Source organism: Chanodichthys erythropterus, chromosome 13 (assembly GCF_024489055.1).
Source record: "Chanodichthys erythropterus isolate Z2021 chromosome 13, ASM2448905v1, whole genome shotgun sequence".
Taxonomy (NCBI): domain Eukaryota; kingdom Metazoa; phylum Chordata; class Actinopteri; order Cypriniformes; family Xenocyprididae; genus Chanodichthys; species Chanodichthys erythropterus.
Genome location: NC_090233.1, coordinates 35,973,530 through 36,247,651, shown reverse-complemented (window position 1 = coordinate 36,247,651; position 274,122 = coordinate 35,973,530). Strand labels below are relative to the sequence as shown.

Below are 274,122 nucleotides of genomic sequence, written 5' to 3'. Positions count from 1 at the left end.
ATCTCTAACATTCCTCAAAATATTTTCTTTAATTTTTAACAGAAGAAAGAAAGTCCTGCAGTTTTGGAATGACGTGAGGGTGAGTAAATGATGACAGAATTTTTGTTTCTGAATATTCGATTTTTCATTTTTGATTAAAGAATCTCGATTACTGTTGGAACCTTCATTCCCTGATGGAGGGCGCGAGATGTGGTGTTGAGGACTTACACTAGAGGTCGCACTAATGAGAACTGGTGAGTGGAAGTTGCATGCACCGCTCCCCCAGACATACATATAAAAGGAGATGGCGTGTGTTCACTCATTCAGATTTGTGCTGAGGAGCCGAGAGTGTCCCGAGCCATCCAACGGGTAATGCAGCGTTGTGGCAAAAGAGTGTCTTGTTCCCTCCATCAGGGAATGGAGATTACGACAGTAACCGGAAGATGTTCCCTATCTGTCAGTGTCTTTGATGTGGTGTCGAGAACTGACACTAGGAGTCCCTACGGAAAGTACCACACACCACTGAACTGATTTATGAGGTTCTGGCCATGAAAATGTCAGCAAGCCACTGCATTCCTGGTAATAAGTGCACTCGCAACATTGTAACCTACCCCAATACATCATATGGGATTTCCATCGCCCAGCCTGCTGCTCTGTAGATGTCTGTGAAAGAGGTGCCATTGGCAAAAGCCCAGAAGGATGCAACACTCCTTGTGGAGTGTGCTGAATCTCCCAAGGGGCACGCCAGGCTCCTCTGTGGAGGATTGGATCAACAACCGATACCTCCACAGGGCCAAAAACACTGCCAGCAGTTCTAGGCAACTGATATGTCAGCGCAGTCGAGGAACTGTCCAGGAGGCTGTATGCAAAGGCTGAACGTGTTGCGGCAGAAATAAAGATAAAACTTTATAAATACAAATAATTTGCTTCTGGCCGATGACCGTATGACCGTTGATTTGGGCGGAAGAGCAACATTTGACCCGACGCAATGACGCAATGACGAACACAGAGGCAGAGAGGAGAGAGCAAAACAAAACACAGGTCATGAATTAGAAGTCTACCCCGCTAGAAATTTTACATTCCCAGAACATTCTCAGAACGTCCTCACTGGTGTAAAGGACGTTGCCTAGTAATGTTCCCACTATGTTCAGAGACGGTCACAATGTGTAGTTCTTTCAGAGGTGGGAAGTCCAGGGGTCAGAGAGTAAACGTCCTGCCATATTTTTATTCCACTCACTGAAGCATTAATGAGAAAAATACGTGTTTAATTGAGTGATGATTGACCATTATTGAAGACATCTGATGATAACAAGCAGAATCACCAAAGGAGAAAATCACAATTTTTAGGGTTTCAGGGTTTGTTTTAGTTGAGCTCTTGACCCTTGAATTTTTAATATTAGATTTTGTTTGGGAAGTTTTAACTGCATTAAAATCAACCGGTTTGGTTATGTTTTCACATAATCATTATTTTATCTGAATCACTGAACTCAGTTAGAGCCCAATCTTAATTAATTTACATTATTGAGTTACAGCGCTGTGATTCTACAGTGCAATTTTTTTTTAAAGTTCTGATTTAATAACAAAAACAAAAAGAAAACTTTAATTTAAACACACAGACATCAAGAATCAGTCTGTGAATCTCAACAGTGATGAGAGTAATAAAGCATGTTGCAATGCATTCTGGGTGCCACCAATCAAAATTCATCCATGCCTCCCATCAATGCATTGTTGCATGAATAAATTATGAGCTGAATTGTCTTAGTAATTTTCTTTATTATCACTATTTAAATTTTGCTGTTTTTCTGTGACTTTTAGTAGCTTGTTTTCTAATTTTCAGAGTTGATCTGTTTATCAGAATATGTTGCTTGTCACCGTCGTTGAGATTCATATGCTGATTCTTGATGTCTGTCTGTGCCTAAAATAAATCTTCCTTTTGTGATAAGGACAACTCTCAAAAAATATTTTTGTATTGATAAAGTTGATCTTCTGCTGTAGTATCACAGTGCTGCTGTAATCAATGTAAATAGAACTATTTAATAGCTAGATTTAAATGAGTTCAACGATTCAGATAAAATAATAATTATGTGAAAACATAACCAACACCACCTGATCATCTTTTAACTTCGCTTGTCTGGTTGGTTTTAATGCAATTAAATATTAAATATTACAATTAAATCTTATTTAATATTAAAAAGTCAAGGGTCAAGAGCTCACCTAAAACAAACCCTGACCTCGATGATGGTAACTTAGAAATAGTGATTTTCTCCTTTGGTGATTCTGCTTGTTATCATCAGGTGTCTTCAATAATGGTCAATCATCACTCAATTAAACACTTATTTATCTCATTAATGTTTCAGTGGGTGGAATAAAAATATGGCAGGACTTTTACTCTCTGACCCCTGGACTTGCCACCTCTGAGTTCTATTAAGGTTTGGGGGACGCTACTTGGTGGACCTTCACAGAACATTCAAGACATTCTCGGAACATTTAGGGGACCATATTTTATTTGGAAATGTTCTCAGAACATTCCTGCTGCCCTCGTCAAAAAATTGAACATTACAGCTAAATTGACTAATAAAAACTAACTTTTTGTTAATGTCTTACAAAAAGAAAAAAAATTCTTTACAGGTATTACAGTAATTAGCTGACAACAGCACATGTATGAGCTAATGTCACTACTGTATGCATCAACAGTTACTGTCTTTAAAAAAAACAACATGCAATATAACACGAGTGTTTCTCAGCTCACAGGCTCTCACAGTGAAGCACAGGCGCTACTCTCCAGCACAATGGTAACCTCACAAAACTCAGATAACAGAAACAACATTAAACACTAACGGACATCACTAGATCTCTGCATCTTCACTTATTACAAACCACTCTGACTTTATTTCTTTCATACAAAACTTCTTAATGAGCATCACCGTTATGGAGGTAAGCGTTTGCTTTAGTTGGGCTCCTGACCCTTGATGTTTAACTTAGCATTTTTTCAATTGTTGCAAATGTTGCTCAATTGTTGTGTGTTTCTAAAGCCAAAAAAGAAAAAACTTCTCAAATGGAGTTGGCTGCTCATTTTTGATGGTTTCATCATATTGTAGCTTTATTCCCTGATCTCTGAATATATTTTATTGCTTTCATGTTATTCTAGTTCTAAGACAGCGCATGCAATCCTGTCCTGCTTTGATGTTATGAAGGTTTTTATCAGATTTCTATGTATTATTCAGACAGGACTATGTAGACTTCAAGATTCTGCATAAGAACCTCAATAATGGTGACAAAATTTTCAGATAAACAGATAAACTCTGAGCATCACAAAACAAGCTATAAGTCACAAAAAAGATTTTTGTTTATTGTCACCATTGTTGAGGATCATACGCTGATTCATGATGTCTGTGTGAGTCTTTTTCTTACTGAATAAGCAAATACTATTTTTTGTTTGTTTTAAACACAAACCCACTTCATTTTGATTTTTGTTTGCAAAAAAAAACAACAAAAAATATCTTACATTATTTTTTCTAGAAAAAGCATTTGAATTTAAATTCATTTAGACAAAAAAAAAAAAAAACATTTTTTACGGTACATTTACTGCTACACTGAAAAAATCAGTTAAAAGATATATAAATATATTTACACAAAGACATCAAGAATCTCAACAATGGTGACAATTAAAGGTGTCATGCTGCAATGCATGCTGGGAACAACAGTACAAAACTCCCAGCATACATCACAGCATGAACAAATTATGCAGCTGAATTGTCCTATTATTTTCTTTAAATCTAACTATTTGCTTTTATTTTCGCTGTGGTTTTTGTTCTGTCTTTCAGTAGCTTTTGTGATGTACAGAGTTGTTCTGATTTTCTGAATATTTTGTTGTCACCATTGTTGAGATTCATAGGCTGATTGATCATATCTGTGTTTGTCATTGAAGCTCGTTTTTCATTTATTTTCTCTTCAGTCTTCTGATTTCTGCAATACGGTGTGATCTCATGTTTAAACATTGATGGCAAAACATTATGAAATAGCCTGAATATGATTTGCTTGCTTGTCAAACACATTTTCAAAACAGGCAGAGAAGACAAACATACTATAAGAATTAAGAGACAAACTAATGGAAACACTAATCACAATTATGGTGACTTGAAATAAAACAAACATAAGCATTAAACTTCTGTAGATTAATTACAGAAATAAAGTCAATCTGGTTAGTAATTTGTGAAGCTGTAATGCTGTTTATGGAGTTGTTTAATCCTCCTCTGCTAAGATATGGAGAGATTTAATGTCTTCTTTTATCTTCATTTGATTTCCAAAAAGTCTTTGGCTGAAATCAGTTGTAGCTCTTGTGTTTCTGTTTGTTTCTTTTTTCTCTTCTCTTCTTTCCTTTAGTGATTCTGCTTGTTAATAGGCTTGTTAATGCTAAGACGATTCTATAAATAATATATACAAGTTTTGTGGCTCAGATAAGGTCCAGTTCTGTTTTTTTTCTTTGCTCTTGGATGACATGTGGCATTGCTATGGCCTGCTTGTGGCTCAGATGTGGTAAACAGGAGCGGTCCAATGGCCAAGTGCCATCACTCCATGTCACATGTAGCCCAGATCATCATACCATGCATGGCAGATGTGGGCCGGATTTGGGCCGGCCCAAAGTTGCCATCTGGGAAGCGCCTTTTTTTTTTTAAAAGTTATTTTTATTAAAAATATATGTTGAAAATGATTAAACACTTCAATGCCCTCCAAAGGCACCATTTTAGGAAGCCTATATAAAGGGATGGATTGTGTGTGTGTTTGTGTGTGTGTTTGTGTGTTTGTGTGTTTGTGTGTTTGTGTGTTTGTGTTTGTGTTTGTGTGTGTGTGTGTGTGTGTGTGTGTGTGTGTGTGTGTGTGTGTGTGTGTGTGTGTGTGTGTGTGTGTGTGTGTGTGTGTGTGTGTGTGAGTGTGAGTGTGTGTGTGTGAGAGAGAGAGAGACTGGTGGTCACTCCAATACTCCAATGATATAAATACTACTCTTTAAACCAATAACTAAAAATGTTTAAGGCACAGTTAGTGCTATTGGTTAACTAAGTACATCAACATATATTATGTTAAAAACATAAAAGGTAGGCCTGGTTTCACAGACAGGGCTTAAGTTAAGCCAGGATTAGACCTTAGTTTGATTAAGACATTTATGTAGTTTTTATAAACATGCCCTAGAAAAAAACATTACTGGAGTGCATCTTGAGACAAAACAATGTCAGTGACATTTTAAGATATGTCAGTGCAATTTGCTTTCAGTTAAAACAGCTCAAACATGCATTTTAGTCTGGGACTAGGTTTAAGCCTTTTCTGTGAAACCGGGGAATAGTGCCTTATATATTGCAATGTGTGTATGTACTCCTTATATGTTTAATAAATTTAGAAATATGCCAAAAATGTATCACATGAATTAAATCTCTCAAGATCTCAGCAGAAGAGGATTAGACAACTCCACAAACAGCATTACCAGTGGCCTGTTGTATGAAGCTAGTTGAACAAACTCTGAGTTTCAGAGTAGGTTTGGAGTTGACAAATCCAGATAAATCCAACCTGGTTTAGATCAGGATCAGCTGTTGCACAATGCTCGGTATAAACTTTCCCTGTCAACTCAGGTTTAATCCAGAGTTTGCAAAGCGCGTGCACCTGAAAGTATGACGCAGCAAACAGCCAATCACACAGAACAAGGAGAACGTCAGTTTGATTCACTTCTTGCGAGAGAGCAGCGCATTTTATGTCTCTTCCGAAGATTAAGAGATCGTTATGGGAATTATGAAATCAAACACATTTACAAAGCAGGAATAAACACTGCTGCTGCAGTGAAAGTTTGAGAAGGCAGCTGAAAGAAAATATCTGACTATATCAATGCATGTGAATCAAACAAATAGGCCAAATAATTAATATAGCCTAGTTTCACAAATAGCTCAAAAGAATAGGCTACATGTCAGCTTATCTGTTTAAAAGCTTTATATATTATACATGTATTATATTTATTTGAATTTTAAAAACCAGAGTTTGCTCAAACTAATCTTGAACTTACCTGGGTAGAAACTGAAACCAGCTTTGTGCAACAGGCCACAGCTTCACTTTTGACTAAACAGATTGACTTCATTTCAGTCACCATTATGGTGGCCAGTATTTGCTTTAGTTGTGTAGTTTGACTCTTGATTTTTTAATGTTAGTTGTGCTTTGGCTGTTGTGACTGTTTTTGTTGTGGAGAAAAAGCTGATGATTTTTTTGTTTGATAAACACACAGTCATTGTATAGCTGGCTGGTAGTTACATTTAGCATTGAAGCTTGTATTTAACAAAACATCTCACAGTGAAGCACTGTAATGATACTTGATTCGTTTAGTTACAACCACGTGAACTATGACGTCTGAAGCTTAGTTTTCGCACACAACCATGTGACTGCTTTTTATTCCAATTCAAATAATGCAAACCTTTATGCAGGTGTCAAGTGTCATTTGCTTTTTTTCATATGTGTAGATTTATGCATGTTCAGTTTCTTTGTTTTATATGCTTTTCATTGCACAAACTGATTTATTGCATGAAGCGGTCCAAAAATGGCTGGGTAATCTGGGATGCAAAGGCAGTTTTTTGCACCTTTTGACCACAAGATGTCATTAGTGTTCACAGCTTCGAGTAATGAACCTTTTTGCCATACAGTTGAGGGGAAAGCCTCGGTGCGTCAGAAAGCTTAATTTCACCATCACTACAATCAGGTGTCATCGAGGATTCATTCTAATGATATAATTTTTCATTATTAATTATAGCAAGACTCTAAGTCTATATTGTACACTAAGCATTTTCGAACTGCAACCATAGGACTGCAACACCTGTTAGACTCACTCAGACACCAAAACTCAGCATATGAATCTCTTTATATTTGTATGATGAGTGTCTGTTGTTGAGTGTGTGTAATAGCGTTTGAGCAGCTGCAGCATTTGTCAGTGTATCCCCAGACAGCAACTTTGTACTGGCCCATGCAACGTGGAGTGATGGCACTTGGGCGGACCACTCCTGTTTGCCAGATCTGGGCCACAATCAGGCCATAGCAATGCCACATGTCAGTCAAGAGCAAAGAAATAAACCAGAACTGGACCTTATCTGAGCCACAAAATTTTATAAATATTATTTATAGAATCATCTCAGCATTAACAAGGCTGTTAACAAGCAGAATCACTAAAGGAAAGAAGAAAACAGAAAAACAGAGACTACAACTGAACACAAGAGCTACAACCGACTTCACCCACAGCCTTAGAGGAAATCAACTTAAGATAAAAGAATACATTGAATCTCTCCAGATCTGATTAAACAACTCCACAAACAGCATTACCAACTTAACTTATTACTAACCTGACTTTATTTCTGTTAGACATCCACAGAAGTTCTCATTGAGAATTAACAGCGGTTTAATGTAACGTGTGTGTGTGTGTGTGGGGGGGGGGGGTCCATTTAGAGTCGTCATAATGGTGATCGGTGTTTCCATTAGTTGGGCTCTTAACTCTTGTTATGGTTTGTCTTCGCTGGCCTCTGTGCCAGTGTATTTGTCAAACACATTTGCAGTAGTAAAGAAAGACCATTTGATGGGTTTATAATCATCATGATTACTGTGTCACTGCAACATGTGATCATGCTGTATTACAGAAATCAGAAGATTTAAAAAAAAAAAAAAAACATATTCTAAGGTAACACACAAAGATAGTGAGTATCAGCAGATGAATCTAAACAATGGTGACAATCAGGAAGAAATATGTACAAAAATGCCAAGCTTAACTTGTCGTTGTCTTCTTTAAAGGGACGTTCACACAATCACCAATATCACTACCATTTCAATATCACTTGCTGATGCTCCACCCTTTCACTTCACAGACAGTGAGCAATAGCATTTACATTTGCCAAATGATAGCCAGCTTTGTTAACAGGTTTGTACTTGCCATGTCCTCTTCAATCCAACGTCCAGTATACTGGACACATTTGTTTTAGTTTTTCTTCCCAAAAGGGTTTGATAGAAAAATCACAGACTCCATCACAGTAAAATCCCCAGTGTTAAATTAACACCCAAAGTGTACATATGAGTCCATCTTGCCGGGTGTTAAAAAGTAACACTGACGCAGTGTTAAAGTTAATGAGATAATTGATTGATGGTTGAATGATGATTGACAATTAGTGGTGACACCTGATGTTAATAATTTAACACTGGGGATTTTTTACTGTGGACCTTTAAAAATATACTTGTACGTTAGCACTTCTAGCATTTACATATGCCCAAAAGAAACCACCAAAAATGTGTACATGCACAGCAGTTTTTTTAGAAAAGCATACCAGTCAGCAACAAAGCCCTTAAAAGGCCTTTTCATAAGAAGACATTTGCCATAAAATCATAAAAACATGAAACAATAAATTATTTCAATATATTATTAACTAAATTATTGATCATCGGCAAGAAAAACATTTCATTTTCAATCTTCACTCAAATATATATTATTTCTAAAAAAAAATATGATTAAAAGGTTAAAACATAAACATTAATCTTCTCTTTGCCTGCATCATGACTTGGCAGTAAAGTAAAATCTCCTTATTTAAATAAGCTGAAAACACTGTCACATGACCAGCAGCAGAACATTAAATGCTAACAGATCTGCCTAAATCTCAGCATCTTTACTTATTACAATCCGGTTTGACTATTCCTTTCAAAACTTTTAGATGTTGATGTTTTATTGAAAATAGTCAATTTAGAAGTCACCATTATGGAGGTGAGCGTTTGCTTTAATTGGGCTCTTGACACTTTACTTATTAACTTTAATGTTTCTCTAGCTGCTGTAATGGTGTGTTTTTGAAGCACATTTATTACAGGAAACTTTGCAAGAAAAAGCTTATGTTGTATTTTACAGGGTATGATTTAGGAAGTATTTGAATGGCAGATGTCCCTATCAGTCATTGATTATTTATTTTTTAATGATTGTTAATCATTATTTTTATTAATGGTAAATGTTTGGTACCTTGTGCTGCCAGATATATGGTTGTACATTAATTGTGAGGGCTGCCCATGTAGAGCCAGCGCTAAGGGACCACTGTTTTGCCAATGAGCAAATTCTCAGGGGCCCTGCGCTGGCAGCCCTAAGTGGGCCTGTAAAGGGTAAGTGCAGGCTTGTTTTTAGGGCAAATTTGCAGGACAGTGACCCTTCAGGATCAAAGTTGCCCAACCCTGATTTTGAGCATGAAAGTACATAGCAAACATACTTTTAATTAATAGACAAGTTGCCCATCCCTTCTCAAAATACTTAGAGTAACTGTCTATATTAGGGGAAGTCATGGCCTAATAATTACAGAGTCAGACTGGTAACCCAAAGGTTGTGGGTTTGATTTTCAGTACTGGCAGGAAATGACTGTGCAAAGCAAATCGCTCTCCGGGCGCCACAGCAAAAATGTGTGTGTGTCCACAGTTTAGTGTGTGCGTATGTTCACTACTCTCTGCTCCTAATGTATGTGCACTAACTTGAATGGGTTAAATGCAGAGGACAAATTCTGAGAATGGGTTACTATATTTGGCCTTCACATGTCACTTTCACTTTCATTATTTTTTGGATAATTGCTGCATATACATTAGTCAGCTTACCTGCTATGCATTTTAGAACAGAATGTCAATTTGTAATCTCACTGGTCGGTCCTGTGCTCAGTTGTACAATCAACAAATTGCCCCTTAAGAGAGCTGAATCTGAGCAAAAACAACCTGCAGGACTCAGGAGTGGAGATGCTCTCAGACGGACTGAAGAGTTCACACTGTAAACTGAAGATACTGAGGTGTTTCACTATCTTACTTTTCACTATAGATGGAAGTTTACCCTATATGATTTTATACATAATATTATATAAAGATATTCTGGAATCCAGACACTGCACAATATGAAAACACAATTAATTAGAAGACCATATTTTGTACAATATCTTCTCAAAAACTAGTTCAGACTGAGCTATTGTTATATATATACCCACATAGAAGGCGACGTTCTCAGGACCTTGCACAACGTTCCCTAAAACTTCTCTAAAAGTGACGAAAATTCCAAACCTTTACAGGATATATGGAACGTTCCTAAAACGTCCTCTTTTGGTAACGAAAGTGCTGCAGTTCAAGGTTCCTTGTATGACTTTAGGGGGACATTCTATTTTGGTTATTTTATGGTCAAAATGGAACATTACAAAGAGGATATTTGGGACATTAACAGAACGTTCCCACACGATCCTCTGTTGGTCATTTAATAACATTCCCGATATGAATTTTGGGGGATGTTCTATTTTGGTTATTTTATGATTACAAAGAGGAAATTTGGGAAGTTAACAGAATGTCCTATAGTAATAGTCCCCTAAACATTCCCAGAATGTCTGCCAAATAACGTCCCCCAGCCTTTAAAAGAACTCCACATCGTGACCGTCTCTGAACGTTCTGGGAACGTTACTAGGTGACAGGTTACCCTGCTAGAAATTTTATGTTCCCAGAACATTCTCAGGACATCCCCACTGGTGTTAAGGACGTTGTCTAGTAACGTTCCCAGGACGTTCAGAGACGGTCACTATGTGGAGTTCTATTAAGGTTTGGGGGACGTTATTTGGTGGACCTTCACAGAACATTCAAGACATTCTCTGAACGTTTAGGGAACCATATTTTATTTGGAAATGTTCTTAGAATGCCCCTGCTGCCATTGTCAATAAATTTAATTGAAAATTAGAGCTAAATTGACTAACAAAAGTGGCTATTCAAACAAAAATGCCTTAAATGAGTAAATATATACATTTACTTAAATGTCTTACAAAAAAAGCTCTTTACAGGTAATTCCTGGATTAATATTGTGAAACATTTTCTTTAAAACACAAATCTTTTGCAGTAAGTCATTAGCTGACAACAGCATACGCATGAACTAATGTAACTGCTGTATCACTGCATCAGCAACTACACAGTTACTGCAGCCTTTAAATAAAGCAACATGCAGCACAACATCAGTGTTTCTGGATCATCACTGACTGAAGAACAGGCTCTACTCTTCAGCACAATGGTGACCTTACAAAACTCATGACAGAAACAGAACAATAAACTAACAGATCTGTCTAGAGCTCAGGATCTTCACTTATTACAAAATCAAGTCAAGTCACCTTTATTTATATAGTGCTTTTTATAATGCAGATTGTGTCAAAGCAGCTTAACATTGATAACTGGTATATAATTTTGGCTGCACAGCAGCTCTTAATTGAATTGAACTCTTGTTGAATATCAAATGTCAAGTGTCCCCAATTAAGCAAGCCAAAGGCAACAGTGGCAAGGAACCCAAACTCCAACACATCACATCAGGTGGCAAATAGGTGTTAAAATGGAGAAAAAAAAAAAAAACCTTGGGATAAACCAGGCTTAGTCGGGAGGCCAGTTCTCCTCTGGTGAACAGTGCTTTGTTACGATTCAGGTTGCTATCATAAGTCCGATAGGATCGCAACATTCAAAGTATTTATTTCAGTTCCATCCAGTTGAGGATCATATTCATCACTGCGGTATGGACGGTTTGTTGAGGAGCTGTGCCACTGGTTGTCATGTCGATGAGGCCTTCACCCCAGCCAGCACAGCTGTGGGGCCAAGATGGGTGTCACCTGGGCTGTCTAACTAGGGCCCAGTCGATTTTGTCCACAGTTTCCATGTAGGCCCCACATGGGTTAGCCCAGATGAAATGAACACAGCTCATTGTGCACACTACAGGCTGTTAAATGTAACACAGAAACATGCTGGAGTTAATGAGATAAGGGGATAATGAGCAGAATCACAGAAGGACAGAGGAACAACAAGAACTACAACTTCACAGCCTTCAATGAAATCAACTGAAGATAAAAGACATTAAATCTCTGAAGATCTGATCAAACATCTCTACAAACAGCATTACCAGCTTCACTTATTACTAACCAGATTGACTTGATTTCTGACATACATCTACAAAAGTTGTTTTTGAGAATTACCAGAGGTTTAGATGTTGATTTGTTGAAAATAAGTTTGGTTTGATGACACCATGATCGAGGTCAGTGCTTACAGTTAGGCAGTTTGACGCAGTTTTTTAGTGTTGTCTTTTTTTTGGCTGCTCTAGCTGTTTGTTATGGCAAGAAAAACAAGAAACAATGTTGTCAGCTTCTAAGAATGTAATCATCATTTAGTGGCAGATTAACTCTGAGTATCACAAAACAAGCTACTAAAGTCAAAAAAAAAAAGATTTTTGTTTATTGTCACCATTGTTGAGGTTCATACACTGATTCTTGATGTCTGTGTGAGTCTAAAAGACACTGCTCAAAACTCTGTCTATATAATGAACTTAAAAAAAAACTAAAAAAAAAAAAAGATGATTGAATAACCAGCACACAACCCAATTAATCTGATCAGACTTTCTCTTACATTTTTTGCTATAACAAACATGTCATAAAAACACAGTTAAAGCAGCCAGAGAAAATCTAATGTGAAATGTCAAGAATCAAGAGCCTATCAAAAGCAAAAGAACTCCACATAGTGACCGTCTCTGAACATTCTGGGAACATTACTAGACAACATCCTTAACACCAGTGGATGTTCTGAGCATGTTCTGGGAACGTAAAATTTCTAGCAGGGTAACCTGTCACCTAGTAACGTTCCCAGAGCGTTCAGAGACGGTCACGATGTGGAGTTCTTTTAAGGTTTGGGGAACGTTATTTGTTGGACCTTCAGGGAACATTCAGGATGTTCTGGGAATGTTTAGGGGATTATTACTATAGGACGTTCAGTTAACTTCCCAAATGTCCTCTTTGTAACATTCTTATGTGGCCATAAAATAACCAAAATAGAACGTCCCCCTAAAGTTATTTAAGGAACCTTGAACTGCAGCACTTTCATTACCAAAAGAGGACATTTTATGAACGTCTCTAATGTTCTGTAAAGGTTCGTAACTTTCGACACCTTTAGAGAACTATTAGGGAACGTTGTGCAAATTCATGAGAATGTTGCCTTCTACGTGGGAGCAACACAAAAATTGATCAGAAGTGATCACGTCATAATTTGAATTTACAGTTGTTTTCTCTTTTTTTTTTCTTTTGGTCTGAAAGAGCCATAATATATGTACTGTTAAATCATGTATAAATAATAATAAAAAATAATTTAATCAGGGACTCACTCAAATTGTAATTCTCTGGCATGCGTCTGTACTAATTTCAGATGTACATGAACAATGGAACTATTGTAGTGATTGATTGTGGATTATTTCTCTTTCAGTTGGATAATTATTTCTTACATCTTAGCCAAACATAACAGTGGGTGTTTGCTTTTTTGTACAGTCATTTATCTCTACAACTTACTGACTGGAGGAATCTACTCAACGTTGTTCCACATCTTTGCTATATGAGATGGTCCTTCACACACTGAAACAGTGGGAATATCACAAATCGAAATAGTACACACTAATATCTGATAATGTTTCTGAAATGACCTTTTGACATTTTTTATTATTGCTCAGCTAGATACATGTTTCATGAAAACATTTTAGGTTCTTTGATTATAGTACTTTAAAACACAAGCCTCTCTATTTACTCTATTATCCTAACGTCCTCAGCTCATATGTTTACATATTTAAGTGCTCTATAGCTATGTGAGAAAAGGGAAAGGTAAAGTAGGTGAAATTCCGATCACAATCATCCATAAATGAAAGGAAAACCAACTTGTCTTGGCTTGCAACTATTTTCAGTGTAGTTAAACCAGTATGTGGTGTGAGACTAGAATCATTCTCCTCTCTCACTGGATGTGTTTTCTTCCTGTTTTAGAACAGAAACATGGCAGCTAGAGGTGGCAGTAAGTTATCTTTAAATAATTCTCAACTACTCTCAGTATTTGGTTTAACTGTTAATCAAAACATAAAGTGGGGTGTGTATGGGGTGCTAGGGAGTGGGGCTTTACCACAATCGTGGATTGTGATTGTTTTAAAAACTTTCAACTTTTTATGTTGTTATTGCAATGCATAATTTAGGTCATTCATACAGTTCAGTATCTTTTGAGATTATATATGCATGTTTTTATACACTTTAGCCTTTATTGTGTAAGACTGTAAAGAGGAAAGAGGGCATTCAGTGATTATATTATCACTTTATGTGTTACATGAATTTGATATTTTGAAATGTTTGTTACTTAAGTGATATCATTGGGCACATCTTTTATAGATGAAGAAACCAACTATTCAAAAACAAAAGTAGTCATACCTTAAAAATGTCTCTTTTTTCCCCTCACAGATGACTTTCAGCTTGTTATCCCTGAACGAGGTGAAAGAGTTAAGATTAATTCAAGATCTACTCTCACTGTGTCATGTCACTTGTCACCTGCAATCAGTGCTGTTGACATGGAGGTTACTTGGTATGGTGGGACATCTTGTGTTTGCACATATAAAAACAGAGAGATGACACAGGGTGTTGACTATGAAGGCAGAGCCAGTCTGTTCATTCATGACCTGATGAAAGGGAATGTGTCTTTGAGAGTGACAGACTTCAGAGAGTCTGATCTGGGAGTTTACATGTGCCAGGTCACCAGTCAAAATACAACACAGCAGATAACAGTAAATGTAGCAGAAGAAGGTAAGCACTTCATATCTCCACTCAGGATCAAGAATACTAGTCTGCAATTCCAATAATACCAATAGTAAGTAGAGTTTAATGAATAGAAGTACCTGTCCAATTAACACTTTTGTTTGTTTACATATGCAGTCTCTGCCATTTTCAAGGACCAGTGCTTCTTTACAGTGGTAAGACAGCACCTTTTTGGTGAAAAACATATATCACAATATACAAGACAGACCAAAGCTATATGATAAACAGCAATACCAAAAAATAAATAAATAAATAAATAAATAAAAAAATAGCATTTTCCAGAACATGTAAAACTTTTTGGCCTATCCATTGTGTTACCTGCCTCAATAGTTATAACATTGGATTGCATGTTCATTGCATTTTATACAAAATTTAGATAAATTATTAAAACAACAAAAAGCTAGATCAGTAGAGCCACTGGAAATAAGGAAATAAGGCTCAAACAAACTACTCCAATATTTGCTAAAAGAGACACACACTTGTGTAGAAGTACACTATTAGTAAACAAGACTCAGGTGGAGACAGTACATTTGCAAGTAGCCACAACAGGATACTAACAGTTCAAAATAAGAAAAAATGTGCATATATCAAATAATTTTTAGGAACTGGGAATATAAAAAGCTTACTGAAATGATGTGGGTGAAAGTAGGCATCAGGAACCAAGACTAAACTGGCAAAACCGATCCTCTGTTTGGTGTCTGTTTGTAGTGTTTGGGACTCAGAAGCCACGGATGAAAAATAATAGCTTAATTATCTAATATAACACAAAATAAGGCATATATAAAATATATACATACATACATGTCTATGTAGCAAAGAATTTAGTAAGCTTTAGCCATTTGTGTTGTGACTCTTTCATTGTAAGGAATCACTGTAAATTAATCCTTGTTGTATTATGATATTATATTTGTCCAGACAAGCTGAAATTCTAAAAAACTTTTTCTCAATTAGGATTACAAGGTGGGGGAAACAAGCAATGGTAAGTTTTTAAAATCACTAACTAACTGTCATCAGTAATGCAGGGTGTTTCAGAAAGTGTATAATTGCAACTCAAATATTTATTAACAAACAAAACAAGAGGAGATTCAGGCAAAAAGAGATGTACAGTAGGCAAAAAAAAGCTTCGAAACCTTTTCAATTCCGAGCGTGTATCAAAGTCACATGATTTTAGTAAATGAGGCTGGTTTCAATGGTTTGCTGCGAGGGGCAAATATCTGGTTCCCTTTCAGTCGGTCACATTCGACGTACGTCAGTAGTGACCGACGAATTGGGATATCGCTTAGAGAGCCCTATCATCTTCGTGTAAACTAAAACAAGCCAATGGAATTGGCGTGCGATATTTGCATAATGCGCACCGCCCCCGACAGGTGTATATAAATAGGAAGCAGATGCAATCGCACTCTGTCTTTCGCTTCGGAGCCATTCTCTGGTGTCCTGTTCAGAAGACTCCTTTCTTCGTTTTGTTTTGTTGTAAAACATTGCCTCAGAAGAGGATTTGCAGCGAGCTATCAGTGCTGGTGAAGAAGGCACTTTCAGCGAGGTCGCGAGTGTCCGAGGAGCTGAGCTATAAGCTCTAAAACTCCTGTTTTCACAGCAACACAAAGAGTGTGTGTGTGTAGCGATTTGGGCCGGTTCCTCGGTGTGTCAGGGAGTGGTGTACCTGACACATCGCGTCGCTCCCTGGGTGCTTCAGCACGAGTGAGTTGACTTCCCCTTCTAAAAGAGCTTTACAGACGAACCCTGACAGTATGTCATTTCGTCTGTGCGTTACTGGGTGCGGTCGTTCCCTGGTCCCTGCTGATGGGCACAATCGCTGCATCTCGTGTTTGGGCGTTCAGCACGCTGAAGCAGCTTTTGTGGATGGTTCATGTTCCCATTGCGGGAACATGACCATCGCAGTGCTGAGGTCGAGGCTCTCCTTCCTGAAGTCTCAGGAAGCGGGGGTCCCCTCTCCTATGCCGCGTACGACCGTTTTTTCCGGCCCCGGGAACCGGAATGACGGTACGGCGCTGTATAGGAAGGGCGACCTGAGGATAATGGTCAGGGCTTCCACGCCGAGCGGAAACGCTCCTCGGGCCCCTGCCGCCTCAGCAGCACCGCAACCCATCTTGCCGCCGTTGGTTTCCGCTGGGCCATCTTCGGACTGTCCAGCCGTTACCTTTGGTGCGCTGGCAGCGGATCAGATGTCGATCACAGCATCGGAAGGTGAGCCAGAGTCCTCGGGGGAAGACCCGGACGCGCTGCCGCCCTACGGGACGGTAGCGTGGCCCGAGTCGGATCCTGAGTTGACGGTAGCGTCCCGCCCCAATGCCTTTCTTCCCGGAACTGCATGACGAGGTGACCAGGTCTTGGCAAACACGTATAGTGTTTGTTCGAGGCCTGGCCCCGCGTCCGCCTTCACCTCCCTGGACGGCGGGGCAGCCAGGGGGTACGCGAGGATCCCGCCAGTCGAGCGGTCTGTTGCGATGCAGCTGTGTCCAACGGCCACTGGCTGGCGTGGTGAGCCACGTCTCCCGTCCCGGGCCTGTAAATTCTCAGCCGGTCTGACTGAGAAAGCTTACAGTTCCTGTGGGCAGGCTGCCTCTGCCCTGCATTCCATGGCGCTTTTGCAGGTCTACCAGGCAAAAGCACTGTCAGAAATGCCCCAGAAAGGTCCTGACCAACAGCTGCTGGGGAAGCTGCGCGCTGCCACCGACCTCGCCCTCCGGGTGACGAAGGTGACAGCATGCGCTGTTGGTCATGCGATGTCTACCTTGGTAGTCCAGCAACGCCATCTCTGGCTGACCTTGGCGGACATGCGGGATGCCGATAAGCAAAGGTTCCTAAATTCCCCCGTGTCCCCAGTCGGCCTATTCGGCGACGCGGTGGAGAGCTTCGCCCAACAGTTCTCCGCTGCACAGAAGCAGGCTGAGGCCATCAGTCATGTCATGACTGCCTCCACCCAGCCGCCTGTGGCCCAACCTCAGCCTGCTCGTCGCCGAGGGCGCCCGCCTGCATCGTCCTCCACCCCTGCTAAGATGGCAAAGCAGCAGCCTACACCAGCCAGACAGCAGGGTGCCGGTCGCGGGCGTGGTGCCCAGCCCGTCTCCGCTAAGCCCGGTGGTAAACGCAAGAGCAAAACACGGCACTGAGACGGGCAACCTGGAGGGGAAGGTTCCTGCTCTTCGGGAGAGAATACCATCGTCTCTCCCACCCCCAGAGGAGGGCCGGGGGGAATTTGTGATGTCTGTTTGTCAACCGCCGCTGGCTCCCCGGAGTCCAGCGGTACCCACTTTTTCACAAAAAGAGCAGTTTCCTCAAACTCCAGGTCACAACAAGGTGTGTCTGCCAGTGTGCCAGGTGTCTGCCACTCGTGTCTCAGGTGTGCTCAACCGTGTAGCTGACGAGCTGTCACGGCAGCCTCCACTTGCGGGCGAGTGGCGGCTCCACCCCCAGGCGGTCCAGCTGATTTGGCAGCATTTCGGCGAGGCCCAGGTAGTCCTGTTTGCCTCCCCGGAAACTGCCCACTGCCAGTGGTTTTATTCCCTGACCGGCGCCACGCTCGGCACGGATGCCCTGGCACACAGCTGGCCCCCGGGTCTGCGCAAATATGCGTTTCCCCCAGTGAGCCTTCTCGCACAACTCATGTGCAAGGTCAGGGAGGACGGGGAGCAGGTTCTGTTAGTGGCTCCATACTGGCCCACTCGGACCTGGTTCTCAGACCTCATTCTCCTCGCGACAGCACCTCCCTGGCCGATTCCTCTGAGGAAGGACCTCCTGACTCAGAGACAGGGCACCCTGTGGCACCCGCGTCCCGATCTATGGAACTTCCACGTGTGGTCCCTGGACGGGATGCGGAGGTTCTGAGTGATCTCCCGCAAGCGGTCGTAGACACCATCACTTCCGCTAGAGCTCCTTCCACTAGGAGTCTCTATGCGTTGAAGTGGAACCTGTTCGTCGAATGGTGTGCCTCTCGCCGAGAGGACCCCCGATCATGTTCGGTCGGATCCGTGCTTTCCTTCCTGCAAGATGGGTTGGAGCGAAGGCTGTCTCCCTCCACCCTCAAGGTGTATGTTGCCGCTATTGCCGCACATCACCACGCAGTTGAGGGTAAGTCCCTGGGGAAACACGATCTGATCGTCAGATTCCTGAGGGGGGCCAGGAGACTGAATCCTCCTCGCCCTTCCTCCGTACCCTCTTGGGATCTGACCCTGGTTCTCACAGCTCTCCGGGGTCATCCCTTTGAGCCTTTGCGATCAGTTGACCTAAAATTAATGTCTCTCAAGACGGTTCTTCTGGTTGCATTGGCTTCCCTGAAGAGGGTAGGGGATCTGCATGCATTTTCGGTCGACGAAACATACCTAGAATTCGGGCCCGGTGATTCTCACGTCATCCTGAGACCCCGGCCTGGATACGTGCCCAAGGTTCCTACCACTCCCTTCAGAGATCAGGTAGTGAACCTGCAAGCGCTGCCCTCGGAGGAGGCAGACCCAGCCCTAGCTTTGCTCTGTCCCGTCCGCGCTCTGCGCGTTTACGTGGATAGAACGCGAAGCTTCAGGACCTCAGATCAGCTCTTCATCTGTTACGGAGGCCAGCAGAAGGGAAAGGCTGTCTCCAAGCAGAGGATGGCCCACTGGATAGTGGATGCCATCGCCTTGGCGTACGAATCCCAGGGCGTGCCTTGCCTGCTCAGGTTGAGAGCCCACTCAACCAGAGGGGTGGCCTCTTCCTGGGCGCTGGCTCATGGCGCCTCGCTGACAGATATCTGTAGAGCTGCGGGCTGGGCGACACCAAACACGTTCGCTAGGTTTTATAGCCTACGTGTAGAGCCGGTATCCTCACGTGTACTCGCATCCACTAGTCGGTAGACGGGTTGTACCCACTCTATTCCATTCCCGCCACTGGCCGGATACGTGCATACTTCACTCCAGTCGTGTTCCCCGCTTGGCGAACCCTGTTGAGTTCCTCCGCCTCCCCCTTCGGCTCAGACATTGCGGAGTGTCTGATGCCAGGCCTACATCCGTCGCTGACGCTGTCTGTTGGCTGGGGCCCATATGTCGTGACCCCTCTACGTGAGCGGTCCCATATGTGTAATTTCCACGGTTTAAAACTCCCTACGGGTCGAGTCCATGTCTTTCCCTTAGCAGAGCCAGCTCTGCTGTCACCTGTCAGATGAGTCTCCCCCTACCAGGTGGAGCCATCCCAGGGACTCCATATACGTACTGCCCCCCGGGCCAGTCCATGTGTGTATTTCCCACGTAAACTCCTCCCCCATTGGGTAGGTAGTGGTCTCCACAGCGTCCCTTACGGGTTCGCTTCCCCAGTGTGTCTAGTTTACTTAGTGGGTATTGGTTAGACAGCAGTAGACTCTCTCGGTCTAAGCTCGCCCCCTTCACCGCCAGCCGGTGCTATGGGCGGCTGAGCTTGCGCTGGGCACTGGAAGGGGTTTCATAACTGTGGCGCTTTAGTTGGGATCCCAATTCGTCGGTCACTACTGACGTACGTCAAACGTGACCGACTGAAAGGGAACGTCTCGGTTACGTATGTAACCCTCGTTCCCTGAAGGAGGGAACGGAGACGTACGTCCCGTCGCCACAGTTTCTGTACCCTCGCTGTAGTGCGGACACCAGTTGTCTCCTCAGCGAAAAACAGAGTGCGATTGCATCTGCTTCCTATTTATATACACCTGTCGGGGGCGGTCCGCATTATGCAAATATCGCACGCCAATTCCATTGGCTTGTTTTAGTTTACACGAAGATGATAGGGCTCTCTAAGCGATATCCCAATTCGTCGGTCACTACTGACGTACGTCTCCGTTCCCTCCTTCAGGGAACGAGGGGTTACATACGTAACCGAGACGTTACCCAGATAAACCAGTGCACCCATTAATTAGACATTAGACATAAATTAGACATTTAATGATATTTAATGATATCTTCAGAATGATAAAGTGCCGGCTGTAGAACCCAGATTCTCTCTCAGATGGAGGAACATGTTCTATTGCCTCCTTCCCCAAAAGAGTTACCACTTCATGTTCCATTATCAAAGCCTTCCCACACTGCCAGATGATCTACTCCTGCAGGAAACAACTGAGCTGGCTCCTGTAGTAACCTCCTCAGAGGATGTGAGCCTCCCAGTGCTGCAACATCCCTGGGCGGACACTGAGACCTGAACTCGCTGGAAACCACTGTGCTCCGAAGCACCAAGGGTGGCAGGGTTGGCAGAATGGTCCCCTGAAGGCACAGAGAAGAAACAGTCACTGTATAATGAGATATGAGCCATTTCTCCCCGGAGGGGCCTGCCCTCAGAGGCCTGAGTACCTTGGCATCAGGCCCTCTTAAATTGCAAAACCCTCAGATCCAACTGGCAGAAATGGTTGTGTCCAAGCTGCCAAAGAGTCATTAGCCTCTCAAGACTGACCTCTAGGTTGCAGGACTGAAGCCTTCCTCAAGAGGATGATGGTCCTTTGATCCGTCTGCCCTTGGGAGGTCTTCTGGCTGCAAGTGCCGACTCGACCTCCAGTCTCTATGAGGGAGGCTTAAGACTTCTCATCTAGACTTCTCAAAGCCAGGCGAATATTTCACAGTTTAATTCCTCAAAATTAAATGCAGCCAAAGAACAACAGACAAGTGTCTTCACAAAGTTGCTAGGTTCTAAATGACCTGGTGGGTAATTAGTGACTTGTGGACTGAAGAGCCGGGTTGAAATGTTTATCTACCTTGCTTTCGGGACGAATGTCCTGCTTCTTGGTCGGCCAATCAATGTTTAACTTGGCCACGTCACAAGTTACAACCTTCACCTGCTCCTCATAAGCAGGAGAGTGAGGTGGCAAGTCCTCAAACTCTCCTACCTCGATGCTGAGCACATCCACCTCCTCGGAGCTGGAAAGCTACAGCACCAGGCTCTAACTCCGGGGGGTAGAGCCAGAAAGAGAGCGAGCTCATTAGAACTAGCAGGTGAGGGTGGAGAAAAGGCTGGGCCCATCTCAATCCCTCCACTAGACCCATATGCGATCCATCAGCTGAGCCTAAACCACGAGGAACACAAGCCTGGACACCATCCTCGAAGAGTGCCCGACCGGAGCGGAGTGTTCGCAGTTTCGATCTAGATAAAAGGCTGAATATACTACATTAATATAGACATCACCAGGGGCGTAGTTTGTGGGGGGGATAGGGGGGAGGTAACCCCCCCAATATTCAAATGCTTCAGTTACAACCCCCCCAATATTTCAACATAAAAATCACCATAGATCAGATGAAAAATATGTAGAATTAATTTATTTTGAAGCAATAATTTCGTTTCTATTCAAATATGAGTTTGTCATAATAAATTAGAGAAAAAAAATACTCCCCCTCCATTGAACCGATTGGTAAAGTCCAACCAATGCGTGTCGCACTTTCACCAAAACAACGCGAGTGGCGCTCTACTGTTTGAATGAGAGAGTACGGGTAACGTTAGCTCAAAAAATGAAGAGAACCGCTTCCCAGCCAACTATATTAAACTGCTGGTCAAAGAGAGACGTTAAAAAGAATAAAGCATGTACTGAGAAGGAGGTATGAGAATATTGTAATAGCTAAGTACACTCCACATATATTTTAGCTACCTAATCCATTGCAATTCAGCCATAGCTAATAACTGCAACCAGTTACCAAAACAGCCGTCTGTTTTGTTAGTTCATGGTTTAATAGTGTCTGTATTTATCAATGACAAAAGTATTCACATCGGTGTTTGTTTTCTTCCTAAATTAATCTGACTTTTGAACGAATTGGCTGAATGAACGATTTAAGTGACTGACTCAATCAAAAAAAAAAAAAAGAATCGCTGCCAACTACTGGCGGTTTCAATATTTAACATAATTTCCTTCTTTTTAGAATTACAGTTATGTTAGAATTTGATGAATGATTATACATAAATTTAATAAAGTTATTATAGATAGATAGATAGGAAATAAATTATCAAATAAACGTTACAGATTATTATTTTTTATTATTTATTAAAAAAACCAAAACAAAACAAAAACAGACAGCATACCAACGTTAAATTCCCCCCCCCCCCCCCCCCCCACCCTGAGATGCAGCCAAGAACAACCGAACAATTAAACATGGTCTGGATGATAGGCTGAATATATTATTAGAATAGTTTGCAATATACAAATAAAGAATCATAAAATAATATATTGCAAACATACACAATTAGTTGCATGTGGTCAGACGAACGAGAAAAAAAAGGGAATCAGCCATCTATAGTAGAAATAGAAAATACACTTCAAAATAAAAGTCCTGTTAACACAAGTGTATTTTTAATCAAATAAATGCAGTTGGTGAGTAATATACTTCTGTGTCTAGATCTTATTTGACAAGATGGTATTACTTTTTTTATTATCTTATTTAATTTATTTTGTAGAGTTATCAAACCAATCTGCATATCACGGTGATTCAGACCATCAGCTTGAGGTTTGTGTGCACATTAATATATTAACTAACACACACAGTTTTAAATATCTTTATTTTACATCATAAATAGATTGAAACTCAGCTTTCATCAGCTTGATGCATATTGCTCTCTATTCTTGAATGTTAGATTACTTTGTCAAACAAATTATTGTGTCACAATTTTACTGTATTAGAACATTTCCCAGCTTTTTCTTAAAAATAGTCTTTCACAACAATTGACTTTAGTTTAATTTTTGGCTCAACATCCATATTTTTATTTAATCTCAATTAGGATTACAAGATGGGAAACACAAGATACAGTAAGTTGTAGAATTGAATTACTATTGAGAAATATTTTACTTAGTGAACACCAAAACACTTTCCCCCTTATTTAATACATCTACAACAAACATTTCACTGCTGTTTTACATTTTCCAAAAAAATTTTCAGCACAGAGAAAACATGTTACCCTTTCTCTTTTTTTCTGGAGGCTAATGCCCCTCATATAACCATTATTTGACAGTTTGAGAAACATCTGTCATAATCTATGTTATGTGTTGTGAAAAGACTCATGTATTTTGTTCACCATTAAAGAGTTATCGATCCGCTATGCATATTGCAGTGCTTCAGGGAAGGATCAACATAAGGTATGTGCACACATACTTTCTCAATATTTGTGGTAGTGTCCACGTACACTCACTGCAAATAGAAAAACTATTTTCACTAAAAACGGCCAACAATTATTTAGACACTGTTTCACCTATAGTACAAATAGCATGTTACTTCGGGTTAGTTCAAAATTCTGTTATTAATTACTCACCCTCATGTTGTTCCACACCTGTAAGACTTTTGATCATCTTCAGAACACAAATGAAGATCTTTTTGATGAATGCTGACAGATTTCCTTCAATATACTGCCTTTGCAACTGAAACTTTGACGCTTCAAAAAGTTCATAAATACATAGCTAAAAGTTAACAAGCAGAATAATACAGTCACGATAGTCACACTTTTAGCTATGTATTTTAACTAGTATTTCGAAGAACAAAAACATGAACTTTAACTACTGGCTTTACATCATCAAGTCAGCTGTCACTACTTTGCTGCGAGGCCCTGGGGAGGCACGAGGCCACGTGCGGTCACACACTTGGCACAGCCCTTGCGACAGTACTGGTTACAAGCGAGAAACCGACAACGGTAAGTTCTAGAAATCACTGACTTTTTGTAATAATTATTAGTATTTGTATTGCAATTTTATTACTATATGTTGAAAAGCAATAATGTAACAGTTTAATACTTCACTGGAAGTTTGAAAATAGAAACTTTGGATCTTGCCTTTGAAGAGGGTCTATTTGTTTATTTTTCTCTTCATTATAGAATTATCATCCCAGGACATCACATCTCATTCCACCACAGAACATTATATTTTGAGTGTGTAAATAAAAGTGTGAGTCCATCTTTCTTTCTTTTCCTCACAGATAACTTTCAGCTTGTTGCTCCCAGTACAGCAGAAGAACCAGAGGTTTCTTTTGGGTCTGATTTCATTATTCCATGTCACTTGTCTCCTGGAATCAGTGCTCTTGATATGGAGATCAGGTGGTCTAAGGGTACAGCCAGTGTTTGCCTGTTTAAGGACAGGCAGCTGACAGAAGGAGTTTGGTTCAAGGGCAGAGTGTGTCTGTTCATGACGCACAAGCTCAAAAAAGGAAATGTGTCCTTACATCTGAAAAACTTCATGTTATCAGATGTTGGAAATTACCATTGTCAGGTTATCAGTAAAGACAGAAGCGAGGAGTTAAATGTAAGAGGTGAGCAGTCATCTACCGATCAATGTGCTCATTAATAATGTCCTGTCAGAATGAATCTGAACTGAAACAGAAATCTAGAAGTATGTTAGATTGTACATACAATCAGTATGTGATCAGTAAACTGTTAGACTGGAGGGAACCGAATCTAATATGCTGTAGTGTATATGGTCATTTTCAGTCTTATCTGATATACTTGAACAAAAATAAACCATTCATCAGAGGGAAAGTATAAGACACAGAGACTGATATGTTAGGGCAATAATTCCTTGAATATATGAATATTAAGAGATGTAGTGGTGGCACAGAAAAACACAACCAGTAATCATGTATGAATTGTGCAAGGTAAACAACTTTTTGCACAAAAAAAAACCCTCTTTGAAATTTGAGACTTGAAATTTCAATATTAGGACATTTTAGATGATTGTACAGTATAAACCTATTTAAATACATTATGAAAATGTAGCTGATAGCTATAGCATAATGTTTTCCAGAATGCTATAAGGAAACTGTATGGGACATGCAATCATATAGTGTTGTATTTGTGCCAGTTAGATGTCTGTTTTTTTCTGATATGATATAAACCTATTTACACATCATGTTTTTCTTAGTAAGGATAAATCCTGTGAGTCAGTCAGCAATTCAAGATGGAAATGTTCAGTTATTGCCACATGAGGTAAGAGAGCATAACCTCTCCCTATTATCCTTTACTTTCAAGAATATCAAACTAGACTTTTCAAATTAATATTGTGAAACAATTTAGAACATAAGACAAATAAAATAATAGTGCAAAGTCCCAAGATTAATAAAGTAGCAATCAAACTTGGGTATTATTATTATCATTATTAATATTCAGTTCTAAATACAGTTGTATATACATTGTAATACCATTGTAAACAACTGCATCTCATTTAGGATAAAATGACAAGGATGACAATGAAGCCATCAAACGTTAATCTTACATATATATATATATATATACATATATATATATATATATATATATATATATATATACACTTTAATTATTTGGAAACCCTCTTTGGAATATATATATGTATATATATATACTTTAATTATTTGGAAACCCTCTTATATTTATATATATATATATATATATATATATATATATATATATATATATATATATATATATATATATATATATATATATATATATATATATATATATATATATATATATATATATATATATATATATAGTTCATGTTGTTTTTCATTGTGTTTTTATCTATAATTCATTATAGAATTAACAAGGCACACTTCTCATCGCAGCGAATCGGATAAGAAACAACATGGGGTATGTGCGCACATTAATATTGTCCATAAACATATTCACATTATTGTTTTAAAGTCTTCATTCACTGATCAATAAATGAAGCATAAATAAATTAATGTATCAATATTCATCCCATTGTGTTCTCACACTGCACATTATACTGGCCTCATGTTGTGATTCTCGTAAAGAATCAAAAATGTTATCTTGTTATCTATTAGATGTTATCTTGAATTAAAATCTCCTTTATAATTATAAATTGTATGTTTATATGCTATATTTTAAATCTCATCTAAATTAGAATTACAGCATGGGAGTCTCAAGCAATGGTAAGTTTTCTTGAAGTCATTAACAGGAGTTAACATGAAATATATATAGTGGTTTGTTTGTGTAAGTATAAAGGTGAAAGTAGTGTGTAAGTCCATCTTTCTCTCTTTTCCTCAGATAATTTTCAACTTGTCATTCCACAAACAACTCAAGAAGCAACAATTTCTATGGGATCTGAATTCTTTGTTCCTTGTTCCTTGTCTCCTGAAATCTGTGCCACTGCCATGCAGATCAAATGGTTTAAGGATACAGACTGTGTTTGCGTATACAAGAAGAGTCACATGATTGAGGGGAGGGCTTACAAAGACAGAGTGAGTCTCGTCACTCATGAGCTGGAGAGAGGAAATGTGTCCTTACATCTAAGTAACTTCAGTGTCTCAGATGTTGGCGATTACTATTGTCAGGTCATCAGCAGAGGCAGAACAAAAGAGATTACAGTAGGAGGTGAGCATTCTGCGAGTCCATATACTGTACATCATCCTAGTGCCCAAATTAACAATCTTTTGTCAGAATAAAGTAAAATTAAGTCACATAATCTTCAGCAGGAACATAAGCAGTTTTGTTCTTATAGTAATACATGCCCAATCCTAGATAAGTATCAAAGAACACAAATCTCTTACAAACCTGTTCATACTTGAGTTATCGTGTTCTTAGTGAGGACAAAACCTGAAGTCCAACCTGTGAGCCTGTCACCAACTTCTCAAGACCGAAGTATTCAGCTAATGCTGTTTGAGGTAAGAAAAACGTCTCGGGTTACGAGTGTAACCCTTGTTCCCTGAGTAAGGGAATGAGACGCTGTGTCCAATGACGCAATGGGAACCCATTGCGTCATTGGACGTAGCGTCGATGTTCCCACGAAAGGGAACTACAGGTTCGTTCATTTGAAATTACCATCAAAAGTGGTCTGAGTGAAATTTATTTATGCTGTCTTGTATTAAAATATGTCAAGGATATCAAGGTTTAACCCACTGAGGTTTGGGGTGTTTTTGGGTCATTCCCTGATATTTGTGCTTATTTCAATTACTTATAACAGTTTCATGGCTAAAGTCTCTGTGATTACACTGTATTCAGCACAAACTCTGCCATAATAATTCTTGTCAGTTTAAGAAAGTTTCTCAAGTACATATTCTAAAAACAATAATAAAAAAAAAATACAAAATTAAATCATAAAAATTATTTTATTAAAAATTAAATGAAATTTATTCAATGTATTATTTTTGTTAATTCTATAATGTCTATCTTAGTCTCAACAAAGAAATGATTTACTATTTTTTAAATCCTGTCAAGCCAATTTTATTGTAATTCTGCTATATGTGGAGACATACGAAGGAACGAAGTGTTGTGCCTCACAGCACCACTGTGCAACATATATAAACATACACATACCTAATCTGGTGAAAGAAGTACATATATTTTACATAAATACTTTACATATACTTTAAACATATACTATGGTTTACACATGTAACAACACGGCATAAACAAAAAAGTGCAAAATTAAATATTTAGTGCAAGATGGTATTTATTTGGTGCAAGATGACATTAAGTGCATGAGGAGACAACAGGCAGACAACAGCAGTGAGGATGTTAAAGAGTCCAGTGCACATGTACTGACAGAGGAAGGGAACATACACACGGTATTGCACATGAACAGTACTTCCAAATGAACAGTCCTTAGAGAAAAATAGCAGCAAGAGGTTAAGTGTCCAGTGAGGTGTGTGTTGAAATGTTCCTAGTTCAGGAGGAGAGGTTTGGAGGATGAAGTGGAGAGATTGGAGTTGAGGGCTTCACAGCCTTGGGGAAGAAGCTGTTGAGCGGTCTGGCAGAGCGGGCTCGGATGCTCCGATACTGTCTTCCCAATGGCAGGAACTGGAAGAGACTGTGGGAGGGATGGGTGGGTCATTCACAATGCTGCTGGCTTTGCTGAAGCATTGTGCAAAGAAAATATCCAGGATGGAGGAAAGAGGGAAACACGCGATTATTACACCCTCTATGCACTTTTTGCTGTATGGTCTTGCTGTCTGCAGCGCTGCAGTTCCCAAAACAGACAGGGATGCAGCTGGTCAGCACACTCTCAAATGGGCCCTGTAGAATGTAGTGGTTTGAGTGGAATTAGGCTTGCTCTTTCAGAGAGCACAGGACGTGGAGTATATCTCTATATCTTCAGTCAGAGTATTTTCTTTACTTTACAGATAGACAAAATATGGACTGAAGAGGAGACAAACAAAATGGATGAATCTGCTCTAATGACAGGTGAGAGTAATCAGTGTGTAATTTCATTTCAAATCTGCATGAAAGGTCCGATCCAACAAACTGCATGTTCTAATATAGGAACACTATTAATAAAATACTATTAACATAACATGTTATTTCCATTTTCAGAGATGAAAGTGAACAATGTGCAGGAGCTTCAAAAAATGTTGATTAAGGCTTACACAGAAAAAGACAGACAACTGGAAAGAACTGAACAGGACTTGAGAGAGACCAGAATGGACTTGGACAGAGTCTTAAGACTCAGTCCTCATGCTCAGTTTCTGAACAACCCAAGTCATTTTTAATAGCCAAGAAATGTACCTAATGTTTATTATTATTACAATTGCTTTTTGTAACAATTAATAGTAATTTTATTATAATCGATATTTCAGATTTATGTTTTTTCCTCCATTTCCTACATTAAATATTTAATCCTGAAGAAATGTGAAATTAAAATCAATTTACACTTATACTTAATGTTTATTTGTAGTTTTCTATACAATAAAATAAAACATCTTAAAAAACGGTCATTAATGAATTATGTCCGTGAAATAGGATATCTTTATATTAGGATTTCTTTATTCGCCGATTAGCAACATATTCTTTTCAACCAATTTAGCAATAACGTGGTGTAGTGTTCTCCTTAGAATGACTTATAAACAACAACCTATCACAGACTTCCGTCAGAAATATGAGCTATTGTAATTTTCACTTTAACGACCTGAAAACAGGACATTCAGAACTCATTTTCATGAGGTGAAATGAATAGGTTTAGACAGATTTTTTTTTTTTTTTTTGAAAATGTATTTCCATGGGCGTATAATCACATACCAAACCAAGGACTGGGGTTCCCTCAGTTTGATTTATCAGATTACTTGGCGTCATTACATCCTTACAACGGAACGACAGTGCCCCCGCGTGGACACAGTTGTGTAATGCAGCATCAGCATCTCACACATTAAACCCTCTACTGCACACGTTGATGGTACATGAAAAAAAAAATATTCCACATCATTTTTTATTTATTTTTTTGGTTCATTTGGGAACATTTCATTGATAAATAAAAATAATAAAAAATTATAATTTACTCCCCCCACCCCAAAATATGTTTTGTTGCCTCAGGGCAACATTGTGCCGGTATGGCTATAGAATCATAGAGAAAATTATCATAAGACAATGCTCAGAGAGGATTTTTCCCCCACCAAAAATGTCTAGAAATCATTAAGTAAAAAGGGAAAAACACTTGAAAGACACTGATATACTGAATTTGATACATGCATAGGTCTGTATCATGTAGTGTGTCATGTGATACAGTATAATGTACTGTAATAAGATTGCACTCCGTACGGAAAAGCAGTTCTTTGCTGTGAGGTATTGTCCAAAACATCCTCGAAAAGTATCCCTTATAGCACAACGTTGCCCTGAGGCAAAAGAAAAACTTTCTGAACATGCAAAATAAAAAACTTCATAAAACCTTACAAAAGTCTTCACTCACTCACACACACACACACACACACACACACACACACACACACACACACACACACACACACACACACACACACACACACACACACACACAGTATGTCATTTTAAATAAGATTACTAAAGCAAATAATCTTGCCGCCTTCTCACTCCTGTGACCATGTGTCAGAACAGGACGTGTCCCACCTTCAAATGGTGCCTGATAGTGACTCCCACGCATTCATGGACTGGTTCTTGTTTGTAATCAATTTAAGAAAAATGTACTAAACACAGGGCTTAAGAAAACGTTCCGTTGCCTGAGGGCAACGCTGTGCTGTAGAGGGTTAATGTGTAAACATTTTATCAAAAGATTACACACGTGAAGAGTTTGAAATGCTGTTTCATGGGGTGATATGTTGGAACATAATTTTAAAATGTGGGGATAAAAACAAAGATATTGAAGTTGCTGCAAATGGGAGTGTTTTCTTGCAGTATACATAACATAATGTTCTTATAAAGCTCTTAATCCAAGGAAAACAGGTAGACTGATTCAGAATCTTTACAAAAGATCAGGAGTTAGAATCATAAAATTGCTCTTTAAGGAAATATCTCCCAAACTGATAGCAAATGTAATATTGCTGATATTTAAAGTGTTCTACAACACAAAAGCTACCAGTGGCATAACTGTGAATAGTGTTTCTAAGAAGACCCGTATGTGTCACATGGACATCTGCAGCTGATCCTGGATCAGCTACATTAACTCCGAGCCTCTCTTGGCTTCCTTTAGCGAGGTCACGTCTTGTGGTGTATCTGTACTATATATGTGCGTGTGTAAATTGGTAGAGACAGTGAGAGAGAATGGAGGAATTGGCAGAGTATCATGGCCCCATCAGTAAGAGCCAAGTAGAAGAGATCCTGAACGAAGCGGGCAGAGATGGCAGCTATCTGATCAGAGACAGCATGAGCGCAGCGGGCTCTTACTGCATCTGTGTGCTGTGAGTAACATTACTGCATCTCTGTTTTGCGAGTAGCATTATCTGCAGAAATCTGTAACAGTACTGGGTTGTGACCAATACGTCAAATGTGTCACGGTTGTAACTTTTGGTTTTGGGACAGCATGGGAAAAAAATGCAAGAATTATTTTGAGTTTAAGATATTTTATAAACTTACCTATATATTACTTTAAAGCTCCAGTTAAAATAAAACAGTCCACTGGTACAAAACAATCGACCTACTGTAATAAGAACACTGCTACAAAAGAATTGAAAGAATAGTAAGCTAATATTAATACTGATGTACGCACTTTGAGGTTATTATTATTATTATTTATTTTTTCACTACAATTGATAACTAAGACTCGCGATGGCCTAATTTGCGTTTGTATGAATAAAACGAGAATGATTTGAGAGACATGAGAGTAGCGGTTTCATTACAGCGTTGAGCGTTTGGGCGACGAAATCGCTGGATGGCTCGATTCACCAATCAGCGAGGCCAGTTGCATAAACAGTTCTTAGTTAAATAATTTAACGTTTAATAGGCTAATTATTAATGATTCAGCTGCAGGCCATCTTCTGGCACGACACATGGGAATGGACTATGGAGCGGTCTTTAGAAGGCCAGCTGGGAAACTTCTGGTGAAATGTCATTTGTTGTAGTATGGAAGAGGATTAGGGCCAAGCATTAATAAAAAAAATAAAACCATCTCGAAATGTTGAGAATAAAGTCATTGAATTACGAGAAAAAAGTCGTTAAATTATGAGAAAAAAAATCGTAATTTAACGAATTTGTTTTCGTAATTTAACGACTTTCTCGTAATTTAATGACCCTATTCTCAATATTTAATCTCGACTTTTTTCTCGAAATTTAACAACTTTAACCAATTTAACAATTTTTTTTTTATTATTGCTTGGCCCTAATCCTCTTCCGTAGTAGGTGTGTCAAGCCATAATTCAGCTATTCAAGCGTAAGACGACATAAATCAAAAATAAAAAATAATTAAATAAATAAAGTCTCAGTGTTCCTCCTCGGAATAAAATCGACCTTCAGTTTTCACACTTTTGTGTTAAAAAACGTGTCAACACATTGTAAATTAAAGAAGAATGCTTCTCTGCCGCCATCTGCTGGTTATAATGGTAATGTCTTTTTTATTTTTAAATAAGTGTTTTATATCAAATGTTGGATTTACTACATCTTGAAATGTTCGGTTTTACAAATGGAGACAATCTCAGAAGGATGAACAAATAATATTTGTGGTCATCACATTAAAAATGACATTTGAAATGCTGAAAAAACATTGCGCATGCGTGTCAAATTAGGCTACAGACCATTAGCTTTGTCTTTATCAAAAAACGGGTTTATTGGCAAATTAGGCAAGTGTGATAATTGCGTTAAAATATAAATAAATACAACATAAGAGTTCACCAGAAATTCCCAAGCTGGCTTAAAGGGATAGTTCACCCAAAAATGAAAATTTTATGTTTATCTGCTTACCCCCAGCGCATCCAAGATGTAGGTGACTTTGTTTCTTCAGTAGAACACAAATGATGATTTTTAACTGCAACTGCTGCCGTCTTTTAGTCAAATAATGGGAGCGAATGGGAAAAAGTGATGTCTCTCGCATATACTTCAATGAGTGCCAGACATCACTGCCGTTGTTAGAGCGTGATCAGACCTCACCAAGCGAATGCTGAACGCAGTTGGACATAGTGGTGTTTTAAAGGTAAAAAATTATATAAATAATGTTCGGTTTCTCGGACAAACCGTTCGTTTTGTGTCTTAGGACATCAATGCGTCGTCAAGAGCCGCAGGGTGTAATTTGGATTTGTCTATGCAAGGTTTTTCGACTCTTATTGATCCAAGTTCCCATTCACTCCCATTATTCGGCTGACAGATGGCAACGGTTGGAGTTAAAAATCATCATTTGTGTTCTACTGAAGAATAAAAGTAACCTACATCTTGGATGCGCTGGGGGTAAGCAGATAAACATCAAATTTTCATTTTTGGGTGAACTATCCCTTTAACGAAAACCAGGAAGTAACCGTGCATTTGGTCCTTTCATTTGGCGCGCGACTCTCACTGTGCATTATGGGTATCTAGCCGTTGAGGGTACATTGGTTATAGGGCTTGTCCAAATACCCACACTTGCGGTCTTTGCACTTGACCACTTTTTACTTAGGCTACATGGGTTACATGCATTAAGGGCACTGAGCTTTGGCATTTTTAAGACATGGGACAATCTTGCGGACTTACTTCCTGTTGTGTGCACACACTCTCAAGTGGCCATGGCCAAGACCACAACAGTAGGTATGTGGACAGGCCCATACACTCATTATTGCAGTGCATTGTGGGATGAGTGCACTTGATAATGTCCACTATGATTTTTTAGACACCACTACAGATAGCTGTCCCCTCAAAAAGTGCCCTATTTAAGGGTAGAGGGGGCACAGCCTCTGTCTTAAGTTTGACCACCTAGCAATTAGTTAAGGCTAATCAGTTTTAATTTTCAGATTTAAATTAGACTAATCTATCTTAAGTTAAAAGGATAGTTCACCCAAAAATGAAAATTCGGTCATCATTTAATTACCCTCAAGTTGTTTCAAACCTGTATGAAATTATTTCTTCTGCTGAACACAAAAGAAGATATTTTGAAGAATGTTGGTAACAAAAAATAGTACCCCCCCCCCCCATACTATGTACAAACCCGATTCCAAAAAAGTTGGGACACTGTACAAATTGTGAATAAAAACAAAATGCAATGATGTGGAAGTTTAAAATTTCAATATTTTATTCAGAATACAACATAGATGACATATCAAACGTTTAAACTGAGAAAATCAGTTTAAGGAAAAATCATTTTAAGGGAAAAATAAGTTGATTTTAAATTTAATGGCATCAACACATCTCAAAAAAGTTGAGTCCGGATGACATGGCGTCCCAGTTTGCCAAAAGAACTTCAAATTTTGATTCGTCTGACCACAAAACAGTTTTCCACTTTGCCACAGTCCATTTTAAATGAACCTTGGCCCAGAGAAAACGCCTGCGCTTCTGGATCATGTTTAGATATGGCTTCTTTTTTGACCTATAGAGTTTTAGCCGGCAATGGCGAATGGCACAGTGGATTGTGTTCACCGATTACAATAGCATTCCTGTGTGTGATGCAGTGCCGTCTAAGGGCCCGAAGATCACGGGCATCCAGTATGGTTTTCCGGCCTTGACCCTTACGCACAGAGATTGTTCCAGATTCTCTGAATCTTTGGATGATATTATGCACTGTAGATGATGATAACTTCAAACTCTTTGCAATTTTTCTCTGAGAAACTTCTTTCCGATATTGCTCCACTATTTTTAGCCGTAGCATTGGGGGAATTGGTGATCCTCTGCCCATCTTGACTTCTGAGAGACACTGCCACTCTGAGAGGCTCTTTTTATGCCCAATCATGTTGCCAATTGACCTAATAAGTTGCAAATTGGTCCTCCAGTTGTTCCTTATATGTACATTTAACTTTTCCGGCCTCTTATTGCTACCTGTCCAAACTTTTTTGGAATGTGTAGCTCTCATGAAATCCAAAATAAGCCAATATTTGGCATGACATTTCAAAATGTCTCAGTTTCAACATCTGATATGTTATCTATATTCTATTGTACAGTGGGTACGGAAAGTATTCAGACCCCCTTACATTTTTCACTCTTTGTTATATTGCAGCTATTTGCTAAAATCATTTAAGTTATTTTTTTTTTCCTCATTAATGTACACACAGCACCCCATATTGACAGAAAAACACAGAATTGTTGACATTTTTGCAGATTTATTAAAAAAGAAAAACTGAAATATCACATGGTCCTAAGTATTCAGACCTTTTGCTCAGTATTTAGTAGAAGCACCCTTTTGACCTAATACAGCCATGAGTCTTATTGAAAAGATGCAACAAGTTTTTCACACCTGGATTTTTGGAAATCCTCTGCCATTCCTCCTTGCAGATTCTCTCCAGTTCTGTCAGGTTGGATGGTAAATGTTGGTGGACAGCCATTTTTAGGTCTCTCCAGAGATGCTCAATTGGGTTTAAGTCAGGGATCTGGCTGGGCCATTCAAGAACAGTCACTGAGTTTTTGTGAAGCCACTCCTTCGTTATTTTAGCTGTGTGCTTAGGGTCATTGTCTTATTGGAAGGTAAACCTTTGGCCCAGTCTGAGGTCCTGAGCACTCTGGAGAAGGTTTTCGTCCAGGATATCCCTTTACTTGGCCGCATTCATCTTTCCCTCGATTGCAACCAGTCGTCCTGTCCCTGCAGCTGAAAAACACCCCCACAGCATGATGCTGCCACCACCATGCTTCACTGTTGGGACTGTATTGGACAGGTGATGACCAGTGCCTGGTTTTCTCCACACATAAGTTCGATCTTGGTCTCATCAGACCAGAGAATCTTATTTCTCACCATCTTGGCAAACTCCATGAGGGCTTTCATGTGTCTTGCACTGAGGAGAGGCTTCCGCCGGGCCACTCTGCCATAAAGCCCCGACTGGTGGAGGGCTGCAGTGATGGTTGACTTTCTACAACTTTCTCCCATCTCCTGACTATATCTCTGGAGCTCAGCCACAGTGATCTTTGGGTTCTTCTTTACCTCTCTCACCAAGACTCTTCTCTCCCAATAGCTCAGTTTGGCCGGACAGCCAGCTCTAGGAAGGGTTCTGGTCATCTCAAACATCTTCCATTTAAGGATTATGGAGGCCACTGTGCTCTTAGGAACCTTAAGTGCAGCAGAATTTTTTTTGTAACCTTGGCCAGATCTGTGCCTTGCCACAATTCTGTCTCTGAGCTCTTCAGGCAGTTCCTTTGACCTCATGATTCTCATTTGCTCTGACATGCACTGTGAGCTGTAAGGTCTTATATAGACAGGTGTGTGGCTTTCCTAATCAAGTCCAATCAGTATAATCAAACACAGCTGGACTCAAATGAAGGTGTAGAACCATCTCAAGGATGATCAGAAGAAATGGACAGCACCTGAGTTAAATATATGAGTGTCACAGCAAAGGGTCTGAATACTTAGGACCATGTGATATTTCAGTTTTTCTTTTTTAATAAATCTGCAAAAATGTCAACAATTCTGTGTTTTTCTGTCAATATGGGGTGTTGTGTGTACATTAATGAGGAAAAAAAAAATAACTTAAATGATTTTAGCAAATAGCTGCAATATAACAAAGAGTGTAAAATGTAAGGGGGTCTGAATACTTTCCGTACCCACTGTATATAAAATATAAGTTTATGAGATTTGTAAATTATTGGATTCCTTTTTTAATTCACAATTTGTACAGTGTCCCAACTTTTTTTAAATCGGGTTTGTAAGTCTCTGGGGCCCATTCAGCTGTTTGGGTACCCATATTCTTCAAAATATCATCTTCGGTGTTCAGCAGAAGAAATAAATTCATACATGTTTGGAAAAACTACTGAGTAAAGGCTGACAGAATTTAAATTTTTGAAGGGACTAAAAATAGCTACAATACTACTATCTATTGTGCAGCAAATAACAATAGTTAATAATAACTGTGTGTAAATCTTCAGGTGTGCTGGATGGATTTACACCTACAGAGTTTTCAAACGAAAGGACGGCCTCTGGACAATAGAGGTATGAATAGATGATTTTTTATCATTATTTTTCATCTTTCCTCAAGTGAAACCTGGACATAGGCCTACATGTAATTTCACAAATACAGATACTTCTGTTTAAGCATATGTTGTGTGTGATCACTTCTGCAAGCAAAATGTAATGCCACTGTTATTTATAAAACAAGAGCTATGCTATACACTGAAGACTGCAGAAGTGCACACATAACTTTTTTTCTCTATTCGGTGTCAGTGTTGCATCTCTATTTATATCTTGACTCACCACACAATTAATAGCCAGATCACCAATGTACATCTGTTATGTTTTAATATCACCCACACAACTCATACACGTCAAGGAAATGGCAAGATGTGCGTCCTGAGATCTGATAAACAGATAAACATTTTGGTTCCTTGTCACATTAAAATGGGCATTTTAAAATGAGCAACATCATATCATAATTTATCTCACATAATTGTGCTTCCTGTAACTGATCAGCATTAGCCACCAGCCACACAAGCAAAATACCACAAAGCTCTTTTTATTTATAAATGTATTAACACTCATTCGCTGAAATCTTTCTCCATGCGTGGGTCACATGGTAGTACCACAAGTTTTTATTTATTATTTTGTTAACACTTTACAATAAGGTTAATTAGTTAACAACATTAGTTAACATGAACTTATATAGAACTGCACATTTATTAATCATTGTTAATTTCAACATTTACTAATACATTATTAAAATCTTGTTAACATTAGTTAATGTAATGTACTAACATGAACAAACAATGAACAACTGTATTTTCATTAACCAATGTTAACGAAGATTAGTAAATACAGTAACAAATGTATTGCTCATGGTTAGTTCATGTTAGTTAATACATTAACTAATGAACCTTATTGTAAAGTGGTACCATTATTTCTTAGTTACCATCACTATTAAATTGTACAATCAAGAATTGATGTATAGTAGTTTAAAAATTATTTTTAAGTGCCCATAATTATTTTTATTTATTTATTAATTAATTTTTTTCAGGTGGCTCCCGGGATGAAGGAACGACTCTTTCGAAAACTCAGTAACCTCATTGATGCCTTTAAGATCCCGGACCAAGGCATCTCAGTTCCTCTTCTGTATCCTGTGAACAAACCTAAACAGTAACACACAAGTAAAAAAACAAACAAACAAACAAAAAAAAAACACCTCACTGTTTTTACTTGCTGTGAATGTATGCAAGGGGTTTTCTATGTATGAGAAAATACCCCTGAATACAGGGGAGGGGGCTCTTAGTCTAAGGGTAGAAAGTTTGTAAAAATGATGTAAATTGTAAAAATGTATGTAAGTGTATTAGATATATCAGGAAGGATCAATAATGGTTGTTGCCTTTTAAATCAATATCAATATGAAAATAATCAACAAGATAAAAATAATTGTAAGAAAAAAATGCCCTGCTAGAATATATATTAACCCTTGTGTGTCCCTTAATTGTGAATCACACTCAGGTTCCTTACAGTCAAAAGTGACTGGACGCCTGAAATGTAACTTATTTTTTCAGTAAAATCAGTGTAATACATTTCTGTTCAATTATTTTTTTTTTTTTTGTGATACTTAGTTAATATTTATGCAGTAATTAATATCCATTTTTCCCATTGATAATAATAATAAAAAAAGATTTTTCAATTAATGCAGTATTTCAGGTTAAAATAGTGTCAAGGCCTTTAAAATAATTTTTTTTAAAGGCAGATTAGCACCATCTAGTGAGAGTATAGAAAGAAAACGTGTAATACCATGCTGTAACCACTACAGTTCTCTGTGGATAGGCTTGTGAATTCTCTAGTTGTTTTTGGACATATTGTGTGTGTGTGTGTTCAAGAGGCACAGCGTGTGACTTTTGCATTTTGGGTATGTTACAATGTCTCCCCTTACTTTTGATTTATTGATTTTATGTCACATATTCTCAATTTTCAGTCTTACCAGTTAATTTCTCTATGTGTGTGTGTCTATTGCAATCTTGATGGTTAACAGTCTCCTCCTTTCATTGTTGTGTGCTTTTTTTCTTACATTGTGGATGACAGTGGTTCTATTTCACACATTTCCAAAAATTTGCTGTTACAGTGGTACACTTTCATTTGTGTGTGTGTGTGTGTGTCTGTGTCTGAATTGAACTCTTGATGTTTTAGAGATACACCCCTTCACTATTGTGTGCTTTTTCTGCATTGTGGCTGCTTTGTAGATTGTACAAACAAAAAATTCTCTGTATTTCATATTTTTGCCCATTTCCGGCTATTTTTGAATAGAAGACCCTGAGTGTGACTTTTTTTTTTTTTTTTTTTTTTTTTTTTTACAACCACTTAGCCTGTTCAAATCATGGCCTCAATTTTTTTGTTCACATTCCAAGTGCCATAAAAGTCACCAAGTTTCGTACCATTCCAATGAAGCTGTTTAAAAAATAAATAAATAAAAAATAAAAACTCTTTAGTCAAAATTCTACAATCAGAAGTGACCGGCCTCACTTAAATAACTGTCCATTCCTTACTGTATGTTACATTGTACATATCTCTACTGTGTACTGTCAGTCTGCCAACAAACTGTTTTCTTTACTGTTTTCAGTTTTTTTTTTTTAAAGAACCACATTGAATTAGCTATAGATTCAACGATATTTATTCAGACAGCAACATTAAATATAGATAGCCAGCTATATATCACTATTAGTTTCTAACCATGATTGCTATCTTGTTTTCAGTTTAGTAATGAGAGTTTAATAAGTGTTTCTGTCTAAAACCGGTCTTTGCAAATTCTACTTTTAGTGACTGAACTGTAAAACAAAACTCTTCCGTTCATATTTTATACTGAAACTTCATTTAGTGCCACACTTCCTGCAATAATACTATCCCACTAACGTTAAAAACAAAATTGTTTTGATTTAAACAAATTTATTGTAATTAATTTCAGAGCCTTTCTGGTGTTATAAAGAAAAAAAAATATATGCACAATTTACTTTCTTTCCCTCCACAGTCACAAAAATTATTTGCAGAATAGATAATGTTCTATTTGACTCTTTGTGATTCTTTGAACTAATATAAAACATTGATTCCTCAGTGTTTGAATGCTCCACCCTCAGAATGAATCACTCTGGAGTGAACAAGATCTTCAGCTGTTCTGTGCAAATACTCAAACATAGTCGCAACACAGAAGAAAGGGTTAAATTAGCATTTTTATTTATAAAAAGGCCACTGCCCAAAGTACTTTGTTTTTAAATGAGGCTTGTTTAACAAACTGCATTAATCTGTGTACATAAAGCCTATCAGCCAAATATACACCACAGGAACTTGTTTGGCCAAAGAGAGGACACTGAAGTTTTTTTAGTACTTGACTTTTGAGAGAGGAAGATGATTTGTTCATGAAAAAAATTACATATTCCTTTTTTTCACTTCAGCAATGATTGTGATAATGACAAAGATGCAAACTAAGATAAAAAGAAAAATATTTTCGCCACAATTTTTTTCTTCGTGCAACGTAATCGTACTTCAATTGAAATGAACATCTGCAAAGTGTCAGAAACATAACGTGCCTTCAGAGCAACCCTCGCACAAATCTGTGAAATATTTGCACGCTCTAAAAATTCAGTCTAATGCATTTATCTCTTCATCTTATATTCAGTGCAAATATATATCTCAGATTAAGATTACAAAGCTTGATGGTACAGCATATCCACAGAATTCACAAGAAAATACATTTACTCCTAATTCTCTTGAGTGTCATGTATAAATAGTCCAGAATCTATAAACAGTCTACAATAGTCCATTAATGATATACAAGTCCATATCAAGAGTCCTACACACAGAACGTCTACCCACAGTGCTGCAGACTTTAATAGTTTGGAAAAGACAAAAATACCGTTCTTCAGCAGGTGATTCTTTCATTTCCTTACACATCTTCCTCCTCAGGCCTCCAACTAGTTTCGAGAGGGATCAGAAAAGGATAAATCCAAAACGTTGGAGCTTTGACACTCATTTAGAAACCGAAATGACAGACACGTGAAGGGAGTTTCACATTAAGTGTACATCAAAAGCAACAGAAAAAGAGAGAAATCACGTGAGATTAAATAAAAAAGAGCAGCATATTCAGTGTAAACTGGACATGTTTATGCCACTGTGTTTATATCCTGGGGTATGTTTACAAGAATTCGCCTCGCAGGCATTAGCATTCAAGTTTTTGGCTCCTGCTAGCCAAACCCCTCCCCACCAAAAACATAAATAAATAAAAAACAATAATAAAATAATAAAAAAATAAATCATTGCATATAACTAAGGCATGTGATGAATACTGAAGTTGTTTATGTACGATATGTCTAAGCCCGTTTCAGGTGATCGTTTCTAGCAGACCAGGAAGGCACAATTTCCACATACATTTTTTTTTTTTTTTTTTTTAATTTCTACATTGGGAAAAAAAAAAGAGCAAACTGTACAGTTTTAGCAAAAAGGAACAGATTTGTCTTCCACAGCAGCGGCATAATTCTCTCAGCTTCGTCAACACCGATTAAGCAGAAACAACACAAGATGGTGGTGAGCTCTTGCCAAGACTCCAAACACTGTGAATCTCTTGCAGCCCAGGGGTTAAGTTTTGTGACACTTTTGAGTCCGATACTTCTCCGGGAATCTAGAACAATTTGACAGTTCCAGAGCGCTGTTGAAACGTCATTGGGTTCAAATGACGTTGGGTGTCATTTTAACCGCGAGGGCCCTGAAAGCCTTCTACGCAAATCCTGGAATGCAAATCGACTAAAAAATTCTGAAACTTTTACCAGCACTCAATGTAATCACAAGAAACCCCTCAGGTTTGCAAGATTTAATGCCATAACCAGTTTGACTTGACATTCCCATAAAGTTGGATGATTACTGTACACACTCAAGTGAGAGAATCAGCATGTGTAGAGATGAAGACTCCTTAATGTATGTCTAGAACAGTCACAGGTGAATCGTTCTCTGCGCCTTTAGATTGGCAAGCAAGGCTTGTTCTTTAGTAAGAACGGTTAAGCCACTGTAAAACAAGAAAGACGAGAAAGAAACAAAACCGAAAAACAGGAATCTGAACTTGCTAAGAGTGCATCAACGAATGCAAAACCAAAATCAATACCATCATTTGTCACATTTTAAAGGCAATAGAGTCTTTCTCACTTCGTTTGGTTGGGGTTCTAAAAAAAGCTGAAGAGATATGTGGTAGCTTGGAGTGTATAAAGGGGTGTGTTGGCGTGTAGAGGTGTGCTGAAGTGCCGCTGTTACCTGCGACCAGTTTCCACATGTCTGATCAGATGAATGTTGAAGGGGCTGTCTGCTAGCTCAGGGTGTTGTTCAACAGGCAGAGCGTAGAACCCATCATACCCTGAGACACGGCCCTCAGCAATAAGCTCATCCTTTTCTTTATCAGTCCATGACAAACTTCCGCCCTCACCCTCCAGGACCCTCTTCTGCTCCCGTAGCCATGCCCCTTGCACAGCTCGTATTCGCGCCGCCTCCAGCACACGTGTGCGTTCTTCCTCCGGCGATGCTCCATAGCGGATGTTAAAGCTAAGCGCCCCCTGCTGGAGCACAATGTCAGCGAATCGCCGCATTTCCCCTCCAACCATAGCACTTATCTGGGACACAGAGACGTTTACCCCATTCTCCAACACTCTGACTCCGCCTCCGGCACCGCCGCCGGCCACTCCCAAATCTGCCTCCAGTGGGCCGGCCTTGGTGAAATAGTGTGTGTCACGCCCTTCCACCGTGAAATGGAGGCCTCGCAGGTATATAGCACCGTTCAGTACAGCTGCTACGCGACGGCTGTCCTCGCTTGCCACGCCGATTATCTCAGTCGCCACCACTCCATCACGGACAGCGAATTTCACACCTTTGCCGAAAATTGAAGAAATGGCTGAGAAAATCGGCCTGCGGCCCTGTCGACCTCCGATTTTCCCATTGGCTGGCGTCATGGGGAGGCGATCCAATGAAATAAAGTTTTTCAAGTGCTTTTGAAGGTCACACTGGATGCCGAGTACAATCTGTAGCGAGATGTCATGAAATAGTTATCATCAGTCTTGTTTGATTGGTGCACAAAAATAACTCTTAAAGGAATAGTTTACCAAAAAATGAACCCACGTGACCGGATTGAGTCGGTTAGTTGAATTGAACATTGCTGTTACTTCCATGAATGCGTCAAAGAGCTATCTATCATATGGCTTGCATAATACTTTTGAGATTCTTTTATGGTGCTTTTTGGAAATACTGGAACTTGTCGGCCCCATTCCTGACCCATTTTCATGACCACTTTTGTGTTAGGTAGTAGGGTTGGGAACTCGGTTCCCAACCCTACTACCTACCGTCTTTTGAAAAGTACCGGAACATGCAAAATTTCTAAGTTTCAATTCCGAAAACGGTTCTGGTGTGATGGGTTTGTGAAGTGCGGTGGGTGAAGTATCCTTTAAAAGAGATTCTCACCTCATGAATATTATAGCAATGAATGCACTGAAAAGCCCTCACGCTACTCATATACATCAGATATCAATGAAGAGAGAGATGCACAAAGTTGCAAGATTAATCTTTAAAAGATCGCATTTTCGATTTTATCACCCACATGATCTAATTCCTAAATGATGATTCGCCTGTGTATATTAAACCTCTGACAAAAATAAAATCACGACATTCAAACTACATCCATGCTGACACTGATCTAGAGAGCAGTTGTCATGTTTAGATACTAACAGCTTTTCAAACACACAGTATCATTATTTCTGTTAAAAATATTCCAATTATCACAGAAGTATACAAAAGTTTATTATTCAGATATAAATACTGATGTCTACATTACCGATCAAAATAGAATAAATCAACTTTTAAAGGTATTTCAAATAACGACTGTATCGATTGCATTAATACACCACTAGGTGGCAACAACTTACAATTAAAAATGTATCTATCACTGAATCATTCTTTCAGAAACAAGTGAAGACTTTATGAAGCCAACAAAAATATTCTGTTTCACCTCTCTGGATCTTGCATGTGTGTTCAAGCATCTTATCTGTGTTGTGTTCATTTGTTAACACTAGTTAATGTATTAACTAACATGAACTAACTATGAGCAATACATTTGTTACTGTATTTGTTAATCTTTGTTAACCTTAGTTATTGTAAAGTGTTAGCAAATTTGTTAAGATTAGTAGTCTGTTAAACTAATTTTACAAGTATAATAAACAAACAAAAAAAAGTAGTGTTTGAGTTGAGTATTGTGCATTTTTTTCACTTACTACTATATTTATTGGTTGATTAATAATTTGAATGGAACTGGAATCGGAACCGTTAGGCAGAACCGGAACGGGAAAATTTCTTACGATTTCCAACCCTGTTTGGTAGAGAAAGGTACGTCACCAGAGTTTGGACCGATATTATTATTATTATTGTTCACAATAAAAATTTATTAAAAAGAAACGAAAATGTCCTTTTTAAGGTAAACTATTCACTAAATAAAAACTAGACTAAATATACTAATTATGTTGGCAATGCTGAGGTAAACCTCAACTTACCTTGCTTGTGTCCCAAGTTTGTGTGCGGATCTGTGTGGCCATCATCTCATATGTTTGCTCTGTGTTCTCCACCTTTGGTTTGGAGAACCCTGGAACCACATTATGAAGCTGGAACCCAAAGAGCTGCAGCCAGCTACTGATATCTAGACAGAAACATATGCAAAACACTGTAAAGCCGTTTTGATTAGCTTTTATAAAGAAAGCCTTAAGGTTTGTAGTTCATTTTCAGAACCTTAACCGGAGCTTTCAGCATATTAGGCATACGATTAAGAATGTGTGCAAATTGTGAATTAAATTTTTTTTTGCATTTTAACTTTTGTTAATTTTTTTTTAACTTTTCCTGACAGCCTTTCTGTAAATTCAACTATCTTTAAAACAAAATAAAATTTAAAACAAGGTAACCATTATAAAATGTGTGGCTTTAACAAGTATGTTCATAGATTTTGGATAGAACATTTAGCCTATTGTAATGAAAATATTATTAGCAAAATTATCTATCATCTTTATCATCTCCTTCTTCCTTTAAGTTTCTCTTTTTGGCATGAAACCTGCAAGTGTTTGCATCCTTTGTATATTGAAATGCCCATGACTGGTCAGCGCTCAAAATTTAAAGTGATAGTTCACAAAACAATGAAAATTCTGTTATCATTTACTTTTTAGAGTTTGTCATTCCAAATCCAAATGGTGCTTTTCATTTAATTTTTCATGACTACTTGTTTACTATTTTCACTGACAAACAAAAATGCTAAACACTCACATGGTTTTAAAGCTATTATTATTAGGGATGCACCAATATGGAAATTTTGGCTGATACAACTGATAATTCTTTATATTTGAAAGCTGATAACCGATATTCTGGCCGATAAATCTAAATCACAATTTTTATAGAATTTTTGACAGCCTCATTATTACAAAAACAAAAGTCTCATGTCCCAAAGCACAAAATTATAATGTTCTCATTATAATTTTTATGTAGCCTATAAGACAGACTTGCGCAGTACGTTGCACTGTATTTTCCTTTTTGAAGTGATTTCAATCATATTTCAAGCAATTCAAAACCATAATGGCAGACGCTGCTCATCTGAAGTGTCTCAGCTGAAGGAAATAATCCATTATTTATCGGCTTTAATATATCTGCCAAATTTTCTTTTTGGGCCGATAACGATAACATTAAAAATGAACATATATCGGCCAGTACCGATATGGTGACCGATATATTGTGCATCCCTAATTATTATGCATTTTTGGTTGTTGTTTTTGCTCTCCAGATGTCTTAAAATGCACACTTGTATCAAGGTAATCACAAGCTCAGTTTTTGGACCTCTGTATTTCTAAAATCCTGTGTACGGCGATGAAGGTGACAAAAACATTTAGCATGAGTCAGGAATTCCCCTGGATTCAGTGAGACATCATGTGATTGATGTATTAAAGGCATTTACATACTGAATAAACCTTTTTGTTTCGTACATCCCTTTTGCAATCAACAGTCGACTGGTAGTTTAATAGTTAAAAACAGTAGGGCCTCTCTAAAATGGAGTTGACCCCAGGGTTATGAAGATCTTCTAATGCCAAAGTAGCCTTGAGCAAGACACTTGACCCTAGTTAGCTTGAGGGAGACTGTCCTAGTAATTAGTCTACAGCAAGTTGCTTTGGCTCTAACTAATGAATCTCAGCTCTGCCATGTGCTTTTTCTCGGCTGCTCATTTCCCCTTAGGGAAATGTCAATGGCATAAAAGCACAATCACAGCTCACAAAGCCAAACCAAAAGCATGACATTTGTTTCACCTGACTGGCTATCGCCCCCTGCTTCTAATTTCTACACAAAGTACAAGTGAATCTGATCATATTGGACTTTCCAAGTTTAAGTGCCTAGCCAGTTAGGTTAGATATTCTCTATAAGTTATATTTCTGTTTTATTTAACTTTAGCAAATTCATTCAAAGAAACTTTATTAGTCACAGACTTTCTTTCTTACCTGTTGTGAACTTGGTTACATCCTGTAAGTTTCCCAGAGGATAATTGTTCCTAAATGCATACAAATTAAATGGCTTGGGATTCACACTCAGCTCCGCCCACAATTCGTGATTTGGCGTTGTCCATCTTCCAGCTACAACGTCATAGTCGCGTCGACCGAGATGCACCAACCGTGTGAAAGAGTCATAGAGGCCACCCTGAAAACCGAAGACAAGAGGAAAGGTGGGGTTGGAATCTCTGTAAATGTCTCCGTACGGTGTGTACCGAACTTCCTTCACCACGTGGCCACGGCTACTGAAAACCGCAAGAGGAGTTCCAGCATTGTCACATGCTATATAGAATTCCTCCCCGCTGCTCATCTCCATGGCGATGAGATGTCCTTGAAGGTCATAATAGAGGGAGGTGATCTCCGCACTACTGTGGTTGTACAGGTGCGTCACCCGCGTCGGTTCCGTCAGATCAGCGTAGAAGAACTGCAGCTGTGCTCCATCACTACAGCGGCTGGCCACTCTCCTCCCAAGCCCATCGTAACGGTACCATACCCTCTGTCCGCTGTCCCTGTCATAGGCGCCCAAAAGCAGTCCATTCGAACCGTAATCAAAGAGAAGATTACCACGGAGACGCAAGAACCCGTCCTCATCGGTGCGGTACTGGATCTCTCCAAGACGCGTGATCCGGTCACGGAGATCGTAGCGTAGCGGTGTCAAACGGGCACTGTTACCGTGACTCAGTAAGTTGATGTTTCCGTTTAGGTCGTAGCTGTAACGCCACTGTGGGCGGTCATTTATGGCGACTGTCTGCAACTGCCCATCTGCGTCATACTCGTACGCATACCGCGTGATGTTGCTGTCCACACCAATGCGAATATCGCAATTTGTGACACGTCCCATGCTGTCGTACTGCAGTGTCATCCAGTAGGCGATGGACTTTAGAATCTCGTACTGAACCTCGATCACTTGCCCGTTTGGGTTGAAGATTTTAGTGTGCTTCATGGCATGCGTGGTGATGACTTGGTTCAGGTCGTAGTTGATAACGCTGAACTTCCCGAACTGCTCAATTCGTCCCGACACGTCCACGTAGCGGTAAAGGTCAATTGGAAGTGGCGTTTCGTTGATCATAGCTTGCATGCTGGTGACCCTGAAGTTGTTGTAGCTGTAGTCGAAGCGAGCATTAACCAATCCTTCTTCACTGAAACGATATATTTGTCTACTCACCAGAGGACCTGAATTCAAGAAATAGAGAAAGAGAAAAGGAAATAAATAAGATGAGAAGTTAGCAGAGAGCCACACAGAGGTGAGGCAAAACATGAGTCTGCTTCGCCACAGTGTGAGATTGGATGAACTCCCCCACTGTCAGACGACTGATTGTGACTCAAAGCGCTTTTAGATCAGCCAAGCAGGGGGGAGTGCAAGCAAAGTGACAAAAGGAAGATTAAATGTCAGCCTGTATGTTTATTGGTGCAAGAGTACAACCTGTTTACCTGTCCAACTGTTCACCCATCTTGTCTCTCTGTCTCATGGGATTATCACCTCACCTGTTTATTTGTGCAAAGATGCCATGGTGCTACCTGTCTCTCTGCTAACTGATCATTTCACCTGGTAACTGGCTACAGCAAAACTTGATAAATGTGTGAAAAATCATATTAACTGCCTTTCTGCAAATTAGGGCTGATTGATTGGTATGACAGTACATAAAATGTGATAGCAGAAATGCAGCAAATACTACGGTAGATATATTTGCATGGCTATTAGAATGTCATTTTTTAATACATTTCATTTTGCAGGAGTAATCAAAAAGGGCACTTCATGGTTATTAAAAAAGAAACCAATTTATGGTGAATTTACAGTAAAAATAATTATAGCATGTATAAGAATGAGAATCATAAAGAATTTTTACAAATCCAGTTTCAATGTTTCTTATAAGAAATAAATATTTGGGGGGAAATTGTAATTCTATTAACCATATGATCAGATCATTTTAATTATAACTAAACAACCAGACAGTTTGATTCACTAAAATAGATCTCATAGGAGTCATTTGTTTGGGAATCAAACTACACTGATATCACTGTATGTTGTTGAGTCACTAAAACGAATTGACTCAAAGGAGTATTGGACTACATTGGTGTTTGTTTGATTCACAAAATAAATAAATATATAAACACAAAAATAGTAATAAAAATTATTTGTTATGGAATCATTTGTTCAGTTTTTTTCTTAAAAGCAGATTGGTTCAGAAAATATATACCATAATGTAAAATTTCTCATACTGTGATATATGATTTTGTTCACACCGCTCAGCTCTACTGTCTGTCAGTACATGTCTGTCAAATCAGAGTGTCGATGTGCTGCTCTTACCTGTCTGTCTGTAGCGGATGGTGCAAACGAATCCTTCATGCATCAAGTGGATGGTTTTAACAGCACCTGTTGCCTCGTCGTAGGTGAAGGTAACAAGTGTTGAATCATAGAGGATCTCAGCCAGCCGGGCCACTCGGCTGTATTTATAGATAACATGCCTGCCTGTGCCCAGGTACAGGCTCTGGAGCAGGCGCCCATCATGGGCGTAGTCTTGCGTGAAGCAGGAGGTGGGTGAGTCGGGTGGGGTGTAGGTGTTTCGGTAGTAGCCCACAGATAGAGAGGTCTGCAGGCTGTGTCTCACCATGCTGGGGAGGGTGACTGACAGCAGACAGTCTGTCTGATCATACTCAAATGTATAGCGCCGCTGACTGTGTAACAACAGCTGGACAGACTGAGAGAAGGAGAAGAACCGGAAATAAAAAGTAGAGAGAGAAAAAAGTCAGAGAGAGACTATAGACCTTTATCACACTTCCGGTCCTATAGCAACGCTATCAAAACTAATGGCTGAATTCTCTCGCCAGTGTTACTGCAGCGATCCGTACAATACCAGAAATGTTATTTTGCTCAAAAAAACAAAACAAAAACAAAACCTCTTATAACAATAAAGCATCTGGCCGTTGTTTTGTGTGTGTATGTGTGACTCCCATTATTCTCAATGGTTTGTATTTCTCTGTCCATTAAAAAATGGTATAAATGAAAACAAATCTGAAAATTAAACCAATAAAATGAATTAAAAATAAATACTTGTTAATACTTTTTGCTAATTTAAATAATGTTTTTTTTTTTTTTTTTTATTGCAGTAAAGAGAATGAGATATTCTTTCCCTTTCATTTTGGGGTCAAATATGACCAAGGCAGTTTTTTTTTTTTTGGTTCACACAGGCATAGCCCCATCTCTCAAACATTCAGTACACACCTTCTCCAGAAAAGTGTAGCTCCAGATCTTCCCATTGGCCCAGGTCCGTGTGATGATGCGGCCGTTATCGTAGTCCCTGCGCTCGGTCCAGTTGCCTCTCTGTATGCTGGTGACCAGACCTTCGCTCGAGTACGATACTCGCACTTGATTGTATTTACTGGGGGTCCAGAGCACAGGCCTGCCCTTGTCATCGTACTGAACGCGCAGAGTAAACTTGCGATGGTCATCATAGATCTTCCCAACCCGACTTTCTTGACTATAGTCTATAGACAACACGTTCCTGTTGTGAGCCTGAGTGAGAGAAGAGGGTGAGAAAGAAGGTAAAACTTATGATCTTAATACATCAGAGTACACAGAAACATGTGTGCAATAAAATTGGCAATAAAAGAAGAAAATTTCTTTCTCAGGGGCACAGAGGGAGACAGGGTTGCTGTTATGACCAACATTATTCAGCATATACATCAATGAATTGACAATAAGTCTGGAACAGTTTGAAGCTCCTGATTTCACTCTGTGATTCGTAGATCAAATTCCAGCTCTATGCAGTTGACTCGGTTTGGCCGTCTCCCACTGAAAGGGGCTACCGCAGAGTCTGGACCTTCAAGAAGATTTTGCTCCCATAAAAAGATAATGTCCTGTAGAGATGCCTGTTAGAATTCGGCTGAATATATTAGAATCAGTAATTGAGCCGGCTGCCCTTTATAGCAGCGAGGTGTGGCGTCCACTAACAAATTGGAAATTAGGCAAATGGGAAAAACATCCAACTGAGACCTTGCATGTAATATTCAGTAAAAAATATCTTAAAAGTAAATGGGAACACCGCAAATAACGCATGCAGGGTGGAATTAGGCCAATAACATTAATTTAGTGATCCCTGTATCATTATACAACCCTGCAATGAGAAGAGTTGAGTAAAGAAAACAGACCGCTCGCTGAGCTGGTCCTAAGTTTTACAATTAATTGTACTTACATACACATGCCCGTTGTGACCAGAGTAATTCTGTGAGCATAATTACAATAAACCAAATTATAAACACAAGCAAAACATGGTTATATCACATTTGGAACCGCAAAGTTAAATGCAATTCTGTTTGGCCCTAATAATACTGCACAGTGGCAGACTACTTATACTGCCTTCCATTCAGAAAGTATTGTATACTGTCAGAATTTCCAACTTGGAATAATCCACATCTGACTTTGAATGGAATGAAGAACTGTCTGCTGTGTCAGATAAAAAAAAAAAATGTCAGGCTCAAGAACCACTCTATACTGGCAGCTCATTGTCTCTTTCTCTGTCACCATATGAGTGACAGTGAGAAACTGGCATTGTCTTCTTGTTTCTTTCTCTAAAATAAACCTAATAAATGTATTATTATTAGTGATATCAGCATCAATGCATACAAGTAATTAAAGATGTTTAAGAAATTTGTTTACAGATTTAATTTGATTTTATAACTGCTTGTAAAAAGTAAGTATAGACCATTGTATACACTACGGTATAAAAGCTCTTTTTTTTAAAGAAGTTTTAGCAAGCATGCATTAAATTGATCAGAAAAAAGGTTTACATTTCCAATAAATGCTGTTCTTTTGAACTTTCTTTTCATCAAATATATGAATGTAAAACTGTATCACAGTTTCCACAAAAATATTAAGCAGCTCAATAGATAATAATAAGCAAAGTTTCTTAAGCGCCAAATCAGCATATTAGATTTCTGAAGGATCATGTGACACTGAAGACTGCAGTAATCCATCACAGGAATAAATTACATTTTAAAATGTATTCAAATTAAAAAAATTCACAATATTACCATTTTTTCCCCCTGTATTTTTAATAAAATAAATGCAACCTTAGTGAGCATAAGAGCCTTCGTAAAAAAACATTTAAAAAATCTTACAGTAAATCCTACTAAACATTAGATTTACTGAATGACATTTTATATTAACTTCTATTAATTATCACTTGCAACTGTAATTTGTAGTGCCTGTAAAGCACACCAAAACTGCAACAAAGAAGTGAAACTGAACCAAGAAACAGTGAATATTAGAGAGCATAAAATAAAGAAGAGAAATATTTGTGAAGTTTATTTTAAAAGGAAGTTGGAACAGTGTGTGAAATGCAGTGTGAAAAATGTGTAGTGCCTGTAGGGGAGAGATGGTGTGTAATGTAGTGCCTGTATAGGGAGAGATGGTGTGTAATGTAGTCTGTTTCTTCCATTTTTACCACACTAAAGTCCCTTTACTCTGTAGCCATCTTTGTAATGTCCAGGGAAGCTATTAGCAGTCAGGTAAGATTACTGGAATGGGGAAAGACCGAAAGACAAAACTGCTTTCCAAACGTATATTTCAACAGCACATGTCAAATCACTAACAAAATCAATACACCAGTGTTTTACTTCTGTCAGAACTTCCCCCCACCTTTTTAGGAAGACAAAAAACATTATTTAACAATATAAAATGAAATAAATAAAGCTTTAATGTAGGGTATGAAATAAAATCATGCTTAATGCACAATGGTGTTAATTAAATCTCACTGTTACACTATTATTAGAAATATGCAGTGTCAGAGGTAAGATTAGTACACTTCATTTAAAATGACCTGGGTTCAATTCCAAAGCTGGAATAAATTAATCTTTTTTAATAAATGAAGAAAAAATTCAGCTCTGTGGCAGTGGATGAATAACAGGAGCAGGATCTTTTTTGGTTCCATTTAGTTAGCAATTTCACTGACTTGACCTCAATGATGAATGCTGCATTTACTGTGACAGCTTCACTTGAATCTAATCATGCAATAACTACTACTGTTAACATTACCTAAAATTCCTGCTAGTATGTTATAAACTCGACTGTTCAGCACAAAGGTGAACAAGATAATTATTGCATTTTAAGTGTATGAGTAATCATAAAATTAACAAAGATTTGGAACTTTTTTTATCTCATTCTGCAAACACCTCACAATGTGTGGCACACTTGCGCATCTTGGGAAATTTCGAATGGAAAAGCACATTGTACCCTCAGCACATACGATACTATACCCTGGTCACAATACACAGAAAACACATTATTACCCTCAGTCTCCGTTCATATGCTGTGTAATTCCCTTTGGCCTGTTCACGTCTTTGTCTCCACTCTATCAGGCTGTGAGCTGGTTCCCCTGGCAATGTGATGTTGCACCGTCCGACTGTGGGATGGACGAGGCCAGCCGATGCCCCTGGCAACAGCCCCGATGACACGGTTGGTTCAGTACTGAGAGTAACGTCCATCCCGCTGGCATATGTCACCCACAGAGAGCCATCATCGCGAACACCGTACACACTAACAGAGTGAGCTGGACAGAGAGAAAGAGCTATATAAGATTTAAAAGCAATACACATTTATTACATGAAATGAAGACAGAATTTCCATTATGGGTGAGCTATCCCTTTAAATGTGGCTGAAGTGTTTAAGTGTTCTTTTTGGGGCCACTGTATTTGACAATCACAAAAAATTATTTGCATATTCACACACACACACATTCTCTCTCACCTTGTCGAAGTGTGTAGATGGTATTATCTGCAGAGTGGTTTGTAATTATAATAAAGTTTTCTCTGTTCGAGGCAGTGGCTTCCACTCTGACAGCTTTCTCCATGTTTCCATGGAAACTACTGACCTCTCCAGTCGGCAAGGTCACGTTGATGAGGTGTCCGTCAGAGTTATACCTGCTCATGAACACATTTTCTGTTAGTCTGGTGTGTGTGAGTGTGAGAGAGAGAATGACTGCATTAAAGTTTAAATGAGTGAGTGTAAATGCATGTGTATGTAAGAGTTTAAAGGGCTCATATCATGCATTTTTTCATTTTATTTTTCCCTGACGACATTTTTAACGGTAGTTGAGCTTTTGTGTGCCATAATTTAGTTTTTCATGACAATTTTCCATCCTCTCCCTGACCCTTACAACAGCAGTAAACAGGCTGTTTTTTGCTGCCGTGCCTTTAAGACCTAAGTGTAAACGGCCACTTCGCATGTGAAATGAGAAACAACGCTTTGCTTCACCTACGCACGGCCTGGGTTTGCTGTTGGGTCCAATATAGTTCATGCTGCTGCATTCTTCAATAACAGCCTCTTTGCAAAGACTGAATTACATTGTGACAGGATCATAAAACAATCCACTGAAATGTGCTGAACTGTGAAGGTGGAACTTAAATGATCAGGGACCTTGTTAAAAATAAACTTCAGTCACACTTTCTTAAAGTGTGACATCCAGAAGGAGGTTTTTATTGTTAGTTAGACACAAATTGGAATATCAGTTTCTGTTTTTTAAAGGAAAAATGTCTCTCCAGCTTGTTCCTCATTACCTTCCTGTAACTGTGCAGGTCAAAAAAACAAATAGGTGTCATTGACATGTAAATGTGGTGGTCATGTTAATTTATCTCAAAATTCCAATAAATAACCTGGCTTAACACTCTTCACAAGTTATGATATTAATGGACCAATGTTCTGACATGTATAATAAATGGTACTTTTTAATAGGTTTTTTGCCCTTTTGTTTTGTCTGGTTACTAGGGGTGTGACAATAATATCATGAGACAATACACAATATTAGGTTCATGAGAACGAGATGATATTTCAACTATTTATAAGAAATCTTCAATGAAAAAACTCTATGACTGGAAAATTTGTCTTTAATTCAACTGAAAGTCACAAAATGCAAAACAATGCAGGTGCATTTGAAATATTTTAACAAATCTATGTCTGTGACTTATTATTTTGGTAATCGAGTAATTAGTCAATTACTTTGATAACATTTTTTTACTTTTTTAAGTGAACAATAGCCTTTAAAGTGACTGAAAATACATATATAATGACAATGAGGCAATAATAATTGGTTCAAATAAAGTACCAAAAGCAAATAATCATATGGTTTTATTGAGGGCGCCAATGGCCTGGTTATTTTTGTTGTTATACTTTACAACATGGGGTGTGCCACACATATCCTGAAAAGTGAAGCCAAAGCAGGTGGCTGGATGCAGTATAGGTCATAAACCCCGCCCTCTCCATGTAAACAATTGGGAAGTGAGCCAAACTAAACAATCAAATTACACTTCAAATACATTTTTTCAAAAGATGGTTTCTGTCATTTTAGGCAATTTTTATCATGATGATGTAAGTTTAAGGGTTCCTTTTTTAAATAAGTTTGATTTTAGTTAGTTTTTTGATGCTAAAAATGGGATGTGACATTGCATATTGTTGTATATTGCAATGCTCTACCATTTGAGCGACGCAAAACCCGAAATATGATTCAGATAAAAGGGTACAATGCATTAAAATTAAAGTGTCCTGTTGTCGATAGGGGCGCAAGTTTAGTAAACGCTCCTATAGGTTGTATTTCAGGGAAGTGACAAACGACCTATATGGGCATATTGGTTGGAGGACATGTTGGACATCATGATTGACAGCTTCTCTGAGTGAAGTAGTCACGGAGGAACCAACAGGCTTTTTTCGGGATATGATGTGGTTAGCAGTTGTATTTACCTTATTTTAACAAGCCTTCAGTTGTACTACAATCAGCTGACATAAAAATTGGAGCAGTCAGGCTACTTAAAAAAATGTTCGGGGGCACATGCTTGTGATTGATTGTGGGACCTTGATACCGCGGCTCCACTTCACCCTCACTACTGTGCAGACTCATGCTCCGCAACTTTTCTACAATGGAAGAGAGTGAAGGTGTGTCCACATTTTTTTTCTTTTTTTTTACAGTCTATGGATCAAATTTTTCCAAAGATCAAGGAAATTTTCATTATATGATAACTTCAAATGCAGTTCAATTCCATAGGAGCTTCTTCACCTAATCCTGTAAATCGTAATGCAAAAGTACATAAAAAGTTGATTATCTCTCTGCTGTGACAATTATTCAGCCTGAACTCCACCTCTGCTTCTATTCATTCATTAGGCTACTAACTTCATTATTAAGTAGTCCGGGGGTTATTAAGAGCTTTAGTCGAGTCTCAAGCTGCAGTCCTGTCTTTGACAGCAAGCCAAATCTGTTTACCTTCATTATACGCAGGGATTAGTGAACTCATGAACACTGTGCCAAGCACAAAGGACACAGTTTTATCCAACCGTAGTTTTCCTTGATGGACGTTTTACTTTGACTAAATTTTTAAGAAAGTAAAGACTGAATTCACCTAAATGCACGGCAGCTTAAACAGCTTATTGAATACACTAATCGTCTAAATGACAATTACAAAAAGGTTATAGGACAGAAAACATCATTAGCTCAGGATAAAAGTCCCAGAAAAGACAGAAAAACAAAGTGTGGGTGTAAGATACATTATAAAGGTGAATGTTAACATCCGTTGATGCACCATAGAGGAACAGATGACTTGACATTTGAATCTCTGTGGTGGCTCATGGACGGTCATGAGATATTATGAGGTGGTGTACTTATGACATGTTTCATTTCTCTTTCTCTATTTCTAGAGCAGTATTTAGACTAAACAACTCAAGCTGCTTCATCTTTTATTTATGTCTGTCCCTGTTTTATTTATGTCTAATCAATGTCAATGTTAATTTCCATCATATACTTGTGTCTTGCCACCCACACTTGATGTAAAAGAAGAAAAGCTTTTCATTTGAGCTTTCAAAGGCCTGCGGTTTAGATCAAGAGACATCGGCCGCTGTGTTCTCCTGTACTCAAAATGTTGAGTCTGCTTGGTTTCTTTCTCATCTACTTAAACATCTTAGGGAGTTTTTCTTTCCTTTTCTCACTCACTGGGGGGTTGTAAGCCACTATTTTTCCTTTCCTTTTATCGTCTTTATTTTTCTATTTTCTGTAAAGCTGCTTTGGAACAATGTGTATTGCAAAAAGCGCTATACAAATAAACCTGAATTGAAAAGGGACTAAATGGATTGACTGTGCAGGCATAAGCACCTAATCCACATGGTTTATGTTACTGTATTCTCATTAAAAATCTTCTGAAATCTTATTCTAAAGCTACATTTCTACATTTTCATAAGAAAATGTGAGCGGCACTTGCCTGTGCAGGTTGTTGCTATGCAGTTGCTAAGGTGTTCTGAGAAGTAGGAGTCAACAGTAATAGTGATGCTTACCTTAGCAAGCACAACTAATATGGCTATGTGTCAAAACATAATGAGCTGCCTACCTGACAGCCTTTTTGGGTATCACAGGCACACTTGAACGTTAGAATCGATCATTCGAATGCCTACGTTTTGCTTCACTGGTTGCCAGAAACTCGAATCAAGACACAAATGCTTGCATACTGAGCAGCCTCTCACTTTTGCAAATCAAATCATCAGGCACAAAATGACGTTCTCAAAATGTCACTATTCCTCAATGGTGAAATGATCGTGTTAACCAGAGCCTCTTGGCACCTTCAAAAAAAAAGAAAAAAAAAAAAAAAAAAGAAAAAAGAAAATTGTCTAAAGTGGGGGTCTCAAACTTGAATTGACTAGGGGACTACCAGCCAAGTGGAGGGCCAGTTGAAGTGTTTTTACAGCCAAGTATTTTGAGTTGAGAGGCTCATCTGTCCCTCATACCTAGCTAAGAGCTATCTGCATGTTTAGTTGATTAATGATGCCTGAGTTTGTATTCCTGCAATTTTCTGTTTAGTAGCTGTTCAGGTAGCTGGCCAAATAAGACCAGAAACATCACAAGCTGGCTTTGATGTAACACTTGATTCAACGCTGTTAATGCACTAATTCTTTCTTTAAAAAAAAAAAAAAAAAAATCTATAATAAGAATTATTAATAAATAAATAAATCTTAAACTTTGTCTTTCCTTTCATCACCATTGTAGCTTCTTTTTCCAGCAAATCTGGAACTCCTCATTTGTAAGTCACTTTGAATAGTGGCAAAATGAACAACTGCAAAAGTTAAACTGCCTATAATTCCCCAAAATGAAGTTTAGATAGGCAGCTTACTGTGAGCTTTTTCTGAACACTTTCTAACGCAAGTCATTACTGCATGCAGATCAGATCTGAGAAATTCTCTGAACCACGGGCGCTTGTTGACGAGTTTGGAACACCTACGTTGGCGCATATTCTGCTTTGAGGTATGTTTCTGAAATATTCAGTTCTTACTACTTCTGGATGAAGGGAACTGATCAAAGTCAACACACCGTCCTTCGGTGTTGTGTGCACAACACAACGTTGTAACATAATTTAAATTAGCTTCCAAAATGTTGCAGAATAAGCTACAGACATCAAGTCAAGATAAAAAGTTGCATAGAAACCCATTTAAAATTGATAAACATAATATAACAAAAATGGCAGCACTCTAGAATAAAACATTAGTTGCACTTAGTTAACCGTATCATGAAATAACAAAAGCCAGTTTTTTTAAACTCTATTTAATATTCTAGATTAATGTTTATTTCTACATATACTAATACATTTTAACTTTTAATTATAATATAATAGAACATAATTCTTTCGTTTCATTCTGCTGTTTTGCATTGTTGCAAGTTTTAAAGGCATTATACAAAAAAAGCATAATATAACTTGTAATATATTTAAATAAATTTAAAACAAACTGAATAACTGCTGTTAAAATTGGTTCATTGTTAGCTCATGATACCTAGTGCATTATCTAATGTTAACAAATAGCAATTGTAAAGTGTTACCAAACAAAAAATATTGCTTTTTATTATCATTTAGAACTGTTTCATAATAAAATTCAATTCATAAACATTAGTTAATTAATAATTTTTTTGTTAACATGAAATAACAACGAACAATATTTGTAATATAATATATTTAAATAAAATAATAATTATTAGGATTAATAAATGCTGTTAAAATGGTTGTTTATTGTTAGTTTATGATACCTAATACATTAATGTTAATGAAAATTAAGTATAAAGTGTTACCACTCAAAAAAAAAGAAAAGAAAAAAAAAAGGCTGCATTCTGTTACTATTGTTTACAATTGTGATTTTGGTTATTATTGCGTTTGGACATGAATAAATCTATGATATTGGCAGTTCTAGCCTAAGCATTAAGCTGTCAGTTCAATGTTTGAATATGGTTTGGTAAGCGCCAGCAGGGGGCAGTGTCTCACAACAGACCGAACACAGGGAGACAGGCATGTGATCCGCCTCAACCCTACACCATGAGCTGCATGAGAACGTGTATGTGTGTGTAAACACAGTGTGTGAAAGGTCACCGAGTTGATCAAACAAAAAGGAGAGAAAGAGAGAGAGGAAAAGAAGCCCCTGACATTTTCACACTAAATTAGAACTTGCAGCTCAGTCTCACAAATCCCTGAAAATGCCCATGCAAACAGTTTACACACACGCACACACACTCACAGGTACCCAGGCTCTTTATAGTGAAATCAGAAGAGGATACAGAGTTCTTTTCTTTATTGGATAGATTAAGGCTGAGTGATTTTCATTGCAGCAGAAAAAAAACGCAGCTTGAGAAATCGAACTACTGCACTCTTTCAAACGATCTCAGGTAACACTGTCGATCAGACTCTATTAGATTATTTTCCTTCTGATAAATTCTAATAAAGCATGATTAGATTAGGGGCAGGTAAAGATTAATCCATGCTGGGAGAGAATATTGTTTTTTATACAGTAGAATCTTGCCACTATTCCTGCTGATAAAATAGCCTTAGAATATCAGAGTGTGCAAGTGAGGCTGTGTGGCATGACAACAGCCGAAATAGACTCTAAAGGAAGCAACAACAGGATATGACACACGAAAACCAAGACAGATCGCGCTATCATGCACACCTATAAATCAAGCAATGCAGCGCACTCTCCTGATGAGAGAGAGATAGACAAAGGGAGTGTAAAAGAAGGGCATCACTTACTCGTAGACAGTAGTCCAGCCGTTCTCATTGCTGATGGTAGCGAGCAGCCCTGTGTTGCCGTAGTAACTGAGCTGTGCGAGGTCATGCGCGAGAGCCGAGATGCGCTTCAGCATTCCGGCATTGCTGATAGTCAGCCAGTAAACCTGGCCTCCCGGGGCTACGAGCCACAGGGGCACGCCATTAGCATCCCGCCGCAACTGCGCTATCGTGCCCTCCCTGTTTGCTATGCTGCTCAGATGGCCCTCGGGAGTATATGTGAAGTTAAGTAAGTAGTCCCCGGTTACCAGGCTGCGGGTGAACAGGTGAGTACCATTTGGACTGAACAGGTAAAGCTCTTGATCTGCCACCGAGGTGAGCTCGTACAGCCCCTCGGGAGTGAGCTGTGGATGGTTAGCGGAGAGCCGACGTATACGCACGTTCCCGAGGTCAGCGATGTAGAGGGAGCCATTAGGAGAAACTGCCAGAGATGAGGGAGACTTCAGCTTGGCGTCACGAGCATAACCTCCGTCACCTAGGGACAAATTCATGGAGAAAATGAGAAAGAGAAGGGAAAAAAAAGAGGAAGTCTAGTTCATTAGGCATTCAGTGTTGGGCTTAACAATTAACCCTCAGAGACCCACTGCAGTAAAAGTGCAACACTCTTCTACATCAGTTAAATAATAAAGATTTTTCACAAATTAAACCTGCATATAACAGCATCCAGGTCGATTAAATGTGTCATACCAACAAGTTTGATAGTAAAATATTTATAAATTGAGTCTCCCGACATGCTAATGTCAAATTACATTCTACAATTACATGCTGACAGTTTCAAATCAAATGCAGCAAAAATAAATAAGGTAAAATTGACCTGTATTGTGCAACAATATTCTGTGTTTTTACTTCAAAATTGAATGAATGAAATAAAAAGAAAGAAAGAAATTTCAGAAGTTTGGGGTTAGCAAGATTTTTTAAATGTTTTTTGTTGGCAGAAGCCTCTATTGCTCATTCCAGCTGCATTTATTAGGTTAAAAATACAGTTAAAACAGTAATTTTGTGAAATATGATTACAATTTATATATATATATAACTTCAAATGTAATTTATTCCTGTAATGGCAAAGCTGAATTTTCAATAGCCATTACTCCATTCTTCAGTGTAACATGATCCTTCAGAAATCATTCTAATATTCTGATTTGCTGCTCAAGAAACATTTCTTATTTTGAGACTATTAAACATCAGTACTGCTTAATATTTTATATGGAAACCATGATACATGTTTTTCATGATTCTTTGATGAATCGAAAGTTCAAAAGAACAGCATTTATTTGAAACAATATAAATGTCTTTATTGTCCTTTTTTGATCAATTTAATGCATTCTTGCTGAATAAAAATATTAATTTCCTTTAAAAAAAGTTTCTGACCCTAAAATTTTGAATGGTAGTGTATATTGTCTCAAAAGGTAAATTTGTCTTGCAGTATACATACACTAAACATTGTCATTCTATATCTTTATATAAATAGGGCAATAAATAATATAACAGAGCCTATACTCAATTGGCTATTTATAACATATATAGCCAATTGAGTAAATAATGGATAAACTATTCATAATGATTTCCAACATAGGCAAATAAAACATTAGCAAGTGTAAGAGGGCTGCTCTCAGATGAACATACTCAAGTTTCAGGCATCTAGCTTACTGGAAAGGCTTTTATAGAAGTCAATGCAACTGCACTGTATGCCTGTATGCATTTTGAAGTAATTCTTCCAGGATAATGAAATTTTAGAGGAATGTATATATAAATGAATGCTCTGAAATTAACATATCCAAATTTTAGCCTTCTAGCTTACTGTTAAATTTGTATACTATATTATAACAGTGGTGTTACAGATAAAGTTTGCTACCTTAAATTGCAAATTTTGTCATTTTTCCAAAGTCACTCAAGTCAAAATATGAATTAAAAATATAACCAGTGGCTTACAAAAAAAAAAAGGTTTAACATGGAAAAATAATACATCATCAGTATGAACAACCTCTGAGGGTTAATGTAAATCACCGCGTTTAGCACTGCCATGTATGTTTGTCTCACCTGAGAAACACTCGCAGTTGGGGTCAATCTTACAATCACATTCACTGGTTGCCCCCGCGATTACAACCATTTCTCCATTTGTGGACACCTCTTGTACACGGCTGTGCTTCCGGTCGTCAGTTTCAGCGATGAACAGAGCCCCTTGGTGACTGACGGCAATAGCTTTCGCTCCCTCCAGCACAGACCGCACTGCTGTTTTCCCCAGAAGCACCGGTTCAATACTGGCCATGGGGCAATGGATGGGTCGTCCAGCAACCACTCGCACCTGCTGGGACTCGCTCACCTGGAGCACAAGGTTATTATCGAGAACGTAGAGAGAGTTATCCAGCGGACTCACTGCCAGGTCTGTGGGCCACTCTAAGCGCACCTGTGGATACACAAATGTATATTATTAACTGCTATGAAGCCGAAAAATGTGATTTTCATCATAACAGATTTCACAGCCACTCTCATCTGCTTATGGCCTATAAGACGTACTCTCAGCAGCTGACAGGAAGGACAGACAATCTCCTTTTGACTGTTATTATAATGATTTACATGTGATATCAGTGGGCAGAATTGTTTTACTATATATGCAGGAAGAGATGAATCATGGGAGAATGCAATAAATACAATGCGTGATGGCCCCCAAACAAGTGAAGATGAGGAATAGCTTGATATCATACTGTGACTTGTATTGTGTGGACATGGTTTGGATTTACAAAATCTGAGAGCGAGCAGAAAACTATTCTCTGCAAACTGTCGCATGCTGGTCATCTGGAGGTGGAAACGCCAAAACTACTTTTCTCCACTGGAGGTGGAAAAACCTCTTTTATCAACAAAAAATAAAGTTTGCTAAACTATGAAAACCAAAATATGTGCCCTGCATCCACTGATCCATTTAACAACATTGGTTTTGGTGCTTTCAGTCTTTTGTTTTGAACTCAAGTGATACATAATGCAAAGATGCTTTTGCACTGATGCCAAATACATTTATTAAAATATATATCCCCTTCAGACTTTAATTTTCCCCACTAAGCAAAAAAATAAATAAATAAAATAAAAAATTCAAGTTCAAGTTTTCAGTTTTTTCAAGCTATCCACTTGATATTTGCTCTTCTCCTATGCAGAAGTAAGTCTAAATGAGCGTTTCAGGTCCACTACAATGGACACCAGGACTGAGGCAACATAAAACTGCTCATATTTTAACATTAACATTTTAAACATACTGTATACAGTATGTATATGTTTTGAAGATATTTAAAAGAATACTATAACAATAAGAAATGCAATAAGAATGTAGAAAAAAGGTAAGATGGTAAGATGAAGTCTTGTTTATTGTTTGCAGTGGATGTATTGAAGTATGAGTGTATATGTCTGTGTGTTTCTGTGTATTTGCTGATTTGATAATTGTGTGCATTGTACTATTAAGGCACCAGTGTGTGTTGCTGTGAATTCACTCATATCACATTCACTGTTTCTGTTTCACTAAAACAAATGAAAAAAAGTGAATGATAGCTTATAGTCACTTTGAGGAAAAATAAAATCATATTGATAATATTAATAATTAATAAACATTACTGTTCATAAAACATTAAAATTAGAATTTGTAGCTCTGTATTTAGCTTTGAAATGCTTGCATAAATTTCACAACTTGGCACACAACTAAGTTATGAGATTCCTGCTGATAACTTTCAGCACCTCATGTCCATTGCAGTGACATTAAACTGCATTAAAGAGTTCTGTCCCATCTTTGACAGTCCATGCAACTACCACTTTGATGCTTCAAAAAGTTTGATATGAGTTCATAAAACTAATCCATATGAACTGAGCAGTTCATTCCAAATTCTCTGAAGAGACAATCAGTTTATATGATGAACAGACTTTAATTCACATTCATAAGTGAACATAAACAGATGCGCAGGAACAAACCTTATTGGTTCTTGTGGAAGTTCAAACGTGCTGTGCAACACGCGAGAATGAATCTCATTGGTTCTCGCACGTCAAGCAAGCATGCTTGAGCTTCCGTTTACCATAACTGATGTGTTGATGAATGTTTGTATTTGAATAAAAGCCTAAATTAAATCAAAATCGATTGTGTATCTTCAGAAAATATGGACTAAACTCAATGCAAATGCATTAGTTTTATGATCTCTTTTTGACATTTTTTTAAGCATCAAAGTGGTAGTTGCGTGGACTGTCAATGAAGGGACAGAAATCTCTCAGATTTAATTAAAAAGATCTTCATTTGTGTTCTGACAATGAACGAAAAGTCTTACGGGTTTTGAACGAAATGAGGGTGGGCGAGTAATTAATGACAGAATTTCTAGTTGAACTAACCCTTTAACATATGGTTAGTAAATATATGAAGACTTCAGATGCAAAAGCCTCTAAGTCTGTCTAACGTTTTTCTTTAAAATTAACATTTTTATCAGTCTCTTATGTATTAGGGCTGGGCAATATATCGCATGCGATTGTCACGCGCATTTCGTCAGTAAAGCCGGTTCCCTGATTGCCGCTAAATCGCCATCACCTGCTTTCAAATGGAGCGCCATTTAATAGACAGAGCCGTAGTTCACTGACAATCGCATGCGATATATCGCCCAGCCCTACTATGTATAGGTTTCTACCCAAGTTCCGGTACTTCTGAATGGGCTGAGGTTGGGATTTAGCAGGTTTGAAGTGAAAGTATTTGATAAATGTATGCTATGTGCTGAGAGCAGGTAAAAAAAAAAATCACAGTAAGTGTCATTAAAATAACCATGTCAACCACTGTCTACTTTTAATAATGTAAGGGCAGGCAGCAGTAGCACTGTTTCGAAGTTGAAGAAAAAATACCCCCGGGCTATCTACACCTCTGATATAATCCATTTCCTATTAAATTCCCTGTAAAAATAACTATATTATGATATATACCATACCGTGATAATATTTTAGTCATACCACCCAGCCCTAATGTGCAGCTAGGTAAAGAAAAAAACATCTTGGTTGTGTGTGTGTCCGCAGCTGCCCGACAGCCGGACAGTATTGAGTGTGAAGTGTGTCATATCCCAGGCATGCTGGGAATTATGCAGATTTCAGTGCTTCTTTTACCCAGTGGCCTGCGGCACCTCATTCCCCCTTCTCTCTCTCTCCCTCTCTCTTTCTATCTCTCCTCACTGTCTGATTCTTATTCACACACAACACACCCCACCAGATGAACTGTGAAGAAGTGCAGCGTGTGTGTGTGTGTAGATGGGAGCAAGAGAGAGTGAGAAAGAGAGAGAGACTGAAAGAGAAATCAAGGGACAGTCTGCCAAAAATTGATGCTATTCAGGAGCGGGAAGAATTGTGTCTGACTTTGAAGGGAGAGCGGTCCTGCAGATTTAATGAGGACACACTGAGTTAAACTGCAGGGGGAGAGAGAGACAGAACGAGAGTGTAAAATAGATTTTTAAGAGCACTTTAAGAGAAAGATGTGGAATTGCCTTATGTTTGAGAAAAGCTTTACGATTTTAGTGTTCGAAATGGACAGAAAAAGGCTGAAACCTCAAAGGAGGGGGGAAAGAATGAGAGAGAGGAAGAAAGATAAAAGAAAAGTAAGGATGTTGCTGCAAGCTGTATAATGTAACTCTGTAGCACCAGAGAGACCTTCGGTATCAGCACTTTCTCACTCTTGAGGTGAACAGCGAAAAGTGTGTTTGCGTGAATCCTGTGGAGCTGAAGAAAAAGGTTGAAAGAAAGAGACAGAGAAGGAAAGAAAGAAAGAGAGGGTTGGTCCAGACTCTCGCTGTGTGGGGTGTGTATGATGGGTTTCCTTCATCTTTCAGCTCTTCAGATTCTGTGTGCTGTTGATCACTTCATTTATGAGAGCATGTGAAAAAAGACATAGTGACGGATCATTTTTCTGATGTCTGCACTCAAACAGAAAGTTAAAAGAGTGTGTGACAGCGGTTATTAGACTGACAGAGGTAGGTCATATCTAAAAAATATCTTATGCGCACAAAAACGTGTACATTTGTGTGTATAAAACGTATAGGGCTGGGTAAAAGTACTGATTTTCCAATTAATCTGGAACTTTATTTGAACAATACCAATACTGATTCTTAAATTCAACAAGATTTACCTTTATATCTGTGTATGTTGTATTTGTACAGCGACCTAAAACATATTTGTATTGCATTCTGCTGAACTAATGCAATCAAATGCATAATTTAGGTCCTGTTAATTTTCAAAATGAATATTCTTCCTGCATCTGTGTTTATGCACCACTTTTCAGTAGCAGCGTTGAATCTCTGTAGCACGGCAAAAGAAATCATGTCTCACCTGACTTGTGAAAATGAATACCCAGTTTGTTTTGTGTGCTCAGTTTGTTTTCAAAAATACTATATAAATAACGTCAAGAAGCATCTTTCTATTGAGTTGTCCTTTTGTGTTGCATGCAAAGACAGATGTACAACACAATCACTGCAGATCGATTCACATACAAATGACTTTTGTTTTGTTTTTTGTAGTGAATTAACAATATACAGCTTTACCAGTGTTAACAAACAAATGACTTGTGGCCAGTGTAGCCCAATTCTCAAGCAATTCTTATGAGCTGGCTCTTTTTCGTTAATCAAAAACATGCAGCACAACCAGTGTTACTATGAGAATGAACAAACGACTCTTATAAGTTGGTTCTTTTGCTCAACAAAGGTTTTAGTTTTAAAGAATTATCAGTTTTAAAAAACGACAATACCTGGAATTTCATATGATAGTAAAATGGACATTGTAACTAAAAATATATATATATATCCAAATATATTAGATTCTAGTCGACAGCTTGTGAATCAAAAACAAATCAGGGAATCTGCATTGATATCAGGCCCTAAAAATGTCAGGTTAACATGAAAAAATTAACCCTATTTATTTTATTTTGCTTCAAACATTCACTATAAAGTCACCTTGGGACCAGTTGATTAAAAGTAATTGCAAAAATATCTAAGAGAAATGAAGTTAGCTCCGAGAAAAGGTCAAGCATCATTTGTTTGCAGAAGCAACTAGGCTTGATATTTTGTTTCCAATGCAATGACATGCATACATTATGTGTGATTTATTCTAAATACTTCTTGGAGCCACCGTATGTAAATTTGTAAATGTTTGTGTGTGTGTTTTGTTCACCTGGCTGATGTCCATTCGGGAATCGCAGCTAATTGGCTGGGAGGAAGTGAGTCCGTTTGACCCAATGACGGTTGTTATCACTCCTTTGTCATCAATCTTACGGATCGTTGATCCGTCAACGAAATAAATGAACCCGTGTTTGTCCACTGCGATACCTGCAGGACAACAGGACACACACATAGTCATTTCTCTCAGTCTCTTTCAGTTTTAATGTGCTTTATTGGCGTAACAAATAACGTTACATTTGCATTGCCAATGCAGTTGCAGCTTAACGACAGATGATGAGGAATGGTGCACCGAAGAAAGACAGGTTTCACTGTCTCAGGCAGTATATTCCTCTGAGTGTGATCATTCTGTTCACAGCATCTTAAATATATGCAAATGTTCTTATATATGCAGATTTATGCGAAATGACATCAGATATGCAAAAAATCTGGTATTTCTTTTCATTGTTCATCCAATTTCTTTCTTTCATTTGTCTTGTTCTATTCAAATGCTTGCAAATCACCTTGAGTTCTGCAAGGCAACTTGTTTTACATTTAAATCATGCGGTGCACAAACATACATTGTTACAGTTTAATTAAAACTGATCTTTAGCACAAATACACCTCCAGGCCACTAACATCAGGAAACAATCACCACTCTCATTGCTGTCAAAGACTTCATTGTTCTTTATTATTATTGTTTCTTTAGAGACGTCTGTTCCACAGATTTTTTATAGCATACGGTTTGAAAGGAGCAAACTACGCTCTGAAAGGAACGCTAGCTTACTAATTTAATATTATTCAGAATACACCAAATACTGGCACCTAATTTTTTATTAAGAATAAGCGAGACAGTCTGCCATTACTTACCCTATATGAGACATTTTAATGGCTTATCATCTAAATAACAGTAAAACAATGATGCAGCACATAATTTATAAAAAAAATTCAAACTGAGATGTCATAATGATGACAGAAGTAAAAATTATGATAACACTGAAAATATGAGATAAAAATGTATAATTATGACATCTTTTTTTAACTCTTTATGTAATAATTAGCACTTGGTCTGTCCTATACAACCTGTTCAAATGGTTTAAATCACATAATCACTCTATTTTGATGTCTTGCTGAATGTACAGATAAAGAAATGGAGACAGAAACGGTTGTCATTCATCACTGCTGTAATGTAAGTGACGCTTATTATGAAAAATGGTTAAATGGTTAATATGTAAAAATGTATAATTATTATGGAATTGTGTACAAGGATTGAAAAAGTTTCAGTAACTAATTTGCCATACTGAAACTGAAGGTCAAATCGAGTGCATTGCACTGTGGTATACAGTATTCTGCTTGTGTCCTCTGCTTGTGTACTGCTCATTTTGGTCAGCATGCAGTAGTAAACGTTGTAAGGTATACTGTATGCTATTTGGAACACCTCCACACAAATAAGCACAGAGGGTATGATTTTATATATATATATATATATATATATATATATTTATTTTTTTTTTTGTGCTGCATGCCGCTTACCGATATTTTTGTCCTCCAGAGGGATTTCACTCTGAAGTGGGAAAAGGCTTATATAACCATCTCTCTCACACACATCAGAGTTTGTTATGGCAAATAGCACTGTGTATGTGTGTGTGCATGTTTGCGGCTTTCCTTTCCCTTCTCTAATTTGCTCTCTTTATTCTCGCTCTCTCCCTCTAATGAGAATCACAGAGATAAGCAGACATATTGGTCTGTTCTCACCACGTTGATTTACTCTGGGACAGATCGAGTCTCTCTCTAATACACACACACACACACACACACACACACACACACAGTCCCACATTTAAATGGTTCACAATTTAATCAGATAATACTAACAGGAACCACATATTTTTGGAGACAGCAAGAAAATCTGCCCACATGGTGCATTTCAACAGAGTTCCAGTAAAATGACAGCTTACACATATCAGTATGGATAGAGGTAACATCACCTTCTCCATATGGATAAACTGCCTATAATAGCTGACACAGAGCAGTACTTCACTAGTTGCATTGCCTGTTTCTTTCCTAGCCCACACTGTAAAAACTGAATATGTGCAGTTGCTTATTTCTACTTGCCATGACCCTTAAAATGACTTAAACTTAAAGTAATGAAGTCAGACTCAATCATATTATTAAATAATATTTTGACTTGAATTTTGGAGCAAACAATGTATGCATGATGTAAGACTACCAAAAATGAAAGCAACAGTTTTTATAACCAAACACACTGTTTCACAAATGCGGCAGTAAAACAACTCTCCATGTACAATTCAATTTAAAGCGAACTTCCAGAATGACAACCGTTTCTGTTTTCATTATTTAATTCCCTTTATTTTACAGTACGTGTACTTTCCTGGTACATATATAGTAATTATGCTGCACATACAGGTCAAAAAGTGGTAACACAAGGTACTTATCTGACATGTATGTACATGGAAACTAATAAGAATCACTGCTGTACTTTCCAATGGTACATACATGGTAATTACTTTGTACCTATAGACAAGTGTTGGGTAATAACAGGCACTTACTTATAGTGTCTGTATAGGGTAACTAACAGACACATTACTGTACTTACTAATGGTATGTACATGGTAACTACAGTATGTTGTACTTATGGACAAGTGTGGGTAATAACAGGCACTTATTTATGTTAACTTGTAAGACACACTACTGTACTTGTATACATGGTAACTATGTTGTACTCACGGACAAGTGTGGACACAAATGATCAAGAAATAAAGTAATTGTTTTGCTGCACTATGTATATACTTTATGTAGTGTTTTATGAACTGGTAATGCTAAATTGCAATGCCTAAGCTTATTATTACAAAGGTTAAAGAGCTGGTAATTCCTATGTAATGTTTATGTACAAGGGTTCACATAATTTTGACTTATGTCATCATTATGACATCTCAATTTGACCTTTGTCTTATATTTATTTTTATTTAATAATTATACCTTAGTATCTCATAATTTTGATTTTTTTCCCCCGTTATTATTATTATTTACCACATTATTTAAAGGGTTAGTTCACCCAAAAATGAAAATTCTGTCATTAATTACTCTCCCTCATGTCATTCCAAACCCGTAAGACCTTCATTCATCTTCGGAACACAAATTAAGATATTTTTTTGATAAAATCCGATGGTTCAGTGAGGTCTCTATATCCAGCAAGATAATAAACACTTTCAAATGCCCAGAAAGGTACTAAATACATTTAAAACATTTCAATGTGACTACAGTGGTTCAACCTTAATGTTATGAAGCATCGAGAATACCTTTTGTGCGGCAAAAAATCTAAATAACTTTATTCAACAATATCTAGTGATGGGCGATTTCAAAACACTGCCTTATGAAGCTTCGAAGCTTTACAAATCTTTTGTTTCAAATCAGTGGTTCGGAGCGCGTATCAAACTGCCAAAGTCACGTGATTTCAGTAAACGAGGCTTCGTTACATCATAAGTGTTTCAAAATTTCAATGGTTCATGTGCCTTTGGCAGTTTGATACACGCTCCAAACCACTAATTCGAAACAAAAGATTCGTAAAGCTTCGTAATTAATAAAGGGTGAGTAATTAATGACAGAATTCTTTTTTTTGGGGGGGTGGGGTGTGAACTAACCTTTTAAGAGCATGTACTACAAGCTGTCATGTGTTTTGTATATTTAATTCAGCAATTACAGTTTTTGTTAGACAAAATAATAGTTTGATATTTCTGTATATTACCATTTACATTTTTATGTATTGTGTGCTGCATTATTGTTTTAGTGATTACATTTAGTTGATAAGCCATTAAAAAGCCCCGAATAAGGTATGTAATGGCAGACTGCCACTATGAAAACTGATCTGTATCATTTTTCCTGGACAATAACAGTGGAAATGTTCATTGGCTTTTTTTTAAGTCAAGACTTTGATGTATTTCCCTATAGAGAAACTGACTTTCAAAATCAATTCTGAGAAATATTCACTAGAGTAAAAACGCTTTGTCCCCAGTCTTCCCTAGTTGACTATCCTAAATTGGTACACAGTTCTTTACCTTTTTAATCTACTATTTGGTTATGATAAGCTGTTTTAAATGCTAAGTATCCATTCAAGACTCTCTTTTCTTGTGTGCAACAACAATACAGATCATGTTGTGCTGTAAACCAGACTCAGGTTCACGTGAACGCACACACTACCCTTGTTGCTGAAATTCTATCTGCCTCAATAAGCCTGTTTACAAATGCATCTTGTTATGGGTGCCAATTACGAGGCATATTACCCACTTAACGAGCATAACGAGCTTAATTATTTATTCTGCCTTCAGAGGGGTATACCTCCCTCTGCCCTTCAAAGGGTCCTGAAGACACACAGAAACCCCCAGGTCCAGAAGCTCACTTTCTTATTCATCTTCTAAAATGCAAAATGCTGGTTAGATTGAAAATGATCAGAGAGGCAACTAATCGTCACACACGTATATTAAAATTCAAAAGCAGACCACATTATTTTAGACTTCAGGAGCTCTTCTCCTCTCTGAGCCTACTGGACTGAATGGAGCATGTCCCTCTCTCTATTTCTCTTAAACTTTCGGCTGGCATCAGACCAGACAGTGAGCACCCTATCCTACAGGGAGCTCTAAATTAATGTGCCCTTTTCTCCTATCTCTTTTACCCTAAATCCAAGATTTCAGTGAATCGGAGTACTGCAACCATACTACACACACACATTCTGAGCTTGTGAAGCGTACATACAGCACATGCTGACACAAACATACAGTGAGGACAATTACTGTATAGCAGAATCCCAGAGGAACTGCTCAACGGTTGCTCTATTAGGATATTTAATGGAGAAAAATACAATGTCTTCTTATTTTATGTTTTTCCTAAAATATTTTAACCATTGGATGACTAATTAAGTCAAAAAAGGTAAAGGAAAATTAAATATATTATGTTAAATATTTGTATTTTTAAAAAGCTGCAGTCCGTAACATTTTTGGTTAAAAATGATCCAAAATCAACTCTTAAAGGTGCCCTAGATTGTTTTTTTACAAGATGTAATATAAGTCCTAGGTGTCCCCTGAATGTGTCTGTGAAGTTTCAGCTCAAAATACCCCATAGAATTTTTTTAATAAATTTTTTTAACTGCCTATTTTGGGGCATCATTAACTATGCACTGATTTTTTCAGCACGGCCCCTTTAAGAGATGCGCTTCCTCTGCCACACGAGCTCTGGACATCGCATAAACACAGTTCACACAGCTAATATAACCCTCTAATGGATCTTTACAAGATGTTCGTCATGCATGCTGCATGCATGCTTCGAATTATGTGAGTAAAGTATTTATTTAGATGGTTATGTTTGATTCTGTGTGAGTTTGAGGTTATGCTCTGTGGCTAACAGGCTAAAGCTAACATTACACACTATTGGAGAGATTTATAAAGAATGAAGTTGTGTTTATGCATTATACAGACTGTAAGTGTTTAAAAATGAAAATAGCAACAACTCCGTGAATACAGTAAGAAACGATGGTAACTTTAACCTCATTTAACAGTACATTAGCAACATGCTAATGAAACATTTAGAAAGACAATTTACAAATATCACTAAAAATATCATGATATCATGGATCATGTCAGTTATTATTGCTCCATCTGCCATTTTTCGCTGTTGTCCTTGCTTGCTTACCCTGTCTGTGCACAGATCCAGCCGTTAATACTGCCTTTCCTTGTCTAATGCGTCGAATGGGCTGGCATTATGCAAATATTGGGGTCATACATATTAATGATCCCGACTGTTACGTAACAGTCGGTGTTATGTTGAGATCCGAGTGTTTTCCAGAAGTCTTTTAAACAAATGAGATTTACATAAGGAGGAGGAAACAATGGGGTTTGAAACTCAATGTATGTCTTTTCCATATACTGAACTCTTGTTATTCAACTATGCTGAGGAAAATTCAAATTCTGATTCTAGGGCACCTTTAAGCAAGTACATAAAAAGCCAATGTTCAAAACTATCTGCTTACCTTAGCCCGATCCACAACAATAAGCTTGTAATAATGTTTTCTAATAAGAGCAGTACAGGTGGGTTTCCACAGGAAATTCAAGCATGCAGCAGTTCGTCTTTGCGTCATTATGTCATGTCTATTCATATAGAGAAGGAGTCCTAGCTAGCCAGCTGCATTTACTTGGTCAAAAATATAGTATAATAAAGAAAAATTGTAATGTTGTGAAATATTACAAATTACTTTTTTTTAAATTTTTTTACAAAATTTACTGTAAGTTATTCCTTTCATGGCAAACTGAACCAGGGGCCAGGGAACAGTAGGGGGCCTCAGCAAAATTCCAAGGTGGTCTCAAGTTGACTTAAAATGATTTAAAATAAGACAAAACAAGCATTAAAATAAACCTAAATAAATACAAAATCAAGATATTTCTTACACCCTCACAACAACTGCTTATATGATGTAACCTAATTTTTCTAGAAAAGCCAGGTAAATTAATTAAATCTGAAAACTCCTTGGGCATTTTTTATCAGACATTTTTCTAGTTATGCCAAGCTCTAAGATATTTTATCAGGTTTAAATTTTGAGTAAAAATCTTTTTTAAAATCCTATCTCAAATCCTTATCCAGTAAATCACACACACAAAAAAATTGACATATTGTTGCAAGCAACAGGGGGCATTGGATTCAAAAATGCTGAGAACCACTGCTTTAGAGTGATGTCCAAACCACAACTTAATCTTACAGCAACAAATACAGCAGGGGAAAAATCTTTTTTTCTTTTTTACAGTCCAAAAATGCTCAAAAATCATTATTATAGATCCTGAAAATGTCAGTCCTGTCAGTATATTTTCCTGTAATTCTCCGTCAAATCTTTTGAAAATAAAATAATTTCAAAACAAACAGGATATTTCATAAGTATAATTCTGATTTTATTTTGGCTTGTTTTCTGGTTCCCAGCATGAAGCTCTAGGCCTTCAGTAGTTGAAGCTAGCCGAAGACTATCCATTTTTACCGCACTAAAGAGATCATAGTCACGGAAGATGCTGCCGTGGTGCAGAGATCAATACTGCATCACTCTGAGTTTCTATGTGTATAAAGAGATATTGATTATAAAAACATTCTGTATATTGAGATTAATTGAATCAACGGCGAGCCAAAGTCAAGCCACACATCACCGTACAGAACTGTCAAGACTAGTATGTAAGTGACACATATCAGCGCTACGGGTCAGTTTAGCAGAATTAAGCAGAGAAGAAAAGGTCACACGGAATTGTTAAGGCTTTGGTTGCAGTCTATTTGTGCGGACCCCCTCACGGCCTGAGAACATAGAAGGTCGGATTGCAGTTATTGAAGCTCTCAGCATTTCGGTCAGAGCCTGTTACAGATAATAGACTTCAGTAAAAACACTTTAACAAAGGGAAAAATGGGTATTCTGCCCCGAAACGCACAATGGAAGGCTTTTATCCATCAGTTTGCCAGAAAAAATGCATATGGATCGTTGAAGCGAGTGTAAAAAGGCTTAAATCAGTTTTAAATATGATTTACAGTTTGATCTGAAACACAGCTCTTTGCAGAACAGTCCGAAATCAAAGTGCGCACACACGCATACATAACATTCCTGCTCTGGGATTCTTTATGAATTCTATCCTCAGGGGTTTACAAGTAAGTGGAGGCTTTTAACTGCGACAGTTGAGTGAGCGAGTTACTGTGTGAGAGAGAGAGTGCACAATGAGGCTTGAAGGATAAGAGAACATACATGCCCGTTAGCCACGCCCCCATCTGTCCATCAGCCTGACTGACAGGTTTAAAGAGACAGTGGCAGTGATGGATAGGCGGGACTAATAGTCGCTCCGCCTGATTTAACAAAGAAGGAAGGCATCTTTCATTTATCTTACTTTTTCAGTTTTCCCATTTCTCTCACTGAAACATGCCTCTATTTTTCTCTTCTCGCCTTCAATAACCACTTTGCCTTGCTCACTCGCTCTTTCTTTTTGAATTCAGAAGAGCAGCATGTGTGTGCACTGGATTCTCACCCCTGGGGTTACTGAGTGCTGCTTCAATGGCCTTGCCTCCATCGCCGCACTGGTTGGGGTGGAAGGGTGTGCACTGCTCCCCGCTGCCAGCCACCACCTCCACGTTCCTGCTGAGATCTTTCGGTTCAGTCAGAGTCTTCAGGCGGTACAGCTTCCCGCTGCTGGTGTCCGACAGGTAGAGCGACTCGTGCACAGGATCCATAGACAAGTAGTACTTATGAGCCGGACTAGAGCTGAAGGAAGAGAATTTTAACAAGGTTTTTTGACAAAGCATGGCTACACACATATTGGCAATGTACTTATGCTGAAACTATTTCATAAAGTCGAAATCCATACCGAAAAACAACCACATACAGACTCATGCTCACACAAGGTTAGAGTCAAAAAAACCCTCCAGGTCTCAGCGCCTTGCAGATATTTCAATCATACTGAACCCAAGCCCCGATCAAAACTCTCAGCCCCTCCAGCGCGTCTGACCCCTGCCAGTCTATAATCTTCCTTTCCATTCCTTCCATCCGGTTCTGCCTTAAGAGCAAATCTACCTGCTGCCTCCTTCTCATCGGTTCCTTAGGTGGGGGGAACTTCCTAAAAGAGCGAAAAATTGTCCACCACAAAAATTGATGGTCTTTTGAAGGGTTTTTTTTTTGTTTGTTTTTTTGGATTATGCTGTCCTTGACAAAGAAAAACACATCCTCTGGCACATCACCTGTGGCGTCTGAGAGGCATTCTGCTGCTCTGACATTTAAGGGAAGTTGATTCACTCTTTTGGGTTTAAGGACAGCTGAGTGCTTAGAACTGTTCAGGAGCAATGAGATCAGGGTAAAGGGGAGTAGTTCCTGTTGCTTAGCTGCTAAAAAAATCAAAGGTCATTGGTTCAGTTTCTTTGTAATGCACAGATGGATAAAGTGTACACTTACTGTTAGTCGCTTTCAAAAACATTCACAAATGTTACTTCACTAAGCCATTAACCAAATTTACATCAATACTGAAATGGTAAAAGACATTACTATTTCTTTCAAAGCTGCTTTTGTTATAACAAAGGGCAAAATTTTCTGTAGCTCAACCGCTGGCAACACAAATGTCACGGGTTCAATTCTCTGGAAATGCACAGACTTCTAAAGTGAACACTTTTAATGCACCGTGAGTCGCTTTTGATGAAAGTATCACACATGTAAATAGTTACTTCACAAAGCAATTAACCAAATTTACATCAATATTGAAATGGTAAAAGAGATTCCTATTTTTCTCAGAGCTGTTTTTGTTATGATAAAAGGGCAAAAGCCGCCCCCTCAAACTGTCTGTTTACAGACAGATTGATGAAATTGAAAATGTTAATACTATAAGGTTCTTTTGAGTCTTTGCGAGGTAGAATCAGACTTTGGTTTGATCAGAAGAGCTATCTCCAAAAGACGGCTGAAGGTAGGATTTCCCCCTTGCTGTGGGATGTAATACTGTGTGCAAACACACACACGCACGCAAAGATAAAGGATTACAGTGTGCTTGTCAGTGTTAGTCTTTGGGGCAGAGGTCTATCCCGCACTCTAACTCCCTCTCTGCGGGGGGCGCCGTTTCTAAATTCACATAAAACGAGGAAGATCTAGACGATAAGCAGGAGACCGCGGTGTGACGCTGGAAGCGCTTTGCTGAGAAAAGCTGTTAGTGTTCAATCCATCGACCAGAAAAACGTCTCAGATGGATTCCTGACCACACACTGAAGATTACAAGCAACAGTAGTCACTGTGTGGCTTCATAACACACGCACCCACACAAAAACATGTCCGCGGTCGCACAGATACACACAAAAATATACACAGATGGATGTAATTACAAATATTAAAAAATAATATCAAGATACCATGCACTGATATGTAAAAATTAAATAATTAAAAAATGGCCTTTATTTTAAGAAAATAAAAGATGATATGCTAGTAACTGAAAGGTAAACTTAAAAAAAAATCAATGAAATAAAGGAAGGGACAATCAAGTCAACAAAAGAAACAATTGGAGTTTTAAGTGTAGGTTTCAAGGAAAAGGCTCTAGTCATTAAAGCTCAGGATTAATGTGATGTATTTACTGACGTTTTGGGGCAGAAATGGTCAACTTCAGTCATGGAGGGCCACTGTCTTGCAGAGTTTAGCTTCAACCCTGATAAAAAACTCACCTGCCCGTAGCTTTGTATTAATCCTGAAGACATTGATTAGCTTTTTTGGGTGTGTATTATTAGGGTTGGAGCTAAACTCTCAAGGACAGTGGCCATCCAGGACCAAAGTTGTCCATCCCTGATTTGGGGTTACTAGTATTTTTTAGCATTAATGTTATTGTACGTAGGAATATTTATGTTTAGAGCTGTAGTGACCTTGAAATAACAATTCACAAAGTAACAATTTACTAAATATATTTACATTATTTTTATTTACAACTTTATTTAAAGACTTTTTTCATGAGACAAGATCCAATTCTGAGCATTTGATTCTGCTGACTTACTATAGGGGCTGCTGCCTCTAAATTTGTTGTTCTGCATTTGAGACTCGAGTCACTTAACCTCTAGTTCGTCCAAGGTTGATGCATGGATGAATGGAGATTCAAAATAAAAATAATGAATTCAAGCACAGGTACAGTGTATTAATGACTGGAAGACTATATAGTGATATCTGTTCTGAAAAGAAACATACCTGTGTCTAATGTCACGATTTCTGGACGCATAGAAAGAAATATCAATAATCAATAATTAAAAACGGAAGTCAACATTGATAACAGACATTCCTCAGATATTTTTTTACAAAAATTTTTTATGTAATCTAATAATTACATTTTTTTTTTTAATAAAACTGTTTAATTTAGATATCACCATGCAAAGCACATTTTGTAGATTATTTGACAAAACATTCATTAGTGTTTGATTTGATTTTATTAAATATTTCAATAGCAGGAATCTATTTATTAATAAACATGAATAAAAAAGTTGCTTAACACAAAACAAACATCTTACAAAAATAAAATGTTAATAAATAAATAAATACAATAACTTTTTATTTAATAAATAAAAAAAATAAACGCTGTTCTAAATAAAAACAAAGAATCACTATTAGTAATATAAAATTTACAGTTAACAGTTAACAGTAAACATGTGATATTCCTACATTACTAAATAAAACTATTAGTTTAAAACAATAGTGATTGCATACAACAGTTACTTATGCAATAAAAAGAAGAATAAAAACAACAACATTTCAACACTTTTGATAAATGATTAATTTGCTAATATAATATGGCAGACCTGAGCTCCAAGATGCTGATGGCGAATCCGTTGGGCAGAATCCTGCGGATGTAGTTAAAATCACCTACATACACGCTTCCATCCGAACCACAGGCCAGAGCGATAGGGGCAAAAAGTTTCTGCTCCACGGCTGGGCCGTTGCAGTTTGGGCATGGGATGGCACGGACTGCCCCTGTCCCCATCACTGTGGAAATGACCAGAGGCTGCTGGGAAATAAAGACATTCTCTCCATTACCTTTATGAAGGATACCTGCAGAAGAGAAAAGAAACAGACAGTATTAGAATGAAACCTTTATATATCAATGATGAAATGTGATGGTGCTAAAAGACCCTGTAGAAACAAGCTAGAGAAAGGAATGATGCAAAAAATGATAGGTGCCATCTAGGGAGCTCTCAGGAACTAACAAAATATATTGATCAGGAGGATGTTAGATGTAAACACGCTCTATGTTTGGCATCTTTTTTGGTAAAACACTACCATTTTGCTATCTGAAGGTCATGGGTTAAGCTAATTTTCCCATTAGCACATTAAGACAAGGGTGCCTGCCATTTTATTCTAAAAAATAAAATACAATTTTCTCCATTTCCACTACAAAATGAATGGTGATTTGAAATGTAATGGAAATTAACTTGTGATAGATTTAGGGGCAAAAACATAAATATGCCAGAATTCACCTGTGATATAATATATACATATTGTATGGACATTTTAACAGGCAAAGTAAATAAACTAATGATTTTGAAAAGTGTGTTTTATTTTCCAAAAGTCTACAGGGGCAAAAGCTCTCATAGTTGAAGAAAACACCCATGAGCATGAGTGTGTGCAAGTGATAATGCCTCACCACTCTCCAGGTTGAGGACGTGGTGTTGGTTCAGTGTCCATCCGCCCAGGTTGGATGGCATCAGCTCAAAGCCCTGCAGCTGAGCAACTCTCTTCTCCCAGAGCACAACGTCCAGACACGATTCATACTCGTATCCAACAGAGACTGTCATTAATTCACACACACGCACACACGCACACACACACACACACACACACACACACACACACACACACACACACACACACACACACACACACACACACACACACACACACACACACACACACACACACACACACACACACACAAATAAATGTAAGTGCCAGACTTAGCCCATTAAATATCACCATCATCATCAAAATCCAAAAGAGACAAACCATCATCAGAAGAAAAATTCACCTCCTTGCACTTTCATTGGTAATTCTTCATTTTAAAGTGAAACGTTTAAAGTTTTAATGCATAAATTACTCAGTATAACCAATAATTAATGCCAGTTTACACGATTAATTAGACTAATATGAGCTTATATGTTAAATCTTGATACTATTTATCTTTTACAGAATATTTACCTAACAATATAACATTTACAAATACCTTACTCTGCATAAAAATGGTAAATGTTTAGAGCTCAATCCATCCTCAACCCAAGTAAAATATCTAGTTTCCGCCAAAACGCCTTCCGTATTCAACTTGGGAAGAAAATGTAACTGACGTCGACGTTTCGTAAGTTGAATACGGAAGGCGTATTAAGTACCATAAGCATTTTGAACTGCGAGAGGCGTTACACTTTCTTTCTAAGTTGAATACAGAAGGTGGTCTGGCGGAAGCTAGATATTTTACTTTATAACTTGTTAAATATGGATATTTTTCTTTCACAAACACATCGCTTTGCTTCAGAAGGCCTTTATTAACCCCCCGGAGTCGTGTGGAGTACGTTTATAATGGATGGATGCACTTTCTTGAGCTTTATACTCGTCCCGTTCATTGCCATTATAAAACTTGGATGAGTCAGGATATCTATTAATATAACTCCGATTGTGTTCATCAGAAAGAAGAATGTTATATACACCTAGGATGGCTTGAGGGTGAGTAAAGCTTGGGCTAACTTTAAAGTGAAATAATCCTTTAAGTGAGCAGCAGGTAGCTACATTATATGTGGAAAAATTATATTTGGTTCAGTTACAGTTGTGTTGCCATGGTGTTACAGTGAATTTAATTAGACAGGTTCTTCAAAGTAGCAACGCTTGAGCTGTAGCCAACATAACCACAGTTAACAGGATAAATAATAATTATTAACCAATAATTATATTTGCCTGTTTGCAGGGCAGAGATCCTGAGTCATGAGGATTTTTAATGTCTTTCTACCTTTTAATTTGTTACTGTCTAAACGTTACAAGGACTACACAAATTCAAAGATACTGTAGCATCTTGTAATTTGTGGTTAAATAATCTCTATTGGTGGTAGAAAAAAAGCAGCTGTTCACACATTTGTTTATTATGACCATGAAATGTTTTCGTTTAATTCTTTCTAATTAGTACTTGAAAACAGGAGTTAATTTCCTCCATAATAGCCAGTAATTACTAATTTTTGGCCATTATTCAGTAGGTGCGTAAGTGTGCCGTAAAACTGAGCGCTCTTTTCATTGAGCAAAAGATGATGAATTCAGACCCTCTGCAGTGTCTGATTGCTGTCATTGTGATGGATCTCAAAATAATGGACAGGGAGAGAGCGAGACAAGGGGCTATGATCATACAACAGCAGGATATAGTCATCATTTCTGTTTGGAGTGCCAAATATGGTCCTGTTCATGCACTATTTATTTATGAAAGACAGTGACAACCGTTAAATTTTCCTTAAAAAAGTTCCTTAAATTTTCAAGGGTCCACAAGTAAATTTTAAGAGAGAGTTCGATTGATAAGTGCTGTTTGAATGGATCCACACTTGACAACTAGTTGTCTGTCACATCATTGATATAGCCAGGACATAAGTGTGTGTGTGCTTTGTGGGTTGTTTTCTTGCTGTCAATCACTAATATTAGCTAGCTGTCAATCTCAGCTTATGAAAAATGACAGAAAAAAGGGGTATTGTGAGGTAAAATACAGTTGTCAGTCAGTCCTGTTTGGAGTCTTAGATACGGTTGTTCATACACAGTTAAATTATGAAAGAGGCTAATCAGTTGCGCCCCTTGCATCTTATTAAGTACATACAATCAAGTTGCTTCATATTCACACAACTCTATTTTGACATTTTATTCCATGCGTGATCGTTGTATCTTACAATAACGTTCAAAAGTTTGGGGTCGGTACAATTTTTTATGTTAGGGTTTTTATGTTGTCTTTTATGGTCATACATTTGAATAAAAATAAAAATACAATAATATTGTGAAATATTATTACAATTTAAAATAACTGTTTTCTATTTTAATATATTTTAAAATGTAAATTATTCCTATGTTGGCAAAGTAGAATTTTCAGCATCATTACACATTACTCATCATTACTTGTCTTCAGTGTCACATGATCTTTCAGAAATCATTCTAATATGTTTATTTGGTGCTCATGAGACAATTCTTATTATTATCAATGTTGAAAACAGTTGTGCTGCTTAGGATTTTAGTGTAAAACATAAAACATTATTTTCAGAATTCTTTGATGAATAGAATGTTCAAAAGAACAGCACTTATTTTAAATAGAAATCTTTTGTAAAATTTGCCTTACTGTCCCTTTTGATCAAATGAATGCGTCCTTGCTGAACAAAAGTATTAATTTAAAAACTGACAATTTGACTTGAAAATTTGAATGGTAGTGTAACACTGAATGAGGGCTTATCTTAAAAAAAAGTTAGCTCTCACACACACAGAGACCCTCACCATGTGCCTGCACCAGCCCTGTGACCTGCTGTCCATAGATGTCTGTTTTATTCCAGGAGAAAACATATATGAGGTTTGGAGCTGCAGGAAATGATTTCAGAAGCTGCCGACCCTGGACAGCCACAGACAGATGGACTTTGGCCAAGCCCAGCGGGAGGGTGGAGTGGGTCAGAACCACCCTCAGGAGAGACCGATAGCCTGGAGCTCTGGTAGAGAGGTAGCTTAACTTCAGAATTGTAGCAGGGATAACCACCTCCTCTTGGACTGCCTACAGAGAGAGAAAGAGACGTGTAGATGCAAAGATTAATTGTATTTCTATTTACTGTGTGCAATTTCCATACAGAACAAAAACCAAGCCAATGACCGTAATGCTGCCAAATAAATGTCCCATAAACACAGGTTGCAGTTCTTACAGCCTACACACACACAAGCTCTGTTCCAAAACTGAGTGAGCTGTCTCGCTGTCTACTGCCTACATAGGCTATTGCCCTCCAAAACAGCATCTAAACCAATATAAAAATCTCATGAGGGACTAATTTGAAACGCTCTACATAAGCAGAAGGGCTTCTTAAACATGACAAAAATTTCTTGATTTCCCTTGATATTACAGTCACGAGTATTAATAATAAGATAATAAAAATACTGGTTTTGTGCGGCCGACTGAATGTTATGTTGTTTCTGTGGGCTACACATCTAAATTTAGCTGAGAAATGTGTTCCCGAATTACTTTTTTGCTGTTTTATTCATCAGTCAACTTCAGAGAGTCTGTTTACTTCAAACGTTGAGGAAATTATACACTTAAACTGAGTAATGCATCAATATTAGAACGTTCTCATTACATTATAATCAACAAAGGTGTCAAGTTTACACAGTTTTACGCAACTGAGACTTGGACTCTTGCGAATGCTTACTTTATAATTTAAAAAAATGTCTGCACTGCAGAAATCTCTTTTTTACACTGTGTATATGCCTTGTTGATTATAATGGGAACATTCTTCTTTTTCTAGCACCACCAGGTTGCGGTGTATATCAGGTATTATACCATCTACACTGCAAGCGAGCAGTTTCATGTGTCATATAAAAAGCACTGAGGCATACAAGAGACCTGAGCAACATTCAAGTTGATTTCAGTGTAGTCTGATGTTAACATGTGACTAAGATAATGACAATATAATGCATTCAGTGATTTGTTAGAACAAGTGTATCTTGTACCTGTAGCTCAGGTACGACAGTTCCTCTGTCCTCACAGTCAGCGGCGAATCGTGGGAGGGGGGCGGAGAGAACAATGGCGTGTGGACTGATCAGGTTTTTCAGGTCGCACACAGGTAGTTTGGATTCAGCTCTTTCCATAAAAACTCGGTCCAGGACCATGAACTGGTTCCAAGGAAGCCAGACAGAACGAATCTGGGACAAAAATGGGGCTCGCTGGAAAAATAGAGTAACAGAGATTCCGCCCACTGCCAGAAGATCAAAGCTAGTGGGAAAAACAGAAATACAAACATATGCAGAAACAAAGATTTATATATATTCCATACAGTAAATATACAAGACAGTGTGTGTGTGTATGCATACAAGACATATACTTTATGCTATAAATATATATAATTTATATTTAAATTGTCGTTAAAATTTGTAATGATAGTGAAAAATCTCTTATGCTCATCACGCTGCATTTATGTGAATAAAAATACAATAAAAACAGTAATATTGTGAAATATTACAATTTAAAATACCTGTTTTCTATTTTAATATATTTTCCTTCAGAAATCATTCCAATATGCTGATTTTATGCTCAAAAAACATTTCTTATTATTACCACCAGTGTTGATAATCGTTTTTTCAGGAATCTTTGATGAATTGAAACAGAACAGGATTTATTTGAAGAAGAATGTTTCAAGAAGAATGTTAGTTATTTTGAACGAAGGCTCATCAGGTTTTGTACAAACTTGTGGAGTTCATTCAGCTTGAATGCAGATGTTAGTAAAGCAAAAGAAGTCAAATACTAAGAAGTTCATGTCAAATTTTCTATATCTTTTTTTTCTATTCAACCAGCAGTCTCAGACTTTTGCCACCTACTGTACATACAGAAAGAATACAGTAGTATACACTTTATATATAATGGAAATATACAGGAGAGGTTAATACAGTGACTACACTATGTGTGTGTTAGTGCATGTTCTATAGACCTTATGTAGCCCGCCCCTTTTCAGACCCACTCCACTTGTTGTGTTCTGTCTTCCGGTTTGTATTTCAACAGCATGAAGGTAAGATCTTACAGATTTATGAACGAACCGCTCATTTTAAAATCTTCCCAGTCTACTGACATTTGTTATGACATCCACTTCAAACATTACAATGCCCATGATAACTTTCATTAACTCTACTATAAGTAAATCCACTTCACTAGCTAATTACTGTTTGACAGCAATGCCATAGAAACATACAGCCACTACAAAAGCGTTCAAACAAAATTTTCGAAAGACGGCTGTGTGATTGTTTCTCTGCCACATAAGGTCTATTTTATGTCATTCTTTACAAAGTGTATAAGAGTGTGTGTTACCTGCCATCCTGTCGGCTGAGTGTGTATCCATATTCAGGGTTATGCTGAAACGTGACATTCACGCCAACGAGAGGAGTTCCATCAGAGGCCAAAACCTGACCTCGAATTACACACACTCGACTGCACAGAGAAAGAGAGAGAGAGACAGAGAGAGAGAGGGCAGTCATTGCAAGAGAAACCAAAGGATCTGTCAGAAGAGATCGAAACTGAGAGAGGAGCACTCTCTTTTCAGTAATCAGAGAAAAATACAATAGATGCTTCAATCGATTCTAAACTTCCTCAAACTAGACAATGACAGCAAAAATCACTTTGGGAGATTATTTTTTGGGTGAGTCACACTGCTCATAGAAGCTAGCTTGTATCAGCATATGAGAGTCAGAGGAAAAGTTCACATGCACTAAATGCGAAATACTTGAACACATTCATCTGTGTATGGACATATTTATGTCCTTTGCATTACCATATTCATACTTAATTTCTGGATCTTTTAAGGTTTGTTATTGCATATCATGTTACAGTTTATTTGTTTCAAACACATGGTGTCCCCCTAGGTCTGTTTGCAATAGGAGGTCCCCCTAGGTCCTTTTGCAACCACTTTTGTGGGAGGTTCCAGCATAACATGATCAATCCCAAACTACCTATTAAAAGTAATGTCTGTAACAGTTTTAACAGTAATGTTTGTATTAGGCTGAATTCACGATGACGAGAGAACACAGGCACTAACTGTGACAGTAACATTAAAACTTAAAAAAAAAAAAAGAATAATAAAAAAAAAAATATGTTCTCTCTTAATATGTTTATTGTTCATTGACATTCATGGGTTTATCTCCCCCAAAAGTGTAAACACTGAGCCTCCCAGGCACTATCTTAAACATTGGAGCTGTTCGCTCAGATCCGTCAATCTCTTTCCAGCTCAATCTATAGAGAGAGTTTGGGAGAGTTACTGTAGCAGGAGAAGTGAGAGGGAGTTTAGGCTTGGAAGCATAACTGATGTGTTACACGGGAATAGACATTTAGTTTTGGTTACAGAAGTTTATGGCAAAAATCGCTGCATTTAGACCTTCAAAGATTAAACACATTAAAACAAACAGGGCATTGCAATGCTACACACTACAACGATGCTTCAGTACCATACAGAATCATCACACACCCGTTCAGAAGACAAATGTGCCAGTTTATAATGTTTACTTTGATATATCATGTTGGTGCAGATATGTTGGATGGGTTTATTATAAGAAAGGGGCATTTGCAAATTTGTTTTGAAAATATGCTTTATTTTTGTAATTCCGCTAGGTGCCACTAGTGTTACTGAAACGACATACTTCACCTTTAACCAAAATCTGTATATTTTCTTCAACAAAAAAAGAATTTAGCCTTCAAAAAAACAATTTAGACTGTTTTTATCAAGCCTCCACAAGCTTTCATGCTTGCGCATTGTGGTTGCCAGATGTCAAGAGTTTAAAACCCCCAATCAGAGCTTTTTCTCTTAAAAGGATATATCTCCTGCTCTCTGTTTTATTTAATCTTTGCAATCTGGCATCAATACATCCAAAAAACAGCGATTGAGTACAGCGATCTCCATTGTGATATTTTGATCAAATTAAAGTATAATACAACCAGTCTGTGTTCCTTCACGTGAATTGCTATGACTACATCTGTGATCAAACCTTCTCAGTGATGAACTGTAATAAATACAAACATGAATCTCGACTATATTGTTTTGCAATTGTGGTTGCAGAATAAAAGCATTTACGCAACCTCTTTGTGACAATGCAAAGTCTTTTTTTTGATGTTCTTTTACTAGAAAAACACAGAATCATTCATTCATATCACTTTGAGCAAAATAACAGTAAGTATCATTTGACTAAAAGGAGTTATTAAGTTTTCATTGAATAAACTAGACTAAAATCCCCAGATGTTTTATCAACTAAAACTATCAACTAAACAAACTGGACAGGTTGAATAAATATGATAAAAACTAAAAAGGACATATAACAGGACTAAGACTAAGACTAAATTTAAAAATAACTGACAAAATTAACACCCATTTGAAGAATTTATCTCATAAATTAGCAATACCTTCAAGTTATGATCATACTACCAAAATTACTGAAGAATGACCAGTCCATGAACTCTTTCTCCCAAGTGACTCCAGACACTCTGACCTTGTTTTTTCCCTCGCTTTTTCAGCCAAAACATTGCCAACATTAGCACGCAAGGGCATGCTTGGGTTTGTGCGGACTCATTTCAATTTCGCATGAGAATGAGGCTGTCAGAGTGGATGCGGGCTGGTGGCTTAAACGGTCAGTCAATGCTGTCAGTCGTGACCAAAGTCTGAGCTAAGATGTCTATAGCATTCTGACAAAATATGACAACTGATGTCGCACAGTCTGCCTTTGCTTTTACCCAAAATCTCAGTGGGGTCACACAACAATGGATAGGAAAATAAGAAAATAATGTGCATGTAAATACGGTCACAATCATGCCAGCAAACCTTTAATTATCTGGAAGGTCACAATCAAGTTGTGTTTTACCTGTGATAAGATTATGTGTGCGTGTGTGTTGGGTGAGTGTATTTGCGCTAATATTTGCCAGTGTGTGTTTATCACCTGCTGTCAAATGGCAGGTCTCCTGGCAGTATGTGTGTGCTGTCCCGTCCAATGAGAAATCGCACACGGTCGAAGAACTGACGTGAAGGGCGTGTCTCGAAAAGGGCGTGGCTCTGCTGAATGATGTCACGTGGGTCAGGCGAGCCTTGGCACAGCGGGGCACTCACACACACCTGCTGACTACAACAGTCTGGGTCGACACAGTCCATGAGACCATCTGAAACACACACACACACACTTTACATGCGGAGACATGTAGCCTTGATGCAGCTTGCCCTTGCTCTGCGTGTGTCTGTGCGTGCGTGATCTCATTTGTCAGCTCCATTAAAGGGGATCTGTGTTTTTAACCTCCCACAGGAGAAAGTCTCAGAGAGAATAACCCAGAAATCTCTCTCTTACACACACACACACAGACTCACACATACTGTATGTTTACTTAGATACATTAAAGAGGACATATTATAGAATTCTATTGTTTTCATGTAATGCAAATGGTTAACCACTACAGAATCAAATTATCACTTCAGCTAAAAGAAAACGTTTTTGCATTTTTACAATACAAAAATATTTTTTTTTGATTTATTATAAATCTTTTTTTTCTAATTGAGAATATCTCAAAAGGGAAATTTTGTCAGATTTAGCTAACTTCTGTGGACAATTTTGTACCCAAAAGCTAACTAAACCCCTTAACACACAATCTGAGACATAAGCCAGTGTGTTATCATACGAAAGGTTTTGTTTTGCATTTTGTCTTTGCTAACCATTCAAAGGTTTAGGGTTGGTAAGATTTTTTTTTTTTTGAAAAAAGTCTTTTATGCTCACCAAGGCTGAATTAATTTGATCAAAAATACAGTCAAAGCCGTAATACTGTGAAATATTTTTACAATTTAAAATAACAGTTTTTTATTTTTAATATATTTAAAAAAAAGTCCCCAGTCTTCAGTGTTGAAAGCGGTTGTGCGGCTTAATATTTTTGTGAAAACAACTCCCCCCCAGGATTTTCTGAAGAATAGAAAATTCAAAAGAACAGCATTTATCTGAAATAAAAATATTTTGTTACCTTATAAATGTTGAAATGTCTTTACTGTCATTTTTGATCAACATAATGTATCCTTGCTTAATAAAAGTATAATTTCATTTAACTTTTGAACTGTAGTGTAACTAGCAATGCCTAGAACAATACCTTTGTGAGATTGTGTCTGTTAACTTAAAGCTGAAAGGGTTAGTTCACCCAAAAATGAAATTTCTGTCATTAAGTACTCACCCTCATGTCGTCCCAAACCCATAAGACCTTAGTTTGTCTTTAGAACATAAATAAAGATATTTTTGATGAAATCCAAGGGTATCGGATCCACACAGGCAGCAACGACATTGCACCTTTTGACGTCCAGAAAGGTACTAAAGACATCGTTAAAACCGTCAACATGACTGCAGTGGTTCAACCTTAAAGGGATAGTTCACCCAAAAATGAAAATTTTATGTTTATCTGCTTACCCCCAGCGCATCCAAGATGTAGGTAGTGGTGTATAAAGTACTCGAAAACCATACTTGAGTAAAAGTATAGTTATCTTATCTGAAAATGACTTTGGTAGAAGTTAAAGTCACTGTTTAGAATGTTACTTGAGTAAAAGTTGTAAAGTATGTGATATTTTTTGTACTTAAGTACAAAAAGTATTTTTTTGATATTAAACATACTTAAGTATTGAAAGTAAAAGTACAAGTAAATGTAAAATACAAAAGGAGCCAAACATATTAAAAATTGTTTTATACACAGTTTGAGCAGCAAGATTGTGTTCAATTTTAACTCTTACATTTTGTTTCTTTGAATTAAAAAAATGGCTAAATGTTTTTTTGTAAGTTTTAAATATGAAAAAAAATAATATATTAATTATACATTGATCGTTCATGTTAATTCATAGTGCATTATAACTAATGTAAGAGACAACTTTAAAACGTAAATGTTGAAATTAAAAATTAACAATACTTTTATTAACCTTATTTAATGTTACAAATGGACTCTTATTGTAAAGTGTTTTCATTTCCTATAAATCCAAACAGTCATGCTTAGAAATTACCATCTTTACACACAAAGGCAGAACATGGGTCTATTATATGTATAGCCTACTTTCACACATTATTAGCCTCTATTTTAGAATACTTGATGATCTAATCAAAATGTGTTACAGTGCCAATAAATAAATAACTGAAATCGAATACATTTCTGATTTATGTTTCTGTCGCTGCATGATAAGGATACAGTTTAAATATGCAACTTCACTGGATAATGAATGCATAACAGTGAACAAATGGATATGAACTAATGAAAATGAATGGTAACAATGATATTAACCAGTTTGTGTTTTTGTCACATTGTTTTAACCGCTTGAGATACTACTAATGTTAGCAACCTCTAAGCCTCGACGACAAACATACTGTTCAACAATAATGCAGCATCTAGTCAACAAACTAATTACTTTATAATGATATGAAAACATGTACTGTAGTGTTCACTGTATAACATACCGTTTTGTTGTCCGTTTTAAATCCGTTTTTGAAGTGTCCCGCTCTGTGCAGCACGTCACGTGTCAAAATAAACTAGGAGGCATCAGTGATAGTTTTTATTTCGCCTCTAGAGGCCGCTCTCGCAATGTCTCGTAATGACAGCACACTCTTCTCAGCCGCTCCAGCAACGGACGCAACCCGGAAAATTAAATCAACCGCGGTTGTGCGAGCACTTGTTTGCACATGCTTGCTTGCACTCTGTGTTCTTCCGACTTTGTTTTGTAGTAAGTAACGAAAATGCTTTGGGAAAATGTATCGGAGTAAAAGTATACATTTTATTTAGGAAATGTAGTGGAGTAAAAGTAAAAATTGACAGAAATATAAAAACTCAAGTAAAGTACAGATTCTCCCAAAAAATACTTAAGTACTGAAACGAAGTATTATTACTTTGTTACATTACACCACTGGATGTAGGTGACTTCGTTTCTTCAGTAGAACACAAATGATGATTTTTAACTCCAACTGTTGCGGTCTGTCAGTCAAATAATGCGAGTGAATTGGAACTCTATTAATAAGAGTCGAAAACACTTGCATAGACAAATCCAAATTAAATCCTGCGGCTCATGACGACACATTGATGTCCTAAGACACGAAACGATTGGTTTGTGTGAGAAAATGAACAGTATTTATATAATTTTTTACCTCTAAAACACCACAATGTCCAACTGAGTTCAGCATTCGCTTAGTGAAGTCTGGTCGCGTTCAGACAACCGCAGTGATGTCTCGCGCTTATACTTCAATGAGTGTCAGACATCACTGCCGCTGTCAGAGCGTGATCAGACCTCACTAAGCGAATACTGAACGCAGTTGGAAATGGTGTATTAGAGATTAAAAAAAAAATACTGTTGAGTTTCTCGCACAAACCGATCCGCAGGGTTTAAATTGGATTTGTCAATGCAAGTGTTTTCGACTCTTATTGATAGAGTTCCCATTCACTCGCATTATTTGACTGACAGACCGCAACAGTTGGAGTTAAAAATCAGCATTTGTGTTCTAATAAAGAAACAAAGTCACCTACATCTTGGATGTGCTGGGGGTAAGAAGATAAACATCAAATTTTCATTTTTGGGTGAACTATCCTTTTAATATTATGAAGCGACGAGAATACTTTGTGTGCGCCAAAATCTGAGCCCATGTCGGACATAAACACTGAAGCTCTGCAACGAAAATAGCATAGCAGTATGACAGATGAAAGTTGAATTTGTTGAATAAAGTTGTTAACAAAAAGTATACTCGTCACTTCATAATATTAAGGTTGAACCACTGTAGTCGCGTCGACAGTTTTAACAATGTCTTTAGTACCTTTCTGGACCTCAAAAGGTGCAATGTAGTTGCTGCCTATGTGTGGATCAGATACCCATGGATTTCATCAAAACTATCCTAATTTGTGTTCCGAAGACAAATGAAGGTCTTACGGGTTTGGGACGACATGAGGGTGAGTAATGACAGAATTTTTTTTTTTTGGGTGAACTAACCCTTTAAGGGGCCATTCACATGTTGCATATTTTGCATGCTCAAGTTGAAAACGCGGCTCATGATTGCTTAGCAACAGCAGACACCACAGGAGTGCTTTCTGAAACAAGGAGAAAGCATTGTAGCTGGCATGTGCCATGCGTTTTTAGACGCAACGTGAACAGCCCCTAATTCATCCTCTCTATATCTGTCATCCACACAGCTCATCTCCTATAGGGTTCTTTACCACTGTCATTATCTTTACTGTCATTGCACTCGGTTTCCATGACAACGTTACAGCCCGGACCACTCCATCCCGACTGGCACACACAATGCCAACCGCTCTGCTCCAGCGTACAGCGCCCATTACCATTACACAACCCAGGACATGCATCTAAGAGAAAAAGACAGAACATCTACAATAATGATGTTCTTTCTTCAAAAATTGTTCATATAAAAGACATCACAAAGTCATCTATTAATTTCTTCATTCAGTCTATCACACATACTCTTACCTTTATCAAACAGATCCAGGTAATGTGCTGCTGAAAGAGTTACAAAATGAAAGACAGAGAGAACAAAGAGTGAGAAATTACATTGGAGACATACTTCAGAGAAGATGTGTGTGTGTGTGTGTGTGTGTATGTGCATTGGTTTTTTTTTTTTTAAATGTCCCTGTCGTTTGCTGCCTTAAGCGTATATTTGTCCCCTGAGTTTCACAGACTGTTCTCATCATGAGCGCCACAATTAAAGGAACTGTGGCTCGGAGGAGGAAAAAAGAAGGAAAAAGTGGAAGAGAGACAGGCAGAAAGAGAGAGACTGTTTCGTTTTTACATAATCTACAAGGCAAAAACACGGCTCCATGTTGTTTCAGAGTCAGTTGATTTACATGTTTTATAAAAAATGCATGAAGCTTGTCAAATAATCGTTTAAAAAGGCAAATAATCATCAAAATATTATATTTACAAAGTGTCTGGAGCATGATTACAAACGACTGCCAGTAAAACGTAGATTTTTTTTTATGCTAACACTTTAATCAAATGTGACACCCATATGTCAAAGGGTTGGCGAAATGTCGAGCAAATATCAAGACTGAAACGTTAATAAAGGGTGTTAAGGCCTAAGAACAACAAAAACAAAAAGAAAAAGCATTGTGAAACAAACAATTTTACACATTAAAACTATTGACACAGTGTGCAAAGCAACTGATTTCACATACAATCTTACCACTTCTAAGTCTTGTATAGTGATTATGCATTCAGGTTCTATGACCTCATATTAAATGAGAGCCTACATGGGATATTTGTTCTTTAAAAAAGGTATTTATTATTTTTAATGTATCATTATTTATATACTATTATTTTATATAAAAAATATAAATACATTGTATGTATGAATGTATTTATCATGTATTGCATGATTAAACGTGATTAAAACATTTTTAAAATATATATAAAAAAATATTTGTAAGAAGTTTGGGGTCAGAAAGACATTTTAATTTTTTTAAGAAATCTCATGCTCAACAAAGCTGCATTTATGATCAAAATACAGATAAAACAGCAATACTGCCATTGTTGGTTGCAGCAATGAGAGTTGTAATGATGAGAGTTGTAATGATCTAATCGAGGCAGTCACAAAATAACAATAACATAACATAGACAAGAACAGACAAAGAAAAAACTGAAAATGAGGGCTATAAATGCACTTAGGGTATGTTTACATGACAACATTGTACTAAAAACTCGAACGTTTTTCACATACAGACAACAATGTTGTCAAAATGATCCCGTTCACACCAATCTGGGAAAATGACTAAAAACGTTGTGTTATGCATGCCAGGAACTTGTGGGGGTAAACAATTTACAAATGAGTAACCATGGAAACATACCTAGAAACCCTGACAACTAATGAACAGGGACAAAGGAAACAAGAACTAACACAGGTAAAAGAGAAACCTCCTGTCACAAATATTGTGAAATATTATTACAAATTTTAAATAACTGTTTTAAAATGTATAGAAAGTTATATCTTTATCTTTACTGTCACTTTTGATCAATTTATTGCATCCTTGCTGCATAAAAGTAATAATTTCTTAAAAAATAATAATAATAATCTTACTGACCCAAAACCTTTGAACAGTAGTATATATAATATTATCTAATAATGTGATAAAATAATATAATACAAACAGTTTTATTCTAACATACCAATAGTGCAGTGCTCTCCCTCCCAACCAGGCTGACAGACACATTGTCCATCCCTGCACTCTCCATGCTCTTCACAGATTGGATGGCATGCCTGTTTGTCACAAGAGGTCCCTTCCCACCCCTCTTCACATTGGCAGCGTCCAGCAACACATACACTATGGGTGCTGCAGGGAACAGGGCAAACCTCTGAAACGAGTCACAAAGCAACAGAGAAAAAATACATTTGTTACCATTTATTATCATCAACTAAGTTATTGTTTACACTGCATCCTTGTCACAGTGGTCTTGGATTTTATACTGAAACCTATTGGATGCATGAAGTACTGTATTTTTACTAACTCTTGCCGCTTTACATTAAAAGCTGGTTTTCTATTGTTTTGTGTCTTTTTGTCTTTCCCCCCCATTTCATACTAAACATACAGTATATGGACATTCTTGAATTCAATCCCAAAGATTTTCTGTGTGTTGTTGGTGGTTCACGCTGGTACACAGCTGGCTGCTGCACTGTACCATGAATGGAAAGCCGAGAGCTCTCTTCCTGCTGTGGTTATGTCTTGGACGGAGGAATTTAGTGGTGTGGTCATGTGTTCACACTCTGCGCTTGACTCCCCAGCATTTTTTTCCTTGATCTGTGGCATGGTTGCTGCCGGTCATCACGGTTTGTTTCATCACTCCAGTAGGCAATATCACAATATCGCGTTCATTATCGCAGATGAATCACCTTCGATAATGAACGCGATATTGCGTAGCTTGTCAGTGAACTACGGCTCTGTCTATTAAATGCCCCTCCACTTGAAAGCAGGTGATGGCGATTTAGTGGTAATCAGGGAACCGGCTTTACTGAAGAAATGCGCGTGACAATCGCATGCGATATATCGCCCAGCCCTACTAGAAAGCTACAGGCAGGTGAGTTTTTATCAGGGTTGGACCTAAACTCTGCAGGACAGTGGCCCTCCAGGACTGAAGCTGACCATCCCTGTAAAACAGGTTTTTCTAGAAGACTGATATGACTGGAGTCTTCATCTCATGTGAGTTTACATCATTTTTAACATATTTTATACTAAAACTTTTTTATTTAAGAAAAAAAAGAACTGTAATTGTAAAAAACGAGTGTAAAGAGAGGAGAATTTCACACACATCCTCTCCTCTCCATTTACGTTCTGCTTTATCACACCAGCCTAAACTGTCCAAATGTTACTGTGGGCCTGAATTCAAGACAGGGTTTAGTTTCATGACAAAAACAATTTCCTTGAACCAGTAAGATATCTCTGCTCTCTGGCCCTCAGACAGAATGGCTTTGTCTTCACGCGTACTTACAGGATTCGTGACGGGTCAAACTGAGATGACAGTTTTTCATATCTTAAAAGTCACTTAAAATCAGCTTCCACATTTCTCCTCTGTAACTGCAGCATTGAATGTTGAGCTTGGCCAGCCTCCCCTCTGCCTTTCTCACTTCTATCGTCCTCTACGTCTCGTAACATTCAAAACAAATTATCCTTGCTGTTCTATAAAGCACATCAGACGAGAGTTCTCCCTCTCAATCACATGCGAGATATAAATGTCTGCCAGTGACAGGAAGGGCATTAAACCAGAATGTTTATTAATACACACATTATCAATTTAACTGCTCTGCTGTGGAAACAGGCAGTTTAATGCTATAATATTCATGCATTTTGATAAATATTGCATTTTGATAATCTAATATTTAATAAATGCTTTCATATTCTAGCCAGTGGCCAAAAGGCAATGAGTGCCGATCTTCCAGAAAAGCAATCTCTCTGCAATAAAACAGTGTTCTTATTTAAATATCATCATTGTTAACCAGGAAATGATGAAACTGGTGGCACGTTCCATGAATAGGGTACAAAATATAGGGCCTGAAATTCTATTAACAGGAAGTTCTTCATTTTCAACAAACGGCACGGTGAAAGGAGGCGTTTAACCTTCAAAACATACTGTCAACCTCAGGAGAGGTCAGACTAAATAAAACTTTTTTTCCCCCTATTCATTCTATGTGAGGTTTCTAATTTTTCACCTTGTAATCAACATTTGGGATGCTTAATATATTAAATAAACATCCAACTTAAATAAGAAAATGAGTAGCAGCTTGGTAAATAAGTTTGCAGATTTAGCCAAAATTATGTTATCAATCAGTTGAGGCTAGATAGTTTAGGACCAAACATTAGTTTTTAGTTATTCAAAAAAGTTGTAGGTACCATAAATTAAAGGAAAATATTTATTTTACCATATTTTTTATGATAGACTGAGAAAGTGAGGTGACATTATTTAGTTGTCCTCTTGTCCTACTGTAGAAAGGGATACATTTCAACAAATTATGTAAAATTATGATGTTTTATGATTTCAGTTGTATTATACTGATGCAAATGTCACGACCTTGGAGGTGAGATGGGCAAAAATCGTCAAATTTTATGCGTTTACAACTAGCTACTTTTCATGCTAGGTTTTTTTTATATTAGATAATACTGTACTTTACCTGATATATCCAATAGTTCTAACAACCGAAAAATATGGGATTTGGGCCACTAAAGCTTTTAAAATAGTAATGGGATACCAAGGTGTACCATATTCGTGGACAGTGCCTGGTATATATCATGCATTTAACTGCAATCCTCTCCCTCCATCTGTAAAACACAAGGAAATTCTACAGTCCAGCAGGTTTCATTTACGAGATGCACAATCAATCAGACAATAAGAACGACTCCGTTTTCTCTCTATTAAAGAAAGTACATTCCCTTTTTACAATATATATCACATTACAATTAAGTGCCGATCCATACTCCTGCACATAGTGCCCTGCTTTACTCTGTCAGACAGAAGCGGAACTGGATTTGGAGTTTTGGGGTCAATAGTAACTGAATCAAACTAAAATCAGAAACTTCTGAGTGAGAGACGCGTGACCAAATTATGAAAAAGCACTTTAAAATACAATTGATAAGATGAACGGAGAAAGCCTTTGTGCGCATTTGTATGTGTGCATTGATTGTAACTCACCTATGGAGCAGTCGTCGCCACTCCAGCCCTGCTCACACACACACACCCCTGTCTGGGCTTGGTACGTTCCATGACCTGAACATTGTTCTTTACAGGCAGGAAGTGCCGTCTCACAGCTCTCACCTCCCCAGCCTGCGGAACACACACACTCACCGCGCACACACACACCACGACCGGAGCACAAGGGATCCACGCAATCCACTGCAGACACACAACCAAACACACAGAAATAAAGAAATTTACCCCAACATTTAATTACAGGTGCATGTATGTGCATATAAAGCCATATGTAGAGTTTTTCTTCACACAAGTCGGTAGAGGTGCAAATTACCTCTGAGACATCTAATCCCATTCAGATAGCACAGCGTGTCATTGCAGTATATTACTGTTTTCGCAACGCATCTCCTCATATATTTTGACCCGTGTCATCACCATAATTACAGTTGAATTTCTTGTGCTGTCTAGTGCATTTTCATTATAGATTTGGAAAATAAATTCTAGGTAAAATTACATAACATAACAGTTGTATTGGTAAGTGAGACAGCTAAGCTGATGGTTATTGTCATGTTATGGCCAACAATTAGTTAAACAATTTCAAATAATATTTTCCTGATAATTTACTCACCCCCATTTCATCCAAGATGTCCATGTCCTTCTTTCTTCAGTCGAAAAGAAATTAATGTTTTTAATGAAAACATTCCATGATTATTCTCCTTATAGTGGACTTCAATGGACAATACTAATGGAAAAAATGGAACTGGTGCTGCGTTCGTTCCGTAAGTTGAATAGGGAAGGTGTAGGACATACAGCGTAAGCTTTATGAAGAATACAAAAGTCCTTTGAAGCTGCACTGAAACTGTAATTTTGACCTTGAAAATCAGGCATGAAAATCTTGGATGACATGGGGGTGAGTAAATTATCAGGAAAATATTATTTGAAAGTGAACTAATCCTTTAAAATGCCATCATATTTTGTCCAAATAAATAAAAAATAAACCACTAAAATCAATCATTTTAAATGCTACAGTGTATTTAGGCATCACAACATTATTATGTATAGTATGGAAAATTGAATTTTATGTTAATATTAACATTGTTAATAAATTATTATGGCTTTTTAATTGACTGTAAGATGACGACCAAGATAATCTAAATGTAAAAATAGCGTTGTGTTCCTCATTTGTACTGTAAGTTATGTCTGCAAGATTAATAAATGTTAATGTAGTAGGAAAAATGTAATTTTTTGCTTAATAATGTATATTATAATTATATCATATAATCTGTATTTAGTTCAAATCAGAACAGAAAATCATGCGTGTCCTCTGATAATAATTGTAACTCAAACGTCATTTAGAAAACAAATTCTCTGAATAGTGCTTAAGACAGAGACAGAGGCAGAGACAGCGAAACATAAAAACACCCCAGTTAGAGAGAGTGCATAACAAAAAAGAACAAGATACAAATACATGGAAATCCCAATTACAACAGCAACAATATGTTCACTTCTGTGTGTGCGTAGATGCGGAAGTTGTCTGATGGAAAAGCTAATTTGGTGGATGGATCTACATGGGATTAAATTGAGTCTCTCTCTCTAGCTCTCTCTGTCTCTCTCTCTATCACTGAAATGGCAGCAATGAATTTTCAGCTTAATGGTTAGGGGAGAAAGTGTGTTTAAAATCCAATTACAGGACATTCATCATAAACAAGCTGTGAAGATAGACTAGTAGCTCTGTACGCACACATGCACTTTCACTGAGCATGATGGTCATGATGTAGATGAGGGTTATTTGTGCTTCAAACTCAATTTTTCTATGTAAAAATGAATCTAGTCCATCAAAAGCTGAAAATGTTTTAACGAAAGATTTGAGTGTGTGTGTGTGAGCTGTACCTTGCTCACAGTTATCACCCTTGAATGCCGGAGCACACACACAGATTCCGTTGACACATTCTCCATTGTTGGAACAGGTGGGATCAATACACTGGCCTTCCTCCACCTCACACTCCGCCCCCTTCCATCCAGTGTGACACACACACACACCTTTCTCATAATCGCCATTACCACTACATAGCACTGGGCAAGAGTCTGAAATATAAACACAAAAATAATCAGATTAATCAGATCTTTGCAACATTGTGTAACTGTAAGATTGTAATACTGTGTGAAAATAAAGCATATTTAGTTTGTTTATGACTGCAATGTTGTTTCATGGCATTATTGCACAGATAAAATGTTGAGTAATTATATAATGTTAATTAAACAGTGTATTTTTGCATAATTATATTGTGTATTACTGGGTGATCATGAATACATTATGTATTATTGTGTAATTATGATGATATTATTGTGTTCAGTTGTACCCTTTGAACAGTCTGGCCCCAGGAAGCCAGTAAAACAGTGACAGTGTCCGGCGACACACTCTCCGTTACCGTTACAGTTAGTGGAGCAACCGTCTATTGTTTCTAAACACACAAACACAATACATTTCACTATACAATTACATTATTCTGAAGTACCAATTTCTCTATTTGTATCATTAGCAAGCATTTTTACATCCAATAACAACAATAATAATGCAATAATTTAGTATATTAAGGAAAATAAGTAAATTAAAAAAAGTAGTTGCATTTTCAGCGTCATCTCTCACCTATGGGTGTGCTGTACACTACCACCTGTTCCATTTTGCGACCATCATTATAGAAAGCCAGGTACCAGGTGCCTACATCCAGGTATTCCACAAAACCTGTTTCCTGTAGGGCAGACACTAGCAGACTCCGTGGAGGAGGGTTCGGAGTTTTGACATTCCGGGAATCCTGCTTTATCAGCTGTCTCCCATCCAGCAACTTCACAAAGTCAAACTGGAGAAAAAGGACATATAGTTAGTTATATGTGTATCTGTTCTAAATTGTGTTAAAAAGAACAGATCAACAGCTGAATTCATGCCCTTGGCACTGACCGTCCATAACTTGGAGATATATAACTTGGTGCTTTGTGTCTCAGCAGCCCCCTGTACTCTACCCTGTCTTCTAGGTGATGCTGACAGCCTTGGCATACACACCGAAGAAAACAAGCTCCTATTTATAGGTCCAATACTTGCCAAAACATACATCCTACAGAACTGGAAAAAGTAAATCAAGTATATCCACCCAACACTGGCTGCAACTTGTGCTACATTACATTCATCTACAGAAACTGAGTGTGTCTGACAAACTCAATGAATGCTTTGATGTCTGGGAATATAGTTTCAGATACATTAATATGAAACTGTGATACCAAACATATTCATTATCTGCATTGGGCTAATGCATGGCATCCCATATATCTTCTTGTTCTTTTAATGAGAAAATAACAAAAAACAAACAGCTAATATGAACGAATAAAAAGAAATATCAGTAGTGCAAAACAAAATAAAAATAAACTAATGAAGATTCAATGAATAAATGAAAAGTAATAGACTGTACAAGGTAAAATTAACTAAAACAACAAATAACATGAAATAAAGTGCAAAATTAAATAAAGTACAATGGAATGCAGTAACTTAGAAAGTAGCAATTAACTTAAATTTAAACAAAAGGAATAAACTAAACCATGAAAAATTAAGAATTAAGAAATAAAAAAAATCAGTAGGGCAAAAAATATCCAAAACATAATATGGACAAATAAAATAAGCTTATCAGTAGTGCAAAATAAAATAAAAAGAGACTGACTAACAATAAAAAAGTAAATAAGTAATATTCATTGAACAAGTAATTAAGAAAGTTAAAGATGCAGTAAGCAATTTCTGAGAAACTCTGTTGAAAGTGGATCGAACCGAGAACCACAACACACTTGTAGCAAATCAGCAGTTCCACTCATAATGGGGAAGGAGAGAAAGTGAGCAAGACGGACATTTGAAGAAAGGCTGTAGAAAGAGAGATGAATGAGAGACATTACAAAAGAGAAAATATCCAAGGAATATTACTGCAAAAAAAAGAACGTTAGACAGCTTTCCTGCGCTGGAGAGACCCAAGGGCCTGAAAATGGACGCCGAGTTTGCGTTGTTTCTGCTCCATACATAAGTAACATTGGTTTTGCTATGTTTCACAGAACCAATATATGCTGTTGTTGTAATGATAGCTATAACAGGACAGTTTTGAGGTCACTGTTTGTCTGGAGCTGCTGTGCTTCTGGCGACTAATAACCAACTCTTGCTTGTATATACTCTTGTGTACTGTATGCTTATTTTTATTTTTTTGTTCTTCCTTATCGTTTGTTTGTCATCTTCGCTTTATTTTGCTTTGCTTCAGCTATGAAAAAGATACATCCACTCTTGCATTGGCTGTTTATGCATTTTGGGGGCAGAGCAATGAAGGAAGGGGTGTGTTTGTTTGGGTTGATTTCAAATATCAACAGTGTTCCTCAGAAATCGCTTACTGCACCTTTAAACTAAAGATCACAAATAAGCTCCATTGGGCTGAATGGTTCCGAGAACCTAATTTCACCAATTGCAACATCTTTGTTGATCAAAGTTTAGGCTTGCAACCAGGGTTAGGTGCTTCACCATGAGGTGTTATTCAATTCCATCTGATTTTAAGGATAACTTATGGGTAGGGTTATGTTTAGGGGTAGGGATATGGTTAGGATTACATTTTCAGACAGGAATGTTGTTCCAGGATCAACAAAATATGTTGAGCCAGGAACATGTCTAACTCGGCAAAAACAGGACGTGTGAGCACACAGTGCCAGCAGCATTTCCATGATAAAATTCACTACTGGTGGAAAGCTCTATAAAGGTTCCGCTGTTAGAGATAGTAAGCGTGAGTACAGTATCTTCCACACTCTCATTTGCTCCCCATTGTATTATTTAGGGGCATAAACTAGGACTGATCCCCTTCCCATGCTTCAACATCCAGACACATCAGAGAAACAGGCCTGTGGTTTGAGCAAACACGGCCAGACACGCTCACATACGCTCACAGTCCAGATCAAGTCTGGAGTCGCTGCAAATACGAGACGTTTACATCCAGGCATTTACAGCTCACCATCTGCGCTCGTTTGACTCAGCCTGCGATCCGTATATCTGTGTTCAGCGTCTGTCTCGTCACCCCGCACTACTGTGTCACTTCCATCCTGTAAGTGGTATGAATCTATCTCCAAGGAAACTGGAAAAGATATGTGGCGTTTGTGTCTGTCTGTCTGTATTTGGGGGGGATTGCCAGTGTTTAGACAGAGCTGTTACAAACATCAGAAACATCAATGAGCGGCGTTCTCCGAGGCACTACAGAACCCTCTGGCTATAATGAGTCCCTCTCCTCCTCCGGAGTCACTCTGGAAGCAGTGGAGGCACTGAAGCCCTATCGACTGTAATGACTCTCACGCTGACAGGCAGGAGCCAGCAGGGCAGCAGTTGCACCAGAGCCCCACTGCTTTTAATGACAGCCAGAGAAACTGAGGAACGATCGTGGGAGCTGCAATGGAGTTGACAGTCTCAGTGCAGTAGCGATCTGTCAGGCCTCAGTGAACACACACACGCAAACTCGCACTCGCGCACCCCGAAGTAGACTTGTGGAAGCTGTGGCAGTGTAAACATCTCTATTCTGACGCACATACAAAAGAAGCCTTTTCATTAAGCAGGAACAATTAACCAGTCTTCTTGCTTTGCCTCCGCCTACATATGCAAGCCCGTATGCAAATGAGGTACAAATGAGAAGCCTTAAATTGAATTACACCGGGCTCTAATTTCTTGAGCAAAGTGAACAGTTAATCTTGGATGATATCCTGAATAATGAGATGTAATTAGCATGTTGGGGTCGTCTGAAGCACCTCGTTAGATACGCTCCTGATCCTCCTTGTTATCTGCCAGTCATAACAATATGCACTTAGACAACGTTTACCAACATGAGTTATCATCACAAAACCTGGGTACAGATACAAAAGGCTGATAACACACTCCTTTTCATACACACACACACACACACACACACACACTCGCACATGCCTTCTTACACAAACACACAAGCACACATAAAATGTATAAATAAATATTTTTTTATAATTATTAATTAAAAGCTGTCTATTTAAATGTTAATTCAGTATGATTATTCAAAAATGATGTGAAAACACAGGGGTCTCAAAACAAGTTTTTCAAAAGTTGAACTACTTTTAAACAACATGGCTTAGGGCATGAGATGCACTTGATTTATGATGAGATGCACTTGATTTATGTTCAATGATCTGGAAATAAAATATTATATTTAAATCCACTTTTCGTAACTTTCAATCATTTGTCACAATTTGCATTTCAAACATCTTCATTTATGTGCTTTTGTTCGCAAATATCAGTAAGTGATCAATTCCGATTACAGTTTTTTTTACTCTTCGCACAGTTCTCCAAACCATCTTTCAGCTCAGCACAGCAGTTCATTTCACATTCAAAATGCACTAAAACTATCAAAACACTTCATTAATGTCTCAAAACAATTTTTTTTCATTTTTTTTTTATTCAGAATATATTTGAATATTGCATTAGTGTAGAAATGTACCAAATTGCTGTCTTATGAACTTAAGTTTAACAAACTGATTTACTGTACTGTAAATTATTTTACATTTTTAATAAATTTACAGATATATTATAAATATTTATGCAATATAACATGAAACAATGTGCATAGCTCACTTAATGAAAGAACTTGGTTTATATTTTCTGCATTGGTGTTTGCATGTGATTACCTGCGTGTGAGTAGGTGGTATATTCCTCCTGCCGTAGATACCCAGCAGAGCATCCCGCGTGAGTGAGATGTTGAACTTGACATACTCGGGGTGGTGAACCGTAATGTGAAACCTCCAGAAGAGTCCAGGAGGAATTGCTTGGACCAGCTGTGTCCCGACAGCCACCTCTCCCCTCTCTATCACCCTGCCTCGCTGAATCACCTCTTTATCTGTCAAGCCAAATGAAAAAATGAAACTAACATATTGTATGTCAAATTTCCATGATTTATCCAGAGACAAAAAAGTATAATAAAACTATTGTACCAAGTGTTTGTCATGTGGATCTGCAACATAAGCTTTAAAGTGTTAGTTCATGTCATTTATTCATCTCGCTCCAAACCTGTATAACTTCCTTTCTTCCATGGAACACAAAAAGGAGACATTTTCTATGATTTTTTGGTTGCTCTTTTTAATGCAATTACAATGATTGTGGACTAGAGCTTTCAGGCTTTTAAAAACGACACAAAAGCACCATAAAATTATCATTGAAATAGCCTATATGGCTCATGCACAATAGTCTCAGTCTCATATTCCATATGATAGCTTTGTGTGAGAAATAGACTGAAATACTGTGCAGCTTGACAGGCCCAGTACTTATTCACTTTCAATATATGAAAATGCTGGTCAGGATATTCTTTATACATTTACAGAAAGTCATACAGGTTTGGAAAAACATGAAGGAGAATAAATAATGGTAAACACCAAAAGCACTTAATTTAAGCTTTAGGATGATAGTTGTTAAAGATTAAAAATGATGCAACTGAGCTCAAGGCTGTAGATGTAAAAATAATTTGAAAAAATGTGAAAAAAAAAAAAAAAAAAAGTGCCAGAGGGCTTTTAAATGAATCCAGCCCTCTGATGCTATCAACACAGACGCCTCCACATCTAAACGTCAAAAAGAATGATGTATTTTTCAGAGGTTCAGTTGATGTGAATCAAAAGTGATCATCCGCAGGACTCTTTGAAAACCTCTGCTGTCTAGTGTCAAATTCAGGTGATGGCAAAGATGAAACGACACCTGCCGTATCGAGACAGAGCTTTGGTAGCAAGACCGAAACCCTCATGGACACTCAGGTGTGAGGTTATTTACATTACCTTTGATAGAACAAGCACACCTGTGCATTAATACGTTCATGCACACATGTAGTGGGGTAGTGCAGCCTAGTGGTCAAAGATCTGGGCTAGACAACCAAATAAATTGCAGGCTTGAACCCCACAAGGGCATTTCTTGAACTATGATCACTGTGCCCTTAAGCAAGACACTTAACACCTGAGGTAGGTTACTTCAGGGTGAACATCCTTGCATCATAACACGAAGGTGGAAATTGCTGAAACAATGTGGTTAAAGGGTCAAAATCTATCCCCTATTGCAAAACTAGAGTTCTCCCTCAAAAATAATATTCCCTCTCTCTCTATATAGAATAACATTTACACTATCATTCAAATGTTTGGAGTCATTAAGATTTCTTTTCTTTTTTTAACAATATTTGATCAAAGGAGACAGTAAAGATATTTATAGTGTTATAAACTATATCATATAAATGCTGTTCTCTTTTGTTTTTCCTGAACAAAGTATCACAATTTCCACAAAAAAATATTAAACAGCACTGTTTAAAACATTGATAATAATAATAAATGTTTATTGAGACTGCTGAAAATTCAGCTTTGCCATCACAGGAATAATTGACATTTTATAATATATTAAAATAGAAAACAGTTATTTTAGATAGTAATAATATTTCACAATATTACGGTTTTTACCATATTTTTGAATAAATATGTGTGGTCTTAGTGACAATAGACTTCTTACAAAATTATTGTTATTAATTAAAAAATTAAAAAATCTTATTGACCCTAAACGTTTGAACGGTAATGTAAATATGTTCGTCAAATAACCACTTCGGGACAGTCATACGAATGATCTGTTTATGTAATTACTTTTGGCACTTCATAAACTCCTGTAATATTTATATTTCAGTACATGAATGATTTACATCTTGGAGTTACAATGTAAGCATAGGCACATATCCCATTTACCCCACTGGATCAGGTTGTGTAGATAAACATTGTATTCTATTTTATTTTGTGAACATGGCAAAACAAACTCTAATAAACAAGGACATTTTCTTTAATTTGCACTTTATCAAACTCTACAGCCCTACACAGATAGAAACACACCTCACGCTTTAAAAAATGACCTCATAATCTCAGGGGTTATCTGAGAGAAAATAATTTACTGTTGTTTACTGACATTAATTAAATGGCAAATAAACTCTGAATGAATACAAAAACACACACATACACTCACACACAGGCTTGTTTTGCTATCAAAGTGAGGACATTCCATAGACGTAATGGTTTTTATACTGTACAAACTGTACATTCTGTCTACCCCTACCCCTAAACCTAACCATCACAGAAAACATTCTGCATTTTTACATTTTAATAAAACAATGTTTAGTATGTTTTAAAAGCTATTTTAAATATGAGGACTCATGAAATGTCCTCATATTTCATGTTTATGTTGTAATACCAGTGTAATACCCATGTCATTATACAAATTTGTATCCTCATAAATCACAAAAACGCGCACACACAGACACACAGACACACAGACACACACACACACACACACACACACACACACACACACACACACACACACACACACACACACACACACACACACACACACACACACACACACACACACACCTTCTCTTAGCTTTAGCTGTAGGCAAAGACTTGACATTTAGGCCCATTGTGTGAAATGAATTAATACCATTAATATCAGAATATTAATATCACATTGTATAGAATATGTTAGATGACTTAAGTAGCGCGCGCACACACACACACACACACACACACACATACCTGGCTGTGTGGTGTTGAGTCCTGGCAGGTGAACAGGAGTGAAGGTGAAATCTGCTCCCGGCAGAGGCTGATCATCTTTACTCATACCGTTCTCATAGAGCTCTCCTTCCACTCGCTTCAGATGCCACGGCAACCCCAGCAGATGAACAACTGAAGATAGACAGAATGAAAGATTCAACAATAGAACAAAAGAGTCAAGTCACCTTTATTTATAAAGTGCTTTATACAATACAGATTGTTTCAAAGCAGCTTTACAGTGGTAAACAGGAAAATAAAAATTCAGCGATGCAAACAGAATTTATGCTGTAAAGCAGCTCTAAAAATAACAATAGTAAAGTCATTATTTTTATTCATTAAATAATTAAGATAGATAGAACAATGTATAGAATGATGGACAGAACGATGGATAGATGGATAGATAGATAGATAGATAGATAGATAGATAGATAGATAGATAGATAGATAGATAGATAGATAGATAGATAGATAGATAGATAGATAGATAGATAGATAGATTGATAGATACTGCAGATAGGCAGACAGACAGATGGCAATGTGATTAGAAACATTGTTTAGAAGAATTTATTCAGATTTTGTTTAAGAAAAACGTCACAGACCAAACTGCATGTTAATAGTGCACTGAAAATGAGATTAGAATATTGTATTAAACCATTCTTTAATACGTTAGTTGTCTCCTGTTTTTTCGTATATCTGAACAAGTATGTGTGCACACATACATTTAAGGTCTTCTGTTATCCCATCATCTCTTGAATGTGTGAGGAAGGCTGCAGAGGATTCTGGAAGTGGAATATAAATCGCTCAGGTGGCATTTTATGATCTCCCAGCAGTGAAAGGCCTTTGGCGCATGGTAATGACCTCATCCTAATTACAGCCAATAAAAAGGACAAACTCTCATTCTGCTCACCTCAGGGCCCCCGATACCAGCTATCTCATCATGCAGTTTCCCTCTCTCTCATTCTCCTGTGTGTGTGTGTGGGATTTCAGTCGATCAGGGAAATGAGGTGAGAAGATATACTGACGACGAGTTCTGGAACGGCGAGTGAAAATCAGGTTATTCTCACAGCTAGTTTCTCCCTCTCATTCCCTCCCGTTCCTCAGGCGCATAGGAGTCGCGTGTGGGTTTGCGCGTGTGTGCGCACGTTGGGCTCTGCCGTGAGGAGGCGTCTTTACGAGCCATAAAGAGGGATTGGTGTCTCAGCAGGGAGCTGGATCTACATGATCCTCTCCTTTATCTCCCCCTATTCGCCCTCATCTCTCTCTCTCGCTCACACACACACACACACACAAAGTAGCTGCCATTGGCTAAAAATGACAGATCACCGCAAGCACTGCGGATCAGCTTTAACAAAGAAACGAACAGGGTCCAGAGTTCAGTTCAAGAATGTACATAAGATACTTTTCTCTTGTCCCATTCACACCTGAAATAAGCACGTTTTTGGTGATTGGATAGCACTCACCAGACTGTGATTGATACCACTCTTTCCACCAGCACGAACCAGGTGCTAGTTCAGAGCTAGTGCTAGTTCCAGTTCGGAGTTGGTTCAACTGACGAGCCTTCTAGAACCAGTTTGCCTTTCCACGGGCTAGAGAGCCACAACAGAGCCAGGTCTTGCGTCACTGTATACGTCTCATATTTCACAGCAAAGCTAGCGCCGCAGCGCCAAATACACCAGGCTCGTTTGAGATGCATCGGCTTCTCGCAAAGCAATCGGTGCATGACATCAAAGCTCCGCGAGAATGATCCAAAAGCACAAGGAGTCGTATGCTCTACAAACGCTCCCGCGGATCTGCGGCACCCGCCGTATCGGTCCGCGCTGCTCCGGTGCATCTCGAACAAGCCTTCTATCAACAATCGCGGATGTTTCACTACTGCTGATGCTCATGGCTTTGCGAACCTACGTCGGCATCCAATCACGGCTCGCCATAATTTGTATAGAGACGGAGATTACGATCGAGCTGCTATTAGCTTGATTAGCTGCTATTTCAAAAATGGCGGTCACAAGTTTCTTGTTGGTCACGGTAACCCCCAGCCCCTGACGCAAGGTTTTTAGCAATGTTTTGGTGCTACTTACGAACCACTTTTCCTGGTTCAGAGCTGGTGCTTTGTGTGTCGAAACAAAGAAATGATTTGAAACTAGGCTCTGGCTCCGAACCAGCACTCAAACTGCCTTGGTGGAAAAGGGGTATTAGAGGTGGTCAAAGACAAATTAAAACTAATACAGATGTTGCACAACAAATAATCAAATAAATCTGTCACTTTGATGGCCAGGAATATACATTTTCTGTCTAGTATTTCCCACTGACATTGATATCATAACTTCTCTGGTAAAAGCTATTTTAGTCTTACCAAGCGCTGTTGCAACCTTTTCTTTTTATTCTTTTATTCTAAGACAACAGATATTGCACTCTTGTGATGTGGTGGAAATGACAAACACACACACACATACAAAAACAAACAAACAAACAAAAATATACACTCTGTTTAGATCATATTTTTCTACATGAAATAATATTTCTATGAAGGATTTTCATAATTTAAGAATGGAAGTCTTGCACAAGCATAAAACGATAAAACAATGTAGAAGTTTCCAAGACAGCTGGAATGTGACAGTATGTGATCTTCATGAAATGATTTAAAAAAACAAATAAATAAAAATAAAACACCAAAACGTTCAGTGTCATAAACACTGATTATTTACCCAATTCATTAGAGTTTTCGTCTGTTTAGAAAAAAAATTATGAACAGAGCTTCAGACAGGACAAGAGAAAGAAGGTGGGCGAGATTGACAGAAGAGAAATTGATAGATGGGCAGATCAATGACATCACAAAGCTTTCTATGGGTGTGTGCGCATAAGCGAGAGCTGTCCTGTGTGCATGTGTGTACGAGATCACAAAGCACTTTAAAGGTGCACGTCTGGAAGGTCTCATAAATTCCATGGAGGCCACATTTCTTTCCCCTGCTGGAGTCAGAGCCTTGAACGGCAAACATCGATCCCTTAAAACCTCTAACCTCTCCGCTAGTTCTCTCTTTACAACCGCTAATGAAGAGAAAAATCTCTCTCTCTCCCCCTTCTTTCTCTCTGCCATTTTTCTCTCTGACCCTTCTCCTCTACTTTTTTGCTCTCTCTTTTTCGACAAGATGGACTACTGGGAAGAATTCAGCACTCTTGAAGGGGAGCGAGAAATAGAAAGCAAGAAGGACACCATTCATCAAGGCTTTTGTTAAATCAACAGATTTTAACATGATTTGTAGAGCGCCGGATAGAGCTGGAAACATACAACATTGACCACGGGATCTGACACATACGTGTATGTATGCACAAGAAAAGAGAGAGAGAGATAACGAGAGAGACAAAGAGACATGTTTCACAGGGAAGGACTGAGAGCTGTTCACTAGACAAAAGTCCCACATACATCAAAGCTAGCTTTAACCTTGATGCTGAATAGCAGACTACCCTGAGAAATGGTTAAGCTCTCTGAGTTTAATGTCACACCACAGTTTGTTAATATCCTCGGCTAGGAAGCTGGGCTAAAAGAAATGGATTCGTTTATTGTGTGTCCTGGCTATCGGTCAATGAGAACAATAAGCTTTTGTGGGCTGGCCATTGTGGCGTCGAGTCAATGTTGAAAAAGGCACAAGCTCCGCATCCGGGCAAAAACCTGATCCCCCTCAGGACATCTAGAGAGAATGGTCTGGAAGATATTGAATTAAGGGATGCAACGGACAGGAGGCGGACGTTTTCACATCCAGCTGCTGTTCTGAGATGATGGAAATGTTGTTTAGATGAGGAATGCTGTAGACGGGCGGTTCAGGTTAAATTAATAGAGCAGTTATGAGGCTGGGCGGACAGCTTCTGAGGGAGGGGCTTACAGCCAATGACAGGAGAGGAGAGTTTGTGTGAATTGATCGTTGTTTGTTGAGATGATGTAAAAATGCTTCGCATGAATGTTCGGCGGGGTCCTATTTCCAGAGGACGCCACCATTGCCTGACCTGCCCACTTTGCCCAACTGAGATAACCCCATGACTTTAAAATGAAGGCAGAATAAAAATGTTTTAAGGAGAGATTAGGCCTTTCTCTTCAAGAGGAGAAGATAAACCCTCGCTTTTAGTGAGGAGAGAACATAGACACCTCTTCCTTATAGAAAAAAAAACTCTTCCTATCTTAAAGGACTGAGATGATTGCCAGCATAAATGTGCAATTTTCTTTATGTTTATGAAAAACGCAAAAACACACGCACACACAAAAAGAACAGATTTTCATTACTGGAAAAGCTGTCAGTCAAATTTTCCCTGATGTCAAACAATCAGATTTTAGCCCTCTTCCTTGTCCTATGTAAAAAAACTTCACTAATCATTGAAACATATGAACACACACACACATATTTTTTTTGTATATATATATATTGTAGTGTAATATGCCTGGAGTACTTGTGATCTTTTTGACAACTATTGACAACATCACATTAAGACCTACAAGACAAAGGCACTCATGAAATACCTTAACAAGCCACACGTACATCTCAACACTTGAAACTCTGGAAGGGTAACACTCAATTAAATCATCATTTTGAGTAAAGGAATTGAAACTCAACTCCGGATATCACAAAACAACAAGTTACCAAACATAATCCAAACACAATCAATAACAACAATGTAAATAAAACTAGCAAACAAATGCAATTTTATTAATTATGTATGCCCCAGTGCATGCTGGGAAGAGGGCAAATGGGCAAACCACAAAACCCTTTCCTGTGTAAACCCATTCTAGGATTTCAGTTTTAGGAGGGGCTGAGCCCCCTACCTGATAATGAGCTGATCTGGCTCAGAAGAAAACATCTGTTTTAAGTGTGAGATGTCACGAGATTGAACCTTTTTTGAAAAAAGGAATTAAAATGACATCTGTGAATTAATTTATGTACAGCATATAAGCAACTGTGGCACATCTTATTTTGTGGTTTCACTGTAACGGAGAGCATATGTATAGAGAAAGAAAGAATATCTGTACTATACTATGTGAGGCTGAATATCTCCCTATGACACTTTGGATAGAAAGGATAATACTTCAACTTTACATTTCAAATACTCTTCAACTTTTGCTTTTTTTAAGTGACTGGTATGGGGATGATTCCAACAACTGACGCTTGTTAACTGATCATTAACTGTTAACCTACAAGATTATGATAAATTAGAATGAAACTAAATTAGAATGGATAAGTGTTAGTGGCCCATTACTAGTGCTAGTTTTACATGTGCAAATAGCTGCATAAACAAAAGAATATAAGGATTCACACATCATCACAACACACACTTGCAGTGCTTCTGTGATCGGAGAAAAACTGTATAAAATTATATATATGTAGTGAACAGCAGACGTGATGGCACCAGAGCTTCACAACAGACATTCTTTAGTCCCACTAATACAAAATAATACAAAAGAAGACCCTCAACGGCAACTAAACGACTATTGTAATCAGAACTGCCAAAGGTGGAAGACAGGAAAGATGACATCAATGGACCATTGATGACAGGCTAATCTCATCAAGAGTTGCCTTTGTTCACCTCAGCCCTCCATGCCTGAGTTCAAGGTGTGAACGACCATGGACTCCAAGGGCTGCCAAACCGGCTCTGGCTAGAGCACAGCAAGAACAAAGAAATGCTCAAAAAGAAAGACAATTTCTAAACATATTGGCTTGAAATCACCAAATAATGGACAGAAATACTGTAAGGAACATGTCCTATATATCCTTTTACTTATCCAGGAAACTGTGCACACACAGTGGAAACCACACCTGGAATAAAAGCCAATGCAACTGCACCCACTGAGACAGAAGTGTGATACCTCAACCAATTCACATCAAGTTTGGTCTCTACGAGTTCAGAACACTGCTACAAGGACTTTGAGAAAGGTTTGAAAAAGAAATAAAGCATTTCCAAGGTCCTAGAGACATTGTTTTATTTAACTGTGTATTTTGGAACAATACAACAAGTTTCAAAGGATGAAAGGTGGGCGTGTTAAGGGACGGACACCTGGAATGCTGTGACCCAATCACATCACCACATCAGGAATGGTGGGGATTTGTAATCAGGAAGGAATAAAAGCTTCCTCAATTGAACAAACCTCTGCATGACTCAAGTACCTCCAACCTACAGAAGATCCTACGGACCAACCACAATCTGACCTTCAGTTCTCTGGATTACACAAAGACCTCCAGCACTCAGTGCAGCTCTGCAGCTGTTGGAAAGCAATCCAGTCTCCCACTGCACACGGAAGGATACCAGTGGACGTTTCCCATTCCCGGACTGATCACCCGACCAAGTGAAACGTAAATATAAGCTAACCGAACCTTTTCCAAAGGCCTTGGCATTAGGTTGTTGCTAAATGAGATTGCTATTTGTGTAGAGACTGTTTATCTAGGGTCAAACATACACAGATAGATACATTAGACACGTTATCTGTATTCTTAGTAAATGCTTATTTACTATTTTTAATACAAGCATCCAGAAAGACCACAATTGACTCCCTCACAGACTGCTAATTAATTACCCATTCATTGCTTCGTCCAATCCGTTGCTCATCTACTTGGCATTCAGTTTTGTTAACATCCATTTGTGTTGTAGTTTGTAGTTTCTGTTTGATTATTGATTAAATTTTCTTAGTAGTTTAGTCATTGTCCTTCGTAGTATTTAGTGAGTGTAATATTTTACGCTTGTATATCTTTTTGTTAATAAATTAATTTTATTGCAAACTGTGTCATTCTTGTGTTGATAATCAGAGGCTCTACAAGCTCGCCCGAATCTCACTAAATCCTTCAGATTGGTCAGATGATAAACTTCCTCCAATTTATAAAATTCTAATTCAGTTAACAATCTTTCATGATTGTTCTTTATTGTCAAGGTAAGAATCCTGCCCCGAAATATTGGAAGGAATCATCTGACTCAATATTAATATTAATAAAAAATATTAATATTTAAGACCAAAAATCACTACATTTGTGGTGCCCTCATGTGAGGCTATATATATATATATATATATAAAATGTTAAAGGGGTGATGAACTGAGAAATCAAATTTTCCTTGAGCTTTTGACATATAAGAGGTCATCATACTTTAAGAATATCCTGTAAGTTTTAGAGCTGAAAATTTCCTTGTTAGCCCAATAAAAGCTTTAATTGACAGCAGACCCAGCAAACGACAGGATTTTCAAAGTGAGGATCTATGACATCAAAGGGCAGCAAGCACCGCCTCTGCAGAAGAAGATCAATGCCTACTTCATCACTGCCTGTTTAGCCCCGCCCACCGATTTGTGCATGACATGCAATAGAATAGGTAGCCTAAGTAACATAGGCCTACATGGTGCTAAACCGGATTGAGCTACCAAGCAATAAACATGCCATTGAGGATTACAAAATATTGTGCAGTGCCTGGACTCGACAAAAATGCAACATGTAAGTAACTGTGTTAATTCTAATGCCTGATCTGGTATGTAATCATTCATGTTCAGTCAGATGTTCTTTGTCTGTGTGTCAGTAAATCAAACCCGTGACTAAATGTAAACTTGCGTTGTTTCTCTTAGTAGGATGAAAATAATCTGTTATTTAATGGTGACTAAATTATATAAAGAAAGCAATCAAAGAAAGCTCCCTTAGCAATCGTTGGAGCAGCGTGCGCTGAAGCTGTCAATCAAACAACGAAACTCCCATTCTATTCAACATCTCTCTGTTATGTCGCGTTTGCACTGTTAGTGAAGATGAAAGCATTTGTTAGTGTACAGAAATTGAGTTGCAATGACGAAATCAGTGCTTTCATGCACTCAACACGTCTGTGATCAGCTACATTGTTCATCACTGCAACCTTTCATGCCACGATCTAAATATAATGCCACAGATCTAAATGTAATGCAACACTTTTCACGATTAGTTAACCTTGAGAGCTGTAATAGTAAAAACGCACTAAAAGAGAGAATAATACTTGGCTATTTCAAATAGAAAGATGTTAGCCAATCACAGCACTGGGCGTTTACACTGAAGTCTCACAGCAGACACGCCCCTTAAAACAGAGCGTTCAAACCAGAGGACTAAAATCAGGGTAGGAAAAATGCCTTTTATCTATAAATTATGATAATTTTGGATGTAAAAAGCATACTAACATTATAATTGCACCCCAGGAAACATTATAAAACAATACACAAAATATATTTCACTTAATTAACATATTAACAAAACTAAATAAAAACTGTGTGACAAGTGTATATGCTGAGTTTCGGTTCTTTTTTTTTATGCGCTCCTCAACCCCTTTCCACACCATGGGGAAGTTTCATTTCAAAGTGATCAGGCTGGACAACAAACAGATGCATTTTGCCTTCCGATAAAAAAACACTTCTTGTGGAGAACAGGAAGGTTAACCTCAACATACACTGACCCTCACGCAGGAACTGCGTTGTTCTTATCAAGGTGTAAACAATCATAAATTACTTAGAACCAACAGGAAAAACAAAGTTTGCCATGTTTCTTGAAGCCACAAAGAAAGGACAGATATTCACAGAAAATTCTAACACAAAAAACGAACAAAAGGGAGCAAATCTTCTCCATATATATTTACAGAACTGTATACATGCTTAATCAGTGCTGTTTGTACATAGCAGTACATAGTATACATAAATGCATTGGTAAAATTTAACATGAATTCAATTCACATTTATTTGTATAGCACTTTTTATACATATTGTTTCAAAGCAGCTTTACAGAAAATGCATGACAACATTACAATTTAGAGTAATCTGTTATCAGAGGTTACTGACTTTACCCTATGTTCTTTGGTCTTTATGGCACTGTTTACACCTGGTATTTCAAGATGCATTTTGGTTGATCAGATCACAAGTAGAGGAGGCAGACACATACCCGTTTACATCTAGTATTTTAATTCATCTCTTTTGTCCACTTTCAACCACTGATTTCTTCGAGGGAAAGGTCTATGGGCGGGAAAATGGATCTAATGAATAAAATAAGCTTGCCCAATTTACTTATGAATGTGCCCAGAGACAACGGAAAAACATAGGAAAAGTAGCAGCTTTTGTTTCTGCTCTGATAGCCGCAAGGCAACACCAAACGCTGTGAGTGCGTGTTAAAAATCAGGAATGGTGAGAGAACATTGTATCTCTGAAAACATCATCCAATCAAACGCTGGATTGGAAAGATGCCAATTTGCAAATTCCTCCTTCTCAGGAAAGATTAAAAGTTTCTCTTCAAGACAAAGAAGTGCCCTAAGCTGCTGAACAGGTTGTTGCTATAAGTTCAACTCTACGTTGGAACGTAAATATCACTTTACCAAACCTCTTTCCAGAGACCTTGGCATTAGTGTATATATTCAGTATATGATTTTCTATTTTGCATTACATTTTGTATAGTTGATGTCAATTAATAACAAATAAGTTTATTTGTTGAATACATAATAAGGTTTACATTTACATTTATTCATTTGGCAGACGCTTTTATCCAAAGCGACTTACAAGTGAGGAATACAACAAGCGCAGTGCTCACAAGAAGTGCTCTCAATACAAGTTTCAGACATTGTTTAGAGTATCATAAGCTACAATAGAGAGGGATTAAAGAAAGTGAAAGGATAGGTAATGAAAGGAAGAGTTGCTTGTCATCAGCATAGCAATGGTAGGAGAAACCATGTGCCTGTATGATGGGACCAAGTGATGTAGTGTAAATGTCCAAGAACTGAACTCTGAGGAACCCTGTCGTCAGTTGCTGAGCTTTGGATACCTCCACTCTCCAGGCAACCCTGAAAGACCTTCCTGTGACATAGGATTCAAACCAGTGAAGTGAAGTACCTGTGATGCCCAGTGATGAGAGGGCGGACAGAAGGATCTGATGATTCACCATGTCAAAGGCAGCAGATAGATTGAGCAGAATGAGAAATGATGATCTGGAATCAGCCTTTGCAATCCGCAAGGATTCAGTGACCGACAGTAGTGCAGTCTCGGCTGAGTGGCCACTCTTGAAACCAGATTGATTGACGTCTATATAAGGTTTACCTTATTAGCCTTGGAGAAACAGTTCATCTTTCCATAAGATAACATGTAACTGCAATAGTAACATGAACTCACTTGTATTTTATCAATCTTATGCACTTCATTCATGATATTAATTTAGTAGTTGTTAGTAACTCTTGTTTATCCTTTTGTTAATAAAATCATTTTATTACACTTGTCTTCTTTGTGTTGATAATACAGTAAGAAGCTCTACAAGTTAACAACATCTCACAAATCCTTCAGATTGGTTAGATGACAAACTCCCTCTAATATATATTCTTATTTATTCAACAATATGTTCTTTACTGTCATGGTGAAATACCTGGTGGTGCCCCATTTATTAAGAGGAGGGAATCATCTAAAACTCACTCAGTATTAAAACTCAATATTAATATTAAAATAATATTTAAACCCAAATTCATTACATTTGTTCTGTTCTGAATGCAGTTAAATTTAAAGGATTTGTTGTGGAGTGAGGGGAACTAAATTAGCTTATAGCTATGTTTATAGTGTTTATAATGTTTGTAAACATTTCGCTTTATTTAGCCTATCAGTATTTTACATTATTTCTGAATGTAATAATAAAATGCAACTTATACATGATTTATCTGTATTTTTCCTCTCTCTCAAAAATGCAATTTTATATGTGTAGCATATTTTTTAACCATGCAGCAAAGTTTTAAAAAATATCTTGAAAATTACTTTAAAAATTATTTAAATTAGTGTACTTTTTAAACCATAACTGATTATTAGGTCAAAATTTTTACTGTCAGTTAACAGTTAACCAGTTGATTAAGAGCATCCCTAGTATCAATCAAAGACTGTAAAAAAAGATGGATGACGTGACGCCGCTTCCTTCCATTGTAATAAACTGAATGTAAAACGCACGACGATGGGCGCTGACACGTTACGCAAAAACGTCAGTTTGGAGCCTGGGCATGCGCAGAAGAAATCATCAGTGGAGCCCGGAGGCGGAGTTGCGGTATCAAACTCCCGCCCAGACGACTGCGTCATCATTGATATATTTTAAATAGACTATATAACTTATACACAATTTAAAATTCTACCTATAAAATAATAGGCTATTCTGTTTCTAGAGCAATAATATTTTTGAAACAGCAAATTCAGTAGATAAACTCAATATAATATCAGACCTGCCAACCTTGGAAAATTTTTTCGAGTACCAGTGTGACAGGACAGGATACGGAGTTTTGGGGGGGTCATATATTTTTTTTTACATTTTTGAGAATACAATACACAAAGCACACACACACACCCAACTTCGTTAATCAAATTTTGACTGTTAAAAGTTTTTTTTTTTTTATTTGAAAATTAAACATTTCACTACACCTGCTCAAAAGCATTTTTTTAATTAAGGATTAATATTGCTTTGCATAATGTGTGAATCGCATTCATACATTTAATATGGACTAAAAAATTTAGTTTGCAATTTCAAGTAGGCTGTATTTACATACAACCAACCTAACAGTCGAGTCTTTTATACAGGTTTTGAAATGAAAACTAGTCTAAAATTAAGAAACCCTTAGAAAACAGTAAACATTGAGTTTATATGTGATTCATTTAAAATACTTAATTTATTATTCCAATATCCAAATATGATACTAAATCCCACAGAAAAAAAATTGTAACGTGCTGTCTTTGAATTATAAACAAGACAAACATTCACTGAATAAAGGTTAGCCAATACAAACATATTTATAGAAAACAGTTCACAATGAATAGAAAGGACCAATAAGAGCAAAACGAATTGAGTATTCAAGAATATCAAGTAGAAGTTAGTCCTACATATAAGGAGGGGTTGTGTTAACTAAAGTGTCCTTCATTTACCCAATCGTAAAAACACGGGTGGATAATTAAAAATGTTCTCTGACAAAAAACAACAACAAAAAAAACAAAACAAGCAAGAACAAGTTTTAAACCAAGCAATTTTCATTTTACAATGATCCTCGCTCTCTCTGTACTCACGCGCGCTTTTGTGTTTATGAGAGAGAGCTCGCGCAGCACGGTACTTTATGCATAAGTAACTAACGTGCTAGTTTTCATACAAAAGCAGGCTATGTAACATAATTAGGTACTTTAGTTAGTATGTACACAATATCGCAACACATGTAGGCTATACGTTTCTCAACACTGAGAATACATAAATAAATGCCTGTTTCTCCGGACTCGCGCTTGTCAGTCACACATCACAACATTTTCATAATCACTAAGCCATATAGCAATTTCAATTTTATTTAGATTTGTTGTTCAACATTACTTGAGCATTTTATACCCGTTTACCTCAAGGAGTCAGAAGTGACTGCTGTACTGTACAGACGGCAGGAGTGGAAGGAGGATTGAGCGGGATTTCGATATGCAGTCTCTTTTTAATGATAGGCCGTACGCATTTGTCAACCATCCCCGCTTGCTATTTGGGGAAACGAACCCAGCACTATAATTGGTTGAACTGAATTTGAGTACTACGCGTGCACAGAGGACTCACCGGGTTTTTGCGTAGTATAGAGTGACAAATCGTACCAGCGTACTTTGAGGTCAAAATGCGTACCAACTACGCAAAATGCGTACATACTGGCAGGTCTGTAATATGCCACTAGAAACAACTCTAAAATGTCAGAAACGGTCCTGCCATTTTAAATAAAGTTAAACTAACGTTACAGGAGATCGATTTTGTCCTGCTAATTATTATTTTATACCCATGAAAATAATTATTAACTGCCAGATAACGATCATCTACTTTTTCCCGTCATGGCTAACGTTAGGCGTGTTATCTTAACTAATAACATTAATTAATTAGCTTATGAAGCCATCATTTAACGTTACCAAGAAAAGCTCAGTGATCCGTCAGATCCTGTAGGTCGGTTAGTACAGTTTACTGATTTTGTCGGTGTGAAATAACACAGAAATGTAAAATTAATAGTTAGTTGTATATTTTCAGTCTCCCCTCAAAGCTCCGACAGTCCTCAGACGAGCTGTCAATCAACCGTCAATCATGATGGCACGCCCTGTTTCTATAGCATCAAATTGCTAGCTAAAATCAAACTTATCACAAAAAAACGAACAACTGAATATATATCAGCGTGATAACAACTACCTTAAATGACCAAAACCATCTTTCAGAAAATTTCAATTTGAAGCATAATTTCTTTTTATGTTTTGACTCAAGTCTCGTTCTTTTGAATGGAGAGGGCAAGGTTTATGACCTGTACTGCATCCAGCCACCAGGGGACGAACAAAGAGCCCGCAGCTTCACTTTTCAGGACGTATGAGGCATACCCGGTATCAATACATTGTTGCTGGTTTCAGGACTGGTAAAAGCTTTTTGTTTATTATCTTAGTCAGAAACACATCACCCCATCTAAACCCAGGGTGGGTTACCAAATCACAGGGGAGATCCTAAACTGTGGTATTTTTCAGCAGGACTGTTAGTGCACTCAGAGCACTGTACATCACCCTGGTTCAAAGGAGCCTGCTAAATTTTATTTTTATTTTTTTTTTATTTATTTATTTATTTGCGCTTGCACAAATTACTCAAAAAACAACAACAACAATTTAACAAAATAATTACATACTGTAAATTTACAGTGCAAACTCAGGAGTAGGATGAAGAACAATATTCTTATTTAACCTACCCCAGTCTTATTTCAAAGAAAGTAACAGAAATATAGATGGCAAAATCAAATTACAATAGCCTAATTTACACAATCATGTACACAATCATTTACAATAGCCTAATTTACACAATCATATACACAATCAAACATTTACATAAAATTTCACCATTTTTTGTTTGCATTTATTCTTAAATTGAATAATGTTTGAACATTTTTTTAAATCTGCTTCCAAGGAGTTCCAATGTTTTACACCTGCAACAGAAATACACATTTGTTTTAAAGTAGTTCTAACTAACGGCTGTTTGAAATCATATACTCTCCTACTGCTTTCGCTTTTAATAAAAAGACTTTGCAGGCCACATGGTAACAGGCTATGTCTTGCTTTATGCATTATTAATAACGTTTGCAGAACAACCAAATCTTTCAATTTTAATAGTCCTGATTTCAAAAAAAGTTCAGAAGTGTGTTCCTTTGGAAAAGCTCTATGTATAATTCTTATGGCTCTTTTTTGTAAAATAATTAGAGGCATTAAATTTGTGACACATGAGTTACCCCACACTTCCAAACAGTACAAAAAATAAGGTAAAATTAATGAACAATACAAAGTTCGCATTGCAGTGTAGTTTACCATATCCTTAATTTTGCTCATGACAAAAAGGTTTTTACAAACTTTCTTTTTTACATAAGAAATGTGTGGCTTCCATTTTAATTTCTCATCTATAATAACACCCAAAAACCTAAATTCATAAACTCTTTCAATATTAGTTCCATTTAAGCTCAGATTGATTTTTTCGGTACATTTATTATTTGTAAACAGCATAAACTTTGTTTTACTTAAATTTAATGAAAGTTTATTATTCTTGAACCATTTTTGAAGTAGGACCATTTCTCTTTGAATTGTGGTCAATAGTATTTTTAAATTTCTTCCAGAACTAAAGAAATTTGTGTCATCTGCAAAAAGAACAAAACGTAATATTTTTGACACTTCACAAAGATCATTGATGTATAAAATAAAAAGTTTTGGCCCTAATACAGAACCTTGTGGAACCCCACAAATATTTTTTTTTACATTTAGATACATGTCCTGCATAATAAACATACTGTTCCCTATTTTCTAAATAACTAGTCAACCATTTTAATACTATACCCCTGATGCCATATGCCTGTAACTTAGATATTAAGATACCATGGTCAATGGTATCAAAGGCCCTTTTAATGTCAATAAAGACACCAACAGTAAAATTTTTATTTTCCAATTCTGATGTAATGTCCTCTATAATTTTCATCAAAGCTAAGGCAGTTGAACGGTTATTCCGGAAACCATACTGACTATCAGATAACAATGAATGTTTCTCAAGGAACAAATCTAGTCTTATAACAAAAATTTTCTCCAATATTTTGGAAAATTGAGAAAGCAAAGATATAGGCCTATAGTTAGTGAGACTATACCTATCTCCAGACTTAAACAATGGAATAACCTTAGCCACCTTCATTTGATCAGGAAAAACTCCAGTATTAAATGAAAGATTAATTATATATGTTAACGGTTTGCTAATACAGTCTATAGTTTTCTTGACAATAAACATGTCTAGACTGTCATTATCACATGATTTTTTACTTTTAACCTTAGACACAATACTAATTACTTCTGTCTCACTAACTTCTCCAAGATACAAGGACTGTACAACTTTGCTTTCACCTTTCCAATTTGTCTCTCCATTATATGAAAGGGTAGGTTTGACAAGATTTGGCCCAATATTGACAAAAAAAGAGTTAAATTCATCTGCCATTTCTTCTGCTCGGATTTCTTTATTCTGTTCATTTATTAAATACTGTGGGCAACTACTAATCACTTTATTCCCCATAACATTCCGCAACACTTTCCACATTCCTTTAATATTATTTTTGTTTTCTTGTAACATGTTGGTATAATAATCTTTTTTTGCCCGTCTCATTATACTTGTTAGCTTATTTTTATAAACCTTATATTGTCTTTCCGCATATATTGTTCTATATTTTATAAAATTCATATAAAGTTTGTTTTTCTTTTTACAGGCTTTTAGAATGCCTTTTGTTATCCAAGGTTTCTTGTCAGACCTTGCTCTGTCCCCCAATATTTTTGTTGGGCAATTTTTATTATACAACAATAAATATCTATGCAAAAATTCTTCATAGGCCTTATTCACGTTATCAGTTTTATAGACATTAACCCAATCATCCTTCAATAAATCATACCTGAACTTATTTATCATCTCCTCAGTTCTTACCCGAATAACTTTACTTTGTTTCTGCGTCTTATTGTTAACTTCACAACAATGAGATATAAATATTGGCAAATGATCTGTTATATCATTTATCAATAGACCACTTTTAAAGGTGTTTACTACATTTATGAAAATATTATCTATTAATGTTGCACAATCTGAAGTTATTCGACTAGGCCTAGTAATTACAGGATGAAAGCCTCTACTGTACATTACATCCAAGAAATTTGAACTGCTCATATGACGTGATACATTTAACAGGTTAATGTTAAAATCACCACAAAATATAGACATTTTATTAACATTCATCCCAACTAATAATTGTTCCAAATTCTCTGTAAATGTTTTTACACTAGATCCCGGAGTTCGATACACACATGTAACTACAATATTTCTTTGCTTCTCCATTTCAATCTCAACTGTTAGGCATTCCATTAAATCTTCGACTACAGTAGTCATTCGCTCAATTACTTTGCATTTCAAATCACTACAAACATATAGTACCACTCCACCTCCTTTTCGATTATTTCTGTTAACATAGTACAATTCATAACCCTCAAAATGAAATTCAGCCCCTTTATCCTCAGTTAACCAGGTCTCAGACAAAGCTATAACAGTGAATCTGTTTTCAAATGATTTTAAATAATCAAGTATTTTACCAAAATTTGAATACAGACTCCTACAATTGAAATGAATCAATGAAAATGTACCATTCATTTTAATATTATTTTTAAATTCAGCGTCCGTATAATATTTACACGTATCATTTATATATTGATGTAAATTTGCCACAGGGTCCAATTCATGCTCATAATCATAAAATTGACATTCATTTTCAGTCCATGTTGTGAGTGTTTGTTCACACGCGGCCATTTAAAGTTTGTTTATGTTGTCTGTGGGCCTTTCGACCCTATTTTCCTTGTCACAACGTTATTCTCCACATACCTTATTTGTCCATTGTCTTATCCATTCCATAGTTGTCCAAAGACTGACGGAGAATTGTAACGCTGGCTATTACCTCACCAAAGGGAACGCGTCTGCTCCTACTGCGGGGAGAATGCCAGCCTGCCGCCCGCAGAGCTGTCTCCCAGTCCGGCTCCCTTTGCGAAGCTTCCATTGTTACTCCAAACTCCTGTAATCCATCGGCTGCTTCCCGAGGAGTAGCAAAGATTTTTGTTTTTCCATCTTGCAAGTACAATTTGAGTTTTGCAGGGAACAATATACGTGACTTAATATTTCGTTCTTGAAGTTGCTTCCTCACGCTTCTGTACATTGTACGTTCTCTATAAACATCAGCTGTGAAATCTTCATCAAAATAAATCCTTCGATCATTGATCCTGATGTCCTTCTTGGACCATGCGGCCTGTAACACTCTTTGTTTCTCCTTGTAACTTCGAAGACGAACAATTATGGACCTAGCTTGTTCTTTGCGGCCCGCGAAGACACCTGTTGCACGATGCGCTCTTTCAATATGAATCTCTTCCTGAATATTAAGTTTATCACGGAAAAGTGTTTCAAGAAAAGCATTCATATCATTTCCTTCTGTCTTCTCCGGTACCAGATAAATTCTCACGTTTTTTCGCCGAGCACGGCTTTCCAAATCCTCACATTTATCCTCGAGTTGCTTTTGCTTGCACATCATGTGGAAAAGCACTTTGGTTAACTCCATTTCACGGTCTTCGTTAAGTGCAATCCTTTCTTCGGCATCATCCATTCTTATTTTTAACTGTCCAAAGTGTCCATTTATGTCGCTCACCTCCTGTTTTAGCTCGTTGAAATTTCCTGCTGTTTCAGCGCGAAATTGTTCAAGTTTCTTCAAAATTTCCGAGGTTTCTCTGGCGCCATCGGCGCCCTCCTCATCCGAGCTGATGTTCTTTGGTGGCGGCGTGGTAGCTGACAGATGGTGTCCTTTCTGTCCCACTTTTCTCGGCATTATTAAACAATCGATTTATTTATTTATTTTGAATAATAGCCTTATTGATAGTGCAGTAACACCTTAAACAAAGTTTAAAGGCGTATTTCTTTGATTTTAGGCTTTGTTGCTAGGCGTTGTTGCAAGGCGTTGTGCGCAAACACCTGCATTTGCGGCCATCTTGAACGGTAAAATGACAAGTGACTGCTGCTGATAAAAGCTGACTGCGTGCTGACGAATGCAAATGAAGTGGAATTAATCTGTGAATGCATAGACACATTTATTTCTACACACAACGTGCAGAAACTGGCAGATAAAAGGAGACAAATATGGGAAATGGTGATGAGATGCTTGTCAAAATTTGCATCAAAGGATGATGTAATTTTTTAGCTTGATGCACAGTATCTATAAATTACTGATAAATGATTTTTTTCGCAATTTTGTTTAGTTATGCAGAATTTACATACTTCACCCTAAAGTAAAACAAAAATAAAAATTACAAATGAAATCTCTGCAAAATTAGACTCTTCCTATTCAAGCATGCAGCACACTTCCTTGCCAAAGCTCACTCGACTAGACTACTGTGTAATGCGCTTTTCAGCCACAATCAAACCTCTGCAAATGATCCAGAATGCAGCAGTGGTTTTTAACGAACCCAAGAGAGTGCATGTTATGTCTCTCTTTGTCTCACTCCACTAACTGTCAGTTGCTGCCCGCATCAAGTTCAAGGCACTGATGCTTGCATACAGAATACTCACCGGATCTGTACCCTCTTACCTCCACTCACTACTGTAAATCAATGTTCCCTCCAGAAATCTGCAGTCGATCAGTGAGAGCCATGGTACCAGCACAAAGGTGCAAAATAACTCTCTCAAACCTTCACATTCATTGTCCCTCGATGGTGGAATGATCTTCTCCATCTGACTGCATCAGAAAAGGTGAATCCCTGTCTACCTTCAAAAACAAGTAAAGACACCTCACAACTGTTAATGGAAAAAAATCTCTCCATTCTCTACCCTCTCACCTACAGTATATATATATATATATATATATATATATATATATATATATATATATATATATATATATATATATATATATATATATATATATATATATATATATATATATATATATATATATATCTCTGCAATAACTTGTACTTTGTACTTTTCCAAGCAATTTTGGAACTTTTTATTGTGGCACTTTTGTGAATTGCTTTTGTTTAAGTATTTCTCATTTGCAAATCGCTTTGGATAAAAGCGTCTGCTAAATGAATAAATATATATATATATATATTAAATGGAAAGTAAAATGAAAGAGAGATCTTTCTTCTGAGAAAGTAAAAAGTACTCTCGTAATCTCATACTTGTCTCCTCTAGAGATCTCAACAACATCAAGCTTGGGCTTCAGATTTTTCAGTCTGCAACAAAAAGCATTTCTCATCTAATTCATCCAGACTAAATGTTCTGAGCTACGCAATTCAATAATTTTATATTTTATTCATAATTTTATTATAGCTCTATACTCCTATGTCAACAATCATCTCATGTGTCAATTTTTTTTTAGTTCTTCTGAGAAAATTGATATTTAAATAAAAGCAAGCAGCCTGTGTCAATAAATTTGTTCTTGCTCTAATTCCTTTCAAAGTTCAGAGAGTTTTACGTAAACATACATGATAGATGAAAAGCATTAAAAGGGTAAAGAAAAAGAAAGGAAGCTGATAATTATTTTCACGTTATGTCTGATAACCTTTTATGTAAGGCCAAGCGTAAAAATTCTCAGGTTATTTAATTAGATAATTAAAAAAGACTGAAAACTAAAATCAATCATGCTCCAAGTGTATTTAGACATCACAACATTATAATGTACAGTTTGAAAATGTTTATTTAAAAATGAGCTAAAGATTAAATTCAACACTGCAACATTTAAGTTGCAGAAACATTCCAAAGCAGAAAAAAGCAGTGGATGTGAAGCTGGGATAAAGCTTTATCTGATGAAACACCTCTCATGGGGCAGACTAACATGTTAATAAAGTCATCCTATCACTCTGAATGAGCTGTAACCAAAGGACCTTACAACAACTTCACCTTTCAGCCTGTTTTTGTAGTACTAGCTTTATAAGCTGCAGTTTATTTGAATAGATCTATGTGACCACTGGCATTTCACTCACAAAGACAACCAAATATACAAATTCAAGTGTTTATGTGTTCTCTGAACAACATGCTTTCCTATACAGCAGCCAAAACCCCCTATTGCTTAGCCTTAGGGTGTGTCTTTATCCCCTGCAAACACACAGAGATACATGAAAAAGCAACTGTTTGATTTCATCCCTTTTAAGAGAAATGGCAGAAAGCCACTCTACTGAGTGGGGTCTTCTGGATTGTTGTGGGTTTTTTTCATTGATCTAGTGTTTTGATCATAAAAAGACACATTATGATCCATCAACATGCATCCATTTTCAACTGCTTTTGAAGATATGAAGTCCTTTTCACAACTTCAAATTAGTAAAATTGCAAAAAGCATTGAGTGTATGTGTGTGTAAAAACTATGTGAAAGATAAAAGCAATGATCAGCAACTGAATCATTCAACAGAGACTGACAACCCTAGTAAAAATGTGCATGTGTTATTGTGTATGCATATATAGATCTCATATATGTCTGCTCTATTATGCATGTGTTAGGTAGTAGGAAACATCACGAACAGCATGTGTGTATAAAGTGAAAATGAATAATACAGCAGCGGATGCCAGATTCACCGGAGAGAAAACTACACCCACGTTCATACCCATATGTCGACTTCTTCCTGCTCCATGGCCTTTTGCGCTTTTAATGTTGAATGTGTTCCCGCCTTCTCCACCCAGTCTCAGCTTACCACGCCCTCACAATGATGCCTCACCTCTTTCTGTACTGCCATGTCCTACACCGCTCCATCATTTACCGGTGGATTTTTTTCTTTCACTGTCAGATTCAGTAAATCCACATTCAATAAAAAGAAATTCTGGAATAAATGAAGTTGTCCAGTTTATAGTGACATAAGCCAGGTGGTTTTCAAGGTTTTTAATGCCACGGACCCTGTATATTCTTCTAGCCAATCACAGTCCAACAAAGATATTTACTACAACCAGTGAAAAGAGCTCACTTTATTTTCTCCATTGTTTATCTGGCGGAGTAAGTTAAAGGAATCATATCTTGAGAGATCAAATTTTTCTTCATCTTTTGAAATAAGAGTTCAGTGTACTATAATAAAATAATAAAGAAACTTTCTAAACTCAAAACTTCTGACCCAGTCCAAAAATATATTGCAATTCAGCTCATCCTCATAAAAACAGCTCATCCTGAAATGCTTGAATGTGATGGCAGAAACTCAAATTCATTAACATATAACTGCTCACCGTTAGTCAGAAATGCCTATTCAGTGTGTATATTAGGCCAAAAAATCATTACAACAAGATCTGTTCATTTCAGTCTGTCCTGTCACAGTATGATGTATAATGCTCCCTTATAGTTCAAAACTAAAAACAAACAAACAAATGTATTTGTAAAATGTAAAATGTATTTTAAAAAGTATAATAGGTAATTTAGTTTTCTTTAACATTATCTTTGATTTCTGCTATCTTCTGACAGAGTTTGAAGCCATTATAGCACCATAAATCAAGATAATTAAAATCTGGCTGATGTGGCTGGACATTTTAGCTTTTGTGCTGACATTTTTAGTTTGGATTGATGGAGGTTCGTCTCACTGAAACCATCTTACTTAGTCCCCTGGATACTATCAGCTATCTGGGTCATTGCACTCACACAAAAAACACCTCCCATTTATCCCTCTGAAGTGAGCAACACAAACCCACAAAAACCTACCTTTGACACACCTCCAAAAAATCACGTACGTAATAAAATGTTCGCCACACTGCACTGTTATTATGATGCATCATGACTTTAAAAAAAACTTTAAAACCCCCTTTAAACCCTCTTTCTTTAACACACACATAGAGAGAGAGAGAGAGAGAGAGAGAGAGAGAGAGAGAGAGAGAGAGAGAGAGAGAGAGAGATTCACTCAGTGCCTTTGATACATTTTCATCAACAATTATTGATTGTCTCTCTCTGTCCCTGCAGGGTCCTTGACTCAATTAGGACATAACAAAAACACACACACTCACACCTCACTTAATGTCTTCGTAGCGTGTGCAAGTCTGGTACCTAATGTGTGCTTGTTAAAGTAAAAATTGTGGTGAGGCCAGATGATACAGCCTCATTAAATTCATTCAATTAAATATACACACAAACCAATTAAAACCCTTCTCTTAGGATAAACACTCTATTAAAACATCTGACCTTAATCTAAACTGGAAACTCAATACTGTCCCTTATTCTTTCCCTAATGATAATTATATACTCATGCCTGAACAAATTCAACCGAAAGCTCTTATGATATAACTTAACATTAAATTTCTAAAAGTCTATCATCCATAAAATTACACACATCTCACCCTGTGTGTTTTTTAAATATTTTGGCTAATAATGCTTTCAGTTACCAGTACATAAGTCTCAGCTCCAATTAACAACTTGTACAATTTTTAAAGTAATATTCCAGATTAAATACAAGCACTACCTCAGAAAATACTTTTTAAAATGTATTTTTATATAAATAAATAAATAAATAATCCGTAATGATTATGACAACACTTTTTTAAACAAAACTGAAAAATGAGTCAAATCTATGGTCTTTTTTTCCATCCCCCACTGCAAAAAATGCTGTTCTAACTTAGAGTTTTTGTCTTGATTCTAGTCAAAATATCCTAAACTTCTTAAATCAAGAAGCATTTTCTTGACAAGTAAAAACTATGTTCTTGTTTTCAGGAAAAATAAGTCAAAATTATGCCAGTTGGGTAAGTAAAATCTTATATCAAGCCAAAAATAAGATATATAATCTTGTTTTCAGTTTGGATTAAGATTATTTTACTTACCCCACTGGCAGATTACTTTGCTTGTTTTAAGGAAAAACTCACTTAATTTTGACTTATTTTTCCTAAAAACAAGAAAATAATTTTTTACTTGTCAAGTAAATGCTTCTTGATCTAAGAAGTTTTAGATATTTGGACTGGAAACAAAACAAAAAATTCTAAGTAAGAACAGTATTTTTTGCAGAATTACATTGGCCTGATGCTAACCTTAACCCAACCCTAACACTACCCTAAAAGACAATGGGATGTTTTAGAAAGAATATTTACGATATGCCAACTGGCCAATTAAATTACACTTCAGCACCGGCACACAACACAGTCACATTTCCAGTTACCATGTTTTATGGGTCCTTTTCTTCTCATTTGTGATGCTTTTACTCGACAGGACAAAAGTTTTTGTTCAGCATGTGAAGATAATGCAGATTCATTCGTTCTTTATGTTCCTCTTTATCTTTATTCCCTTTATCCATTTGCTTTCCTTCATTTGCACAGAAAATGAACTGAGAACACATTTAGATTGCTGGATAAGAATGAAAGCCAAGAGACAAAGCAGACGGATTGCATCTGTTTAGACAGAGTGCCACTAACGATGGGGTGAAAGACGACCATACGATCATTAATGGCAAATCTCCAGAGCATGCACATGTGCACACATACACAGCAAAAATCACATCTAGCAAATCATGTCTATGGCATAATTAAAGGAATAGTTCACCCAAATATTAAATTCATTATCAAGAGGATAAAATTGCCATGAGGGAAAAAAAATGACGTAGTACAGTAATGAAGCAATGACGTACAATTCCAGTACACTATACTAGACTGCAGTGTTCTGCTGCGTTTGTTGACCCACAGTGCAAATTGTTAACACTCTTTAAAAATAAATAAATATACTGTATACACATTACTGTCCAAATGTTGATGAGTTTTTGAGTTTTGATGAGTTGAAGATTTTTTGTTTTTGAAACAAATGCTTTTTTTTTTCCAGCAAAGATGCATTAAATTGATCAGTTAAAGTAAAAATGACCATTTTAAAATATATTTAAATAGAAAGTTATTTTAACTGTAATAATATTTGTTTGTTTTTTACTGTATTTTTTATCAAATATCATAAGAGAAAAAATTGTACTAATCCCAAAATTTTGAATGGTAGTGTATAAATATAAATAAATACATAAATACATAAATTAATTAATTACTACTACTACTACTACTACTACTACTACTACTACTACTAATAATAATAATAATAATTTTAACGAATTTGCACAAATGATTCAATTAACATTTAATTTATGAATGGCCATAATAGTTTTAATTTCTGAAATTCTATTTACTCCTGTAAGGTCTCTGTTTTTGTGTAAAGAAACAAGTTTATTGTGGAAAGCCATAATTCCAAACGGAATGTGTTCAGAACAGATATACACACAGTAGAACAGAAATGAACATCACGAACGTTAGATTCTCAAGAAAGCATTGAAACGTGTTTGGGAATTGCACAGGTCCTCATTTCATTAGAGAGAAACACACTCCCAGACACATGATTAGTGTTTAAGAGGCTGCCGTGTGAACTTCTGACCAGAAACTTTATTAACTGTAGCCTTTCAAGCGTTAATGGATGAAACCTTTTACCCTAATGTTTTTCTCTAAAACACACATCATTTTTTAGTGAGATTTTCCAGAGAAATGCCTGTGAGAGGGTGAAAGCCAGAGAAAATTAAGTCAGTACACTGAGGTGCATAAGCACATGTCTCTCTTTCTCTCAGACACACACGGTGACTTGGCTAAACAAAACTTTAACACCATTAACCTCTGAACGGCCTTGTGGGATATTTACTCTTTCATGTCTTGTTCTCCCTCATCCCTCGTTCATAAATATTCATCTCTCTAATAGAGTTTTTCACAGTGTGAGTTCTGCTAATTCCATATGACCCCAACCAGCATGACAGCAGCCATGGATAGAGAGAGAGAGAGAGAGAGAGGCATAAAGCAGAGGTGGAGAGATAAGAAACTCACCGATGATGTACGTCAGCAGTAGAGCAAGAGTCAGCGTAATTGCGCTGGCGCTCAAAGCCGTACATTTCCAGTTACAGCAGCGATAGGGTTTACTGAATGAGAAGAGCGGTCTGGAGAGGGTGGTTCTGGGTAGAGGCCTCGGAGGTGGCGAATACACCGTGCTGGATGTCAGAGGGTAATTCTGACTGGCCGCATTGAAAATGGCAGACGAACCCGAACCATGCTTGAACAAGAAGTGCCTGTAAAGGAAAGGAACCACCGTGTTATGTTCCATTTGATTTGTCAATCAATTTGATCATGAATAGCTCAAAAAATACATCTAAAAATAAATTACACCTGGAAAACAGAGCCAAAGAGAGACCGAGAGAGCAAGAGAGAGATGGTGTGAGAAAAAGGGAGAGGTGCAGTCGGAGTGTGTAATTTCTCTCACTTGCTTTGGTTACTAATTGGAGTCATTTGCTCTCACGTGCATTTAATTACAGATATTTAGCACCAGAGATTAATGAGCCATAATTAATAGATAACATCCCTTAGATTAATTATGATATTAATTACACAGAGGAGTCCATTCTTAGAGTAATTAAAAGGTGCCTACTTAAAAACAATTTACTCAGAGATACACAGTCCTGGTGTTGCTTTGCACTAACTAATGTTACAATGGTGGGCAGTTACCAAATTAAAACAAGAAAAATAACACTTAAAAAAAAACAACTTAAAATTTAAAAGAATATATAAGCAATATTTTTACATTTTAGGTGTTCACTGTAATTTCTCTCCACCATTTTAATAATCTTTTAGCTTTTTAAAAATTCGCTAAAACTCAAGCTTTTTTAAAATTCACACTTTTGGTGTGAAAAATAAGCTCTAGTCATTTTAGAAATATTAGAAGTAATCTAATATTCAGTCTTTAAGTTAAAAGTGCAATATGTAAGATTTTTGCAGTAAAATATCCAAAAACCACAGTAGGCCAGCGTTATATATTTTGTTCACTTACAATACTCACTTTGTACTTACAATATCCCAAATGTTTCCAACTATTTGTAAATCATGAGAAAATTGCAATTTTAACCAAGGCTCCGGGATATATATGGAGTCGCCTGTCAATTGCGTCATACCCATGTTGCCCTCGGTTTCCGATTTTATTTTGTTAAAATCATGGAAACACCAAAGACACTTTTATATATTTTAATAGGCATTTTTATTTGTGTGTTGCGCAATCGCTCCAGCGGCCTTGTTCAGCTCCCACAACACTTGGTCCTGCTCTGCTTCATACTACAGTAATGTTAACAATCGCACGTCCCAAGATTCCGCGCTCAAACTTGACGTCATCAAGCTACGCCTTTGTTTTGTATAGGCCTCTAGCGACCTTTAGCGGACAGAAAATATTACATATTGCACCTTTAATATGTAGTCAAAAAGCAGCATGCATAACCATTTTAAAAGAATTAGAAAAAAAGTCTGGTGATTTTCATGGCATCTGTTTGTATACAGTTCATTGAATATGTGATAATGTTTCTGAGACAGCTTATAATAAAATTATCTCTTATAATATAATAAAACAAAAAATAATGGGAAAAAAAGAAGCTTAAATTAGTTTTAAATGAAGTATATCATGTCACAATTCAGGACAGTTCTGTCACTGCTTGATGTGTCAAGTCAATCTGACTTCTTAAAGCACTATGTAGTTATTCTTTCATTTTAAAATCAAAGTTCCCCTTTTTTTTATCATGACATGTGGCTAGATCGGTTAGTGTGTGTAACACACAGGCACAGATACACGGCCGTTTAACCGCTTCATCACGATGACAGACAGATTGACAGATAGCAATTGGGAAATTGGTAACAGCTTTTAGGTTAAAAGCCCAAAGGTAACAGAAGAAAGATCTTCAAATTCCCAAGATACACATGGATTCTCAACAGCAATTGATCCCATTGCAACATCAGCTAGTGATGGAGCAGGGTAAATGTGCGCAACTCTTCCAAAGGCACAAAGGGTCAATCAATAAAAAGGACCAAAATCATTGAAAGGTAGATCAGTCTAAACACATTTACAAGTTCATATGCTGATGAGGCAAAAAAAGCATGATGACATCGATATGGAGTGAAGATGATGGGAAAAAACTGAACACACACACACACACACACACACACACACACACACACACACACACACACACACACACACACACACACACACACACACACACACACACACACACACACACACACACACACACACACACACACACACACACACACACCTCTGTTTATATTATAGTAGGCACTTCCCATCTGTTGTTTAAATTAAGGTAATTACTGCACCCAAAACAAAACCCTACCCCCTACACACAGCTTTTGGCAATTTTAGATTTTTATTGAAACACAGTTTAGTCTATTTATGATGTTGCTTTCATTGTTGTGACTTCCCAAAGGTCCCCACAAAATAAGTCGTTTCAGGTTTCACTGTATTTCCAGGGACATTCGGGTCCAACAAATTTACCGAAACTACCCCTGCTCACACGAGGAGACTCGCAAATGCACATACTTAAAAATGTACCAATTAAGGTTAACACATATAAACAATTTTAATCAAATTTATTACATGAAATGCAGATTGCATTAATCATAACTAGTTTGATATATTATAAAAACATATTATTGTGGCTGACAAGTAAATCACTGAATAGACATTGCAAAAAGTGACATTAGATGTTGTTTCTTTCCCCCCATATCAATCTATTTTGTAAAATCTAGTTTGTCAATCCGTCCAATCGATGCAATATATATTTTTACTTTTAAAACATTTTTTATTTAAGTAATTGCACTAAATGAATACATTTAATTGACAGCCCTAATTAAAATGCTTTCTTCCCATAGAGACTAAATGACCAAAGCACTTGTCAATGTCAAGATGTCAAGAAAAACTGTTCGAGGGTCAAATACAAGTCAAGTACTAAAGGCGAGTTGAGTCAATTAGAAAGCACCCAGCAGATACACACAAGCAAGTTTTGGTTATTTGTTTAGAGTGTCTAACAGGGATGCCATACCAAGCCGTGAAAGGAGCGTTTAAATGAGCATGCAATGGTAAAATGAGGCTTGAGACTGAGAGAAAAATTACAGTTTACCTCAGCCATTAAAAAAAGAGAAAGTTAATTTCACACTTAGACACGCAGAACTAATCCTGTCTTTATTTACTGTAGAATAAATAAATAACAATTAACACTTTGAAAAACAAAGAGAAAGATTGAGACGAAGGAAAAAAGACAAAAAGAGAGAACGAAAAGAGCAGGTGTGAACACAGGAGATCACAGTTTTACAAATCAGATTTCTACAGTCTCAAAATAAATATTCTATTCCACTGACTATTTTTTTCACTAAAATCTCAGAGCCTTGAATTCAAGTCAAGGTGGCTACTGTGTTTAATCTAAACACTTTTGAAAAACTGTATGCATAGAGAAAACAAATTGAAATGACGCTGTGATTTTTATATAGAACACCTGAGTCACTGGGTGGATAATGCAAGATAAGACATAAAAAACACACCAGTGATCACCATGCATTCCCATTATATGGAAAAGTGCAGCTTCAACTTGACTGATCAAATCGAGATATTTGAATAAATATAAATATTTGAAAATATATTTTAAAATATTTCATTATTCAATATTTTTATTGTATATTATATTAAACATGTTTAGATATTAAATACAAATACATTTCAATATATTTTTATTGGGAAAATCGACTAGGTAAAATCTGAGGGGAGACATCTGCATGAGAATGATGCTTCTTTCTATTAAAACCTCATATGTATATCATCTACTGTATTCCATAAAGTACATATACAGTGTATGGCGACTGAATCAGCGAGTGTTTGGAATAATATGCTGATGGGAGAGATTCTCTTCTGTGCATTAATGTTGGTCTATTGATCCAGATTTAATTGAGAAAGTTCATTTGGGAGAGAGCAACATGTCAGCAGGTATAGACATCACCATGACGATGACACGTTCTCGATACAACGCCAATGTCATCGGGCGTTCGGATCGGCCTGGCTAGAATCTCTCAGGCAATCCTTTAACCTGAGGACTTTCCTGCAGCAGTTGGCAGGATTTTTCAAACCACTCTAGAAAATTGGTAAATCCGTTTTTCTTTAACCCCCAAATCTTAAAGAAAATATCTGAATTGGTGGCATTCACTCTGTGGCCAGTTACAAGCCAAAGTGTATGGCAATTTAAACTCCATTAGCAAGCGAGGTTACATTTCTACACTTTTACTCTTAGCTTCTTTCAGACACTTCATTCTCCTTTAAAAGGAATAAAGTGATGTTTAAGAAACATGACTGAAGCTGCTGGGAAAAATGTATAAGGGCCAAATTACCCAGTATTCCTCTAATAGCCGCCAACATAACCATTCCATTTCTGCCTGCTGTTTATGGTGGGTTTAGAAAAGGTTCTGCAGTGCTTAGCATAGTTCAGAATACTTGAAATCTGTTATTAGGTATTGTTTGGAGACAGCTGGATTTGTATAATGGTGGCTTTATTTAATCACAACAACATGCTTGACCAATATGGCAAATCTTCATAAAACAATAAACATCTCTCCAGGTACATAATAGCTATAAGCATCAGAGTGGATATGTGACTCGGCTATGATTGTTTGTTCAACTTCTCAGTCAAAATAAGTTTGACCGCTACCAAATTCACCTTGCTGGAAATCTAGAAAAGCTGACATACATGATGTGCTCATATGCATGCACACGCACGCAGCTTTCATTTTCATCAATATCTTTGGGGTTTGTGTGCGTGTAAGACAATCACCCCAGGAAGACAGCTTCATTTCCTCCCTCAAAGCAGACACGTCTATCCTTCATCATTTATTTACTCTCCCATTTCTCTCTTTCAGAAGAGTAGGTCAACCCTCAATCTCATCTTCATCATCATCACCATCATATCTCTCCATCTGTCGTTCACAGACAAACACTCATGCACATCATTCTCTTTCGTTTGAAGACAAGAAGATTTAGTCATTTCAATCTCTATTTTACTTCCGAGCTTTTACATTAAAGTTTTAACTTCCTTTCTTGTAATTGAACACATATAAAGAGAGTCTATGTAGGCCAAATTTTGATTAAAATGTGGGTGTCAATGAAGAACCAAAGAAAATGGCTTTATAAAACACTAAATGTCTCAATGAAAAAGTAAAAATGTCAAAAAGGTGCTGTTTAGGCGTAAGGTTAATGGGCAGAAAACATCATTAGCTTAGTATAAAACAACAGAATTCAATGGAACGACCCCAGGCATTATAGAAAAACAAATGTATGTGTGTTCATATTTCACCTAGTCTCTAGTGGTATGTTGCTGTTCAGCGCCCAGGTATTGTGCGTCTGCCCGTTGTCATCCTGTCCAGCTTTGTTCCCGGATTCCAGTGGTTGGCATCGGGCGGGCAGCGTGCTCCTCTGCACCACCTCTGGAAGGGGAGCCGGTGCTGGACGGGCACAGGTGCACGCGTGGGGTGGTGGAGGAGGAGGGGGCAGGGGTCGAAAGGTGAACTGAGCCACAGGGCTGGAAGGGAGATCTTGAAAGAGAAAGATAAAAAATAGAGAAAGAGCAAGAAATGAGAGAGAAGTAATTATAATATTTAATGATAGTCTTCAATGTGTCCATTTCCTGAGAGAAATGGATCCTTTTAAAAATTGTTTCCCCCCTGTTTCTTGTACAGCCTCTATTTTCTTGTTAAACTCAAAGAACCTTTGGTAACACTTCACTTACAGCATGTACAAACCCGATTCCAAAAAAGTTGGGACACTGTAAAAATTGTGAATAAAAAAGGAATGCAATAATTTACAAATCTCATAAACTTATATTTTATTCACAATAGAATATAGATAACATATCAGATGTTGAAACTGAGACATTTTGGAATGTCATGCCAAATATTGGCTCATTTTGGATTTCATGAGAGCTACACATTCCAAAAAAGTTGGGACAGGTAGCAATAAGAGGCTGGAAAAGTTAAATGTACATATAAGGAACAACTGGAGGACCAATTTGCAACTTATTAGGTCAACTGGCAACATGATTGGGCATAAAAAGAGCCTCTCAGAGTGGCAGTGTCTCTCAGAAGTCAAGATGGGCAGAGGATCAACAATTCCTCCAATGCTGCGGCGAAAAATAGTGGAGCAATATCAGAAAGGAGTTTCTCAGAGAAAAAATTGCATAGAGTTTAAAGTTATCATCATCTACAGTGCATAATATCATCCAAAGATTCAGAGAATCTGGAACAATCTCTGTGCGTAAGGGTCAAGGCTGGAAAACCATACTGGATGCCCGTGATCTTCGGGCCCTTAGACAGCACTGCATAACATACAGGAATGCTACTGTAATGGAAATCATAACATGGGCTCAGGAATACTTAAACTAAAACTCTATAGATCAAAAAAGAAGCCATATCTAAACATGATCCAGAAGCGCAGGCGTTTTCTCTGGGGCAAGGCTCATTTAAAATGGACTGTGGCAAAGTGGAAAACTGTTCTGTGGTCAGACGAATCAAAATTTGAAGTTCTTTTTGGAAAACTGGGACGCCATGTCATCCGGACTAAAGAGGACAAGGACAACCCAAGTTGTTATCAGTGCTCAGTTCAGAAGCCTACATCTCTGATGGTATGGGGTTGCATGAGTGCGTGTGGCATGGGCAGCTTACACATCTGGAAAGGCACCATCAATGCTGAAAGGTATATCCAAGTTCTAGAACAACATATGCTCCCATCCAGATGTCGTCTCTTTCAGGGAAGATCTTACATTTTCCAACATGACAATGCCAGACCACATACTGCATCAATTATAACATCATGGCTGTGTAGAAGAAGGAACCGGGTACTGAAATGGCCAGCCTGCAGTCCAGATCTTTCACCCATAGAAAACATTTGGAGCATCATAAAGAGGAAGATGCGACAAAGAAGACCAAAGACAGTTGAGCAACCAGAAGCCTGTATTAGACAAGAATGGGACAACATTCCTATTCCTAAACTTGAGCAACTTGTCTCCTCAGTCCCCAGACGGTTGCAGACTGTTATAAAAAGAAGAGGGGATGCCACACAGTGGTAAACATGGCCTTGTCCCAACTTTTTTGAGATGTGTTGATACAATGAAATTTAAAATCAACTTATTTTTCCCTTAAAATGATACATTTTCTCAGTTTAAACATTTGATATGTCATCTATGTTGTATTCTGAATAAAATATTGAAATTTGAAACTTCCACATCATTGCATTCTGTTTTTATTCACAATTTGTACAGTGTCCCAACTTTTTTGGAATCGGGTTTGTATGTTTAATTAATCAAAAGGCTATTCTTTATACATTTTAATGTCCTACAGCTTTTAATCATTTTTATGGCCTTTTGTATAATGCATAAAAGCATAATTCATTAAAATACATCATCAGCATCCAGCATATACTGCTTTAATGATGCGTCATAGTTATGACAATCTGTTAAACTGATATTCAGTTCAATGTTCTGTTCAATTCATTCCAGAAAATTGTCACTCCCAGGAAGTTACACCATTTGGACCCTTCCTAAAATATAACAGGGAAACAAATACATACTCTCATTTAATTTTGTCAATTTTTACACAAATAGTAGTGCATTGAGCACATTTTCTGAGCTCAATCATTGAATCCTCTAACTAAATATGATTAAAATTATTCAAGCAAATACTTTTTCTTTTATTCATGTGAAATATAAGCTCATCAATAACTAAAAACCAAAATTTAGTTCCCATCTAGCATTGCCTCTACTGAATCATAACTTAATTTACCCTAAATCAGCAACTTTGTTACTTGAAACCCTAATACCCATCTTGGCCTTTTTTTCTTTTTTCATTTATTTTATTTTATTACAAACTTATATATGTTTTATTATATTTTTTTTAGGTTTATTTCTAGAAGAAGAAAAAAATCACATAAATTAAGCTTTGGAAACAGTACAGCAAAGATCAATATTATAAAAAAAAGAAAAGAAAAGAAAAGAAAAGAAAGGAAAGAAAAGAAAAAAGCACATCCTGTGAAGTCCAAGCTCCTGACACTTTGTAGCAACACAAAAATTTGCAATACTACATGATACATAATACAAGAAATACTTTATGGCATTATAGACATGGTTACAATAAAGTCATATAAAAGAAAATAAACTATACAACTTACGTTTATAAAAAAAAAAAAAAAAAAAAAATCTTTAGAATGGTTTATAGGCATAGGCTTCAAGCGAAATGTTACCTATTTTCTCACTCAGGCTTGTCTTGTCTTTTTATCTTTGCAAAAAAATAAATAAAAAAATCTACTTCAAGATACTTAAGCTTAAATCTTCTACTTGAATTACGGCAGGCTGAATGGTCTGTAAAAGCATCACAATAAGCATTCACAAGTGTCTGCATCCGTCTTCACTGAGATCTGATATTGCAGCTCCTGCACACATGCTGTGTTTTTCCATCATTTTCTCTTTTCTCCCATTTAAAATGAAGCGTTAGGGTCTTATACCTACTGCTAAACTCACCCTGCTGGAAAAAAGGATGATACACAAACGGCCACACAAAAGCGTCTCATCCTTCCCTACTAATTCTATTAGGCTCTGATCAGGGTTATCTATCTGTTTCAGTGAGCTAGAGATTCTCCTTATTATTTTTGTCCTTCTCTTTCTCTGTCCCTTCACTTCATGCCTTTCACCTAATCTCTTCTGAGAGCTAAAATTACTTCCTAATCTGAGAAGAACACTTTCTATTTGGAGATTTGACAAAAACGCACACACAAAACCACACACATGTGTGCGCAAAGCTCTAAATTTCAATCTCAATGAATGGACCCAGACACAAAGAGAGCAGCCGAACAAATTCAATTAGGAAACCTCACTCTTAAAGCTCTGGGATTGCATTACATAAGAGCTCTTTTACTCTCTCCATCACCTCAAAAACTAGATAAAATCAACTCAAATTAACACTCTTTAAAATCTATTTTGCACTTTTTTATGCAAAGCCACAAAGGTAATAAAAGCTGATGTGATTAGTGGGCAAAAGACACAAGAAGCATGGTTGAAAATTAGGAAGCCACACACACGAACACACATTAATGGACACTGGATTTAGGTTCACCCTGCAAACACCTTTCTGAAATCACTTCTCCATTATCTAATGCACTTAGAAATACATTGTATTTCACTTGGCTGTGGAGTTGAGAGTGAACAGCATTGATTTAGATTGGATTTGCAGATTAAATTAGACTGTCTCTGATCTATGAGATTGTATGATGTTTTAGACAGTGTAAATGCACAACGGTTTGAATGGGAATAGACCTCTGAATATAATGTAATCAAAGCACCATCCTTCATCGATCCAGCGGCGAATAAAACACAGAGACAATTCCCTCTGATACACCATCATCTATCCATCTATCAAAACGTATGTACTTATGTGTCTGTCCATCTGTCTATCTATCTATCAATGGTCTATATTATTATTCATTTATTTTTTATTTAAAATCTGATTACAAAAAAGTAATTTTTTATAGCTTTATATGTGACAATTGAATTTAGAAAGCATAATATTATACTATGAAAGCTGATTGGCTATTAATTTAGAATAAAGTATACAGTTTAAATTGGACAAAATAAGTCATAATAGATAAGAAATATTCCTTGGAAAAATGATATTCCAGTTAGAGTAGAGTTTTGAGAGATACAGATAAATTGGTTACTACAAGATCGCATAATACAAAAGTTTGTCTGTGTGGTCTGAAACAGATTTTGATAAAGGCCTACAGTATTTTATATGAATATTAATGTGCACACTGTGAACATTTGTAGTCCTGAGACTAAAATAGGAATAATTTAGGACAAAACCCCTATGACTTAATTATTGATTATGCATTTCACTGCATCGTTAGTAAAGATTAAGTAAACTTCCTCCCTCCCGAATAATTCACTTAAACTTTTCATTTTTATGCATGAATGCATACAGCTGGCTCTGCTATCACTGCATCCACACAGTTACCGTATGTTAGTCAATCCGACATGCTCTCCTGAATGGAAAGAGATCTTCAAGCATATCCAATTTTTTTTGGAAAGCAGCTTTAAAGGGTTAAATATTTGTTGTGATTTATAACATCAACTAATACCAATATTTTTATTTATTTATAAATTAATAAACAATAAAGTAACAATATATTGTGCATTCCTAATTGCAATACAAAAATTACACACACCATATACATACATATATATATAATTAACTTTACAAGAATGAGAAATACTGAGACAAACTATAATCAGTCTTGCAGAGGTGCAGCGCTGATGTGAATGTGTGAATGTATGTGTGTGTCAGTGTTTCGTTTGAGAAGCAGTGTAACATACACAGCAACAGTAAAACTGCTGAAAACACACACATACACGTAAACAAAGAAAAACACAGCATTCACATTCAACAAACACACATCAGCACTAACACATGAGATCAAACACACACAAGCTCATGAACGCACACAGCAAAGGACCATTAACCTGGCTGGTCTCCATGGCAACAGAGCTTGGCCCTCATAATCCAGTGCAGAAACCTTTGACTGAAAGAGGCAAGCATGGAAACACACACACACACACACACACACACACACACACTAAAATGTGTGTATGACACTGATTGCACTGAAGACGGCAGAACACATAGCTATATAATTCATCCTCGCTCTATAAGCACTCTGTACCTTTTTCTTGAACTATCTAATCCTTTCCTTCTTGCTCTTATTATGCATTGCTCGCTCTGTACAGATACAAAAACCAAGAGAGGATCAACTTATCAAAAAATAATGCGAGGTAATGTGTGTGTGTGCACGAGAGATGGTGGAAACCTTATAGCCATAAAACCGTTATTAAATATCCCTCTTACTACAAAATTACTTTAAGAAAATCAATCTGTTTCACTTATGGAAATTTACAGTTCCATCTCACCCACAGCCGTCTCCGCGGATACATGACACCCCCCCACCGCCACAGCCTTCACATCCTCAAATCTTCATCTGTCAGAGAAGACACCTTATTATGACACATGGTCAATAGATCCAAGGCAAATTCTGACAAACATCCCTCGTTTCACTTTACACGCCACAAGACAGATTGTGTGCTTGAAATTATACCCCCATTTAAAACTCAAATCGATGGCTTATTCCCAAGACTCAGCCGTATATTTTTAAGTAATATGTTACAAGACTTTCACATACAGATTCAGAATATCTTAACTCAGCCACAATCGCCTTCTGAAAGCAGAGCTTTAATTTTGCTTGTGTACTATAAAAATACAATGCAAATATTTTATCCTTGAAATGCAGTATATGCATAATGACTTTCGGTGGGGATAATCTTTTCAAATAAATTAAAACATAACTTTCAAATGTTGTAAGTTCGTCTCAATTCAAATTGCATTTTAGGAAACTAGCACAGTAAGCCAAATGGCAACAATTTTAGTAATATAATCATATTAAAATCTACAGTGAAGCGATAAATAATTGCAGCACTTTTGTTTTGGCAATGTATTATATGGAAGTAAATTAATGGCAAATGTTTTTGAAATAAAATTGCACTAATTGAAAAAAATATATGCATGGTGGTATATTTAAGCTGTGAATATTTCAATTCAAAACATTTCACATACATTTTCATTATTAAAAATTCAATAATTTATATTCATCTTTCAGAGTTCACTTTTGTTTAAAAATACAACCTATAATATTCAGCAGGCAATTTTTGGTCCATTTTATTTTGCTTTACAAATTAGTTTCCACAAATTCAGTGGTTCAAATTCAGCAGAAAATTCAACATTTCACATCCGGGAACTGCAGGAAAAGCAGTAGTGTACCGATGCATGATCTCCATCTGCTGTTAGTTGGCTTCACCAGCAGGTGCCGCTAGCGCGTGTTGACGAAGACCAAAGCAACAGTTAGAAACAGGTAATTCATTCATTAAAACGGACTTGCAGAAATGGAGCAAGCGGCAAGTGAATGTGTGATGATTATCAGGGCCAGTATAAATTCAGAAAAGCTGATAAAGACACAAAAGCTGCGTTTATGTTTAATTCAGTGTCTTTATGGTTACTTACCCTGTGTAGGCTACATAAACAGCTTTCTCTCCAGCGAATGAGATTATTACGTTATTCCCCGATGCTGATGTACAGATCAAACATTAAATCTGAGGTAGACATATATATCACTCTGTTCTTTAGTTTCCTTAACTTTATATCGCAATGCTGTGTTGTAATAATAGGGTTTTCCTCATACGTCATAGGATTCCCCTGCCATCAGGACATATAAAGCACTTAACATAGCTTAATGGACTAGTACAGTGATATGAAAGACCAATCTCGCACCTTATTTGTGATGTAAGTTATACTATATAGGCTCCAAGAAAGCAGATACTGGCATAAAGTTGGTTTGACGTTGAACATTTGATATTCGCAAATTTAGGGACCATCTCTAAAGTTACGTAATTGGTATTCACGTTTCTACCTTCAATAGTGTTTAAAGAGAATGACTTACAGTCACAAAACCAATTTTGTGCAGGTTATTTTTTTTTTTCAATAAGTGCAATTTAACATGCTTTTTATTTCAAACACATTTGGCATTAATTTACTTCCATAGTATTATCCAAGACTGATCATAATGGAAAATGTTCAAGCAGCCTATTGTTACTGTTCTCCGCCAATTTTGAGCCGATTTGCAGACAGGTAAAAATACTGATAACATATATATATATATATATATATATATATATATATATATATATATATATATATATATATATATATATATATATAATATATATATATATATATATATATATATATATATATATATATATTTTAGGGGTGTAACGATACGCTCAGGTCACGATACGGTACGTATCTCGATACAGAGTTCACGATACGATACGTATCACGATATTTTGAACAAAATGAAACTGAAATTCAAACAAGATTTATTAAAAAAACATTAACAAATTTCAATAATTTTCCTTGTTGTACATACAAGATCACATTTCAATAAAATAAATAAATATACAATTTTAATAAAAACCTTCTGTATTCAAATTAACAGTTGAATAGGGCTGTCTGTCACTGAAAAAAAAAATGTTAAATTTAACATGAACTTAGAATTATGAATAAGGGCCGTTCACATATCGCGTCTAAAAACGCGTGGAAGGCGCGGCCGCACCGCTTCTCCTTCTTTCCAAAGCGCTTGCGTGAACTGAGCTCTCCAAGAGGATCAGGATGTTTCTGCAAAGGATAAATGATTTCTAGCCCTTGCATTAGTTTTACTACGAGATATATTGATGGAGATAAGATATAAAAACCACCATGTACAGCTATGATCAGCTGTTCGGCTGAGCTTTTGATGTTTTGTTACGGAAAGGCCATAGCTGATCGGTTGATTCTTGTCACACGACCTGCGGTGCGCTCGCGGCATTCTGAGAAGTTGAGAATTGCATGCGTGGCACAACCGCGTTGATCCCATTATGAGTGCGTCTGCCGTGCGGCTACATTTGAAAATAATAACTGACTTGCAAGCGGAAAAGACGCAATATGTGAACGGCCCCACAGAACTTCTTAAAGCAAAGCATCGCAAGCGTCTTTGGCTTTTCTGTGAGCACAGCTGTTGCTGTGCACTGCGGTGAAAGAGAGCCACGACTTTTCTCACGCGACCATGCAAGAGACTGACTTGAGAAACGTTTAACCTGCTTGCAAGATTCAATGTGTGCCTGAAACACTTACTGAACTAGAGAGCTGATTGAGACACACCATCTACGATAAATCGTTACACCCCTAATACTTATAGTAATTTAAAAATGTGGTAGCATTGGATCTGGACAGGAAGGATAACTCTGGGAGTTGGAAGGGGTGTGTCGCGATTCTGCCTTCTCACATCGCGATACAGGTTCGTGGACCTGCGTATCGCGATTTCGGTTTCATATCGCATATCGTTACAGCCCTAATATATATATATATATATATATATATATATATATATATATATATATATATATATATATATATATATATATATATTTTACACACAGTATACATTAGGACTGGGTATTGATATAGATGTCCCAATTTGATTTGATTCCGATTTACAAGATCTCAATTCATTTTGATTCTCGATTCAATTCATTTCTCAATTTATGATTCAATTCAGTAAAATCAATGATTATATTTTTACTGGCCCCATCACAAAAAGTAATAAATGATCATGATCATAATAGTTATTGTTTTTGTTTTGTTGTATCCTTGTAATAAATTCATGGGTTTCATGTGATGTCAAACAGTGGTGCGGCTGCCATTTGTAGGAGCGAATTGCAACATGCTGTATATCTGCTATGCTGTGGGCTGATCACAAAGAAATGGATTTAACATTTTGCAATATCCCCACAAACCCTGAGCGTCCTCAGTAATGGATTGCTGCTATTGTAGGTCTTCCACAATGCCACCCATCCCGTAAAAATACGTGATTTAAAGGTTAAATGATGCGTTCTGTAGGCTATCAAATCAATACAGGACGCAATTTGTCCCGTATTTTACGTAGACCCACACATACTTGAATAAAGAAACAAACACTTTGCTGTGTGGAAAATACCAACACCAATAATAATGGAATAAATTTCACAAGAAATAGCAGAGAAGCTCACATTTGTGCGGGATTGCATTTAAGCGTTTTTGAGTCCATAGTGACAGAGTCTCGTATGCACTGTATACTTTACATGCACCGTAAATCTGCACATTTTATAAATATAAAAAAAGTCGAGCTCACGTCTGTCTTTTGGGGAAAAAGTTATCACTTGGGTCTTTCAGGAACTGAAAGATGATGAACTTTTGATGAACGCAAGGCGAACGCAAGGCAAACTATCCGAGCTAGACAGATAATCAATCACTGTATTTCTAGACATTGGTAGATAGATTAGATTAATGTTATTGATTTATCATTCATATTATTCATATACATACATAATAAATATACAATTTATGACATTTAAAAAAGTTTCTAAAAATTCTAAATTATTTACATAAAAATGGGACAAAAATTACATAATAATGTAGTCCTAATTTAAGTAAATGTTAAAATTAAAAATTCATCCCATCCAGGTAACAGCTACAGAACTGTCAAAAAAGTTATTGGTGGTTCAGAATGAACATATACTGAAGAGTTCTTCAGAAATAAATAAACTACTGTGTATTTAAAACAATAATATAAAATGTGTTCTGTTGCAAGTTCACATATATGATCCCATGTGTTTTCATGGTTTACTGTTGATATGTCGATATTGTTGAGGGTCGTGAATGTTTTGCTTTACTGAAGAGAGATGACTGGACTCTTACAGAACACTCCAGACTGTGCAGTGAGAGCTTTATTTCGTGCAAGTAATGTGACTGACAACACAAGATTTGCTTTACTGACATTATTGACAATTCCATTCAGAAATACTTGCTATTCGTGTAACGTTAATATCATTAACCCATCCTGAGGTGAAGTAGTGGTAGCCTTTAAAAGCACCTGCTTTTAAATGCCTTCAGAGCTTTGCCGTTGTATGAGATAGATGTAAATGTCAGCAAGCATAAAATTTGACAAGTTTTTACTGGACTTTAGTGGAGTAAGCAGTTTGCTTGATAGTAAATAAGAGTCAGTAAAAGTATCTATTTTCTTTAAATACCGTTGCTTTTCGCCGGTGGTGAGGAATGCTATTATAGTGTGTGACATCTTTCAGATCACCAAGGAGATGCTACACGTAGGTCCTGAAGATGGTGGCCATAGCAAAAAAGTCACATGCCTGAAACCCATGAATAAAGTTATGACACCAAAATTTTAGATACCAGTGAAATTTAACAATTCTCAATTCCATTTTCGATACCACAGTTAAAACTACTTGCCTAACTAATATAAATTTCAAATATTATTAAAGAGAAGTAAACAGTCATTAATAAAAAAAGAGTAACAAATAATCAAACTACAAGCAACGGCACAAATAAATAAATACAATAGAACAAAGATTTATATCAAATAATCAGTGCTTTTCAGGTGGGCTTAAGAAGAGTTTTCAGGTACAGAAAATGAATAATCAAAAGTAAAACAACACCGGATAATAAATTATTATTGTATAATCAGTGAAGAGCAGTGAGTAATTTCATTGTCTTCTGTAGTTTGATTAACATAAAAAACACCAACAGCAGCAGGAATAATCAGGCTGCTGTCACTTTAAGTCTAATGCACGGATCCAATGTAATGATACACATGCCTTGTCTTTCTCTACTGTTTACGTTAAGCCATAACCGACTATGTTTACTACTCGCCAAGGCGGCCATTTTGAGATAAATCTGTGTGAATTTGTCCATTCAAGCACAAGGAGACATGAAAGATAATTTTATTATATGCATGCTGTATGAGACGCGCAGCTTTCTGTAGGCACTTCGGATGTGTGCACTGCGCACATAAAACTTCTCACATAGTGCACGCCAGCTCTCTTTCGTGTCTTCTTGCGTTTGAATGCTTAAAAATTTGCGCAAATGATCGATCAGGACAGGAGATCTTGTTTGGGCTTCACCCTAAAATGAAAATTCTGTCATCATTTACTCAACCTCAAGTCGTCAAATAGAGAAGTGAAACCAGTGCAGTTCTTTAAAAATTATCTTTTTGTGTTTAACAGAACAAATAAATATGGATTTGGAATGACATGATAAATAATGTATATTTTAATTTTTGGGTGAATTATCCCTTTAATTAACTTGAACTGTTTTTGATCATTACTAGTATTTGAAATTGCCAAAAGAAAAAAAGAAAAGAAAAAAGAATTGTAAAAAAACAACAAAAAAAACCAAGATAAATTATTTTGCATTCTGAGCACAAAGTTCCATGAAGTGTAACATTCAATTCACTCTCTTCCTCTCAGTCAGGCTCAACAGGGACACATTTCAAGGGCGCACCGCTGGCTTTAACTGAGCTTTCATCTTTGCTTACCCCTACCAGCTGGTCTTGTTCACACATCATAAAACACACACACACATACAAACACATGCCACTCCCTCCAAATATAGCACATTGGGGGGTATTTTTTGTAAATTAATGTAAATTTTCTTTCAATGACTTTTTGTTTAATTATTTTTGGATTGATTGACACAGCCGATCTGCGCGCACCACAACATTTTCACACTTGTGGATCTGGCATATTAACAACTTGAAGAAAACTGCTAAACAAAGAAACATCTGCTGTGAATCCCGGCACACAGCCTCCACGATGGGTTTCGGTGCCACATCTGCTGCTGCTGTGACTCATGCGCCGATGCCTCTGCGATAGTCTTTGACTCTACCTTCGCTGCCGTGACTCATGCCGAGAAACCTTACGGATGTTCTCCCACTGCAGCCACGGTACCTCGGAGATAAGGTCTGCCTCGGTTTTATACGTGCTGATGTGTCACCTACCACCTGCCTGTTGCATCATACTCTCTCAGTTGCTCTTCTTTTGCGCTGAAGTTGCATCTGCTTTCATGCTCCTCTGCAGTCTAACAACCGGCCCCTCGAGCAGGAGGCCCCCGGAGGGCCCTTTGCTGTCCAAACTCTCCCACAATAAAACTTTACAACTGGACATCCCTACTATTTTATTTACATCAGCCCTCTCTTTTATTCCCACACCTCGTATCTATCTGTCCCTCCATTCTTTTCTCTATTCCCTTTCTTTGTTGTTGCAGTTGTTCATCCTTGTCTTATCAAAAAAACACGTGTGCTCCAATTATAAGCAGATTCCTCATTGAAAAACGATCTAGAGCTCAAGAGAGTAAATAAGCTAAAAAAAAAAAGGGGGGGGGGGTGAAAGCAGGACAATGTGTGTGTGTGTCTGTCTATAAATTTCTGGCTAGATTCATTGCTCTGTTTTATAGCCCTCTATTCATTGAGCTTATCAGATACGACACAGTCTATTTACAACAGACTTTATCACATGCGCGCACACATGCGCAAACAGCCATACAGTAAATCTTCTGCCAGTTATTCGCTTCCCTGCCATATGTAGAACTCTAAACGTCTCCAGAAAAGAAATCTTGATGGTACAAGAGCTTGTTATACTCGCTGCCCCTACGTCTTTCTTCTCCGTCCCTTCCCTTTTCATTAAATTCAGCATTCTCTAACAACATTCCTCTCATCTTTGTATATGCATGTGTGTATACACCATTCCAGCCTTCAGTCCACAAGCTAATCCATTAATTAGTTGCATGACTAACTCACCAACCTCGCGAGGCATCAATCAAACACAAACACACATGCACGTGGACAGACACAAACACCCCGAGGGATGAAAAATGAGAGGTGAAAAATGTATGTGGGAACACGCAGATCAATTCACAAGCTATTTACACATCTGCTTTAAAGAGAGTGTGTGTTTGTGCGTGTGTGTGTTTGCGCATTGTCCCGCAGTCATATTAAGTATTCCAAACAAACCATTTCAACCTCCTCATTTCCACCCCCCCACCCCTGTGTTTCCCATAATGCTTCAGGGCAGGTGACCCCCCCCCCCTCCTCCTCCTTGCTGAAGGACAGAATGTTGAGTGTGTGTGTGAGAGAGGATGGATAAAGGGGAAGAATGGTTGGGGTGATTAATTTCTCTTCCCTATTTTCTTGTCACACCCTTTGAGAGAGACAAACAGATGTGAACGTACATAACAAGGATGCCCGCACTTGTTGCACACGATTGCCCACCGATTCATAACACACGTGTGGTTACCCTGGTGACCTACATCTCGTTACCGAGGTAACATTTTTTTCTGGGTTACCATAGCTTATCCTAGATGTTGTTTATTGCATGGCGCTTATAAAACAGCTCCTTGGTGGTGGGTCGCAAACGTGACCTCACAGAAATCATAATGCGACTGATTCCCTATATATAGTGAGTGTTAGCTCCGGGAAACGAAGCGAACGGCGGTTACCGACTCTGAGCTGTCAGTTGTGCGACATACATATGCATCAGGTCTACTGCAGTGTCAAAACACCTTATCACAATGACATCCAACAGGGTGACCCGGAGGAGTACTAGAGAAATATGTGCATGTGTGTGTGGGGTAACGGCAGGTAAAGTGACACACTTTGATGACAGGACATTTAATGAGGTGATAGGAAAATGACATGCATTATAAAGACCCTGCTCTAACAGAGATAGAACGGGCGCTGACATACACGCACCTACACTCGCACACAAATGCGCATGGGGGAGTTTTTCTAAACCTCTGGAGAGAACAAGACAATCAAAATTTGTCAAATAACCTTTTTACTAAAATTGACAGAAGAGTGTGAGTGAAAGAGCTGGTCTGGTTATTTTGTGTGATTTCCTTGTGACAATAATGACCTTTAATGATTTAAAAGGAATGCATCATGTAAAATGGCAAAAAAAAAAAAAAAGCACTTAAAAAAATGAAATAACATGAAATCACTTTGTAATTACTCAGGAAAGCACATCTACAACTTCAGTGACTGACTGAAATGGTTTTGATAGAAAAAGAGTGCCTGCAAAGATTTATTTCTTGTAGGCGAATTATAAAAAAAAAAAAAAAAAAAGAAATAAAGCAAATAATTTGCAAGTTTATGTCTGAGTGCGTTGCATATTTAAAACATTACGATGCAACTAAGTTCATAAGCTCTGAGGATGAGTCACTTGAGTTTGTTGAGCACCGGGAAAGATTCTAATGGCATGTTTTTTTAAAAGGAAAGTATGTATGTAGTATTTTTAGCTAATCCAACCACCATCCTTCAAATCGGTTCTTTAAAACCCAAGCTACACTGTTTCCTTTCACATTACCTTCAAAGTCCCTCTCCAACTGTCAAAACACACACACAACTGTAGTGAAATTAAGGCATTTAGACCTTACTGATTAACCAACAGCCCAGAAAGGCAGAGGTAAAGAAAAACACAAACAGTCATGTCTGAGATTGTTAAACCTTATTAATAGCTGTGTAGTGTGAGCTAAATAATGCACTTGGCCTTTCATAGTTACTTAATTTATGATGTGAAGTGCAGTCCCCTACCTGCCATATTCCAGTCTTTACACACACACACACACACACACACACAAAATCACTGAGCCACTGTACATTAAAAAACTATTCCTAAATGATTGGCACACACTAATAACCTACACAAATAAACTGTCTGTAATGCAATTTTATTTACTACCAATTTAATGGTGATTTTGCTAATATTATTATTATAACAATAAAACATAATAAAAGTAATAAAAAATTAAGAAAATGTATTATGATGTGAAGTGCAACTTAAAGGAAAAAAATGATTAAGAAATTAAGCATGATACTTTTTAATTGTTTCAATATGTTAATTTTTAGGACACAGTTTATGCAGGCTGCACAGGCCATTTGAGGGTACAAACTAATGTGCACAACAAGAGCAAACAATCGGCCCCATTATCACAAACAAAAAGACAAAATATAAAAATATATAAATAACATATGTGCATAGACATATACATACATAGATACACGCACCCCTACGCTGTGTGAGGTCATTTCTCTTTCTGGCACAACATGTCAGCCAAACACATACCCCTGACATTAATTAATCAAACCATCAATCAATTAACACAATAGGATTAACAAGCCTTGGGAAGGGATTTACACATGAATATATAATGACTCTCTCTCCCTATTGCTGTCTTTCTTTTGCATGCTGGGAGTGGGTGTGTTCAAATCTGGCATGTGTGGGAGAGCTGTATGCTGGGCTTTCTGAGTCCCCTTTCATGCAACTGCACGATTTTTCTTCTTATTTTTTTCCCTGCCTTTTACTCAAAAGATGCTAAATATTCATATATTTTCGTTTAGTTTTTTTTTTTTTTTCAGTTGAGTGGCACGCTGTGCCCTGCTAAGTTCCTCAGTAGTTTTATGCGTGGCATCTGTCCCTGTGGGGGGTGGGGGGTGTGCCACCTCTCCCCCCTAGTACCAAGTTCACGTTTGTGCTGTAGGCAAGTTCCACAGGAGGACGTGCCCTCAGCTGTCTGTTATCAGAAAATAAATTTGGCATCAATTAAGGAAAAAAAATCTATTTTTGAAAAATGAATTGCTGGTTAGCCCACACAATGTGCCCATCACAATATCCAATACAGCAACTTCTTATTAGAAAGCAAGCTGTAGTGAGAGCAATATGATTTTGCAAAGAAAGAGCAGTCAAAATAATTCTAGGAGACTGTTTCTTTTTGGAGAATGATTCCATATTTATAAGGACTGTCAATGTAATGCGTTAATGCATGTGATTAATAAAATATGTTGAAAACTCTTAATTCTTTTTAATGCCGTTAACGCATTAATTCAATTTGACATTATAACTTGCATTATGTTTTGTGTGATTTCTAAAGAGTGGTCAGAAGATAGATAGATAGATAGATAGATAGATAGATAGATAGATAGATAGATAGATAGATAGATAGATAGATAGATAGATAGATAGATAGATAGATAGATAGATAGATAGATAGATAGATAGATAGATAGATAGATAGATAGATAGATAGATAGATAGATAGATAGATAGATAGATAGATAGATAGATAGATAGATAGATAGATTACCACATTGGCAGCATAAATAGGGATTGTCTACCACATTGGCAGCATGTTACACACTTAACTTTCAGAGCCAGGAAGTATTGGCATTTCTCTACCATAGCAATGTCTGACATAACTAAGCCTCCTCATGCAGGCACACACACTCTGCCAATAATGACCTGAAGTCACGTTGAGTCATGTTTATTTATAAGGCACTTTGGGTCACAAGTTGAACTCTCACAAAACCCAAGTGTGATTTAAAACCAAGGAAGTGTGATCATGCTCACTCGTTCTTTTTCCTTTGCTGGGAATGCTAGAAAACCATTAGCAGAATCTCTGATATCTCCTGTTGCATCATTAAAATTGGTAAAAAAAGAGACAAAAAGAGGGAAGATGCAGCAGTGATGATGCTGATATTTAGAATAATAGCTCCATTAGGAGATACTCTGTTACATGCCACATAACACCCTCTAGCCACATGTGCTAATGTTTCATGCTGATTATCCTCCAGACCACGGTGCAATCATATTAACACACTTTATGAGATAAAAAAGGCTTTAGGAAAGTGTTGCTGGAGCTGGTCTGCTACACACACATACACATAGGTGGGTGTGCCTGTGTGTGTTCCAGAATGGACCACCTTGCCAAGCATCTGCTATGGAAGGAAGCCAGAGTAAAATCTGGGCCATGGTGCATCTCTCTCTCTCCCGCCTTCAAGTGTCAGCTGTATGGAGCAGACACCGAGCGTGTTTTCTGTGATCAAAACAATAGGGACACGTGTTCTGTCTCTCTCTCTCTCTCTCTGTGAAAGGGAAGAATTTCTCCATCAAATGTCCCTTCCATGTAAGGTGACAGACGGAGCAAGAAAGGAAGGCTAAAGGAGAGAAGTAAGATGTTCTGATTGATAAGGAGGGAGAAAAGACGGAGGGATCTTGAATAGCTAAAGTGACGACTTCAGAATTTTAAAATAGTGACTTGCCAGTGATGTGTTTTTAAAGGGATAGTGCACCCAAATTTTCTCTTTTGCATTTCACAAAATAAAATATTTAGAGCAGAATGTCCAGAATGTTTAAATGCACATAAGGCAGTTTTTATATAAATATATTAATAACAGAATTGTTTTTACTTCAGTTTGTCAGAGAAATATAAACATTTAAATGACAATAAACTGTAATAAATTGCTTTCATGACAGATGTATTCAAACATACGTTAAATAATGAAGACATCACTAACAGTTTAAGTAAAAATATAATGAATATTTAATATAGTGCATATATTTAGCAAAATTCTCTTCTCTAGAGTTTTTCTAGCTAACTAATGAGTTTATGGACACTGAATAGCTTTCCTGAGGTAAATGTAACATTAAGTGGCATTGTATAGCCTACAAGCTGTTTTATTGATGTATTTCCCCAGTTGAAACACTGATTGAGTGTTTTGAGTGAAACACTGACATGAGACAGCATTCATTTTGGTAAGTTCAGTAATTTATCTTTCAACATACCCTCTGGTGTTCAGCTATGTTTATTTCTTGCTGTAACTAGTAGTAAGGAGGAGCTTAAACTGAGGCGGCTACAGTGATGTGTCATGCTTTTATATTGTTTTTTTTTTTTTTTGTCTTTGGTGGCTACTATCATTGGACATTCTAAACCAGTGATTCTAAACCAGCAGGCTTGAGTCCACTAGGGGCCTCAGAAAATTTCAATCAGGATGACTTAAAGGAGTCATGAACTGCATTGATTTATTGTTTTGTATTGTTTCCCGGGGTGCACTTATAATGTTAGTATGCTTTTTTACATCAAAAATTGTCATAATTTAAGAATTAAAGGCATTTTTTCTAACCTCTTATTTGAACACTCCGTTTCTGCAGTGTCTGCTGTGAGACTTCAGTGTAAATGCCCACTGCTGTGATTAGTTAACATCTTTGCATATGAAATAGTCAAGTATTACTCTCTATGTGGAACTTTCTTGAAATCTTTTCGCACTTTTTTATTATTACAGCTCTTAAGGTTAACTAATCATGAAAAGCGTTATTCATTATAGCATTACACTTAGATCTATGGCAATATATTTAGATTGTGGCATGAAAGGCTGCAGTGATGAACATTGTAGCCGATTACAAACATGTTGTTGAGTGCAAGAAAGCAGTGATCTCGTCATTGCAACTCAGTTTCTGCACACTAACTAATGCTTTCATCATAACCAACAGTTCAAACATGATGTAACTAAGAGATTAGTTGAATAAAACAGGAGTTTTGAGTTGTTTGATTGACAGCTCCAGTGCGCACTGATTGATTGACAGCTCCAGTGATTGTAAAGGAAGTGTTCAAAGAGCGCTCTTGTTTCTATATATAATTTATAATTTAATTACCATTTAAATAAACATCTGACTGTACATGAATCATTACATATCAGATTAGGCATTAGAATTAACACAGTTACTTACATGTTGTTGCATTACTGCATTAAATCTGTTTGCAAAGCCTGCGCCGAAATGCGACTGATTTACCAAAGAATCCACAGTGGAATGTACCATAATGCTCAACTGAGACATTCACATTGTTGAAAATAAATAACCATATTCCTAGCATTAGGATCCTTTGAAAGGTAATGCTATTTTTAGTCCTGTATCGCTCTTCTCTCATCTCACTAACAGGCCGGTGGGAGGGGCTAACATTGCAATGATAAAGTAGGCATTGATTACTTCTGCGGAGGCGGTGTTTCACTTATCTATGAGATATGACATTCTGGGATGAGTCGTTCGCTGGGCCTGGTGTCAATAAAATCTTTTATTGGACTAACAAGGAAGTTGTCAGTTCTTAAACTTACAAGATATTCTTATAGTAGTATGATGACCTCTTATATATCAAAAGTTCAAGGAAAAGTTTATTTTTCAATTCATGACCCCTTTAAAATTATTTAAAAAAAAAAGACAAAACAAGCATTATTGTAAGCCAACACAACTAAAAATAAAGATTTTTTTATTATTATTTATTTTACATATTTTACATCACCCTTTTAACAACCTTTTTGAAAAAAGAAGAAGTGGTGCCCATAAAACTAGAGATAGAGAGTCTTTGAATACTGTTGTGGAAAATGGGGGGCACTGGAGTCAAAAAGGCTGAGAAACACTTTACTTAACTAAAGTAAAGTGATTGCTTTCTAATTTATAAAATAAAGATTAGTCTTTATTTTTGTTTGTATGATTTTAAAAGTAAAAAAAAGAAAGAAAAGAAAACTGCTGTGGAGTGAAAATTAAAGAATGTAAATTTAGGAAATGAAAGTATGTTTGAAGAGAGATGAAGAGAGAAAGGGAATGAGGATAAAATTCTGTCATTCAAGAGTTTATGTGAGGAGAATTCAACATAGACCATTATACAGGAGATATGCATTACGCTTTAGAAAACAAATGTATACACTCTCACACACACATATACATATATGCAGGGATGAACTGGGGTTAAAAACAGCTCCCATGTTGGCCTTTCACAAATTAGGGTGTATAATTCCTCAATATACTATAGTGTTCATCACCCTTGCATACAGTATATTACAGACTATTGCTTGCTTTCTTATCTAATTAATATATACAGTACACTGTATATTTCACTGTACTTAAAATGTGTTTTAAGTACAGTGAATGATTTCATTGTACTTAAAATGCATCTTAAATAACTGTCCTTCCACTGAAAATCAACAGTATGAAATGTTTAAGTTGTCAAAAGGTAAGATTTTCTCAATGAAATCATAAGGACCAGAGTTTAAATCTCAGATTATAATGCATTACTTTTCAATACACTTAGCAGCGAGAGCATTTGATTGGATTTATTTTATTATTGTACTGACTTGATTAACTAGACCTGTACTGTATGGTGCTATATATAAAATCCAACCCCTACATGTTTGGTTTAGCAGGTGAGGAGACTCAAAGCAGCAGAAGTGGGATGGCAGCCAGAATCAGAGAAATAAGTGACATAGGGAGCTGCTCTTTAAAACAGTGTCTATCACCTGTAACCTGCAGAATCTGTGACTTTAATGATGGAAGAACTTTTCTTCCTTTAAATCATAGGGCTAATCCAAAAATATAAATGAGACTGCAATTATGGCTGTTGTTAAGACTTTTGTGAAAAGTGTACATTTCAGCATTCTCATGTTGTGTCAACATGTTTAATTTATGTGATTTTTTGCAGTTAAGCACTGTAACTAATTATAGACATATCTTTTTGCTCTTGAAAGCAGCAGTGAATCACAGGCGCTTAAATTACTCTAAAGCCCGTGACACACCAAACTGACATCAAAGAACTAGTGGCCATGAAAGCTGACGGTGTTGTTGCCTCACGACTCAACTGAGCCCACCCAGATGTCTGTCTTGCCCACCCAATCAGAATTTAGGCAAAGAAAGTGTTAATCTTTTTTTCTTTAACAATTTGTGCATTGATTAAAAGCAATCTGCCTGCTGTGTGCTGACAAGTTTGATGAAGGGCTGTAGAATGCCCAAACCAAAAAAAAAAAGAAAAAAAAAGAAAAAGAAAATGGCAGTATTTATTATTATTATTCTTATTATTAGCTAAAAGTAAATGTGCATTACACTCACAAGGCAGCTTTAGTCTGTAGGACAAAAAAGCAGAGGCTGGCAATCACAGCTCATTTAAGAATGTGCATTTAGTGCATGGATGGAGCAAGAACATAATGTATGTGTATAAAATGCAGATGCATGGCTCAGTTGAAACCTTGCTCTCTTTGGTAAAAAAAATGGAAGCATTTTATTTAAAGTAAAAATAAGATATAAACACTGGATAGGTGTTCTATCTAACTCCCCAAACCCCCTCACCAAACTACCCCCCTAATGCCTACCAAAGATATCTGCCAGCACACCCTGGTCTGGCTTGAAGACATCGCAAAGACTGCAGCCAAAGGCCAAATAACACATAAGTTGCACCTGCCTGAGAGGATATAACTATCTATACCAGCAGTAGTCTATTTTCGATATTTAAAAAGGGAAACCAAAACTAGGACTGCAGACATACAGTACAAACCATAAACATAGCAACGCCTGCTTATCATTTTTAACATGAATCAGTTAGTCTGCACTTTCTTTATTCCAGACAGCCATGTTGTTAAGTATTGGAATGCTAAGGTAAGACAAAGATCAGAGTGATCACCTTCCATTAAGAAGCTTTAGAGACCAATAATATAAATTTAGAATATTTTGTATTTGAATTGGGTTTTTGAATTTGGATTATTTCAAAAGAAATTTCACTAACTTTCAATCTTGGTCAGGGCTCGAAATGACCTTTTTTACTTGGTAGCACTGGTGAGCCAATCAGATTTCTTTAAATTTCTTTAAATTTAAATATCACATTTAGCTCTCTGCCAATTGAGCAGAACGGTTTAACAATCGAACCTGATCCTGATCTTTGCCACACACTTGTCCTAGCGTTTCTTTTGTTTGGAACTGTTTCCCCATATTTAATCAAGTTCTCATGCTTAAAATAAGTGGATTCAGTGGCGAACGCAGTGTTACCTGCAACCTCTGCCCCACAGGCCTTACAGTGAACATATTGCATTGAGACATTTTCATGGCGGAGCTAGTCAGTCTTTTAGCCACTCTCTATGAAAACTGTAAACCTTATCTAAAATCTGCATTAAACTTAGGAAGGTAAAGATAAAATTTAATTGGTTATGTAACGTTGGTTAGAAAGATGGACCGTGGAATGTATCAGCTCACAGCAGTCCCATATTGTGCAGTAATTAGCAAATGTTAAAAAAAATGAAACAGGTCATACCTCAACAATTATCTGCACCAGCACAAATGCTCCCAGATATATTTTTAGGTCGCACAGATTACATTTCGGGAATAATATGTGACCAAAATGGTTGCAATTTAGAGCCTTGCTTGGTTCATAATATATACAGTGCACTGCCAACGAGTGATACATCAAAACGCTCCCGTTATAATCACAGACAGAGATAAGACACAAATAAGTGGTTTAATGTGGAGTAGATGGCTTTGGTTATAACGGGAGCATTAGTAGTCCAAAACTCAGTGCATGGATGGTTCAGTCAGCTCACACTGAAATGCAGGACTCAAACAGTCTGTGTAATGTGGATCTGTGTAAACCTGCAGTGAGTGACAACACTAGAATGTAAATTGCTGCTTACTGTGTATAATTTATCTAAAATCTAAAAATATTTTTGTGCTGCTAAATAGTCTAATGTAAGGTTGACTGTTCAAGCACACTCTTGTTTTACTGATATAAGTATTTAAATGTAAATTCTATCAATTGGAATTGGTATTATTCCAATTATCCCTGTAGTTGAGATATATATATGTGTGTGTGTGTGTGTGTGTGTGTTACATATATATATATATATATATATATATATATATATACACACACATATATCTCAACTAGCCCTCCTTGCACATGTGAATGGTGAATGGATAATGACACGCATATAAAGCAGACACACGGTAAAGGAAAAAGAGACAGAAGAGACAGAAAGAGAGGAGAGGGGTCTCAAGAGCTGACAACTTGCCTAACGATGAAAGACTCCCACCTACCAGAGCTCTGCCTTCTGCCTGCCAGCATCTATGGTGAATAATCTGCCTCTTACTTTATCATGATTCATATTCCTGATTCAGATTCATATGTATAACTCACATTTACTATTGTTGTTATTTTATGTTAGATTAATATTATTATGTATATTTTTGTATTTGTTCATATTCACACATTGTATCACATTTATTACTGTCTTCATTCTCCCTAATAATGCTTTTGCATTGTTCTTTATTGTAACTAGTGCTTTGGCAAATCAAACAAGCCATTATTTGTCACGCCAATAAAACACATCGTAATACTGAAAGAAAGGCAGACAGAGAAAAGCAGAAAGACATAGAAGAGAGCCTCAGGGAGAGTAAAAAATGCTAATGTAAAAACTACAAACTGTACCAGTGGCAGATGCTGAGGGGGAAAGGATAGAAAAAGAGAAAGAGAAAGGGAGGGAGAGATAACTAAGCGGCGTCTGAATGGAAATGGACAGAATGCAGAGCATAGGGACGATGCGGAGAGAAACACAGATAAACAGATTGTGTGAGCGAATAAAGAGACCATTTTTAAAACCGGTGTCTTAAAACACACACATATGTGTGACAGAGGGAGAGACAGAAAAAGAAAGAGAGAAAATCTCATCCCTATTCTCCTCTCGATTTATTACATTTCCTCCTCCTGAAATGACAGGAGTAATTTTAAAATGTCTCATCGTGCCACCCTTCAGCACACAGACACCCACACGCATGTGGAAGAGAGCAGTTCAAAAGGGATTGTTTCGGAGACTGTACTCGAGATTAAAACTGTGAAAACCTCATTAAAACTGACACTAAATGAGACTTCAAGCAGAAGCGTTGGCCGTGTAAACATCACCCAAATTACACAGGTACCAAAACCCTATTTCTAAAATAGTTCACAGCTGCATATCTCCTCTATAATAATAACGTTCTTCTCCTCAGCAAATACGCTCAACGTAAAAGTTTAAGCGGCAAGCACACTCAAAAAGATCATTACGGGTGCTGGATGATTAAAGGCGGCGTCATTAGGAAAGATATCATTAAAACAGAGAGGACGGGCCGCTAGAAACCACATGTGTTCAATTATTGGGCTGAAAAGGTGCAGTGCTACAAACACACTCGCTGAAGGTTCAACTCAATCTTCTGTTTTTAATCATTAAAGCTTCTGTGGAGCTCAGACAGCCCTCCAGGCTGGAAAAACACCTATCAAACTTTCACAATTCCACTTTTTTTCCGAAGAAGGTAATAAAGTCTTGATGTATATGTGAGGGAAACTGCATTAACTGTGGTCTGGCACCCCGAAGCAAATAAATGCACAAGTATAACATGTTTGGACAGCTCGAACAGCATCCGATTAGGCACGTTTGGTGTCACGACTAAGAGCCGTTGTTTCCTCCTTCATGTATAAATAAGCTTTCCTAAAGTGCAAGTCTCTGTAAACAAAAAAAACTACTTAGCACCTTCATTATTGTACACTAAACCATCTGTTCTGTGTTTTTGCTTTATTAAATTGAACCTAGTCAATAAAACTAAGTGATGAAAAACAGAAATCAGAAAAACAGATGAAAAATGTCAAAACCGGAAAAAGCTCGGTAATCTGCTCCCATAGGGTGAGCCTTGTGTAAGGAACAATGATGTTACTGGAAAATTTGATTTTAGACAATTTTCATTTTTTAAATCATTCTGTTCTCTCTCTCTCTCTCTCTCTCTCTCTCTCTCTCTCTCTCTCTCTCTCTCTCTTTATTATTAAACTCACTGGTAATTGTGTTACAAGCCCAGATGCTTAACTATAAGTATGCCGCCATCCGTTCTATTCGAAAATCCTTTTAATGGTTCTCAGACTTTAGCCCTCTCATAAATCTCTGTGTGCCCAAGAGATTATTCTCCAGTCTGGAGTGTTAGATTGTCTGCTGCAGGCCTCATCATCGCTTGGAGTTAACTACTAAAAAAAGAAAAAAAAAAGAGGAAGATTTCAATCTGTTATTAAGCACCTACAAGACTGAACTATTAGCAATATGGTTGTAACACATTTTATTAGCATTTTATTAATGGGCCTTACAGATTTCATGCCGTTGAGGTCGCCTTGTAACCTACATCATCTCATCTGTTGCTTTTATGAGTGGTTCTGGGGCAAGTGACCCAGAATGTTCAGAAAGGGGGAAAAAATGATCCATTTCCTGCTCCTCTGAAGGGCATATAGATTAATAATGTCAGGAGCGTCAGATGGGTCCACTCAGACTATCTTTTCAGTTATAGAGAATAAATTCTCTCCTTTTTCATGCTCGACTCACATTTCTGCTGCTCCGTAAAGAGCTACAGATGTTTTAAAAGCATCTAATAATGCCATCATAATAACAACAATAACAACAGCAACTGTTACCTCTTAAATACATGCACGTACTGAGAATCAAAAGAGAGTTTTATCGTCCATCTCTCAGAGGAGCGGGAAACCTTACATCTTCTTCGCAACCGTAAACTCTTGCTCCTCAAACACCCATCTCTCTCTCCCTCTCTCTCTCTCCCTGATGGTAGACAGCTCTGATGGCTGAACTTTAAATGACAGAGATGAAATTAATTCATAGGTGAAAATCCATCATTTCAGATCCGGAATCTGTGCCACCTACAAGCATAAAGAATTAATAGAGTAATCTTACTGTGAGGCAGAGAGAGAGGGAGTGTGCGAGGAAGCGAGAGAGGGAGGAAGGAAGAGAGGTCATTTTATTCTAATTTGTACCTCTGACAATTTCCTGTCAGAGGATAAAGCAACACAAATAAATAAATAATCGAATATGGAAAAAAATAAACACATTAAAGAACGGAACAAATAAAAGCGTATTTCTGTCTGAATGTGAAATGAAGGCCTGTTCCTCTGCTATTAAATGAGAAGATGAAAAGAGAGAGAGAGAAAGAAAAAAGTGTTTTTTTCCATCTCTGTTTTCTGTATTCATATGAGTTAGTGAGAGTCATAATTCAATACAGAGGGGAGGTGTGACTGTGGTGTGGGGGGCATGACTACGTGGACAGAGTATAGATTTACATTCAGTCTGCTGAGATGTGTGCGTTTGTTTGTATATGTGTGCTGCTGTAAGTAAAGTCACTCTGGCAGAACAACCGCTCTGTTAGTATAGTATAGTGAAAAATAATTGCTATTAAAGTTGCATATAACACACACACACAGGCTATCTGTGAGCGCTCTAGAGGTTCAGTGACTTGACACATACAGAGACAGAGACACACACAGGTGTTGTGGAATGATGGTGTTGGTAAGAAACAAGAGTGCCTGCTTTGAGACTTGAAAGCCCATTGCATTTACACACTGCCGTCTTGAGGATTGACTGTTACATGAGATAATCTATCTCTCACAAGAAACACACACACGCAGACACTGAAGTGTGGTGAACGACTGTTCCCTCATGCTCAATTTGAGCTGCAGACATATAGTTTTTCAATTCCTCCAGACATTCATTGGATTAATTGTATTATTGCCTGATAATCGTACATCCTGCTTTCACCGCTTCGTGTCTGTCTCAATTCCGTCACCTTTGACTTTCATTATAATCTCATTTTACCTTTTCAAGACTCTGTAAATTAAAAACCTTTAGCATGATAATGAATTTACTGTGGCTGTGTAATCTGCAGTCTGCCGTCATTTGAAGATGAACAAACTGCGGCATTTATCAGCTTCGGAGCCGTGACACAGGCTGAACTGTAAAGGCAGGAGTCTGTGCTGAGACAAGGGACCTCATGGCTCCCGACAGGAAAAGATTCTTTTAGCACCTGCGATGGCTGCCATTCTCAAGAGACCGGGAACACAGGTGCTATGAGCTCTTAAAAAAGCAGTCTCGAATCTATACAGCAAAGTAAAATGCGGGTGGATGGCATAAAATGCAGGGAGCCTGTTGAGAAGCCATCGGGTGCTGTGCTAAAGCTAAATTATAGTATATTAGCATTAGTCTTACTGCGGTGTTCCTCTCAAGAAACAGTTTGGGGGAAAAAATGACAGTTCTAGAAGTGGAAAATCTGGCATTGCAGCAGAATATTAAAAAAAATATGTGTGCATGTTTTCCCAGTTATTATTTTTTTAGAGAAGGGCAGCCTTTTTTATTCTGCTTTCACATGGTTGTCTACACCACATGAGAAACTGTGTAATTGGCTTCATGAGCTCTCGGTATGAACGGTTACAGCGCACTGCACTGACAGCATCAATAGAGAAGCTTTATATTTAAAAAAACCTCTGAATTGACCCAGGATTTTGAAATGTTTAAATGACGTAAGTTTCCTTCTCCTACCTGATCGCACTCACACGCACACACACACACAGACACGCACACCAATGCAGTCTGGCCTTAATGCGCCTGTCCAGCCTTTGTAATTAATTTTAATTTGCATCTATTGGATCAGGAGAAATTAATTAGATCTCTCTGGACACAAAGATGGTAATCATACCACATCCATCTTTCTGTGCGAGAGCGAGAGAGCATGTTCGCTGCCCACTCAGAATGAAGCCAAACATGATTCAGTGAAAAGATTCTTTGAGGCCAATATAAGTCTAAATGAAAAAAGTTGTGTGACGGTTCTTATAATTCAAATTGACAGTGCTTTCTAAAGGTACCGTATTATGTAGCATTTTTGTGCTTTTAGAACATTAGTCTACTGGATAACCTTTTTAAAAATCATTAACTTGTGGGTTCCTGTTTTGCGGTGTGGTCTACTGCCCTATCTTTCAACAACAGCATTTTTTGCAAAACCTGCAACAGAATAATATATATATATATATATATATATATATATATATATATATATATATATATATATATATATATATATATATATATATTAGTGCTGGGCAATGATTAAATATTTTAATCGCGATTAATCGCATGATTTTTCTGATTAATCGCGATTAATCGCAGCATGCGCAAAATTCAAAAATTTTATTCTTTCAAAGTACTGCTGTATGAACAAAAGTGCAATAGAGAATACGAACCGACGTCACACCTCGTTGCATGACTCGTACTGAAATTAATACGGATTCCTGCTTACCTTTTGTTTTGTTTCTGCCATTATTTGAACGTTAACATTTTTAATGGTATCGTTTGCAGGGAATAGAAGCTATTTTATCGCATCGCATGATCATTTTATTTATTTATTTATTTTTTCACTGAAGTTTTGTAGAATTTCGTTTACAGTGTTGATCTGTTTACCGTGTCGCACGCTGGACGCTCACTGCTGCTTCAGCCATCGTATGAATATCCAAATAAATCTATGTAATTAACACACTGAGAAAAGTCGATTCATTTATTTGTTGGAAACGTTTAAATGATGCTTAAACGAGCATATTGAGTAGGCCTACTTGTCATTGTAATTCCCCTTTTCCATGATCACAGATGAGGAGAATCAGAGATTATGGGTCAAATTCAGCGGACAGACGGACACGAAAAAACACTGTATTTTTATATTTATTTTAACAAATGACAACCACACTAAGCAATTTCCTACCTTTATAAAACCGTTATGAAGAAAATTTATATTACAGTTTATATTTTGGTGTCATCCGTTTTTCTGCATATGTGCTTTATTTGTAAATAGAATTTGGTATCTTTAATATCAGTCTAAGTGCATTAAGCGTTTTCTTGAGATGACATGAGAGGAAACCGTTTAAGATATAAACGTGTTGCATTCATATTTTGAGCTCATTTGCGTATCTCCACACAGTATGCTTTAATAAACATGTACGGAATTGTTGGTCACATGAAGCGTTTGTTAAGCATTTGAATGTCCCTGTCAAGTTCTGCTAATTCACGAGTGCAGTGAGAGTCAGACTCGCAAATGTAATGTTAATTATTAAACCAAACGAAATCAAAACGTTCAAAAACACTTAGCAATGTGATTCTTTTATTGAGTGATAAGCAGTGGGTACCTTTTTCCATTTTTCTGTCCGCACCAGATATTTTCTTTTTCGCGCTGTAGCTCTCTTAGGCACACAACAAATGCTTTCATTAGTTGAGACGCGTGATGACGCTCATCCCAAGCAGCCAGTAGCCTACTGATAAACATCCCACCCCTCCTGTGACCCATGGTTTGTGTTGTATTCGGTTGTAGTCTATCTATGTGTATTCAAACGCAGTGAGCAAAGGACTTTCAAAATAAAAAGTACGTTAACGCGCGATAAACTAATTGTCGGCGTTAATTAATTAATGCGTTAACGCGACAAAAACGCGTTAACTTGCCCAGCCCTAATATATATATATATATATATATATATATATATATATATATATATACATACATGCCAGAATATAGAGGCATTTCGGATTGCCTCTATTGCGATTACACTCAACTGATGTTGCAGTGCTGCGTCGTCACAACAGTTTATCCTTTGGATGCATTTTTTGAGCCTTATCACTTTAAACTTTTGAAGCGATCACCATGAAATCAAAATTGACAAAAGTGTTGTTGTTGTTGTTGTTTTTACAGAATAATGGAGTGTTTGTTATAAATGATTTATCCGTGCATTTTCATTTAATTTGTTTTAATGAATGTGCCCTCGTAATCTTTAAACGAAAACATTACCTTCCCCTGCCATGTGCAACGATAACTCTTCTCAGATGATGCATGCACCGTGCGCAAGAGCGGGACAATAATCCCTCCCTTCCAGCAACCTGTCGCTCACAAGACCGCAGCAATTAGCAAATGACAATGATCTAATGATCCAATCAATTCTCAATGGACAAAATCAAGTTTGTCCATACCCCCAAGTTTGGGGGTATGGACAGAACACAGTTTTTTTTTTATTAAATAAACAATGCAGCTAACATAGCCTATATTCATTTGTGCATTATCACCTCGGTGATGACATTCACTGTCAATGATTCACCTTGACAACGATCCCTTACGGCATCAATAAACTGAATCAGAGCTCTGGCGTGACCATACTGAGTTCTGATTGGTCAATCACTGTTATTTATATATATACTTTTTTATATCAGACAGATAATTTAAACATTTCATTTACATGATAAGTTTTACATAATACATAACACTGTTAATCTAAAGGGGATGGTAAGGTGGCTTTACAGAGGGGAGGCTTTTTGTCATTTTTTTTTTTTTCAACAAGGGGGATGCTATCAATGTCGAGAAACGTTCATACAGCTCCCGTTTTTTGTTGTCTTATTCTTAAGTGTTTAGGTGAACCTTTCACGAATGCTTGGTCACAGTGTTTTATTTACTGTTGGTTACTAGATTATCAATACCACCATCATCCGCTCAAACAACTTGATGGAAACCTATTTTGCGCTTTTCTTTTTCTTTTTTTTGCAAACTTTGAAAAGATTTGCATCATATTTGGATGGAAATCCAGCTAATGATGGCAATTTTTAATTTTAAACTATACCTTATTAGTAAAATAACTGTCAGTCATGTTAAAAACAAACTTTAGTCACTCTTTTCTAACATTGGGAAAAAAACAGAGTAGTTAGAGTTTATCTGCACAGTAGTCTACATCAAACACTTTAATTTCAAAACATGTTTTCAAAGATACGACAATTATTTAGCACTTAACTAATTGATATAACACTGTTTAAGTGTTATCATACTGTCGCCACTCACATTTGAATTTATATTCTCGGCAGGCACTTTCTTATCAAAGCAACTTTGATAAGAGAGTGCATACATTATGTGCGTGGAACAGAGATGCAAAGCAAAAAAGCAGATAGCGGCTCCAAGTCAAGTACTACAGTTGAAGACAAAAACACTACAAGCATCAACACGGATGTATGAGGATGTTCGTGGAGGAAGGAATGTGGAGAAAGGAGCGGGAACCCTTTGTGTGGAGAGATGAAAGCACTACACGACCAGATGTACCAAATCATCTCAAAGACGATGCTCTGCAATTCTCCCGCAGGGGTCAATCAAATACAACCTTATGTAAGTGTGTTTAACAATAACATAACCTTAATGTGTGTGTGAATACAAGTGTGAGATAATGGAGTGTAGTTTACACACTGTAGTAGTTATTAGTGCAACACATAAATATTGCATCACTGAGAAGCGTAGTGTAAGTGGTTTGTGTGTGTGTGTGTGTGTGTGTGTGTGTGTGTGTGTGTGCAGCAAGACTGGGAGGTCTGTTTAACTGCATGTGTATCTCCCTCTGCGGCAGCTCTCATTAAAATTGTAAAGTCATACACTGATGAGGGCACTTTAGAGTAACCCACACACACGCGCGCGCACAAAAATGAAATATTATTGAACCTAATCATTATCACCACACCACAAACTGGTTGACCTACAAAAATATATAATAATAATAATAATACAGTACAATAATAATACAATAATAATAATAATAATATAAAATAATCTTGTACCGTTCTCTGGCTCAGACTTGCGCTCTTGTTCCGTATCAGTAAGGGACAGAACGGAGTTCGCTCGACTTGACAGGCAGGAACTGTGCTCTGACTTCACTTCCTGCATCCACAACCGCAGGGCGTGGTCAGGAGAGGCGCCACCCTCGGATTCAGGATCAGAGGGGACACTTGCAGACACGCCTCCAGGGTACGCAAGCTCCTGATTGGCTGCGTGAAGCTCTGTCTGGAAATCAGGGAACACAGTCTTGGAGGGGTCCGAGAAATCTGGGAGAATCAAAAACAGAGAGGAGTGTTTTAATGTAATCTATTTCACAAATCAAAGTTTTAGTACACAGACACACACTCATACAGGCTAGTGGATTAGAGTTCAGTGCTGGAGCTGTGAATTGACTGCTGAGATTTCTGGAGCCTGGCTGAGAAACAATTTTGTTCTCTCTTCAGAGATGGAGAATGGCTTGTAAAACCCCAAATAAATATTTTACAGAAAAGAATTCTGCTTTTAACTGCACAAAATGTGAAAACCATTTAAATTCCCCCAAGAATGAGCATGTAAGAGACATTTACACACATGCACTCTCTCACACAGAAACAGACTGTGTGTGTGCGTACTAACACTACTTTTCTCTGTCGTTTTTACTTTTACTTCAGTGCTGACAACTCACACTAGAATACACACACACACACTTGTATATATAGTTTACGGGGACTCTCCATAGATGTAATGGTTTTTATACTGTAAACTGTATATTCTATCCCCCTGCACTACCCCTACCCCTAAATCTACCCATCTCAGAAAACTGTCTGCATTTTTTGAATTTAAAAAAAACACAGCCATTAGGTTTACAAGGACACAGGAAGTGTCCTCATAAACAATGTTTTTTTGTTGTAATACCCATGTCATTATGCACATTTGAGTCCTCATAAACAATGTGTACAAGAACATACACACATTACGCCACATTCTCTCAAGATTCAAGTAGATTTATTGCCATGGTAAAAAAAAAGTTTTATATTGCCAAAGCATTAATAATATTAAATGACAGACATACACTACCATTCAAATGTTTGGGGTTGGTAAGAATTTTATTTTTCTGAAAAAAGTACCTTATGCTCATCAAGGTTGCATTTATTTGATCAAAATAGCAATATTGTGAAAAATTATGACAATTTAAAAATTAAAACGGTTTTCTTAATACATTTTAAAATGATGGCAAAGCTGAATTTTTTTAGCAGACATTATACAAGTCTTCAATGTCACATGATCATTTCTAATGTGCTGATTTGGTGCTCAAGAAACATATCTTTTTAGGAAAACAATAATGTCTAAGAGCACTGGTACTCAAAAAATACTATGGATGCACCAGAAAGGGTGCAAAATGCAAACTATTATAAGTGGATCAAACTATTATAAGTCGATCCTTCCCCGTTAAATTTGACATCTTTGACGAGGATCCACTTACAATTTCTTATTATTAGCAATGTTGAAAACGGTTGTGCTGCTTAATATTTTTTGTGGAAACCATGGATACATGGTTCCACATCCACATGTGGATAATTTTTATTTCAGGATTATCTGATAAACAGAATGTTCAAAAGAACTCCTTAATAACATTATAAATGTTTAAAGGTGCCCTAGATTCAAAAATTGAATTTACCTCGGCATAGTTAAATAACAAGAGTTCAGTACATGGAAATGACATACAGTGAGTCTCAAACTCCATTGTTTCCTCCTTCTTATATAAATCTCATTTGTTTAAAAGACCTCCGAAGAACAGGTGAATCTCAACATAACACCGACTGTTACGTAACAATATTTGCATATGCCAGCCCATGTTCCCAGCATTATGAAAGGCAATAGACAAGATCCATTTTGAGGGTTATATTAGCTGTTTGAACTTTTTTTTATGTTGTTTAAGGCAAGCGCGAGCTCTTGATTCACACCCTGAATCGGCTCATTTGTAATTATGCCCCAAAATAGGCAGTTAAAAAAATTAATAAAAAAAAATCTCTGGGGTATTTTGAGCTGAAACTTCACAGACACATTCAGGGGACACCTTAGACTTACATTACATCTTTAAAAAAAAAAAGTTCTAGGGCACCTTTAAGTGTTTACTGTCAGCTTTGATCAATTCGATGCATCTTTGCTGAACAGAAATAATAATTTCTTTTAAAAAATCTCACTGACCTCAAACTTTAAAATGGTAGTGTATATTTACATTAGGGATGTGTGCCACAACTAATTTCATTAAAGTTTAAGTGTAAATTTTGTAACCGATTAGTTGACTATAACAAACCTACAGTAGGCCATTTTAAATTGTCAAATGAATCAAAGACAAATCCCACACTGAATGCAGCTGAAAAATATATACAATGTGCTTGCTTTGCATTCTACATTAAGCTGAATTATTATTATCAACTGAATTAATAGTAGGTGCAGGATGAATATGTACAAACTCAATAGCCTATTATAAACAGAATTCTTCAAATTAAAATCTGCTTGCCGTTAACACCCCTTGCACATCAGGTTTGACCATGCGTCTTGTTTGTGTAAAGTACCTGTGCACATGTTAGGCGACCAAAATCCAGGAAAATATTGACATGTTCCAGCAACTACATTATTTAAGGGCAGTCTATTCGTTAGGATATTGGTTTAGGATGATGTAGGATCTTTTGTTGTAAAGTTTGATTCATGTTTCCCCTTTAAATCCATATAAAATTTTGCACCAGTAGGCCTAATTGTTATATGCCAATTTGACATGAAATAAGCCTGCACAAAAGCGTTTTTCCCCAAGTCAAAATACTGCCTTCTTCCAGATGGACATTCCTCTGTGCCTGCATGCGAGTGATATGGAGAAAACAAATGCATGTAAGATCTGGGATAAATTATTTAGATTTAATGTAAACGACTAGTATTTCCATTCCTGACTACAATGTCGACTACCATAGATTGGTCTTTTTGGGAACTTTGTGTTGTGAGCAAGTATACATTCATATAGCAGGCTACTATATCTTTCTTCAATATCTTTTCATCTCATGTTGCCTCTTTTTATTTAATTTAATCTCTTTTCTTATTCCAACCTCATCTTGTCCCTTCTCCTCAACTCATCTCTTGCCCTCATATCTTCTCATCTCTTCTCTTCTCTTCATTCGTTGAGGTGAAGGTGATGGACCCTTGATGGGCTTTCCCGGAAGTGTGTAACACTAAGTGTGTGTGTGTGCAGAGGAAGTGTGATTTTTCAGATCTGTGTGTGTGTAAGGAGTGAGCTCTTTACTCAAGTGTCCTTAAGAATCCTCTCCTCTACCTCTCTGACTCCTGTCTCTGTGGCGACCCCTCTCACTGCTCTCCCTGCTCTAATCATCTCAGTACTAATTGCCCACGATGCACTTCTCCGTCCTTCACTGAGAACATGACCCCCTGCTTCTCGGCCTGACCCACACACACACACACACACACACACACACACACACACACACACACACACACACACACACACACACACACACACACACACGTCTGCAAGCAGACATGGATGGAAAAAGCTAGGGTAAAAGGAGTGGGTGAAAGACCTTTCTTTACCTCTCTCTCTCAATTTCTCCCTTTCTCTCTCTCTATCTCCATTTCCATCTCTCTCTATTTGTAAAGCTGTTTCCGTGGTAACTAGAATGGAATGTTTTGTTCTGCATGTAGATTTGAATAATTCCATAGAGCAAACAAAAAGCCTCACTGTAACCTGCTTAACCGCCGCTGTAGATATGTATGTATGTATTTTTCTTGAACTACAGCTAAGTGGTCTGGCCCCGAACAAAGGTTTTCATAGTCGTTCAATTAAGTCATAAATTGATTAGTCGAATGCTTATGATATTGATTACTTAAATATGTACTGGGGGTAGGAGGGAGTGGCCATCAGAAAATGGTTGGGGTTTAAGGGCTGAGAAAGAATATTGTATGTAATAGGGGTGTGAGGAGATCTCGTGTCAGGAGATCTCACGAGACTAAAATGTGACAAGATTTCTCGTTGAGGCGAAAAGTAGTCTCGTGATGTTGCCATGACAGAGCGATTAGGAAAATTAGGAAAGAATATGCCACCACTACGTATACATAACACCTCGTTATTCAGTTGGATAACGGTTGCCGCCACTCCATATTCACAGAGTATGCGTGATCGGGAAAGTGAAAGTATTCAAACGTGATTTCAATACCCCGCATTTGAAAGTGGCTTTCTGATGCATACAGATAATTCTCAGTATAAAAGCTATTTTAGGCTGGGAAGTGTAGTTGTAACCATCTCTTAGCTCTGTATCAAAGAAAAAATTGGTCTTATTTGCACTTTGAATATTGAGAGAGTGTGATTATGGTTGCACTTATTGTAAAGTGTTGCCATAAAAACGAATAACAGTTTTCTCTTAATCTTATTAAGCACAAACAATAAGGTTTCATTTGTTAACATTAGTTAATGCACTGTGAGCTATCATGAACTAACAATGAATGACTATTTTTATGAACTAACATAAAGATTAATAAATACTGTAGAAATATATTGCTCATTGTTAGCTGATGTTGGTTAATACATTAATGATAATAAATGAGACCTTATTGTAAAGTGTTAACATTTTTATTTATACTGTTTTTATTTCTATGATCAGTTTGTGGAAAGGAGTTCAGTTAGGAGGTCAAAAGTTGTAGAAGCTCATAAATTATGTACAGTTCTGAGGTCTAAAGAGACTGAAATCATACAGGAGAGAAGTCAGTCAGTTGAGTTAGTGACAAAACCTTTTACAGTGCTTGAGTATTGTTGTCTTTTACTGCATATGATAATTCATACTCAGAAAGTAGAACTGAAATGACATTCATTACAAGATGATTAGTTAAAACATTTCAAATACACCTGCAAACTATTTTTCTAGTCATGTATTTCGCCATCTCGTCTTGTCTCGTGAACTCAATCTTGAGTCTCGTCTCGTCTCGTGAGATACCCGTCATTACACCCCTAGTATGTAACATTGCTAACATTGTTCTACATCACAGAGAAATACTAAACCATAAAATTGAGCCTTTAAAACTTAAATTAAGCACTCAAGCGCACACAAAATCTTGCTGTGGCAGCACCTGCAAAAGTACATTTTAATAATTAATTAATAAACCTAATGTCTGAACATTTTAATAATTTATTAATAAACTAGTGTTTTCTGAGTCAGTGTCACTGCAAAGATGAAGTTGACAATGTGGACTCTTCATCTCCGCACTAGTATTATAGCTGCACCTATAGAAAAAAATGCACGTTAAGTTAAACATGTCATGCAGTAAGTGCTGTACTAATTTAAATTCCACAATTCGAACGAACATATATATATATATATATATATATATATATATATAATATATATATATATATATATATATATATATATATATATATAATAGCGCACATGTATCAAGGTTAACATTAGAGCGAACAGCCATGTAAAGTGGCTAACGTTAGTCTACTACTTACATTTCAAATGATAAGATGTTTGAGGTCGATGAATGATAGGCAAACATTTGGATTTCCTGCCCGACATAATTACCATAAAGACCAGTTAAGTTATGATTTGTCAGCCACAGACTATGTGATTTCTCCACTTCCTATGAAGATTTTTTTTTCTGCGACCAACAAAAATTTGCTTGACCAGGACTCTTCTCATCGACTAACGTTTGGTTGACTAATAGGGTGTAGCCCTATTCAGCTGCATTTCAACTTTCCACATATCCTTTGATTTTGATTTTTTTTTTTTTTTTGGACAAAAAGCTATGAGAAATCTTCTGGGGAAAGTTGAGTTAATAAATTGTTATGCGAAAAGAAACCCACAGAGGCCATGCATTATTATTTTTCTGTCTTGTTTTTATTTATTTTTCGCAACAGAAAATTAATATGTATGCCATCTGGATAACATCATTTATTATTAAGCATATATTTTTATTAATTATATATTATTCAATCATACATATTTAACGATTTATATAATATGTAATCATTCTTTTTAATTTTTTTGCTAATGTAATTTTCATTTATAATCAAAAATAACATATACTCTACATCTAGCCACATTTCTGTTCAGGTGACCAAATGGTCCAACCAAACTAAGTCCTACTCAGCAAGAATACAAATGAAAGGGAACATTGCCCGGGTGTGTCTTAGTTATAGGGAATCCTTTAATTAATGGAAATATTTCACCCTTGGGACTCAGACAAGCAAAAATGCCTCCATGACTGTAGAATATCAAAGACAGAAGAATAAAGGGGGAAATAAATTATATTCTTAAAATTATTTTAAAATTTAAATTATAAATCATTATTCAACAGTAAAACACACATCCCATTATTATTTAATGACAAGCGTGTTTGATGTTTGGTGTGTGTGTCTGTTGATGGCTCATTTCAGTTTACAGTGAGTTTTCAAAGAATTTTGTTACTTACTAAAGAATCACACCATATAATCACTTTCATTAAAGCAACTATCAAAACAACAAACAAAACAACTTTAGATAATGCAGCTTTTCATGTGATGTCAGATGCTTATAATAACAGCTCTAGTGCCCTGCTAAATGTAGAGGGAAATTAATTATGTGTCATCATTTAATGCTCTCTCTCTATCTCTCTTTCATAAACACATGCACACTTATCCTTGTGGCAATTTCATTTGTCATCCATTTCTTGTTATATAAGTTGGTCATAATATATGAAGGAAACTGCTGTACATATTAAATTAAACTATATACTTCAACAACTCTATCTCTTAATCGCGACTTTTGCGCGCAAGTTCGTTATTTCAAATGTATACACTAATATCATGATGTTAGATTTTTCACATCATGGATATTGTGGCCAAAAAAATCACGATATCGATATATCGCGATATTTATAGAATACTTTATTTTGTTTATTTAGTTTTTCTCTTTCAGGGTTGCTGCACATTTTTTAAAGTCAAATGTAAGGCTTTTTAAGACCTGAAGAATTAAAAATTAATACTAGCATAGTAGCCTATACATTATGGCTGTTATCAACAAAATCCATCTTTGCAATACAGAGGTGACACAGAATGAGAAGTGGCATTAATATATTTACACAGCATTTACAATTTGTCTACATAAATTTAATTCAATATTTAAATATTTCAATAATTTTTTTTTTTTAAATTTTAACTTTTCAATTAAAATGTCCCTTAAATAAGAAATTAAACTAAACCGCCAGTAGGTGGCAGCAAGTCACTGTCTTAATGAGTGAGTGAGTCAACCGATTTGTTCAAATGACTGATTCATTCAGGAACGAAGCTCGGATTAATTCGTTCTAAACATGAATTCAGTCAGAATAACAAAAACATTTCTGTTGCACGGGGGTTTGTTCTGCTGTTCATCATTTTGAAATTTTCATTGGCGAAATAAAGGGGGGAAAAAACATTAACAATACTGTGTCTAAAATGTAACTCACATTGTTCATTTAACAATAAGTTGAAGGAACATTGCATTTTTGCTGATTTGGGGAAAACGGCACTTTTCTCGTGTGATATTGTAAAACAACTACATCTTATAATATGATATAATGACAAAAAATTGTCAGGGCAAAAAAAATGCCCAGGTATCTTGAATTCTGAGGGCATATAACTGCATGCATAGCTACATCATGCTGAATAAGACGAGTAAAGAAAACGCGGTAGGCTTATTAAAAGAATCACCCTTTATTTAAATATATGAAATGAAAATTGCTGTTAACAGGTAAATATAACGTTTCCCATTCCATGAATAGTAAAATAATCGCAATTTACTCTCTGTAAAATGGCGTAATCCACAGGGTGATGGACACGGAGGTGGGTAAAAAGGTTGGTGGTGTTGCCATCCTTCGCACTGACTGTAGCTAGACAAATCCTGCGGATTGGGCTGTCTATGGAGCCGAAAAACTCCCATACTGTCAAGCTTATTTACGTTTTTCGGGCGTGGACAGAGCCTCTCACTCTCCCGATTGGAATAGCTGCGTATGCAATGCGATGCGCTCGTTTTTTCCAGCTGTGCCTATGCCGTGGCGAGATGAAAACAATTCAACTTTTCAGAATGCCGCAAGCGCACCGCAGGCCATGTGACAAGCATGTGACAACAAACCGATCAGCTTCGGCCTTTCCGTAACAACATCGAAAGCTCAGTCGAACAGCTGACCATAGCTGTACAGGGCGGGTTTTTATTTGTCATCTCCATAAATATATCTAGTAGTAGTCATGCAAGGGCTAGAAATAAATTTATCTTTTGCTGATACTTCCTTGTCGTTGTGGTGAGTGCAACGGCCCCTTACAAATGTTACAATGTTACAAATAAATGCACACACACACACACACACACACACACACACACACACACACACACACACACACACACACACACACACACACACACACACACACACACACACACACACACACACAAACAGGAGGTCTTACCTTTCTGGGGCTGCTCCAAGGGTTTCCTGCGGACTTTGTGGCTGTTGTAGGTAAATCTGCGGTCAGGCTCATAATCGGGGCGGGTGTGCGCCTCTCTGTAGTGTTTGTGATGAAGGTTGGTACCATCCTCTTCATCAGATGAGCTGGAGTAACTGAGCTCCAGGCCGGGGTGGGGCCGCGCCAGAGATTGGTACAGCTTCTCGTCCATCTCTATTCTCTTCACAATATCACACACTCAGAAATCTCATAAACTCACTCAAAGCACACTACACACACACGAACACACAAAGAAAAAAGGAAAAAAAACAGAGGCAATGAAACAGAAAACAAACAACAGCAGTTCAAATGTACTCTAAACTTTCATTTCACTACTGCAATTTTTTTGTAAAGTGATACATGAAACAGCTAGAGAACAAACGGCAACTCTGTAGAAATATATTTAAAGAGGCATGAAGGACAAAACAAAACAGAAAAACTTTCCAAATCCACCCCCATGTTTTAGCCAAACATTCATCGACCACCAAGAAAAGAGAGAAGGTCTCAGAGGACAAATGAAAGAGAAGAGGGATAGATAGATAGATGGAGGTTGAGATGAAGAGATAAAGAGATGCTTAGATAGAGGAAAAGAGAGGAGATAAAAAGGGTGAAAGACTGGTGGAAAAAAGAAACAAACTCAAAACAAGTGAGAGTTATACAACCGCCCGGTAATGAAGCCAATTAAATCATGGAATTAACATGCCTCACTATACAGTACACCAGTCAATACATTAAAATAATTCATTAGGATTAATTTCTTTTTTGTTGTAGTTAACCCAATCAATCTTACATTCTGAATTAGCTCAAATTTAGCTCCAAGTAAATATATATTGATTCCTTTGACAGTGTAGTACATCCAGTTTTAATGCATTCAGTTCTTCTAAGGAAAACAAAATGATATCTAACAAATATGCTATATTGATGTTGTAAAAGTCATCTGGTGTTCTTCTCATTAGATATAATCCAATATTGCTTTTTCATGACCAGTCCAGATTATTAAGGCTGTAACAAACATAATAATAATAATGATGTCAAAAATAATAATTTAAAATTCTAATAATTAAAATATAATCAAATCATGAAAATAGCTAAGAAATTTCATGATCAATGAGTCATGAGTTCTGTGTGCCTGAAACAGTAATGTCACTGTACCGCAGAGGAAAAAGTGAATTTCTGTGAAAAAAACAAACAAACAAAAAAACACTCAATATATAGTCACCATAAATGCTCATTCCGACAGTGATTCAAGCTGACAAAGAGCAACAGAGAAAGGCAGTGCAATAATGTTGTCTAAAATATTGATTTTTGAAATATTTGTTGTTTGACCATTTAGATTTTAAACTGACGTAACACAGGTAATTAATTATATGTTGTTGTTTTTTTAGAACAATAACTTTAATGGGATAATAACATGCAATACGTATCTTAAATGTATAGGAAAATATGGCTGCATGATTTGGGGAAACTCTGAGTTTAAAAAAAAACCTCCAGGTTTGTTGCGCTTGTTCGTAGGGCTGCACAATATGGCCAACAATTTGTTATTATAATCAAAATATTATTTAAGAATTATTAAGATTATTATTATTATTATTTAAAATGATTAAGAAAATGGTTGCCACACGTTTCTTTCCAACGCACATTATAACACTTTTCAAGTGTGGACAAACAGTCTCTATGTTACAGACAGTGGTGTAGTCAGGGCGATACGCACGCATATGTTGTATGCTTACTTTTTGCTCATGGATGTTTGCGTATTACGACTTCTAAGGATCAGTATTTGCATATACCCACTTGTTTTTTGCTTTGAACGTCCATAAAATATTGCCCTGTTAGCTTCCCCTTTAACTGTACGTCCAATGCTGTTGTGTAAACTGGCGATTCTTTGTTGTAATTGGTGCATGAGCACTTCTGTCATTTTACCTTTTCCCACTGATCATCAGCTAAAAAAAAACAGGCTTCACAGTGCGTGTTCGCGCTGCAGTGAGAGATCTCTGATCAAAGCCGCTCTGTGTTTTGAGCGGTTCATTGAGCGCATTTCTCTCTCGCGTTTGAGAAAATGAAAGCTCAGATGACCCAATCTGGAATCTCCCCCATATGTCGTCATAAGGGGAAAGGTTACCTCCCCTTACACATAATGGCTTGCAAACGAGTGAATCATGGTAGTTGCTCAGTGTCTGGATGTACAAATGAACACCTTAGTATTTTTTTAGTTCCTTCATCCAAACCTATGAAGAAACAGAGGGTTAATTTTATTTTCTCTGGTAATATGCCAATACAGCTTACCATAGTTTTGTATGTCTGTGCCACACATTTCACCTGATGACTGTTTCCTCAATGTGGGCCAATACAGCCCAGTTAACGTTACTGTCGCTAATGTTAAGGTAGACAGCATGAAGTATGTGTGTGAATACACATTGTAACGCGAGTGTTGTACATTTCTTTGTTGTTTGAATAACCATTCTGCTGTTATAGCGCACGCGATATCCACATTTCCAGATTGCAGAGCTGGATGTAATTGTAAAAAGATTGTAAAAACTTTTAAGATTTATGAAATATAAAATATGTAAACAGATAAATGATGTTGGCATGGTAGCACATTTTCCACAACGGCACCTATCCGAAAAGGTATTTGTAATAATGGCAGTGGACTAATTTAGTTGCGCTGGTTAGTGTCTATAGCTGATAATTTATATATATATATATACGATAGCATATCAGAGCTACATGAAGAGCCAAAAATGTAGGCTAGCATTAGCTACATGATAACTGTAACAGCATACATAAACCAACTAAAGTACCGTATCTAGACACAATGTCCTGCTGTAGCCGCAGAATTGCAACATCCAGATCAGATTCTGGATCAAACTGAAAGCTTGAACGACTGCGTGTCTACAAACCATTGGATACATCCACTGTCAACATTAGCGCATGGTACCATAGCCGCAAGCTGGTTAAGGCCACACCCACCCTCCACCTTGCCCCGCCTCTCTCCTCCTCATTAGCATTTAAAGTTACAGACCCTGAAACAGCACATCCTGAAGAAAGTTTATTGTGGGACTGGCTTGTAGTGGCTGAAATTCTGCACCAAGGCTGAATTTCGGGAAAGAGACTTCAGATACAGTACTAGGAACCACTTAGTCCTATATAAAAGCAACCAAAAAGTAGCATGTCATAGGACCTTTAATGCATTAGTGGTGCGGGAATCATAAGCATACTAGGCTGCTACTTTGAATCTTATCACGCTCCAAATGTGTGATAAGATTTCCACGAGCCATCCCGACACTGAAGATAAAATGTGCGATCCATTTGAATTCTATTGAAGGTTAAACTAGTGAACAACATAAAACACATTTACTGTTGTGGTTACTTTTTTTTTTTTTTTTTTTTTTTGGGTGGGGGGTGGGGGGGGGGGCTGTCCTGGGTAATAGTACACCACTTATTTTTTTAGGACTACACCACTGGTTACAGACCTCCTTGACAAAACAAAGACAGCAAAATGAAAAAAGGTGTTAATTGCACAGTTTTAAACATATTAAATTTAACATACACATAAAACACATACAAATTTTAATACACAACTTACTGACTGTATCCACCTCTCCCATAGATCTTCATGAAAAGGGATTAGTGGGAAACTAATATTGGAGTCAGACAAGATCGTGCTCGAATTGCCCTGCATACATCTTTTTCAGTGCTCTAGCATTGACACAATCTCTCTCTCTCTCTCACTCTCCAGAGAGTGTGGCTCTCTTTCAGCTTTTACTTCCCAGAATCTAAACGCTGACCATGACCTTTCCATGACCTTTGCGCCTGAAAAGAACATTCGGCGTTCAACAGAGGAGTGCGCAGGTAGGGGAGGGCCACTGGAAAACAAGATGCAGTTAGACAGAAAGAAAGAGAAAGGAGAGACACAGCTAAAAGGAGACAGATGAAAAGGAGAGGTGGAACGGATGAACGCTGGATGAAAGAGAACCGATAGACCGTATGGGGTAGAAGAGGAGTCAAACGAAGATGAAGACGGGGACAGATAGGAACAGAAGCATGGCTGAAAAATGAAAGCGGGAAGGATGAGAGAGGACAGATGAAGAAATGAAGAAGGATAGAAGGAGCTTGCAAAATGACCAGACAGGTTAAAGAATTTCTGGGAAGCAGACATGAGGGAGACATACAGAGAAAGAAAGTCACTCTCATCCTGACATTGATGAAATAGAAGTTAAATATTACCATCAAATGCTCGTTAGTGTGTATACTCTGTATTGCTTTTGTAATGGGTTACTAATTGGCTGATGTGGAAATGCACGGCATGACTAAGTGATGTGGGAGGGGTATGAGAGTTAAATCCCTGTCAGTCTCTGGCAGGCTGCCTGCTGATTGGATGTCGTGCCAGAGCGAGTGCCAATTGAAGGCGCGGTGAATTTGCAGACTGGAGACAGCGTCTTCGCACGCAAACACAATTAATAGTCTGTTAGTTAATAGTGGCTGTGGTGAACGCTCCCTTTATCTGTCTCTCTCGCTCTGCTCTCATGAGACCGTAGCCATATGAAGTCTAACAGAGGAAACCGATCGAACACTATTACTACCATTTTTGTTCAAAACGGAACTTCCTGTAACACGTAAAGAGGGTTTAAGGCCACTGACAAAATATAGCTTTGTGTGGCAAATAAGGGACATAGACACCCACGTACACGTGAAGCAGACAGATGGGGAGGGTTCTTATGGGAGTGCTGAATAAGTCTTTGTAATCAGACGATTATGATGATTACAGTGTAGGAGAACAAACTGCCGAGAGGGGACACAAACATGGGCGCGAACCCAGGCACGTACACACAATTGTGTTCCTAATTGGGTTTGTGCTCAAGACTACACAGTTTATGTTCAAGGATGCTCTTCCTTTATCACTGAGCAACAGGTAAAAAATAAAGGTTGTTACAGTAATAAAACTCTCCTTCGTAAAAGAACCCTATTTTGCTGTAAAGAGTCCTTGAGTTGGCTAAATTATATAAAACACTGATGTTACATTATAGGTGCTTCAGATCAGTGTATTGGTTGTATGTATCTTCCAGTAAGGTAGGAAAAGAAAAGCCCTCCCAAAGTCTTTGAAGATATATTCACTAGGGATATATCAGAAGCATATCTGAGTTTTATGTCAAGAACATTTTTGCATATTCTGTCTAATTAAGAATTCTCTTGTATACAAAAATATTTTTTTTCCAGGTACCATCTAACTAGCATTTCAAGAGGACATTTTTTTCTAATTCAAAGTATATTATTTTTAGTTATAAACTTACTGCAAAATTAAGAGATTAATGTATAGATTTTACATGTTATAACCTGGAACCTGCATGTGGAAAATAATTACAGTTAAAAGATCCAAAAGACAGTTTTAGCGACATAGCGCAGGTGCTACAGAACATAGTTAGCTTACTAGCTGTATAAGATTTGCAACACTAATATATTACTTGTCAGGCATTACTGGCTTGTACTTTTAAATCCATAATATTATAAATGTACAGTTTATTGATGGTCTGTGGTTTTACAATGCTGCAATTTTTAAAGACTTCATATTATTATTAGGTGAGCTTAAAGGGCGCACTACTATGAAAATCACACTGCTTCAGTGTGACATCAATAAGAAAAAGTGTCATTTCATAGATATTGATAATAGTTGTTCATATTAAAATATGCATAAACTTAATACGTGACCTAGATTATTTATTTATCACAATCTTGTCCTTTAAATTTAATGTAATATTTATTAATTAAAAATTGTTGCTGCTCCAATTAATCTCAGTGTGCTCCTTTTAAGCTCATCCACATTAAATGTCTATGTAAATACTTCATAAACATAGAATTTAAATATTAACTGATGGTTGCCACTTTAAGTTAATCTTTATAAAATGATTAATAACTTATTTTCACACCCTTAAAGGGTTAGTTCACCCAAAAATTAGATTTTCTCACCATCAAGCTATCCTAGGTGTACATGACTTTCTTCTTTCAGATGAACACAATTGGAGTTATATTAAATAATGTCCTGGCTCTTCACAGCTTTATAATGACAGTAAATAGAGGATGAGATTTTGAAGCCCAAAAAAGTGCAACCATCCATCATAAAAGATATCCACATGGCTCTGGGGATTAATAAAGGCCTTCTGAAGCGAAGCGATGCTTTTGTTTAAGAAAAATATCCATATTTAAAAATTTAAAAATAAAAAAATAACTAGCTTCTGACAGATGGCTGTACACAACAATTCACGATGAAGGAGCGAACTCTGACTTGATGCATGACGTAATGATGAATGCAGAAGCACAGAGGATAGAGCAAAACACCGGTCATGAATTATATCAAATTGAATGCCTTGTTGCTTGATTTTAGTGTTCCGTTTTTTTTTTGTGTGTGTGTGTAATTGACTCTGTACCTTCAAATAAAACATTTATCAATTCTTTAAAAAGGTTGTTTAAAATAAACAAGAATTTATTTTTTAAATAAAACATATTATGAGCTTAATGGCAACAGGGGTGTGCTTAAAGGGTACAAAAATGAAAAGGGTACATTAAGCACAGCCAGACTTTTTGCATTTAATGACGTACATCTTAATTGAAATGCTTTTGTCATTTAAAATAAAATTATAAAATATTATTGTGTGAGAGATTAATATTTTATTTGAACATAACTTCTTGTACTGAAATCAATATCCTGTGCACTAAAAATGTCTCAGTGTAGATTTTGGTGAGCTCAATAGGTACTTTTACCCTAGTCACCCATCAGGAATAGTCTGGATCATGAAAAATGGGTGGTCCATACCTGACTGGAACCAAACCTGAATGAGAGTTTGCAGTAGATAGTGGAAAACACTTCCTCCCCTAAAAACAGTGTTGACACCGATTTGGACTGTGAAGGTTAAGTCACGTTCACTGTCAAGAGCATATGTCATAATCTAATGGTATTTTCTAAAATACTAATGTTAACACTACAAGTTTTCCTATGGCATCAGTCTTTAGCTACAAAACAGATGTTTTTTAGCTTGTGGTATAAATGCTTATATTTGACTCTGACACTGAGGGTGGCCAAACTAACTCAGTCTGGATTGATTTTCATACTCCTGCTGCTGATACACAACTGCGCATCTCTGTATCAACCATTCATTTTAGCCATATAGTCAAGAATGGTTTATGTGTTGATGTTTCGACAGCTCAATGTAGAGATGGATCAATGTATGGACAGTATTAACACTCGGTGTCACTGAACTTTCCCAAACTAAACAAAGAGAAAATCGAAGGGCTCTTAGTCAGGGATAAAGGGCGGAGAGTGAAACTGTCTACAATGCGAAAATCCTCTCTTGAATACTAAGTCTCACGTTAAAATCCTCTGTGTATCGTTCTGCACGGATTTGAATTTTAAGGTCCACATCAGGCGGGCCACTTAAACTGCTTTTTATCAGCTAAGAAACACAGTCCAAGCGCTTCTCTCTCAAGCAGATGCTGAGAGATTGATGCATGTCTGGACTGCTGCAATGCTCTCCTGTCTGCTCTTCCCGAGAACGCCGGCTAGACTACAAATTAATGCTGCAGCACGAGCGCTGACAGAGAGCAGAATGAAAGCACACATTACGCATGTCTTAAATTCCCTTCATTGGCCTCTCGTAAATTTTAGGATTGATTTCAAATTTCTGTTACCGGTGTACAGATCCCTTAATGGGTTTGCACCTAAATCCATATCTAATAAGCTTGTGAGGATCGTTTCAAAGGGGTCTCTTAGGTCTCCTAACACTGGCGTCCCAGCAGTCAGTAGTAAAACTCAATGCTCTCCAATGCCTGTTAAAAGAAATCACACTCTTGATGATTTTAATCAAAACATTAACATTTTTAGCACACCATTTGATCTGTTTTTCTTATTCATATGTATTTATTTGTAAACTTTATTTTATGCATTTATTACTTATGGTTTAACCGCTGTTATTTATTTATAATTGAATGTAATATTTTCTTTGATCTATGTGCAATGACTTTTTAAACTTTATTCTTTAACTGCACTATTAGTTGCATAATTTCCTGTGTTCAATTATGCACCAACCTTGCTTTTAATTTTTCATGTTTGCCAACCGACACATTAATCTCCTTGCATTGCATCATTTGCCCAAAATAAGGTTTACAACTAAAGTCTGAACTGAATTAAGTTAAACTGAATTAAAGTTAATATTGTAGAGTGGGACTGCACCATTCAAGTGCCATGTGCATATGACACCGACACACTAATACGAATGTTTGAAGATTTTAAAATATTTGCTTCTAAATATTGTCAACAATAACATTAACATGATTTGACTGCTGGGAACCGTGCAATATTACAGGCAGCCTGTAGAGACGTATCATATTTTCTCTCTCTCACACACACACAAACTGTATCTACACACAGTGGATAATATTCATTCATCCATCTTCAGATTATCACTGCAGACTTCCTGCGCTGATTCTCTCTAAAATAGTCACACATACACACACACACACAGCAAGAGTTGACGTTCCCTCATCCATCTCTCTCAATTGCCAGAGTCACTTCCTGCACTGAACGATTCTCTCCCACACACACACACACAAACACACGCAAATTCTTCTGAGGAGAATCAGATCTGCAGCAAGAGAAAGCTCTTGCCCTGAGCAACTGCACAAACGTGTCAAAGTCCTGATACTGCCTAAAATAAAAGCTGACAGCGCACACACACAAACACAGTCCGTAAACATGAAAGTCAAGCGCAGGTCAGCTAAGAATATTTCTTGCTGGTGGCATTTCTCAGCGCTCCCAAAATGGTAAACACACACAAACACACACTTTCTACATAAACCTGAAGCTAGTCAGACATCTCTGGGGGTCATATCTGACAAAGATCATCGCCATGGAGACCCAGGCTTGAGGAGGGGTTAAGGAAATGGATGGAGATACCGTCTACTTACAAAATATAAATTAACATTCTCTTTTTTCACTCTACCTCTACTTAGCCTCCTATTTCATTGTATTTGTACTGTGCACAGGTACTTTTTAAATAAAAATTTAAATAAAAAATTAAAATCCCACGTCTTAACACTCTGGAGTCGGTGGCGATACCACCTCAGTTTTTTTCTTACCAGTGTGAAAGAGACTAAAAATACTCTATCAATTAAGAGTTATATACCATTCGAATCTGTGAAATGTGTTTTTTTATTTGTGTACACTAAGAGTAAAAACAAAATGTTGTGCTTTTTGCAAAATAAAGAAAACTAACATGATGCGTGTGCCGCAGTCTCTCTCTGAAGGAAATCCAATCTGATACTCCCTCAGAAAATGACAAAATTTATTGTAATTACTAATAGGCTAGCATATAATACAGTACACATATTTTAGATCTTTTAGATTATTCACTATAAATATTTCCATGCCTTCTCAATGACTTCAAGATTTTAATAATTTTTATGAATATCACGATATTCAAATTCTCTAATATTTACTTAGACATGAGTAAATTGTCTACTTAAATGCACAGAGGAAATCAACAGAAAACCACCTGAAATTGTCCATGACATATTTATGCATTTAGTAAAGTTATTTTTCAAATGCCTATTCAAAAGCTTGTCAGTTTAGTTGGCAGTGAAACCTTTTCAGGTTATTCAGGTAGATCGAACAGTAGTTAAATACAGATTAGGTACATTAGTTACAAAAATTGAATAAAGTAATCAAATGTAAAATAACACTGCATAGTCTTCACTGTAAAAATTAAATATCGATGAATCCTTATTAAAGTTAGGCCTAATCAAAACAGTTAACTCTTGGCCATTGGGCAGTCCTTATTTTTGAGCCCTGCATTTAGCAAGATCTAGCACGTCAATTCTCTTTACATGCCGTGAGACACCACGGGAGGGCTTTGGAAATTTACTAGCCATTGGCTAATTAAAGATGTTTTTTAGTCGCCTAGTGTGAAATCGCACTGTAGAGGGCTGCAGTCGGTGCACATTACCCACAGCACCAATTTAACCTCTGTTATAGCTTGTTCATAAAGGTATTAAATAGTTAATTTTAGGCTTCCCTATAATAAATTATATGCTGTCAGAAGCTTTTTGCATCTGCTGTCAAAAGATGAGCTCCTAGCCACCTCTACTGGCTCCACTATATGCTTGATCTCTCCCCAGTACATGATTAACACATGTATACTGAACAACACAGAGGAGGAAGCGGGGAGGGGCTACTCTCAAATGGCCAACCCACAGACCATTCACTGACCATCTGATGCACATTGGTTTTCTCAAGCTCCAAGCTTCTAATTGGCAATCTGATGGCTGCAACATAGCTGGAGCCTTGGCAGTCAAACAACAAGGAATGTGAGAAAGGTGGCTGAAACATTCAACACTGACACCAATGATCAGTCATGAAAACGTCTCGGTTACGTATGTAACCCTCGTTCCCTGAAGGAGGGAACGGAGACGTACGTCAGTAGTGACCGACGAATTGGGATATCGCTTAGAGAGCCCTATCAGCTTTGTGTAAACTAAAACAAGCCAATGGAATTGGCGTGCGATATTTGCATAATGCGCACCGCCCCCGACAGGTGTATATAAATAGGAAGCAGATGCAATCGCACTCTGTTTTTCGCTGAGGAGACAACTGGTGTCCGCGCTACAGCGAGGGTACAGAAACTGTGGCGACGGGACGTACTCTTTCAGGGAACGAGGGTTACATACGTAACCGAGACGTTCCCTTTCAGTCGGTCACGTTCGACGTACGTCAGTAGTGACCGACGAATTGGGATCCCAACTAAAGTGCCACAGTTACGAAACCCCTTCCAGTGCCCAGCGCAAGCTCAGCCGCCCATAGCACCGGCTGGCGGTGAAGGGGGCGAGCTTACACCGAGAGAGTCTACTGCTGTCTGTCTAATACCCACTAAGTAAACTAGACACACTGGGGAAGCGAACCCGTAAGGGACGCTGCGGAGACCACTACCTACCCAATGGGGGAGGAGTTTACGTGGGAATACACATATGGACTGGCCCGGGGGGCAGTACGCATATGGAGTCCCTGGGATGGCTCCACCTGGTAGGGGGAGACTCATCTGACAGGTGACAGCAGAGCTGGCTCTGCTAAGGGAAAGACACGGACTCGGCCCGTAGGGAGTTTTAAACCGTGGAAATTACACATATGGGACCGCTCACGTAGAGGGGTCACGACATATGGGCCCCAGCCAACAGACAGCGTCAGCGACGGATGTAGGCCTGGCATCAGACACTCCGCAATGTCCGAGCCGAAGGGGGAGGCGGAGGAACTCGACAGGGTTCGCCAGGCGGGGAACACGACTGGAGTGAAAGTATGCACGTATCCGGCCAGTGGCGGGAATGGCATTGCAAGCCGACACTTAGAGTGGGTACAACACGTCTACCGACTAGTGGATGCGAGTACACGTGAGGATACCGGCTCTACACGTAGGCTATAAAACCTAGCGAACGTGTTTGGTGTCGCCCAGCCCGCAGCTCTACAGATATCTGTCAGCGAGGCGCCATGAGCCAGCGCCCAGGAAGGGGCCACCCCTCTGGTGGAGTGGGCTCTCAACCCGAGCGGGCAAGGCACGCCCTGGGATTCGTACGCCAAGGCGATGGCATCCACTATCCAGTGGGCCATCCTCTGCTTGGAGACAGCCTTTCCCTTCTGCTGGCCTCCGTAACAGATGAAGAGCTGATCTGAGGTCCTGAAGCTTCGCGTTCTGTCCACGTAAACGCGCAGAGCGCGGACGGGACAGAGCAAAGCTAGGGCTGGGTCTGCCTCCTCCGAGGGCAGCGCTTGCAGGTTCACTACCTGATCTCTGAAGGGAGTGGTAGGAACCTTGGGCACGTATCCAGGCCGGGGTCTCAGGATGACGTGAGAATCACCGGGCCCGAATTCTAGGCACGTTTCGTCGACCGAAAATGCATGCAGATCCCCTACCCTCTTCAGGGACCCTCAACTGCGTGGTGATGTGCGGCGATAGCGGCAACATACACCTTGAGGGTGGAGGGAGACAGCCTTCGCTCCAACCCATCTTGCAGGAAGGAAAGCACGGATCTGACCGAACATGATCGGGGGTCCTCTCTGCGAGAGGCGCACCATTCGACGAACAGGTTCCACTTCAACGCGTAGAGACTCCTAGTGGAAGGAGCTCTAGCGGAAGTGATGGTGTCTACGACCGCTTGCAGGAGATCACTCAGAACCTCCGCATCCCGTCCAGGGACCACACGTGGAGGTTCCATAGATCGGGACGCGGGTGCCACAGGGTGCCCCGTCTCTGAGTCAGGAGGTCCTTCCTCAGAGGAATCGGCCAGGGAGGGGCTGTCGCGAGGAGAATGAGGTCTGAGAACCAGGTCCGAGTGGGCCAGTATGGAGCCACTAACAGAACCTGCTCCCCGTCCTCCCTGACCTTGCACAGGAGTTGTGCGAGAAGGCTCACTGGGGGAAACGCATATTTGCGCAGACCCGGGGGCCAGCTGTGTGCCAGGGCATCCGTGCCGAGCGTGCCGCCGGTCAGGGAATAAAACCACTGGCAGTGGGCAGTTTCCGGGGAGGCAAACAGGTCTACCTGGGCCTCGCCGAAATGCTGCCAAATCAGCTGGACCGCCTGGGGGTGGAGCCGCCACTCGCCCGCAAGTGGAGGCTGCCGTGACAGCTCGTCGGCTGCACGGTTGAGCACACCTGGGACATGAGTGGCCCGAAGGGACCTCAGATACTTCTGACTCCACAACAAGAGATGGCGGGCGAGTTGCGACATGCGACGGGAGCGTAGACCACCTTGACGGTTGATGTACGCAACAGCCACAGTGCTGTCTGAGCGGACTAGAACGTGCTTGCCTGACAACAGCTTCTTGAAGCGGGCCAGCGCAAGACGTACCGCTAGCAACTCGAGGCAATTGATATGCCAATGTAGCTGAGGCCCCGTCCAAAGACCTGCCACTGCAGGCGGGCGAGTTGCGACATGCGACGGGAGCGTAGACCACCTTGACGGTTGATGTAGCGCGACCCCCCCCCCAAGTACCAATCGTCCAACCGAGATGGGCCGGGACAGGGTGGAGGGTTCCACTCAAGCCCGACACACAAGGCGGCCCAGGAGAGAACAGCCATGAGCTCGGGATCCGACTCGGGCAACGCTACCGTCCCGGGCGGCAGCGCGTCCGAATCTTCCTCCCCCGAGGACTCACCTTCCGATGCAGCGATCGACATCCGATCCGCCGCCGGCACACCAAAGGTAACGGCTGGACAGTCCGTAGAGGGCCCAGCGGAAACCAACGGTGGCACGATGGGTTGCGGTGCTGATGAGGCGGCAGGGGCCCGAGGAGCGTTTCCGCTCGGCAGGGGAGCCCTGACCGTAATCCTCAGGTCACCCTTCCTATACACCGCCGAACCGTCATTCCGGCCCGGGCCGGAAAAAACGGTCGAACGGGGCATAGGGGAGGGGACCCCCGCTTCCTGAGACTTCAGGAAGGAGAGTCTCGACCTCAGCACCGCGACAGTCATGTTCCCGCAATGGGAACATGAACCATCCACAAAAGCTGCTTCAGCGTGCAGAATGCCCAAACACGAGATGCAACGATTGTGCCCATCAGCAGGGACCAGGGAACGACCGCACCCAGTAACGCACAGACGAAATGACATACTGTCAGGGTTTGTCTGTAAAGCTCTTTTAGAAGGGGAAACAGTCAACTCGCTCGTGCCGAAGCACACAGGGAGTGACGCGATGTGCCAGGTACACCACTCCCTGGACACACCGAGGAACCGGCCCAAATCGCAACACACACTCTTTCACTCTAGGCGTGTGCTGTGAAAACAGCAGTTGAGAGCTATAGCTCGGATCCTCGGGAGCTCGCGACCTCGCTGTAGCACCGAGTTTATTATTACTTAATCAAAACAACCCAACTGCAGTTTGATTGATATTACTTGGAATGCACAATAAAAAAACATGTTTTGTGAGAATTATGAGTTATCTGTTTTTGCAAATGAACTTGTCATACACACAGGCACACGCACACACACACACACACACACACACACACACACACACACACACACACACACACACACACACACACACACACATATATATATATATATATATATATATATATATATATATACACATATAATATAGTGTGCTTGGAAATTACTAGTCTATGTACATGTGTGTTAGACTGATGAATCGTACCTGAACATACTGCCATAAATCACTTTGTAACCAATCACAAAATTAAAAATAAAGCCCTTTTTAGCACTTTGTTTATCGTTGTCTCTTCATTGTTCCCTTTCAGTCGGTCACGTTCGACGTACGTCAGTAGTGACCGACGAATTGGGATATCGCTTAGAGAGCCCTATCAGCTTCGTGTAAACTAAAACAAGCCAATGGAATTGGCGTGCGATATTTGCATAATGCGCACCGCCCCCGACAGGTGTATATAAATAGGAAGCAGATGCAATCGCACTCTGTCTTTCGCTTCGGAGCCATTCAGTGGTGTCCTGTTTAAGAAGACTGTTTTGTGTGAACTAAACTGCCGGTGTAACGGTGCATATATATATATATATATATATATATATATATATATATATATGTGTGTGTGTGTGTGTGTGTGTGTGTGTGTGTGTGTGTGTGTGTGTGTGTGTGTGTGTGTGCGTGTGCCTGTGTGTATGACAAGTTCATTTGCAAAAACAGATAACTCATAATTCTCACAAAACATGTTTTTTTTATTGTGCATTCCAAGTAATATCAATCAAACTGCAGTTGGGTTGTTTTGATTAAGTAATAATAACTCCAAAAAATACAGGTAACTTACAAAATTAAAGTATATATATATATATATATATATATATATATATATATATATATATATATATATATATATATATATATATATATATATATATATATATATATATACACACAGTACAGTACAAAAGTTTGGAACCACTAAGATTTTTAATGTTTTTAAAAGAAGTTTCATCTGCTCACCAAGGCTACATTTATTTAATTAAAAATACAGTAAAAACAGTAATATTGTGAAATATTATTACAATTTAAAATAGCTGTTTTCTATTTGAATATATTTCACAAAGTAATTCATTCCTGTGGTGGCAAAGCTGAATTTTCAGCATCATTACTCCAGTCTTCAGTGTCACATGATCCTTTAGAAATCATTCTAATATGATAATCTGCTGCTCAAGAAACATTTAATGTGTACAATTGTACAAAATATTTGTGTACAATATTTTTTTTCAGGATTATTTGATGAATAGAAAGTTCAAAAGAACAGTGTTTATCTGAAATCTAATCTTTTGTAACATTATAAATGTCTTTACTGCCACTTTTGATTGATTTAATGCATCCTTGCTGAATAAAAGTATTAATTTCTTTAATTTCTTTTCAAAGAAATAAAAATAAAAATTCTTACTGACCCTAAACTTTTGAACGGTAGTGTATAATGCTACAGAAGCTTTGTATTTCAGATAAATGCTGTTCTTTTGGACTTTCTATTCATCAAGGAATCCTGAAAAAAAAGTACACAACATTGAAAATAATCATAAATGTTTATTGAGCAGCAAATCAGCATATTAGAATGATTTCTGAAGGATCATGTGACACTGAAGACTGGAGTAACGATGCTGAAAATTCAGCTTTGCATCACAGGAATAAATTACTTTGTCAAATATATTTAAATAGTACACAGTTATTTTAAATTGTAATAATATTTCACAATATTACTGTTTTTTACTGTATTTTTAATTAAATAAATGTAGCCTTGGTGAGCAGACAAAACTTCTTTTAAAAACATTAAAAATCTTAGTGGTTCCAAACTTTTGGACTGTACTGTATATATTAAAAGTTTGTTTCTTAGCAAAAATCAGATAACTCCAACAGTAAATTTTTTCAGATAAACAAAACCAAGACATGTGACAAGACAAAATGTGCACACAAACACACACTCACACAATAACAGCCTTGTCATCTGATCTGAATACTGCGCACTGATTCACTAAAACGGACTCTTCATATATAGACAGTAACAGTCCAAAAGTTTGGAACCACTAAGATTCGGATGAGTGCACACATCTTGCCCAAAGTGAGCGCGAGTTCTCTTTTGCATCTTGTGCTCGAATGTTTAAATTAGCAAGGCTTAAATGAGTTTACTTTAAACACAGATAGCAACGTGTGCTGTTCAGGTCTCACCTGTGCTTGTGCACTATCAACACCCAGGTGATGACAGCGTAAACGACTGGTCATATAGAGCATTTAGCACTCGCATTGAATGAACTTTAGGGGAAGCCAGAATGCCTATCCATCAACAGAAACATACATCTAAATTAATAGCATACATAATTTTTGCTGTGAAAATATTAAATATTTCAATTCAGTTGAATCAATGAATAATCAGCATTAGTGACATTAAAGTTCAAAAACTGTTCAAATAATGGCCATAACAATCAGCAATCTGACCTAATATATAAGGAAATAAATTCAAAAGTGCTTCAGGAAGAAGATTTGATGATGTGTGCCGTAACACCAGAGGTTGCGTTAAACTTTAACTTTGTCCGACATTTTGACGGACAGGTTTGTAAAAAATCCGTCATAATCCGCACACTGGCGCGTGAACTGGAACGCGTCTTACACGAATGAACCGAAAATCAGTGTATAGGCAGCTTGCCTCAGAGACATGAGAAATATTTCTATAGAAAGCATGAAATATCTACTTCAACGACGTGCTAGGTCGTACCTCCAGATTAACGTTAACTCCTGGATGCTTTGCATTGATGTGGTAGCCTACTTTAGAGTGGACGAACTCCGGTGATATGCAAATTCCTTGCTGCAGACGACTTTATTTTTATCAACACTTCCATCAGACCCTTTTTTATAAGTAGCCTAAATGTACCAGTCAATGATCCAGGCAGCGCCAGCACGTTCTCGTCTCATCTTTATTTTACAGTCGAATGGTGGCTAGAACGGCCCCAGGTTCAAAGGTCAATACGGAATGGATTAATCTGCGTTATTTTTTTAACACGTTATTTTTTCTCAGATTAATTAATCGAAATTAACGCGTTATTTTGTCAGCCCTAATATATATATATATGTATACATATATGTATATGCCCTAATGTATACAGTGGCATGAAAAAGTATGTGAACCACTTGCAGAATCTGTGAAAATGTAAATAATTTTAATAAATTAAGTGAGAGATTCTTCAGAAAATTCCTCCAGGTCCTGCAGATTCATCAGTTTTCAAGCATTTTTGCATATTTGAACCCTTTCCAGCAGTAACTGTATGATTTTGAGATCTGTCTTTTCACACCGAGGACAATTGAGGGGCTCAAACTCAACTATTAAAAAAGGTTCAAACATTCACTGATGCTCCAGAAAGAAAACAAGACGCATTAAGAGTGAAAACTTTTGAATTTAAATATCAAGGTAAATTGTACGTAATGTTTCTTCCGGGAAACATGCAAGTATCTTCTGTTGCTTCCGAAGGGCAGTACTAAATGAAAAACAATGATATTTAAATATAATAAGAAAAACTGTGACATCTTCATCCTGTTCAAAAGTTTTCACCCCCCAGCTCTTAATGCATCGTGTTTTCTTCTGGAGCATCAGTGAATGTTTGAACCTTTTTTAATAGCTGTGTTTGAGTCCCTCAATTGTCCTCAGTGTGAAAAGACAGATCTCAAAATCATTCAGTCACTGCTTGAAAACTGAAATTTCTGCAAGACCTGGAGGATTTTTCTGAAGAACAGAGTTTAACTGCTCAGAACAAACAAGAGACCCATGAACAACCATCACAAAAAAAAAAACAGTCGTGGATCATCAGGTAACCACACACTGTATTGAGAATCAATGGTTCACAAACTTTTGAATGGAGTTATTTTATAGCCTGGGTGCCAGCCCGAACCCCGCCCACAACATTTTTTGGACGGGAAGTTCGGTCTGGACTCGATCCATTGTGGAGTAATTATGCTCGGCTCCCAGAAGGCCGAGCCAATCAAATTGCCAGGGCGGGCTTTAATCGATGATGGACAGGCTATCTGCGGTTACGTAACCACCCACGTCATCAAAGAGCGCTTGGGGAGTTTGATTGACAAGCGATCTAACCAATCAGAACGCCGCATCCGCCATTTTGTCCAACAAAGCAGTCAGGAGTTAGAAGATTAACATCGGTGGAGTTAAACTTGAAAAATTGTGCATATTGACGTCTTTCCGCGTTTGAAACAACATTCATTCTCATGTTCATTCATGTTTATTTGATGCTATAAATGGACTAGTAGGAAGAGATGATCGGTTCACGAGCCTCTTGAGCTGAGGCGCTACAGCAATCTGTCACGATCATGGTCACAACACATTAAAGAGCCACAAAACAGTTTTTATTGTTTGAATTTTTTAAATGACTACACAGTTTGAAAGCTGGGACTTTGTTTAATATCATAAGTAACCTGCTCTGTCTCGTCTGTCAATGTGTTGTCAGTTTCTTCTTTGCTCCGCGATGTATTTTCCACTCTGTGTGGCGTGACAGCGCCACGGCTTGTCGGACAAAGCAACAGTAACTAAGGGGGACGAGTCTTTGCAAAAGGTCAATTAGTTTACAACAATGATGGCTGTTGTTGAAGAACTGAGATGTGTAGATTCCGCCATCGCGTCCGTTATAGAAGATATCGACAGCGCATTAATTTTAAAAGAGGAACAGAGGACCGCGATTAAGGCATTTGTCGATGGGAAAGATGTCTTTGCCGTCCTTCCTACGGGATTCAGCAAAAGTTTGATTTATCAGCTGGCCCCGATGGTGGCTAAGAAGAGTTCTGTTGACAACTATGCGTCGCTCAACATACGTCAATTACTCTGTAGCTCTGATTGGTTGTAGGTCTATCCAATTGAGGTCTTTCCTGGATTGGTTGAAATACGCCCCCATAATCAAAGCTCAATGGAGCAGTATCAGACTCATATTCTGACTAGAATTGAGTATGACCACGTCAGGCTAGTTATTTTAATAAATTCAGCTATTGTTTTGTCTTGTGAACTAAATGTAAACATCTTTTATGTAAAATATCTTACTCAGGACAGTACTAAATAAAAAATAACATGCATTTTGTATGATCTCACTTATTTTATTAAAATTATTCACATTTTCACAGATTCTGCAAGTGGTTCACATACTTTTTCATGCCACTGTGTGTATATATATATATATATATATATATATATATATATATATATATCAGACATACAGCAAGATTTGAAACATCAAATCTTTGAAACTATCAAAAGGCACCCCACAATGAAGTGGTATTATAAAAATGCACATTGATACATTTATAACGAATCACTCAAAAAGACTCACAAACTCTCAAGTTACTAGTTGTCCAATGTGACGAATCCTTCACTAAATAAACTGAATCCATCAGAGTGGTTAGAGTATAAACATGACTCAAATACTCAACTATAAATTATTTCCATCTAAAATGAATCAAATGTTGTGTAGTCAAGGTTTGTGAAACTAAATGTAGTTTACATGTACTAAAATATGTTTAAATAGTGCGTTTAATAAACATGAATAAATATATATGTATATTCACTCCTGTTTAAAAGTTTAGCGACAGTACTTTTCTAAAGAAATTAATACTTTCAACTAAGATGCAACAAACTTATGAAAAATTACATTTAAAAAGACATTTATAATGTTACAAATGATTTCTGTTTAGTAAGTAAATGCTGTTTTTGAAACTTTATATACATCAGAGAATCCTGAAAACAATGCATCACTGTTTCCACCAAAATATGAAGCAGCACAGCTGCTTTCAACATTTATAATAATGTTGTTAGAGCCCCAAATCAGCATATTAGAATGATTTATAATGTGAGACTGGAGTAATGGTTGATGAAACATTTTAAAATATATTAAAATACAAAAGTTATTTTAAATTAAATATTTGACAATATTACTGTTTATACTATATTTTATTTAAATAAATACAGCTTTGGTGAGAATATGAGACTGCTTTCAAAAACATTACAAAAATCTTTTGAAGCATATGAATTAGGAGAGGGTGAATGAGTATGTATTGTGTTTTATAGTCTGATGTTAAACTCCTATGTTAAACAGCAAATGAAAATATCATGCTTCATCACAAATACCAGGACAGAAGGGCCAGAAGCGAAATCAAATGATTCTAATGTCAATAAAGACACCCTGTATTCATATGTTTACATTCATTACCTCTCCAACCATCTACTTCCCCATCTATCTCTCTCCCTCTCTCTAATGGTATTCTATTCTCTTGTGTATCTAAATGCTTTTTGTCACCTCACCACCCCATCTCTCTCTCGATCCTGTTAGGCTAAAGTATCTGGGTGTGCTCATTCTGGAGGGCTTTTCTGAAGTGTTTCTAATTCTGGCCTACGACTCAAGTGAAAACACTCCGTCACACACACACACACACACACACACTGCAGTGTCTCACAGCCCCATTTAGCTGATATGTGTGTGTGTGTGTGTGTGTGTGTGTGCGTGTGTGAGTGATATGAGAGCTAAAAGCTTGTCCTTCAAAAACTGTCAACTCTGCTCAAGCTCAAAACAAATGTTTCTCTTTTTTATTGTGAATGTATGTGTGTGTGTGTGTGTGTGTGTGAGTAAGAGAGAGTGTTTATCATGCAGTTTATCAAAACAATTTCCTTATTCCTATTTATAGACAATAAATTGTTATTGCAATATTTTTAGGGTTTTTCCTGCATTGAAAATGTTTTTGCGGGCACCAAAATATGATTTGGTGTTCACCAAAAAAAGATTTATTTGATAATTTAATGTAACGATATCTGCCGTTCTGCAGTAGCAGTCTGCTTTAAAAAGAGTGTTTGTGTAAGCGCTCTGTGAAGAGCATTTCTATTTACAGTGTTTTTCCAGCGTTAAGCTCTGTAGCCAATCACAGACATACGTGCTAAGAGCGTAGCCAATCAAATGCGTTTAAGTTAGTCAAAATCCACTCAACACTGCACAAAACTGAGTTTTTGTTCAGCGCAATTGCTGCATGCTCACGAATCCTTTCAATATAGCCAACAAAGTATAAACACAATGCAAATAAGAGATTTATTGCAAAGCGAAGACAGACAGGTTCATTGATTATAACAGGAGTTTTAGCAAGAGTGTAGCTTTGTGTACCTTGCGTTGTAATTAACAGCTTCAGTGATTATAATGGCAGTGATCTTTGCTCTCTTTCTCTATATGATATACATATTCCATACTGCTAACTACACATTGCAACAGTATTTAAATGTAAGATTAAATCCGAGAGACAGTGATAACCACAGCAATGGACGATAAAAAAAAACAATCTGATACTGCATGTCAAATGAGCTGTATATTAAGTCTTACAGTGTAAATGCAAAATAAATGTTAACACTTTACAAAAAGGTTTCATTAGTTAGCATTAGTTAACTATTTTAGTAAATATAAACTAAGAATGAACAATACTTCTATAGCATTTATTAATCTAAATGTTCATTATTTATTTTGTTGGATTTTAGTTAGACTTGGTCAGAACTGTTTCAAAAATAGTTATCTGCATGATGCCTGCTGCCTTTGGGCTCAGTGATGTTGAATTTAAATGACATGTAAAATAAAGTTATAAAATAATGTTATATTACATTGTGATGTAATGGTGTTTTCTGGAAGGGACTAAAGAACAAAGTATTTTTATCAGCCGAAAGGCAGAATACAAATGTTTTTATTAAGTTAGATAGACATTATATAACAGTTTCAGGTTATGTTTTAGTGTTGGTAACATGTCCCACATTGTCCCACACAAACTTAGTAATCGTCCCACATTTGGTTTGTTTGATGGTGGTCACCCTAAGTGCAAAGTGAGCTGAACACATATGGAGAGTGTAGGTGTTTGAGTTTGCTAAGTATGAGGGTTAGTCACTAACAAAGGGAGAGAAAGAGAGGGTGAGACAGAGAGAGAGGGAAAGAAGGCAGGTTTTTAAATACAAAGGAAAGGTCCCTTCACAGTAAATGATGCCGCTAACCGATATTATGAATTATGAATCCCATAATCTGACAAATGCATCAAGTGAAAGCACACACACACACACACACTCACACACACACATATAGATATCACATAATGGGAGATGGATGATGAGAGTTAACACATAAGTGTAAGAAGACAATACATATTGTTTTGATCTATAAGGCATGTTATGTCTGGATATTTCAATCACAATTTCAGTTTCACACAGTCCTTGGGACAATGTTCTCTCTCTCTCTCTCTCTAGTGCTGTCATTAATCACGATAAATCACATTCAAAATAAAAGTTTGTGTTTATATAATATATGCGTTAGTGCTGGGCGGTATCCCGGTTCATACAGAATACCGGTATTTATTTTTGTTATGAAATTAATTTTGATGATACTGCAATACCGGTATGTGTCGCTTAACCAACGTTGGGAACGCGGAGCAGCGTCACTGTTTGAGAGCGTCCCGTTTCACTGTAGTGAGAGCACAGCTGATATCGCATCACAGACTATGGTAAGTCCGAAATCACCCCCTAATGCCTCATTCACTATTCCCTACCTTATCCACTTATATTGTTCACTTGAAAGAGTGAATGAAAACGAGTGAGTGAATTCGGACAGCCGTTGAAAAAATAACGCGTTAAAAAAAATAACGCAGATTAATCCATTCCGTATTGACCTTTGAACCTGGAGCCGTTCTGGAGCTCTCTCTGTCTTCAAAGTAGGCACCGTCTTTGCACTCTCTCTACCTCACACATAATAATCTAAATCAACTAACACAATGCTAAAAGTTGGTAAAACCGAATCCATGTTTCACGAGGCGCATTCGGAGAATGTTTTCCTGAATAACCGCTGGGTGTGAATAGTGCTCAAAAGAACGTCACTTCATCTTCTCTGACAGGCGCCCTGCACATGCAGCTGACATAAAGCTGACGTGAAGTGTTTTCTGTGTTGACAAATGTTTTGTGATATCCTAATAACAGTCGCGATTCGCACGCAACGCGTCAACGTCCGCTAATGTCCAATTTGTGACCTAATGACTCATTTGAACAGATTCATTTTAATGAATCATCTGTCCACACAGTCTATAATAAATCATTTACTCGAACAACTCTGAAATGAGAACATAAGTGTGCTTACCCCATTTAGCAAGAGTGGTTAATAAAATTAGCCTTAATAATCCACCATATTTTCAGGTTATTTAAATGTCAATGTGTAGTAAATTAGGCCTACCTATAAAATCAGTTAATTTAGACTTGAGTGAGGTGAAACAAAGCAAGTTATTGTTAGCTATAGGTGCATTCAATTGTATATGGTAGAAAATTATATTATTAGTTAATATAACTTCTAAATGCTACTTTTTAATACTTTCAGGTTTAGCAAAAAAGCATCTTTTCTTACAAAGCTATAAAATCACTTTTTTTTTTTTTTTTTTTTTTGCAAAGAGGGCAAGAAAGAATTACAGTGAGAGTGACGGGTACTTTATTGTCAGTATTAGGCTCGCAGATCACGTGGGTAGGGCACTTTTTACTGTTTGTGTGGATGACCATGTCTGTCACCACCGAAGACCATTTTTGACCCAGGAAAAACCCTGCATTGATTCATTTGAATTGAATAATTTAATACTTTCACAGCAAAAATTATTAATTAATCACAGAGTATGTAATTAATTAGATTAAAAATTTGAATCGATCGACAGCCCTAGTATATATTTAAATACACAGTCATACATGTATTTATTTAAGAAATATGTACATGTATACATGTATATTTATTAGGGTTGTCGAAAAGTAGTCTCGTGATATTGCCATGACAGAGTGGTTAGGATGATTAGGAAAGAATATGCCACCGCTACATTTACATTATGCCTCCACAGTCATTTTTCTTTGTATTTAAATAAAAAAAAAACATTTAATTCAGTTGGATAACGGTCGCCACCGCTCCATATTCACAGAGTATGCATGATCGAGAAAAGTGAAAGTAATTCAAATACCAAGTACGATGTCAATACCCCACATTTTGAAGGTGGCTCCCTGATGAATACAGATATCTCTCAATATGAAAGCTGTTTTAGGCTGGGCAGTGTAGTTGTAACCATCTCTTAGCTCTTTGTCAAAGAAAAATTTGGTCTTTTTTCCACTTTGAATATTGAGAGAGTGCGATTATTGTAAAGTGTTACCATAAAAATGAATAACCGTTTTCTCTTTCTCAGTTTGTGGAAAGGAGTTCAGTTAGGAGGTCAAAAGTTGTAGAAGCTCATAAATTATGTACAGTTCTGAGGTCTAAAGAGACTGAAATCATACAGAAGAGAAGTCAGTCAGTTGAGTTAGTGGCAAAACCTTTTACAGTGCTTGAGTATTGTTGTCTTTTACTGCATATGATCATTCATACTCAGAAAGTAGAACTGAAATGATATTCATTACAAGATGATTAGTTAAAACATTTCAAATACACCTGCAGAATATTTTTCTAGTCATGTATTTCACCATTGAGGATTTCTTAAAAATAGTGTGTAAAAATCTTGTCTCGTCTCGTGAACTTAATCTCGAGTCTCGTCTTGTCTCGTGAGCTACCTGTCTCGTCACACCCCTAATATTTATATATAATTTATATTATATATAAATATAAATATTTTATTTAAAAAAAATAATATATTTTTGTTAAATATATACATGAATGCAATTAATCGCGATTGATCGGTTGACAGCCCTTATACATATAGTCCACATATAGTGGAAAAGACAAAAAAAAAAAAAGCTGAATTTATAAAAATGCCCTCCCTCAAATGTTTATCAGTTTGTTTGTTTTTTAAGTTTAATTTTGAACAGCATGATAATGTCCAAATTTTTCTTATTTTGTTTATATATCTTTTTTTTTCTCCATTTAGTACTGCCCTTCTGAAGCAACAGAAGATACTTACACATCTCCCAGAAGACAAATTAACTACAATTTACCTTGATCTTCAAATTCCAAAGGTCTACACCCCCTGATTCTTAAAGCAATGTGTTTCCTTCTGGAGCATCAGTGAATGTTTGAACCTTTTTAATACTTGTGTTTGAGTCCCTCAGTTGTCCTCAGTGTGAAAAGATGGATCTCAAAATCATACAGTAACTGCTGTAAAGGGTTCAAAAATGCAAAAGATGCTGGAAAATCAAAGAATATGCAGGACCTGGAGGATTTTTCTGAAGAACATTGGGCAATTTTGCTGCTCAGGACAAACAATGGGGGGGGGGAAAACAGCTGTGGATCATACAGGTAACGTATTAAAAATCAAGTATATATAAACTTTTGAGTGGGGCCATTTTTATAAATTCAGCTTCTTTTTTTTGTCTTGTGGACTATATGTAAACATCTTTTATGTAAAATATCTGATTCAGGACAGTACTAAAAAAAATCTTATGCATTTTGTAGGATCCCTCTTAAATTTTTAAAATGAACATTTTGCAGATTCTGCAAGGGGTTCACATTTTCAAGCAGCAGTATATCTATCTATCTATCTATCTATCTATCTATCTATCTATCTATCTATCTATCTATCTATCTATCTATCTATCTATCTATCTATATCTATATATATATATATATATATATATATATATATATATATATATATATATATAAACATCTGTTTTATCTAACGCTCACTTGCACACATGCATACACACACACACACACACACACACCCCCTACATGATTAATCCTGTAAGCAAAGAATTCGGCATTCATCACTAGCCAAATATCTATGATCAGAACTAGGCCAACACATGATATGTGTGTGTGTGTGCTTAGTAGCCTATAATATATGCTGGCATCATTATTTTTAAATTTGAATAAATAATGAGCGGGGAACACATTTTATACTGTCTTTGAATGTGTGCGCTTGTTTGTAGCAGCAGGGGAGAGCACAGAAAGAGAAAAATATGTCTGAAAGGTATGTAAATTTCTATGCGTGTATGTTTGGAGGGCAGGCTTCAATGATGTTGTACGACTCACTTTCATTTCTGGTCAGAGAAACACGCAGCTCCATTTGTGCCACATTCCCCTTCAATCACTGGACGTCGGTCTCTGATCATTCCGATGGCAGTCATGCCGATTCACACATGAAAGGGATGAAATGTGTGTCATGCACACACACACACACACACACACACATAGAGTCCCCTGATGAGCAACAGACAAATAGGATTTTTTGCTTCCAATTGTGAAATTGCTGACAAGGTAAAAACGTAGGAGTCTCTTCTCAAACACACACACACAAGGTGCTCAGTTTAGGCATAAATATAAAGGCAACATCTAAAGAATGCAAATTTGTTAGGGCTAACAAAAGAAAGCTACGGAGATGAAGCGACAGAGAGAGTGTCTGTTGATGTGTGTGAGTCATTCACACTGGAGACAGTCGCACACTTTTTGATCACTAAGAGACTTAATTAGACTCTATTCTTGCTGTCTGCCTCTCTGTGGGCTGAACGTAACACTTCACTGCTGATAAGGAGCATGAGGAGAAAATCATTCTCTCCCCCTGCTCGTTTTTTTTCTCTCTTCCTCCTCAGTACGAACTAAGAGAGTTTGCAGGTGCCGCTACTAATGACATAAATACGTAAACCTTTGCAATAATAAAAAGCCAATTTCCTTCATTGGTCCGCTGATAATGTTCGAGAGTAAATAAGCACAAAACATACAAATCTCATTTCCACCAGAGAACCAACAGCATTGCTTGTGCCAATCTGATATCACAAGATATACAAATAGCTATCGCAACCCAGACCTAGAATTATTGGAGCACTCCAGACTAATGAGACAAAGCTTTATTCCACCCTGTTTGCATTGGAGCAGCCTCATATTTAAAAGGCATGTGGGGACGCACACCTGCAGTCAGAGAATGCTGGGAGGAAACTCTCCTGCTCCCTGGGGCTGACTTTTGCACATTATTATTAGATGTCGCTGGGGTGTGATCTCCATCTTTTCACTCTCATCCAGCAGGTTTGTATGTCAACAGAGTGATTTACTAAACAACACAGCTCACAAGAAGCAAAGCCTGCTGCTCTTTGATGGGATAGAAAAATTAAAAGTCACACAGATATCCCACAAAATACAATTAAATGCACTAACTAAATCATATATGACTCAATAGAAATGTCATACTTTACCAGAAGCCTGAGTATAAAGGTGTTCATAGTGCCTCATAATGTTGTCTAACAAATAATTGTAATAGATTATCATACTTGCCTATATTCATGATTAAACTTTGAAAAAGTTTAAAGCACATGATAACATTATATAACAAATGAAACTGGGTGTTTATCATGTGTTTTTCTGCACTATGCCATTTAAAAAGCATTCAAATGTAGGCTATTTATAGTAGTTACAGTTATTAATGTTAAAATAAAACTGCTTATTAGGCAAGGTGAATGCATTACATTTAGAGCTGGGCAATAATTTATAATTTTATATTTTAAATTTAAATTGATAAAATGTAAATAAGTTATATAATATATTTGTTCTGAAATTGTTCATTTCAATAACCATAATTTCAGGCAAATACAGAGACATTAAGCCTTCAATATTAAATATTGAAGGCTTAATGCAAGAACTAAAATATAGTCAAATATATTACAATTATATAAATTATGCACACTGTTATTAACTAAGAGAACACACAGATGCAGTATATTTCATAGTTTATATGCACAATATTGCTTTTTTTATTTTACTAAACCATTTTAAGTGTGTAAATAAATTTGTCTCTCAAACATTTTAACAAGATATTATTAAAATATGTGACTCTGCACCACAAAACCAGTCATAAGGGTCAATTTTTAGAAATTGAGATTTGGATAGCTGAATAAAAAGCTGAATAAATAAGTTTTTCATTGATGTATGGTTTGTTAGGATAGGACAATATTTGGCCGAGATACAAATATTTGAATATCTGGAATCTGAGGCTGCAAAAAAATTAAAATATTGAGAAAATCGCCTTTAAAGTTGTCCAAATTAAGATTTTAGCAATGCATATCCACTCACAAAAATACATTTATTTGATACATTTACAGTAGGAAATTTACAAAATATCTTCATGGAACTTGAACTTTATTTAATATCCTATTGATTTTTGGCATAAAAGAAAAATATACCCGTGTGACTTATGACTGGTTTTGTGGTCCAGGGTCACATATATCCATCCCGACGCTCTTACAGTCATGAGTGTCAATGAGCATTGTGACAATAGGACTGGATGCGAAACAAACCCACTGATGTTGCCTTTAGGCATTTAAATGCAAACAAAATAAGTTTGGGTATAAAAATGTCCATATATATTTCCCAAGGCCTAATTAAAGTGCAATAATAGCTTGAAGCTGGAAATACACAAGGTAAAATATCCAGAGAGATCAGATTAAATAGGTTTTAAACAGACATGCTTGTGTAAGTGAGTTTAAAAACAGTTTGAGTTTTGACCCAATGCCAAATCCTTCTCTTCCTCAGTTTTCAGTGCACTAAGTTCCTCTCCCTCGCTTGAGTGAACACAAGACATGGCCATAATCGACAACCATAACAACCCACAAACGGTCAGAATCTTTGTGTGTTGAGAAAGATTGACCTGTGGCCCATGTGTTTTGCCCTTAAACTTTCTTTTATACCTGTTTTCACTGGGAGCCTTCAAGACAATAGAGTGACTAAAGTCATACACACCTGACCCATGATGATGAATATCAGCCCCAACACCACACACACACACACACTTTTCTCTAGGGTTTGGATTCTATCATTATCTCTCACCTTGTCACGGTCAACCTGAAAAGCTTTCTCTCTCTCCCTATGACACTCTCTCTTTCTCTCCGATCATCTGTTCTTGCCATTTCTGTGCCAATGCCTTTTCATTTCTTTCTCAATTGTTCTTTCATTACTTGTTTTGAACTGACTCTCACACCAAGACTAGAAGAAAGGAGTGCAGTGATAATGTCTTTGTCTTTGCAGACTAATTAAAGGACAGGGTGACATATACATCACATCTCCCTCTCTTTTCTCTTTGCTTCAGATATTTCTCTGGAAATCCATCCTTCAAACTCGAGTCTCCTTCATGAGATGAAGAATCTGAGGTGACCGTTATGCTTGGGGACAGACTGGGACAGCCTCTTTCGGTCTGGCATTTATTCAGCTGTGAACTCCTGCTCTGCGCTCTGAAATACTCAATCAATTGCCCTAATGAAACTCCACCCCAAAACCTCTACCTTTCGAAAAACCCAATAAAACGCACCTCTGAAACACCCTGCCTGATGCAAAGTAGTGATTTTTTTTAAACCAGGGTAAACAAAACAAACTACTCTGGAGTGATGCTTATGTAAAACTTAAGCAACACATAGCAAGGTCTATGTGGCGCATGAAAGTCACTCTCATTACCAGATGTCTCAATTGTACTGATCTCAGACCAGCGTTTATCTCCTCTCCCCGAGAAGCCATTTCTCCCTCCTACGCACACACTCTGACAGAACGAAAGAACAAGTGAGAGAATAAATTAGCATTTCAGAAAGAGAGAGAGAGACAGTGAAAGACGGGAGAGAGAAGCGATCAAGTTATTCTCAGGAGATTGGTTAAGATGAGCAAAAACAGTAGGGGGTGTTGCGTATATACCTACACAAACAATTCCAACCAACAAATGTACAAACGACAATGACAAGAGAATACAAACGTACAAAATTACATTTTTAGTGGAGAACGCAGAACACAGGAAGTGCATACCGCCTACAGGTTCACCGAGGAAAAAACAATCCAATACAGCAACCCCCTACCCCCGCCCAACGCACCTTGCTATGTTTTAACTGTGAAGTGAACTAGCTTGCTCCATTGTTTTGTTCAATCGTGCATCTAAGATATTCCCCAGCTCCTCACCCAGAGCCGGATTCTCAGTTACGAGCCAGTTACATTGCTCATGTCAGACCATCTACCTGGATCATTAACTAGAGGTTTTTTATCCATAGTGACAGTACACTAATTGCAGGGACAGTGCCTCTGGAGTATCCTGGGGTTCAGTGTCCTGCTCAAGGGCTCAAAGGTAATAGAGCAGCACTGTGATCTCAGTAACTCTCCAGTTCATGGATCACACTCACCTGGGACCGAACCTCCATTCGCCACATTACCGGTGCAGATCGGTACCGGCCAACTAATCGGCAGCCTGATCATGCAGTCCCTGCATACTAATGTCGCAACCAGAGCACCTCCTCCGAGCGCGGTATCTCTACGAGCTGGTGGACAGGAATAAATAAACTCGGCTGCAGCTGAGTCCGTTTATCTGAATGCAACAGCATTCCGGCGAACTAATGGAATGTTTAGAATCCAGAGCCCGTGGGGACGTTCCGATTCAAATTCCAAATGCGTTTATTAATTCCGCTCATAAATGAAGTTCCCCTCCTTGCGGCATATCGCAAATGAGATCCCTTTCCATAATTTGTCTTTGTTGAGTTTCACAGTTCTGCATTGATCTAAAAGACCCTGCGACAAACGACACTGACAGAGGCAGGAAGATGAGGGACCTCATATTTCTAATGCGTAAATCTTCTTTGGAAATGCTCCTGTTTGACACCTTGGACGGTTTCAAATGTTTGAATACAAGCTGCATTTACCACCGCCTGCAGCAAATGGCACTTTTTTTTTCTTCTTCACATGTACTTCTACTCGTATGATGGACTGGAAACCATCTACAACCTCTACAAATCACAGACTTAGACATTTTGCTCTAGAAGTCTGGCAGTAAACGCTTTCATAAATTTAGCCGTTCATGTGTTGCTGAGATGCTGGAGGCTTTTGAATGAGGACGGTTCAAGTTTAAGAGTTTTTAACCTTCTAAACATTTATAAGCAATGGACACCAACTCATTCTGTTTCACATTTGTGAGTAACTTCTTTGTGCATGTAGCATAATTCAGCTGAATTTCCCATAATGAGCCAATTCAATTAAGATTGAATTGCAGACCTAACTTACAGTATTGTCCTCTCTGCTTGATCGCACGGGCTTTGGAATAAATGCATCAATAAGTTCATAAGCTGAAGAGAGTTTATGATGCAATTGTGCTTGGAGTCATTTTGGAGAAATATAATTTTCATTGCTGTTTTTATCCCATTGGATACTTTGGAAAAAAAATCTCAATATAAAATAATATGATGAAACACATTTAAAACTAAATTCTGTAGACAGTTTCATTTATACAAAAAGCTCATGTCAGTCTACAAAACTCTCCCATTGTGAGACTGAATTTGCTTTCTCTCTCCTTCTCCCCCTAGCATTCTCTCATGTTAAATAAGAGGAACATTTTTATTTGTAAAGTCATTATTTCCAGGGACGCACCAATATTAATTAAATTCTGACACTAATGGTCACAAATTTTTTCATGTTGTGGCGAATAACTGGTTTACACTCTAATTAAATTATGTACCATTTTGTCTAAAATTAAAAATAACACTAAAACCTATCATTTTAAAATGCTATTAGTGAATTTAGTAATCACTACGTTACATTGTACAATATGAAAAAGATTATATTTAACAATGTTGTTAATTTATTACTGTTTTTAAAGATTAAGTATGTGGTGTAGATGGCGGCTGAGGTAATCAAAATGTAAAAATATGGGAAATGATCATGCAGAATTAAATATTTACTATCAGCTAAAACGTATTCAATATCTAGTACTGATACAATTTTGCTCAAAAGTTTGGGATCAGTAAGATTTTTGTATTGTTTTTTTTTTTTTTAAGAAATTTCTCTTATGCTCTCCAAGGCTGTACTTATTTGATCAAAAACACAGTAAAACAGTAATATTGTGAAATACTATTAGAATTTAAAATAACTTTTCCATTTTAAAATGGAATTTATTCATTATGGCAAATCTGAATTTTCAGCATCATTACTCCAGTCTTCAGTGTCACATGATCCTTCAAAAAGCATTCTAATTTGCTGATTTCTTATTATTATCAATGTTGAAAACAGTTTCAATAATTTTTAGCATTATTTGATTATTTGCAGTTCAAAAGAACAGCATTTATTTTTGAATATAAATCTTTTGTAAGTCTTTACTGTCATTTTGATCAATTTAATGCATTCTTGCTAAATAAAAATATTAGTTTTTTTTTTTAAATACTGACCCCAAACTTTGAACTGTAGAGTACATTAAAAATATATACAGTGCTCAGCGTAAATGAGTAGACCCCCTTTGAAAAGTAACATCTTAAACAATATCTCAATGAACACAAAACAATTTCCAAAATGTTGACAAAGACTAAGTTTTATATAACATCTGTTTAACTTATAAAATGAAAGTAAGGTTAATAATATAACTTAGAGAACAAAATTTTCAATTTTACTCAAATTAGGGTGATGCAAAAATTATTACTCCCCACTGAAAGTCTCTGGAGCAAAGCTACATTTTAGACAATTTAACAAGAATTCAAATACAGGTGAGTCTAATTATTCATTACACCGGTGTCCAGCAGACAGTTGACTATAAAAGGGTGTTAAAAAACCCTTTCCATTTGCTGTCAGTAATGGCACCACATGGAAGAGAAATGTCACAAGAGAAAGACCTGAGAAAGAAAATAATTTAGCAAAAGTGGTACAAAAATTTTAAAAAAGGAACTGCAACCATCACACAGAGACATCCAGGTCATCCACGGAAGTTAATACCTCATCAGGAGCATCTTCTGATGAGAAGGGTTGAAGAAAATCGGCATGCAAGTTCACTGCAGTTATCTAAAGTAGAAAGCCAAACAGAGGTGACTATTTCCCGTGACACAATACGGCGTACACTGCAGAGGAAAGGCATGCATGAAGAAAGGCATGCATGAGTGCCGTCCACGAAAGAAGCCTCTCCTAAAGCCCAGGCACAAAAAAGCCCGCCTAGAATTTGCCAGGGCCCATGCTGACAAAGATGAAGACTATTGGGACTCCATACTCTGGATTGATGAGACAAGATGAAATTTTTTTTTAAACTGATGGCTTCAAAACTGTATGGAATCACAAAGGTGAGGAATACAAAGACAAATTCATGATGCCTACAGTAAAACATGGTGGTGGCAGTGTCCTTATGTGGGACTGCATGAGTGCTGCTGGTGTCGGGAGCTGCATTTCATTGATGGCATCATGAATTCACAGATGTACTGCTCTATACTGAAAGAGAAGATGCTACCATCACTCTGTGTCCTTGGTCCCCGTGCACTTTTCCAACATGACAATGATCCTAAACACACATCTAAGGCCACAGTTGGATTTCTGAGGAAGAACAGGGTGAAAGTGACTCCTGATCTGAACCCAATCGAACACCTATGAGAAATTGTGAAGAGACAAGTTGAGCATCACTCTCCATCCAGCATCCAGTCTCTAAAAGAGGTCATTCTTGAAGAATGGAAAAAAATAGATGTTGCAAATTCGCACCAACTTGTTCATTCCATGCCTTGAAGACTTGGTTCTGTCTTGGAGGCCATACAAACTACTAGACATTGTAGTTTTTGTTATGGGGTGTGCTCATTTTTGCTTCACCCTTATTTGAGTAAAACTAAAAAATGTGTAATCTAAGTTATATTATTGACCTTACTTTCATGTTATAAGTTAAACAGATGCTATATTAAACCTAGTCTTGTCAAAATTTTGGAAATTGTTTTTGTGTTCATTGAGAAATTGTTTAAAATGTTACTTTTCAAAGGGGTGTACTCATTTATGCTGAACACTGTGTGTGTGTGTGTGTGTGTGTGTGTGTGTGTGTGTGTGTGTGTGTGTGTGTGTGTGTGTGTATATATATATATATATATATATATATATATATATATATATATATATATATATATATATATATATATATATATATATATATATATATATATCAACCAATTACTGATATGGTGCATGTCTAGTTGTTTCATCAGTTATGCAAAGCTGCTTACACTCACACAGGTCAGATGACAGTTGTGCGAAAGCAAGACTCCTGTGTACCAATACAGCGCACACACTCATATCAGCACCTTGGACAGCACCACAGCACACAGCTGAAGACTGGAGATGTGGCATAGCTGGAGTCGATTCATGCTCGCCAGACTAAGGCTCCACAAGACAAAAAGTAATGCTGAGCTCTTCCTCTTTTCCTATCTAACAGAAAAGAAATTAGCGACCAAATAGACAGTCTCTTCAAGACACTCTAAACTCATGTTCCGCCTCCTCAACCCCCATCTCCTGGAGAACTCCCGACGAGTGCACAGACACACAAGGAGCTCCAGTAGAGCACTATCAGTGCACTCTAGCAGGATAGAAACTGACCCATTGGCTACTCTAAAACCTCTTCAGGCTGATCGGCCTCTTAATACTAAATAAACACCTCTCCGCAGCATTTCCACCATGACCCCGATGTGCTTCTCTTCATTCCCAGCACACATCCGTAATAATCTCTACAACAACAAAAACACTTAATGTCAAGCATGCAAACGGTGGCTCTGATAAAAATTCATAGGCTAATACAATTTCACGACGTGATATTTCAATACTGCCAAATTCCTCCAAATCATACAGAATGAAGACAAAAAGAGCCCTGCTTCATTAATTATGCAGCAGAATGTGAAAATTTATATCTATTAAATAACATAAAATATTAAATTTAAATGAACAGCTTTATGAGGTCACTGACAATAACAAGTGAACAATGTTTCAGTGAGATGTTTTATATTTTCTCTTTCAAGAACCCTAATTTTTTTTCATGTGTTCTTTCCCCCAGATGAAAAACACTTTTCACTGGCGACCCCTCTGATTCGATGTGGTGAGATGACTTGTTGAATTATTCAGCTGTTTGGATTTTCTCAGCTTGATCTTTGTGACATCGCTACTGATGTCATTGTCATAGAAACTGAGGGTGTCATTTTTCGTGAGGTCATATCAACTGTAGTGAACCAGTACAGACATGTTTCTTTATAATACATGTTTTGCAATAAGCATGCAATATTATGCAAATTTGTGAGGAGGAATTCAAAAAATGCCAAATAGATATTTGTAAGTGGATTGGGAAAACTGACTTTAGCTCAAAGAGAAAAAAAAAAAAAATTAAATGAGAAGAACTGTAACAAAATATTTCTTATGGTCCAAAAGGCTTTAATGCAGGTCTAGGGCTATGCTTTCTTAACAGAATCCATGCCAGAAGCATTGGAGGGAAACAGAAAAGCAGTGGAATCAGATCAGGTCTACGGGGCTTTGGATCTCACACACAAATCAGTCATAGATCTTTTGGCTAAGCAGTTACAGGTGATTAGGTGAGGGCTTTACAGGCTTAAAGCTTCTTTAAACACACATAGACACACACACACACACACACACACTCTTACACTTACAATTACCCCTAATCATTCCACAACAGGTGGCCGGTTGGAGTCCGGCCTTTAGGTGAACTGTTCAAGTGCCCTTATTACAGGTTAACAAAGCACCTGCAGTGGCACAGATGAGAGCCTGACAGGGCCCATTTTAAAGGCTGCCTCACTGATAGCAAACTCTTTACCAAACGCCTAATCATCTCAACGCACTAAAACCCAATCATACTTAAATTACAGTGTGCTCAAGAACTTCAGATTGGAGGACTGTGTTGTGACAAAACTCTGCCCATGTGCTTGATTAATCACTCGATGGGCTTCATCAATGTAGCCAGAGAGCTTTCTTTAAGAAATGGTTGTTACAGCATAAGCTCTGCATTAGAGAATTTACAAGTGTGAGCATCATCTTAAGAGAATCATCAAGGATTTTAATATTTATGATCACAGTGATAAATTATTATAATATCACCTTAGTTATGCACACTAATCCAGATTTCAAAAGCACATATAGTACCATATTAACGCATTAACATATATAATGCATACATTGCGAGGCCAGTAAAATAATGATGATGAGTCATATACTTTTAGATTGCATTTTAATTTCACGTTTTATTTTGGGAACCATCTTCAGCTTCTTAAATTAAGCTTTGTTTTACTTAAAAGGGATAGTTCACCCCAAAATGAAAATTCTGTCATCATTTATAATTATTATTCACCCTTATGTTGTTCCAAATCTGCAGGCTTGTCCTTCTTCTTTGGAACACAGAAAACATATTCTTGTGCATATAATGAATGTCAACAGGGTGCAAAACAACACTGGACCACAGCAACTTTCATTGACAAAAGAAGAAAATATGAAGTAATTAAAGAATTTTTTTATTTTTTTTTTGGCTGAACTATTCCTTTATCCCTTTATATATATATATATATATATATATATATATATATATATATATATATATATATATATATATATATATATATATATATATATATATATATATATATATATATATAATTAGTTTGGGAAAAAGAACAATAACTGGCAGACCCCTTGTAGTACCATTAAAGGACCCCCTATAGGGGACATAGACCCCATGCTGAAGACTCGTGGTATAGTTGTTAATAGGGCTGACCGATATATAGCATGCGATTGTCACGTACATTTCGTCAGTAAAGCCGGTTCCCTGATTACCGCTAAATCGCCATCACCTGCTTTCAAATGGAGCAGCATAAGCAGGTGATGGCGATTTAGCGGTAATCAGGGAACCGGCTTTACTGACGAAATGCGTGTGACAATCACATGCGATATATCGGTCAGCCCTAGTTGTTAACAATCTGGACTGACTGTCAGATATTTCCAGAAGGGTTTAATCCAGTCAGTGTCACTTCCAAATACAGTCCACCCACTTCTTCTTATGATGATTTCCTGTCACTTCTCCACTGTCCTGTACAGGTTACTGTAAGTAGGTTGCAGGTTCACACCTCAGCAGGGGACAGCTACTCTGGAAAGTTACTGTGACCCATCATCAATGTTGTGCCCTTGAGCAAGATACCTGACCCCAGGTCGTTCCTGAAATTAGCGTACTGTACGTTGCTTGGGATAAAAGCGTCTGCTAAATGACAAGGAACCAACCCTGGCACCCTGCTGTATGATGTTTCTTACTTTGCAAATGAGTATGCTGATTAGAATAAGAATATATTCCAAAATGTCTCATCAGTATGTTAATTACTCTAAACCTGCAATGTAAGATGTGTCATTAAATCTAGCTGTACGGCCATGTCTGCTGGGCACTGTTACGGGTGCCTAAGCTGGACAATGCGTCTTTTTCACCCATTGTGTTGAAAGGAAGCATAACCTTTTTAAAATGGATGGAAATGTGTGGCCTGACCTATAGAGTGAGAGGATGCCCCCCCCCAAACCCCCCCCCCCCCCCAAAACATATTATGCATTTTCAGTTATTTTGAAATGTGTAATTTAACAGAGGTAGATAGAGAGATACAGTACTGTTTCCAATTTGCCAACCATCAAAAACAAAGCGCACAAAACAAAACACAATAAATTCACACAGTAAGGTTAAAATGCACAGAAGGTTAAACCAAAAAAAAAAAAAAACATTTTTACAGTCTGCTGTGACATATGCTAAATATCATTCACACATAATATGTTTGTGCTGGAGGATAGCGGAGCGTAGACAGAGAATATTTGCTTTCCATCACGTAAAATAAAATGTGCTGTGGTTTTTCATGCATATCAAATATCTAGGAGTGAAAAATCTAAAAACATGAATATAATCATTCAAGTGCAGCCGCTCGGTCAATCTGGTCATCGCTGAGACATGTTCTACATGCTCAATCTTATTCACATTATTCACAAATTGGAGGGAGACAATGAGAATGATGAAGGTCCATGCTTCTCAAACACACATATCTGAAACTTAATGAGTACATCTTAGAAACATCATTTATCACACACTTCTAAAGCTTATTTTTAGAGGAGGGCAGTACCTATTAGGGCTGTGTATTGCCAAGAATCTGGCGATACAATACATATCACGATACAGGGGTTACGATACGATATATTGTGATATATTGCGATACTGTAAGAAAGGCGATATATTGCGATAATTTTAGAAAAAAAACGGTCATAAAGAACATACCACCATATGCATAAAACCTTCCAAACAACTTTATTTTATTTAATAAATATAGTATAATTTGCATAATTCCACATCGCTATGACCAGATGCTTTCTTTATGCTGTCACCCCTGTCATTTTTGTTGTGTTTATTTTGTTACTGAGAGGAAAACGTGCAGTACATATTACATATTCTAACGCCTCTCTCAGCAGTGCGGATGGCATTGAGATATGTGTGCTCTCAGATTCATCGCGTTTCCCTTGTAATCAATTTTAACATGGCCTATTCTGCAAACAACTGACTCTTGTCGATGTCCTTAGTTGATTCTTTATAGTTGAAGCCAAAATGAGTCCACACACTTCAACTCTGTATGCCGCATGAGTGGAATAATTATATCGTCTTGTGAGCTGGGTTTACTAATGCTAACGCTAGCAATGCACCTCGGCTACGCGTCAGTTTACATTCTGAGATAACGCTGACATCTAGTGGTTGGGTTTTATACAGTCTGTGGTTTAAACCGAACACAAAGCCACGAATCTTGGATGTAAATAAATAAATAAATATCGATAAAGTGTTTTTGAAAATCGATACAGTATTGCCAAACATAATATCGCGATATTCACGTGTATCGATATTTTCTTACACCCCTAGTACCTATAATGAATTAGTTTTATTGAACTATTAGTTTTATTTAAAAAACAAATTTAATAAAAAATTTTTATAAAAAATAAATTAAACATAATTTGTTATATAACAATTCTTTCAAATGTTTAACCATATTATATAACGTATAATGTATTTTCATTGATCTTGAAACTTTTAGTTTTACAAATAAGGGCAATCTATGAAGGATGAATAAATAATGTTTTTGGTCATCACATTAAAAATAACATTTAAATTGGAATATTTAGAGCTTTGAAGTGCTGGAAAAAAGTTGTGTGAAGCCCTTGAAAGTCTTTGAAAAGTGCTTGAATTTCACTCTCAAAAGGTTGTACCAACCCAGAAATGAAGAATGTAAAAACATTTGACTATTTCTGCCGAGACTGTCCTCCTCCAAACCCATTATGACCTATATTTCCGTTTTAAAGTCATGCGCCCTCTAGCTGGCGTAAAAATAATGACAGTTTCGTGTTATATCTATCGTCATGAAATAACATATGACCGTCATTACCAATCAAAATGCGTGTTCATTTAAATGCAGTGTGTGTACTTTTTACACAGTCCCCTACCCGGCATTTGACCTATTTCCTTTAGGCAAAATTAATTTTTTTATTAACGACTACACCTACCCCAACCCTAAACCTACCCTTAATGATTTATAGTGCATATACACTTTATGAGCACATGCATTCCCTGGGATTTAACGCACGATTGCATGATCGCATATTGTTGTATATTGCAATGCTCTACCAATTGAGCCACGTGAAACCCAAAATATGACGCAGATAAAAGGGTACAATGCATTAAAGTGAAAGTGTCCTGTTGTCAATAGGGGTACAACTTTAGCAAATGCTCCTATGGGTCGTATTTCAGGGAAGTGACAAATGACCTATATGGGCGTATTGGTTGGAGGACATGTTGTTTCTGCCACAATACCATGGTTACATCGTTTACGGTACCCATCGTTTTTGACTGAGGGAGCAAATCTAGTCAACATGTACACTTCAGGCTGATCCAGACCACAATGCAACATGATTGTGATGTCACAGCAGGTCGTGCTTAATTTACCCCACACAATCTAGTATGACATATGAGTTATTTCAACATTTAACTGCATTTAATACCTTGAGGTATTAAGGTATGGCAGGAAAAAAAATTATAAACACTTTTTGTTATACTGGTTGAAACTCTTCACATCTTGAAAGCAATCAATAAGAAGTGGTCAAAATATTGAAATATGTACATATCTTATGTGGAAGTCTCCAATACAGTGTAGATACAATGTCCTACCTGCCTGTTAACATACTTTATGTATTTCCATACCTCTATGCACCCTGCTCGTGCAGACATTGTATATCATCAGCGGTTCCATAAAGGCCCCAATATATTTCAAGCAAAATCGAAGAACGAATTGATGTCCTGTCATCTCGAACAAAATCAGGCTTAAACAAAATTCATTATGTGTTTGTTTTGGGAGTTCAAAACAGCTTGCCAAAGTGAACTTTCAGCAAAAGTTCTTTCCAGTGGTTATCTTCTCCACTTCATTTCTTTTGGTTGGTCCGTTGAAGTAAGACGTCTGTGAGTAAAAACATGAACACACTGGAGAGCTGCTTTATATATAGTAGAAAACGAAGTTACTTCGTATTTCTGATGAAACGAGACACTGACACCATTTTTCATGTTCAAAACTGTAAAGCTGTTTGCCTTTAAGCAATCTATTGTATTAAGTGCTATGTAAATAAACGTGAAGTGAAGAGTGCCGAATTGCAAAGCTTGTGAAAACATCTCCACGTTGCTATGATCAGATGCTTTTGTGGTGCTTTTTTAAAAATTCTTGCTGTTTTCTCATTTTTGTTGTGTGATTATTTTGTTATTGAGGGGAATGCGTGCAGCACATATTTACATATTCATCTAAACCCCGCTCTCAGCAGCATGGGTGGCATCAGGATGTTTACTAACAGTATATCGATGGTCAGATATTTCAAACTGACTTTACCCCTAAGCGAAGAATGAAAAAAGAACTGAGTAAATCGGGGCCTTAAGGCTATGAAGAGTAGTAGACAGTCACAGAATGCACACAAACAAACAGCAGCCACCTAATACAGCTCCTCCTGAACCAAAACAACATGCTTATACTGTATTCACGCCATGTTGTAACTGTATTTACGAGATGGCAACCCGATACGTTCTACCCGGAGCTGTTCATTTCTTCAGACTCGGATTTATGCGTTTCTATGTCAACACTATCAATGCTGAAATGAATCTGCAGCAGTCAGGTGGTACAAGTCAGTGCTCTGTAAGTTGTTTACATTCAAATTATTATTGTAATGTTATGTGCTTTGAGACATGAGGTAATTTAACGCTGTCTCTTGTCTCGTGATGTTTTGCAGACTGTCCTGTGCGTTCATGTGTTTTGGAGGAGGCATGACTTTAGAGGGCACTGTAAAGTGAGGGTGGGATCTCATGTTTTCAAAGCTAGCAGTGTTTCCCCTACATTAACTAGACTGTGGCGGCCCGCAATATTCTAATTTGTCCCGCCACAGTCTCAAAATTAAACGAAAATTAGGCCTGTTGCGATATGTAAATAACCGATTGAAGCGCTCTTTTATACGAAAAGAAGAAACATATGATTAACAAACTGTTAGATGCAGATTGTCTTTGTGCCGTGAACTTTCCAATGTGCAGCACAACTGTGCGCTGTGAATCTATATTGCTTGAAGCACATCATTCTGCACCCGGGATGCGCATACGCAGTTTGTGCTGCTGTGTTTTGAAGTATTTCATATTATCATGGTTTTACACACTGAAAGATTATTAATAGCCTGTTTTGTTCTGTCATATCTATGTATTTTGTTGCCCCATTAAAAGCTGCACAATACATTTGAAATAAATGTCTTTTTTAATCTTAGATTATTATAAATACATATAATTCTTTACGTTCATATAAATCAAATATAGTTTTTTTTTTATTTCATAAGAATACAAATAGTAATTTCGTATACAAATATTAACTTTTTATTAACATATTTAGATTTTATAAAATCACTGTGCAAAGTTTTTTTTTTCCAGAATTAGGCTAGCATACTTTTTGCTGCTGAATTATATTGTCACCTAGATTTTATTATATATTTATTTATTTATTGGATAGTCAGCTTATGATTATATATTTTTATTAATTTGTTGTTTTTCTCTATAATGAAGTAGTATGTTTAGTGCATTCTGGATTGTGTTTCAAAGAGTGACCATTAGTTCCACAAATACAGATATATAGATACAGGCCCCCACTAATTATTCTAGAAATAAATTAATTCAACAAAGGTAACCTCTTTTGCTACATAGTAATGGTTTAAATGTATACTCTACATGTTTGACCACTTATGAACTATCATTTAGCCTACTATATGTTGTGTACGTGACTCATGTGCCCTACCATCACCAATAAATAAATTACTATCAGAGCACAAAACTGTTTACAAGAGAACAAATTTCTTCAGTGATCTAGTCATTTAAATTTTGCTCTCAGAATGCATCAAATTTATGCATTTAAGATTTAAACTTAAAATGTACAAAATGTTCAAAATGTTCACACTGGCTAGCTTGCTATTGCTAGCCTCTCAGAAATTGCCAACACTACCTTTTAGCTGACTGCTTTTTACCCAGTTATAGTTTAGTTAGTAGTTTAGGGTAGGGGATAAAAAAATGGACACAGCCCTGCTCTGAGCTCGCATTTTGCTGTATAATATTGGTCCAAGCTGATAAACAGTCCGTGCGGCGCAACTCAAATGAGTAGCGCAGTTTTGTTCTGCTTTTGTTTCATTTGCTGTTTGATATTTCTCGTGGTGGTGGCACCAGTGCGAAAAATATTAATTTTTGGAAATTGTTAAAGATTATATTTAACAGTGTTATTAAATAACTAGTGCTTTCAAAGATTTACTTAACTGACAGCAAAGACCATCCAATTGTAAAAAATAGGGGTAAAGAGCAAACAACAATCCATTATAAACTGATACTGGAAAATTAAACAAAAATCTCACAAATTGCCTGATAATCAATATGGTACTGATATATCATGCATCCCTGCTATGCACAGTGATATGTTTAATATGAAAACATGTAATGGTTCGAGTACATTGTGTTCTCCTAATGTTTATGCTTATTATGGCACTGTAGCAGTCACATATCTGGTGTGCTATATACACATGCTCAACTGCCTAGTCAAACCACTCTTGAGGTCAATTAAGCTGAATAAACTGAGTTGTACAAAGGTTATGCAACTGATGGGTAAATATCCCAGTATTAAGTCATATGTTGAGGTACACATCTTCTATATATTAAGTGTATTTTGAGCTGAACATGTACAAAAGCTACAATGTGGAACCTCACTTAAGATGTTAAGATTAACACCCTGTGTAATCCAGTTCACAAGGCACTACAGTGTGATTATAGCATACCCTGTGATTAACAGTCACCACAAAGCCAAGCTACAAAACAGAATGATAAAACACTGCATCTATTCTGACATCACAGTCCTGTCTAGAATCTCAGGGATAATATTTAAACTTGTTAATTTTGTAATTATTCATTTATCTTCTCAATGAGCAGAAAAGGGGAAGAGGCATATGAAGAAACAGAAAGGATAAGGTTGAGATGGAGAGATGTGATATGACTTTTAGCTCACCGTAACTGAATTGGAGTGAGTTTGGGGGTGGGGGGGTCAAGACTGTGAAAATTACCACCTTCCTTAGAAAGACTACAATCTATCTGAATGGCATAAAAGCCGGGGGGCTTATAAAGTAAAGAAGGTAAGAGGAAGAGAGGGGAAGTAAAGGAGGAGTGAGATTCACACTGGGGGGCTGATAAGAGGATAAGAAAAGAAGAATGGGGGGGACCAGAAATATAATTAACTACGAGCACAGCTCAGAGTCCCAGCATGCATCTGTATTAAAGAAAGTGCTACTGTAGATAATGTGTATTTTCTAGCAACTGTAAATAGTAGCATACTTTCTTTTGGACAATGGTTGAGCTATATCTTCTTGTTTTTAATATATAATTTGAACATGCAGAAAACATAAGACCTAAACCTACAATATTATCATTGCTGAGATTTTGAATCCATACAAAATATTAATTTATCGGTTCATCCTACAATTACGAGCAAATAAACATCCTGCTGTTGTGAATTCCTCTTAAAAAGAGCTATTAGTGTAATAATAGGTTTTTCAACCTATTATTATAACTAAACATTTTGTTCCACTATGCTGAATACATCGCCTTTTCTAACCTTAATAATGCCCAAATAACCTTGAAGTATTTGCAGATATATGCAGCAAAACAAAACACTAGTGATTGGTCCCCTGGTTATTGCTCATCAGCTCTTTAAACTTCACTGAAGTATTAAGCAAAATACACTGTGCTGGTATAATTACCGGCTGTGTGACTGGCAGATCTGGGTTGGGTAAGTGCTGCTTAATCCCCTGTTTCCAGTACAGTATTAATCCGGACATGAGGGAGTAGTGCTAACATGCTAATGTCAAAGCTGAGGCCAGTTGACAGCGGTGGCTAATCTGTAATGAGGTCCAATATATTCCCCCTTGTGACACCAAACCGCTTGATAAACCCTTATATGGGTTTTCTATGGTCAGAGGACAGTATTGTGGTATTCACTGCCATAATTACATGCAAACAAACCAATAACTAAATGCTAAATAAACATAGCTTACCTAGCGTATTCACTAGTAGTCAATCAACCAAGGCTGAGTATTGACACAAATTTCACAATTCAATTTAGATTCACAAGCTTGCGGTTTGATTCAGTTCTGATTCAATTTGATTAGATTCAATATCGATTATTTTGGATAGATATCAGGTACAGTACATGGCAAATTTTCTCAAGGGAAAAAAATCTCAACTAATGCTGTAAACCATACATGGAGTCAGTTGGTACTACATTACTATATAATATTCAAGGTTAAATTTAACTGATTTGTACTTACATTACACTCAAGTTTTTTTAATATAAACATTTAAATGGTGGCTGTCATAAAGAGTTGACTGATTTATGCAAACATGCATTAAATAATAAAGAACATTAAAAATGACAATGAATTTGTAATATGGTGCATATAGTTAGCAAAACAAGTTTATGGTCACTGAATATGGTTCTCCTGGGGTAAATGAGACTTTATGTTACATATTGTTATTTGTTTTACTGATGTCTTCCCGTGGTAAGAGCGATTACATGAGACATAATACAGATTTTGGGAAGTTGTACTCTATCTTTTAACATACTGTAACTTCAGATGTTCATTCATGTTTATTTTGCGCTGTAACTGGTATTAAAGCAGAGGAGAAGATCAGTTCACATGCGCTTCGCCCTGTCGCTTCGCTTAAACTCAGGCGCTACAGCAATCTGGCACATTAAACAGTACCAAAACAGTATTAATTTTTTGAATTTCGTTTGATATCAAAAGTAATGCACAAAGCTTATTGCAATTTATTGGATGGGGAGGCACACTACAATGTTCCGTTCATTTATCAACTGAAAACAGGATATACTAATCGATTCTTGGGATTTAAGAATCGATATCAGTCGTAAAAATGAGAATCGAACATATCTTAGAGAGCATGGTGGCCAATACGATATAAAGTCAATATAAAATTTAAAGAAAACAAATAACACAAACAACTGCTGCAAAGAAATGTATATTTTTTTTGACATATTTTTACTCAAATTGAAAATAAATAATTTGCAAATAAATTACACAGATTACAAACTTCACCAAAGTTTGTGTGGTTTGTAAAATTTAGTAATGTGTTTTCAAAACTTGTTTAAATTATGAATTTTCTAATTAATGGCATTAAAACATATCATACAGTGTTCTATTATTAGATGGAACTGTTGAACATAGACGGTAACTAATGAAGACAAAGAATGGTCAACCACTACTATCCACCCCTCACCGCAAGAATTTGTTAAAATATGTATCCAGCATTGTTTAGATGATGGTTATTTTCAACTGGAAATTAATTGTTTACTATTGCAACAAGTATTTTTTTTTTTTCTAAAAATGTTGGTTAATAAATGTTAAACGTCAAACAATAGTACCCCTGGGCTGCACTAGCTGCAAAACCTATGATGTATTAGCCTCTCAAGCCAGTGAAGCCTGTCAGAAAGCTAAGAACTCTCAGTATTCGCTCTCTCCCAGTGAGTGTGGCGTTAATGAAAGCTGAACGCAGTACAGTAGCATTTGCTGAGAGTGGAAGAGAGCAGGCAGGAACCCCTCCGGGTCTTTACCTCTATTGTTAAGAGAGGGTGAGGCATAGCAGGGGGTTAATGCCAGCGTGGGTAGCTACCGTCCCTGCTAAATCTCGACATCATAAGGAAAGAGAGACAAAGACAGGGACAGAGAAAGGGGGGGGGAAAGGTGTACTGTAGCATATATTTTTAGACATACATGAGAAGCATGAGTAACAAACATCTCTAATGTCAACTATGGCACTACATTAAGGTCTAATAATTGAATGTCGACAATCTAATGTATTGGATTGATGTTCCCACTCCCAATGATCCAAACAAAATGAAGAAATTAGCTACCAGTCCAGAATACAAGGCCTTCGATTCAGAGGACTACATGCCAGACTGACAACCTTTAATATCGATTATCCCTGTTAATAGAAATTCCTAAAATATGGACAGCCTTACATATTATTAAAAGGTCATGAGAGAAAAGCGCAGAAATAAGGCATTTTACATTTAATTTAGTGGCATTTTCTAAAAAAGGAAGCAGTGTCAGGTTTTGCATTTCAGAGATATTTCAGCATAAAAACAAGATTCTAGAACAATCTCTAGAACAATCTCTCAAAAACGTCAGGCTAATTCACCTAAGGCAGACTGACATATCACACACACACGCACACCATTTTCTAACACAAAAATACCGCATGTTCATAGTTGCCATTTAGCACTTGCTTTTCACAACTTACTGTTAACCACTCGCTGAGATAATGTGCCTGGAGCAGCCTGGGGTGTCTTACTCAAGGGCAAATTAGTGATAGAGCAAGACTGTTTTCTGTAACCTTGGATTTGTGTTGTAATAATAAAAAATAAAAATAAAAATAAAAACACCACCATGCTAAAAATGATACATTGTAGTACCATAACACACAAGTACTATAGAGATTTAGTATCAGTCTGTGTTCAAAGTGGGCTGTAATTCGCCAGTACGGATACCGGCAATTCTGTACCAGAAATGCTGGTACTCTCTTTGTAAATGCTGGACCATAGTGTGCCCTGTTGCTCTCACTAGACAAAGACTGTTAGTATCACAAGCCAAAGTTTTGACCATCAGCATTAAATTTGATGTATACTGTAGCTTAAAGAACCCTCAATTCAGAAATGAATGGGCCGTCTCACCAGCATATTAAAACAACAATTACACTTCGCCTGATTTTATGTGATGTTCAATGATGGACAATAGTAGCAAACATATCTTGTTTACTTCCAACTATCTGCAGCCAAACAAAATTCATGAAAATCATTGTCATAAGTATACCCATAGTTTCCCTCAGCAATAAAACCCAGAATCAAACACATTAAGTAGTCAAATTAAACTAATTAAACGTTTGTTTGTTTTTTTGGAGATCATCTGGTTAAATATCATTTCTATATGCTGCAGTCTGCTGCAATATGTTCTTTTTAATATCATGAGTTTCAACACACACAATTCCTCTTTTAAGAAAAGAAAATTATTTTTAAATAAACTACTCCATTATTTAAATATGCAAATAAAAATATTTGTGTGTGTGGTTTCTGTACCTCAGTTGAAAATTAATGCTTGGGCCAAATTTCTGAGTAAAATATTAAGAAGAGGCTTAAGAGGTAAGAATTACATATTTCTTTGCAGAAATAATTATTTTTATATGTATTATATATATATGATAAATAAATAATTACATATATATATACACACACACACACACACACACCTGTATTTATGCAAAGAAGGGTGCCCCGCATTTTTGCTAATAAGGTCTAGCAAAATTCTAAGTGGTGTATAGTGTAATTATATGACACACACAATCTTGTGTCCCTCCTTCTCCTCTGGTATAACCATAAAAATTAAATAAAAAGCATGGCCACTTAAACTCCCGACCAACACTATTCATGATAGCAGCGGTTTCTCTCTAAGGGAAACTGAGTGCAAAATGCACAGATGTGTCGCAGACCACTCACACACACTACAGGAACAACACATGAATAACACTGTTTTCGAGCAGCTGGTGGGGTGGTCAGACAGTATTCGTTGCTAAAAAGGAGAGAATCCCGTGAAATTTATATATTTACCAGTACAATCGCCGAGACGTGCAGGTGACCCGGTCGTGCGCGAGACCGTGCTCATATTTCTCCGTGAAATCTCCTCACACTGATATAGATCCGTCTGCTGTATTCTCGAAAATAACTCGTAAAAATATATATCACAATTAAAGAGTAAAAGACCGTAAAGGTCGCATTCGGTCAGTCGAGTTCACAAACAGCGGGTAATTGGTGTCTCCTGCCCAGTCGATACTGTCAAGAGTGATCTGCGCGCGGCGACGGCGGGAAAGCTCGCCTCTGAAAAGTCTCGCGGTGTATGGATGGGAACCGAAGCCTTTTTAACGGCTGCATGTTTGTGTATGACTGAGCTGGGAGAGCCTCGGATCAGTTACACAGATGTGCTGCGCAGGAAAAAAATGACCGAGCTTCTTCTCAGTAACGGTTTCTCTATGCTATTTCTTATCGCTTAAGGAAAAGAGAAGACGTTTATTACAAGACGGACTGTGATGGACCGCAGTCATTCGTTTGAGAAACTGAATTCACGTCTGTATTCAGCGTATACGAGCAAACACCCACAAACACACGCAGTTATGGAGAACCGGTTATGTTTACCAGGGTTCTGCTGCTTACCTTCGTCAACGCTAAGCATGATTCAGTGTAAAATCCCCGGATAGATCATTTAATCTCTTGTAGATATGTGGGAAAGGGGTCCGGCACCGAATCCTGGCGTTTATCCTTCAGAAAGCAGAGCGCCTCTGTCGGAGACGCGGTGACTCCGGTGAGACGGCAGAAGCACGGTGCTCGGTTACCGGGAAACGCGCGAGAGCGGATGCTGAGTGAAAGGGGATGCGGCAGCTCATATACAAGCACACTCGCACGCGGAGGGAGCGTCGTATTCTGTACGGTTAGGATTCAAATTCAAGTCTTCACGGATTTCTTACTGTCTGACACGTTCGGCATCACCGGGACGTACCATTCAGCGCTCGTGAGAAAGGGGGTGTGGCAGCAGGAGCTGGGAGCGGGTGGCGTGTGTCTACCGGCGCGAGCGGCCGACTCTGCGAGCACAATCTCAGTCCGACCAGAGCGCGCGCAGAGGAAACATCCACAGTGTGACTGATTTCCTAATAACAACAATGCTGCACTGGATAAACACTGCCAATAGTCGTTAAGGAATATGTTTTGCGGCCTAGTTAGATAAACATCTACAATAAAACACATGTTATTGGAAAAGTACCTCTAGTTATTTTAAAAACATATTACTGTTATTGAGAGAGATTTTCCTCATGCATTTCGGTGTGTTCATGCTGTTAGTATAAGGGCCCTTGCTTTTCAGGGACAAACAAGTAAAACCCCAAATCACTTCCATTGTGGGTACCAGCCAATGGTCCCCACACCAAAAAATATGAATAAATAAACATAATGTATTAATAAAAATGTAAAACGTAAAGGGTTAGTTCACCCAGAAATGAAAATTATGTTATTAATGATTCACCCTCATGTCGTTCCAAACCCGTAAGATCTCCATTCATCTTCAGAACAGTTTAAGATATTTTAGATTTAGTCGGAGAGCTTTCTGTCCCTCCAATTAAAATGTATGTACAGTATACTGTCCATGTCCAGAAAGGTAATAAACATCATCAAAGTAGTCCATGTGACATCAGTGGGTTAGTTAGAAGTTTTTGAAGCATCTAAAATACATTTTGGTCCAAAATTAACAAAATACGACTTTATTCAGCAATGTCTTCTCTTCCGGGTCTTTCACTCCACAGTGACGCTGCTTCTTCTTATACGGCGGTTGGCATCCAGCTTATTGTATGTTTCAAAAATTTCTAACTAACCCACTGATGTCACATGGACTACTTTGATGATGTTTATTACCTTTCTGGACATGGACAGTGCACTGTACATACATTTTAATTGGAGGGACAGAAAGCTCTCCGACTAAATCTAAAATATCTTAAACTGTGTTCCGAAGATGAACGGAGGTCTTACGGGTTTGGAACGACATGAGGGTGAATCATTAATAACATAATTTTCATTTTTGGGTGAACTAACCCTTTAAGAAAGGTTTGAGGTCGGATTAGGGGATAATTAGCCTTGTATAAAAACAATAAAATATCAAAGAAAGCCTCCAAGAAATTAAAAAGTGTGTATGTGTGTGTTTACAATTTTATACAGTAGCCTACCTTTATAATTGGAATTTGATGATATTTTGTCTGTAAGTGTGTGTACTGGGGGATCAATATGGTCTACGACTTAATGGAAACAAATCTGTTGTGTTTGGACATCAATACACATATCAATGACACAATGGAAGAATATCTGTGATCAGCCAAGGTCATAGTAAATCATATACATAAATGCATTTTCCATAATGTTGCATCTTTCTTAAGGTGACCTGAGCTCATGTTCAATAAGAGCTGGCTATTTAGCAATATAAAACTGATTTGATTTCAAACAGAATAACATAAACCTCATTATTAGCACCTAAGATCTCATACTATAACAGTTACTAGGCAGAAGAGAACTAGGAATGTTCACTAGAAACCAGCCAGTACAATGGCTGGTGACATGTGGCAACAAAGTTGCTGGCGGTGTGACTTCATACTGAGATGCCGTGTTACACATTAATGTAGCCGACAGCCAGGGCCGTTACTGACTATTTCGGTGCCCTATGGGCAAGATCCCTATTGGAGTTATTTTGCAAGACACGTCATTCATTTAAAAATATAAACATATCATCCATTTCAATATAGCCTATACTAAAGATTTGTATTTCTGATCACTGAATTTCTGGTAACATTCAGTCACTATGTTATAGAGTCAAGTCAAGTCAAGTCACCTTTATTTATATAGCGCTTTTTACAATGCAGATTGTGTCAAAGCAGCTTTACATTGATAATTGGTATATAATTTTTCCTTTTAAAGAATAGTGTCAGTGCAGGCAGATCAAAAGCACTGTTGAATAAATGTCAAGGATACTGTTGAATATCAAATGTCAAGTCAAATTAAATTAAATTAGGGCTGCATGATTAATCGTATTTTATCACGATAACGATATCTGCTTCTCTCGATTGATTTTAAATAACCAACACGATATTGGCCCGCTCTATGAAAATGAACATAATTTGGAAATATTGGAAGTAATATGAGGAATTTCGCTGTTTTATCTTTTGAAGTTCCTAAAGGTTTTACCAGTTTTCATAATGTTGATCAGCTAGAAATGATTTTTCTTTGCTTTACGAATTTGCCGGGCAATTTGAATCTGGTTTGTCTTATTGCAAATGAATTGTGTTGCTTTAAAATCTAATGTGAATACATATTACAAAGCGCTCACCAAAACCATGTTTTGTATTGATTGACCATCTAACGAAGTTATCATAGTTGGTTAAATTTAAGTCTTTGTGCCACCTTACAGGCCTTTTGGGTGAAGTGTAGGTTGGTAAAGAACTTAACTCGATCTCTGCTGATACAGGGCTGCGTTGTGGTCGTGTCAAGGCACCGGTCCTCGGTCTCATCTGGAAACGGCCCCAAATCCGGTTGACTACGGTAAACCTTGGGATAAACAGAAAGACTAATATTAGCGTAGATGCCATTCTTTTTCTGATGTAAAAAGTACATCTTGTGTTATAGTCAAATCCATGCCACATATATTTACAAAACAATTAAGTATTGCAAAAGATCTTTGATCTTATTTTATCTCTACAACAGATTTTTTAGCAGCAATGATTTTGCAGCACATTTTCCATGGTCATAACTACTAATTAATTTGTGACACTCCTTTTATTCTGCGTTTCAATCAAGTGTGAGCTTGTGATACCATTTTCCCTTTACTTTTCACTTTTCTGCACATTTTGTTTTACTTTCTGGTATTGTTTTGACATGCAAAAAAATGATGCTTTCATTAAGCTCCTAAAGTGTGCCGTGAATATGAGGGGTAACAATGAAATATACATCAAAAGTCACATTGCAATGATCTATTGCGCTTTCAATCTCATATGCCTTGCCATCATATTTGCATGGTTTTACTTTAAATAGTATGTTGCACTTGTTGCTGTTTACTTGTTGACGGTGTAAGGTAAATGCTGCTCAAAGCATTCAAACTGGGAACCATGTAAATATCCACAAAAAAAAAACAACCTTCCAGAATCCATTAGAGGCATTTCCTGCAATTTTCAGTTTGTTAGCAGTTTGTGATGCCTTTCACTTGCCTCTTATTTGTGACTGGATGCCTTTGACCAAGTTTGAAGAATTCTGAAGGTAATTTTATCCAGACGAGGCCATTTCATGGATAGGATAGAGTGCTTAAACATGGGTTTAATGCATTTAGCAGTAACACATATGTGTGCCTTTTAAAATGCCTTTGGAAGAGAAAATCTGTGCGAGACTGTGTTGTAAGATGCTTTTTTCTAGTGTAGAGTACTGTGTTTTTCCTCATGTGTATGTATGTGTGTATGCTGACTAAATGGTCTGGGGGGAATAAGTTAACATTAGCATCTAAAAGAGTGAATCTGCGGCACTCCGAACACTTAGATCCATTATTTATGACAGGAAAATAACAGATGATTAGGCTTCAGCCTGAAGATTAGAAGGCTGTGTGTGTGCGTTTGTGTGTGTTGGCTTGTTCTCTGACAACATGCAGTTGGTCTCTTAACTGATTGTATAGATCTCCCAGCATGCACCTGTTCCTCTCTGATCTGTCAGTCGGTTTCTTGGGAGTGTTTATCTGTGTGTGGCTTGAGTGTGTGCAAGTGTCCATATAATGAGAAAGACATCCATTTTTGGTTCTGGCCCTGAGTCTCATCTGTGTTAGTATCTCTGCAGCAGTAAACAGCCATAATGATCCAAAAAGCCATTACTGATGTATGCACTGTCTACAGATATGTTCAAAATGGCATTACTTCTATATACAAGTTATATAAGTTATTCTCCCAATCTATTTTCTAAAAGCATGTTAGTGATCTTATTGTGAATCATTGTCTTTTTTTTTTACCTTGTAATTTTTAATCCAAATGTCATAACTCAATCTTCTGGTGAAACATCAGACTTCTCTCCAATCATTTTGGCCATGTTCACAAAGCAACTGGATACGGTTGTCAGTCCTGTATTTGAGTCCTTAATACGGTTACTTTCACACACAGTTCAATTATTTACAAGAGTGACAATTGCATTCTACAATGAACTCACACTTGTACATTTTCAGGACTCACAACCACGTTCTTGGAAAACCTGCGCTGTGTGAACGAACCAGACTGGAAAGTTAGTTGGCATCACGTCATACAGTGCAAGAGAGCTGCTCTGCTCTCTAATTTTCATATGTGCTTTCGCTTTCGGTAGCCTACAGTGACGGAGATATGAGCTGTTTGTTATCAGCTCATGCACCTTAGATGCATTTAGGTCAATCGAATCACAAGTGGGCGAGGGAGACCCGTTTACACCTGGTATTTTAATCTCTTTTGTCCACATTTAACCACTTCGGTTCTGATTTCTTCAAGGGAGGGTTTATGGGCAGGTACATTTGTTTTGTTTTTTTTTGGGGGGGGGGGTTAAATATTTTCGATTTAATGGACAAAATAAGCTTGCGCAATTCACATATCACATTCATTTCTGAACAGAACAGACCAAGGCAAACGTGGTGAATGCGTGTTAGAAATCAGAAATGGTGAGAGAACATTGTGCTAGGTACGTTTTTCTTCTTCAAACCAAATTTGGGTCTTCAGCCGACAAAGTTTAAATTCCTCGATTCCCATAATGTTTACGCATTGTGCTATTTGAACGAATCCGACCACATGAGCATTTCCACTACGAAAGCAATCCGGTCGAATGTGTTTTCGACCACCTATGGAAGTGGTCGAAAGTAGACAAGCTCAAAACCATTTTACACCCCGTTTACACCTGTATTTAGCATTGTCTTGTCCTCTTGTGATCCAATTAACCAAAACGCATCTTAATACCAGGTGTAAACAGATCAAGTCACTGTTCTCCACCAGAGCTGCTTCTGTCAGTTTTGTGTTCTATACGCGACTCAAATGCTCCGCTCTCCACCCAGATATAAAATCTGCTGTTGGTTAATGAAGATTTGATGGATGAAGTTGTGGCTCGATTGGACTCTTGTCATATCAAAAGTGATAAGACTTTTCAGTTTTTATCGACTTTGCCGTCTTTGATATTACTTTGGTCACTGTCACCATGGTTACTGGTTAGAGAAAACAGGCATGACTCCTATTGCACGTTCATACAGACGCTATTTGAGACGCTACTGTAAGTTGCTGTTTGAACAGGACATTTTGAGACTTACACCTCTAAATAAATGTGGTTGTCAGTCCCAAAAACTGACAGTGTGAATGTAGCCTTTGTCAACATAAAACCTGCCCTTTTCTTGCAGTAGACTGCAACCTTGAATTGGCCTCCATATAATCAACCAATTGACTAAAACAAGTACCTGCCCAACTTTTCTTTTCAATAAACCAATTCATTTAACTGATGTATATCACAGTACAGAAGAAAATATTTGCATTTCAGGTCCTGTTTTTACCAGTCCAATGCGCTCAACTTCCATGTCACTACAAACAAGGATGCAGCATTTGATGCTACAGTATGAACAAGTGTTTTGCTACACTGTCAACAAAACATTACAATTCAAAATAAATTGTCAGTAACGTGTTTCTCTGGCATCTAGCTTCATACAGGAAGTATTAAATAGGAACACAGGAGAAGGTTGCCCTGCAACCTTTAAAGTTCACACTTCAAGTGCTCTGCTCTTTGAGTAAGACTGGCATAGTGATGATCAGATTGAAAAATCAGAATGAAATTTGCTGTATATTGGCAAAGCTGCAGTATACCCAAGCAAAATGTATTTGGTTTTAATTTGAATAGTTTATTTTAATTTACATTTTTAATGTCATTTAATTAACTTAAATATAACTAAATACAAAAAATCTGAAAATGAGTAGTTAGGTTTACATGGACACCTTTTGTTTCACTCAGAAATTCAGAATGAATTTATTTTGATTGTCCTTTATTGTCCCATGTAATGCGGTAGTTATGGTCCCACACCGGCTAAACACCCTATGGCTCCGCCTGCTACAGTAGCCACAACCCTAAACTCTCATTATAGGTTGAGCTGGAAAGAGATTGACAGATCTAAGTGGACTGCTTCAATGTTTAGATAGTGCCTGGGGAGCTCAATGTTTGCTTTTGTGGGATATAAACCCATGAATGGCATACTAATGAACAATAAACTGGGTTAAGAGAATGTTTTATAACATAAAATCTTACATACTTCACATTTACACAAAACCCTTCTTCATTTAGAGTCAGACATGAAAGACATTCAGTGATGGGTTCAACAAACTGATTCAAATTTGCCTGAATAATAGAAATGGCTCATGAGAATTTGTGAATCGGACTATACTAGATGTGCTGGATGTTTTGGGATTTGAATGCAGTCTGTGGAGAAAACACAACTAAAAGACATATTTTATTGGCATTATTTCACAGTACACAATCTTATATAAAAATTCAATTCCGACAACAAGTTCAGAACTCAAGTAAAATAAAATTTATTTTGCCTTTGTTGTAGATTTAAAAGTGGCATGGCTCTGTTGTTTAAAGTTTTTAGTGTATTTTATTTAGCTATAAAACACTTTCTACTAACCCAGTTTAAATGTGCAGAGACACAATAAGTTATTCAGAGGTTGACATTCCCAATAATGTGTGTAAATGTGACACTTTCAACTGTAGGAAGCCTTTTAAAATTGTTAAAAAATATATTTTTGCAATACCACTTGATGTCTATAGTTGCATCAAAATTACACACTTCACCTTTAAAGGAACACTCCACTTTTTTTGAAAATAGGCTCATTTTCCAACTCCCCTAGAGTTAAACAGTTGAGTTTTACCGTTTTCGAATCCATTCAGCCGATCTCCGGTTCTGGCGGTACCACTTTTAGCATAGCTTAGCATAGTTCATTGAATCTGATTAGACCGTTAACATCGCGCTTAAAAATGACCAAAGAGTTTTGATATTTTTCCTATTTAAAACTTGACTCTTCTGTAGTTAATCGTGTACTAAGAACGACGGAAAATAAAAAGTTGTGATTTTCTAGGCTGATATGGCTAGGAACTATACTCTCATTCAGGCGTAATAATCAAGGAACTTTGCTGCCGTTCCATGGCTGCAGCAGTGCAATGATATTACGCAGCGCCTGTGAGCCCCTGCTTGCACAGGGAATGTGCCTTGCAACCATGGAGACGTTTGTGAGAGACGCTGTGTAATATCATTGCGCCTGCTGCAGCCATGATACGGCAGCAAAGTTCCTTGATTATTACGCCTGAATGAGAGTATAGTTCCTAGCCATATCAGCCTAGAAAATCACAACTTTTTATTTTCCGTCGTTCTTAGTACACGATTAACTACAGAAGAGTCAAGTTTTAAATAGGAAAAATATCAAAACTATTTGGTCATTTTTAAGCGTGATGCTAACGGTCTAATCAGATTCAATGAACTATGCTAAGCTATGCTAAAAGTGGTACCGCCAGAACCGGAGATCGGCTGAATGGATTCGAAAACGGTAAAACTCAACTGTTTAACTCTAGAGGAGTTGGAAAATGAGCCTATTTTCAAAAAAAGTGGAGTGTTCCTTTTAAAAAAAGAACAAAAATTGAAATAAAAAAAATGAATAAACAGCTTGAATTGTCAGAGCATTCTTTAGTACTCTTTGATGAGAGAGAGAGAGAGAGAGAGAGAGATAACTTTGCAATAAAAACTTGCGTACGACTATAACAGCGGATGACTTTCATTCTGTTGCACTGAACTGACCCCCCCTAAAAAATGTACAAAGCATGTGTGTGTTTATATCTGTGGTTGAAGCAGAGCTGATGGGGTCAGATATTGCCACCTGAATCTGAACTCTGTAAGTGCATTAGTGCAGAAGAGTTGATCCATGGTCAGATATTCCCCCTGAGTCTGAACTCTTTAAATGCATTAGACCAGCAGAGCTGATCAGGGGTCACATGCTCTTTCTCCACTCACATGTATGCTCAAACATATTTGTAACGCTGGTATGACTCTTCTGTACAAAGATGTTTCATGGACACAGATCACAGACACAAAGGGCAACACGAACACACAGCTGTGCATTTGTCCTGTGCTGAGACAGACAGTATGAGAGTATAAAAGGGTTACGGGATAGATTCGTGCCAAATCATGTTCGTAGGTCAAAAACAGATCATCTTCCTCTGAAACCTGGCCTGTCCCTCACCTATGAACTTTATTCGTATGAATTTAAAATGCATAAAAAGAAGGCTTAGATGAGCCTCCAGTGAACAACTGCTTGAGAGGAAAGACTCTATTCCTATTCTGCAGCTTGTTAAGAATGAATGACACCTTGTCTCACTTACACTGTGCGAGTGTGTGTGTGTGTGTGTGTGTGTGTGTGTGTGTGTGTGTGTGTGTGTGTGTGTGTGTGTGTGTGTGTGTGTGTGTGTGTGTGTGTGTGTGTGTGTGTGTGTGTGTGTGTGTGTGTGTGTGTGTTTGGGTCTGACATTACGCCCCACTACCTCTGAAATGAGGGGCTGCATTTTCTGATCCAATGAAGCTTGTGATTAGAATGAAACTTTATGACAACGAGAATCTCTTTTACCTATCACAGCTTTCTCTCTCTCTCTCCCTCTCTCTCTCAATCTCAATAAATGAAACAAAGTTTCAGGCTTGAAGAGAATGTTTCCCTTTAGTGGTACCAGAATTTAATAGACCCAGTGAGATCATGTTGACCACATTGTTAAGCACTGCTCAACGACTGAGCATCAATTACAGATATTTAACATTAATCTGTGTACATGATTTCAGCGATAGGCTTTTGTTTACACAACTCTCAGGATCTGTGTCAATGACAGTATGATTATTACAATCCAGAAATAGACTATAAATCTTTATTTGCAATTTTTTAGGGCTATCAATTAAACAATTATTCACGGCTATCCATAATCAAGATTTTTCCTATACCATCAGAGCAATTTGACCTTGAAGTACCACCTTCATGTTTTAGCGAGTCCGGAGTAACTGTAGCCCACCTGCTACTACAGGAAACTTGACAAAAAATGAAACATCCCACTTATGGTGGATTGCTGTTGACTGTAGGCCAGAAAAATAAAACAAAGATATATCGGTTTCAATAACCTTTTTTTGCAGTCTCTATTCAACGATTTACTTATCTACCACAATACAGTAATTTTATTTGTTTTTGTTTTTTTTCATACTATATAAGTCAATGGGGCCCATCAACTGTTTGGTTACCGACCAGACCCGTTACCATTACATTTTTTTCAGGGGGGCACAAATGAGATCAACCTTATTGCACAATAAGATTAATTATGAATTAAATGGACAAAAAAAAAAAAAAACGAGGAAGAATTAAACACACGTCGCATGGGCTCGACATTGCCCGGAACAAGTTGATTTTTTTAAAGGGGCAAGTGAAAGAGAATTTTACTTGCCTGGCCTGATTAAAACGCCAATAACAAAAAATGACTAGAGAAACACCAAAATGCAATAATGCTTCTGCATTCATTTAGTCTAAGTGGCTTAGGGCATAATAATATCGATATTATCGATAGTGCATAATAATATATAGGCTGATGTAATGTACTGACGCTAACAAAATGTTGAGCTGTTGAGGCGCTCGCGCTGCCTCTCGAGGAGAAATCGAAACAAATGAGCGCAGCATGACGAATGTTGTTTTAGGATGTTACAAGGTATGTAGGAATTCCAGCGAAGAAAAAAGTCATGTCTATTCTCAGAAAAACATAAAACAAACACAACAGAACTACTGTATGTAGAAGCTATTCATATGAACTAAAGGGTTTATCCTCTCATTTATTTAATACGCTACTCCACATAGGAAGAACAGACATGCCAACTAGTTACTGACCTGATACAGACACATATGTGAAACGGACTGATGTTGTCTTGACCTGGCGCGAGGTTTACGTGACATAACGTCACTTGGAAGTAAGCGAGCAGCCAGAAATCTACTCAAATGGCTGCTCAAATGGGTGCTGCAGTTCCATGTTTCACCACAGGTTTACATCATAGGTTTACATAGGAAATTTGTGGGGCGCTGTAGAGCTGGGAGGGCTCTGAGACAGGCTGCCCCGCTTATCATGATTCATGCCTGCCGAATCCTTGCGCTATATTTTAATATACCCTGCTCACTTTACGACTAGAAAATCTGAAAAATATTTGTTGCAGAATGCTGGACACATTTACAATATATTATTATTTCAGTCTATTTTTGGATGAATATTTTGTTGTAAGACCTTCGACCTTCAGAACACAAATTAAGATATTTTAGTTGAAATCCGATGACTCTGTGAGGCCTCCATAGGGAGCAATGACATTTCCTCTCTCAAGATCCATAAAGGTACTAAAAACATATATAAATCGGTTCATGTGAGTACAGTGGTTCAATATTAATATTATAAAGTGACGAGAATATTTTTGGTGCGCCAATAAAAACAAAATAACTTATTTAGTGATGGCCTATTTCAAAACACTGCTTCAGGAAGCATCGGAGCATAAATGAATCAGTGTATCGAATTTGCTGTCCGATGCTTCATGAAGCAGTGTTTTGAAATTGGCCATCACTAAATAAGTTGTTATTTTGTTTTTTTATAATATTAATATTGAACCACTGTACTCACATGAACTGATTTAAATATGTTTTTAGTACTTTTATGGATCTTGAGAGAGGAAGTGTCATTGCTCCCTATGAAGGCCTCACGGAGCCATTGGATTTCAACAAAAATATCTTAATTTGTGTTCCGAAGATTAACAAAGGTCTTACGGGTGTGGAACTGCATGAGGGTGAGTAATAAATGACAGAATTTTCATTTTTGGGTGAACTAACCCTTTAAGAACATCTAAGTGTACTCAACTGTGCTATTTTGAGACACCATGAAATATGAACTTAAATGTGCTTTTAATATACTATGTATTTAAAAAATGTATTTAGATGCTACTTGTAGTACACTATGGGTTCAAATGTACTATAAGTGGTATCTAAATACATTTTTTTAATACAGAGATATATATTAAAAGCACATTTAAGTTCATATTTTATGGTGTCTTAAAATAGCAAACTTGAGTACACTTAGATGTTCTTAAGATTTTCTTAAGTAGTACTAAAGAAGAATTTTTTGTATATTAAGTACAGAATTAGTGCATTAAAAAATAGAGCACTTTAAGTACATTATTGAAATGTACTTTTTTTTCACCTGGGTTAATTTGATCAAAGTTTGTAAGGTGTAGCTGCTAAGCAAAAAACCTAAATACATAAAAATAAAATGGAATACTGCTATTCTTGAAACAATTAATACATATTCTGTGCATATTACAGCTCATTTTAGACCAAAAAAAGTTCATTCATAAGAGTTAATTAAAAGAGAGTTCTGAATAATACATTAGCAAGTAGAAAAACTCAGTAACCTCACAATCTATCTCCTCTTCTTGCAGCTTAGCTGAGAGGACCTTAGTTAGTTTTTTTGCTTATTCTACACACTCAGATTGGTAAAAATTATGTGACAGAACTAAAGAAAAAGAGTTTGCTGTTGAACAGTATGTAGCTGTTGTGTATGTAACATTGATATGACCACTCTTATGCCATCTATACACACATGCTTCTTCGTCGCAAACACATCTGCACGTAAAACAGTCCCCATTATGTAGCCAGTAGGGATGTTCCAGTGTTGATCTAAGCATGATCCCAAGAGAATATCAGGCATAGAGTGTTTGTTAATCTCAATTCAAAGACATGCTCGTGTTTAAGCGGGACCAGAATTCTCAGCTCCAGAAAGGCTCCTTTGCTCCGGAGAGACTTCCTGCATGAGAACCTGTACACTTAAAGATGACTCTCTTTGCTTTGCAATGTTCTACTGATATGAACAAGGAGCTCTGAGAGAATGTGTACAGTGTGTGTATGTGTGTGTCTTTTGTAAGAGATAGTATTTCTCAACAATAGCACAGTGCCCTTGAAGGTGCAGAGTTCATTCTTTCAAAAGAACATGAGCCCGGCAGCAGATAAAGACAGACCTCTCTTTCAGCTTTCTCTCTATTTCTGCCTTTAATATTCTAAAGCATTTCTCCTTCCTATGCATTACTATGTGAGGGATTGTAAAAAGGTAAGATCAGACTAAACATCAAAGCATTCAGATTATGTTCCTGTTTCCTCGCCGGCTGTCTAATACACACACACAACGCAGTATCCATCAGAAATCAGCTCCAAAATCTCTCAAATGTTCTTTCAGCCTTTCATTTTAAAATTGTCTCTTTCTCTTCTTCCTGCGCATGACTGTGTTAGATTGTAGAGTAAACATCAAAGCATATAGATTATGTTTGTTTCATCTCTAGCTGTCAAACACACACATATACTAGGGTTTTTTCTGTTTTCTCTAAGGAGGCGAAAACAAAACAAGAATAATTATATATATATATATATATATATATATATATATATATATATATATATATATATATATATATATATATATATATATATATATATATATATATATATATATATATATATATATATATATATATATATATATATATATATATATACACAAACACACACACAGAATTGTTGACATTTTTGCAGATTTATTAAAAAAGAAAAACTGAAATATCACATGGTCCTAAGTATTCAGACCCTTTGCTGTGACACTCATATATTTAACTCAGGTGCTGTCCATTTCTTCTGATCATCCTTGAGATGGTTCTGCACCTTCATTTGAGTCCAGCTGTGTTTGATTATACTGATTCGGACTTGATTAGGAAAGCCACACACCTGTCTATATAAGACCTTACAGCTCACAATGCATGTCAGAGCAAATGAGAATCATGAGGTCAAAGGAACTGCCTGAGGAGCTCAGAGACAGTATTGTGGCAAGGCACAGATCTGGCCAAGGTTACAAAAAAATTTCTGCTGCACTTAAGGTTCCTAAGAGCACAGTGGCCTCCATAATCCGTAAATGGAAGACGTTTGGGACGACCAGAACCCTTCCTAGAGCTGGCCGTCCGGCCAAACTGAGCTATCGGGAGAGAAGAGTCTTGGTGAGAGAGGTAAAGAAGAACCCAAAGATCACTGTGGCTGAGCTCCAGAGATGCAGTTGGGAGATGGGAGAAAGTTGTAGAAAGTCAACCATCACTGCAGCCCTCCACCAGTCGGGGTTTTATGGCAGAGTGGCCCGACGGAAGCCTCTCCTCAGTGCAAGACAAATGAAAGCCCGCATGGAGTTTGCCAAGATTGTAAGAAAAAAGATTCTCTGGTCTGATGAGACCAAGATTTTTTAGCCTTAATTCTAAGCCGTATGTGTGGAGAAAACCAGGCACTGCTCATCACCTTTCCAATACAGTCCCAAAAGTGAAGCATGGTGGTGGCAGCATCATGCTGTGGGGGTGTTTTTCAGCTGCAGGGACAGGACAACTGGTTGCAATCGAGGGAAAGATTAATGGAGCCAAGTAAAGGGATATCCTGGACGAAAACCTTCTCCAGAGTGTTCAGGACCTCAGACTGGGACGAAGGTTTAGCTTCCAACAAGACAATGACCCTGAGCACACAGCTAAAATAATGAAGGAGTGGCTTCACAACAACTCCGTGACTGTTCTTGAATGGCCCAGCCAGAGCCCTGACTTAAACCCAATTGAGCATCTCTGGAGAGACCTAAAAATGGCTGTCCACCAACGTTTACCATCCAACCTTTCAGAACTGGAGAGGATCTGCAAGGAGGAATGGCAGAGGATCCCCAAATTCAGATGTGAAAAACTTGTTGCATCTTTCCCAAAAAGACTCATGGCTGTATTAGATCAAAAGGGTGCTTCTACTAAATACTGAGCAAAGGTTCTGAATATTTAGGACCATGTGATATTTCAGTTTTTCTTTTTTAATAAATCAGCAAAAATGTCAACAATTCTGTGTTTTTTGTCAATATGGGGTGCTGTGTGTACATTGATGAGAAAAAAAAAATGAACTTAAATGATTTTAGCAAATGGCTTCAATTTAACAAAGAGTGAAAAATTTAAGGTCATCTGAATACTTTCTGTACCCTCTGTACATTATATATATATATATATATATATATATATATATACAACATACTGAATGGGTCAAACTGGTGAAAGAGGACAAACTAATTACACTCAGACATTACGTTCGGTCATGTCTGAACTTAAAATGGTGATCGTGGAGTCAGTGTTTAACCAGCACTCAGCTTGGTTAAATTAAAGCATCACCTCCCTGTCTATGATCATGACACCTGCTGTGTTTCACAGAGGATTTGATAACTAATGGTCTGAATAGAAGGTGAATATTAACAATAATGATAGCTGAAAAACAGTTGAAAGACATTTAAAAAGACATAATTTTTTGCATTATTATAAGTTCATTGTTTTGAAGCAATGGTGGAGGGTCACCTAAGCTTGATGAGACATGGGTTTCCATACATTTCCTGTATATTTAATTTAAGTGAAAAATCTGAATATAGCAAAAACAATATAAAACCATACTATAAAAAAATCTAAATATAATCTTAAATAAATAAAACTATGATGAGACCTGATTAGAATTTAAAAATATATATAGATTGGTTGCATGTTGATAAAGAGTATGCAATGCTGTTTATTTAACCTGGTATCTATACATTTAACATTTGGCAGATCCATGCTCCACTGTTTGAACTATAGGAGAATTTGGTGTATAAAAAAAATTCACTTAGAATTCCAGAACTGCTAATAAGTTTCACAGACATTTACAAAGAAACAGCAAGAAACAATTAGACATGAAATTTTGAAGTCGAAAACCTAAAATAGTATTTTCTCTTAAAATGAACTCCAATAATCGCTGATTTATTTACTACTTTGAAAAATCACTTTTTCCAGTGTGTATAAACATCAAATGAAAACTGAATTTGACAAGATTGTACACTGGACTAAAAACCCAAAGGCAGAGAGGGGACCATGCCTCCTCATGTCATAAACTCACCACAAGCCACTGACACTAAGAAATTATATATATATATATATATATACGCACACACAGCATCATAAAAGAGTACCCAAATGTCAAAGACACGAGTGTTTTACTCCAGTCTCATTCTCGTCTTTTCTACCTCTCACTCTCCCGTCTTCCTTTCATTCTTTTCCTGAGGTGCATTTCATTGAATTTCAAATAGCAGCTTGTCACTGCACCATATCGAAGTCAAAGGAACAGGTGCGTATGTGCATATGACTCTAAAATTTCAATTGCTTTTTTCATTTTGTTTGTTTTTCACCCCACTGTGATGCTGTGTTTGAATAGCCGCATGCAGCACATTGCTCAGGTTTGTATCCTTTAGAGAGCCCGTGCCTCTGCTCTGCTCTGTATTCCACCGCTGCCGTCCTCTGCTCTCCTCATGCTCCACCGAGAGAGATGGATCATTAAGGGCTGGCCGAGGAAAATCTCATTTATGGGAAGACACGGTTTCTTTGATCTGTGTGTGCACGTGTGAGTGCGCGGAGCTCAGAATTCATGGCTGGATGCATACGTGTTTATCATATTTGTTTGTTTTTTTGTGTGTGTGTTTTTTTTTTAAGTTTCACTTCATTTCCCAGTATTCCTGTAACAAAAAAAAAAAAAGTCATACCTTATGTTAAGGAACAAGTTGGAACAAGTTGTGTGCACAGAAAGACGTGTGCCAGTATCGAGATCTCTTTCGCGCTTGAACAAACAATAACTCACAGAATTAAGCTAAAATGCATTCCGTTTTGTTGAGTATCCTCATAAGAGTTGTAAGGGAATCTACAGGGGGCGAGCTTGAAGAACCCAAGTACAGTTTATTAGTTAACCCAACATGAACAAAACACAAAAGAAACAATGAGTTGCCTTGACTTAGCCTTAGACTTGACTGCATTTCACTCCAAATTTTTAGCTCCACTCTTGAACAGGAAATACGTCACCTCCACTTGAATAATTTTACCTCAGCATTGCTACACTGGCAGACTGACGCTGCAGCTAGCATAGGCATAATCTATGTTTTGATGGCTTGTGTTAAAATAACATAGTGAGGCAAAACCTCACAATAAAAATAACAATTAATAAAATTTGCTACTTATCAGATTGTGTTTTACTAAAGTCTACACCTAGCCCAACCCTAAACCTACCTTTACAATAAGTAATTAAATGACGCAATATTGATTAGTGTTTTATTAACGTCTACACCTACCCCAGCCCTAAACCTACCCTTACAATAATGTAAGTAGCTACAGTAATTAAATGACGCAATATTGATGTGCGTATGCCCAGTGGCCATAGCTGTAACTAGCTCCACAAGTGGAGGTGAAGTATTTCCGCTTGAGTGGAGCTCCACTCGCCAGTTAAAGGTGCCATAGAATTTAAAATTGAATTTACCTTGGCACAGTTGAATAACAAGAGTTCAGTACATGGAAAACGCATACAGTGAGTCTCAAACACCGTTGTTTCCTCCTTCTTATGTAAATCTCATTTGTTTAAAAGACCTCCGAAGAACAGGCAAATCTCAACATAACACCGACTGTTACGTAACAGTGGGGATCATTAATATGTATGACCCCAATATTTGTATATATTCCAGCTCATGTTAAAGGCATTACACAAGGGCAGGACGTCTGGATGTGTACAGCAGAATCATCAGACTAGTTAAGCAAGCAAGAACAATAGCGAAAAATGGCAGATGGAGCAATAATAACTGACATGACCCATGATAACATGATATTTTTAGTGATATTTGTAAATTGTCTTTTTTAAATGCTTCATTAGCATGTTTCTAATTTACTGTTAAATGTGGTTAAAGTTACCATCGTTTATTACTATATTCACGGAGACAAGAGAGCCGTCGCTATTTTCATTTTTAAACACTTGCAGTCTGTATAATGCATAAACACATCTTCATTCTTTATAAATCTCTCCAACAGTGTGTAATGTTAGCTTTAGCCACAAAGCACACCCTCAAATTCATTCAGAATCAAATGTCAACATCCAAATAAATACTATACTCACATGATCCGATGCATGCATGCAGTATGCATGACAAACATCTTGTAAAGATCCATTTGAGGGTTATATTAGCTGTGTGAACTTTGTTTATGCACTGTTTTATAGTCGAGAGCTCGGGGGTAGGGAGCACGAGGATTTAAAGGGGCCACAGCCTGAATCGGTGCATATTTAATGGTGCCCCAAAATAGGCAGTTAAAAAATGAATTAAAAAAAAAAAATCTATGGGTTATTTTGAGCTGAAACTTCACAGAAACATTCAGGGGACACCTTAGACTTATATTACATCTTGTGAAAAAATGTTCTAGGGCACCTTTAAGTCTGCAGCCAGCCCCTATTGGCTAATTTCCCTCCTCTCTTCAGTGTGGGCTCGCTCCCTCTGTCAAAACCGAGGGAATGAGTGTCTGTCAATATAAACTTCCCTTGTTCACTTCACGAAGTGGAACGCACTTAAAGGGTAACAAACACTGTTTCTACCAATCTCATGTTAAAGGTGGGGTATCCATTTTTTCAACGGCACTGTTTGGAAGTTAGTCAGGCTGATACCAACAACAAATGTCTAACCAATCAGCATTAGGGGGCGTATGATGGTCGTGGAAACAGAACGAGCAAGAAGGAGATTTGAAAAAAGAAAAAAAAAAAATGCAGAAAGAGAAATAAGACAGTACAAAAGAGCTCAAAAGAATATCACTGGAATGAAGGTTTATGACTGGGCAAGTGATTTAGGACCACATTCATATTAGAAAACCTTTCCAGCGTTGAAGAGAGCAAAGCGGGAAGGACTGAAAAGATGCAGAGGCTGCTTTGATCCCGCTTTTCATGTGAGTAAAACTGGGTTTGAGTGTCTGGGGCTGCTGTGCTGTTGGTTAACAACAAACTCTTGTTTGTATTTACTCTTGTGTACTGTATGTTCATTTTTTGTGCTTCCTCGTCGTTTGAAAATCAACTGCGCTTTATTTTTCATGAAGCATTTTGTTGCGCGTCAGCTGTGATACACAGACACCCACTCTCGTATTGTATGTATAACAGTGGCTAGATAGTGAGAGCTGTGTAGGTAAACCACTGCAAACTGATGACTGCTAGAGAATGCAGTGTTCAGCATCACTGGTAGTGCATTCACCTCGCATGCCAGCAGCGATCGGGCCGGGGTTCAAGACCGAGCAGGGTGGTTAGGATTGGACTATGAGTTTGAGGCGGAGCAATGAAGAGAAGGGTGGGTTTGTTTGGATTGATTTCAAATATCAAAAATGTCCAACAGCATAGTTAAAAAAATGGATACCCCACCTTTAATCTTGAGTACCTGTAGAGTAGTATTGCATCCTTCATATCTCAGAAAAGTGTTTAGTTTTATCATATTTATAAAAGATATATACATTGTACCCAGTCCTTCCAAAAATGGCAGAGCTCCTGGAGGCGTGTCTGTCGTGGGCAGAGCTAAAGAGTCACGAGCGTGCGCAGCTTTTGTGTAGAGATTGTCTGCAAGCTGTGACATCATTATAAATAAAAGGGGAACAAAAACGTTTGTGTTGTTCACATTTTATGCACTTGCGCGCTGATTGGCAACAAAACACAGACATTTGATGCAGTTTTACTCACCGCCCCCGATCAGCAAATCCAGTGTCGAACTGGGACTTGTTTACCAAGTATTCATCACTGAAATTCCAGGAACAAACAAACATATGTGCACAACTTTGTTGCTGCCCCGGAAAAACAAACTTCATCCACTGTTCGCTGGGTTCTTTGGGAAGCTGAAAAAGGTAATCTTTCCCTCACAACCAAAAATGCACTCCTTTGGTGACAGGAGCTGCGTCTCATTTCAGAGGCTGCGTCCTCCAGAGGTTGCATTTAAAGGCTGTATATGTCATCAAGGATGTTTTTTTAAGAAAAGAAATTAAATAGACTGATATTCATTGTGTGGTGTAAAATACAGTAATTTCTTTCTTACTTTGCAATCTAATGGTTATTTTTCTTAAATGAGACTGAAAAATCTCTCGGCTTCCATAACCCGAACGAATTGCATTGATGGGCTTGCTCTTGCTCTGAGTGATGTGCATGCACATACAGTACAAGGAATTCCACCCTTTATTACGTGATAAAGCGCAATACTCAAAAAAAATTCTACAAAACATGTCCACAACCAGAAGTAGTATATTTGGCACAGAGATACTCTGTCATGTGTCCAACTTGTGTTTTGAAACTTTGGCCATGTTTAATATGAGAATCCAACTCTTTAAAGGTGCTCTAGAACCCTTTTTCACAAGATGTAATTTAAGTCTCCAGTGTCCCCTGAATGTGTCTGAAGTTTTTTATTATTAAATTTTTTAACTGCGTATTTTGGGGCATAATTAAAAATGCGCCTTATAATAAACTCTAGAATACATTGCATAAACAAAGTTCACAGAGCTAATAGAACCCCCAAAATGGATCTTTACAAAGTGTTCGTCATGCAGCATACCAGATCATGCAAGTATGGTATTTTTATGAATGTTTACATTTGATTCTGAATGAGTTTCATAGTAGCCTATGCTGCTGCTAAAGGGGCTAACGCTAACATTGCACACTGTTGGAGAGATTTATAAAGAATGAAGATGCATTTATGAATTATACAGACTGCAAGTGTTTAATAATGAAAATAATGACATGGCTTTGGTCTCCATGAATACAGTAAGAAACAATGGTAACTTTAACCACATTAGCAGTACATTAGCAACATGCTAACTAAACATTTAGAAAGAATTTACAAATATCACTGAAAATATCATGATATAATGGATCATGTTAGTTATTATTGCTCCATCTGCCATTTTTCGCTATTGTCCTTGCTTGCTTACCTGCATAAAGTCTGCTGATTCGGCTCAATCGGCTGTGCAGCTCCAGACGTTCATACTGGCTTGTCTAATGCCTTGAACATGGGCTGGTATATGCAAAATTTGGGGGCGTACATATTAATGATCCCAAATGTTGCATCACAGTCAGTGTTATGTTTTGTCTTTTGCACAAATCAAATTTACATAAGAAGGAAACAATGGTGTTTGAGACTCACTGTATATCATTTTCATGTGCAGAACTCTAATTATTTAACTATGCTGAGGTAAATTCAATTTTCAATTCTAGGGAACCTTTAATAGTGTAAATAAGTCAGAATGCATGAAATAGTATTAGACCCCCCCCTTTAAAAATGACAGCAGGGATTCCCTCGAGGGGAAGCGCTTAGGGAAGTTGGAATGGAATGCAGACTTAGACTTGAGAACATGGCACTCACCAACTGTGGTTACAGGGAACAATGCCAGACAAAGATGCATGGCAAACATGAGGGCTTAAATACACAGACTACTAATGACTTAACACACCTGTGAACATGATTAAACAATGAACCAATGACAGGGCACATGACAAGGGGAGCACATGGCAGGATCACATGACTAGAACGTGACACAAACGCTTGATTTTTTTCCCCCCCAAACAGTTCAGCAGAAATCCCCGCCCTGCAACCAATGTCATTGGCTGAGGTTACAGTGATGGGTAGGTTTAGGGATCAGGGTTGGGTGTAGGCAATCGTTACTGTGATTGACATGGCCAATGAAATGTTTCAAAATGGCTCCAGGGCAGGATTTCCACTGAACTGGGCTGCGTTCAGCCCCGACAAAACGTTGCAAAACGTTTTTTAAACGGAAACGGAGGTGCGTTGAAAACCCCGTTGTGATGACGCAAGAGTTGCAACTATGGCAGCTGAGAAGGACATTCTTTGTGTTCTTTTTGAAGAATTTTCAGAGCCTGATTAAGTCAATATAAATACATGTTTAATATTGCAAAGTACCCTCGATGTTACAGCCACTGCCCTTACCGTTCAGAATAAAAGAGAACATCCCAATCCAGTGAAAGGATTTGTGGAAACTTCTAATTATTGTGATACAACACTTGCCTTGCATTTCAGGATGAAAAGACAAACATTTCAGGTGAAGGATAATCCACTTCTTAAGACTGTGTTGATCTATATTATTTTTATTGTTTGTATTAATTAGGCTTATCATTAATGCTGATCACTGTTGTTGTGCTTTGATATTGTAATATTTACCATTATATAATCAGAGGAATATAGAAACGTTTATTAAAGTGTCACTTCTCAATACAACAGCAAAATATATAAGTATAGTATTTTTATATTACATTAATACTCATTGTGTGAGCTGTCTCTTTAATACCGCGTGGTTTATATACATCTTGCCGCTGATTTGGCGAACATTTCTGACACGCCCACCAAACAAGAGAAAACGCATCTCAAACCCATTGCACACCGATGCACACTGTTTCCAGGAAACATGTCGTTCAACCCGGAAAACGTAGCAAAACGTTGCGCACAGGTTTGAGCTTGAACGTGCCCCTGGTTTAAGAAAAAAAATCACGCGACAAACAAGGGAAACACGTGGCAAACAGAAAACATGACTAAGAGAATTTCAAAATAAAACATGAAACACGAAAGAAAGCCAAAACTAACATCTTAAATTAACTTAAAGAGTTAAAATGAGATGTGCATCAAATAGATCTGTGTCATATTCAGCAGCGGCAAGTCTTAAAGTCACAGTTGCTGTGATGTCTGACATCAATGTTAATCAAAGAACAAATATAACATTTAATATTTAATTTATAATTAAAGACTATTCAATTTCTGTATATTTCTGTTAGACAGGTAGGAAGGCCACAGGTAAATATGACATTTATTATAATGGGTTTCTGTGAAGATTGTTTTAAGTTCACCTAAATTAAAAGTTTTTTTAAAGCCTAATAAATGTTGAACTTAATAGCTTTCAGGTATATTGTAATGTTGAATGTCTATAATTAATGTTTAAAAAAAATAATTTCATAGAGACATCAGTACCTGTATTAGTATCAGTGATACTTGCCTTTAAATATAAATATTTATATTTATTTAAAATATACTGTCTTTAAGTTGTTTTTAAATCAATTTGGAAATTATTACAATATAAAAATCATGATTAACAGAAAAAAAAATGTTTGATTCATTATTTTTTTTATCAACTGACAGCACTAATATTTAAAAGTTAAATGTTAAAATTGATAGCTTTAAATTTTACTGTAATGATGAATGGCTATTAATGGCTAAAACTGAGAGACATCAGTATCAGTACTGGTATTGGTGATACTGGCCTTCATTCATTGTGCTTAGTAAAAAGATGCCATTAAACAAATATTTAAAATCTTTAAAATCTCATCTTTATGTTGTTCCTACATTATTTTGGATATTCAATGTGAAAGTATTGCAATATAAAAATATATTAAATATTTTTAATGTTAGGTGCGATTAATGTTAAGTGTTTCTGCTGACAAAAAAAAGTTGTGGAATGCCTGCATTACATGTCAATACGAAATTACAATTTGTGCTTTTAATGTGTTTGAAAGACAAAAGCCTTACATGCAGTAGTAACACATTGTTACATGACTCACTGAGTGATAATTCAAATAATTGAAATGTGTTGGTCAGGAGTTGATAAGATTTGCAGTGTTGAGAAAATTCTCCTGTGGTCAAATGCTATGTGGCCTCTCCATTTTATATTTATAGTCAACCGACTAGAGGCTGGTCTGTGTGTGCAAATCCAAATCACATAAATCTTTTTAAACCTATAAATGTGGTATGCTTTTTTAGAAAGAAATATGTCAAAGAAAAAAATGGGGATAATCAATAAATTATACTGCTATTGTGTGAATAATATGTCATCATGTAATCAATAAAAAAATCATTAAAAAAAGTAACTGTAACTGTACTTAATTTTAGATTATGTCATTCAGATTACATATAATCAATTACTATTCCCAGCACTGGTTTCATGGAGGGAAAAATTTGGATTTGGAACAACATGAGAGTTAATTATGACATTATCTTCTCGATGGGAACCAAGAGATTAGAAAAAATATCTAATGTAGGGGATTGCGATGTTGAGGATATTTCTGATGACACTGCATGTTGGTGTCTATGTTGTGTTAAGAGTGTGATTTGGTTTGCTTGGGACTTTGAAATTGTCAAACATGACATTTTTTGTATGTGTGTCTATTTCATAATTATTGAGCTTGGGATAATGGCTAAAAATGCTAAAAGCATATTTTAGACAAGAAGAGAGGCAGAAAAACAGTTGCAGAATGAGAGCTGAGCTCTTGGCTCATTTGAACACAAAATGACAGTAAAAACAAAGGCACCATGAGATCCAGTAGTGGCAGAATATTTGGAGAGAACAGCACACTGTAGATAATGAAGGTCGGCAAGTTTATCTCGGTTTTGTTTTGCTTGAAACTTGGTTTGCCATAACTTTATAGAGAATAGGTGGGTTTTATTGCATAGAGAAGAGCGACATTACAGTGTCACAATCCTCATGTGTGGAAGACTGCTGCTCCTCATCCATCTCTCTCTCTCTCCCTCTTTCTTTTTCACCTTTCGTGTCAACACAATTTCCTCTCTCACAATCCTCCTTCAGGCTTTCCTCTCTTCGAGAGAATGGTCAATCTCCCCTCTTCCCTCTTAATGATTATCTCACAGTAATTTTAAGCTTAATAGTTTTCTGTCAGAATAAAGATAATTCATGACTTTTAACCATAACAAGATACAGGTTCTGTCATGATTATTCATAAAACTAGCAATTCTATTTTTCATTTGCATTTCAGATTGGCTCTGAGATTCAGGGATGCATCAAAGGCAATTTTTTTTTTTTTTTTTTTTTTTTTTTACAGCCGATTAGCTATTTATAGTCCATTTTTCCTGTATCTATTTAAATACATACATGGTCCAGGTATGCTGCATATATATTGATTTAGGAACAGCACTTTCCATAGAATTACTCCCTAACCTTTCAAATATGCCACATGGTAATCCTCCTATTTATTGATCCATACATCTGTCTATCCTTTTGGTGGATATTACATATAGATATCCAGGTTATTTATTAAAAACTCAGTACTATATCACAACATGCTCATGCTCAAATTTCAACATTAATGCAAGTAACATTTCAAGTTATTTCGACTGAGAGCACTAAAACGTCTAGCAATAGTAAAGTAAAACAAAACTTTCTAGGCATGCACTAATAATACAATTTTGGTCAAAACCAATAAGCCAATATTTTTTTTCATGCTATGGTTCAATTAAAACAACATTCTATACTATGTGGACTAACTAACTTACTAACTAAATAAATATTTTAAATGCTACAAGTGAATTTAGGAAGTACAACAATATAAATGTACAGTATGAAAAATCGATCATTTTTAGATTTGCTAAATATTACATTTCACACTGATAACTCTTAAATACATAATTATAAAAAAATAACTCTTAAATTATTTTGTGTTTTTAAAGATTACCTTCAAGTGAATGTTAGATAACAGTTGATCTAAATGTAAAATTAGGGCAAATAAATAAGCATGCACAATTAAATCTCCAATATCAACCAATATTGAAAAAAACGTAAATTACCAATATTGTGCCAATATGTGATGTATACTGTCAGCCAATATGTAATATATCCCTAACACTTTCTCTTACACTCATAAACAGCCCACATGCAAACCAATTAAACATGACTTAAACAAGAATTAAACAAACAAAAAATGAGTGGTGCTACCCAGTTTATGCAGCAAAATTGTGTATCCCTCCATACCATTGTTTTTGAAGAATTCAGAACAGCTTAGCATTTAAGGTTAAAAGAGTAGTTTCTTTTAAAAAAAAAAATCTAAAAAAGAAAAATCATGATCTACTCTCACTCACTGAAGCTTTCAAACTTCAAAAATGATGCAAAAGTCTCATTAATGTACAGTATCATAAAAGTAATCCATGCAGAATTTCCATTGTTTGGCAACTGTTACTATTAAAACATTGCCATTTTATTCCCAGAATGTTTGATACCTCCTACGTTAAAAATGCAGTATAATTTTTCATATGAAACCGCCACCACTGGAGAGAACATATCTTCACGGCTGTCAGTGTCGCAAAGACTAGTGCAGTATTCATTATTTAATCTAAATCTAAATCCTGATAAACACAAACAGAATTATGAAACAAAATCTCATATCTGCTTCCTAACCTCTTGACACACATACAAAAAAACTTGACACAAGCACACACTGTTCTCCAACCATGTCAGGCGTGTAATCTCAAACTCCTCCATCTAATTAAAGACCATTAAGCCTGCTGCAGCTTGTGTTTCAGCTGATATACACACACTCACTCACTCACTCAGAACTAATGATAATGTGTGTGTGTGTGTGTGTGTGTGTGTGTGTGTGTGTGTGTGTGTGTGTGTGTGTGTGTGTGTGTGTGTGTGTGTGTGTGTGTGTGTGTGTGTGTGTGTGTGTGTGTGTGTGTGTGTGTGTGTGTGTGAGAGTGAGAAAGAGAGGGAGAGGACATTATAAGGGTTGTTTAAAGGTAGCAGTAGGCTAAGGTCTAAATGGATAAAGGACATTGGGCTTTAAATTCAACCGTGCTTAACACGTGTGATGCCTTCCACCTGCATGAGAGATACCTAACACGTTTGAGAAATGTATAATGTGTGTGTGTGTGTGTGTGTGTGTGTGTGTGTGTGTGTGTGTGTGTGTGTGTGTGTGTGTGTGTGTGTGTGTGTGTGTGTGTGTGTGTGTGTGTGTGTGTGTGTGTGTGTGTGTGTGTGTGTGTGTGTGTGTGTGTGTGTTTGCTAGCTAACGGTATAATTTTGATAGAGTGAATAAACTGGAAGCCTGTCTGTGCTTTTTATATTTGGCCCACTGAAGAAATTCAACATCTCATCTTAAATGTCAGAACATGTTTAAATCATCTTCTGTGGCAGAACAGACGAGGGCGAGAATCTATAGAAATTAAAGAAAGAGAGGACAGATATTAAATTTACCCTAGTCAGAAGCTGAAAGCACATGGCATATAACTGGAAAGGCTTAAGTGATCTGATAAGAAAAATGAGAAAAAGATGGTAAGAGAGGCATGCAACAACATGTCAGTAGTGGGAAGAGTAAAACTATACTTTGATAAAAGTCCATTAATGCAAAGAGAAGAGAAGAGCTGTAATATGGTCAGAAGTATGTAAATGGTTAACAATCCTTGACCTTGCAGTTGGTGAAGATGTGTTAAGGCCAGAACACACCAAGCTGACGCAGACGAACTAGTGGCGACGAAAGCAGACTGAGGGGTTGGCTCACGTCGGCAGCGTCTGTGTCCAAAGTTGCCCTGACACACCAAACTGACGCTAAACAGCCGATGGCCAAGTAGCACATCCGTTCTGCGCCTGCGTGAGATGAAATGCCTTTCCGAACCAGCAGACGGCAGTAGCTGAACAGCCAATCAGAATGATCAGATGGCCCGATGGCCCGACGGACCGACGAGCTCCAACGCCGATTCAACATTTCGAAAAAAAAGCAGGCGAGGACCAACTTCAGCTGACGGTGCGTAACACGCTGAGAAAACTTAGTCGGCCGAATGTTTCAGTGCACTGGCAGGATTTTGCAATTGAAAATGGCCAACTCCCTGATCATTGCTCTGACTGCTGAACTAGGGAATGGATTGAGATGCACCCATTTCTGCACACCATTTTATCATGACTGTGATTTATAGTAAATGCTGAGGCAGCTACCATGTTCACTAAAAACAAACAAATCAGGGTAAATAATTTATTATTGTGAGACCAGAATTGAATTCTGACACTCTGGCCCAAAAAAATTCAAGTGACAGGTTTTATATAATGTTCAAGTCTCAAATAATGTCGCAGCACAGATATTACACCATGACACATTCTGTGGATCTACTTAGAAACCTGCCAAATTTGAGGAAGCTGCAAGCAAAATCCCACAGTAATTCTCTTTTTGTTGGCTTTACTGCCATGTTTTACAGGAATTTTTTAGATAACAACAAGGCCTGACCTATACAAGGGTTTAATGGTTTATGTAAGCTTGGAAGTGCCACACAACAGCTGCACTTAAACAATGACTGCAAAAAGAAAGGCAATCTTGGGCACCTGAAGAACTGGAGGTCAGTGGCTTTACTCTGCCTCGATTATAAAATACTTTCCGCATCCTTCTAATACACTGCAAAAATCTATGAATACTCACAAAGGCACAGAGTTTCAGTCAGTGGTAAAGCTACAGAAATCAAGGATACAAACTGTCTAGACAACCACAGAGTTTGACTTTATCTAGAGCTTCTATTATGTGGGAGGTTTGATTGATCTGTACAGCCAGGTCAAGGTTTTCTGATTACTGTCTCCTCAGCAACTGTTAAACAGTCACGCTCTGTTATAGACAGTAACAGCCTGTGCCTTCAAGAACTTTGGCTATGACGAACATTTGTTCTTATTGAAGATCAATGAGATAATCATCTGCCTATTTCTCACAGTGGATAAAAGGAAGTGGTAGGCACACTGTTCCTTCAGAATACTACAATTTATGAATTTTATTAATGCATCAAAAAAAAAAAAAAAAACAAAGCAGTGCATGCATTACTGTGAACCTACAGGATCAGCCTCAGTGGACTGAGGAATAAGTTTCTGCATAAAACTCTTATTAAAATAGATACAGTCAATCTAGATTGTAGTATCAATCATTACTTTGGAAATGTGTTCTGAGCTAGAATTGACCAAATCCATTTGATCTGTGGTTTAGGCTAAAGATGAGATGCCAATTTTTACAGACATATAGTATAAATCTGAGACATACTGTTGGAGGGAAAAGTAAATAAACCCTTGTATTTTCCAAGGATTTTTACTTAAAATTTGATCTGATCTTCAACTTAGACAAAACAATGGAGTAATGTATGTGCATGGTGGAAAAATAGATTGAATCTCCAGGCTAATGACTTGTCCAAAACCTAATTGGTGTCAGGAGTCAGCTAACCTGGGTCCAATCAATGAGACAAGACTGAAGATTTCAGTTAGAGTATCCCATTCAAACAAACAAAAAAACAATACAGTACAATATTGTACTGCCTGATGACAAATAGGGATCTTCTGAAATTGGCCAGCATTTTAATAATAATTAGAAGAAGAAGAAGAAGAAGAAGAAGAAGAAGAAGAAGAAGAAGAAGAAGAAGAAGAAGAAGAAGAAGAAGAAGAAGAAGAAGAAGAAGAAGAAGAAGAAGAAGAAGAAGAAGAAGAAGAAGAAGAAGAAGAAGAAGAAGAAGAAGAAGAAGAAGATGATAATCTTTTTAATGTTATGCCAAGAAAAGCAATAAATGGAAGATATTATAGCTGTATGCTATTTTGTCTACATAAATAAAAAAGTAAAACCATCAGGTATTACAAACCTATAATACCCAGTATGAAAAATGGATATCCATTTTCCAAAAGACATTTAACAGTATTATTAGTAAATGAATGTGAGCTTGCAGTCAGTTGTGAAGGGGCGGGATAGATAAGTCCATCACCAGAGAGAAGTCTGTCATTTTCATTGGAAGATTGAGTTGACATTTGTATTAAACATTATGAGCTAGTAATCATAAAAAAATTAAAGATCAAATGAAAATGAAAAATCATTCACAATAATATCTCGTGCATTTACAAAATATATAGGGTGAATTTTCATAGCATATCGACCTAAAATTATTATCATTTTTAAAGATGCTTTAAGTAAGCATTAGATCACTCCAAAGGTAAGCGTACACAATTAAATATCCAGTATTGGCCATTATACAGTATTTGCTATATAATGACTGATATGGAAAATCTCTAATGTCCACCACTAATATGGATACAACATATTATGCATCCCTAATCTCAGAACAACTTAAAAAGCATAAGATTGGAAAGGCTTACAAAAGCATCTCTAAAAGCCTTGATGTTCAGTCTATACTAAGACGATTGGTTTATAAATGGATAAAGTTGAACACTGTTGCTACTCTCCCTAAGAGTGGGCGTCTTGCAAATATGACTGTAAGCACAGTGCAGAATGCTCAATCATGTTAGGAAGAATCCTTAAGTGTCAGTCAAAGACTTCTAGAAATCTCTAGTACATGCTCTCTTTTGATACAAAATGTAAAACACTAAACAAGAACAGTGCCCAGTTTGTGCCAGTTAGTGCGCCCATGGGCGTGCTGGTCTAAAAAAGAGGTTTGTTCAGGCGCATTGCCGGCGCATTGCTATTTTAAGGAGCTGAAAATGGACTGCGCCATAGACCAACTCAAACCTGGTCTAAAGTCTAAAGTCAATGGCGCAATATTTTTTTGTTAGAGCGCGTTGGTAGAAACTGCGCCTCTGGGCGCGTCCACAGTGTGCGTTGACTTTGCTTATTACACACAGGGATGCGCATCACACAAACATGCCAAATATTAAAAAAAAAGGATTACAGTGTAAAAGAATATTATTGTGTAGGCTACATAAATATAAAAATGTAATGATGAATAGTCATTGCGTGTATTAGAATTAGGCTACCTATTTTCAATTCAGCCTATTACTACTTATAATGATGAACTAAATTGGCTAATTAATTGAACAATCGTGCCAATACACACACATATATATTAACTGACTCAGAGCTATTTGAAAGCCTGCATTTGCAAGCCCGCTTTAACTTTGCGCACGAGCAGATCGGTTTCTTCGCTAGCTGAAAAGCGTTCAGCTTTTCCGCCAACAAATTCCGCCATGTAAATAGCAATCCGCCATGGCGCGAGCGCATCTCGCTCTTAAAGGGAAGGGGAGATGACACTCTGATTGGTTTATTGAACGTTACGCCCATTACTCATTAAGAGAATAGGGACAACCCATTTCAAAAATGCGCCCCTGCGCACGGACCGTTTTTCCGTCGTTAAAATAGCAAAAGTGGATTTGGACACGCCCTGAGTGCACCTGCGTCGTGCGCTTTACATTTTGCGTTTAGATCGTTAAAATAGGGCCCTATATATCAACATTCAAACCTCACTGAACTGATGGAGATTTGCTGTGTCAGGACCATGACATCTTGCTATCATCAACAGAAAAATTAATTCTCATGTTTATCTGGGCATTTTGCAGGAGAATGTAAGGCCATCTGTCCACAACTGAAGCTCAACAGATGTTTGGTGATGCAATGAGACAAAGACTCACAGCACAGGAGTAAATCAACAACAGAATGACTTCAACATAAATAAACATGCCTTCTGTTGATGCCCAGTCAGAGCCCTGACCTCCACCTGATTGAGATGCTTTAGCATGACCTCAAGAGAGCGATTTACACCAGACATCTCAAGAATATGACTGAAATGAAAAAGTTTTATAAAGAGGAATGGTGAAAAATTCTGCAATTACAGGAAACGGTTTGTGGAGGTTATGCTGCCAAGGGAGGGTCAACCAGTTATTAAATACATGGGTTCACAGATTTGTTTTTTTTTTTTTCATAATGCACTGTGAAGCTTTACATGGTATGATTAATAAAACATGAAAATTCCTCATTTATAATGTTATTTAGGCAGACTGTTTTTGTCTATAGTTGTCATCAGATCACATTTTATGACCAATTTATGCAGAAATCCACAAGCTTTTTCCTTGAACTATAATTTGTTTTTAAAGAGGTTTTTAGCACTTTAAAAACTTCCATTAAGTCCATTATGTACTATTCTTAAATTAAAAATCATTTATCCGAACCAGGTGTTTGATTGTCTCTTTTGCATGTATCTTTAAATAAAAAAATAATAATAATGAAAAAAAATTTAAAAAAAAACAGCCACCAGATATTTCACAAACCATACTCTGATTATCACTGATGGTTTCTAATGATAATTGCTGATATAAATTACTTAGGTGGCATCCTGGGAGAAGTGTTTAAGCACTGTAGACATCTTTTACACTCTGTATTGAGAAAAATGATAGTTGATGTGTTAATAATAACCATATAAAGCAGCATGATCTAAAAATATTGCCGTATATGAGCAAAAGTGGGAAAGAGAGGGGGGACAAGCAAGAGACAGACAGAGATGAATGGGCCAAGTAGCCATTAAGGTCCCTGACACATAATTAGCTCTCTTATCACAACCGGTTGGCCTGTTTTTGACTGTGTGCGTCTGGACGGCGTCTTTTCAGAGAAGTCGGTGTTCCTCCTACCTTTCGCCCTGTCATGGCCTTCATCTTGATTATAATGATGGTTCTGTCATGTAGGATCTCATTAACAAATTGTGAGGCTCAATGTTCCCGGTGTTTGCCATCCCATTAAAGCACTTTCTTCTCATACAATGCGGCAAGAATCATTCTTATCAACCGAAGTCAAACAACCTTTCTCCTCAAAACTAATTTCTTTGCCCGTAAAAAGGGAAATGTTACTCTCTCTTTTTTTTTTTTAAATCATAGGACCAGTCTGTTTCTTCCTGAGCTTTTCTTTCTATGCTAATCAAAAGATTTGAGATTTCACTGTTGCTATAGCTAACAAAATTACCATTTTCGTTTTTGCATAATCAAAACTGCATGGTTTAAAAAGGTGGTATTAAAATCAAACCTGAAAATATCTAACCCTGTGGCAATACCAGAAAAATAAAGAGAGATTTTAGCACTTTTTAAATCTTGGTCATGTTAAACTTCTAAAAAAAGTATTTAGCAAATTCAAAACAAATATCCATTTTCATATTGTACACTTAAAATTATTAATTTGTAATGTTTTAAAGTGCCCCATTCATGCTTTTTCGAGTATTACCTTTCATCCAATGTGTAATGTAGCTGTCTGTGAATGTAAACGGTCTGCAAAGTTGTGAAGCTGAAAGTGCACGATAAAGTGATTGTCTCTCAAAAGAAAGAATCATCTCTGAACCGCTTAAACTAATCTTTAGGAATGCGTATCCAACTTTCATGGCAGCTATACGTCACTGGGTAACACATTTGCCTAATGCCCCTCTATGGTCTTCATTGGCTGCACACAAACAACGTCTACTCTGACGTACCCTTAAATACTGTAGTTCAGGCATAAAAATGGGTCAGGGGTGAAAAAGGTGAGAAGGATATTACCCCTTTAGGGGGGTCCGAGGGCATGCTCCCCCGGAAGAAAAATGTAAATTTAAAGCATCAATCTGATGCATTTTGAGATGCTTTTTTTGCCAACCTGGGCAGAGCTGGAGAAACTTAACTTCAGCCATGAGTCAAAAATTATTATGGCCTCCTTTCTAGGTATTATGAAGGGGGATCGAGCGGGAATCTTTATTGGTGTCGATTTTCAGTCTCTTTTTAATGATAAGCATTACGCATCTGTCAATCATCCCCACTTGCTATTTGGAGGAAGAACCTGGTGCTATGATTGGTCGAACTCTTCTTCTTTTGCTGTTGCTTGATTTGAGGACTGCGCGTGCACAGAGGCGTCACCAGGTTTTTGCGTAGTTTAGAGTGACAAATCGTACCAGCGTACTTTGAAGTCAAAATGCGTATCTGCTATGCAAATTGCGTACAGGATGGCAGGTCTGCTTATTGATAGAACGGTGGACCACTTTACCTTCTGCCTTGTCAGTCCCCTCACCTTAAAATCTACCTCCTCAAAAACAGTACCGTTAGCTAATAAGCTAGCTGGATAAATAGCTTTAGCTAGTTGGCTAACGTTGCGTTCTCTCCTGCTGTGCTCAATGACTCAATTCATCAAGCTGTAGCCAACGTTAGCCAGGGCCGGATTTGGATTCATTTTCAGCCCTGGAGTTTCATGCCTTAGACTGGCCCACTTTAATTCACGACTGATTATATACAGTATTAAAATAATGTAATTAAAACCTCAGTATATAAGTCTGCAATAGTGCACGGTTCTCTACAGCCTTGTAATTAATTGTATTTTTCAAAAATATCTTCAAATACCCATGATAGTACAAAAAAATGCTAAAATTTGATATAGAGTTATTTTTGTAGTTATAATAATGATTTTAAAATGTTAACCATTGACTAATTCTCTAGCCATCTAGTGGCTGTAGTTAAAAATTCATGTTATTTTAATTTTTTTAGGCCATTACGTTTGTTTTAAAAAAAAGTTACATGTTACAAAATCACATTTTACTGTCTGGTTAAGCTAGTTGGACAGAAAAATTAAAATTGTTGGCCAATGTGTAATAGCATAGCAAGCAACATAACATAAGTGATAGGCCCTATATTTTATTATTTGCCTACTATTATTACGATATGAGTAAGCTGCATACATGCCTTTATCTTTTGCATGTTTTCCCCTCTTCCTTTTTATTTATTTATGTTACTTAAATCGGCCTCCGGTGGCTTAGACCTTTTACATTACCATAATTTAGCGTTGATTTAGCGGAACTTGTCCCGCTGTCCCTACAGACGTCACCTCATCCCTTCTTCTCTTATACTTATAGTAAGCTGTCTTCTCCGGGCGCACACTCCGAGTCCCTCCCGACCAGGTTAATTTACTCGCGGCCAAATAAACAGACCGGCCCACCGGGAATTCTCCCGGTGCTCCCGATTAGCCAATCCGGGCCTGACGTTAGCTAAGTCTATGTCAACAGAGCTCCTGGGTAACTTAACTTAGATATACCAGAAAATATTAAAATTATTGAAACCCTCACTCACCAAATTCAGTCAGGTAAATCGCCGAGGCCAGGCGTGCTTTCAGCTTCTGATTATGGTCTGCACTGGTGATGCAAGGCCCTTCGCGTTAATATTTCCATGCACTTGCGCTCCCTTCTGGCACGCGCACCTGTTCGCAGTTCACTGAATATGAATATTTAATTATAATTATTGATGTATATATTTTCTACTGGGTATTCAAAATAGTATCTTTGTGTTTTATATTGTGCTAGGTCTCCGGCTAACCAGTTAACTCATGTTATCACCGTCTAACTGAAATACTTGTGCAAATCATCTGTGGCTCACTATTACCTAAAATTGTGTCCATTAATGCAGATTGTCTGTCGTTCTTACAACTCTAAGTAATGAAAAAGGATGGAGCAAGACTTTTTTTACAAACTTTGTTACATGAGTCATTCACGTTGGTTTTTTGGCTAACGTTAGCACTATTATTGATACGATTAAATGACAGTTCCCATATGTGCACCGCAATAAATTAGATATTGGTTTGTTAATGGACATATACTTGGTTAATGCTGATGCTGAGGAATTACAGTTGCAACATCTCATAATATATGTCAAACTGAGTAGTGTACCACTGAGAAATGTCCCACTCAAGTCGTTCTTGTGACGGAGGCTCGGGTTAAATAACCAGTTTTTCATCATCAGACTCGCGGTCGGATTGATATGGTAAAAATCAACGCAATCATTACTGTCTTTACAGTGTGTACAATCGCTGAGCTCCAGAAGCCTTCAGAGCTGAATCAGTTATGGTAAAGGACATTTCGATTCCACACACACACTGTAAGCGGTAGACCAATCACAACAGACTGGGCCATCTGACCAATCAGAGCAGGCTCACGGAAAGGAATTTAATGTTCCTTATTGTTGTAATAAAGAATACAGAGTTAAACATGTGGGAGCTTAATATTGCTAGGTTTGCTCTTGTGTTATATTCCTTCTAAAGGGCACTGGTGTGAAAATGTCATGTTCATCTCCTGCCAATAACGAACAGTAAGATGCATGATGATTCTCCACCAGATGCTTCCTTATCTGCCTACGTCTGGACTGAACTCCAATAAAATGCAAAGAAATTAAATACAGAGACACACACTGTTCATATATTCAAACAACATTCAAACCCATTAGTCTAGGCAAGAAGATATCAGCTTCCTCAGAGACACAGTGGCCTCAACAGACCAGCCATTGATCTTTGCTTTTCTTGACAGCCTTACAGCCAAGTTTGCTTGCCCCTACAGAAACTTATAAGCAGTACATCTATTTTATTTCTAATGAACTTGTATTTGGGCCCATAAATAAATCACACTAATGTATAAACATCACACAGTCCCAATTCACACCACACATTTAACAACTGAAGCATGGGCTGTAGTCTGCCACATTCAAAAATAGATGGAAAACTACTCCTTGGATTCCCTTCTTTTAACATTGGTTCTATGTGCTACTGTGTCCTTTTAACTTTTGCCGCTCGTTGTAATCCACCACTGGAGATCATAAGACCATCTTTTGGATAGGTCTACCCCTATATGCTTCCACATGCCGTTTTAAAAAGAAAAAAAAGATTTTTTTCAAGGTGATCAGCCCACCCTTTCCAACTTTACATGAGATCTGAGCTGCTTTCCTAGCTCTGATGTGTGGGTGTGTGTGTGGGGGGGGGGTTATCTACAGCATTGCTTTGATCAGTTTCACAGTTTGTTGGTGGTAAATCAGACCATGTTGTATTCTTTTTTTTTCCCAATGTGTTCCATAAAGATGACTATAATATACTGAGCCTGCCCTGGATATAATAATAATCATATACCAGCCCTTCATATTCATAAAAAGAGGTACTTTAGTGAGGCCTGGCCCACGAGATGAAACACTTTCCAAACCCATAAATGCATCAAAAAGCAAATACCTTCATGGTTTTATGAGGGACACCAGGGATAAATAATAAGGATGATCCACTGACCCGGGACCAGTGTAATGGAGTTTCAGACTAGTTGACAGAACGGTCACTTGCCCTTTAGGGCCAATGCTGCACATCATTCTAACATGGATGAGGTTTTTGTCAAATTTGCAAAAATGCCATTGTTTTCCAGAAAAATTGAGTTTATGATTTTATGGAGTTAAATTACACCTGTATAATTTCCAACCTTTTGGCACATTTTCTTTTTGCTAAGAAAATATTGTGGCGAAACCTTAAAGGATTAGTCCACTTTTAAATAAATTTTCCTGATAATTTACTCACCCCCATGTCATCCAAGATGTTCATGTCTTTCTTTCGTCAGTCGAAAAGAAATTAAGGTTTTTGATGAAAACATTCCAGGATTATTCTCCTTATAGTGGACTTCAATGGACTCCAGAGGGTTGAAGGTCAAAATTACAGTTTCAGTGCAGCTTCAAAGGGCTTTAAATGATACCAGACAAGGAATAAGGGTCTAATCTAGCGAAACGATCGGTCATTTTCGAAAAAAATACAACTGTATATGCTTTATAAACACAAATTATCACCTTGCACATGCTTCCGCTTTCTGTATTCTTCAAAACGCTTATGCTGTATGTCCTACACCTTCCCTATTCATCTTACGGAACGAATGTAGCGGCAGTTTTGTTTTTTTACATAAGCTTTCTGAAGAATACAGAAAGTGGAAGCACGTGCAAGGCAATAATAAGGCCCTTATTCCTTGTCTGGTATCATTTAAAGCCCTTTGAAGCTGCACTGAAACTGTAATTTTGACCTTCAACCATCTGGAGGCCATTGAAGTCCACTATAAGGAGAATAATCCTGGAATGTTTTCATAAAAAACCTTAACTTCTTTTCGACTGAAGAAAGAAAGACTTGAACATCTTGGATGACATGGGGGTGAGTAAATTATCAGGAAAATTTTATTTAAAAGTGGACTAATCCTTTAAGATTTAAATAAATAAACATAGGAACTACTGGGCCAGCATAAAAAAAAAAACATTGATGGTGAGCACTGACATCCTTGTTAAAGGAGAAGTATGTAGTTTCTGTGACACTAGGCACCTAGCAGAATTACAAAAATACAGCATATTTTGCAAACACCATTTGCCTCCCTCACTCAAAATATCACAAATACAGCTCTTACGAGCATTTGTGAAAGTATGTCAACAGGTAGACTACTTTCAATAAAAGGTCCAACATATTTGCAATACCTTTACTTGTGCTGCTATGTGTCATGAGTAAGCAATTGAGTAGGCTAACACTCTCTGTGGAGAGCGAACACAGGTGTCTCGCTTATAATAAAAACATTCAAAGTATCTTCACCGGTCACATTTTTTGACATGACGTGCAACAACTTTTTGAGGCTGTAAAGTAAACAATATAAACTGGAACATTTGATTTTCCGAGCAGGTTCGTGAATATTTTGCATTGAAGCATCCACTGTAGCAGGTTGCATCGCAATGTCTCGTTCACTTTGACGTGTTCATGACCTGTTTAATCTTTGAAGGTCTGAATTTTGGCTTGCACTTCTGTAAGTGAAGCTGAATTAGTCTGAACTAGTCTATAACTGGAGCTGCATTAGTCATGGTCCCACACCGTCAAAATAACCTCTGGCTCCGCCTGCTACAGTAGTCACACCCAAAAATTCTTGCTATAGTTTGAGCTGGAAAGAGATTGACAGATCTGAGTGGACCGCTCTCAATGTTTAGATGGTGCCTGGGGGGCTCAATGTTTACACTTCTGGGGGAGATAAACCCATGAAGGGCTACTAATATTAATGAACAAAAAAACGGGTTAGGAGAATCACCTTCAAGCTCATTCAATATGGTGTAATCCACAATACAGAACAAATAGCATGAGGAAAAACACAGTTTGGTCCAACATAGCTTATCCTTTACATGCACATTATTTAATCTATTACTGAAACTCTAACCCAGTGCAGCAAGACCTTTGGCCATCCATATTGCAGCTTATTCTGGTAAAGATCCACATGCTTAGACAAAAATAGACATCTGACTGACATGCAAAGCAATCGATCATAGTTCATTTTGTTCCTATGGCCTGTTGTGGACTGGCATTATCAGAGGTATATGTTGAATGAATGACTGAATAAATAACCACTGGACTTGCCATTGTTTGCAAGGGTATTTCATCCTTAAATCAGACAGGTAACTTTAACTTTCCAGACAGACCAATAAAAAAATCTGCCCCTACTCTGAGAAATTGCACAAAACCAGCCAATCAGATTAGATCTTGGTGTTTTCCAGATTGTGTGCAATATGCATCAGTTAGTGGGCAGTCTGTGAGTGTGCTGTCAAGACTACTGAGATCTCGGTAAAGGGTCTTGTACCCAACAAACAGTAGAACACAAGATCTTATTTAGATAGACCTGGCCTATACAGAACAAAATATTCATTCAAACAGTCTTTTCTGATTATGTTTAGGAAATGCTTATAACATTCAAGGCAATCCCATCAATGCCTGAGGCCTGCTACAGACAGTCTTTCACTGCTTTTTGGAGTTTAACTTCCGCAATGTTTTCCAGCAGTTTGCTTCGAGAGGTTCTGAAACAGTTCAGCTCTGTACAGAGAGTCTGATTCATCAACAGCATACAGGTCAGAATAATATTCAACAGAGAGTGTGCGCATAGCAGATGGAGATGACAATGCCTTCATTATTCTTCGGCACAGCATCTGCTTCTCCTGACTAGTCTCGCATTCCAAATTAAAGAAAAATGTTGCTGGCCTATCAATGTCTCTAACGTGGGTGAAGCATGCCCTAACTACGACCCGCATCACTATATCTTTCAGTACAAGCTTAGCTGATGCCTCCGATCAACAAGAGCAGTCTGAAAAACAAGCCTGCTCCACAACAGCTTTTTGCCCTTGACTAGAAAAACATAACTCCCATGACTCTTTAGATTCGTTCTGATACTTCCTGTTTAACGAGATGAATACTGGAGACAAAACACCAATATCTGAGCCTTCTCACCGTCATAGCTTATTTTGCTCTGTAGGAATTTTGCATAAAAATGCCAAAAGGAGGTTTTATTGCACCGCATAATGCATAATCAACGGCGATCTTCTTATGATCCAAGAGAGGATCAGGAGTTATAGCAGTGCTACACACTTTATTTCTTCTGCTATATGGGGTATAAAATCTGTCCAGCCTCGCAGCTCCGCCCTCTGAGAATTTCACCCAGGTGGACTGCTTAACTGATTGGTTTTATCCCTCAAAAATCTAGCAATGCAATAATGCTGGACAAAACAGATGTCGTCTTTTTTCCTATCAGCAGCAGAACAATTCCTGTCAGCTCTCATTAGCGTAATGTCCTCTGATTGAAAGTTTCTTCAAACGTGGGCCAGCTTAGTAAATATCTAAACACTAAAATAAAGTGAACATGGCAGTGCTGCCCACAAAACTAGTGAACGCCTGGGTTCAAATCATTCTTTGGCACGATTTTCACACTCAAAGAACGGCAAAACAACGCTACACCTGTACTAATATAAGAGCCCTGACGGAGAATGTAGCCCCCATCTCACCACAATCCCCAGTAAACCTCATTACTCTGATCACTGTGGGTTTCTTGCAGAAAAAACTACTCCAACTTGCAGGAAAAGTATTCCATTTTAAATTAATGAGCTCTGAAACCAGAGCTCATTTGCTTCTGTCTCTGAGCCCATTTACGATTGCAGATCCTCTAAGTAAAACCACCAAGAGGAAGAGAATTGGTGGTATAAGAACAAAAGGAAAGAAACAGGGGGGGGGGGGGGGGGATAAGGAAATTTTATAAATAAATGACTTATAATGCATAAATATATACATAATCTTCAATAGAATGTCACACTATGATGTTTGCCTGTTACTATACGTAAAGAAATATTGGTAACACTTAACAATTAAGGTAACACGTTACATGCATGAACTAACCATGAGCAATACATTTGTTACTGTATTTAATAATCTTCATTAACGTTAGTTATTGCAAATACAGTTCATTGTTTGTTCATGTTAGTTCACAGAGCATTAAATAATGTTAACAAGATTTTAATAATGTATTAGTAAATGTTGTAATTAACATTAACAAAGATTAATAAATGTTGTATAAGTGCAGTTCATTATTATGATGTTATGTTAGCTAATGTAGTTAACTAATGCTAACTAATTAACCTTATTTTAAAGTGTTACCAAAATATTATTATTAATTCAGAAAGATTAATATCTCACATTGTTTACTTGAACAAATAGAGACCATATATAAAATATAATTTCATTTAATTTATTAAAATAACAGTTACAAGTTTATCTGCATAATTAAAAAATAAATAAATAAATAAAAAATCTTGAAAGAAAAGATCTATATCAGGGGCTATATTGGAATAGTTATAAATTTCCATCTGGGCAGAAGTAGTATTTTGTAAAAGTCATATAAAAGTAAAATAGTCATCAAAGATGAGCCAAAGCAGTGGTGTCAGATTTTTTCATAAAAATTTGTCTTGTTAAACAGGTATTGAGCCCAACTGGATATGAATATTAAAAGGTAGAATCAGATGTTTTATTAAGCTATATAATTTTTACATTTAGATACCTATGTATGGCAGAAGGCCAAGTGACAGAAAAGATGGGGGTTCAGGGTTTTCCTCTTGAAGTCAGGACCATTTTTATATCTTGCTTAAAATAAGTATCTACTAAAAACAAACAAACAATGTACATAATAATCAGAACGCCCTCATATAAAAAAAAAGTATTAATCTATTTTGCTGTTCACTGTGTTTTTGCTACTGTTGTTAAAATAACCGCATCATTTTAGCGGGAGAGAGATGCAACGCTCAAGGAACAGAAAGAAGATAAAAATATTAGAAGATATAGCGACGAAAGATAAATTACCCTGAGCGATCATGGTGTGTACTGCTCCATAGTTTTGAACTTCAAAATCTAGAAAAGGTAAACCGGTGCTATACCTTTGTCATGTGTCATGCTCCGGTTGCAAGCCAAGGTCTGCTTTGAGGACCTCTGATCTAAACTCTTTGAAAGAAAAAAGCAACAGACTCATTCACAGAGAACAACTCACTGACACATCAGTCTAACATTTGTCATCCCCACATCAGGCACCTTTTACACCTTGTCATCAACACCTGTATTCTCCCAACACATTCCTATCCTATATCATTCTAACCAGACTATACTTCAAACAATACATTAAGATATTGAACTGCATTTATACTCATCTTTTCCTGTTTTTTTTCCCCCTTTCCACCACATTGTCATGTGGGAATCCCGTCTCATGTTTCAAACTCACTGTCACTGTCACTAACCGCAGACTCTCATTCCCCATGGTCCTCTAAACCCTCGTTTGCTACATGCTTGGACATCTTCATGGTGAGAAGACACCATGTTTTTTTTTTTCTGAGAAATAGAGAGAGGTGGAGAGAAACATAAAACACCTTTATCACAAAAGAGAGAACGTGTTTAAGTGCTAAATATTTAGTGATTTTTGTTTGTTTGTTTTTACACACTGAGATATGACTCAAAATGATTTTCTGTAGTAATCGACAGCGTGCCACAGATGCTGTTGATAGCGCTTAACCCGGAGCCATTCTTCAGCGGTTTGCGCGGCACATTTCAGCACAGATTGTTTTGTGAACCTGACACATTGTAGGCTTAGCACAGAGGCTGCTATTTAAGGATTGGGCAGTGCACTGCAAACTATATTTGACTCAACAGGAAACCAACAGGCTGTGCAAGAGGAAAAGCTCCAATAAACCTGAGAAAATTATATACGCAAGCTAGAGGCTAGAAACATTACTAAATCAACTTTTACAAAAGCACACAAACGCAGACGTGAGTGTTTGGTCAACGAATGGTTTGGGTGAAGATACTTAAAGTTGCATGAAACTGACAGATTTTCTTTCTTTTGTGACACATATGAGTGAAACAGACTATCGAATGTGGAAAAAAAACATTTGGGGACTTATTTTTGTCCATCAGGAATTGATTGGATCAAGTGAGCATCGCAAAGTAGTTTCATGAGAGTGACAGTTTGCTGGTGGGGAGAGATTGAAAAATTGTCTTAATGCACAGCCTTTCAAAATAAATAAATAAATTTTGGTTTGAATGTTGTATACATTTTTTGTCATAAATGCCAGGCTACTTTTAAATGGCCACCAACTGAAAAAAACAAAAAAAAAACATGCACAGTTAGAGCATCTATCAGCGAGGGTTAACTACTGAAGCTAATCAACCATGACTCATGGTGTGAGTGCAACAAAGCACTGTTACTCATTCGACATTTGATGAGAGCATTTGAATATGCAGTGCCCTCTAAAAGTTTTGAAATGATCTAGGCAAAGTTTTGGACAATAGCAGCATGAATCCTTATTTTTTATGATGACTTTTTTCACTGATAACAATGAATTCAGAACATAGTTTAGTGATGTTATATGAATAACTGTGTTCTTTCTAGTAGGAGTGTCCTCGACTACGGATTTACATAGTCGAATCCAATTCGAATCAGATTGCCTATATTCAACTGATAGTCGAATCACATATGTTTGAGCTTGAAAAACAGCAGTCCACTAGATAGTGCACACGGACTTTGAAAGGTTAGAGCGCTGAACTGTGCATTAGATGGAGTGGGACATGGAAAATGAAGGCCTGGCTATAGCCTACCTGTGGCTTAAGACAACTTTTATTTTCTTTCACACACAGCACAGAGAAACATCTTTCTAATAAACCGACCAAACTGCCTTTCAAGTGATAGACGAAACTGACAATGATTTTATCTTTTTTAAACAAATGAAAGGCAATGTGGATAAACATTCACAGTTACGATGTACAGAACACTCTCAAAGATATAGAAGAACATGAATAAAAACATTTTGGATCAATAAACCTATATATATATATATATATATATATATATATATATATCTATATATATATATATATATATATATATATATATATAACTGCAGAAAGGCCACACAGATAGATATAAATTTCATATGTCGGCAAATCAAATTACATCGGCTAAATTGTGCGAGCAAGCTTTAACTAATCTACAGCGCAACATTGATGCACCAAAAAACAAAAAAAAATATTAATTAAAAAAATTATAATTTTTTTTTATCAAACATTAATTTACAGAATTGAATTAGAACAGAATATACCATTCTAATATATGAATAGTCTAATAAAAAAAAAAAGTCATATGATCAAGTCAAACTGCAAAATGCCTGAAGTGTAGCATATATTCAAAACACAAGCCACAAATAGTTAAATTAAATAACCCAGAGTGATCAATAAATAAATTAAAATTAAAGAAATTATTAAAATAACATAAGTATGGCCAGAATTGTCAACTTTGTCTTTTTAACTACAGAGGCAATAAATGCTAAACTGGAGTGGCAGTCTTTTTAGCTAAACATTCACAACATCCAAAAATCAAATTACATCCGGCTGAAATAGCTTGAAATCACTAGTAGCTACCCTATCTGATTGAGAGAGTAAAATCCAGTCTTTCACTCGATCTGCCTGTGTCCGTTTGAGTCTTTTTAAATAGTGCGCTATAGTCAGCTCATTGGCCAGAAGAAGTGTGGCGCAATGTTCGTTGTTGTTGAGTTCTAGGACGTGAGCTGTTGGCACAACTTGCATCATACATTTTTTGGATCATCTTTTACCATTTCAAAGTGCATCCAATTGTACACTTTACCCCAGACATTGTTAAAGATTTAATCCCTGCCGCAAAGATGCTCCACTGTCGGTCACGAATCATGTAAGTGAAACTTAAATCTGTCACAGGGGTGGTTGGATTTATTCACGCACATTAAAAATATTTATTAAAAGCTTCTTTCTTTTTACATTTTTATTTATAGTATTAACATAATAGGCTGTATGTTAACCTATTGGGAAATAACCGGTACATCTACGTAAAATCAGATATTGAGCGCCCCCATATCTCGTCTCATAACACCTCTGCGACGATTCAACTGTGAGATTGTTAGTCGAATCAGGCTCCTCCTATCGAAGATTCGAATCGTCGACTATTCAGGGTCACCCCTACTTTCTAGTCTGTTGGGTACTATTCTTAATTGGCCATCAATGAGTGAAGCTATAAAGGTGTGTTGACCCAATAATCTTAAAATACTACTACTACTACTACTAGTAACAGTAATAATAATAATAATAATAATAATTATAATAAGGTGAATAAAATAAATGGGGAAAAAGTCTGAACCAGTAATCAGACAAGCTGGAAAAAGGTGCATGTCTGATTGTGATATGTACATATTTCCATTATTAGGTAATCAAAAAGAAAATAAATTACTGCTTTATATTTTATTCAGTGTCATATACAGTGTTATAACTGCAACTTACTATAATACTTACTATAAGTATTACAAATAATAATGATTTTTGATGATATTGTCCAAAATCCCAATTTTCCTAGGGTGCTTTCAAACTTTTAGAAAGCAAACTATCCATTAGCAAAAAAAAAAATAAAAAATTGCCCTTTTAATTTTAAGACAAATGGGTGACAATTAATTGTGCCTGTTTCTGAACTACAAAGAAAAAACAACAACAGCAATAATGTGTTATTTGATCGTAGCAAAGGGCCATTCACACAGAACACGTTATTGATTCCGCTTTTTTTTTTCTTCACTTCTCCTTTGTTAATCGATGTAAACACGCACTAGATGGAAGTCTTTAACTGTTGCGCTCACATCTTGCATCATTTGGAGCGTCTCCCGTATGACATGGCATTCTAAAAACATGCCACTCGAGTTAAAATAAGTTCAACTTTTAAACGCATCTCTAGACCTGCGTCTTGCGTTTTTATTTAATAGCAAAAACGTGTTTCATGTGAACCAGCCCTAAGTTGTCAGAGCCAAACTGCCATCCTATGCAAATAGTAAAAGAGGAATCAATGTGTCATTTTCACGATATGTTCTGACGGCATACTCAAAGACCACTCAACAAATTAACCAAATTGTCACGAAAAGTCAATTATGAAAAGGTGCAGGCCAAAAGGGGAACAAAAGAGTTGAAAATCCTAGCACCCAGCAGGTAGAAAGCACTTTCACACCCACTCCCAGCGTGAGCTCCATCAGTAAAGAGAGAGAGTCGCTCTGTGGACACTCAGCAGGGTGGAACAATAACAAAGTTCATTTTTAATGACCGTTTTATCTCCTAATCAATTAACGTCTTTAATTAATGTGTTTACAACAGTGAGGAAAATCTAGGAGGCGATGTCCCAGCAGCTGGATGGAGAAAGAATGCCAATCTGTGTCTGCTTGTGCTTGTACAGTATGTGTGTGTGACATTTTTGATAGCAGGTGTTTGTGACTGTGTCTGTTTGAAAGAGAGAGAGAAGCAAAATTAGAAGAAAAAAAAAAAAGAAATCACTCCCAAATTCTCTCCTGCTGTTCCTCTTTTCATCATTTGATTCTTTATGAAGAGAAAATGTTTTTAATGGAGCCGAGAGTGACAGTAAGACTCTTTTAGAACATAACATGCAAACCCATTAAAACTTCCTCTAAGCAAAAATCATTCTCTCTCTTTCTCTCTCCCCTGCTCTCTGAAGTTGCGTTTTATTCAGTTCAGTTCTATTGAATTACATAGAGCTGTTCTAGTGTGAATACCATAATCACTCTTTCTGTGAGCCACACTGTATCTATTAAGTCAAGTACACCCTCATCTCTAAAAAGCCAGAGAAACAGGTGAGCCTGTCCACATCCTCTTGAGCATTTCAAATTCGCTAACTACGGCTAGGTTGAGTGCCGAGGAGGTTAAATGTCGTTTTGGAGGGTATGGATGCAGTCATCCTGCATTTGTGAGCAAAGATCATGCTTTGTGCTTTCAGAGGATCGAAACTCTGCATTTCCACCTGCAGCCGGCACAGCTGCTCCAAAACCTGACACAGAAATAAATAAGCCACTGTCTCCGTCACACTGCACAAGATTTAGGACAAACCATTGGAAGTTTTTATAATACCTTGCAGTGTGCTATGCAATATTGTTTGTTCATATTAAAACTGACCCTTTAGTTTATATAGAACAATCTATTTCTAGTGTGCATGAATTTTAAAGCACAAACCACTCTTTTAAAAGTTCAAAAATTACTATTATGTTTTAAGTGCTGAGATGATGCTGGTACTCTGGTACCCATTTACAATATTACCATCATTAATTAATGCCAAAGCTTCTCTCTCTCTCTTTCCAGCCCAGGAGAGATAAATGAACATTGAACATCATTAAATTCCTTTTTTTTTTTTTCCTCTTCAGAATTAGGCCATATGTAAATGACCACTCTCTAAGAGTGCGTGAGAGAGAAAGAGAGCAGGAAAGGAAGAAAGGAAAGGTCAGATCTTAAGAGTTTAACTAAAATAAATACCTGTATTCAAGATTCAGGAAAACAGACATGTGCTGTAAACATATATCAGCTGTAAACATATCAAATGCGTGTGTGTGTGTGTGTGTGTGTGTGTGTGTGTGTGTGTGTGTGTGTGTGTGTGTGTGTGTGTGTGTGTGTGTGTGTGTGTGTGTGTGTGTGTGAGTGAGTGGGAGAGACAGAGAGCTACATGTCCTTATTGATCATGTATTGGTTGACATTGACCACGGTGCTCTGTGGGAAAGACACTCCAGTGGCCGCAGGACTTCAGATAGAGATATGAGACAGGAGTGTACAAATAAAGAAGAGAGACGAGACGAGATGAGGAGAAAGAGAAAGATACAAGACGAGACAAGGAGAAAGGCAAGATAACACAGAGAAAAGACAAGATCAAAAGTAGATGGGACCAGTTAAGAAGAGACAATAAAAGTTAAGGAAAGACAAGATGAGAAGAGAGAAGAGACAAGAAGAAATAGGCGAGACAAAAAAAAGATGAGGCCAGACGAGAAGCAGCAAAAAAAAGAGAAGTTGTGTCCAGACTGTAGCCACTAAAAAGCAAGCTGAGGCAATATAACTGCACCTTACTCTCCTTCTAATTTATTCTAATAATACCATAATATACTGCTGTTTCCTTTCTGTAATATATTACTTTTCTACCTCCCCCACAAATTGTAAACGTGATATTGTCAAACAGGTTTATTGCAGTTCAGGTATATTTCCTGCAAATTGTATATTGCACAGTGAAAGCAAACAGCAGTAAAAGCTACAGAGTTCCAGCTGCATAGGCCACATGAAAGAAAAAAAAAGAAAAAAAGAAAAAGAAACTGTGGACTACACTAAAAGCCCATCATCAGATGAAATATGACAAGACCGGCCTCTTTTCAGCTCAAATGGATGTTAGATGTTAAAATGAAAACATTAGAATATTTAACTGATGTAGAGTTCATCTGCGCAGCTTAATGAAAAAAAATGTGCACATTTTCAATGTATTTTCTCTCTGCCTTTCTCAATTTTCTCTTTAACTCTCCTCCTCTTCTTCTTTTCTCTTTCTTTTCTTTTGCCTATTGGGGCTCAGTGAAACAGAGCCAAGGAAGTCTGGCCTCAGCGGCTAACAAGAAAGGAACATTTCCCATCTCTCTTCTCTCTCACTTTTTCACCATATGAATATTTTCAGAATTCATCAACTATTTATCTTAACAATCTCTTGCTCTTTCTCAGTCTATATGTTTGCCAAAACCTGGAGCAAAACCCCCAACCATGAAAAATAAAAGCAGCTAAAAAACCTGGAAACCTTCTTTGTTTGGTCGTTTCATGTCTGATGCTCAATTTGGACAGGTTTTTCCGATCTCGTTATCTTTCCCACGCCTCTATTGTACGATTCTGTCTATTTAAGTTTTTTCTCCCTTATTGTGAGCTAAAGTACCTACTGCAAAGCAATTACTGCAGAGATCTGGGGCAGTGTTCACTGGGTAACAGTAAAAAGTGTGGCCCACAGCACTGACATAAACATCTCAGCATGTTGGAGGAAGCATCCCTTCCACTAAATAGAGCTGACGCAAGCTAAAGACAGAAAAACACATCAGGCAAACAGCTAGGACCATGTAATAATGAGACATCTTTCCTGTGCATTACAGACACATGGCAAAAATACTACTTCAGACCAGTAATTTTATTTTGTTATAAAAAATATCATACATGAACTTTGTCTTGTTCCACTAAATGAGTGTTGTGCTTAAACCAAGAGAACAGACTCTGTCAACAGAAAAAGACAAAATATTCAAGAAACTTGAACAGAGATTCTCTGAAAAGTCTTACGCAAATTTGATTCTCAGGATATGCATCTTGTAAGATATGTTTAGTAATTTGTATTTAAAAAATAATGATATGATCATAAGGCTGTGATCAGAATAGCATGTCCACTGTGAGTCAAATGTTTGAATGAAATGTTATGACATAATACATTTGTCAAAATGTGCAGCATGTGACAGAGAATACTGCATGAACTACTATATACCACAATGCAACCAGCCTCATTCACTAATAACTGCATTGAATTTGGGTATTTTTGTGCACACACACAAAAAAAAAAAAGTTCATGCAAAATAAATGCACATAAATTTGTTTATAAATGCACATAAATATTCTAATTGAGGGAGGGCGTGCCCTTAGGTAGAATTTGCATAAAACACGCCTAAAACATCCCCATATAACAGATTTCACACAACCTCACCTCTTTACTTTCTATCTTTTATATAGGCCTTGACTATAAAAACTGTGTTTTTAACCTGTACTGTATCTATTATACACATCACATATATCCAAGATCAAGCTAAAAGCAAATAATTTGTACTCATGATTTGTAGTAATTTGTTTTTTTTAAGTGAAGTTATAAATAAAAGAAAAGTAAACTTTTTTTAGCAAAGGTTCTCGATTTAAAATTTTTAATCATGATTACTGCGTGACCTCATTAAATGATTAGTTCACACAAAAATGAAATTTCTGTCATTAATTACTCACCCTCATGTTGTTCCACACCCGTAAGACCTTCGTTCATCTTCAGAACACAAATTAAGATATTTTTGATCATTATTATTTTTATTGTTTGTTTTGTTTTTGCACATAAAAATTATTCTCTTCACTTCATAACATTAAGGTTGAACCACTGTAGTCATATTGACTATTTCAACAATGTTTTTGCTACTTTTCTGGACCTTGAATGTGATAATTATGTTGCTTTCTATTTCATCAAAAATATGAAGGTCTTATGGATGTGGAATGACATGAGGGTGAGTAATTAATGACAGAAATTTCATTTTTGGGTGAACTAACCCTTTAACAAACAGCTTTTGTACACAAATACTTGCATATGCATGGTTAGTGAATAAGGACAATGTGTTCACCTTCCATTTCCTCTGTAACAAACGAACCGAAAGCAATATCAGCCACGTCCTTATTCACACATTATTTAATTGTCTGCCAGGGGTTAAGAGGGTCATTCCTGTTATGCAACACCTTCTGAACTCTGTAACTTTTAAACAACATACTTGTGTAATTTAGGAATGCTCAATTAAACATGCAATGTAATGAAGTCATGTGACAATATTATCCACCTTATTCCTACGCCCCATGGCGCTTTGTGCAAATTATATCAGAGAACAAACCACAAATGTGCAGTATATGTTGTCCTTTTACATACTATTACAGCGGTATGCAAAGAGACAAAAGAAAATAATCATGAGGATAGAAAGCAGCGACTGAAAAGAGCTCTTGCCATAGATATTCTTGTTATAACATGTTACGTTAAAATACCAAGCATTACGTTATTCTCATGATGTCTGAAAATAAAAAAGAAATAAAAATTGACAGCTCATTCAGTCAAACTGACGCATAAGCTTCATTTGTAGGGCAACCTTATGATTTGAAATGATATGTTTCAGTCTTTCTGAATGGAAGTTCACCAAACTGGAAGTGCAACCCATAATTCGAAACGCAGAAGGCTAGTCAGGAATAAGGTGGATAGCATACTAAAGTTTCGAAATGCATATTGCATAATGAATATTGTTTCAAGTAGTAGTAGCTACCATGTCAGCAGCTGAGGCTATTTTCAAAAGCTGATATAGTTATACAAGAGTTGCTTACATATAAAAAGTAATGATTAAGAATAGGATTTTTGCAGTGTTCTGTCCATCTCAATAAGATGGACAGCATTTTTTTTGTTGGATATTAGAATACGTTCAAACAC

The 274,122-nt window shown here is 37.2% G+C and overlaps 3 protein-coding genes across 6 annotated transcripts; 2 read left to right on the top strand and 1 right to left on the bottom strand.

Moving 5' to 3' along the window:
* The first annotated feature begins 13,759 nt into the window (after positions 1–13,759).
* On the top strand, positions 13,760–29,057 carry LOC137034985 (butyrophilin-like protein 2). The gene is made up of 17 exons (XM_067408229.1): positions 13,760–13,827; positions 14,262–14,600; positions 14,730–14,767; positions 15,564–15,591; positions 22,995–23,044; positions 23,316–23,343; positions 23,618–23,670; positions 24,107–24,222; positions 24,330–24,829; positions 25,438–25,502; positions 25,742–25,781; positions 26,095–26,147; positions 26,425–26,452; positions 26,568–26,894; positions 27,105–27,184; positions 28,643–28,703; positions 28,833–29,057. Exons 1-17 carry the CDS (start codon positions 13,809–13,811, stop codon positions 29,006–29,008), a joined length of 2,001 nt encoding a protein of 666 aa, XP_067264330.1. The 5' UTR covers positions 13,760–13,808; the 3' UTR covers positions 29,009–29,057.
* A 1,968-nt stretch (positions 29,058–31,025) lies between these two features.
* sh2d1aa (SH2 domain containing 1A duplicate a) lies at positions 31,026–37,927 on the top strand. The gene is made up of 3 exons (XM_067408228.1): positions 31,026–31,162; positions 36,723–36,786; positions 37,805–37,927. Exons 1-3 carry the CDS (start codon positions 31,026–31,028, stop codon positions 37,925–37,927), a joined length of 324 nt encoding a protein of 107 aa, XP_067264329.1.
* A 3,161-nt stretch (positions 37,928–41,088) lies between these two features.
* tenm1 (teneurin transmembrane protein 1) lies at positions 41,089–227,704 on the bottom strand. Of its 4 annotated transcripts, none has more exons than XM_067406084.1 (31): positions 226,924–227,704; positions 175,468–175,733; positions 167,006–167,269; positions 135,795–136,032; positions 130,456–130,694; positions 105,608–105,757; positions 102,692–102,900; positions 98,631–98,841; positions 98,344–98,445; positions 97,874–98,068; positions 95,987–96,187; positions 92,975–93,160; positions 91,283–91,312; positions 91,015–91,161; positions 86,754–86,970; positions 84,145–84,264; positions 82,797–83,058; positions 81,585–81,852; positions 78,733–78,876; positions 77,891–78,140; positions 74,614–74,846; positions 66,576–66,730; positions 61,455–61,821; positions 59,382–59,892; positions 53,092–53,264; positions 52,635–52,894; positions 49,570–49,860; positions 48,655–49,045; positions 46,299–47,519; positions 44,325–44,467; positions 41,089–42,806 (listed from the first exon to the last, which is right to left on the bottom strand). In XM_067406084.1, exons 2-31 carry the CDS (start codon positions 175,673–175,675, stop codon positions 42,045–42,047), a joined length of 8,148 nt encoding a protein of 2,715 aa, XP_067262185.1. In that variant the 5' UTR covers positions 175,676–175,733; positions 226,924–227,704; the 3' UTR covers positions 41,089–42,044. The 4 variants fall into 4 exon arrangements, with proteins under 4 accessions (XP_067262185.1, XP_067262187.1, XP_067262188.1 ...); XM_067406086.1 differs by having other exon boundaries at positions 91,283–91,309; XM_067406087.1 differs by having other exon boundaries at positions 97,883–98,068.
* Positions 227,705–274,122: the final 46,418 nt, after the last annotated feature.

What these genes read in the sequence shown, in the direction of transcription:
- sh2d1aa (XM_067408228.1), top strand. Translation starts at nt 31,026, where the DNA reads ATGGAGGAATTGGCAGAGTATCATGGCCCCATCAGTAAGAGCCAAGTA. An exon ending in TCTTACTGCATCTGTGTGCT is followed by an intron (nt 31,163 to 36,722) that starts GTGAGTAACATT and finishes GTAAATCTTCAG; the next exon opens with GTGTGCTGGATGGATTTACA. An exon ending in ACGGCCTCTGGACAATAGAG is followed by an intron (nt 36,787 to 37,804) that starts GTATGAATAGAT and finishes AATTTTTTTCAG; the next exon opens with GTGGCTCCCGGGATGAAGGA.
- LOC137034985 (XM_067408229.1), top strand. An exon ending in CGAGAAACCGACAACGGTAA is followed by an intron (nt 24,223 to 24,329) that starts GTTCTAGAAATC and finishes CTTCACTGGAAG; the next exon opens with TTTGAAAATAGAAACTTTGG. An exon ending in TGAATCTGCTCTAATGACAG is followed by an intron (nt 28,704 to 28,832) that starts GTGAGAGTAATC and finishes TTCCATTTTCAG; the next exon opens with AGATGAAAGTGAACAATGTG.
- tenm1 (XM_067406084.1), bottom strand. Translation starts at nt 175,675, where the DNA reads ATGGACGAGAAGCTGTACCAATCTCTGGCGCGGCCCCACCCCGGCCTG. An exon ending in CTTGGAGCAGCCCCAGAAAG is followed by an intron (nt 167,270 to 175,467) that starts GTAAGACCTCCT and finishes TGATTCTCCCAG; the next exon opens with ATTTCTCGGACCCCTCCAAG. An exon ending in ACTCAACACCACACAGCCAG is followed by an intron (nt 102,901 to 105,607) that starts GTATGTGTGTGT and finishes TTGGCTTGACAG; the next exon opens with ATAAAGAGGTGATTCAGCGA.